Raw genomic sequence first — 238,948 nt, 5'->3', positions numbered from 1 at the left:
TGGCCGCCATCTCGAATTTCACTAACAATTGAAAAATAGTCATAACATTAACATTTTTCAACCGAAGTAGACAAATGAGGTATCAAAATGATCATAATATAACAAAAAATTCATATCGGCGGGACCACATAATCCAATATATGTAATGATTTCTACGCAGGAAATGAAAAAATCGGATTTTAAGCTCAAAATATTTTTTAGCAAATTTTTCATATTTGGCTTTACGCAGCTATAATTGTTTCCCAACAAGAAACTATTATTCGTAATCAGTTATTTGACCTCTTATCAATTAGTAAAAACAACAACAACAAAAATATGTCGAAATGCAAAAGAGAATTATTGTTATACCATCATTTGATATACAAAACATCACCGGGTGCGTATACAGGGTATATGATTGCTGTTTTTTCCAAACCGCTGACACTACAGTTTCCGGATGTCTTATAACTTCCTGAAGATAACATTGGCAATTGACGATCCATATCTTAACACATTTGAATTATAAGTTGGCTTAATATCTAAGTGGGACTTGACAATTTCCTAACAGAATTCATTTTCATGTTCGAAAGTTTGTAGACTAGTAGCGTATCAAAATGAATTTTTACTGTACAACGCCAACTAATAGGGTATCAAATTAAAACTGAAGAAAGCATTTCTTTCCGTTAATACCACGACACTTTCCGAAATTTGTTTCTTTTAGAAATAGCGCATCCACTGTTAACTTTATTTTTCTGTGTGTAACGTAAGGAAATGTCAGATGGTTACTGCATTATCACATATTTCTTTCAATAGTTCTTAATGATAAGCATTATCTTTGTGCGTGCTTTCTCGATGAGCTGATGAGACATTACATTACCGGTTTACCATCGTGGTTCTAACTTGTCAACCGTCCATGGCCAGAGGTAACATCAAGAACATCGGGTTCGCGGATGTGGGAGCTCATCCTGTTTTCAACCTAGTGATTCACATATCGTATATGATGTTCCAGACCTCTCCGGTAGGATGGAAAAGACACCAGAGCCACATTCTGCGAAGGGTTGAGTTGCATCTCCTTAATTCGTATGAAGGACAATTCCTCATTCTTGTGAACCCTCAGTGACCATAGATGACACAGGTGAATTATTTGAGGTCATAAATGAGGTCTACAGTGAAGTTCCTCTCTTTGCCAAGTCTGGAGAGCACTGTAGAAAACTTTTTCTGGAGAGTCTTCAATGGTGTATCCACGCATACACCAGATGCGACACAATCAGTACCTTCAAGGGACATGGGAAAGTCTGACCAATGAAAAACATTTAACATTTATGACCTCATTAAAGACCTCTAGGATGTCACCTGTGCCATCTATAGTCGCACGAGTGTCCACAAGGTTAATGAATGGTGCTTGAATCATTCCACCATTCGAAGAATCTGGATCTGGTGTAATTTCCTGAGAAGTCTGAAACAGCATATACGATGTGTTAGAATCTGAAGGAGATCCCACATCCCTGAACCTGTTGTTCCTGATGTAAACTCTGGCCATGGATGGGCCATGAAAGATGACAGGCTAGAACACCACTGGTAATGTAGTGTCACATCATCTCATCGACATCGAAGACGACGCCCTGGCTTTCGACGAATTGGATACTGATATCTCGATTACTTTGATTTGGACTGCATGTACCAGCTACCAGACATGCCGAGTCATGTCAGAGGATAGTGCAGTGAGGTGGGAAAGCACGCACAATGATAATGGTTATAATTGAGAACCAGTGAAAGAAACATTGTGGTAACTATCTGACATTTTGCTAATAATATGCATAGGAAATAAACGAAACTGTGACTTGTCCTACCCGAGGCTAGATATTCTGTCAACTTTACATTCATGTTTCCTACTTATAAATCGCCAATAGTCAAACTTATTTAAGGAACTTGTAATACACCAGGAAACTGTAGTGTCAGCGGTTTGGAGTTAGAAAAATAGCATATACCCAGTATGCTCACCCGGTGATGTTTTGTAAACTTAATGATGGTATAACAATAATTCTTTTTTTGTATCTCTATATATTTTATTGTTTTACTGAGTGATTAGAGGTAAAATAACTGTTTACGAATAATAGTTTGCTGTTCGTAAACATTTTTGCTGCGTCAAGCCAAATATGAAAAATTTGCTAAAAATTATCATTTTTGAGCTTAAAATCCGAATTTTTCATTTCCTACCTAGAAATCACTACATATATTGAATTATATGGTCCCGATATGAATTTGATGTTCTATTTTGATCATTTTGATACCTCATTTGTCTACTTCGGTTGAAAAATGTTAATGTTATGACTATTTTCCAATTGTTAGTGAAATTCGAGATGGCGGCCATCTTGATGACGTCATAACCGGAGCTTATACAATGTTATCATTGTTTTTTTGTTGGTGTCGTTTTTACTGATTGATAAGAGGTCAAATAACTGATTAGAAATAATAGTTTGCTGTTGGCAAACATTTTTGCTGCGTCAAGCCAAATATGAAAAATTTGCTAAAAAATTACCATTTTTGAGCTTAAAATCCGATTTTTTCATTTCCTGCGTAGAAATAACTACATATATTGGATTATATGGTCCTGATATGTATTTGTTGTTCTATTGTGGTCATTTTCATGCCTCATTTGTCTTCTTCGGTTGAAAAATATCAATGTTATGACTATTTTTCAATCTTTAGTGAAATTCGAGATGGCGGCCATCTTAATGACGTCAAAACCGGAAGTTCATCCCAGTTTATACAATGTTACCTCTCGATTTCGTTATCAGTGGGTCATAAGGCTTCATAAAAACATTGGTTCGTTAAGTTGTGGGGGGGGGGGGGGGGGTGCACGTAGACCCCCCCTAGATTCCGGCCTATAAGTCGCGTAGTCTATCACCGTCAAAATGTATCTGTTCCCTTTATCTTACATGAAACGGCCAGTACCCACTCTCAACATTCTTTTTCTGTGCCCTTGTCTCTACTGCCTGAATTGTGCCATCATCTCTTTGCAATTCATCATAAGGCTGATTTGGGTGTCTAGCACCGTTCCCGATTATAAAGTCATAGTATCTAATACCCATGCATCAGCTTTTCCGGCGTGTCAATATCCAATACTGCTACCGGCACCTGGATCCTAGATCCATCTGCTAACGAGCAAACCTGTCGCCGGTCAGATATCCTAGAGGAGTCTACAAGATCCTTCCTCACGACAACACCGCTACAGCCGCTATCTCTCAATACTGTGATGAAATGCTCACCAACATATCCACTTGCGGTTGGCATTTCCTTAACCCCAGCCATCCTTATGTTGCATGCCTCATTCAGTTTCAGAGGACAGCTAGCAGCTATGGACCTCTTCGTCTATGCATGGCTTTCATCTACCACCAACTCTTCTGTGTCTAGAAAACTCCTCGTCATCTCACTGACGGTTGCCTTGGTCCATCTCCATCCGAGTTAGACTCGCCTTAAAAAAGAGCAGCAACGCTGGACGACTTCTTGTTGACAAATAACAAATGTCCATGTTTCCCACAAGAATAACATTTTCGAATTCACTCCTGCTGTGGCACAGTCGCTTCTACACGCATGTTGTCGGTAACATGAAACATTGCTGTTCTGCTGTGGCTTCATATCTCAATGCTTGTTTGTTCACGACGTCATTAAATTATTCCTGCTTCCTCTAGCATCAGCAAATTTGTCAGCAAGTCTGGCCATCTCTTCCAGGGATGTATGAATCCTTTCCTTCAAGAACAGCGCTAATTCCTTTCCACAACAATAAATAAACCGATACCTGATTACTAGGTTCTTTAGTCGCTCATAGGTCTTTTCAGTCCTGGTCATCTCAACCCATTACTCGAAATGGTTGTCTAACCTCAGGGAAAACTGTGTAAAAGTCTCGCCATCTTCTGGTCTTGAAGAACGAAATGCCCTTCTAAACCGTCTTCTGTCGTCTCAAACCGCTTGATCAAATCTTTTTTTTTAGTTCCTGGCCTTAGCTTACTCTTCAGTCACAAACTGACGTAACTACTGGCCCTGTAAACCGATTTCTTTACCTAAAGGAATGAGATCCTCAACCGTTACTATAATTGACAACACATACAACAAAGAGCATACAACAAACATAATCAACACACAATTGATAGAAATTAATAGTAAGTTACTTACTCCTATCCATGCAAACGGATTATATCCCTTCCAGATAGAAAATGTGTTCCTTCCTTAGGCACTCACATGGGTATACTTAACTTACTCACAAGCTTATCAGACTGCTGTGGAGAAAAAGGGAAACCTCTCAACCTTTCTAGCATTACCTAATAGAATGCATATCATGAAATCAATTTCTGAGCAGACTAGCAAAAGTCATCCCACCGCTGCCACCAAATTTGTGACGGTGGTACGAACAGCGCAGCTTTACTCGGAAAAGAGAACACAATGATGAACTCTATACAATATATATACAGGTTTATTTACACCATTTATACACACAACTATATAATAGACTCAACGAAATGCCTACACATTCACTCTCTCTTTCTCTCTCTCATGCTCCAAACACCACATGATAAGTCTCTGATTCTCTTCCTTATCACAATAGCAACTCCTCCGGTCGATGATCTGTCAAACGCCAGCCATTAGTTACTACTAGAGATTACACCACCACAGACACCTCAGTGTCATTACAACCCCATCAACAGTCACTGGTATCTCGTAGTTGTCACTGCACCACTGAATATCATAAACGGCCACGGAAGTCAGAGTAATAGTTATATCTGATACTGTGCTGGCTGGTCTGTTACTTATCCCATTCGAAGGATAAGAAACTGGCAAATACCGAAACAGGACAGAATATGTTGAAATCTGCTTAAATTCACTAAGGATAGTAAATTAAAATTAAACTAAATTAATAATAATTAAATAATAACGTTCATCATAATACTCAAAACGCTCAATACTAAAATAAATATAAGCAAAATACATATTACACAATCGTGCGCGTCCGACGCGAACAATCTTTATCGAGGACACTACCTACGGGCCTCCATACATGTACCCAGAGTAAACGTATACGATTGTATATACGACTAAATGCTCTGATAACATATTCTACAAAACTATTACATACTAAATATATTGCTTAATACCACATATAACATATAAATGCATTTATCTACTATTTAAACCTATATTTAAAAGGTTACATATAAATGGAACTTCACGTAAACAACGCAGTCACGCACGAGTGGACAGCACCGCCTATGACTGCTTGACCGGTCCCAATCAATCCAAACGGATACAATACAAAATGCTATCGCGTAATGATAATACAAGGGCAAACACTTACCAAAGTCAGCTTTCTGTGCTCCAAATATTGGTCGGTCTATAAAATTAATACATCTTTGAACACAATCCAAACCGTGTATGTCTTGCCGCCAATTCCATGTGTGCCTCTACCCGTACCTCTCGGGTATCTTCTACCATACTTAACTGAAGGCGAGTTCCGCATTATAGGTCGCACTACACAAATTACTAACGCTCTATACTCCATCCATACATAATAACACGAAACAGGTATTACCGTGGTTATTTTTATTATGCGAGCATGACAAGAGGTATTGTTGGAGAAAGATCCCAAACAAAATTTCGCGCGAAACACAGGAAGACTTTCAAAATGCCAAACCTCACGACCGTAAAATGAATGTATTTGGTTACAGGTAAGTCCATTATAGTGCTGTCTTACTGAACCAAATGTCATCATCCAACACAATCCCGTCACAGTACACTAGCAATGAACCACAGTCTCCTGAATATATTCCTGTAATTATAGATAGACTTAGCGGTACATTTAGTCATTTTATGATTGATATCTGTTATTTCGATATCCTGTGTTCAACTAATATGTACTTAACCATTGTATTTTAGTAAGCTATCTATTCGAACGAGTGGTATCACTTTGGGCTGTTTTTTCGGCCACTTAGTGATAAGCAAAATATTTTGCATGAAGATACATTAGGGTCAGCTGCATATTATATGTTATTCAGAATATCCGATTTTTCTGCGCTCATGGTACAATGTAATTGCAGAGGTCAAAGGTCAAAGAGTGAAAATTCATATTTTCATTGTATAAGTCCTAATTAATTAAATATTAGAATAGAGATAACATTTTTTTTGCAGATTTTGCTTGTAAATATCAGTTTTGTGAAGTTCAGTTAAAAAAATGATGAAAAGTTCAAAAAGTAGGTAACAGTGACCTAGTAAAGCATTTATTCCATTTTAGTATTAAAAACTTTAATGTTAGTACTGCATAAGGATCTTGACATAACCTGCTTAAGATGATTACATTCTGGGGTCATATTGGCTAGGTTACGTGCATAAATTAGGTCATATTCAATGAATGGTACATGTAACATATATCCATTAAGTATATGCTGTTTTCCAACGTTTAAAAAATCATTTAGACTTGTTTTATGAGCTTAATTCCAAGCAACGCCTTCACTGAGGTAGGATGTTAGAGTTATGCCTGCTGTCCCAATGCATGATCGTGAAAGGCGACTAAATTTGTCCCGTATGCAGTGATCAAAAGTGATCAATAGAACTCTTCAATCACATGACATACAGCGTCACCAACATACATCAAGGGAGACAACTTTGGTATGTTTTATTGTTTCATTTGGAAGACACCATTAAATACCTCCCAGAATTAGGAACCCCCCTTTTTCCTTACAAAGAACGATGCCAATAAAAACTAGATTTGATCGCGATCAAAACACGGGATTTCCACTCAGGTATTGATTTAAGTAATAATAAGATCTTGAGAAGAGTTTTTTTTAAATCTGAATTTTAGTTTGACTCTATGGCCCCGCCTCTCAGGCACCTTTTGATCTTCTTGTAGTACTTGAAGCCTTTAACCAAACTACGGTTGTGTCATGGACGTAAGGTTGGGTTAGAAAACTCGCTGTACATGTCTTGATTCTTCACAACACAAAAACACATCTGTTTGGTTTCAAGTCAACGTTCATTCTCCTTTTTATGAAGCCCCCGTTTCCTACGTCCCTGGCATTCAACAACAATGTATATGTTAATATTATGACAACGTGAAAGCACATCTTTAATCAAAATTTTTGTCCTTATGCAGTCTCGTAAATACATTCTATACCTTTGGTTTCAGTAACTAGTAAGTAACTTAAATCATGGCCAAAAAGGCGCAATTCGAGATGATGTTGGCGACCGTTCGCAATCGTAACTTTGATGATCAAATTACCAATTTCATGAGCCAATATCTCTGCCATTTTGTATGATATGACCTTGAAACAAAAACTGTTATAAACATCGTTCCATAGTATATACCTACATGAATGTGCGAAAAATGGTCATTAAACACCAAATTGTAAAATCGTTGGGTTCCCGTGAAAATTATTCAAAGGCATGCACGTACAAAAAAATGTATGAAGCTTTATAGGCTTCCACACCCGTGATAACACAGCATTTATGTAGCATATTAGTTCTTGTCTTTATGATTTATGTACATGTATGTTTAGATGAGAGCTCATGTAAAAAGGTGTGAAATGCACGACAAAATTGTCGATTTAGCTACCTACTGGGTCTAGACAGTACCCATACTTATGGTTTAGTTGATGTTGTCACTTAAAGATTTTTAAATTGAAAAAGATTGTTTAAATTGTATTTTAGTAGAACAGATGAAAATAAAATCAATTGAATGGACCTCTACCTGTCGTGTCTCTGGACTTTCAAACTTTAAACTTTATTACTAGTCTCTTTACAAAATAAACTGTGTAGAGAAACATTTTAACAACATTCAACAAAATTAATGCACCATAGATGGAAGCAAATTATATATCTTTTGTGTGAAATTTACATGTGCATTGAACGGATCACTGCCTAAGATGGGATATTAAAATATACTTTATCTATAAATGAATTCTCAATATTTTGTGCGATTTATATGTAAATTTGATTAATTTTTGTTTATACACAATACATATACCTATATTCATATTTTTTCTGTAACAAGCAGTAGCTTTCTGCTCTTGTGATTTATATTTTATACTGAATATATCTTATGTTGTAATCAGGGCATTAATGCAGACACATAGGGAAGAGAAGGGAGGTCAGGGAATAGAGTTGGATGAGGGAGCCATATAAGGCCTAGGCTTTGTTTATTTATTGGAGTTTGGCAGGTCATTTCAATTGAGGTCAAGCAGTCAGAGATAAAGTCATTATTTTGTTCTGAACATCTAAGGGAGGGTGTTTATGCATGGGGATGTTATTCAGCCCTGGGCTGTGATGCTTTAGGGTCTGGATAAGGAAAGGCAGTGATGTCAGAAAGGGAGTGGGGTCCAGCACGTAGTGTGGGTGTGTGTACATAATTTAGGGTATTAGAGTTTAGGGGATCTAGCCTTTAACCAATCAGTGGAGGACACTTGCTTCAACAGTTCCCTTATTTAGTCTTGGGCTGGTAAGTCACACGACCAAGACAGTCAATTATGATTGGGCAAACCTTATGTGACAAGAATATAAGGTATACTAGGTAGCTGGGCTCTGGTCAATTTCACAATTCTTGGAACAGAGTCAGTTGGATGTTATTGTTCCAGATCCTCCTAAATTTTATGTTGTTTTATTAATTAAATACCTTTAATTGTATTTAATTGTAATATGCTTTTTGAAGATACTTATCAACATATGTTAATATGTTACTCAACAAATTACAAACAACTGGTTGCAGCAACAATTTTTACCCCAAATTCAGATCATTGATAGATCAATTAAAATATTTTTCTGAAATGAAAAGGTACTCAGAGGATTTAAACTTGATACCGGTTGAGGTTGTACCCCTGGTAAATAAGATTGTCCCTGAAATAAAAGTTATACCTATATATAAGATCTATCAATTAAACCAGAGAATTTAACTTGATACCGGCTGAGGTGCTATCCCTGGTAAATAAAGTTGTCCCTGGTAGAAAAAAATCTTAACCTGATACCGGTGGGGACGCCCCCGGTAAATAAGGTCCCCGGTAGGAAAATTGATTTCGTACCAGATGGGTCCGCTTCTGGTAAATAAGGTCACCCCTAAATGCATGGTAGAAGTCTACCTGCAATATTTCTAAAGTATAACCTGATACCAGATGGGTCATCCCTGTTAAATAAGGTTACATAACAGTTTAAAATTAAGGGTAGAAGTCTACCTATATAACAAGTATGTTTGTAGTCATACGAGTAACTCCCAAGGAGCCAGATGTTAGGTTATTTAGTCATAGTTTAGATTGTAGGGTTTTATTTGTACATTTCATAGTAGGATTTAATTGCTTTTGAATTAGATAGATGTATCAGTAATAAAACAATTGGAATATAATCTTGCCTCATTGTATTATGTGTAAAGTAAAATAGAGTCACCACTTTTGTATAAACAAGTTCTGTATATTTTATATGTAGTCATTAACTGGTAACACTGCGCGTCTAAGTGGCGGCCAAATCTAACAGTATTCAAACAACGATGTATATGTTAATATTTTGAAAACGTGAAAGCACATCTTTATTCAAAATTTTTGTCCTTATGCAGTCTTGTAAATGCATTCTATACCTTTAGTTTCATAGCCAAAAGGACGCAATATTAATTCGAGATGATCTTCGTGACCGGGCGCGATCGTATTTAACTTTAATGATCAAAATACCAATTTCATGAGCCAATATCTCTGCCATTTTGTATCATTTGAACATACTTGATAGGCCTGCATCTCAGCATGCCAAATGCCAAATATCAGGTCTCTAGGACTCTTGGTTTAAATATATTTCAGTCTATTAAATCCCCTTGACCTTGAATGAAGACCAAGGTCATTCATTTGAAGAAACCTTAGGCCTTCATCTCAGCATGCCACAGGTCAAATATCAGGTCTCTAGGCCTCTCGCTTATTAAGAAGAAGTCGTTTAAAGATATCAAGCTTTCTAACCCCTGTGACCTTGAATTAAGGTTAAGGTCAAAGAAAAAGCATAAGTACTGTAGACATTCGTCCATGCAATGGCTATTCAAAAATTTAAGCATGTATGTTAAGTATTAAAGGCGCTGAAACCTTGCACATTTTTGGTGGGAACCCGACAAAATCGCCATTTTCGAAGGGTTATATATCCGCCATTTTGTATCAGATGACTTTGAAACTTGTCATTATACATTGCTGAGAGCATGCCCTTTCATATCCAACTTTCAAATCTTTTCTGTGGCAATTTTCGTTTTTGACCTTTGTTTGACCCCGTAGCGAACTCTTGATTTTGACATATTCTCTGATAACATGTAATGCACAAAAAACGCGCTATGTCAGGATGTACCTTAATGACTTAACGGGGATAACGTACAGCGTACGGTAATGAAGTTATGAACGTTTAAAGTTTGTTCGAAAAAGTAGTTTGTTACGTCTGTGACCTTGACCTTGAACATTTTTTGTAAAACCTCGAACGTACATTTCAAGATCTCATATACGTACATAACATGTCCAAAGTTGAGCTTCGTACTGTGTTCCGTTCGTGAGATTTCCTGCTAACAAGATTTGTGGAAATAAGAAAAAGAAAAAAAATAAGAAGAAGAAGAAGAAGAAGTTGATAATAAGAAGAAGAAGAAAAAACAGAACAATAACAAAAGGGATTTCCATCCGTAAATGGAAATCCTTAATAACTAGATTTGATCGCGATCAAAACAAGGGATTTCCACCCAGGTAATGATATAAGTAATGTTATCGAACAGACGATTGCCTAAATACTTTTTCCCTTCGCTTCAAGTCGAATAAATGAACGAACGGACGATCTCACTTAATTAATCAGAAAGCGTTTTTTTTTTCGAAAGTAGTCTGGTCCTACCGAAAAATAGAAAATCAGTTAATGGTTAATGTGTGGGTCGGGCAATACATGTAGATGTAAAATTTGCAAAGAATTTTGAATAACTTAATTTAAACTGAATAGTAGCAAACGTTAACGCGGTCCTCTATGGGGATTTATTTGGTTCTGTGGTCTCAAAACGGCCGGTATTTTCCCAAAATGGCACCGGTTGTGTTTAAACATCCGATGTCACAGGTGACAGCTCTGCCACACACATAAAAGGTTTTAAACCTGTCAGTTATTGGGTTTGTGTATTGCCTTTTTTGTTTATTTGTTTGTTTGATTAACATGTACGTCCTATTAAAAGCTAGAGTCACGGAAGGACGGCCTCCCAAGTATGCGGTGTAGCAACACATGTACGTGTATTTACGCAAAAATGTGTATATTGTTCGTATGTACGTGTACATGTAGAACTTAAAACATCTTGAAAAATATTCAAGTTGACTGAGTATAGGGAACTACCAACTAAATGAAAAACAAGACCTTCGAAATGGTCCCTAGGGATACAAAATTGAGCCCAAGATAGAATTTTAACCCGGCCGCTGATTGGTTGGCTAATTATGAATTTCAAAAGTAAAAATGTTTTCTGAAAGGTTATTATTCTAAAATAACAATAATATGAATTTGGAAATTCAGATTGAGATTTAGGTTCAAAATATCAATTTTGATAATGAATGGGTAAAAATACTAGAATTTCAGGATTTTTTAACGCAAAATGCGCCTGATTTCAATATAGCTACCTTGGTTGGGTTTGAACTTTGATTATAGAACACAATAGTCAACTAAAATTTCTTTAATAATACATCACAAAACTCTAACAAACTTTAACACTGTGGTCTATGTAAAATTATTTAGTGGGTTATTCTCTTTACCAAACTACAGATGTGTCATGGACGTGAGGTTGGGAAACTCGCTCTACATGTCTTGATTCTGATTCTTCAAAACAAAAAAACACATATGGGTGTTTCAACTCGACGTTCATTCTCCTTTACTTATAAAGATCTTCAACTAATGGGGAATAACTCGTACCATTAGAGTATTAGAGGATTAGCTCCCTTTGACCACATAATGTAATCCCATCACATTCACAACTACATACACAACATACAATGCACAAAATAAAATCGCCGAAAGGACAATTGATGTCCTATACCTCCGCCATTTTGAATCATATGACATTGGAAGTGGTCAATATATGTGTCTGAGATCATGCTCTTTCACATCCGATTCAGAACCTTTCTCTTGAAAATTTCTTAAATTACGAAATGCCATATGCGGAGGGCTATATTTCCGCCATTTTCGAATTCATGATTTCGAAATCATAAACCTTTACAGACAATATGCCAAAGTCAAAATTTACAAAAAATCAACACTCTACATTAAACAATAAAGGCCCTGCAAACTCAGGAAAATAAGGAAATGGAACAAATTGCCATATTTGGAGAGCTATATTTCCGCCATTTTTCTATAACCCATTGAAATTCATAATGTTTGAAGACAATAGTTCATACAACATATTACGAAAAATTAACACTGTACATGTAGGTTTAAAGCCACTGAAACAATTGGCGCAAGGACAAATAAAAATAAAAATTTCAATTTTTGATGTCTTATATCTCCGCCATTTTGAATAATATAACCATGAAATTGGTCATTATATGTGTCTGAGAGCATTCTCTTTAACATCCAATTCAAAACATTTCTGGTTGAAATTTCATAAATTACGGTGAAATTTACATTAAAAATGAACGAAACGTCATATGCAGAGGGCTATATTTCCGCCATTTGCTAATTTATGACTTTGAAATTATAACCCTGTACAGGCAATATGCCAATGTCTCCATTTACAAAATATCAACACCCTACAATAAGTGATAAAGGCCCTTTGAGCTCACAAATTACGGAAAAAAATAAGGAAATGGGGCAAATTGCCATATTTGGAGACCTTTATTTCCGCCATTTTTCAATATAACCCCTTCATTTCATAAGTTTTGAAAACAAAAGTTCATATAACACAAGTACGAAAAATCAAGACTGTACATACAGGTTTAAAGGCGCTGAAACGGCTCGAACAAGAGCAAATAAAAACTAGAATTTCGATTTTTGATGTCCTATATCTCCGCCATTTTGAATCCTATACCTTGAAATTGGTCATTTTTTTGTGTCTTAGAGGATGCTCTTTCACATCCAATTCAAAACATTTCTCTTTGAATTTTCATAAATAACGGTTAAATTTACGTTAAAAATGAACGAAATGCCATATTAGGAGGGCTATTTTCCCGATATTTTCAAATTTATGACTTTGAAATTACAAGCCTGCATAGACAATATGCCAAAGTCTACATTTACAAAATATCAACACCCTATATTAAATGATAAAGGCCCTTCGTGCTCAAAAAATACGGGAAAAATAAGGAAATGAAACAAATTGCCATATTTGGAGAGCTATATTTCCGTCATTTTTATTATATATAACTCATCGAAATTCATGGGTTTTGAAAACAAAAGTTTGTACAACACAGGTACAAAAAAACCAAGACTGTACATACAGGTTTAAAGGCACTGACACGTCTCGCGCAGGGACAAATAAAAACTAAAATTTCGATTTTTGATGTCCTATATCTCCGCCATTTTGAATCATATGACCTTGAAATTAGTCATTTTATGTGCCTGAGAGCATGCTTTGTCATATCCGCTCTTCAAAACTATTCTGTGACAAATTTCGTTTTTGAACTTTGCTTGACCCCGTAGCGACTCTTGACCTTTACATAATCTCTGATAATATGGCATGAGAAAAGCATGCGAAATGTCAGGGTCTGTCTGCATAATTAAACGTGGATGATGTACAGCGTAAAGTTATGAAGTTATGAGCGTTTAAATTTCGTTCAAAAAAGTAGTTTTTTTACGTCTGTGACCTTGACCTTGAACCTTATCGTACAAAATCGAACGAACGTTTCAAGCACTCATGTACGTACATAACGTGTCCAAATTTGATCGTCGTACCTTGTTCCGTTCGTGAGAAAAAGTGTTAAGAAGGTTTTGTGAAAATAATAAGAATAATAATAATAATAATAAGAAAAAACAGAACCAAAAACAATAGGGATTTCCATCCTGAATGGAAATCCCTAATAATCCTAAACAATTGTTTCATGATCATTTCTGCAAAACCAATTGCCGATAAGCATCATTGTTTCGTTTTATAAAGGTTTAAATACACTTTTTGTGGTCATTTTTGTTAACATTGGATAAAACTTGAGCTCTTGATTTGTTTTTTATACATTGTCGCCAACGAATATCTCCTAAGTTAAATTAATCATATCAGTCAGTTGTGAAAACTTTGTTGTCTGTTAATCATGACAGTAAAAGGCGACTAAATTTGGGATCTTATTTCATCTTCTTCAATATGGAGTTTCCTCTTCCTAACGTATCCTTTGACAACGCCTTACATACTGGCCGTCAGTTGAGCGTTAGCACAAGTGAGGTAGGCTATGAGTTCTGTCCGCTGGTCGAGACACATTATAGTATCCTTAATGTTCAGCATAATGGGAGTGGAACGACTGATTTTCCTCTCGTAAGTATAAACTTAAGTTACAAGTGGAAACATGTCACCTTTATTCCATATGTGTACTCTACGCTCATCTAATATCGTTGAGGATGAAACTTACTTTTTTAAAGATGCTTCACCGCCAATAGAGCATGAAATACTCATCAATGAACAATGATTGATATTAAATCGTGTATATATATGTCTAATTATCACAAAAATGATATAAAATAATTTATTTTTTGCTTTTGGCGCATGCACAATCAATACTTTATTCCATATAGGACATAGTGCCACAGAATTTTTTGGGATGCAATTAATTATCTTTAATATTTTTGTCTTGAAGTAAAATTTTAATTAATAATAAAATAATAATTGTAACTAAAGAAAAATACGAATTCGTCTGCTCCTGTTTTTGATAGCGAAAAAATGCCTTTTGTCAGTGGTGGAGCATCTTAAACTGTAATTCTTACTCTGACATTAGAAGCGATCTTTATAATTATGTCCTTTTAATCATCATTTCTTGGAACTGGATGACAATCAAAGGTTACAGTATTTAATGATCAGTCCGCCCATACAAAATACGTTAGCTTCTAGTCTATATCATATGTATCGCAGGCACATGTGTTTTAACTTCATATAATTTATGTGCAGTTATACTTCTTTTACATGTATCATCGTGACATTGAATTTTTCACTTCAAAGTAGTGTCTCATTAGCCAGTTTAGCTGCATATTATTATCATAATGTTTTAGATTTGAAATAGTTTTTATCCTGATGTAAACTCCGTTGTATTTATACGATTTTGATATGTAACACTCAAATAAAATAAATTGTGTAATTGTAAATTGTCGTATGTGACCGGATGGAGTTTGTTGTTTGGCATCTTTGGTGGCATATTCCAGTGAGATAGCACTTTAAAAAGGACAAGAGTTTCACTATTTCACTGAGACACCACACCTATATACAGACATTAACACACCGCAACACATGCATATAGAAGTGGTCGTCATAGCTGTTCGTAGTGAATTTTCAGCGATGTAATATGTAATATGCCATTGTAAAAATCGCGTGACTGGACCAATATTACAGTATTACAAACTGTGCACACAGTATCTTGCTTTTCATGGACGGCCTATCTTGTATGCAGTGATCAACATAACTCTTCAGTCACACGATATATACAGCGTCACCATGGTACGACAGGAAAACATTCTTAATGTCTTAAAATTTAGGCAGAAAACCTTCTGCATGGATCACATCAAGGAACAGGATTTGTATAATAATGACATCCAGAGCACGTAAAGTATTTAAATTTGTTTATATTGAGCAACATTTTTTTTAATAATGAATGTATAATCAACAAATGACATGTTATTTCATAAATATCAAAGTCACAACCGATCAATTTCATAAATACCATATTGAGATCACGCGATTGAGGCCGATATAATACTAGTAATTCAAAACATCGTATACATTGTAGACAAGAGGTCCATGGGCCTTAACGGTCACCTGATATTTGATACAAATTAGTTATGCCATTTACTAGCCAGCTGATGTCATTTGTTTACGAAATATAAACTTAGATCTAATAGGTATACAAAGTTTCATTAAACTTGGTACATATTAACTCACATTATCATCTTCAAAAGGTTCAATCACAGGTGTTCGTTTCTAATATAAGTATAAGTATAATACTGGGTCAAGGTCTATAACTCGGCTGGCCATATAACACTACCCAATTTCAGAAAAAGTATGATTATTAACCAACCGTATAGGATATGATAATAGGAATACTCTCAATCGACAGCCAGATAATTTATCTTTAATTTGGTATATGATACAATATATATCATGCTGTATAAATGTCACTAGGTATCCAGAAACATCGAAAAACAGTCAGATTTCAACTGGTCGGACACTGTGGTGTCCTCCGATAAACACGCCAGGGCTCTAATGGGTAGCTCAAAAACCACTGCATGTCAACATTTCAGCTTCATAGGAATTAAAGTTTGGTAAAAAACAAACTTACCGCTATGCTAGTTTTTAACTATATACCATCCATATACTCAATACAGCCTTTTGAGATTTCCGATTGAAAAAATGTGTGTCTCTAGCCGTCATGTTGATATGTGTGTAGTACATTTGTTTTCTCGGCGTTGATTGGTCAATTAATTTTCGAGAGCCAATCAACGCCGACAAAACAAATCTACTGCACACATACTTACATGGCGGCTAGAGACATAAATTTTTCAATCGGAAATTTCAAAGGACTACGTTAGGCAAATGGATGATATTATCCATGGATTTACTAACCGGTAAGTTTGTTTTCTACCAAACTTTTATTCTTATGACGCTGAAGTGTTGACATGCAGTGGTTTTTGAGCTACCCATTAGAGCACTGGCGTGTTTATCGGAGGACACCACAGTGTCCGACCAGTTGAAATCTCTCTGTTTTCCGATGTTTCTGGATACCTAGTGACATTTATACGGCATGATATATATTGTATCATATACCAAATTAAAGATAAATTATCTGGCTGTCGAATGAGAGTATTCCTATTATCATATCCTATACGGTTGGTTAATAATCATACTTTTTCTGAAATTGGGTAGTGTTATATGACCGGCCGAGTTATAGACCTTGACCCAGTATTATACTTATACCTATATAAGAAACGAACACCTGTGGTTCAATAATTATCATTGCAAAGGGCAACAACTTTGTAATTAAGTTAGAGTAGGATCAAGCTGATTTCCGAACTCCTCCGAGATCTTTGCAATGTTAGTCTACATACAAAGTTTAAACTATTGCGTTCAAAAGGTCCAAACATAATTGTTAGTGCAAAGGACAATACCTCTGTAAATAACAGTCGAATTTGGTTAATATTCCAACTTATCCGAGATCTTTCCAATTTTAGTCTTAATACACAATTTTATTTCACAGTGTCCAAAATAATTATAAGTGAAAAGGGCAATAACTCCGTAAATTATCGTTTGATCAAGCTGATTTACGAACTCGTCCAAGATATTTCTAATGTATGTCTCCATAAAAAGCAATCTGATTAAAACACAGATCCTTATAACTACTCCGTTCAATAAAGGATCTGACAATATCCCATAAGGGGTCACGTCCAGATGACCTTTATACCACGTGTACTTCAGAGCAAATGCAGTTTCTACACCTTACAACATCAATTGAAAACGTCTTTTCGCCCTAGTATACATATGCAATTAGCTTTGTTGTGCACTTCGGGCGAGATGACTACATAAATGAAAATAATTTGGAGAGCTTTTTCAAACTTTTTCGTCCCCAGTCAAGATTCTGGCAGTGCCAATTTGATTGGCCATTTCAAAAGGTCATCTTGACGTGACCCCTAATGGGATGCTCTCAGATCCTCTTATCCAACGTGGTGATATTAAGATCTGTATTCGGATTGCATAAAGTTTCATTAAGCTCAATTTATATTTACACAAGGTATCACGTTCACAAGGTCCAATAATAATTATTAGTGCTAAAGGCAATAACTCCATAAATTACCGTCGAATCAAGCTGATTTTTAAACTCGTCCGAGATCTTTCCAAATGTTAGTTTATATATAAAATTTCATTAAGCTCGGTGCATATTTTCTTAAGTTATTACGTTCACAAAGAAACGTTATCAAGCGTCGCATGACGACGGACAAAACTAAAGACTATAGCAATAGGTCACCATGACCTATGGTCAGGTGACCTAAACATGTGATAAAATAGATAAACAAGTAAAGATTAATTAAAGATATTATGTTTTATTTAAGGTTCCAAATAGTTAGTTTTAAAACTCTGTATAATTCGTCACTTCTCTGAATACTGAAATTACAATTTTCAATTAACTAGTGGTAATTGCTCACTATAATGTAACATTACTAATTGTATCGCATTTAAAAGCAACATGATCCACTAATGTACACAAACAACCGGATAATTAGTCCAGATTACTATGTCCATATCTCAAAGAGTTTGATATTGGTCTCGAATCGACGGTCATTAGTTAAAGACAAATAAAATAATGTTCCCGACAAGTAGTATCGTTAACGGGCGATTGACGTGTACGTTTTACGTATACTTGGTAAAAACGAATGGTATAAATGTGAAGTATACGCAAGTCGAACTGTCATTCTGCAAGTAGTTTGTAAACATCAATAGAATAAACGACTTGATGCATGATGCAACAATCAAATACCTATGTCGAACCCAATGTTTTCTTTAACCTTTTTTTTCATGTAATCTATATAGCTAGTTTAATATCATGATGGAATTCTATAGGTATTTTTAAGTTAACGAGGTATCAAACTTCATCGGCACATAGATACAAACGGTACACAAACGTAAACATACATGTATATAAAAAGTCTAATGATATAGGTGCTTGATGGACTTATATAACAGTGTATAAATATGAGACATGTTTTCATTAAGTATTAACTTGTGTATACTTCTGTTTCGTTGCTACACTCAAGGTACATGCTATCGCGTTGTGGATACATTAATATGCATTCAGTAAGTTGATGCCCTACAGGTTATTAATATCATTGTGTAAGTGTAGGACATAAAATCACACGGACTGTGCATTTTTTTGTACCCAAGTAAGCTTTATAGACTATTTAAATATGTCCTCCAAACGCTCTTGACTTTAAATGAACAAAACACTTAACCGGTGGTGTAAAATATGATCACAAAGTTTGAGCAAGATTATATGATAAAATTGTCAAAGGGACGACTGGTAGACGAGTATTATCTGTTACACTTTGATCACTAAGGAAGTGAAAACAAAAAGTTTCCTTTAACACTTATATGGTATGAAGAGAATGATCACTAGGTAGGAGATCTACTGACAATGGACGGATGTATTAGTATAAAAATCATTCTAACTTAATAACATTCATATCACACAGGATCTTGACTATACCATGATGAGAATAGCCCATTTAAAAAACAGAATAAAACATGAAAATTAACATAATAGCATATATATGAGCTATTGGTAAACATTAGTTAAATAGGAATTTAATACATAATTGAATGTTTACCGATGCAAAACGTTCAAGTAAGAATAAAACATCTGCAGTCATTATATATATAACTAGCTGACTGATGAGGTATTCTTTTATTGATACGGTTACAATATCCCTAATGACAGAAATGCACCATACAATGTGTATATTGCTTTATGATACATCTAGAAAATAAAATATACAAACATATTATGAAAACTAATAAATAAAAATACCTTATATATGGAAAACAATAAAATAACTGTACCTTTAATTAAGAAAATGAACTTTTGTTAATCATATATGCATTCATCAAAGCAGAAAATAACAATAACTACGATTGGTATGTAAAGAAGAAAATATATCATGAAGAACATCACTCAGAGCATCCCTGAGAGTCAATAATTTGTATAAGAAAAAGTATGCATATGTATTATAATAGTAAATCAAACAGAACACACCTACATCATTAAGCTACAAAAAATCGCCCAACACTATGTGATTGAAACAAGCAAAATACTGGTATTATTTCATGGACATATCACAGGAGGTAACATAATTAATTTGCATCAATAGAAAAAACACATATCACTTTCTTTCAGTAGGAATGGCAAATCTACGCATAAAATTGAAAGATATTGAAGATATTGACATCTTTACCAGTCTACTCTCATTGTTTGCTTCAATACCAGCGTTAGGGTTTTACGATTATATAACACTATGAAGAAAAGCAGCAGAGAAAATCTCAGAAGACCATTACATTAGGGACAAACCAATAACGACCATGCAATCTGTATGAAAAGTACATGCAACCAGGTGAGGATGCGTTTTAGTTATGATTTAAAATATTTTTGTAGATTATCCCATGACTAATAAACTACAGAAGCATGACAGTATTTTTAACTATCGATTGCATCAAAAAGTTATTTCATCTGAGCCATGATACTTCTGTCATGAAGTCTAAGAAGTTTTGCGCGCCTTGGCGAGAAAAAATTAAAACTTCGAGACGAGTTTCATAAAATCTCATATAAAATGAACACAAATAAGACACTTTATCACATATCTACAAATATCTACATAACAAAGAATGTTACGTCAAAATGCATTTCATAAATCCGCTAGAGACCGCCATTTTGTCCCATATTACACGGTGGAAATCACTGGATACCAGGCGGATTATGTGAGAAATAGTGAATATCCGGTTATTATCGCGAGGATGATAGTTCCGCAAAAGTCGAAAACCGCTAAAAAATTATTTCTCGTCGACTATACGGTATTAGGTAGCTTTCACTTACTCATGGTACCGGCAATCTCTTTACTGGTATTCTTAACATTTCAATGTCAAAACAGAACTCCGAAGATTTCGAAAATAAGCGTTGGAGTTAAATTACTTTACCGATGCAGGAGCTGAAAAGCGATCCTTCTCACCAGACTCACGACTGTAACAATAGTGCTAACAATGATATGGAAATGACATTATTCAAAACAGTTAAGATCTACAATTGTAATCTACTACACAACACCATTCACCAACCTTTCTTACTTTGTAAGACGTAAATCGTGATAATCAAAGCTAACACGTGAAATACATGTAAAAACAATAATGAATCAGCTGAGCAGCGTCATGGGAGACGTTAAATAAAAATGCTGGATGTAGAGGTAAATACGTTACGCTGTTACAAAGGCACATAATTGTATGTAATGGGTAAATACTCATTAAAATCACAATATGTACAGGTAAATGAGTACTTAAATGTCAATAAAATATCACAATAGTAGCTTTCATATTTTCAAACTTATATTGCACTTTAACTCATTTAACCCCCTAAAATTCCATACTGGACCAATCTAGTCTTTGTTTTAGAAAAGCGTAAATGCGTCTTCAGGGGTGAATAGGTTAACACTATGTATGTTAAAGATACTTTAAGTACGAATTTTTAGCTCAAGAACTGAAAAAATGCAAATGTATCAACGATATTCTTAACTTTAGTAAAGTTTTCTATAGAATTCTTTCATTTTCCAAGTACGGATAGTTAATTCACAATCATAGCATCAAATGAGCAACGATTTCACTAATCTAGTTCTAATTCTGCCTATATGATGAATTGTCATTTTATATTCTTGGTATAAGATATATGCGTTTAACGCAAGATGGTTTTTATCTATGATTGTATCCGCGTCTTCATTGGATTAAAGAGAAAATCCTTACAGTAAACCTGGCCGACTGTACACCTAAGACACGACACATGTTTTGCTCTGAGGGGCGCTTTGTGTCCTTGAGTTTGCAGTTGTAGGTGGATGAAGGCGGGACGCTTGTCCTTTGTTTGAGGGAGCATTTTTCTTCGGCTGTTGTGGAACAGGTTTCTCTTCTTTTTCTTCGTTGACTAACGCTGGCTGATCAACATTTTCGTCGGTGTCTTTCGCTGGTTGATCAACCTCAGGTTTAGGTTCAATTTTCGCATAATTACTTTCCTTTGTTTCTTCGGTAACTTGTGGCGGTTGCTTAGTTTCAGCCTTTGTTTCAGGTTGTTGTAATTCAGGTTCTTTTGTTTCAGATTTCTGTTTTTCAAGCTGCTGTGTAGATACTTTAGAGTCGTTTTTCTTTGGTGGTTCTTGTTTTTTCACAGCTACTTCTAATTTAACGATCTTGGTTGTTGTTAATTTTTGCGGAGTGACCGCCTTGTCGGACTTCAATGGAGCTAAAACCTTTGTACCTATTATATCGCCTCCTAAAGTACTGGCACTGCGGGACATAGAGCGTCTTAACTTCTTCTCAATGTCCTGGACTTTCTCAGGTTTAGCTATAAATTAGAAACAATTCCATTACTAGCAAATAAGAAATTCGTATCAATAAAGACATATATAACATATACATTTCATGAAATAAGATTTTGTTTTAAAACTGCGCCAAGATCTTGCTCCAGAATTTGTGAATGCGTTACTATATAACGCATTTCAGCGGTTGTGACAATCATGCAACTTTCAGTTTGACCAGCATATAAATCCTTTTCCAACACCAAGAAAAATGCTTGATTAATCATTTATTTGATATCAATATTACCTGCTGCCTTTCTTTTACTTTTCTTATTCTCTTTGAATTCAAACGGAAGTTGCTGTTTAACTCTCAAACATTCCACCATGGCATCTAACCAGGGTTGGTTTGCAGCTTTGAGTTTGACTTCTCCAGACTCTTCACTCAGCACCATCACCTTCAGTTTGGTGGCATGTTCCCCACAAAGCCACACCATTTTACCACTGGGCAGACGACACCTGATGGATAGATTTTCAGACAATATGTTACAATCAGACAGACAGTACCTCACGGAGTCACAACACTTCACCACAGAGTAGACGTCACCTGATATACAGATTTTCAGACAATATTTTAGTTAGAGCGACAGACAGTTACTTATTTATAGAGTCACAACATTTTACCACAGGGCAGACAACAATTTATGTACAGATTTTCAATCTTTTAATATCTGAGTCAGTAATATAAGTACCTAATTTACATGCTAAAGATAATTGCATTGATTAGAAATTACGACATATTTGCCTACATCTAATCACGTCTTGGTCACAATATCGATTAGAAAAACAGCTGCCATGCAGATGAAATATGACGACTGATTTATTTGATATTTTTTATTGGACTACAGCTGGTGGCAAGTTGTTCCAGAAAATTATCAGTACAATCTCTTAATGTGTGCAATTTACCAGTGGGAAGACATTAGCTGGTATACCAACCAGTGCATTTGTCAAAAGAAAACCAGTATCAACATTGGTCGTCTTTGTATCTGGATATCTATTACTTTATCTGTCCAGAAATTTATACATTGATACTAGAGGTGTAGGTACATGAAATCAATTACAGACAGTAGAAAATGTATTTTAAAGAATTATTATAAAAATAAGAATGGTATGGCAAAATTTGATGTGCGAAATCAATATGAAGCATATTCATAAATTCACAATAATCGCCATATCAGTGTCTGCTATTGCAAGGAGACACAACATGAATATACTACAGCCTCCCAAATTGTACATAAATTCACACAAGCTTCATCAATAATTATACATTTAACAGGTTCGAAACTGTTGGACATAATTTACACAAGTAGAAGTAACATTTACCTCTTTAACTTTCCCTTTTCTTTGTTGGTATCCAGTTCAAATATTCGTTTCCTCAAATTGTGGTAGGACGTCTGGAAATCTGTATCGCTGTTCAACGCCAACTGGTAAATAAATCATATATATATGTATATATCAAAATATGTTAAACAAATTGTACACAACTTGTATATTAATGGTTTTCAAGACGGTAAGTGCTTTCACTACACTCAATCGTCACCAAGTGTTTTGAATAAGCTCTCAACCTTGCCTTTTTCAGAGTGAACATTTCACTTCCGGTGGGCCAACATTTCTCTGGTGTTCTCTCATTCTCTGTGTAATGAACTATCAACCAACACTAGGGTCAAAGGTCACACTGTATTTATTTGAGTCAAAGTCCTATGATTTCTGAGTGAATTCTTACCTACAATGAAGTCAGAAGTCATACTAACATCCTGTAATTGTTTGACAAACATTTTATCCTACATTAGAGGCAGCGTTCTAATTGTGTAATAAACTCTAAAGAGGTCAGATTTCTTACTTGCAATCTATCTGATTAATGAACTACATAGGGTTCAAAGTTCATTCTTACGTCCTTAACCTGATTAATGAATTTCACACAGAGTTCATACTTACATCCTCGATCTGATTGATGAACTCCTGTCCCTCTGTATCATTGTGGAGTCGGAGAACAAACTCCGAGTTATGTTCCATCACCAAGGTAACGCGAGCCAGGTAAGCGGCAAAGTCGTTTAAATCAATCGTCTCGTCTTTATATTTTGTCGGGTCTACTTGAAACACCTGTGTGAAAAGTTGCATAGATAATTGAAATGGCTAATGTGTAAATCGGAGTTATTTTCTTTTACTGAAATGGTATTCTTTCTACTAAAAACATACACTAGATTTAGTTCAAAATCAATTTTGCTTCTAAAATTTGATTGTGCCAAAAGAAGCTTGATTACAGTATTTAACAATGTCTAATTTTGAGACTGAACAGAGATGTAATCCTACAGCTGCAAGTGACTTATTATTTGACTTTTAAAGATCAATGCCGTCAGCAGAATCTTTGGAAGAATTTTTAGTTAATATCCGAACTTCATGTCAATCAAAGTGAAATAGTCTTACCCCTGCTTCTTGTGAAGGAGTCAGAAGAATTGGGTCTGCTACACTATGCCATCCCTGATCAAATATTATGAACAGATTTATAAGATGGAAACAGGAAACATACGTACAGATGTGAGAATTTCAATACTTTTACTTATCTTATTGAAGATACATCTGGAAAGATTCATTATAACCTTACAGGGATAAATGAGTGATGCAACATCAACTTCATTCGTCCAAAAGCTTATCTTACCATTATATTTCTTAATGAAAAAAAATGAACGGAACACTTGTTTTATCAATAGATGGTAGAGGAAAACATACTGTCAGAAACCATGAATATCAATTGTTGAATAGATATCACAATGTACCAATTAGGCATGGAGTAATTTCATTATAAAAAGTACATTTTGGTTCATTCTGTAAAGAGTTTTGTTAACAAAACACAAATTACCTGTTCACATTCACACAATGTATAGATGCTGTATGAGCGTAGCGTTTCTGTATCCTCCTTTGATCCTTCTGAGGCTTCTAGTATAACATATTATAAACATTTCCATGATTAACAAAGACAAAGCAACAACTAATTCGCCATAACCTACCTCCTTACATAGAACATATTACTTTATGCTATACCATACTCATTTCTACTAATGCCTCTTCAACACAAGCTTTGATTCATTGGAATAATGACGTTAAAATACTAAAGGTAAACGAATTAAAGGAGTAGCAGGATGAAAAGCCGATTTTATTTTTCATTGAAGTTTACATGAAATGCCTTTGACAAATAAACTGTTTAACAATTAAACGTTGAATAATCCGTACTATTGAAATGTTGAGAATGTTATGCCATAAAGTTTTGCACCATTTGAATGTTGAACATTTTGTACCATAATATTGTCTACCATTTGAATGTTGCACATTTTGTATCATAAATTTTTGCACCATTGGAATGTTGAACATTTTGTACCATAATATTGTCTACCATTTGAATGTTGCACATTTTGTATCATAAATTTTTGCACCATTGGAATGTTGAACATTTTGTACCATAATATTGTCTACCATTTGAATGTTGCACATTTTGTATCATAAATTTTTGCACCATTGGAATGTTGAACATTTTGTACCATAATATTGTCTACCATTTGAATGTTGCACATTTTGTATCATAAATTTTTGCACCATTGGAATGTTGAACATTTTGTACCATAATATTGTCTACCATTTGAATGTTGCACATTTTGTATCATAAATTTTTGCACCATTGGAATGTTGAACATTTTGTACCATAATTTTGTCTATCATAGGAATATTGCAATTTTTGTACCATTGGATTGCTGACTTGTTTGTGTCATTCACATATTGAAAATTTTGTACGATTGGGATGTGGAAATTTTTGTATCCACTGATATGTTGAAAAGTTTAACTTATATATCTTTACTTGATTTAGCCATGATGTCAACAGCAAAGAGTCTTGGGTAGGTGCCGATGTCTTGTTCACTGGCGTATCTAGAGATCTCTCGTAAAAACTTCCTCTGGGCTAACTCAAACATTTCCTGCAAGTTATACATATACATTATGTTTCTTATCTGTATCAGTGAAGGAAACCTGAGAGTCTCATCAGAATACTATAAATAAAACGTGTTTCTTAACTGTATCATTTAAGGAAGCTTTTTGCAAAGCCTTTGTCACAAAGCAGATCCATGTTAACTTGTCAATTAGCTATTGTCTACATAATCTGGATTTAGTGGTTACAATTTTTGCATTTTGACTAAAATGGGAAAATTAAATTTAAACAATTTGCAATTCTCCATCTGACTAAAATAGAATATAAGGTTTATTTCACGAAAATAAATTGTAGAGGCTAAACCTATGTCCCAAAAAATCGCTAAAGTTATTGGCAATACTGTATGATTTGAAACACAATAGGTATATGAAGTGCATGTTCCTTCATATGAACTTTTAAAATTTCAGAAAAGTTAAAGTGAATGATGAAATATCAAACCTGGAAAGAGAGCTGAGCTTTTGCTGCATTTGCTAATTCTAATTTTCTCTTTTTCTCCTCAGCATCCTTCTGACTCTCTGGTAACATGTGCTGCTTAACCAAAGACAACAGTTTTTTGTGCGAGACATCAGATTTCTCCTGGAAGTCGACGGTTGGGTAGGCATTGGCATGAAAACCAACCTGGAATGAAAATATAAGTACAATAATTTTTTGTCTTAGCAATTAATATCGTGATAATCTGCTTATCTAGCATGTCTGATTTATCAATAAATTGTCCTTTGCAATACATAGACCATATCTTTAGTTCCGAAGATAGTCTTCATAGATGTGTTTGGACTGTAAATTATTTTTGACAGTTCAAAAGCTGGATTTAAACGTAAGATACATTTTAATGAAATTAAATTACCTCTGATACTTTCCAGGCATTTCCAGTCCCAACAACTGCAACGATAACTGGAACTTTGAGTTGAACAGCAAACCGGATTTCTTTACAGCAGTTCTCGGAGAGTGCATATTCATCGGACACAAAAGCCACCATGATGCGAGACTCAGAGAGTCCTTTGAATAGCCTATAGAAGAGCTGGTCATTCTGTGAGAAAGAGAAATCACACTCTAACATTAATATGTATCAAAGCGTAGCTAGGTCTGGATAGGCCTGCATGCCTGTGGGTGCAGAAGCTGTCGGGAAATTGTTACAATGTAGTAACCATTTTACTTCTATGGTAACTTTTAACGTATATACCAATGGTAAATGGAGGTCACGATATTTTGGTGAAAACCATGCATTTTTATATACATATAATCGTACTATACTAGACTCCCCTGACAAGTGCACAACAAAAACTATTTTCTAAATCAACAATCTGTTCATATTCGACAAAAATAAAAGTCAACTATTTTGTGAGTAAACACCGGAAATCATGGATTAACACGCGTTTTAACGGGGCGGGAAGTGAACCAAAATTGAAAAATTCACTTTTGGCCAAGAACATATTGCAATTGCTATTTTAGTTGTTTTGCTATCATTTTAATATAGTTATATGTTTTTAGAATATTTCTAACTTTGCATGCGATGTTGTTTATTTTGGTATTCGTATTGTTTATCGGTTCAAAATCCACAATTGTTTGAGGGATTTTGGTAAAGAGGTCTAATATTGTCTTCAACAAAATTTAAACATAATCAAATTTAACAACTAAATGCACTTGGTAACCGGAAATATATAGACTATTCTAATAAATTTCCAGAATGGCCAATCTTGAAGTCTTTCAAATGTGCAATTTCAGTTATGTTAGGCATAGAGTTGGACATAACATATGTAATTATACGTAATTTATATTCAGCAGCGTAACGTGTATTCAAATTTTGTGTTTGTTCTGACTGTATAAAAATGTAAGTCAGACTATTTTGTGCATGCTTAAGCATGCAAGCATGCACGGGCGCTACGACACTGTGTATACAGGTAATTCAACATTAAACTAACACAAAACCGAAACAATTTTCATCTTTCATCTTCTAGGAACCTTGATGAGGAAAGAAATTACTATGTTAAAATCATGAATTTGTTGTAAATGTGTTCATTAAAAGTGTGTTTCATTTTAAGTATAAAAGTGTATTTTTGAAAGCTAACTAACAAATTTCCAGTCTAACCACAATCCTATTTGTCACGTCAAAGTTCAAAGTAAGTAATAATACAAATAGGCAGTAGCAATTTTATCTTCCATAGAATGTTTGCATATTATATAAGTGCGAAATCGATATATCACCAATTAAATTAAAATTAGAGTCAATTAAAATTACCATACGCTCCAATGAGTTGTAGAGAAGCAGAATTGCAAGCTTAATTTTTATTACATTGGGCATATCACGTATGAGGAATGGTGGGTTCCTGAAATGTCTAAATCAAAATCTGACGTTAAATTTTGTTTATCATTTCTTTATGATTTAACAACAATAACAAAACTCTATCTTTTTATAGAGCAAAACTTGTGAATGGGAAGCAAGACAAATAGACAGATGTACAGTGGGATACGTTGATTTATAACTTACCACATTGATTTGCTCCACATCTATCCAACAAGGTATACCATTGTTCTCCAGAAACTCCTTGATCTCGCGAGGATCACCAAATCCTAGAGCTCCATCTTTCTTCCTGGAAAATAACAATTGTTCATAGAAAGAGAAATAAATGATAACAGAATAACAGAGATTAAGGAAATTTAGTTTCTACAAATAATTTTACACATAAATTTTGGTTTTGTTTAGTTTTGTTTATTTTATTTACGTCATTTTAACATCATTAACATCACTGAAGCCTGCCCCCGAAGACACCAAGCAACATATATATTCCACCTAGTCACATTATACCGACAAGGACAAACAAGTTGCCCCACTCCCTCTATGCTGAGTGCTAAGCAGAATCAGTAACTACCACTTTAATTTATAGGCTATGGTGTGTCTCGCCCAAGGGATAGGACCAAAAGACTTCATCACTAGGGTGAACGCTCAACTGAAGGCCACAAATGGACGCGTCAAGACAAGACGTTAGAATAATATTATATCTTTAGTTGTCTTTTGTGATCATGCAATAGGGCAGCAGGTATAATTCCAACGGCAGTGGCATAACTTCAAATGAAATAATTTAAAATGAAACTCTCCAATTTGTTTCGTGCAGCATTAACTGTATATATTATACTTTTTTTACATTGATAAAGAGCGCTTTAGAAATAAAAAAAGGAAATAAGTGTGCAGTATATTACATAAAACAGGTAGGCCTCAGTGAAGTTTCCATAGTTTCAAATTATGATACAATATTTAATAACCGATTTCATATGCTTTATGAAATAAAAAAATCAATAAAACTATTTCAAAACAAACGAATTTGAATGAGAGTGAAAATTTTCGTATACTTACTTTGAGCCAAGCTCGACAGCTTGGTGTGAATTCACCCATGCGTAACTGATGAAACAGGCATGTGAGCTAGAGTCTTGTTTCCCTGTTATTAACTGTTCATTCTTCTGTAACGCCGTTAATAAATCTCCAAACTTAGTTTTGTACACAGACTTCTTTGAATTGATCATGTTCACAAATATCTGCAAAGTAAAAAGTTCCTCTTAAATAAAAAAAAATCGTCAACTTACTATACATTCAGGTACCTTTTTAATTACTGTTTTTGTTAATAATTGAAGTGCTTAATTGCCGACAGAGCATAACATATTTATCATTCAGACAGTAATTGATGTTTACTCCTGTCTAAATGACATCCAATTAACACAATGCTACATGTAAAATGATTAATAATCCACCATTGACAATTTTTTTTCTACCAAAAACATACATATTAGCCTTTTTCTTCAGTTACAACAGTTATTTACTTTACACCATTACCACAAACGTTTGAGCTTCTCATTTTACTTCAAGATACAAATATTAAAAATAATTAATTGAATCACTATGTCCTATATGGAATGAAGTACTGATTGCGCATGCACCAACAGTAAAATATAAGATCTTATATTTTAATTATTGTGTTAAATAGACATGGATGTATGTATAGACATGATTTAACACCAATTATTGTTCCAATGATGAGTATTGTTTATGCTCGGTCGGCAGTGGAGCATCTTTAATGACTGATTTCCCTTATGACTGAAGGAAGCACTGTACATGCATGTATGATTGTAAGTTTTAAATATAAGCAATGTGCTATTGTAAATTGGTAAATTTATAAAAACCTATCGGCCAGTAACATACTTCAGTAATTTTACTTACCACATCACTGATGAAGACCCCCAGAGTCGAACTTCCCTGCCAATCAAAGTTCTCCCCAACCGTCACACAGATTGTCATCTTCTTCATGGTGTTTACAGCGTACTTATACATGTCACAGCAGACGGGGTCCTTAGCGAAGTTATTGGAGACAAATACCAGGAATATAGACGCATGGACAAGTCTCCTGGCCATTTCCTCCCGAGATGTCAAGTCTTTTCCCTGGGGGAAGTAACTACAAAAGCAATGCAATGAGAATTCAATAAAGTTGGTACGAAACAGAAATTCAGAACTTAGGATGCTAAGTGTATAAAATTGCAAACGTAAATATGTTTGAAAAAGAAATACGAGGCAAACCTGACACAAGGCATGGCATTTGGAAATCATGATAGAAAAAAAAACATTTTTAATTATTGTGCATGCATTAGTTTTGAATCTACAGTACTGTACTAGATCTATATTAGGTTTGAATGGAGTTAATATGGGTAAAACTCAATCCCCATGAATAATGCCATTTCTCAAAATGAAAGGGAAATTGAAAACTGGGCATAATGTTTAACAATCCTAGGTTTGTATCTCATATTATAATGTAGCTAATCTATACATATGAAAGCTCCTAATTCAGGGCGAACAAATTCAAATCCTTTCTCCAGGTGGGTGAACATTTTAATGCAGCTACTGATTGACAAAAAGACTATACCTTTATGGCTAATTTCCTAATCTACACGAGAAGCAACAGAGAATGGGAAATTGACTGTAGATTTAATCAGCAATAGGTTACTTACCATGTGTAACCTTCTTTCTCAAGGTCAGCACAAACGTCAGCTGGATGTATGACCTTTGACCTGTCACTGGGAGCATCCTTGGCACAATAGGAAATAAAGATGTCTAAAAAATAACAATATAGATTTAAAATGTCATCCATCATTGATATCATCAACATTTGTCAACGCTTATGGTAACCCCTCATTCACCCTTGAAGACACAATTAGACTCTTTTAAATTAAAGACTAGACCAGTCCATTTTGAAATGTTGGAGGTGAAAGTTTTAAATGATGATAACTTACCCACTGTCATCTCATTCTGCATCTGTTTGAGGGCACTAACATCGTTATTAAGGTGAACCTCGTAGTCTTTACTGTCATCCGGGGCCAAAACACCTACAGGACAAAATGTTTCAGTATTTCGGAAGATGTTTTAAACTATTGACATTTGTTAAAGATGCATTTAATACTTATTTATTAACAAGTGTTCAAAGATTTATCAAAGAAATGGCAGAACAGTAGGTACATTGCGTGACCATCAATTCTAAATTATCATCAAGGATCACTGATTGCTGTTATTTTGAAAAGTGATCCACTAGAACACCATTGATACCCCTGGCACATATCGAGCTTGAGAACAAATGCGACTTAAAAAGATTAAGTGTATTAACATTTGATGACACATACAATTATGTTGCAGAGTATCCTGCATAGCAAACTGTGTTCTTTTCTTTTAAAGGAACCAAATTAACATTATCCTGCAGGGTTTTAGTCTGGACTCCTTCAGCTAAATTTTGACAGTCACCATTTTAGATAATACACGCTTGGAATATGATAGGTTGTCATGTTTTGTTCCATTTAATGATCCCATTCCCAGTTGGTACAATCGGAATGTATTAAGCTGACCTTGGAGACTAAGAACTGGAGTGGTGTGGAAGTATTTGTGACACTGTAGGAACGGTGCCTTCAGTTCCATGGCTCGGCGCACACCAGTTTCCTTGAACATGTGTGGGTCCTTGACATACTGCAAAATAAAACAGTTCAAACTTTCATGTACATGTGAATGTTGCAACACAATATGGAAATATTAAAATACATTTTCAAACAGTAACAGTACTGTAATAAGATTGTACCTATATCGACACAATTTCATAATAAAGAGATTCCTTTTTACAAAGGTGATACAGACAACATCATGAGTTACATCATGGGATTCAGAAGACCAATAACCGGTCACAACATATCCAGAGAAATTCTAGATTAAAAAATTGTTCACAATTACCTGTATATTTCAAAAGAATTTAAGTATTTCTAGTTTATCTATTACCATTCCTAAAGATGTGAATGATCAAGTCTTTATACACATGCATTAAAAAATTTGAATATAGAACATCATCCTAGGATGGCTAACCAAAACTTCTCAATAAAGGCTTATCAACACCAGCTGATGTCCTTACCTGACTCACACAGTCTGGACAAGGTATCTTACAGTCGTATGCCACACCATAGAAAGACTCCTTTATCAGACTCTCAAACACTTCATGTATAAAGAACAGTAGGTTATCTGGACGTGGACCCTGAACTTTGACATGGAGAAGGGAATCCCTGGCAACATTAATATAACATTAAATCATACTTTGTGACAAGCTGATGACTTTAAGCTTGTCTAACTTTATTCAATAAAACAATTTAAGCTTTAAAAATATATTTTATTTATTTTGTCATATACATCCAGTATTGCCATAACTGCATGCATTTTACCAAGTTGATATTTGATTCAACATTAGAAAGTACTCCTTTCTCAGAAACACATGGTCTGGAGTTTATAAAGAGTCTGAACACAAGCCTTTGTTTTACTTAGCTACATCAAGTATCCCTCATTTATGTCTTCTTTTATTTTTTATTTGGATCTCATTAAGTGTACTATCAGGTACCAAAGATTAGAGAGTTATTGCCATTGATGAGAACAATCAGTGATGGGATCTAATATTTACCCGATTTGCTGTATAAGGGCCAACTGGCCATTCTTCTTGATGAAGGAGCCTCTTTTCCAGAGCACCGACTCCTCCGAAATACCATGCAGCCTGACCTGTTATTGTGAATGCATATATCAAAATAGTATAAATCAAAGACAAATATTTTATTTAGGAAAAAAAGCAGTATTTTTTTATAATATCACTGTCAGTGGTATGCAGCAATCTTATATAGTCAAATTAGAGAGATACTTCACCATTAGCTTACAGCATTAGGGAAAAGATCATGTGGCCTTAATTTCAAACCCTAGCAAAAGCATGAGAATACAGTTATTTTTTAAACGAAATGGAATATAAACTTTACTTGCTCAATTTGATAAATTTTAGAATTTTTAGTTGTCATTTTTATTTCTCCCGCCATTCACTCATTACCAAAAGATGGAGTAGTAAAGGATTAAATATTTTTGTTCTGCAATCCTCTGTTTGGACATTCATGTATAACTCCATGGATTGTAATTTCATTGTCATGCCTCTAAGAGAAGGAAATATTCTGAGACTTGTTAACCTCTGCTTCATCATCCTTCACCTGAAGGTCAACGTATACTAGACAGTTACCTGTGCCCTGTTGAAGAGACCTCCAGGAAGGTAATCAAACTTGTAGATCATCTTTGTCTCAAACACTCCTTCGTCTTGTTTCACCTCAGGCCAGGTAAACTGTGAAAATAAAAGGCAGAACAATAGCACACTTATATCAGAACACAAGTAATTTTTGTGTTAAAGCAGCATGAATAAGTACCCAATCAACCAGTTCAAAGAAAACAAATAACCACCCTTTCTAAAAATGCTGAATGAAGTTAACTAATTCAACCAAATGACAAGTATGGAATTGATCTTCTTACTCTAAGGCTGAAAGCGTTCATGACAAAAAAAACTAATGGATACATGAGTGAATAGCATTATTGAAATTACATCTTTTGCAGAACATAAGGGAAACTGGACTACATTAGATGACGGGACAATTATAGGGTCATTGACCTTCTCACACAATACTATCTCGTCCTTTGATACCTACGTCTGGGCATTTCTCTGGAAGCAGACACGGAACAATGTTGCATTTTGCTCCTTCTAATGGAAACGTCAGGTCAAACTCCTCTGTAAGTCGGAGAAGCCATTCTGCCATCGATGTGTAGTTTTTCCAGATTTTCTTGATGTCTTCATGTTGAAGGCGGCCATCCTAGAACGAAATTTCATTTATCTCCTAGGGAAACCATCTTAACAACTTTGAAAATGAAATACATGTACGCCACGGATATGTTTTACAACCAAATTCCTTCAATATCTAGAGTAATTCAAGATGGAGGAAAATCAGAATACAAGGAGAAAAGCTCTGCATTTACCACAGGGACTTTGCACAAATTTAAACCAACAAATGGTCAATATATATATATCCAGGTATTATAGTACATTAATTACCGGGTATATATATTGACAGCTGGTTGGAAATATTCCAAGTCCCTGTGTCATTAACCTACAGTCAGTATACCTTGCAACTGCCCCCAATCAGGTTTCGAACTTGCAATCCAAAGGTGCAAAATGCTAGTGACATAATCTGCAACGATGGTCCATTCTAATGGGAATATGTTTAATCATGATTAAGAACAGATACATATAAAAAATTCTTCACAGCAATTTAGGATGAAAAATCACCGTGATTGTCCACATTGAGAGAGAATCCGACGCAATGGCATCGTGGTTTTTTAAGAATTTGAATGGTCCAATCTGTAGGATAAATAATGGTTACAGATAACTTACTTTGAAAATATAATTTTCTCTGTTTTTATTTTATACATTCTTTTAAACTACATTGTATATTTAAACTACAACACAATGGACATGGAATGGCTCCAATGAGTAACCCATTCACTCCTGAAGACTCATTTGAACTCTTAAAATTCAAATGCTGGATTAGTTCATTGTTAATTTTCGGGGGTGAATGAATTAATAGATATCACGTTTTGGTATACATCATTTTAAACATCCTGCTGGTCCTTGTCGTCTTGGTTACCTTGATAACAGATTGCTCCACACTGACAACACAAGCCATTACATCCACGATCCACTGGGGCTCGATTATCACATGGTCTTTGAGGTATTCATTAGAGAAATGTTGTATCATCCCAAGGTCATGTAGGAACTGGAGTGCTTGGCTTAGCTGTACAAAACACAGGTTACATATAATATACATTATATGTATATTATTTGTACAATGCATACTGCATAATTGTAACTTTTGTGGGGAGTCATTTTCGTTAATTATTTAAAGTGAACAGTCGGGCAAGGATGGCTAAAGTCGGTAAAAATGGTGTGAATGTATCCAGTATAATTTCTTATGAAATAGAAAAATAAAATCTCTCGTCAAAATCTGTCTGCGTACGAATAAATTAATTTAAGTATAGGAATACTAAACCGTCCTCCCGGCTGACTATGTCTGTGGTTACATTTCCACGCAGCCTCGCTTTCAATGCTTTCAACTTTTCTTTATTTCAATGGTCAGAACTGGGAAACGTAAGCAGAACTTGACCGTCGTATTAATATGTGAGAACTTTTGGAAGGCCAATGAACGAATTTAGACTGGTTTTCTTTGCCCGACTATTCACTTTAAGTAGCCTTTAAATTGAAAGCATCATTCTCATGACAGGCTATGATACACAAAACCATGATTTTGATAAATTTTGCAAGGTACCAAGTTTACTGAATTTGGATGTGTAGATTCCCCTTACGAATTTATAAGCAACTCTACTGTACCATTGCCCAATCAATCTGGTCAAAATCAGAGAGTACATTTTTAAGTCAATGAAAGTGCAAAATACAGCAAGATCTTAGTATTTCTTAAAAAAATGATTCTCAAAAGGAATTGTGTTTGATTGTAATTTGAAATTCAAATCAGAGTATTGCATTGGAACCTCGTTGCTGAACAATATGCAATTGGCCATCAAAAAGGACTTAACTGGTAATGTTAGAGTGTTAAGATAAATAGGCAAATATACTTAGGGGTTATCATACTTACTTCTGATGAGTCCACAATACCAAGATCTATTCCTTTGGCCTCTACCGTCTTGAAGTCCAACACTTTACTTTTGTCTTTTTGTCTATCAAAACAGACGATAACAGGATATGGGAGAACCATTGTGCAACAAAATATACCGTATTCAACCCAACTAGCGCCCCTGTCACTATCAGCGCCCCTCTCTTCTTTGTGAGGCTTCAATTTCACTTACATTTACAATGTACTTAAATGCAGGCTTTCTTGTACTTAAATGCAGGCTTTCTTGTAGTAATCTATTTTCTGAATTGATTAATGTCTTTCAGATTGTGCTACAATTTTGTGAAATGTTAGCCCAAAATTAATCCCATTAAGCACCCCTTCATATTTCAATTCTTATTTGGTTACCATTTAATTACTCATTTCATAACAGACTGCTCTAGTCTTTGATATAGATAAGCCTACATATGTCGTCAGGTATGAAAAAGTGAAATTAAACCTCACTAAGTAATTTCCTTTTCATGTTAAAGGAAGCTCATTCACCCCTGAAATTTTCTAATGAATTGGTCTAGTCTTTGATTTAGAAGAGCCTTCTTCAGGTATGAATGAGTAAAATTAAAACCTTACTTTGTGATTTCCTTCTCCAGTGAAAGCCAGGCCTGGGGGATCTTCTCTCCCATATACTCCTGTTGTAGAGTCACTTTAAATAGGGCGTTCTTCAGCTCCGGAATTCCCTTGAATTAGAAGCATTATAACTATTAAGAATCCATAATTTAATTAAATAAAAAAAATTATCCTGTTTCCTAAGACTCAAAAATGAATAATTTTCTTGTAACAATTCCATTATAAATTTTGGTGTGGACAAGCACTATTGATAAAAATTTTGCTAGCAATCAAGTACGGTAAAGTATTGAATGAATATCATGATGATCTACTATGAGTGCTGAAGTATGGAAATATCACTTTTCCAATTGGATGCATTATTTTTTTTCATCTTTTTGAATTTTTATTTTTATTTGCCATTTTCATCTTATAAAAGAAAACATTCTAAATTCTCCATTAAAATCCATAAGAATATATACACTCGAAATTGTTATGACTTCATTTCCTTCTTTACGTTCTTACTAACCTCATATCAACAAAATGTAACCTTTATCTTCAAATAATGACAGCTTTGCAACCAATTCAAAATATAGAACATTATATTGTTACCCATAAGAATTTCTTTGCAATCTGATGGCAAACCTTATAAAAAAATAATAAAATGTGAAAAATACACTGTATTCAATGGAGAAAGTGATGTTGTTTCCATACGTATGGCATAGTACCTGATATATATTATCAACTCACTTTTCCATCTTTTGAGCTGACAAAGTGAAATCCCTCTATTTGGTGATACTTTGCCTTCATCTCATCCATCGGAAGTTCCACTTTTGACATCTTTATGTTAAATAAAACAATACATGTCTGATTTGGTATATCTTAATGGAGAATTATTTGGTGAACAAAACATGACGAATGGCATCACCTTAGCAAACCCCTTTGAAAGTATGAAAAGACATTATTAAAATCTTTGGGAATAATTCTAGTGCATTGTTCTGCATGCAATATATGAAGATTGGAAATTTTCTGTTCAAAAAGAAAAGCCTTACAAAAATTATAAGAGCACTCGTTTGCATGCTCATTTATCTTGATAATAAGGTCAGATATATGAACAGCAGTTTATGAATTAATCAATAAACAAATTTTACTGAAAGCTTGCTATGTGATGGTATTAAGTATAAACCAGTAATTTCTAGTCAGCCATCATATACCAATCATTGACCATATACATGTATGACTTCATTTCACCTGGTAACTTACCTGGTCAGTATGGGTGCCCACCACAAATATAGGGGCCTTAGGAGCATGTACAGAGATGGAGTTGAGCCAGAAATTCAGACCTGCATGTTCATGTCCAAGTCTAATGTTCCAAAGTAACAGGTACACCGCTCGGTCCGACAGGAAAAACTGAAACAAAACACAAATGGCCAGCCATAAAATAGGTATTTATCACTCTCTGAGATGCCCCCTACATCAACACTAGACAGTCATTACCTGATCAGGGTTTATTATCCTCTGAGATGTCCCCTACATCAACACTAGACAGTCATTACCTAATGGATGTTTTACCCTTCTAGATGCCCCCTACATCAACACTAGACAGTCATTACCTGATCAGTGTTTATTACCCTCTGAGATGTCCCCTATATCAACACTAGACAGTCATTACCTGTTGGATGTTTTTACCCTTCTAGATGCCCCCTACATCAACACTAGACAACCATTACCTGATCAGTGTTTATTACCCTCTGAGATGTCCCCTATATCAACACTAGACAGTCATTACCTTATGGATGTTTTTATCCTTAGATGCCCCTACATCAACACTTACTGTCAGTTTTATTACCTTGAATCCCTACATCAGATGCCCCGATCAGGTTTATATCATCAACACACTAGACAGTCATTACCCCTGATCAGTGTTTATTACCCTCTGAGATGTCCCCTATATCAACACTAGACAATCATTACCTGTTGGATGTTTTTACCCTTCTAGATGTCCCCTATATCAACACTCAAACACTAGACAATCATTACCTGATCAGGATGTTTATTACCCTCTGAGATGTCCCCTATATCAACACTAGACAGTCATTACCTGTTGGATGTTTTTACCCTTCTAGATGCCCCCTACATCAACACTAGACAACCATTACCTGATCAGTGTTTATTACCCTCTGAGATGTCCCCTATATCAACACTAGACAGTCATTACCTGTTGGATGTTTTTACCCTTCTAGATGCCCCCTACATTAACACTAGACGGTCATTACTTGATCAGTGTTTATTACCCTCTGAGATGTCCCCTATATCAACACTAGACAATCATTACCTGATGGATGTTTTTACCCTTCTAGATGCCCCCTACATTAACACTAGACGGTCATTACTTGATCAGTGTTTATTACCCTCTGAGATGTCCCCTATATCAACACTAGACAGTCATTACCTGTTGGATGTTTTTACCCTTCTAGATGCCCCCTACATTAACACTAGACGGTCATTACTTGATCAGTGTTTATTACCCTCTGAGATGTCCCCTATATCAACACTAGACAATCATTACCTGATGGATGTTTTTACCCTTCTAGATGCCCCCTACGTCAACACTAGACAGTCATTACCTGATCAGTGTTTATTGCCCTCTGCGATGTCCCTATATCAACACTAGACAGTCATTACCTAATGGATGTTTTACCCTTCTAGATGTCCCCTACATCAACACTAGACAGTCACTACCTAATGTATGTTTTACCCTTCTAGATGCCCCCTACATCAACACTAGACAACCATTATCTGATTTGTGTCTATTACCTTCTGAGATGTCCCCTATATGAACACTTGACAGTTATTACCTAATGGATGTTTTTACCCTTCTAGATGCCCCCTATATCAACACTAGACAGTCATTACCGAATCAGTGTTTATTAACCTCTGAGATGCCCCCTACATTTACACTAGACGGTCATTACCTGATTAGTGTTTATTACCCTCTGAGATGTCCCCTATATCAACACTAGACAGTCATTACCTGATGGATGTTTTTACCCTTCTAGATGCCCCCTACATCAACACTAGACAGTCATTACCTGATCAGTGTTTATTACCTTCTGAGATGTCCCCTATATCAACACTAGACAGTCATTATCTGATCAGTGTTTATTACCCTCTGAGACGTCCCCTATATCAACACTTGACAGTCATTACCTGATGGATGTTTTACCCCTCTAGATGCCCCGTACATCAACATTAGGCAACCATTATCTTATGGGTGTTTATCACCCTCTTAGATGCCCCCTACATTAATACAAGGCAGCCATTACCTGATGAGTGTTGTAGTAGATGGTCTGGCCAGCAAAGTCCCATACGCTGTATGATATAGTGTCTTTGTCATGCTTTACATTCCATGTACAGATATCAATACCTGAAATTATATAAAAACTGTATTCACACATAGATACATGTAATTACTCTTTTACATGAATACAAATACAAGATTTCTTTCTTGTATTATAAATAAACCAGCTACTATTTCTTGCGATTTAAGGTATTATTTTGGGGGAATTAACTTCTGCTAACTAAAGTTATTATTTTGTGGGGATTAACTTCTGCTAAGTTAAAAAAAATTGATTGTGAAATTCGTGAAAATCAATTCAAATTGACATGTAGATATAGATACTGTCATTGTAGATATCTAACTACAGTCAAACCTGCCATAATGGCTACCTTATATAAAAGGTAAATTGCCTTACAGAGACAATTATAAATGTAAGATCTTCCTAATGAAAAACACAATTACATCTGAATAATACATACATAAATAATTGAATTTACTAAGTGGCCACCAGTATGTCTTTTAAAGATAAGTGATATTTATACACAAGTCAAATTGTGTTAAAATTGACCGTTTGGGATCCTGATCTTTATACAGAGCTATATAGAAACGTTTGCACCTTGTTTAAGGAGCCACCTGTCTTAAGCAGCCAGTTTATGGCTGTAGTATGTCAGACTTACAAAAGAAAGGTATGGGAACAGAAAGAAGTTTCATGACCAAGCATCCCTTAGCTTTGGTTTACATGAGCAATTCTTCATGCAAAATAAAATGCTCTTGTTCTGATGTCTTGACTTATAAAGTTAACTTTGTTTACACTGCAAATTGAATGGTTAAGAGGCAAAGACTCAATCATCTGGTTTGTCTACAGGTAAGAATGATAAATACTGTGTCCTCTGACAAATTAACTAACCATCAGTAATAGCATCTGCACCAGTGAGATTAGACGATCTGTTCCTGGACATCAAAGACTTCACTAAGCTACAAAAATAAACAAAGTTAAAAACCAGAATTAATTAGTCATGGGAATATAATTAAAACAAGACACAAAATTACAGAATTTCTACTGTGCTTACTAATTGTCCACCTCATTGGGAACAATATTATTTCTCTTGGTCACTTGTTAATCAAGGAGTGGTTTAGAGAAAAAAGTTGCTTCCAGAAAGAACTAGAACTGTTGCCAGAGTGGACAACTAATGCCCCCCACTGCACAAATTAAGTAATAACTCAAAAAAAGGGGGACATTGCAGAACTATATATAGTTTACTCAATTCAATCCCCTTTACGTCAGGGTTATGTGTACCAAATTTTATCAAAGTCTGGTATAATAATGGCTATGCAGTATAAAGTATACACATTACACCATGGTATGAGCTTAAGATCACTTGCCCTTACGAATAAATCACATCTTATTCAACAAGAATGAATAATATATACCTGGTTTTGCCAGCTCCTCCCAGGCCCACTAACATCAGCTTTGTACGTTTACAGTCTGTGGATCCAGTGAGCAGACGTTTAAGGTAAGCATAGGTCATTCTAAATCCATGATCCCTGATCTCCTTAGGGGGTGTCTTCAGCACCGGGCAGTCATCAAGGTTCAACTCTGTAGGGAGGATATAAACAAGGTTAACTCCTGTGAAAAGATACCATCCTAACACGTTAAAGGACAGCGTCCTATCTCTTACCTGTTAAAGGACAACGTGCTATCTCTTACCGTTAAAGGACAGCATCCTATCTCTTACCCTTTTAAAGATAGCATCCTATCTTATACCTATAAAGTATGTTTTACCTGTTAAAGGACACCAACCTTTCTCTTGCCTGTTAAAGGACAGCGTCCTATCTCGTACCTGTTAAAGGACAGCGTCCTATCTCTTACCTGTTAAAGGACAGCGTCCTATCTCTTACCTGTTAAAGGACAGCTTCCTATCTCTTACCTGTTAAAGGACAGCGTCCTATCTCTTACCTGTTAAAGGACACCAACCTATCTCGTACCTGTTAAAGGACAGCGTCCTATCTCGTACCTGTTAAAGGACAGCGTCCTATCTCTTACCTGTTAAAGGACAGCGTCCTATCTCGTACCTGTTAAAGGACAGCGTCCTATCTCTTACCTGTTAAAGGACAGCGTCCTATTTCAGCTGATATAGACAATAGATGTGGATTACTGTTGAGGTTGAGTTTCTGTAGTTTGCTCAACTTCTTGATTTCATCAGGAACAGTGACTAATCCTTGGTAACTGAGGTCAAGTTCAACTAGAGCAGACATGTTAAATATTTCCGCAGGGAATCCACCAAGGGGTAATGTTGTGTCATCTATAATATTAAGTAGATGAATATATAACAGACATTTGCAGAAATGTTCTATTCAAGGAATTTTCAACTACATTTGTTTAAAAAGACCAGAAAGTTTTGCCTATGGGTCATCAGACAACCTTGGAATCAGTTAAATTGGATATTTAAATTAGTAAATACAGTTGTTTAAGAGGGTGATTTTGGCACTCATCTTCGATTTGAGAAGTTCAAAATGTGTTTTTAAGATAGTGTCTGTGGATTTTGGACCGAACCGAAAATTTGATTTGGACCATGTAAGGATCATTTCTGGCAAATTTTAGCTTAATCACACTGGTTGAACTTGAGAAGTCAAACTTAAAAATTGAAAAGTTTACTGGCAGCGCTTGGTGGACTGTTCAAAGCATGCGGGGGGCGACGATGAAGAAAACACGATGACTATAGGACTTTTGGTCAGATGACCTAAAACAGGGAATTTATTATGATAATAGAAATGTGATATGATCCAGACTGTGCTTACCTGGAGCATCTGTTCCAGTGTAGCCGATCCTTGGGAAGATTGAGAAGAGACTGGCGTTAATCTTGGTGATCTCGTGAGTGTCAAGTGTTCCACTGCTATCTACATCAAACAGTTTGAACATATCCTCCTCCCCCATAGCCTGGTAAAAGAACATTTATTTACCTCTTTTGGTTTTTACTGTTAACCAAAATGTAAACAAAAATATTGACATATTTGGAACATGATTTTCAAGACAATAAGATTTTGATGTTATATTTGAGTAGTTGGTAAATGCACACTGCAAGCTGTGGGCAGGGACGCAGTGGCGGAGTGGTTCAGATGTACTAATATACTACCACAAGCCCTCCACCTCTGTGTTGTGAGTTTGAATCCCATGTAGGGTAGTTGCCAGGTACTGAACACTGGTTTGTAGTTTTTCTCAGGGTACTCTGTCTTTTCTCTTAACACAAGGATGGCTTGTCTTAATTGACACTGGCTGTTAATATGATGTTAATTTAAATAAACTGTAAGCTGTCTTCTCTAATCAAAAGTAGAATTTTAATTCAATCTTTCCTTATTTACTGTCAGAGTTAAATACCGCTATAAAGAACACAAGTTAGAGGTTTCCAAGCAGGGATCAATCTAAGTTTTGGGGGAAACTACCCTTTTTTTCAGAATAGGAGAAAAGTTTGGCGAAATATAGGGGAATTTGAATCTTCTTATTTTGGTCCAAAATTATATTCATTTTGACAAAAAAGTACTGTAAAACAACTAATTTTATTTTAAGATTTAGTAAAGCAAGATTTTAAGGTCTATAAGAAACAATTTGAGGTTATCATAAAATATGCAGTAGCTGTATGATAAATATGAAGAAATTTGCAAACAAAAGTCTAAAAAAAATAATAAAAAATTATGTTACAAAAACGGTCATTTTTTAGCTTTAAATGGGCAATTTTTAAATCTTTGGGGAATTGTAGGCCAGAGTGGACTTCATTCCTTGAGGGGAATTTTACCCAGAAACGGTAATAAATCAGAGCTAAATTGATCCCTGCCTAGCTATTCATTGTTGTAATCTTGTGAAGAAATATTCAGTATACTCTCTATTTTACTACACTACAAAGAACACACGACAGTTGTGTCTCATTAACTTGTTCTAACTATATGAAGAAATATTCAGTATTCTGCCTATTTCAAACAAAACTAATTTGCCTGCTATGAAGTTGACTACCTCTTTGTCTGCATTGATCCATCGTTTGATCCCTTCATTTTCCAGAAAGCTAACAAAGTTGTCCTTGGACAGAAGGAGGTTCGCCTTGTTGTCTATCCATTTTATCCCCGCCAGAGAAAGCTTTGTCAGGCTCTTCAGATTTTTCATTGTCTTGGGGAGGGACTTCAAACAGTTTCCATTAAGACTCAGTTCCTTTAACTTTGTTAAGTTTCCTACATAGTCTGGTAGCTCCATCAACAACAGGTTGTCTAGTCGTAGAACCTGGAGATTTCCCATGTGAGCCAGAGTTGTAGGCAGTTTCTCCATTCTGTTACTACTGATGTCAAGATGTGTGATATTTGTACAGCTGTACAAGCCAGCTGGCAGATCCAGCAGGTCATTGTTGGCCAGACACAGCTCATTCAGATTCTTGCATTTTGTGATTGTGTCTGGTAGTACCTCAATAAAGTTGTCTGGCAGAGAAAACGTGCATAGATTTGGAAGATCTTCTAACGCAGTTTTCTCGATTGTCTCTAGATGGTTGTTAGATTTTAAAATGTGACTGATGAAGGCGTTGTATCCTTGAAAGGCATTCGTCTGAAATTCTGAGATTTTGTTATCAGGCTCCAGGCAGGCCATATGTGCAGGACAGTAGATAAGTTTTTTTGATTTTAGGCCATATTTGGAAAGATCACGTTGCATCAGTTTAAGCAATTTCTGTTAAAGAAGAAAGAAAAAAACAATTTATGAACAAAAATTGTCAAAATCATTTAAGATTTATTATATAGAATATCTTTTAGCATCTTGAGGGTGAGACGGGAAAATGTCAATCTGAAGTGTAAGAATCTCAAGTTGTGAATCTTAACCCTCGTGCTGATAGAACATCCCCTTGTCTCACTCTCTGGGGGGTAAATGATTATTTTTATCTCAACATATTCGCTTTCTGATGTATTTGACTGCTGACATGAAATGCATTAGAAAGCTATATTTATTGACATGACAACACAGTATTGTTATGACATCATGATATTATCACAACATCATTCAAATGTTCTATGTGTGAATGCTGTTTTGCATCGGTAAGATAGAAATTTAATTTGACCATATTTTACAGAGATATCCCGTGGATGCTGAGGGAAAAGATTAATAGGATCTTCCCTACTTTGAGGGCAGGACTGAGAAATCTCTATCCGAGGAGGAGATTCACGACTGTCTAAACCGAGGCTTGCCAAGGGTTAAACTGTCGTGAATCACCTCTGACGGTAGAGATTTCCTTGTCCTCCTCTCTAGGTAGGGAATGATCTTTTTTCTGCTCCCTTGATTTACCTAAAAATGTTAAAATGCACAAATATGCGATTAAAAACCCCAAGAATAATAAATAAATCAACTTCGAGATTTCTATTCTATATTGTCAAAAACTTTTTAAACTTGTTGCAGTGTGAGAAACAAGAATTTAAATGATTTTAAAATATTCACTGCCATAAAAATACTAATATTGTATGAACAATGTTAAAATCAGTCTTTTTACCGGGTAAACATCAACAAAATATATGAAGGCAAGGTGGAATTCTGATGATCATTAGGTCAAAGTTCTACACACGCGTGAAGCACAGACTTGAGTTGGAATGTAATATTGATTGTCCATTTCGACTACACAGGTTAATTGTTATTTGCATTGATGTTTTATAACTTCCGGTTTATCATTTGAGTATGTTCTACGTGTACAGGCTGTCTTTCCCTGGGTAAGACAGAGAAATCTTTCCCTCACCGGAGTGCAGATATCTCTGTCCAATGAGGGAGAATAGGATCTTTTCCTACCTTTAGTGTAGGATTAATAGAATCTAACATGGGTCTGTGAAGTGGACAGGGATATCTCAACCCGAGTGAAAGATTTTGGCTGGTCAACCCGAGGCTTGCGGAGGGTTGATGGCCAAAATCTATCACTCGGTTTGAGATATCCCTGTCCACTTCACAGACCCATGTTTGATTCTTTTTCTCCAATACTTAGTAGAAAAAAATGATGAAATTCCAATTGGTCTCCAGCTTTTTCATCGCGCCATGATCGCAGGAACGTCGTTATGCGTCAAAATTGATGTGCGCCTCAAATACACGCATGTATTGATGACGTCACGTTATTTTCTAGCGTGTGTGAGATGTCTTACACCCCCCTGTGTAAGATAGAGTTATCTATTCCCTAGCAACCACAGGATATCCCTGTGAAGTATGGGAGAAGAAATCTCTAAGGAGGAGATTCACAATTGTTACTAACCAGAGGCTTGCCAAATTAATAAAATCAGTTAATCTTTAATCTGTCTAAATATTTTTGGAATACTCCAAGAAATATTGATAAAAAAAAACAACAAAAAATGAAATAAAAATGAAAAAGAAATATTGATACAGTGTAAGTTAATAACTGCTTCAAACCATAACATAAGTTGTGGATATTTTTTTCTCCCATACTTGACAGGTTATCCCGCTGTTGCTTGGAAAAAGATAACTCTGTCTTTTATCGGGATAAGGTAAAAACAACTCACACGCGCTAGACAATGACATCATCAACTCATGCGGTGACTATTGTTGGCAATGTCATCAATTTTGACGCATTGTGACATTCATATGATGGGGGTGCTTTGGAAATGTTTCTATATGACTGCATTTTCATAAAGTTTCGTTAAAGTATGGGAGAAAAAAAAATCTTACATGGGTCTGTGAGATGGACAGGGATATATATCTCAACCCTCCTGAAAGATTTTGTCCGTCAACCCTCGGCAAACCTCGGGTTGACAAGCCAAAATCTTTCACTCGGGTTGAGATATCTCTGTCCACCTGACAGACTCATGTAAGATTCTATTAGTCCAGGTTCTGAGAAAGAGATATCTTACCCTCAATGTAAGTGAGGATATCCCTGTCTAGGTTATGAAAAAAAAATATTCGCTTCCACCTATGAAGAATGTCCTTTCATTTTTTGTTTATGACTTCATTTATCCAAAAGATATTGAGAATAATCCTTAAATAAATTTCATAAAAAGATAGTTTAATGTTTAAAAGGCCATTCAAGGTATAAAGGGAAAAATTGGCCATTTTGTACATAAATTTCAATATCATATACCAATTTCTTGGTAGTAGCAAAAAAGAAAAGGTGTACATATGAAATCAAATCATATCAAACTCACAGTCATTTGGTTGCTGACTGACTGCTTTTTCCAAGATACTACACCAACTTCTTCTCCAAACTCAAGAGCCATCTTGATTGCTGCTATTCTCAGGATTCTTTGGACTCCATATGATAACTACAATCAAGAATAATAACATTGTTACCTCCCCTTTAAGAATGTCATATATAGATATTGATATCTTCCTATAATAGCTCAAAATTCGAAAAAGACTCAAACGATTGGGAGTTATATAAGAGACATACACTTGCATTATAAAAATTTCTGGTTGTGTACTGGTGTATATATACATTGGTTTTTTTTAATATGACGCATTTGTATGTCACTTATTATATATTGAAACATTTAATCAATAAAAACAAATCAACAAAAAGTCTTCCTGGTGTTTTCACATCTACAGCTTGTCTAACGAATGTCCAATTTCATACACATCTTAGGGTTGAAACAGAGGCTTCTCTCAACCTCAAGTGGCAGATTGTTTGAAAAGGAACCATCAAATAACTAAATATTGACAAGATCCATGTAGACAATAGGTCTGTTCTAATTCTGTATTTCTTTTATGAGGAAACTTGTAGTAAATTATGATTAAGTTTCCTTCAAGCACACTTACAAAGTTTTTGGGCAGGTCCTTGACATGAGCTGGTGCTATCTCTGGAAACAACTTATCATAAAGCGGCAAGTCCAGCTGAAATATAACAGGTAGCTAGTAATGTGTTTGCTTATAGTTTAACCACATATCATAATATCATGATGGCATGAGTATTTTCAAAGGCATTTCAATCGAAAAATTAAAAAAAAAACATAAACAGTAGGACTGTATTAATTACCATATAGTTTTTTAAAACTTGATCTGAGATAACATATTGTATGATATCAATGTTTGTGCTGGTTCCACTTACACATTTATAAGTAGATAAGATGAGGTGAGTGCCCCAGGCTAGAAACTCTGGTATTTCAGTTTCTGCATATTTTTCCCTCGGGATACCTTCACCATTCACTAAGTGTACAAGGTTAACTGGGGGCCACCTGTTTGGTTGAATCTCTTGTACTGAAACACATAACAATTGCATAGTAATTATTATCTCCCCTGACGTTCAATTACAATGATTACCTCCCCTGACATCTTCATGTCCATGTACAATTATGATTAATTCCCCTGACATCTTGACATCCAATTACAATGATTACCTCCCTCAATATATTTACTTCTAATAATTATGATTGAATCCTCTGACATTTTGATGTCCAATAACAATGATTACCTCCCCTGACCTCCAATAACAATGATTACCTCCCCTGACTTCCAATAACAATGGTAACCTCCCCTGACATCCAATAACAATGATTACCACCCCTGACCTTCAATAACAATGATTACCTCCCTCGATCTCCAATAACACTGATTACCTCCCCTGACCTCAATAACAATGATTACCTCCCCTGACCTCCAATAACAATGATTACCTCCCCTGACTGTCAATAACAATGATTAACTCCCCTGACATCTTGACATCCAATTACAATGATTACCTCCCTCAATATATTTACTTCTAATAATTATGATTGAATCCTCTGACATTTTGATGTCCAATAACAATGATTACCTCCCCTGACCTCCAATAACAATGATTACCTAGCCTGACTGTCAATAACAATGATTACCTCCCCTGACCTCCAATAACAATGATTGCCTCCCCTGACCTTAAATAACAATGATTACCTCCCCTTACACTTATTATTTACCCATAATACTTACAGCTCGTAGAGCAGGTTGGGTGGTACTGTTGTTTGTTCCTGTCTTGTACTAAACTCATGGTAGGATAGAGGATGTTGTTCACTGTTAAACTCTTGGGTAAGAACACTCCAGCAGTTCCTAAGTAATAAAAGAGTCTTTGAAAATAAATCAGCTAATGATTCTAAAAGGAGAGTTTTGAAATCCAAAAACTATGTGGGTAAATTATGATTTGTTGTTGATAAGGTTAGGGTTTTATGTGTTTAACATCCTATTAACAGCCCGGGTCATGAAAAATGTGCCAAGTTTGTTGGTGGAGGAAAGCCAGAGTACCTGGAGAAAAAACCACCAACCTGCGATCAGAACCTGACAACTGCCCCACATGGGATTCAAACTCATGACCCAGAGGTGGGGGGCTTGTTGTATATGTCTAGACATCTTAACCACTCAGTCCCTCCTTCCAGTGAATATATGAAATCACATCAAAACATGATTACCAGAAGGTGGGACTAATCGACGGTAAATCATATTTTACCAACGCCATTATGGGATCTCGAAAATCCCTGTATCAAAATATGCTGTATAAGCATGAGTCACAAAGTTCCTGTATCTTTTAAAAGAACACTGTTTCATCAAGGCATAATGGCACACTGCTCAGAGGGATAGGAGAGTACATAACAGTACAGAATGGAAAGGGATACTGTCAATAACTTTTATTCAGATGCGATTTACTTTTGCGAATTTCGTGATCAAAGAAAATTGGTAAAAGTTTTTCTTCGCAAATTAATATCTACATCATCTAAATTGATAGGAATTATCATTCAATTGTTAAATCCGCGAATATTAATCTTCGCAAACTTGTTTTGAAATGGAAATCACGAAATATCATAGTCGCGAAAAAAAGTTGGTTTACAGCAGATATAACAATTTTTTAAGTTAGGGACACAAAAAGTGCAATTTTAGTTTGTACATGATCCTCACATGTGGTATTAAAGCTTCAACACAACCTGTCCTATGTAACTAAAGTATCTCTTAAAGAGGAACAAGATTCTCTAATGCTAGATAAACAAGAGGCACAGATGGCCTGTGTTTCTTGGATAAAACATCACTACTGCACAAACTATGTAACAAACACGGTCTATTATAAAAAGGACATATGATCACAACAAGATAAATCTTTTAATTTCAGAATGATCTTAATTAAACAAAACTAATTGTAAATACATAGTTATAGGTCAGATTTGAAACCTGAAGCCAAATGAACTCCTGAGCAAGAGAAAAGAAAAACAATGAATTGAGGAAAGGACTTGTCAGTTTTCATTGGAATGTGATACCTCACCTGAAAATTGTTTTATCTTTTTTAGCATAAGCTCTTCCATTGAAGCATACGTCATTGTCATCTGTCTCTCTGTCTCTGAAAAGTCAAATATATGAAACATAGAAATAAACTCAAAACACCCATATATACTCCACAGTCTCCATAAATTACACTAAATATTAATTAAAATTTTAAAAATATATCATTTAAGTGTTACTTAAGGCAGTTAGATGTCTGTTGAAAAAGAAAAAAAATGGAGTTGGGAGGAGGGGGGTCAACATTTTATCATGGCTATGGAATTCTGAACCCCCCCCCCCCCTCCCCCCCAAAAAAGGAAAAAAAAAATGAAGGACTTCTGCATTTCATCATAATGGGGTACTCTTATTTTCTACTTCATCAACCAACATAAACATCAACAATGTAAAGGAACGTTTTTCAGTAATGATTTTTTATGGATATCTAGTGTAAAAAAAAATCAATCACTAATGCTGTAATTGAATTATCAAATTGAATATGTTTAGATATGTACACAATGTATTTACATGTTGGAAAAAATGCATAATGCTATTTATAACAATACAATAGACAGTAAAACCAGTATTATGCATAAAAATTAATTTTCTGAGACATAATTATTTATCAGACTTACTTGTAGGGAAGACGGGACAGCATTGAACAATGTCTTGACTTTTTTTCTCTACATCGATCATATCCATGTCCTACAAATGTAACAATGATTCAACAATTATTGAAGTATAACATTAAATACCAGCAATGTTCGTTTATCTTAAAACAGATTTCAGACAAAAATCTTCCCATACCATTAATTTTTTCTATAATACTACATACAAAATTAATGTAATTATTTTTTTACTATTTTTCATTTAATTTATTGATGTATTTAAACATAAATATGTTGGCCATCTTGAAGACCAATCACTCCCAAAAGGTAACATGCACAACTACAATGTAAGGCCAATTGGGAACCTTTGTATGAAATTTGAGAAAGATCCCTTCAGTACTTTCTGAGAAATAGCAGTAACAAACTTCAACTATCAAATTCAAGTTGGCGGCCTGTCAGCCATCTTGTTGATCGATCACTCCAAAAAGGCAATTTGGACAACTAGGGCCCAAAGGGAACCTACATATGAAATTTGAGAATAATCCCTTCAGTAATTTATGAGAAATCGCAACAACAATCTTCAACTACCAAAATCCAAGATGAAGAACTGTCGGCCATCTTGAAGAGTGATCGGTCCAAAAAGGCAATATGCACAACCAAGGCCCAAGGGGAACCTTCATTTGAAATTTGAGATAGTCCCTTAAAAACTTTCTGAGAAATAGCTGTAACAAACTTCAACCACCAAAATCCAAGATGGTGGCTGGTTGGCAAGCTTGAAGACTGACGTGTCTCAAAAGGCAATATGCACAACTAGGATCCTAGCGGAACCTGCACATGCAATTTGAGAATAATACCTTCAGTAAGTTCTGAGATATACTGGTAACAACTTAAACTATCAAAATAAAAAATGGCTGCCTGACGGCCATCTTGTTGACCAAGTGGTCATAAAATGTGATATGCTTAACTATGGCCTGAGGGAAACCTACAGATGAAGTGATATTTTGATCTGATGATGGTGGGCTAAAACTTACGTGATAAGTTTTGAAGCCTTATTGATACAAAGAAAATCCTTGAAGTATTGGTCTTCAATAGAAGAGATTAATAGTCATACATATAATTACATGCAGACATGTTTGCACAAAACAAAGATTTGCACAGGTAACTTTTTTTCCCAGTTGACAGCGCATACCTAAAATGTATGTTTATATATTTACAGTCAGTGGTGAATTGATAGTATAAACCCCGTTGTTTTCAACCAAAGGCTACTCAACTTTATTTCTCGATAAATTGAGTATGTCACGCGCAATTTGGAGCCGCGCGGATGAATTTATGATGGTCCAAATCAGAAACTTTTGGTGTTTTCAGTAACCGAACGTACGTTCGATGAACATGTATCAAAATAGGTTTGAACACATATACATGTACGTGTGTAAATACAAATGTAGAAAAGTTACATTGTTTATGTTACTACCGTACCTCTTTGAGCAATGCTTCCGTGCGTATGATAAATAAACAATGTTGTACAATGTACAGTTTTGCACATTCCGATGACGTCGCAATGTTTACATGTTGTGTGTCTGTGAGTCTGTGTTGTTCTCTACAACATGTAGCCTAGATCTACATTATATTCGTATTTTTAACATCTTTGGTTGTACGCGAATGGATAAGATATGTCAGAACACGTCAGTATTTGAGTTGGATAAGTGTAACCAAAACGACCTAGCACGACAATGCATTTTTGTTCACCTCGGCGGACAGACAAGTCCTGTACGTTATCTAGAATCTACTGTGAATCGGCAAGAGTAGGACTTACATACACAATGTACGTTTGGGTGTTTCGAAATATCAATGAAACGGAATCCTTCAATTGTAGCTTTACAATACTTGTAATAGATACCTCTAATATTTATTGAAGTGTTTAAAACAACAATATAAATATAGCTAACATTTTGAGAGCGGTACAGTAAACGTTTACAGTAGTGGGCCTACCTGTGTTTGTACATGTTCCTCGAAACGACGTCCGATACATTTGAAAATCTCTAAAATCCGGAAAGAATGACATGGAACTATGTAAACATCCGTGTATTCAAGAAATTTCAAACGTGAACTGATTAAGTAGAACTCAAGTGATCACAAAATTGAAGAAACTCTCTGTTTGTCACACCTCCTTGACACAGGCGGTTTGAATCGGACGCCGCGTCACAACTACGTTAAATATCCTGCCACGTTATGAATTGTGTAAGCGTGTGAAATCATACGAAGCAAAATATTAAAACCAAACTGCTTTGCACCATGGTGTTTTTAACAACAGATAAATAAAATGATTTATAGTTCCATACCGGGAAAACCTCAGATATATGCTTCATCAGACGGAACTCATTTTATTGGTATGTTCATTGATAAATTGGCGGGAATTTCCGCCACTTCAAGTGGCTGTTCGAAATGCCTGTCGGAACCAAACGATATAATTCAATTTTAGTCTTATAAATGCCATAAACACTATTAAGGGTAAATTTTGAGCTATGAAAATAATAGTTAAGACTGTAAATATAAGGATTAAAGTCTCTTTCTGGTGGTTCTATCGAAGGATAAAGTTGAGTAGGGTATCAATATTTGTTTCATGGACCGCTTCGAAGGATCCATTCCAAATATTGATACCCTACTCAACTTTATCCTTCGATAGAACCACCAGAAAGAGACTTTAATCCTTAAGTAACTTGATCGTGAGTACATGTTTACACACCTAATTAATTGCATGTACATGTATTGATCTTTCAATATACAAACAAACAAATTTGTATACTAAATTTTGGCACTTTCATGCTAAATGCTGAATAAGCCAAAATATGACCACATCCAAAATATCCCAATTTACGATAGTGGAGTCATCCATGTAAACGAAATATGTAACCTCACAGATTTGTTTACATATTAAAGTGTGTCGTATAAATGACGCCTTCAAAAGTTACAAAGATGATTCACAAAAATAAACTCCTGGGAATAAGTTCCAAGCAGTAATTCACAAACTTTTATACCTGCCTTTCAAAATTTAACAACTATACATGTACAGTACTGTATTGCATTTAAAGGAATCAGTGTGCCATGAAATTAAACCTCAGTAAATTTGTTCCGTTTACAAACATGTGAAATTTGGACCCTGTGAATTAAAGCCGTACAGTATCAAAGCATGATAAAATAATGAGATATATGAACTAAGTGTTCAATTGTTCATACCATCCAATGAGGGGCTGTGACCAGCATCTTCACGTTCTCCTCTGCCTTATTAATCTTGAATGTACATAACATTGGATTTGCATGTCCAGTGGAGAGGTAGTAGATCTGGTGACCATTCCTCTTCACATACAGATTTAATGACAGGGTAGCATTTATCTGAAAAACAAGTCATAAATACAATTAAGGACATGGCAGAATACAGCTAAAAAACAAGTCACAAAGAGACTTAAGGACAGAGCTGAATTCAGCTGAAAAACAATTAAGTCATAAACAGACTTAACAACAGGATAGAATTCAGCTGAAAACAAGTCATAAGCACACTTATAATGACAGGGAAAAATTCAGCTGAAAAACAATAAAAAGACTTCAGGATAGGGCTGAATTCAGCTGAAAAACAAGTCATAAACAGACTTAAGAACAGGGTAGAATTCAGCTGAAAAATGATCAGTATTTAACAACTTAACTTCTCTGCCACCAGCCCACCACTGCTCAACTTTACCAATAAAGTGATAAATTCAGATAACAGATGAAATATGTATCCAAACATAGTTTCTACATGAGTAAAATGACTGAGATTAATACACCACTGAAGAATATACACACCTTTTTCACTAACACAGAGATTTCCACTTGGTCGCCAATTTTACAAACTGACGGGTTGCATGTATGCTTTGTTCTGCTTGAAAAACTTGTGGAAGAAAAATCCAAAGGAAAATTAAATAATTAACACAATATTTGTTGTTAAAATAACGTTATCAAAACAGTCATGATAGTAAGGTATACAATTTACATGCACCTTGATGTACTCAATCAATCAATCTCAAATCACAGAGAAATTTCTAGGCAAGTCAATAAAATTAAAGTTGATGCATGGTAAAAATTTGAATAATTAGTGTGTTTGACTATATCAACAGACAAAAGTGATGTCTTGTTTAAACTTATAAAACACTTCCAATAAAACACAGTCTTTGAGTTGACATGCAGTGACTACATAGTTCAACCAAGGACGTATATGAGAAGGATAAGTCACACTGGGTTTTGGGGGAGTACAAGGCAGGAGCTTTTGTGTTTGTGCACTGACCGTGACGTTGGGCGACGGCTGATTTTCCTTTGATATCCGCCGGCGCAGCCTTTGATGTAGCTTGCGGGTGCGAGGGTTACCGTCTTACTTTCTGAAGCGGGCCGTCATTTCATGAGCTGTCGTATTTTTTTAACGAAAGTTTAAGACATAGCCTCTAAATCTGCCGTCCTTAAAATAAGTTATAAACGTTGTGAAATTTAATAAACTTTACATTGGTGTTTCGTTTGACTCGATAAGACAAGTATTTGTTGAGAAAAACGGTTTGTATTCCCGGTTCATAGGCGTCTCGCGTGGTGTTTAGTAATGTAAAGAGACAGACACGAATCCTTCTTACTTATAAATCCTTGGTTCAACTATAGTGAATTATCAGAATCAGGGGAGATAACTCAATATAAAGCACATGCAGGTAGAGAGTATAGGAGATTTCAGAAAAGATGGCGATGACGTCACACAAAGGTACATCCGGGCGCTCAAAGGTACAACTCTGTATATCTGTACACATTAACATGGTGGGAATACAGCCGCTTGGGATGTTTGTTTACATTTTATTACAATAAACAGTTTGGCAATCCGAGAACTGTGGCTTTATTTTGATTTCTAAAAGTGTAAAAAGAAATACGTAACAATGATATATATATAGATATAAACATATGGTATTCATATATTTTACTATGTTTATACTCCATTTTCGACCGCCGCGAGAAAAAAACCACGGTCTCCATTATGTATAAATATTAACAGAATAATGCCAAGATCAGCTTGAAATTAAAAAATAAATTCCAAGTTCTCCGAAATATCATACTGACATTTTAATACACGATTACTGTTTTCTAAGTCTAAATTTTAAAATATTTTAAAATGTGTGATTATGACTAAATAAAAATGTGCTTTTGTGGATTACCCCTAGCGCACGGCAGCCATTACGTAGAGTACTGCCAAGATCCTGAATTTTGTCCTTTTCCAGAGTCTTATAATTACCTATTCTGGATAACTTTTCCGTCAGAAAATTTGGAATGTAGTTTATGACATACAAATGAGTCAGTTTATGGTTACTTTTTATCATATTTTTAAACAGAACTTGGGAGTATTTTAGGATTCTCGAAGCCGTGCGCAATGTGTCCTGGTCGGCATTGACAGTACTACGATCTGTATTTATAAATTTAAATGTGGTCTATCTAACATGTATTTAAATTATTTAAAAGCAACCCATGGAATAAAAGCGAATGAAAATTAAAAAATAAAAATCTTCTAGAGCACGGAAACTGAATGATTTCACCATTTTATTGTTCTAGATATCGGCAGCTATACATGTACATATATGTACACATGTAGATCTGCATGCATGTGTAACAAAGTGGTTTATAGCATTCCTTTAAACCAAGATGTGCTGGTAAAGAACGAAATATATATCTTTTATAAGTACTCATTGAGTAATGTGTTGGTAATTATGTATTAATATTATTAATTTCGCCAAATTAAAAATGTGGCCTAGCTGAAGTGATCTACAAATGTAACAGCATAGCCATGCACGATCTTAGCTACCGTGGTTTGACCAGGTGGTACATATTTTGTTATATAAAGAGTGTTATGAATAGGTTTTTCATATAACAGAAACATGACACAATAAAATCAATTATATTCATAACTATTTCACAACATAGATTTCTGCGTGTGAACAAAAAAAAACGGGTACTTGTTACGGCCCGGCATCGCTTCGCAAGCTTAAGCTGGCTTCGACACTTTAAATTAAATATGTTTAGCAATAAACAATAGTATACATAAAAATATAGATGTCTGAAACCTCTGAAAAAAATAAGAAAACATTTTAAAATCAGAATTTGCAAGTATGAAAGTGTATACTTCTGTCAAAGTATCGATTGTGTTGCAAGGATTGCTTATCAGTTATTGTTATTATTTGTCGCCAAACTGTGTTTATACCTTTGAGGACCCGGATGTAAACTTTCTGTGACCTCACGCCATCTTTTCTGAAATCTCCTATTACATTATAAATGAATTATAACTAATACACAATTCCAAAGAAAATCACACACATAAGACATTACCTGCAATATTAGTTGCGGGTTGGCAAATTTTTTAAAGACGGGTTCCCGAGAATTGGCCTTCAAATGTCATTCTTTGGAAACATTTTTCTTTTGTATTTTTCTTGGGATGTATATATTAATTCATATCTTTCCATTAATGGCAAATTGGTTAAGACACTCGCAGTAGAAATAATTAACTACTGTTATTTAACCAAATAAGCACCCATCTTCTTTTTTTCGGCTTAATATTTCACTTACTTCGAATTAAATGCAGACTGAAAATGTGAAAACTTTGTTGGGTCGCATACTGTATTTTTCAACAACCATGGGAATGATGTTTGCACTTAAGTAGATAATCATAACAGTTATTGCTACATTGACAGCGATCTTTAAAACATTACATTTAGCGTATTAATTTATGTTTATTTTTAGATTGATAAGCATGAGCATGATAAGATTATTATCATATGATTACCTATAGCTTTTTCACTTAAATGTGTATTCAAATTATTGTCATAAATCAGCAGATAAGACTTTTTGTTTTTTCACTGCATACCTAAAAGGATAAAAATCTTTGGGAACCATTGGAAACTATCTAAACTACCCAGTGGTAGAAGAACTTCACTGATTATTTTATAATAATGTTGTGTGATTATGTGTTTTCTTCCTTACAACTGTGGCTTGTGTGAATCGCTCACTGTACTCAAAGTACCCTTCACGGGGGATTGAGTTATTTACCCCTACCAGAGTGGGGACAGACTTATCTCCTCTTACTAGGAGAACACTTACCCTGTAGTTCCAAATTTGCGGAAATCAACGTACCTGTAAGAAAATGCACAAAAAATGTAAATAGGAAATATTGTTAGCATAACATAAATCCCATCCCAAAGAAGCATAAAAAATTAGATTTTTCAGTGATCTCATTGCTTACATTCTGTAAATCAATTTCAAACTTATTGCAGATGGATTTGAAATGTGGTTTTAATATGACATTCCATGTTACAATTATATACATTGTACATTATCAGGGCAAAGGGCAATAACTCTAATAATTACTATCAAATCTTGATCACAGTTGTAAAAGACATGATATACATGTACAGAGAATGTCTGTAAGTTTGTTAATTATAACCTGAACATCATGGCTTTATATGAATGAGTTAATCAAACTTCAATATATAGTACATTTTTTATTAATTTTCGGAGGACCAAATGACCATTCAAGGTGAAAAGTCAGGCAAAGGAAGGCTACAGTTGTTAAAAATATTGTTAAGACATCTAGTATAAATTCTTATGAAATAGAAAAATTAAATATCCCTTCAAAATCAAAGAAATTATTTTATAATATAGTAATCCCAAAAGGTCCTCCCGGCTTGCTATGTACGTGCAGTTTCGTTTTCTAAGAGTTAAAAGAATTTACTTTTAAAATTTTGCTAAATTTACACAGGGCTATTCCATAATTTCAGTGGTCAAAACTTGACAAGAAAAGCTGATTTTGACTATCGTTTTGATATATAAGGACTTTTGGAAGGCCTGCAATGAGGGCATTTAGTCTGGTTTTCTTTGTCCGACTATTCACCTAAAGAAAGGTGACCATTTACTTTGTGTGGCCTTTAATGATGAGATTGAATGTATGCTTTTGAGTGCAGATACCATATGCAGTAACTCATTGTTATATCTCCATTATTTGTATAATGACAACAGACTCCATAGATTACTCATTGCCATTGTTTTGTATAATGACAACAGACTCCATAGATTACTCATTGCCATTGTTTTGTATAATGACAACAGACTCCATAGATTACTCATTAGATTACTCATTGCCATTGTTTTGTATAATGACAACAGACTCCATAGATTACTCATCGCCATTGTTTTGTATAATGACAACAGACTCCATAGATTACTCATCGCCATTGTTTTGTATAATGACAACAGACTCCATAGATTACACTATGTACATGTTTATTCGCCTGGGTACTGGTGGGAACTGCCTTGACTAAAACAATGCATCTAACTACAATACATGGTTATATTTCAGACGGGCTCTGTCTGGAATTAGATGCTGTCGGGTTACGGTTATGTCAGATTTAAACAAACTTACGATGAGAAGATCAAAGAAAAGTTGGCAGTCTCTGACAGAATCAGGAAGTTGACAACATGACAGTAACTCATCTCTACAGGAAACGGGAAATGGTAAGATATGCCGGCCTTGTCTTTCTCGAATTCCAGAATGCAGGTGGATTTCTTAATTACTGGTGAGTCAACAGTCGGCTTCGCCTTAAAGCAGGGCTTTACTAGGGAATGGGCAGTCTAGATAAGGAAAAACACATGAAGTATATCCTGACACTTAATGTTTTTTATAAGCAAGAAGGGTAACAAACAGTAATATGAAATTTAACAAGTTCAATGATTTGATAGGTGAAGTCGGGTAAATTTCATATACTGTAGTATGTACAGTATTACAAACCAAGAGGCCCATTGGGCTAATAACAGTCATTTGACAATTATCATAATACAACACAGTCAAAGTAGTCTTAAAAAATTTAATAAAATGAATCAAATAGGCCAAAAATGCTCTTTTTCTTATAATTCATTCAACTAACAATTACGGTATTAACATATTCAGAACTCTTCAGGAACTTTCAAGTTTAAGATACATTTGACCACTGCGACCTTAAAGAATTTTTTGCCTATGTGACTTCTATGACCTTGAATGAAGATCAAGTTTATCCATTTGAACAAACTTGATAATCCTTTATCCTAGCATACAACAGCCACACAAATGCTTCAACCTCTTGATCAGTATCCAAGCAAACAGTTAAGGGCAAACTAAACCAGACAAAACATGATGACCATAGGTCATCTGACCCTTAATTCGGATGACGGATGATGTAAAAATTGTGTACAGTGTATATGATAAGATCTGAGACACATTAACTTACCGTGAGGACTTTAATACAGTAAGGACACACTCCACAATAGGCACATAGATTCACCTTGTGATTACACCCGCAGTGCCTGTAATACAAGATTCAATAATGTCTGTAGCCACAAACTAAAGCACATGGAAAAAAATATTCTAGTGGTGTTTATACACAGGTCAAATTGTGTTGTGGTTGGGTTTTATTAGTTTAACGTCCTATTAACAGCCAGGGACATATTAGGACATGCCAGGTTTATTGGTGGAGGAAAGCTGGAGAAAAACCACAGACTAGCGGTCATTACCTGGCAACTGCCTCACTTGGGATTCTAACTCACAACCCAGAGGTGGAGAGCTTGTGGTAATATGTCATGACATCTTAACCACTCGGCCACCACGACCCCACTGATTTGTGTGGTACTGAAATGCCGTACCTGTTTGTTATTCCACCATTTCTGTTCTGTGTACAGTTGATTCCACTAGCATAGCAGTTGTTACAGAGATGACAGCGTAATGATGTGGACATTAATTTGTTTCGCTCGACCGTCAAAGGGGTTGCATCCTCCATTCTGTAGTCATTCTGGACAAGGGCTTTTATATCCAGGTGATTTGGTACCAGAGATTGTCGATTCAGAGATGCTACAAAATGTTTGAAATAAAACAACTGTGTATTTAAGAATATCAATCACAAAAGCTTCGTAATACTACAGGTTTATCAAGATGCTCCAACGCTGACAAATGGTATTTTTTCTCTATTTAAAGCAGGAGCAGACAAATTAATAGTTTTATTCAGTTACAAAAGTTACTTACTTTACACCATAATCACCATTGAAAAGTTTGAGCTTCTTATTTTACTTAAGATAAAGATATAAAAAATAATTAATATGGAATGAAAAGCAAAATAAAGTATTTTACATTTTCTATATGTATTTTTGAATTAATTAGACACACATATACATGTAAACATGTACACGATAAATCATAAGTTATTTTTCAAAGGATGAGTATCGTTTATGCTCTGTCAGTGGTGGAGCATCTTCAAATTCATCATAATTATCTACCTGTTTCACCTTCTCCAGGTATCTTCAGGTAGATCGTTATAATTAATTTATTAACCTACTCTAAAGCTGGAAGTTGTGACTTATATTTTTATAGCAATTTTCCCACATACAAAATAATTCTGTATACACTCGGACATTGGTATCCAGAGGAGGGGTAGAGGAACCTCACATCCAACTTGCTCATGATCAGAGTTGGGTCTTTTATGTAAATCCAACTAAGTATTTATATATTTTCAAAGTCACAGATTTATTGTATGGATGAGCGTGGTACTGATAAAAATAGAATTGATTTTGCAAAAATTATTGAATATTTGGAATACATTCAGAAACAGGGACAAAGATTTAAAAGATAAATCAAGACAATTACAGTACAAACAAATTGAACATTGAAGCTTAGTAGGCTAATGATAAGTGGTAATATTTTTCAGATAAAGGTAATAGCTAGATCAAATCTGAAATGTTGAGAAAGCAGATACTTTTGACTAGATTTGGACTTATTAATAACTCATAGAAACTGAAGTTCTACAGTCTGACTGAAGTTAATCTATCGTCTCACCTGAGTTGATAGCAGCAAATTCTTCCTTAGGAATTATTAGTTTATTCTTTGTCTTCTTGCACATAATTTGACTTTCCTTTTCAGATAAATGGTTGAACTGGAAGTCTGACATGTGGCAGCAGTTTTTTGAGGCACTGAGGGCTAGCTTTCGGTCTCTTGTAGGATTACAAACCTGACAGCACATGGTTTTCTGCATAAAAATAATACTTCATAAGAGTTGTCTCCCATGAACATAAATAATAAATTGTTCTAAATAATAAGAGATCATTAGAGTTATTTCCCTTAAAGAGACAATTCACTCAGGCTAATTCTTTTACATAACCAAGAAGCAAAATATTGCATGAATGTATTTGTTCTACATTTCTTATGAAACATATAACATGAAATATTGACAAATTCCACGTCATTGTTTAGTATTTTAATTGATACTGTTGTAATTACAAATCGTTGATCAATACGATTAAGCAGGTACAAAATATATTCTGTACCCATACCCGAGCCAAAGTCAGGCATGTTAAACAAATTAACTACATAACCACTGAGAAGGTGACAAAAATGATATTTAGGCAAGACAATTTAGCTAATAAGGTGAACACACTACAGTCAGACCTATTTGAGCAGTTCTAGACAAAAGTTGCATTACTCTATGAGCAAGGGACAGGATTCGGCATACAAGATGTTCGACCACAATGTGTAATAGCGGACAGCGAGTGAGTTTGAACATTTCCCATGCATTTCAGCACTATGGGCTTTTCTGGCATATCACAGTAAAACAATTGATCAAATATCCATTAGAACTGGTATTTTCGATATATGTAAAATTTTAATGTTCTCTTAGACTGAATTGTCCCTTTAAGCATAACTATGATCTGATAAAAAATAATACAGTACGTAGTTTGTTTCAGTTATCTCCCATGATCATAATTAATTTCATAATAATAACAGTTCATTAGAGTTATCATCCATGATCATAACTAAGCTCTAAATAATTAAAGTGTATTACAGTAATCTCCCATGATAATAACAAAGAATAGTTTACTCATACATGAAATAATGTCATATACAATAAAAAAATCTGCTATTATGATCTAAGTTGACGAGGTGTTAATATTCTGCAGTTTCAAGGGAAAAGTTACCTAGGCAAATTTTTAAAAAAAATGTCCGTTCTGAGGTACATGGCAAAAAAAAGAGGGGTCGGTATATCTAGGGATTTTTGTGTGTGTGTCTTTTTCTCTAAAATAAAGGTCAGGGGTAAAATATTAGGGTCAGCCGGGTAACCCTAGATAGACAAATTATTTTTTTGGCCCTATATTCTGATTTCAAGTCAAATTCATCAGAATTTTAATTGTTTACAGTGATACAGAACACATAGAAATCATACATGTGCATAAAGTTTCTTTGAAACCAGCATCCCTGTCAGTATGGTTGTGATGTTGTTGAAGCAGACATTCAAGGTATCATCCAAGGAGGTTGCTATCAAGGAGACCGACAAAGCACGAGCACTGATGACGATAGTAGGCAAACCTGTAAAACCAATTCTAAATTAGTGTTTCACAACAATACTTCAATTCTGCTTGTAACAAGCATTTTCATTGGCTTAACAATTACTTTATCAACCCATACAGGAAAAAAATGGTGTGCTGAAATTGATTTCAAAGAATTTTTTTTTTAAAAGAATCCCAAATTGAATATTAATAAGGAATTCTAAAGAGATTGTCATTAATGAATTGAATTACTCTCTTATCATGAAGTGTTTTTTGATAACAGTACACTAAGACTTTTGTGTTATATCTCTATAACATAAAAATCTTTTCATTTTAATCCTTAAATAATCAATTTGAAAAATAGTCAAACAGTCAAACCTGTCTGTAATTACCACCGAGGGACAGAAGAATAAATATGTTTTTTATAGCCAGGTGGTTGCTATACCTAGGTTAATTTGTGATGAAGTTGGGACTCTAGAAAGTGTTCTTATTAAGCAGATGGACCTTATACAGAGGTGGTGGGTTTGACTGTGTTGTTACTGTTATTGAGAAGATTGTACTTTTATTTACCTTGTTAATGAAAATTTGATACCTTTAAATAATTTGTTAGTGAGAAGGTAATACCTTTATTTATCTCGTTAGTGAGAAGGTAATACCTTTATTTAACTTGTTGGTGAGAAGGTAATACCTTTATTTAACTCATTAGTGAGAAGGTAATACCTTTATTTAACTTGTTAGTGAGAAGGTAATACCTTTATTTAACTCGTTAGTGAGAAGGTAATACCTTTATTTAACTCGTTAGTGAGAAGGTAATACCTTTATTTAACTTGTTAGTGAGAAGGTAATACCTTTATTTAACTCGTTAGTGAGAAGGTAATACCTTTATTTAACTTGTTAGTGAGAAGGTAATACCTTTATTTAACTTGTTAGTGAGAAGGTAATACCTTTATTTAACTTGTTAGTGAGAAGGTAATACCTTTATTTAACTTGTTAGTGAGAAGGTAATACCTTTATTTATCTTGTTAGTGAGAAGGTAATACCTTTATTTACTTTATGGAAGTTTATTACCTTTTTTATTAGTGAGATTATTTAACTTGTTAGTGAGAAGGTAATACCTTTATTATAACTGTTAGTGAGAAGGTAATACATTTATTTAACTTGTTGTGAGAAGGTAATACCTTTATTTATCTCTGTGTATGAGAAAGGTAATACCTTTATTTAACTTGTTAGTGAGAAGGTAATACCTTTATTTAACTCGTTGTTAGTGAGAAGGTAATACCTTTATTTAAGTTGTTAATCTTTATGTGAGAAGGTAATACCTTTATTTAACTGTTAGTGAGAAGGTAATACCTTTATTTATTAGTGAGAAGTAATACCTTTATTACTGTTAGTAGAAGGTAATACCTTTATTTAATTAGTGAAAGTAATAATAATAACTTTATTTACTGTTAGTGAGAAGGTAATACAAGGTTACCTTTATTTAACTCTGTTAGTGATCTAAGGTAATACCTTTATTTAACTTGTTAGTGAGAAGGTAATATTACTTTTTATATAAATAATACTTTGTATATACTTTATAAGTAATACCTTTATTTAACTCGTTAGTGAGAAGGTAATACCTTTATTTAACTTGCTAGTTAGTGAGAAAGGTAATACCTTTTTTTAACTCGTTAGTGAGAAGGTAATACCTTTATTTAACTTGTTAGTGAGAAGGTAATACCTTTATTTAACTTGTTAGTGAGAAGGTAATACCTTTATTTAACTTTAGTTATTTTAACTTGTTAGTGAGAAGGTAATACCTTTATTAACTTGTTAGTGAGAAGGTAATACCTTTATTTAACTTTAGTGAGAGGTAATACCTTTATTTAACTTGTTAGTGAGAAGGTAATACCTTTATTTAACTTGTTAGTGAGAAGGTAATACCTTTATTTAACTCGTTAGTGAGAAGGTAATACCTTTTTTAACTATTTAGTGAGAAGGTAATACCTTTATTTAACTGAGTGAGAAGGTATACTTTGATTTAACTTATTAGTGAGAAGGTTATATACTATTTATTTAACTGTTAGTGAGAGTATACTTTTTACTTTTGAGAAGGTAATACCTTTATTAACTGTTAGTGAGAAGGTAATACCTTTATTTAACTTGTTAGTGAGAAGGTAATACTTATTTAATTGTTAGTGAGAGGTAATACCTTTATTTACTTTTAGTGAGAATTAAAGGTAATACCTTTATTTAACTCGTTAGTGAGAAGGTAATACCTTTATTTAACTCGTTAGTGAGAAGGTAATACCTTTATTTAACTTGTTAGTGAGAAGGTAATACCTTTATTTAACTCGTTAGTGAGAAGGTAATACCTTTATTTAACTTGTTAGTGAGAAGGTAATACCTTTAAGAAGGTTTAACTTGTTAGTGAGAAGGTAATACCTTTATTTAACTCGTTAGTGAGAAGCTCCACCAGTACCAGTATTGGGCCCTGTTGAATGACGACACCATGCTTCCACATCAAAGTAATCTGTGATGTCTCCTGTAACTTCCTGAAAGCAAAACCTAAAATCAACACCTTACAAAAGATTAACCAATTCTGTAAATGAATATACCTGGGCATGATCTATAACTGTAATTTACTATAGCTTACATATTTTTATGCACATTAAAACCTGTCTATAACGACCACCTACAGGACAGAGGAAAATGGTCTTTATAGCCAGCTGGTCTTTGTACACAAGTTCAATTGAGTTGAAGTTGGTCATTTGGGACCCTAGAACAGGTGGTCTTTTTACACAGGTGGTCGTTATACAGAGGTCGTCGCTAAGGCAGGTTATATTGTATGCTTGTTTATTGATACATTAAAAATTCTTTAAAGTTTGTTGACTTATTCAATTTGATCATATTTAGTCTAAATGATTGGTTTGAATGTCTTATTGTCCTATTAATGGCCAAGGTTATTTAAGGATGTGCAATGTTAATGTGGTAAGGGAAAGTTCCCGGAGAAATGAATACCAACCAGCAGTCAATACCTGGCAACTGCCCCAGATGGGATTTGAATTGTGACCCAGAGATGAAGGGCTTGTCGTAATATGTCGGGACATTTTAACTACTCGGACACCATGGCCCCCTCATATTTAAGTATTGATTTCCTATAATATTTGAGTGTGCTGTGGCATACCTTAGGAAGCACAGAAAAAACATTGGAGGTAGGCTAGGGAAGGTGAAGTAAGCATCTCTCTGGTTTTCTCCGTCAGGTACACTTGGAGGCCAGATCTCGTCCTGTGTATCAATAAATATCACACTATAAACTGCAATACTAAAGTACTAACAAGTACAATTTCATCAACTGGTGGCATAACACATCAGGCTGTTTTCAATTAAAGAAGCTTTGCTATAATCTCATCCCTGAACTGATGATAAAGATATACATATTTGTATCTTGAATTATCGAATTGAACAGGTGAAGGCTATGACCTACAAGCTGAAATCGTCAGAACAAAACAACATATATTATAAATGTTACAATATATATATTTAGCACATTTTCTCTTGTCTAATTACTATAAATTTCCAATTTTACAGATATCTGTTTATGTGTATTGTAATACTCAGTCTGACTAAGTTGAAGATCAGACATGTCAGTAAGATATTGTCTTATACTTACTAGAGGAATGGCTGGGCTATCAGGAATGTCCTTTGCCAAGACATAGATGACTTGATCTGAGTACGAACTCTCTCTATATGGCCAGGGAAATCTGAACATCATACCCAAATCCAGTAGGATATCTACAAATGCATTCCTTTGTGCCTGAAAAAATCATGATATCACGGTTATATTCCGCAGTTCAATACCATAGTCTACCCAATAACCACCCGTGCCCCCATAACAAATAAGCACCCCTGTCCAAATAAGCACCCCTGTCCAAACAAACACCCCTGTCCAAATAAACACCCCTGTCCAAATAAACACCCCTGTCCCAATAACCAACAAACACCCCTATCCAATAAGCACCCTGTCCAAATAAGCACCTGTCCCAATAACCCAAAAAACACCCCTGTCCAAATAAAACACACCTGTCCAATAACCAATAAACATCCCTGTCCAAATAAACACCCTGTCTCAATAACCAATAAACATCCCTGTCCAAATAACACCCTGTCCAATAACCAACATCCCTGTCCCAATAACCAATAAACACCCTGTCCAAATAAACACACCTGTCCCAATAACCAATAAACATCCCTGTCCAAATAAACACACCTGTCCCAATAACCAATAAACATCCCTGTCCAAATAAACACACCTGTCTCAATAACCAATAAACATCCCTGTCCAAATAAACACACCTGTCTCAATAACCAATAAACATCCCTGTCCAAATAAACACACCTGTCCCAATAACCAATAAACATCCCTGTCCAAATAAACACCCCTGTCCCAATAACCAATAACATCCCTGTCCAAATAACACACACCTGTCCCAATAACCAATAAACATCCCTGTCCAAATAACCAATAACACCCCTGTCCCAATAACCAATAAAACATCCCTGTCCAAACAAACACACCCTGTCTCAATAACCAATAAACATCCCTGTCCAAATAAACACACCTGTCCCAATAACCAATAAACATCCCTGTCCAAATAAACACACCTGTCTCAATAACCAATAAACATCCCTGTCCAAATAAACACACCTGTCCCAATAACCAATAAACATCCCTGTCCAAATAAACACACCTGTCTCAATAACCAATAAACACACCTGTCCCAATAACCAATAAACATCCCTGTCCAAATAAACACACCTGTCCCAATAACCAATAAACATCCCTGTCCAAATAAACACCCCTGTCCCAATAACCAATAAACATCCCTGTCCAAATAAACACCCCTGTCTCAATAACCAATAAACACCCCCTGTCCCAATAACCAATAAGCACCCGTCCAATAAGCTCCCCTGTCCCAATAACCAACAAACACCCCTATCCAAATAAACACCCTGTCCAAACAAGCACCTGTCCAATAACCAATAAACATCCCTGTCCAAATAAACACCCCCTGTCTCAATAACCAATAAACATCCCTGTCCAAATAAACACACCTGTCCCAATAACCAATAAACATCCCTGTCCAAATAAACACACCTGTCTCAATATCCAATAAACATCCCTGTCCAAACAAAACACCCCTGTCCCAATAACCAATAAACATCCCTGTCCAAATAAACACACCTGTCTCAATAACCAATAAACATCCCTGTCCAAACAAACACCCCTGTCCAAATAAATACACCTGTCAATAAACCATAAACATCCCTGTCCAAATAAACACCCCTGTCCCAATAACCAATAAACATCCCTGTCCAAATAAACACACCTGTCTCAATAACCAATAAACATCCCTGTCCAAACAAACACCCCTGTCCAAATAAATACACCTGTCTCAATAACCAATAAACATCCCTGTCCAAAAACCCCGTCCAAAACCAATAAACATCCCTGTCCAAAAAACACCCTGTAATAACCAATAAACATCCCTGTCCAAACAAACACCCCTGTCCCTCATAACCAATAAACATCCCTGTCCAAATAAACACCCCCTGTCCAATAACCAATAAACATCCTGTCCAAATAAACAACCTGTCCAAATAAACACCCTGTCCAATAACCAAAAACACCCCTGTCCAAATAAATGTCCCAATAACCAATAAACACCCCTGTCCAAATAAACACCCCTGTCCCAATAACCAATAAACATCCCTGTCCAAATAAACACCTGTCTCAATAACCAATAAACATCCCTGTCCAATAAAACCCTGTCTCAATAACCAATAAACATCCCTGTCCAAATAAACACCCCTGTCTCAATAACCAATAAACATCCCTGTCCAAATAAACACCCCTGTCCAATAACCAATAAACATCCCTGTCCAAATAAACACCCCCTGTCCAATAACCAATAAACATCCCTGTCCAAATAAACACACCTGTCTCAATAACCAATAAACATCCCTGTCCAAATAAACACACCTGTCTCAATAACCAATAAACACCCCCTGTCCAAATAAACACACCAATAACACCTGTCCATATAAACACCCTGTCCCAATAACCACCCCTATCCAAACATCCCTGTCCAAATAAACACCTGTCCCAATAACCAATAAAACATCCCTGTCCAAATAAACACCCCTGTCTCAATAACCAATAAACATCCCTGTCCAAATAAACAACACCCCTGTCCAAATAACCAATAAACATCCCTGTCCAAATAAACACCCTGTCTCAATAACCAATAAACATCCCTGTCCAAATAAACACACCTGTCCCAATAACCAATAAACATCCCTGTCCAAATAAACACACCTGTCCCAATAACCAATAAACATCCCTGTCCAAATAAACACACCTGTCTCAATAACCAATAAACATCCCTGTCCAAATAAACACACCTGTCTCAATAACCAATAAACATCCCTGTCCAAATAAACACACCTGCCACAATAACAATAAACACCCCTGTCCCAATAAACACACTCTGTCCAAAAAGCCATAAAAGCATCCCTGTCCAAATAAACACACCCCAACCAATGTCCAAATAAACACTAATCCCTGTCCAAATAAACCCCAATAACACAATAAACATCCCTGTCCCAATAAATAAACCATCCCTGTCCAAACACAAAACCCTGTCACCCTGTCCCAATAACCAATAAACATCCCAGTCCAAATTAACACACAATAAAACCAATAAGACATCCCTGTCCATATAAACACACCCTGTCCTGCAAATAAACCAATAAAACACCCTGGTCCAAATGCCACAATAACCAATAAACATCCCTGTCCAAATAAACACCCCTGTCTCAATAACCAATAAACATCCACTGTCCAAATAACACACCTGTCCTGCCACAATAGGCACCTCTGTCCCAATAAACACATCGCTGTCCCAAAAAGCAAAACTCCTTGTCCAAATAAGCACTCCCCCGCCCAACCAAATAAGCACCTCTGTCCAATAAGCACCTCTGTTCCAATAATTTCACCTCTCCCCATTTATGAAGCCACAAATTTGCATTAATTCAAATACGGACTAAAATTATGAAATACTGTGAAGGTCTCTTTATTTGATTTCTATTGCAAATTGATAAATGACTTACTTTATGCAATAATATTGTGAACATGTGCACAATCACAAAAAATAGTTATTTACAGTTGAAAATCTTGTTAATAATTAAGTGAAGGCATCAAGTCCCATCATAAACTCTTGCAAATATTGATGGCGATTTTGAACAGTATCTAACCATCTAAGATCTCATTGATATAAAGCAATATACCAAATTTTGTTGAAATCAGACAATAAATACTCAGAAATTAATTCGAGCAGAAACCATGTTTTAAACAATTTTAAGTCCTTTAACTCTTGCAAATATCGACAGAATTTTCACCAGTATCTAACCCATATATGAATCTCATTGATATAAAGCAATATAACCGTATCCGACCCAATAAGCGCCCCTCCCCCTTTTTTGAGGCCACAAATTCAATTGCCGCCCAGGCATAAATAAGGACCAAAACTACATAAAACGGTAATGAATTTGCAAAAATTTAGAATTAATTGGCACCTTTACATTTATTATCAATTTTTTAAGCACTTTTTAAGCGCCCTGAGCGCTATTGGGTCGAATACTGTTACCAAAATTTTGGTTAAAATTGGATAATAAATACTTAAGTTATCAAGTGGAAACTATGGATTTTTTTCTCATGAATTTATTTTGTATTTTGTATTTAAGTTTGCAGCATAATAATACAATACACAGTACAATAAGTACATGTACATACAATGGACAATTCTTATTGGTACATTGGAATTTACATACTTGTAGCTATGACAGGAATAAGTAAAGATTAAAATTTAGTCTTATATCAACTATTTATGATAATGTATCAGGAAAATACAAGATAATCAATTACCGTAACATTGCTTATACATTGGGCTACTGATCAAATGTTTAAAAAACAAAAATTTTCAATTGAAACCTTGAAATGTATGTTATGCATCTATATATGTTACCACAGGAACAGCATTACAATATACAGAAACAGAAAAACAACAAAACACACGACATGGACCATTACTATTTTCAGTGTACTTATGCATGTACATGAATTATAATAAAAGTATTTGGAAAAGAAGCTTATTCTTTAGTGGAAACTATGGATTTATATCTGTTTTGACTATTTTAAAGTCCTGTAACTCTTGCAAAAATTAATGGATTTTGACCATTAAAGAACTCATTTGAGATCTCAATGATATAAAGCAATATACCAAATTTTAGTTGAAATTGGACAATAAATACTTAAGTTATCACTCTCAGAAACCGTTTCCTGGAACCAGACGCTGACAACGAAGCCACCAGTGCCGACGCCAACATAGTGATACCTAAGTGTCGCCCTTGCATTGCAGGCGACACAAAAACCACCAAATTGAGAACAAATGGTCTTTATTTATAATAAAGTGGTCTAAACTTTCACAGGGCAAATTGACATGAAATTGACCATTATTTGAGACCTTGAATATGTGGTCTTATTAAGCTACAGTGTTGACCACTAAGGACAGTATGACTGTAGATAACCACAGGCATGCTGTAAAAACCCTGGAACATTTTTTTTAAACTTTACAGACTTAAAAATAACATTACAGTTATTACAGGTACCCCTCCTTCCCTTTCTCACTTTTCTTTCTTTTTCTTTTGTTACCTCCCCATTTCTCAAATTAAAGATGCTCCACCGCTGACAGAACATAAATGATATTCATCATTTGAACAATAATTAGTGTTTAATTGTGTATACACAAGTCTAATTAACACAAAAAATAATATGAAATAATTAAGTTTGCCTTTGGGTCATGCGCAATCAGTACTTTATTCCATAAAGGATATAGTGCCACGTAATTTTTTTCGGGATGCAATTAATTATTTTTTTATATTTTCAACTTGAAGTAAAATTAGAAGCTCAAACTTTTCAATGGTGGTAATGGTGTAAAGTAAGTAACTTTTGTAACGTGAAGAAAAAAATACTAAATCTTCTGCTGCTGTTTTAAATAGTCAAAAATACTATTTTGTCAGCGGTGGAGTATCTTTAATGATAATAAAAAACAATTTACAGTTATTTCTATCATGTATGAGAGAGGAAAAATGCCAGAATGGAGTTAGGAGATAAGCAATTTACATGTATATGTGGCATTAATACTGTGCTGAAACATTGTTTGGAAAATAGAAAAAAAAATGAACATAAATAAAAACATTACAAGTACCTCTTTGGCATAACTGAAGCGAGAAGCCATGTAGAAGTCATCTTTTCTCCAGCTGGGAATATCCTGTCCAAGCCAAGGAATGTCTGTCACACGTGGAGCTTTAGTCATTACATGGGTGACTTTTGGAACTCGGGCAATGTCATGGACCAGATGCTTTTTTTCAAGATGAGGAAAGTACAAACAGTTCCCCTGTTAACAAAGAAAATTCACAGTATAATATGTAGGCTTTATATATGCATACATTGAATTAATCCTCCATAAATCCGGACACCTTCGTTTCCAGCCGAAGTCGTCAGGATTTACCAAAATTCCAGATTAATGAATTCTGTGTTCTTCATCGATATGTCACATTACGGTAAAACTGTCTATAACATCACCATCCGGAATGCGAGTTCTTCAGACTATTGGCCTCTGGATTATCAGGGTGCCTATTTAACATATTCAGTTAGATGCTGGTTTCAAAAACAATTGACCGATCGCCAGGTGTAATATAGCCACGCCTCGTGCTCACAAACGCACTGTGTTTCTATTCAATGTTGGAGCAAACATCGTAGCACAAACAATACAAAATACAAAGTCATGTGCGGTTTGATTGACAGCTGGCGATCCGTTTAATTATAACGGTTGAGTGCAAGAAAAATAAAAAGTTTGTAAATGAACTAATTAAAGATGTTCCTGAATAACAAATAGTCTTTTTGTCACTATCAAAAACAGAAGCTGACAATTTAGTAGTTTTCTTCAGTTACAAAAGTTACTTACTTTACAGCATTACCACCATTAAAAAGTTTGAGCCTCTAATTTTTTACTTCAAGTTAAAAATATATAAAAAATAATTAATTGCATCCCGAAAAAAATTCCGTGCACTTGATCCTATACTGGTCCTAATGAAGTATTGATTGCGCATGTATCCAAAGGCAAAATAAATTTTATATATTTATATTTTTGTGTTAATTAGACAAATCTATACACAATTAAACACCAATTATTGTTCAAATGATGAATATCTTTATGCTCTGTCCAGCGGTGGAGCATTAAATTTTAATAAATTGACATATTCACACATATACCGATTTATCATCACAGAATTATGTTCATGGTTATTTAAGGAATAGTGCCAGGTGGAGAATGCTATCGGATAACTTTCTAGCTCTAAGCCAATAAACAATGTTGGTTTTCTGATTGAGGTCATATAAGGATCACTTCCCTTGGTCTTCCCTTGGTTTCCCTTGAGTACTTTGCCTATGAACCTGACACATCCATAAAGCCCACACAATAGCGTCACTGTCACAAAAATTCAGTTGGAATTTGACTCCGATATTGTTGGAGTATTTGTAGGTGTGTAGTTGAAGATTAATGATATTATTAAAGAATAATTTAAGGAGTATATTAAAGAATATTTATATGTTTTTTTTTATTTAATAACTTTGGTACAGCAAGTTGTTGAAGTTCCCCCCCCCCGATACAAGGTAAAACATTGCCTTCTCATTGTTTATAAACAGTCGCCGCCATAGAAGTAATGATTATTGCCGAACAAGAAGAGACGGAAAGGTTCATTGACCCGTTTGTATAGGGAAGAGTTCGGGACAGACGTTACGTATGTTACGGTAGTCACATGACATTCCTCGGCATTGACGTTACAATGTCGGCTAACTTCGGCTTGTTTGACTAAGTAGACCCACCTAGCGATGTTGATATTATTTGATTTTTATCAAAATATTCCTAATCATAATCGCTCATCTTGACTTCGATTTAGTCCTATCTCTGCATGACTTTACAATCAAGAATTTTTTTCAACAAAATCATGAAAAAAATAAGAAAGATTTTTTTCAACATTTTTCAAAATCCTCTGTATGAAAATAAATAAGAAAGCTGTGTTGTGTATGTCTTTTGTAAAGTGTGGGACTCTTGAATCAATGTAAGCCGCACATCTATTTTCAAGAAAAAAAAGTCGCGGCTTATACTCCAGAAAATATGGTATAAATGCATGCAGTACTTTTATTACATCATTTTCATTTACAAAATATTTTATTGACAAAAGATGTTTTGTGTCAATAGGATTAACATCAGGTAGAGTGGACCCTCAAATAATAAATGCGTGTGAAATTTCCCAGCCTAAACCGTCCGGATTACAGGTTTTCCCCCGGACTACCGAATTCCGTGTACTTAATCAATTAAATTGTCACGTATGAGTTACTCCCCTAAACATTTACCTTAGTAAATCAATGATAGGCTTTTAAATGTAATATATGTTAATTATAAATAACACTTTGTTTGTTATGTTTAATAGGTGTCTTTTATATTATTAGGTTAATTATCTTAAATAAATGTAATATTTTTAAAATACAAAACCGAAAGCAATCGTTAATTGTGTTATTAAACTTTGTATGTAGCTACTACGTATCTATGTACCTATCCCTTTCTTGATCTGTCGTAACGCAAATTACGTTTCAAAATGCCTATAACCAAGGATCAATATCATCTACGTTCTTGGCATAAAAATTATGATAACAAATATTTGTGAACATTTTAAGAACTAATGTAATTGTTATTTTGTATATTGTGTGTTTGTATTGAACCATTTCCACAAGTCTTTGCTTTCTGACTCTTTAATATCGATAAAATTCGACAGACGTGTACGTGTGTAACAACCACGCTCCTGTTCATGTCTAACTTCATGCACAATGTCACATACGTGTAAATGGCATGTGCCGTAGCCTTTATATCTCTTTATATCGATAAATTCGAATAGATTCACATACATATAAGAATACTTATTAATTTTGTGAGTATTATCTCACTTTAATTGTATCCAAAACTCAGAGCGATATATTCTGCATGCGAAAACCAGTAAGGTATCTATAGCATACGTACCTGCACCCAAAGCACAAACTGCATGTTTAAAAGCGAGTGGCTAAAAATATATATCCTATCTTAATTACAACACTGAAGTTTGATCTCCTATAGAAAACCAATGAACCGTTACATGACTGCATGTACCCGTGTGAAAGGTGTTCAGCTAAACGCCTGTGGCTATGACCTGGCAGTCGTCGTTATGACAACACGCATAATGTCAACTGTAGCTGGCATTGGATTTTCTCAGCACATGACGACAACAAATTTTCCGGATTATTTCTTGAAGTTATTAACCAAAATTACATTCCGTTCCCATAATGTAGTTCCAGATTCGGAATCCCAAGTTCCAGATTCGGAATCCGAATTTTCAGACAAGTGAGTATAAATAACGTTACGGAAATCAGTTCCTGACATTTCTGTCCGGATTGTGAGTTTTTCGGACTATTGGCGTCCGGATTATCGCGGGTCCACTGTATAGCCTATCTTAGTCCTGATAATGGTGAAACAAACAAAGAATTATATAAAACATACATACATGGCGAGATTCATGAAAATAAGGGGATGTAACACCTTGATCAGGAAGGGTATAATTTTCTATCATATTTATTGTAACTCTATTTATTACATCATTTGCATATTGGGTGATTGGAGCAAACACAATGCATGCACACGGCTCAACACACCTAATTTGGTTCTATCTTAATCTGCTACAAAGTTGGTGTGTTGATAGGTATGTTTCTAATTTGGTCTAGTTTGATTATTTTAACATTATTAACAGCCAGTGACATTTCAGGATAAGCCAGGTAAGGGAGGTGGAGGATCAGCTGGAGTTCCTGGACAAAAACCACCAATCTGTGGTTAATAAATGGGAGTCCAGCTGGCGAACCAGAAGTTGACTGTACTCAGGACATCTTAACCACTCAGCCGCCTGCCCATCCCCTAAATAATATATTCAACTAAACATCATGAAATATCTTAGATTACACAGAACAACTCTCTAACCTGTTTCTCCAGTACTTCTAGTGCCTTGATCATGCATATGTCTTCTTTTTCTTTTTCGATTTTCGTAACTATCTCCTTTTTCAATGTCTTGCCATTAAACATCGATTCCAGAGGAGTAATGGAGGTTGGTATATCTCCCACCAATATAGCATCAAACACAGATATTGTTTCCTCATGAAAACTGGTGCGATGCCATGGGAACATGCTCCTTAGGGTTTCTGAAGCTGTCTGCAGAAATGATTCTTTGCTGGTTTTCTAACAACACATAAGAAGAAATGATTTATTTTTGTTTACATTTATGATTTCTTTACATATAAGACTACAGCTGCACTCTAACGTTGTATACATAAATGATTTACATGTGCTGATCTGATATCAAGACAGCAATTACTTTAATTTTATTTGAACTTTTACTTACCAAATCTGCCGTCAGTAGAGTAGGCCTCAACCCGCTATCTGGTTTTCCTACCTATTAAGTTAAATATGGAAAGGTTTATAATGGTTGAAACACTTACATCATGTGTATAGTGGGGTTGGACTGAGTCAATCATCTATAAGTAACCACTAGCTCAGCGGTAGAGCATTCGGTTAGTGTTTAAGAGTTCCTGGGTTTGAATCCCAGTCTGGTTACTACATTTTCTCTCTCCTGTTACACAATTGGTGCCCAACTAAAATACCCATGGCTACACATGATTAAAATCATCATTAAGTTTCTGTAACTCCAATTTCTCCATAAGATTATTTTCAGGTTGAGTTCCATAATCAGAGTCGACCCACCATCAAAAAGCATTTTAGAACAGCAAAGCTTGCCTCAAGGCAGCCTTTAAATACTTTAAAAAGCTTATATATGCGAGTACATTTTTCCCCATTGGGCCTCTTGAAATTTTTATGAAACATATGAATATCTAATCAAAAATATTACTTAACTTGACCAAAAACCAAATTCACACCATTCTACGAATTGTCTGCATCTCCATATAACATAACCATATTTTCTGGAGTATACGTCGCAACTAATTTCTCTGAAATCCGAAGTGTGACCTATACATCATTGCGACTTTACGTGGGCGATAACTAAAATCAGACGACGTTTTGAAGGGAAAAAATAACAGATAATGGTATAAAGCTATGATAAATTGTATATGCTACTTACCGTATTCAGGTTTCTGACATTGGCCAGCAGTGTTTGTACACACCCCCCCCAACCCATCCCCCCCCCCCCACACCCCCCCCCCCCCACCCCCCCCACCACACCCCCACACCCACCCCAACACCCCCCACACCCCACACCCCCCCCAAACCCAACACCCCCCACACCAACACCCCAAACACAACCCCCCCAACACCCCACACCCACACACAACCCCCACCCCACCACCCCCACCCCCCACCACCCCCCCCCCCACCCCCCCCCCCCCCCCACCCCAACACCCCCCCCCCCCCCCCCCCCCCCCCCCCCCCCACACCACACCCCCCACACCCCCCCCACCCACCACACACCCCCAACACAACCCCCCCCCCCCCCCCCCCACACCCCCCCCCCCCCCACACCCCCCCACCCCCCCCCCCCCCCCACCCCACCCACCCCCCCCCCCACACCACCCCACCCCCTTATTTTTTCCACATCTTTGTCTAGAGTTCCTAGCACAAAGACACACTCAGGATACTGTAACAAAATAAGGAAGCATTGTTTTTGGTATCATCAAATCAAATAGAAAAAAAATTCTTTCAAGTGGGAATTGAGATGTTTCAGAGACCTGTGTCATATAAAATTTAATGTTCACCCAAGTGAGTATTTCATGGGGATCAAAATTCTATAGGACATTGGCTTCAGTAAGTTACATCTGATGTTTAAGAATGTGGAATGTTTGTGGGTTCATAGATTATCTTTAACTCATTTGTCCTTGAAATTTTTTAATGGATTGATGAAGTTTTTGATTTAAAAGGGCTTAAATGTGTCTGCAGGGGAGAGTGAATTAAATTTCTAGCTTTGAAAAACTTTGAAAGTATTTCATGGGTATTTTTGTGATTGGCCTAAGAGATTTTAATTACTTCTGACCCAATCAGTTCAAACAGAAATTTAAACTGATTTTCATTGTTTTTATTTTCATATTGTTGAAATCAATATTTACGCTATGGAATTATAGTTTAATTTTCTTTGCTGTTTTCTACTTTGCCCTTATACATCAGATGACTGACAATACCTTACATGGGCTATGACAGCTATTTTCTTTGCTGTTTTCTACGTTGCCCTTATACATCAGATGACTACAATACCTACCTGGGCTATGATACTATTTTTTCTTTACTGTTTTTCTTTCTACTTTGTCCCTAATATGTTCAGAATGACTGACAATACCTTTACCTGGCTATGATCCTATTTTCCCTATTTTTCTACTTTGCCCTTATACAATCATATGACTGGATCTTAATGAGAATCTGACTTGGTAATACCTATGCTCTTTTACTGTTTCAACTTTGCCCATATACATCAGATGGACTGACAACAACTTCCAGTATTCAGGGCACCTATGAATATGTTCATTGATACAATCTGTACCTTTCTTCTATTTGCCTATTACACTCAATGATGACAATGACATTAGCTGGCTTTTATACTTCTAAAAAGAATCAACCACACGGAAGATTCCATAATAGGCGAAAGATCATACATGCTGATTGGCTAACGACACGGGTCATGCTGAGGTGACCCCGAACAAGAAGCTGTTAGATACACTCAAATCTTGTATTAGAGCTGTATCGTAGAGCAAGCAGGTCGTATAATACAAACACCTCGGGATGTTTGCCCATTACTGGTCTTCTATTAAAATTAGCTGATTGCTAACGACACGTATGCTGAAGGTGACCTCCGAACGTTAATCTTGTATTAAAGCGTATGGCTTATTGCTTACCTAAAAACGTGGGCTATTGCTTATGGCTATGATCGATCTGTGTTGCTCATTTTCTTTGCTGTTTTTTCGTCTGCCTTAGAGACTGGTAGTACAATGACACATGCATTACTTAACACCCAGTCTTCACTTCCCTGAAGGATAAACACAATATACAGCATTAAACATACAAAAAATAATATATAAACAAGAGATCCCAGAGGGATCTTGGCGCCCACCAAAGAATGATCTATATCTGACAAAGGAAAGATGGATCTTTTCTCTACTTTTTAAACTTTTTCAAACATAATACATACAAAATTTGAGACAGACACTTCAGTACCTTTTGAGAAATAGTGGTAACAAACTTCAACTATCAAAATCCAAGATGACTCCTTGGCGGCCATCTTGTTGATCAATCGGTCCCAAATCACAATATGCACAACTAGGGCCCTAGGGGAACCTACATGTGAAATTTGAAAAAGATCCATTCAATACTTTCTGAGAAATAGCGATAACAAACTTTGAATATAAAAATCCAAGATGGCTGCCTGGCAGCAATCATGTTGACCGATCGTTCCCAAATCACAATATGCACAACTAGGGCCCTAGGGGAACCTACATATGAATTTTGAGACAGATCCCTTCAGTACTTTATGAGAAATAGCGATAACAAACTTTGAATAACAAAATCCAAGATGGCTGCCTGGCGGCCATCTTGTTGACCTATCAGTCCCAAAATGCAATATGCACAACTAGGTCCCTAGGGGAACCTACATATGAAATTTGAGACAGATCCCTTCAGTACTATCTGAGAAATAGCCATAACAAACTTTAACTATCAAAATCCAAGATGGCGGCCTGGCGGCCATCTTGTTCACCGATTGGTCCAAAAATCCAATATGCACAACAAGGGCCCTAGGGGAACCTACATATTAAATTTGAGAAAGATCCCTTCAGCACTTTTTGAGAAATAGGGATATCAAACCTTAACTATCAAAATCCGGCGGCCATCTTGTTTTTCTGATCAGCCTCAAAATCTGTATGGCACAAAAAGGGACCAAGGGTAACCTCCATGTGAAGTTTGAACAAAATTCCTTTAGTAGTTCTCAAGAAATATTGATAACAAACTTCAACTGCCAAAATCAAAGATGGCTGCCTGGCGGCCATCTTGTTTTTTTCGATCAGCCTCAAAATCTGTATGGCACAACTAGGGACCAAGGGTACCCACCATGTGAAGTTTGAACAAAATCCCTTCATAGTTCTCAAGAAATATCAATAACAAACTTCAACTGCCAAAATCAAAGATGGCTGCCTGGTGGCCATCTTGTTTTTCCGATCAGCCTCAAAATCTGTATGGCACAACTAGGGACCAAGGGTAACCTTAAGCTTCATGTGAAGTTTGAACAAAATCCCTTTAGTAGTTTCTCAAGAAATATCGATAACAAACTTCAACTGCCAAAATCAAAGATGGCTGCCTGGCGGCCATCTTGTTTTTCCGATCAGCCTCAAAATCTGTAAGGCACAATTAGGGACCAAGGGTAACCTCCATGTGAAGTTTGAACAAAATCCCTTTGGTAGTTCTCAAGAAATATTGATAACAAACTTCAACTGCCAAAATCAAAGATGGCTGCCTGGCGGCCATCTTGTTTTTCCGATCAGCCTCAAAATCTGTATGGCACAACTAGGGGACCAAGGGTAACCTCCATGTAAAGTTTGAACATAATCCCTTCAGTAGTTCTCAAGAAATATTGATAACAAACTTCAACTGCCAAAATCAAAGATGGCTGCCTGGCGGCCATCTTGTTTTTCCGATCAGCCTCAATATCTGTATGGCACAACTAGGGACCAAGGGTAACCTCCATGTGAAGTTTGAACATAATCCCTTCAGTAGTTCTCAAGAAATATTGATAACAAACTTCAACTGCCAAAATCAAAGATGGCTGCCTTGCGGCCATCTTGTTTTTCCGATCAGCCTCAAAATCTGTATGGCACAAATATGGACCAAGGGGACCCTCCATGTGAAGTTTGAACAAAATCCCTGCAGCAGTTTTTAAGAAATAGTGATAACAAGCATTGTTTACGGACGGACGATGGACGAGGGACGGCGGACGACGGACCACGGACCACGGACGCAGGCGATTTGAATAGCCCACCATCATAAAAAACATTTAGAAAGACAAAAAATGGGTCATAGCTCAAGATTTATTTGGGTTGATTGCAGTAACCCCAAACATGCCAGTTTTCAAATTCATTTACACAGAAATTGCACATATATTTATTTTTACTCCAATCCTTAGGACCTCTATGGCCATTCTAGACTTCTTCAAAATTGTTACTTTTAACAATGATATTCAGTGTCTACAAGAGCCCACATTTTCATTGTAATTGGTCATTTTTTAAAATTTTGATAACTTTAGGGAACATGACAGTCATATTGATTTTTTGAAATTCAAACCCTTAATGAACATTTACATACTATCAATTAATACCAAGTGCAGTTTCAAAACAATTGTTTTACCTGGTAATATTGTTTTTGAGGTAATCTTTGAAAACAAATCATGGACGGACAGACAAGACAGATAGACACACAGACAGACATGCTGATTAGATGCAGAACCCTATATATGTACATGTAGTTTATTCAGCTCCTCTTAATGTCAGGGTTCTGTGTACCAAATTTTATCAAAATCTGTCAATTAGGTAATGATAAGTTCGGCAGACAAAGTTGTGTCTACAGATAGACAGACGGACAGACAGACAACCCGATTCATGTATACCAACCCCATAATAATCTTTATTCTATAAAAAAACCTACTGCTATTACTGTAAAAATAATGATTTTTACCATTCCTGCAACACATTCAAACAAGTTGTATTTCTGTGGAGTTTGGGAGTTGGGATCGACCCACGCTTTCTTTACTGAAAACAGGTCTCCGGGCTTTTTGGCCTCCGCAGTAAATATCCATTTGTCATCTTCTGTCCTGGCTTCCTCGTGTATTACCACAACCTTTGTATAGTTGTATTCTTGTAAGGCCAGCTCTTGTGTCTGTGTGGGAAACAAAAGGTATGCGAATTAATGTCAATAAAAATTTCCACAATGGAAGCAATCACAAAGGCACAGAATGAAACTTAAAGTTTATAATCAAAACTACTAATAGAAACCAAAATAAAATGTGAAATTGAAAGCTGACATTACAGTATAGCATATTTGAATCTAATTAGAAAATCCAATAAAAAGTCAAAGAAAATGGTTAAAATTGGAAGCTTTTCTTCAATGATACAAGTGGCTGATAGATGGGAATAACAAGGAACTTTAAGTGTTGAGCCAATATCATAACTGTTTCTCTGAAGTTCAATTTATGTGGCAAAGATTCGCACAGTGAAATATATTATTTAGTAAAAAAGCAAATGTACAGGTTACATTGGGATATTTCAGGCCAAAAAGAAAAAAAAAAAAACAATTGTTTAAGGGTTACCCGCGACCGACCCTAATTTTTTACCCGTGACCCTAATTTTTTTCCACTTTTATACGAAAAAAAATATGAAAAGTCGGGATTTCGATCTCAGGTTCCGGCCATTATTTTAGAGTGAAAGACACTGAAAAAAACCAAGAGACCCATGGGCCTTATCGGTCATCTCAATATTAGCACAATACAACATAGTCGTTAAAAAGATTTTAGCCTAATTGACCTCTGTGAACTTGATTGAAGATCAAGGTTATTCGTTTGAACAAACTTGGTAGCCCTTCATTCCAATATGTCACAGGCCATATATCAGGTCTCTTGGCCTTCTGGTTCTTAAAAAGAAGTCATTCAAAGATTTTAACCTATTTGACCTCTGTGACCAGTCAAGGTCATTAATTTCAACAAACTTGGTAGCCCTTCTTCCTTGCATGTAACGGGCTCAATATAAGGTCTCTAGGCCTCTTAGTTATTCACAAGAAATTGTTTAAAGTATTTAAGCCTATTTGACACCTATGACCTTTAATTAAGGTCAAGGTCATTCAATTGAACAAACTTTGTAGCCCTTCATCCAAGCATGCTAAAGGCCCAATATGAGTAGCATAGGCGTTCTGTTCTGGGTCTTGAGAAGAAGTAGTTTTAAGATTTTTTGCATTTTTGACCCCTGTGACCTTGAATGAAGGTCAAGGTCATTCATTTGAACAAACTTGGTAGCCCTTCATCCCAGCATGCTACATGCCAAATATCAGTATTCTGGGCCTTTTGTTTATAGAAAAAAAGTCTTTTGAATGAAAAGTTTACGCACAGCAGACGACGACGGACGGTGCATGATGATAATAGGTCATTCTAACTCTTCGTGTTAGATTACCTAAAAATCCTCCCGACCTACTGACCCTATTTTTTTTGCCAATGTAACCCTAAACAGACATATTTTAGGCTTTATCAGTATTGGATTGGTTAATTTATCAGATTAGATCAATGCCCTATTAACAGCTAGTGTCAATTATGTATGTTATGTGTTGCATGTATGAAGTGTGTTTATGTTGTGTCTTCTTGTTATAGAGGACCTCTTGGCCCTTTTTATTGTGCTATCTTGCTGAAGCATGCCGTCAGCTAGAGACACAGAACCAGAACACTAACAAATCCTGAAGAAGCTAGCATTAAAGATATACTCTGGATGTTCTGGTCATCACCCTAGCTTACAGAAATGAAATGTTTGCGGCAAGCCTGCCGAAAGCTTGCGGTAAACTTGCCGCAATCAAATCTATTTGCAAGAAAAGTTTGCAGCAGTTCACAGCTAGCTGCAACTTTCTTGCAGCTTTATTGCAGCAATTATGTCTTTCAGAGAAAAGTTGCAGCAAGTTTGCAAGAACATCCAACTTAACTGCAGTCATATTTCATTATACTTCTGATACGTACATTGTATGTCTACATAATGCTAATAATCATTATCTCACCTTTCCCAACTGGAGAGTCGTTCTGTGTTAGCATAGTCTCTGGTGGAGAAATCAGATTACAACCGCTGATGGATACCTCAGTCTGATTTACAGCTGTAACACAATTAATACAACCTAATTAGTATGGTAATTAGAAGTACAGAGGATTCCGCTTATTTGCATAGGTCATTTTCCAGGAGAAAATATGCAAATAACCGGAGTATTCGAATAGGCGGAGACGGGTTTTAACCCTCCGTGACCAATGAGCATATCGTCAGGTAAGCGTCATGTTTTTGTTTCAGTGTATTGAAAAGACATCGTTCAAAAACGAAACTGTTTCAATAGCATTTTAACAAAAATTAAAAATGTTTAGAACTAATAAAAGTGTTGTTATTTATCATAATTGTTAATTATATGTATAGTACCATTATATATGCTCATCTGCATGTAGTAAGCCGACGTTACAGTACCGGTGATCATGCTACACGTGGTCTTTGGTACGGCATTACGATGCTCTCTCTGTCGACGACGTTAACTGATTACAACCGAACTTAGCTGTATCATGAAAGTTGTAAGTGATATGGATGATGTTTGAAAAGATAGAATGCAGAAATTATCACATGTTCGCTGGTTGTCATCTTGGATTTACAAACTTTGTTTGTATAGGAAACGGCATCAGCAGCTGTTATGCGTGCGCATACACTACACACATGTGTCGCGATACTTCCGGTATTGTTCTAATAGAAACATCAAGACCCATTTATACATTTAATTTTCCATTTATTATAGCATTAAACATACCCTAGACAACATATCAAATCACACTGCATAAAATATAACAACATGATAAAATTAACACAATCCGACATGTTTTATAAAACGAGCGACAAGATATTTTTAACATTAAAACAATCATTGATAAAATATTACAGCACTAAAGACTTACAAGATTTACATTAAAAATTGTACACGTGTTCTTCAGATAAAAATTACAACATACAAAATACATAGACATACATTGTGATCTACAGATACTGCACTAAAAATTACAAGCACTAAGTTAATCTCACTAGACATCAATAATACACTTTTACATGTGGCCGTACACAGTTCCCTATCAAAAAACTTGATATGTATAAATAATATCTATGGGATCCAGTTGATAAACTCTGTGATCTTCTTCTGTTGTTTCGCGGATTCTCGTAGGCAGTCGGCACGGTCTTGTAAGTTGTAGAAGTCCGAGTAGTCGGTACAGTTGTTGTACTCAAGATCAAGTCTGATGATTTGGTAGGCATGCTGAACTTCAGACGGAGTAGGTCGGAGAGTCACCTCATCTTCATCTGCGTCGTCGTCGTCATCGCTGCCATAGGTAGGGGTTGGTCTAACTGTATCGCATAAGTCGGCAGTGGAAACTTCTCCGTGGCAGTCTGCTGTTGCGTCAATGTCAACGTATTCTTCGAACTAATCTCTGGTCATGTGTGTCACATGGCTGAATGATTGAAGTGGTGTTTGGGGGCAGAAAAGTGAGCTTGATATGGGTAAGTGGGTTGGTAAGTGAGGCGGGATGGGCGGCGCAGTTGTCTACCAACAGCAGCATCTTCCGTCCTTGTAGTCTCATGTCTCTATTGAAATCTCGTAGCCAGTCCTCAAAAATAGTAGACGTCATCCAGGCATTCTTGTTCGCAGTGTACGTAGCAGGTACGGTCTTCCCTCGTAGACAGCGTGGTCGTAGACTCTTACCAATAATTAAGAGTTTACGTTTGTCGGAACCGTTCATGTTGGTGGCGACTAGGGCGGTGATCCTGTCCTTGGCCTTCTTGCTACCGGATACACTCTCGGACTTCGCTGCTAAGGTTCCATCAGGTAAGGCTCGGTAGTAGATACCTGTCTCGTCTGCGTTGTAGATGTCGGTGGGTTGGTAGCTGTCTAGTAGTTGGGGCAGTACGTTGGTAGTCCAGTAGTCGGCGGCGAGCGAGTCGCCGTCTTTTTTCTCTCCATGGAGGCGTTTGAATGCTATGTTGAAACGAGTCTTCCATCTAGATAACCAGCCACTAGATGGATTAATGTTGGGGACATCAAGGTTGGTTGCTATGTCTCTGGCTTTCTCCTCGAGTAGGGGTCCGCTAATAGGCACGTCTCTGGCTCTGGCGTCTTTGAACCACCTGTATAGTGCTGTCTCCACGTCGGCGGACTTCCCCGATCGATGTCTCTTTCGGTCAGGATTGTTGCTTGCTTCGTAATTTGCGATGATTTTCTCCTTCTTTGCCGAAATACGTGAAATTTGGGATTGGGAACACCCCAATATCTTCGCAATTTCGGTCTGTGACGTTTTCTGTTCAGGAGTTTGACGACTTCATACTTGTCTGCGAGTGAAAGGTCGTTTCTCTTTCGTTTTTTGGACTAGGTAGTTGGCGTAGTAGACGTTAGCGTAGTAAGAGTAAGCATAGTAGGCGTTTGAGTAGTGGACTTTTGAGTAGTAAGAGTAAGCATAGTAGGCGTTTGAGTAGTGGACTTTTGAGTAGTGGGTTTGAGTAGTGGACTTTTGCATAGTTGGCGTTGGCGTAGGCGTAGTAGTGGACATCTTGGAGGTGGTAGAGTGAATGATTTGATCGACGAAATCTGGCCGTATTAATGATACAGATTTATAGCTTGGATCAATCAGGTAGCTGTGACACTTACCTCACTAACCTATTACGTGTCACTAAGCCAATTAGATAACAAAGGACCCAAACTGATTGTACACAGTTCACGGATCTATAATTAACCCATGATCATAATCCTTTAATTACACATGCCGAGTCTGTTCACAGTGAAAACCTATTCACACTTTGAGAACAATAGACAGGTAACGCCCTAGTCATTTAATGCTTGTTTTCTAATTAGACACTCGTCAGCTTGTAAATGTGTCATACAACTCTTATCTTAATATGAAAACGTAACATAATAAAAAAAAAACACAAAAAAAACGACACCGAAACACTTGCAAACGTCGTACATGTTTAGAGTGATATCAAATTCATATAAACTTCATATGCAAGCGTCAATGTGGAAAATTAATAGCGATTTTGACCCAAAACCATGTAAAAATTTTTATTCCTTGAAATATTTTTATTCAAATAAGCGGAGGTCGTCGTTGAAAAAGTCTATTCGAATACCCGGAGTTAAATAGCAAAGATAAAGAAGGAAAAAATCGGGACCGCAAAAAAAATTATGCAAATAACCGAAATATTCGAATAACCGTTATTTGATTAAGTGGAGTCCTCTGTATACTTAATGCGGGAAGGGTGGGGAGTCTCAAGATACCAAAATGATGTGGGTTAAATACGATTTACTGTTGATTAGTCCCACCTTCTTTGATATTAAGGTCTCTGAAATCCTGTCAAATTATGATGTCATGAACATCATAAGCCGGAACTACTCGACAACCAATAGTACTTTCCCCACGTCTTGGTGGTGTCTCGAAACCAATGTATTATATATTATCATTACTGACCTATCATTAAGTTAACAACAATTTTTTTTTCTTCAAAAAGTATAAGTCTAATCCTAAACAATCTTGGACTATTAGCTTAAGGCCAACATTATCACATCAACACACCTAATTGTTGCAGGATTCATTTCAGAATGTGAGATTCAAATGCTGCATTTCACTTTTCCTTCAATTTGTTTTACTTTCAGATGTTTTTAAATATTTCATTTTAGTTATGTAACAAATCAACAAGAGGCCCAAGGGCTTTAAGGGTCATCTGAATACTACAATAGCCTTATTGGAAATTAATAAGATATAGTGTCATGGTAGCCATCTTTGATTTGGGATCAACCAGAGATGTAACAACACTTTGTCAAGATCATATTAGGGTTATTCCAGGCAAGTGTTAGCCATTCATTTTCACAATATTGCTAGCCCTTCATCCCAGCATGCTAGGTAAGTTAGAAGAAGTTATTCAAAGATTTTAGTCTACTTGACCCCCTGTGACCTTGAAAGTAGGTCAAGGTCATTCATTTTCACAACTTTAGTAGCCATTTATCCCAGCATACCACAGGCCAAATATGATTACCCTTGACCTGTCAGTAAGTTAGAAGAAGTCGTTCAAAGATCTTAGTCTACTTGACCCCCTATGACCTTGAAAGGAGTTCAAGGTCATTCATTTTCACAACTTTGATAGCCCTTCATCCCAGCATACCACAGGCAAAATATGAGTACCCTGGACGTTTCTGTTAGGAAGAAGTAGTTGTTCAAAGATTTTAGTCAACTTGACCCCCTGTGACCTTGAAAGTAGATAAAGGTCATTCATTTCATAATTTTGGTCGCCCTTTATCCAAGCATACTACAGGCCAAATATGAGTACCCTGGACCATTCGGTTAGTTATAAAAAGTTGTTCAAAGATTTTAGCCTATTTGACCCCCTGTGACCTTGAAAGTAAGCCAAGGTCATTCAATGTCACAACTTTGGTTGCCCTTTTTCCCCAGCATACCACAGGCCAAATATGAATACCCTATAGCTTTCGGTAAGTTAGAAGAAGTCGTTCAAAGATTTTAGTCTACTTGACTCCCTGTGACCTTGAAAGAAGGTCAAGATCATTCATTTTCACAACTTTGGTCGCCCTTTATCCCAGCATGCTACAGGCCAAATATGAATACCCAATAGCTTTCGGTAAGTTAGAAGAAGTTGTTCAAAGATTTTAGTCTACTTGACCCCCTGTGACCTTGAAAGTAGGTCAAGGTCATTCATTTTCACAACTTTAGTAGCCATTTATCCCAGCATACCATAGGCCAAATATGAGTACCCTGGACTTTTCGGTTAGTTTGAAGAAGTTTTCAAAGACTTTATCCTATTTGACCCCCCCTGACCTTGAAAGAAGGTCAAGGTCATTCTTTTTTATAACTTTGGTAGCCCTTCATCCCAGCATGCTACAGGCAAAATATGAGTACCCTGGACGTTTCTGTTAGGAAGAAGTAGTTGTTCAAAGATTTTAGTCAACTTGACCCCCTGTGACCTTGAAAGTAGATAAAGGTCATTCATTTCACAATTTTGGTCGCCCTTTATCCAAGCATACTACAGGCCAAATATCAGTTCCCTGGACCATTCGGTTAGTTATAAAAAGTTGTTCAAAGATTTTAGCCTATTTGACCCCCCTGTGACCTTGAAAGTAGGTCAAGGTCATTCAATGTCACAACTTTGGTTGCCCTTTTTCCCAGCATACCACAGGCCATATATGAGTACCCTGGACCTTTCAGCTAGTTTGAAGAAGTCGTTCAAAGATTTTAGTCTACTTGACTCCCTGCGACCTTGAAAGAAGGTCAAGATCATTCATTTTCACAACTTTGGTCGCCCTTTATCCCAGCATGCTACAGGCCAAATATGAATACCCAATAGCTTTCGGTAAGTTAGAAGAAGTTGTTCAAAGATTTTAGTCTACTTGACCCCCTGTGACCTTGAAAGTAGGTCAAGGTCATTCATTTTCACAACTTTAGTAGCCAATTATCTTAGCATACCACAGGCTAAATATGAGTACCCTGGACCTTTTGGTTAGTTTAAAGAAGTCATGCAAAGATTTTAGCCTTTTTGACCCCTGTGACCTTAAAAGTAAGTAAAGGTCATTAATTTTCACAACTTTGGTCGCCCTTTATCCCAGAATACCACAGGCCAAATATGAGTAACCTGGACCGTTCTGTAATTTAGAAGAAGTCGTTCAAAGATTTTAGCCTATTTGACCCCTGTGCATTCATTTTCACAACTTTGGTAGCCCTCGATCTATCCCAGCATGCTACAGGCCAAATATGAGTACTTTAGGCCATACAGTAAATGAGAAGAAGTTGTGTGAATGAAAAGTTTTCGCACGGAAGACAGCGGACGACGACGGACGATGCATGATGACTAAAGGTCATCCTGACCCTTCAGGTCAGATGACCTAAAAATGCAGTACAGGCAATACCTATAATTACATGTAATTCTTGTTTTCAATGTATGTAAGATGTATGATTGTATAAAATGCTGACAAATATTATCAGAACCTACCTGGATCAAGACAAGAAAACTTTGGCATGGCTTTTATAGAAATAGAAGTTGGCTTCATTCTTAGAAAGGTATGTAATGACCGATCTGTGAGATTTGGACAGCCTTCCAGGCTAATCTAAAATTAAAGACAAAAATATAAATCACTTCATTTTTCTCCACTGTTCAACTTTCCTTTGAAATATGTTGAAAATCTTAATTAAAATGTTTTTTATTATATGACTGGTGTTTTTCCTGGGTTTTTTTTTATTGGCCGATATGTTTCTCAGAAGTATATTCATTAAATGGGATATCAACCCCTAAATTGGTGTCAAAATCTCTATTAGTCCTTTCAAGGTCAGAAAAATGGAAATAAAACTGGATAAATCAACAGGCAGACAATTGATTCTCATAAATACTAATGAGAAACCATATTTACAGCTAATATTATACCCAAATTATCAGACAGAATTAAAAACAAATTTTATTTTATATCATTTATAGTATGTTATTTTGTTATTCTGAGTTTTGCAAAGTATCAACAAGTTAATATTATAATAAATATAAATGCCTAGCCAAAGGAAAAATAATGTTCTGGGGAAATTTAAACAAATACAATTTGACTTAATGATTATGTAACATGTACTCTGAAATGTTGGTATTTACCTTTTTGATAGAGATATCTGGTATTTCTGTCAGCCATTGGATCCCCATGTCTGTGACATAAGGAGCACCTGTAAACAAAATACATTAATGTCAATCTGTTATTCGGGAGTAGGAAGGGAAATAAGCAAATATAGGAAGAAGGTATCTAGAGATTTAAGTTCAAGGACTAAAGACAAGGGTGAAAAGTCATAGTTCAAGGACTAAGGGTCAAAGGTAAGAATAGCAGTTTAAATACTGAATTCAGTTAAGAACTGATGGGCAGAGGTGAAGATCAAAAGTCAAGGACGGAGGGTCAAGGGTGAGGAGAAAGGTCGTGGATTGAATGTTAGAAGTGAGAGGCAAAGGTCAAAAAACTAAGAATCAGCGGTGAAGATCATAAGTCAAGGACTGAGGGACAGAGGTGAAGATCGAAATCAAAGTCAAGGACTGAGGGTCAGAGGTGAAGATCAAAGGTCAAGGACTGAAGCTCAAAGTGAGGAGCAAAGGTCAGAGACGGAGAGTCAGAGGTGAGGACTATAGTTCAATTACTGGAGGTCAAAGATGAAATAAAGTTCATGCATGAAGGGTCGGAGGTGAAGATTAAAGTCAAGGTCAAGTGTTCCAGGACTTGGGAATCAGAGGGAAAGGAACTGGGAACACACTACTTTGAAGGCAATTGCATGACTTAATGATAGAAATTTGAAGTCAGATAATATACAAATATTGCTTACCACTAAGTGTGAATTCCTCCAAAGATTGAAGACTGGCTGCCTGACATTTTAGTGCTAGAAAAACCATGTCAGTCAACTGTTCAATACCAGACAGGGTCAAAGTACTGAAGTACATTTTGGGTGACCACATTTCCTTCATTTTTGACTGAAACAAGATACATAACATATGATATATCAATGTTAGTTAGCTAAATCAGAGATATTCCTGAGGACAAGTGCTATATATAATAATTCATCGTGTATGCAGTAAGCACCTAGGTACAGTCAAACCTGCTTTAGTGACACCTGTGATGGATGTGAAACATGATTCAAAATGCGGCTTTTATAGTTAACGTAGACCGTTCCTTCTGTGACGTCATACGTTTGTTACGTCGCTATCCGAATCCTGGCAAACGTATTTTATTTCTCCGTACCCATCTATTACAACTCGGTCCTGAAATCGGCATCCGAGCGAATAGTTCGTTTAGAACCTTTTCGAGTGTTTACTTGAAGTGTATCAATCTAAAGGTATGCCAATCGGTAAAAACTAACAAGGGTAATTGAATAACATAAAACGGTTAAAAGTGCTACGGATTCGCCTATTTTTTAACATTTTCAGGCCAAAATTTAAGGGTTATTAGGAAGCAAATCGGTCATATTTTGAAAAATATTGCGGTGAGGTATACTTTTTATTGGCTTTTCGTATTGCAAAGAAGCCAATCTTCATGGAAATTCTAAAAAATCGATTTTTCTTGAGATCATTTGTTCAGAAAAAAAGAAAACATGACTATTTTGATGCAATTTTTCACTAAAATTGGGTCCGGACTTAATTTTAAAATAACGATATTTCGTTTTATTGTGGAAAACCCAGCTTATCTGATATATTTATGAATTCTATAACACCTTCTGAAGGTATGAACATGTTACAGGCATAGTATTTATATGTTAAGGGATGCTACAGGGTGGAAATATTATTTATTTAAAAATCCTTAAAATCCGGATTGTTAAGTCATTTGTACATATCTTTAAGCAACCCTGGAAGAAAAATTAACCCGGTGACATATGATTTTTATGCGGTTTTTGTGATCAGGGTATACCTAAAATCAAAATATTAAAAAATGAACGAAATCCATGAGAGGAAACCAGAAGGGACGGTCTACCTTAAGATATCAGTGATAGCCAAAAGGCAACTAAATTCTGGTTGGTAGAATAACATCAATATTTTACATATACATTTAATTTATACATTTTTGTACTTACTAAAGCATATCCCATATCAAAGTAGTCTTCATTATCACTGTTGTCAAACAATGTTTTGGTATCCAGGGTCACTTTGGTCTTTATTGGTGGTGCCACATTTTCAGGAACTAAAACGAGATTCCAGTGTATCGATCAGTGTCCTATATATAGCTACTTATGAATATATATTATGTACAATAATTCTGATGTTTTAAATTTCAACTTCATTTATTTTACACCAAATAGTGAAACAAGTCTATAGTATTTCAAAAATAGATCAAGGGAATACATTATAAACACTTTTGATGCTGAGAGGTACTCAAATATTGTCCAAATTTCATGACATCAGGATGATCTATTTTCATGTCATTATGGCTGGTAGTATATGTCAGAAGCCAAAATGTTTACTGCAATCAACAGTGATCAACTGCAATTTCCAATAGAACAAAAAACATACTTTTCTTCCAGTCAATAACATAAGCAAGAAGATTTCGGATACTTATCGTTAACTACTCTTGGATAATGAACATTATAATTATCATCCTATCAATCTTAGTCTCTTTCATCAGAAGGAATATCATGTAAATGTTGTATTATTACAATGCACATATCATGTAATGAAACAGTTATTGAACTGTTTTCATGTGGATACTGCAAGTTATTAACCCTTTAAGTGCAAAACATATATAAGATTATATTTTTTATCACTTTAACTCAGGTTGATAGTATCAACCTGAAATTAGTTCAATGAATTGTACATTGTTACCCATGTGTATCAGATTAAATAGAATGGACAAAATGTAATAGCAAGCAAGTTCAGGGTTTGGATCGAATCATGCCTCTGAGCACTATCCAAATATGTTCAACAGATTAAACTACACGTATGGTCATGAATAGTTGACCATGTAAAAGTCCACATTACACAGACATTCTTTGAAGAAAGGCCTGAGAGGACTTAGACATTAGCTTTGCAAATGTACATGATATAACTGTATAGTCTAACAGATGATTTCATTATTTTCATACTTGAAGCTCGTCTGCTGTATCCTCGTGCTACACGTAGCGCAGCTCTGTTATGATGAATTGGCTCTGTAAACAAAGAAAAACACAATTCAGATATTTTAGTTAATGGAGAAAGAACGTTGATTTTAGGTCTATTAGTTTAACTCTTACCAATGTAGACTATAATCAAAATGATTTTACTCTCTCTCTTATTGACTATAGCCAACACTAGATATATATATATTGACATTCTTTTTTCACAATAAATTTCCTATCATATTCAAATTTTCAAACATTGATACGTCATGAAAAGTATTTCAGTTCCAAATAAACTTTCTGAATGCTAAACAGATATTTATGTTGACGATACACATTGTATATTGCGTTATTAGTAAAAGCTGAGGAACGAGACAAATTAAACAAAAGATCATCATCATAACAATTGCTCTAGATTGCAATATCAAAACAAAATCTTGATGAGTAAATTGATATAAATATTAATTAATTGCATTCAAGATGCTCAACCGCTGACAAATGGTATTTTTTCACTATCAAAAACAGAAGCAGACGATTTGGTATTTTTCTTCAGTTACAAAAGTTACTTACTTTACACCATTTCCACCATTGGAAAGTTTGAGCTTCTAATTTTACTTAAAGTTTAAAATATAAAAAATAATAATTGCATCCCGAAAAAATTCCCTGACACTATATATATATCCTATATGGAATGAAGTACTGATTGCGCATGCACCAAAAATCAAAAGGAATTATTTCATATTATTTTTTGTGTTAATTAGACATACATATACACGATTAAACCCCAATTAGATGATGAGTATCATTTATGCTCTGTCGGCAGTGGAGCATCTTTAATCTTAACATGTTTAAATTAATGAATTAACAAACAACCACTGGACATTTTGTAAAAACTTCCGGGAGCAAGACTTATAACTACTTTCGAACCGGACAACTGCCCCACATGAGATTCAACTCATGACCCATGCTACAACATATATCAGGTTTCTAGGCCTATTAGTTATTTACAAGAAGCAAAGGGACCTGGCATGAATTTTTATGAAATAGTATATAAATATATATATATATTATAGTATCTATAATATATATATATATATACTGTTGGTTAGTAATCCCTGCCAAATCCCTGTGAAAAGAAGTTATCATAAAGATTTCAGCGTGTTAGAACCTTGTGACCATGAATGAAAGTTATTATTATTCAATTGAACAAGCTTAATTGTCCTTAATCCCAGCATGTTATATAGGCTCAATATCACATCACCAGGATTAGCTGTTAGTTCAAATGAGAACAATATAATTTTTTTGTCCTCAAATGGTCTATTTGACCCCTGTGTCCTTAAATGAAGGTCAAGGTCATCCATATGAACAAACTTTGTAGCCATATATAAGCCCAGCATGCAACATGCCTAATATGAGAACCATGAGCCTATCGGTAAATGAAAGGATTACGTACGACAACAGATGAAGTATGTTGATGACTCATTATATAAAATATAGATGATACATACACTCAACTGTTTACATTAGAATATCTATGTTTGGAAGTGAATATAAAGATGGTTTTGGAAGATCTATACTTGATTTCTGTCTGAATTTGATTTTTCTAATTATTAATAATCAGAAACTTGGTATGACATGTGAGATAATTCTTTTGAATACTCACCAATTGCTACGTCCCGGTTTGTATGCCTCAATGTAGCTATATTGGCCTCTTTCTCCTCCCCATCTTTCTCCAGTAAAACATTCTCTGCTTGGAGAACCATTGACTGGTTATCTGCGTCAACAGTGAGATCCATAGACTTATCTCGCTGCACCTGGTCAGCAGCAGGGATAGCCATTGACTGCACCCTTCTGTAGGCCATGGTGTTCGAACTATTCAGCATTTCTGAAGCCAAAAGTGTATGAATTAAAACACTTAAAGATGCTCCACCGCTGACAAATGGTATTTTTTCACTATCATAAACAGGAGCAGACGATTAAGTATTTTTCTTCAGTTACAAAAGTTACTTACTTTATACCATTACCACAGTTAAAAAGTTTGAGCTTCTAATTTTAATTCAAGTTAAAAATATGAAAAATAATTAATTGCATCCCAAAAAAATTCCGTAGCACTATATCCTATATGGAATGAACTACTGATTGCGCATGCACCAAAGGCGAAATAAAATATTTTATATTATTTTTTGTTTTAATTAGGCATATATATACACGGTTAAACACCAATTTTTGTTCAAATGAAGAATATCATTTATGCTCTGTTGGCGGTGGAGCATCTTTAAGTCTGAATAAGAAATCTAGTGATCAACATAATATTCAAAAATATAATTGATGAAAATCATATTAAATCTGTTTGATATTAAATCATGAGGAATTTACAACTTAGCTATATCATCTACAAAAGTCAAATGATTTGGTCTATCTACTCATGAAGCAAAAATTTGAGCAGCTATATATTATTTCAATTAAATTACATAATGATTATGTCCTTCACATAAAATTACATGATAATTATGTCATTCACATTAAATTACATGATAATTATGTCATTCACATTAAATTACATGATAATTATGTCATTCTCATTAAATTACATGATAATTATGTCATTCTCATTAAATTACATGATAATTATGTCATTCCCATTAAATTACATGATAATTATGTCATTCACATTAAATTACATATAATTATGTCATTCACATTAAATTACATGATAATTATGTCATTCCCATTAAATTACATGATAATTATGTCATTCCCATTAAATTACATGATAATTATGTCATTCCCATTAAATTACATGATAATTATGTCATTCACATTAAATTACATGATAATTATGTCATTCCCATTAAATTACATGATAATTATGTCATTCCCATTAAATTACATGATAATTATGTCATTCCCATTAAATTACATGATAATTATGTCATTCCAATTAAATTACATGATGATTATGTCATTCACATTAAATTACATGATAATTATGTCTTCCCATTAAATTACATGATAATTATGTCATTCCCATTAAATTACATGATAATTATGTCATTCCCATTAAATTACATATATTATGTCATTCCCATTAAATTACATGATAATTATGTCATTCCCATTAAATTACATGATAATTCCCATTAAATTACATAATGATTATGTCATTCCAATTAAATTACATGATAATTATGTCATTCACATTATTAAATTACATGATAATTATGTCATTCACATTAAATTACATGATAATTATGTCATTCCCATTAAATTACATGATAATTATGTCATTCCCATTAAATTACATGATAATTATGTCATTCCCATTAAATTACATGATAATTATGTCATTCCAATTAAATTACATGATAATTATGTCATTCCCATTAAATTACATGATAATTATGTCATTCCCATTAAATTACATGATAATTATGTCATTCCAATTAAATTCCATATATATCATTCCAATTAAAAATGCTCCATGACATTCCCATTAAATTACATGATAATTATGTCATTCCCAAATTAAATTACATGATAATTATGTCATTCCCATTAAAATTACATGATAATTATGTCATTCCGATTAAATTACATGATAATTATGTCATTCCATTAAATTACATGATAATTATGTCATTCACATTAAATTACATGATAATTATGTCATTCACATTAAATTACATGATAATTATGTCATTCCATTAAATTACATGATAATTATGTCATTCCCATTAAATTACATGATAATTATGTCATTCCCATTAAATTACATAATGATTATGTCATTCACATTAAAATACATGATAATTATGTCATTCCATAAATTACATAATGATTATGTCATTCCAATTAAATTACATGATAATTATGTCATTCCCATTAAATTACATGATAATTATGTCATTCCAATTAAATTACATGATAATTATGTCATTCCCATTAAATTACATGATAATTATGTCATTCACATTAAATTACATGATAATTATGTCATTCCCATTAAATTACATGATAATTATGTCATTCCCATTAAATTACATGATGATTATGTCATTCCCATTAAATTACATGATAATTATGTCATTCCCATTAAATTACATGATAATTATGTCATTCCAATTAAATTACATGATGATTATGTCATTCCCATTAAATTACATGATAATTATGTCATTCCCATTAAATTACATGATGATTATGTCATTCACATTAAATTACATGATAATTATGTCATTCACATTAAATTACATGATAATTATGTCATTCCCATTAAATTACATGATAATTATGTCATTCCCATTAAATTACATGATAATTATGTCATTCCAATTAAATTACATGATAATTATGTCATTCCCATTAAATTACATGATAATTATGTCATTCCCATTAAATTACATGATGATTATGTCATTCCATTAAATTACATGATAATTATGTCATTCACATTAAATTACATGATAATTATGTCATTCCAATTAAATTACATAATGATTATGTCATTCCATTAAATTACATGATAATTATGTCATTCCAATTAAATTACATGATAATTATGTCATTCCCATTAAATTACATGATAATTATGTCATTCCCATTAAATTACATGATAATTATGTCATTCACATTAAATTACATGATAATTATGTCATTCCAATTAAATTACATGATAATTATGTCATTCCCATTAAATTACATGATAATTATGTCATTCCATTAAATTACATGATAATTATGTCATTCCATTAAATTACATGATAATTATGTCATTCCCATTAAATTACATGATAATTATGTCATTCCCATTAAATTACATGATAATTATGTCATTCCAATTAAATTACATGATGATTATGTCATTCCCATTAAATTACATAATGATTATGTCCTTCCAATTAAATTACATGATGATTATGTCATTCACATTAAATTACATGATGATTATGTCATTCCCATTAAATTACATGATGATTATGTCATTCCCATTAAATTACATGATAATTATGTCATTCCCATTAAATTACATGATGATTATGTCCTTCACATTAAATTACATGATAATTATGTCATTCCATTAAATTACATGATAATTATGTCATTCCCATTAAATTACATGATAATTATGTCATTCCCATTAAATTACATGATAATTATGTCATTCCCATTAAATTACATGATAATTATGTCATTCCCATTAAATTACATGATAATTATGTCATTCCCATTAAATTACATGATGATTATGTCATTCCCATTAAATTACATGATGATTATGTCATTCCCATTAAATTACATGATAATTATGTCATTCCCATTAAATTACATGATGATTATGTCATTCCATTAAATTACATGATATTATGTCATTCCCATTAAATTACATGATAATTATGTCATTCCCATTAAATTACATGATAATTATGTCATTCCATTAAATTACATGATAATTATGTCATTCCATTAAATTACATGATAATTATGTCATTCCCATTAAATTACATGATGATTATGTCATTTCCATTAAATTACATGATGATTATGTCATTCCCATTAAATTACATGATGATTATGTCATTCCCATTAAATTACATGATAATTATGTCATTCCATTAAATTACATGATAATTATGTTATTCCAATTAAATTCAATATATCATTCACAATTAAAAATGCTCCACCGCTGACAGAGAATAAATGATATTTATCATTTGAACAACAATTGGTGTTTAATCGTGTAAATATATGTCTAATTAATACAAAAAAAATATAAAATAATTTATTTTCCTTTGGTGCATGCACATTCAGTACATCATTCTATATATGGATATAGTCCCACTGAATTTTCGGGATGCAATTAATTACTTTTGATATTTTTATCTTGAAGTAAAATTAGACGCTCAAACTTTTCATTGGTGGTAATGGTGAAAAGTAAGTAACTTTTGTAACTGAAGAAAAAATACTAAATTGTCAGCTCCTGTTTTTGATAGTGAAAAAATACCATTTGTCAGCGTGGAGCATTTTATATTACGTGATAATTATGTCATTCAAATTAAATTTCATGATAATTATGTAATTCAAATTAAATTACATGATAATTATGTCCTTCCAATTAAACTTCATGTACCTTAAATTATATATGTCACTCCAACCAAAGTAGATTGTCTATAATGTCACTCAAATTTACCGTAATTACATCAACTCTGTGTCACTCAAATTAAATCATATCATCTAATATGTCTCCCCAATAAAATCACATTAACTATAATTCATAAATCCAATTAAATCAAATAATCTATATATCACCCTAAAAGTTCTTAAAATATATTAACTGATAGTTAATTTTAAACATTTCAAAACATATCTGTTTGAAATAGATCAATACAATTAGGAATTAGGTTTCTATTGTAATATACATGTATAATAATCATGTTTCTATCTAGGCGAGTTTTTTTCATCCTTTTATATACCATGACAAAAACTTACAAAGAATAGAATCGCCAGCAAGATATTATGCTAAATTTTATTATTAATATATTAATGTACATCAATCTCTTGAAAAAAAATTATACAGCAAGAATTTTCATGCATAAAATTTCTGGCATACTACAGTCCCTATATACATGTATGTGAAATCAATACAGATAAATATCATCAATAGATTAATTATCACTTTAAAAAACATTACACAGCGTGTACGTATTTGGGATTTCCAAATAACTCTTATCTATTTAACAAGGTAGGTTTTATAGCCTCGCGTTAAGTACTATTGCGGTAAATCAGGACTAGTAATGTGTGCCTCAATGAATTTTAACAAATTCCATGTGTCACATAAATATTGATAATTGACATATACACATGCCCTACTGAACCTTTTTTTTCTAAGGTATGGTCAATTAGGTCAAAATCTCAAACAAAACTGCTGAACCTATACGTTTGTCCATTTTTTGATAAAAGGCTGCCACACCTTACTTCTCTATGGCGTGCCGAACGTTACAAATTTCAATAAGTAAAATAAAATGTGTATAGAAAAAAAATGTTTTGTAATATATTGTTATATGTGTTCAATATGTTTAATTTGTGTGTAAAAACAATAATTGTTTGTGTAATTTTTTTAATATTTATATGTAAAAAAAATAAAAAAAAAAAATTCAATAATTTCTTTGTGTGTGTGAAAAATATATTTGTGTGTAAAAATATATATTTATGTGTGATTTTCACACACAAACATAAAACAACATCACACACAAATATATATTTTTACACACAAACCATTTTTTCACACACAAATATAAACAAAAATACACACAATTATTTTTTCACACACACAAATTAAAAATAATGAACACATATAACAATATATTACAAACACATTTTTTCCAACCCAAATGTTTTTACTTATTGAATTTTGCAACGTTCGGCAAAATAACTTCTCATTCAGGAATTCATGTCAGTACATACATGTATGAAGTTTAATTATAACACATGCACCATATTCAGCCAATTAATCGCTCAGCCTCCAAAAGGACTATAAAAACAAATTAGTTTGTGACTTTCTTTCAAATCCAGGCCTCCAGAAAGGACTATAAAAACAAATTATGATTTGTGACTTTTTTTCAAATCTGTTATTATTTAGTGATGAAATTGTTGAATCTTAAAGATGTTCCATCGCTGACAATTGGTATTTTTTCACTATCAAAAACAGGAGCAGACGATTTAGTATTTTTCTTCAGTTACAAAAGTTACTTACTTTACACCATTACCACTATTGAAAAGTTCGAGCTTCTAACTTTACTTCAAGTTGAAAATACAAAAAAATAGTTAATTGCATCCCAAAAAAAATCTGTGGCACTATATCCTATATGGAATGAAGTACTGATTGCACATGCATCAAAGGCAAAATAAATTATCTTATATTATTTTTTGTGTTAATCAGACATGTATATACAAGATTAAACACCAATTATTGTTCTAATGATGAATGCCATTTATGCTCTGTCGGCGGTGGAGCATCTTTAAATATCGAGTACATGTATTATTCCTGAAATAAATGGTATGATTGTGTATCATCACAGCTGTAGTTGTTATGGTAATCATCTGAATCACATCCTCAATACTCCAGGGGTTACTATCACTGTGGTATGGATATAACGTCAGCAATAGTAACCCATGGAGTATCGAGAACATCTTGAACATTACATCTATTATATCAGTATATCATGAAGACTTTCACAATATTGTCACCAAGTGGTTTGCTGGGGTTTTGGGTATTTTCCCCAATTCTGTGATTCGGAGGTCCATCAGGATGTGGCTATTTAGTTTGGGGAATTAGCATGGTATCGCATAAGCCACACCCTTCTGAAACCTCCCTTTTGGTCTACGCACTTGGTGAACTGTTCATTTGATTTGTTGATGATTAACAAAACACAGTTGATTTCCTCTTCAGTATTTATTTTCCCTTCTTGTCATTCTAATACACATTACATATTGGGATGCTGGCCTGAACTATAAATTTGGTCTAAAATGTCCATTGGTCCTGTGCACAGGCCAGCACACCACTTGCTCTCGGGTCCACACTCTTTTTCTAACTAACTAACACACTCAATATCATTATCCCCTATGTTACAATTAATTACTAAAGATAGAAAGTTAGACTTTGATTGGCTATACAATTAATTGGTGGGCGGAGTTACCCTAAAAATCTTACATTACAGTGATATTCTAATATGCCCTTACAGTAAATGCCTATGGTCAACATTGTACAATAGAACCCAAATTAAATGGACATGTTTATTTTACTAATTACAATTAGACTGACTGAGCCAGCTTAGGGGCTGGTCACCTGTCGACTCCCTTAACATGCCAAGACTGGTCACTGGTCAACTCGAACTAATGAACACTATTCAAATCCAATTATGTAGTCTTAGCTCCAAAATCCTTAATACAAACCAACTATAATAATCTCCTATATTTTTTAAATACAATTTATACTGAAATATCTGAACAAATGTTTGAAATATAAAAATTACTATTTTTGTACCGTGACATATACTAAATACCAATACTATACATGGGGTACCATAAATAAGTATCTTGTCTTAGGTTAAAGATGGAAAAATATTCCAACAGGGAAAAAAATATGTCAACTTACAAGTTTGGTTGTTCTGTAGTTTGTAATTTCCATCATCTGAACTGAAAATGAAATTTAAACAGCTCTTCAAAATAATTTATAATAGATCCAGGTGCAAGTTGGATTTATATAGAATACATTTGTATTAAGATTATCAATTATATAATATATACATTATAAGTCATAATTTTATCAGTTCAATATCTTTTTATGCATTTTCATGCCTCTTTTGCTGTAAAATTTAACAATATTTTAATGATATATTTCCACTGATAATTAAACACCATCACCCCCTAAGGAACCTCTTTTTGAACACATTAACTTTCATCTGTAATTGATTCCTCAATACAAATCAGTAGAACGGGGTACAGTAAAGGGAGTTGATGCTTTTAACAATGTTATGTCCTACTTACTATAGGTTTTAGGCCTTTTTATTACTTAAAGGAAAAAATTCAAACATGTACATACACTTATATGTCCTAATTCTGTTGATTTTCATTTTTAATTATGATAATTCTGTAAAATAAGATGTATAATTCAATCAAACATATTTTAGTTTTTTTTTTAAATTCTAGTCCATAGGGAATAAAATGTAACAAAGTAATGTGAGGCTAGCAATACAGAGAAAACCCAAAGGTTTCTTTAAGCATATGAATAATTCTGCACTGGCCTTAATATGACACTTAAATATGAATAGTCGGGCAAAGAAAACCAGTCTAAATGCGTTCATTGGCCTTCCAAAAGTTCTCACATATTAATACAACGGTCAAGTTCTGTTTAGTTTCTCAGTTCTTACCATTAAAGTAAAGAAAAGTTGAAAGCATTGAAAGCGAGGCTGTATAGAAATGTAACCACGGACATAGTGAGCCGGGAGGACCATTTTAGAATTCCCATACTTTAAATCAATTTCTTCGTACGCAAACAGATTTTGACGAGAGATTTTATTTTTCCATTTCATAAGAAATTATATACTGGATACATTCACACCATTTTTACCGACTTTAGCCATCCTTGCCCGACTATTCACTTAAATATGGCTTCATAATATATGAAAATATATGTTATGTTAAACCTGTCCTTGCCTTTCAGAGTTACTCAATTAATGCTTTTGTTTTATTTTGTTTTATTAGTTAAACATCCTATCAATAACCTGGGTCATTTAAGGACACGATAAGTTTATTGGTGGAGGAAAGTTGGAGTACCAATGCAGAGAAAAACTTTCAACCATGCAGCTGTCAGTATACCTGACAACTGTGCCCCACATGGAATTTAACTCCCAATTCAGAAGTGAAGGGCTTCAACTGGGCTTAAATGTGTTAATATGTCAAGAAATCTTAACCACTTGGCCACTGTGGGCCCCCAAATTAATGAATTTGTGTAATCACTCATTGAAAAACTTTCAGCACATTTTTAGCATAAGCTACATGTTAAAAACTGATCTTGGATTTAGTATTTCTGCATCTATTGCTGATATATTTGCAAATATTTGATTGAAATGAGTCTTTAAAGGGACAATTCGCTCTAAGAGTATATTAAAACTTGCACATATTTCGGAAACAAACCAGTTCTAATGGAAATTAGATTAGTTGGTTTTACTGTGATATGTCGGAAAAGCCCACTGCAGTCAAATGTGTGAAATGTTCAATCGCCATTACACATAGCCTTGTATGCCGAACCCTGACCCTTGCCTGTGTAGTAAAGCATTTTTTGTCTAGAACTACTCAAATCGCTCTTACAGTTGTGTTAACATTATTAGATGCATGTTCTTGTCTAAAAATAATTTCATCAACTCCTCAGTGGTTATGTATTGCATTTGTTTAACGTGCGTGACTTTGACTCGGGTAAGGGAACAGCGTACATGTTGTACCTGCTTAATCGTATTGATCAACGATCTGCAATCTCAATGGTATTAATCAAAATACTTAACAATGTTGTGGAATTTGTCACTGTTTCTTGTCATATGTTTCATAAGGAATGTAGAACCATACATTAATGTCATATTTTGCTTCGTGGTTATATATCGAATTAGCCTTACTGAAATTGTCCCTTTAAAAATCAACCTTATACTGGCCTATAAGTATGGATTATAACTAGTCCAATTATGACCAACCAACGTCATTTAAGGTCTAATGTCAACAGTGATGTCTAAGGTTAGGATGGATGCATATACACTTATATCAACTACGTTATGTTCAAGTACATCCAAGAAATGATATATAAATTTGACATAAAGATTATTTGGGTTGGTTTTAGCAAAATTATCAAATATTTAAAAAAACAAATCCAGTGGTCCTATATTTCCCGCCATTTGCTTAAATATATGGTTTCATAGAAACTCAACAACAAATAGCTGGATTTGTACATTAGGCCTAATTGCAATGTCAGTCATAAGTTCCGTAATTCTTGACAATGTTCAAATTGAAAGCAATGGAATATACATGTACATATGGGATTTAAAGGAACCCGTGTGTATATATGTATACACAGTGTTAATGGAACACGGATTATAGATCTATGTCTCTGATATTGAATGACTGGACATTTTTATTCAGTCCATGTGTAGTTACAATATATCATACTTACATTTTCCTTCAAGATGCTTCCCCACATGAAGCCGGGTTTACAGTGACTTCACGTGCAGTACGTAGCTCGCCTCGTTACCATGGCAGTAGTAAATATAAACAAGATTTCGCTGTGTTCACCCAGTCACATCCAAACCATCAGACATCTGGCTGTGAACTGCTTGCACTTATAAACGTGACCATATATATAGTCTGCCAATGCTTTAAGCTCTTCATTGATTTTTAAAGGTATTGATTGAGGCGTTCACTCTTGCGAGAAGTACAGTACAATTAATGTATAGAACTACACATGAGTACATGTACGTGGATTGGATCTGTAAGCAAAATAAACATATATTACGTGTGATCTTATTCATGAATAATGAAGCACATAGGGAAAACCAGCGACAAACAAGTCTTTGGAAAAACCCGCCTTGTGGTGCAATGTTCTTCTTTAATTTTTCATAGAATATATGTGCATGTATATTAGACAATGGGCTAAAATAGACAAAGTATGCAAAATACTGTATACGAAAATTTCAGATTGCATGATCTTAATAAAATAATTTATTATTCAAAATCTATTCTGCAACAGTATTAATATGCCGGATTTTTTTTTTTTTTTTTAAGTTTTCTTTCGTTTTATAAGAACTAAAATGTAACCGTTGCTTAAAGATGCTCCACCGCCGACAATTGGTATTTTTTCATTATCAAAAATAGGAAAAGACGATTAAGTATTTTTCTTCAGTTACAAAAGTTTCTTACTTTACACCATTACCAACATTGAAGAGTATGAGCTTCTAATTTTACTTCAAGTTAAAAATATGAAAAATTATTAATTGCATCCCGCAAAAATTCCGTGGTACTATATCCTATATGGAATGAAGTACTGATTGCGCATGCACAAAGGCAAAATAAATTATTTCATATTATTTTTTGTGTTAATCAGACATATATATATACAATACACAAATTATTATTCAAATAATGAATGTCATTTATGCTATGTCGGCTGTGGCTCATCACTAACCTTTGTGTTTCAAGCACGTTTTTCCAAAATGCAATCAATGAAGCATTTTTAAACAGAACATGTAAAACTAATTTTGACTATTTTTGTGTGTTCTTGTCATTTTGTTTGTTTTACTGAAGTTTTCTTTTCTTTCCTATAAGTCCAACTTATACGTCCATCCCGTTACGGCATCACAATACTTTTACACATTATTCATACCATTGCTGCTCATCATGAATTGATCGAGTCTTATGGATTTCAGATTTTTTTTATCAAGTATGAATACTTGAACAAGAAAGCATACACAAACGGAGCCATATATCATCACCTAGGACAAGTGGTGTTCCGCAAGGAAGTGTCCTCGGTCCCATTATATTAAAAAAAGAAAGAAAAGAAAATTCAGTCACAAATGGAGCCATATGTCGTCAACTACAAAGTAGGAAGGTGGTTTTCCGCAAGGAAGTGTTATCGGTTTAAAATATTCTGTTTTTATAATCTATGTTAATGATATAAAGTGGAGATAATTGATAAAAACTTGTACTGTGAACCTATTCGCTGATTAGGCCTACACCCATCCTCGATACTCAAGGGGTTCCGATCACTTACGATCTCTACACCCCTGGACTATCTCATAGTGAAATTGAAGGCAGCTCAGTGGAAAACATTTGACCAATCACAGGCTAGCAAAAATTTCCTTTGAAGACTACAGAGAGAGCGACGCCTAACATCAAAGCCACACAGTCAACCACAGTGTACCGTTATACGGCTCCTTTGATGTTCATCAAAGGACTAAATTACCTGTTCTATTCTGTTGCCTCCAGTTTTACTATGAGATAGTCCAGGGGTGTAGGGATCGTAAGTGATCGGAACCCCTGGAATATCGAGGATGGCCTACACCAAATTATATCATACTTATAATATTAATGACGCATTGTCTTTATGCATACATGTATCATTGAATGTCTGTTTTATGAACATGTGGTATCTTGTATACTAAGTATAGATTTTCATGATAATTGATTATGATTTATAATCTTACAAAATCATCAAGATAATTTTTGTCTGCATCCAGTCCAATCCATTCAGAAAGAATCGTGACTTTGGGTACATTCATCAACTTGATCTAATATTGATGCTGGGCTTGTGAGATATTTTACTAAGAGTTCCAGGTTCGTACTAGACTACATTGATTAATTACATTACTGTGATATATGCATCTAAGCACACTTTTTAATGTTTGGTTATAAATAACTTCTACACTTTAATGTTGACAAGGTCATATATATCTGGATAGATCTAAACAACTAATTACGAAGCATGTTCTTCTAATGGAGTACATAAACAAGACACTCCGAGATCATCTTGGATTTTATGGCAGGTGCTTCCAAGTTCTTACCAAGGACTTTGTTCTTAATAAAGCCTGAAACACTTACTAGGCCTATTTCCCCAATATCTTTCAGCGTAAACTTATACTATAAGCTTATAGAAACATGCATTCTTTTGGGGTGCATTTTAATGTTATTGATTATTCAACTTTTATTTTATTTTGAGTCTATTTAAATTTAACCCGCCATGAAGAGTACTGACATGTTTTAGCAAGTTCATTCAACCTTTCGCGGTTCGTCAGTGGTCGGTATTTTTGACCAATCAGAGGCCAGATAAATCGTCGTTCCCGGTTGTAGTAAACATCATGGCGGTGCAAACAAAAATATGACAGCGGGAAATGTAATTTATTTTGATTGCTGCACTTAAAAAGTTTCGGGAAACATCAAAACGGTAAATAATGACTATTGTATATAAAGATTATCATTTGCATACTTGCTTTTTAAAATTTGGACACGATGATTTCTCTACTTTGATCGTTTTATATTTTAACTTTTTTCCAGTTTCAACACGTTCAAACCATTCAACTAACGTAATTCACCATAACCATAATTGTACCCCTTAATGGTTGTTATTACGTTTAGGCCTCCCATTTTAATTAATGTTCACAGGGTATTCACTACAATAAATACGTTCTTTATATGTGCCTTATGAATTTCAACGTATAATAAGTTATAACGTTGATATTGTAATAATCAGCTGATAGCTGCCATAATGATAACGTAACAAAATATGTCCATGTGACAAGGTGCACCTTTTAATAAGATCCTACACAGATTACCGATGTTCACGTAAAAATTTTGTTATGTATACAACAAATCCTTCGATTCGTTTTGGCAATGATCATGAAAATTAAAGTTTTGAACTTTTGAAATTCTAAAAAAAAAACACAAATAGTTAAGCTTGTACTTATAATAGGTGGTCCAGGGTACATTTTGATGTTTTCTTGTCTAGTTCAGTGATATAACCAAAATGTGCTGTCTTTACCTGTAGCAATACAAATTGAATAAAAAATGTTTTTCATTCTTTTAATAAGTGCACATGATATACATAACCGATATATATCATAAATTAGTGAAATTATAAATTGATGTTAAGATTATACTTTTCACTGATTGAGAAAAAAATACATGTTATCATGTATATAGTAAGCTTCAATTTGACACCCCCTATAGCTATAGAAGATTCAAATGAAGGAATGCCCCCTTGAGATTTCTGCATTGTGACAGTGATCATTCTACTATTTTCAGATACAGAAATTACATCATGGAGACTGAAAAGTGCCGGTCACAAGACACTCACCAAGGGGAAGTGTTGCCAACAACTCCCACTGTAAGTTAATTTATCAGGTTAGATTTTTTGGGGGGGGGGGGGGGGGTCAACAAAGCACTGGTAAATAAAATCAAATTCTCAATAATACTAGATTTTTACTGTAAAGGATACACAATGTTTGCATTGGAAGTTCTATAATTGGGAACCTTCTCACAAAACAATTGGAGTCTCCTTATATAAATGGAATGGAGTGGACTTTCTGAAAAAAAGTTGGGACCTTTTCAAATTCATTTTCTATGCTTAAAAATTAGGAGACGGCAAGGATGGATATCACGAACCCTGATACAAATAGCCTAGAACATGAAATGATTGATGAAGTGCATGTACATGTGATGTCACCAGATTCACGTTTATGCCATCTCTATTAGGCCATATCCTTAAGCACAGCAAATGAAAAGCTCTAGCCCCACTTTTTTCTGGAATTAATTAATTCAAGTTATAAGGTGCCTGGAGGGACCCCATCTTATCTGACAGGCAGCCAATTTTATTTGAGAGGCCTACTCCATTTATAGTACACCATGCTTATGCAAACCCTGTTTAACAGGTTTATTTTAGCAATAAAAAACAAGTGTTGTTAAAACATTTAGTTGATACATGTACATGTGTAAACTGAATTATTTTCCTTTTTTTCTTAATATCTGTTATGTAAATTATTACTCTAGGTTATGTTACCGAGGGTATACTATTTTTGAAATGAGCTTGCTCTCTTTGTTTCAGAAAGGGGATGACAATTACTTTGGTGGAGATGGACAAAACTGGAAAATGTTTACAACTCCTATGCAGGAGGAGAAATACAGGATAGAGAATAATCAGTTACGGTCTCAAATTAAACAACTTCAACTGGATGTACATTCTGAGCAGGGTTAGTATGTCTCGGATTTATGAACCTCATGCTCGGGCCCAGGTGCACAGCACACTTAGCTTACCTACCCCTGTGACCCTAGGAAATATCAAATGGCCCTGGGCCTTGATCATGATGACAACAGTCAGATCTCAATTCAGACATTTATATGTGCTCCATAATACATTATTTTATACATTTTTTGGCATTGCATATATAAGTTACACATAACTAACATGTAATTTATACTTCAAATTTAGCTTCAAATATACAGTTACCTCATACTTTGTTCTTGGACTTGAAGTAATGAAAATGTATATATATATATATTGAAAGTTGTTAAAAAATGTAAATATCAAAGACCAAAAACAATAAGCGTTTAATAAACGAAAGGCATCTTTTGAGGTAAGAAGTATTAAATGGTCCAGAGATCAAAGGAATGTTACAATTACATTAGGTAGGTATAAAGACCCCTGTACATGTTATTGTAGCGGGATTGGCTGGGGCCATCATCAGTGACTAGGAAGCTAAATTGGTAGAGCAACCGGCTAAGAGGTCACAAGTTGAAATCACTGTCTGCATAGCTGCTACATTTTCTCCTCTCCCGTTACGAATTGATGCCAAATTAAAAAATATCCACAGTGGTGCTATAAGGGTCTTGTGTGTCTTTGAGGGCAAAGACTTTGAAAAAGGAGGTAGGAATGTAGCGGGATTGGACTTTGTCGATCATCTGTAACCAGATAGCTCAATGAATAGAACATCTAGCTAGTGTTTAGAGGTCCTGGGTTCGAATCCTAGTCTTGACCACTACATTTTCTCCTCTCCTGTTACAATTATTTAACAAAATTTATTTTTTGTATTGCAGAGACAGTGGGACAGGTGAGACGTCGTCTAAATGCTGTTGAGAAGGAACGCTTACAGGCTGCCAGCAAAAATAATGCAGAGGTATCTATAAATTTATTGTTTTCATCATATACCATACATTTCATTTTGAAAATAGATAATAAGGCCTTCTTTTATTATGCCAAGATGGCATTCTTACATTGTATTACTTTAGACATGGTAAATGGCGTGAAGGGGGAATTGACACAAATTACAAGAATGACAATTTGTGGAAAATTTAACCGATGTATTTATCAGGAAATAAACATCTTAGTAAAATGTTTACCTGATGTGCTAATCACCAAATTAAATACCCATGCTTTCAGTACCTTAACTGAGTTTTATCAATTTTGTAGTTTTGTTTAATATATTTAATTGTGTATCTAGATTGCAGACTTGGAAAGCCAGCTGGCTAAGTATCGTGCTCAAGTGGAGAAAGGGGAAGCCACAAGACAGAACCTTGAATTTGAACTGACAAAGACGCGTCGTGAAGTCACGCAACAAAAACACTCCACGCTGGAAAAGGAAGCCAATAACAAGGATGCAAGGGATCAGTTTGAAAGTAAGGAGGATGGTCTTGGAATTAAGCTTGTTTTGCTATTTAGCCTTTCCCAAACAGAGTTATATAGACGTTATCAATGTAAGTACGTAGTGGATATCTTGATTGGAGGCCATGTCTGTCAAAGTCTGTTGGTTACCCTTGTCAGAGTGGTGAAAAAGACAATCAAATTGTTAGCTTATTTAATTATACTTTTGGTAGTACAGTCATGTCATAGTTTGTTTTCTTGGGTTATCTAGGTTTCTTCCAGCATCAAAACATTGTGATTGGATGACTGGCTGTTATAAGTGTTAATAAAATGCATTTAAATTCTAACAAATATTAGATTTTGAATTTCCTTTTCATACAAAGCAATCTACAATATTTTTTCTTGATAACATTAAGATTTCGTCCCACAATTTTGTGAAACTGTAAATTCAATTTTCAGAGAAGATAACCAACTTGGAGGAGACGCTGAAGAAGACAGAAGGTGAGAGGAACAAACTACAAGATGAAGTGGAGACATTAAAGAATAAACTTCAGCGACAGAAGGATGAGAATGTAAGCATAAAGATACAGCCAAATCTCTATCACGTACTGTAAATATACTTAATTTAACACAGTCAATTTTAATGCAAATGTGAAAAACTGTAAATATACTTAATTTAACACAGTCAAATCTCTATCACGTACTGTAAATATACTTAATTTAACAAAGTCAATTTTAATGCAAATGTGAAAAACTGTAAATTATGACTTACTAGCACTAACAGAGTAAATTATGACTAACTAGCACTAACAGAGTAAATTATGACTTGCTAACACTAACAGAGTAAATTATGACTTACTAGCACTAACAGAGTAAATTATGACTTACTAGCACTAACAGAGTAAATTATGACTTACTAGCATTAACAGAGTAAATTATGACTTACTAGCACTAACAGAGTAAATTATGACTTACTTGCACTAACAGAGTAAATTATGACTTGCTAACACTAACAGAGTAAATTATGACTTACTAGCACTAACAGAGTAAATTATGACTTACTAGCACTAACAGAGTAAATTATGACTTACTAACACTAACAGAGTAAATTATGACTTACTAACACTAACAGAGTTACTTATGACTTACTAGCACTAACAGAGTAAATTATGACTTACTAACACTAACAGAGTTACTTATGACTTACTAGCACTAACAGAGTAAATTATGACTTACTAGCACTAACAGATATAGATTATGACTTACTAGCACTAACAGAGTAAATTATGACTTACTAGCACTAACAGAGTAAATTATGACTTGCTAACACTAACAGAGTAAATTATGACTTACTAACACTAACAGAGTAAATTATGACTTACTAGCACTAACAGAGTAAATTATGACTTACTAGCACTAACAGAGAAAATTATGACTTACTAGCACTAACAGAGTAAATTATGACTTACTAGCACTAACAGATATAAATTAGTGCAATTTGGTGGTCCAATGCTGGAAATATCCATTTACAAAATTTAGTGCTGTCATGAATTGCGTTTCGAAGACAATGCGAAAAGCATTAAAATAAATGAACATCTAAAATAAGTATATTTACAGCAATTGTTCTTTAATGGGATAACTTATTAGAGCATTAGGCGAAATTTCTAATAATATATAACTATAGTTGGATCAAGCAAAATACATACTACATATATCATACAAAATATAGTGTATGGAGGACACTTTTCAACTTTATTATTTTATAATGTGTCTGCTTCTATGATAGTTTTAAACCAAATTCATTCCAAATGAAAAGTCAATTCATCTAGATATACTAAACGTTGTGCAGCAACTTAATATGTAAGATTTCTTAAAAGGCGATTACAGAACACTACTTTTAAATATTTTGATGAGTCTCAGTTCATAGAGATAAAGATCAGTTCTCAAACTTTTGGAAATCATAATTCTAGGACTGTCCAGTCCCATTAATCACTTGACATATTTTGTTACTTTTTGTTCACTGGCTTGATGTTTTCTTGATTCAGACCCATGAAATAGCCAAGAGTCACACGGAAGTGGAGATACTTAGAGCCGAGAGGGACAAATTGGACGCTATCGTGTTACAACAAGAAGGGTGTGTATATTAGTGCGAATAACCACAATAAGACAATAGGCATACCAAGAAAACATTAATATAAGGAATGCTCCTAATTTAGATGTTAAAATATAATGTAACGTTTTCTTGTTTTAATACAAGGGCAAATCAGTATTCCTTTGAAGTCTTCAATAGATTATTTACTTGAATGTGTAATTAGTATACAGGAAGTATTTGGTTAGATTTAGTTAAATGTCCTTTTGTCTAAAAAGTTTTGAATCAGCGTGTCAAAATCTTAGGTGTGGTTGATTCTCATGGAAGTATAAACAGCTACTAGTACATCCCAAGATGTTCCGATTCTAGGCCAGGAGACATGCTGAGGTGACCCTGAATGGGGCGTTGTTAGATCTTGTGTTTGAGCTTATCATAGAGCAAGCAGAATTACAAGTCTAATTTTTAATTAGATTGAATGATTTAAATATAGCTAGGTCTAGAGTTCTTCTTCAAAATGGATTTTAAATAATAATATTCTATTCATTTATTTTCAGTGGTTTGGCTGATATGCAAGACAAATGCCAAGATTTGGAAAGTAAGTATAATTATATAGTTATGATACATTTTCATTTATGCTATCAAATCATAAAGATTATCAATTTAAAACTTATTTTCATAATAGCATCTACTGTGTAATTCTATGTATTTCTTTTATTAAATAGATGAACAAAGAAATCAGCTGGAAAATTTGCGGAGAACTCTAACTGAAATGGAATATGCAAAAGAAAGAGAAGATCGTCTGAAAAAAGATTTAGAGGTATATCTAAGTGTCCACTGAAACTTAATTGATTTATGTATTGGATTTCTATTGTGTGTGAATTTCAATTTAAAATTCCAAATATTTAATTGAAAAACAAATATGTTAAATGTCAATAGGATTAGACATCAGGCATAGGCTGTCTTAGTCTTCTCCTGATGCAGGTGATACAAACAAAATATACATGAAACATAATTATATACAAGGTGGGAGGGGGGGGGGGGTAATGAAGGTTAGGGGGAGGTAACTCCTGTGTGAATTTGCATCAGTTAAGCCTGTATTCTATTGAAAGTGTTGTTCGCTTTGTTTTATGATATCTGCTATTTTAATATAACTGAACCTCAGATAATATCATGTTACAAATGAGGAGTTTGTGTGGTGATAATGTAATACTGACTTTATTTTCTTCAGACTGCGCTCCAGCGACTTCGGACAATAGAAGAGAGTATTGAAGCAGAGAGAGCTGCACATCTGGAATCCAAGTTTAACTCGGAGATTGTACAGGTAAATTAGTGAGAGAAAAATAATGCATGAGGTTAAAAGATAATGTTTTAATAAAATGTAACATTTTATATTTACTTTCATATTGCTGGGTATGGAGATGTATGTTTATCATACAAAAGAAATGTGAATAAGAAAAAAAAAAAAGTTTTGTCTCTGGGTTATTATTCAAAAGAGAAAGACATTTAGATAGTTTATTTAATGATATTTCAAACAATTTTTAGTGATTAGTTAATGATAGAACTTGTTTAAATTGTAGGGTTGAAAAAAGTGCAGAAAACAATATGAATAAAAATAAGAATGAAATGCATTTTATTAGGAATAAGAAAAATTCTGATAATTTACTGACAGTTACCTATTAAGCATACTTTTGATTGTTCGACAGTTGAGAGTTCGAGACTTGGATGGTGCTATAACATAAGCATATATGTAAAAAGTAAGATATATATACTTGTGATTGTTTGACAGTTGAGAGTTCGAGACTTGGAAGGTGCTATGGAGGTAGAGAAATCAGCTAACAATGAAGCTAATAAGGCTATAGACCGCCTCACTAAACAGATCAGGGAACTGGAACATAGCTACGAGGAGGAGCGCAAGAATGGCAAGGATCTGGCTAACAAACTGGACAAGTAAGTGTGGCTTTCCTAAGAATCACTAAGGTCCTTCATCAGAGATGTGGGAGCCATATGGTAACTATGTCTGTCTGTCCACAATTGGTTTCTCGAGGTTTTCTTCAAACCTGATAGGTCTAATATTTTTGAATTGCACACAGTAATGACTGATGGTATGAATGCAAATGTTTAGAACATATTTGGATTTTTATTCAGAATTTCAAGATGGCCACCATTGTCGCAAAATGAAAGGAACATAATTATGTATTTAAAAACATATGTTTCTTGGAAACATTAAGTATTATGGTCATAGTTTTGAAGGGGTCTGAAATCTCTCCTGCATTGGATCAATTCAGCTTGAGGGACTCATCAAAATCCTGCAAAAAGATAAATATTTTATTTGCTTACAATACAAATCTCAATATAAAGAGATAACAATTATGACTTTAGAACAACTTTAGAAAAGGAAATTTGCACATCATTTACCAAATGTTATGCTTATTATAGAGTGGAGCGTGAGTATAGCTCAGTAAAGAAGCAGCTGACGGCTCAAGTGGAAGGCAAGAAAACTGTGATAGGGGATCTCTCCAAGGAGCTAGAGCATCACCAGAAAAATTTCTCTGAGCTTAAAGACGAACTAACAAAGGCCAAGAAACGTCAGATTTACCTGGAGGAGACATATGGTGGAAACATGAGGGAACTAGAACTGCTACTTCATAACTTCTCAGTGGAACCCACAAAAGGCAGTAAGTGTTATTGAATTTATCGCTGTGTGGCTCTGATTCTGCTGTAATTGTTGAGAATAGTGCTGTAAAAACACTCTCAACAATAAATTCTATAATTTTCTCCTCTCCTTATTTGATCTTGTACGTCCCCCACCCCCGTCTTCTTTTTTAAGGTAAATTTTTTAATTGCCAAAAAATCATTACAGCAATATTTATAGGATATTACACTCTCATCTATAGATGCATTTACGCTATGTTGAGTATGCCAGAAGGCCAATGCAAAGCCAAAAGTTACAAAAAATATTTCTGTAATAACTAATAGTGTTTCAGATATCAGACAGAGTTTTTTTGTATTTTTGTTGCAGAAACAAAGAAAGAATCTTCTAAACAGCCCAACCCTTCTGTAGTCCTGGAATCCCTGAGACAAACCTTGTCCGAGTATAAAAAGAGACTGGACACGACATCTGGCGAGGTATGAAAGCTTGTACCATATGGTATATATGTTATATGCTATATGCTATATAGGTCACAAGTAGAGCTGATGTTTTGAAATTTGGAATCTTCATACAGTAAAGGAAGAAGGAATATCAATTTTCCTAAGCATCAAACAATCTTTTTGTTTTAATATACCTTTTTTGATGGACATATACAAATTGTGTGTCAAAATTGTTTCTTTAAAAAAAAAAAACTCTAATGTTCTTGAATGGATTGGGATACATGATGATATAAATGAATAAAAAAAATTCTTGAAAATTCATTTGAAAAGAAGATGTTGTATTTACAGCTGGGTCGTATGAAGAAGCTGACGGACAGTCTGAACAGGGAGGTTGACCAAATGAAGGAGATGATATGGGCCAAGGACAAGTCATTAGAAGTATGTAGTCAACTAGACATAATCAGCGGTACATGTATTTGTGTAACATAAACTGCTCATTTTTATACTTAGTCTAATAAGTGCCTTGAGTTTAATTTAGAAAATTAAATCGCTAGAAATGTATTGATGACATTTGTAGTATGGAGGTATACAGATATATCAGCAGTATTTTCTGACCAAGTAATTCTTCTATTCCAAATCATGTTATATCAACAAATGATGTAATTATACAAGAGGCCTGTCATTTATTTCTTCTGTCTTGATCCCCCTGTGCTCTTTCATCTCCATCATTTAGTAGATATAAACATTCATGTCCCAGTTTCAGGAACATTCCTTAACTTTAAGGAATTCTGTATTATCTTAAAATTCTCCATAGGAAAGCAATGGAGCAGTAAAAGGAGAGAAATCCTAAGGAAACTTCCTTAAAATCTGTGATGCTTTCCTATGGAGAATTTTAAGTGAAGAAATATCTTGATCTGATAGCATCCTTGGGAACTGTAAATAACAGATTCTCATCCAGTCTGAATCTTTTCATAACTTTTGGTTAATATGCAGATAGTTTGCAAAGCTTGTTTGATCCTGTTTGGCTCAGAAGTCATTCTTGGTGCCCAGATGGGTATAGAGCAAAACTATCTATATGTGATCACAAAATAACTTGTTGCAGGTAACAATGTCGATAAGATCATTTCCCTTGAGGATGTAGTACCTTAGCTACAACTCATCAGAACCTAACCCCAAACGAGACGTTGTCAGGTTCTATCAGTTTTGGTGGTGTAGGGTCTCTATTTTAATCGGATAGCGGATGTTATCTTTATTGTATTACCGGAATAAAGCCGTAAAGGTTTGTTTAGTGATGTCACTTTAATATGTTATTTCCCTATCACAGGATGCTCAGAAAAACTACACACGGACAGCTAAGGAGCTGAACCGTGTGAGATCCGAGTATGGAGCCCTAGAGAGTCACATGGCCAGACTGAAGATGGATTTACAGAGTAGTAGTTCTAACCAAACTAAGGATAGGAAACGTGTTCATGAACTGTCAGAGGAGGTAGGACCATTACTATTTCTTTTGGAGGGTTCTCAATATTGTATTGTTTTGTTGTTGGTGTTTGAGGTTATTTTCAATAACATGTTCACAGTTTGAAGTAATATTGTAACAGTAAGAGATTAAATTGATTAAGTACACTCACCGTTTTCATTGACTGCTCTTTAGAAAATGAAATCAAGGTTATTAGGTATTACATTAATCTGATACAAATACATGTACAATCATGAACATACCATAATTGTTTTCAGATTATGAAGCTGGTAAAACGTCACAAAGCTGAAGATGAGGTAAATTGATTATTTTAGAAATAATAAAATAGTAATGTTTGATTTAAAAAGCATTCAACTATAGTTTGAAGTATACTGTTAAAGATGCTCCACCGCCGACAAATGGTATTTTTTCACTATCAAAAACACAAGCAGACGATTTAGCATTTTTTTCAGTTACAGAAGTTACTTACTTTATACCATTACCAACATTGAAAAGTTTGAGCTTCTAATTTTACTTCAAGTTTTGAAAAATAATTAATTGCATCCCGAAAAAAATCCATGCACTATACCTATATGGAATGAAAATTGCGCATGCACCAAAGGCAAAATAAATTATTTTATATTATTTTTTGTGTTAATTAGACTATATTACACGATAAAACACCAATTATAGTTCAATTAATGAACATCATTTATGCTCTGTCGGCGGTGGAGCATCTTTTTTTATCAATTTTTCTCATGTTTTTAATTTGTTGCACTAACATAAAGAAAATTTGAGATTTTGTCCAAGGCTAATATTGCAACATTTTTTTCTTTTTTTTTTTTCTGACAAATGAAGATTAAATGTATGTTTGTCATATTATAATGTTGCCTAACCTACATGTAATGCATTCTTTACTTCTGGAGTTATTTCCCCTTCCATGATATGATTGCATAATAGATACTAGTTAAATTAAAATTACACTGCTGTTCTTTTCAGGAAAAATTAGCATTTTTGCATGGTATGCATCATCGTCTATTAGCTGGACGAATCTCAACAAAGGAGCCAAATTTTACACAATTTTCCTGGGCAGACTTGACCAGTCTGGTGTACGAGCAAGTGTCCAGTATGGTCACTGTTGTTCAGAGGTCTGAGGAAAAGGTAAGTGATTAATACAGAAGCCAATCTGTAATTAATATAGTAATACTGTTGTACTAACTGGATAATGGCTACCTATGAAGAGGTGAAGGGCGATTTTTATTTTAGGAATAAGGTTTAGGGATGGAGGAAAGCCAGAGTAACTGGAGAAAAACCACCAACCGTAACTGCCCCATATAGGATTTAATATCTCAACCGAGGGTTTGTGGCCTGGTGATATGTCCGGACAAGGAAAAATTGTATAGAAAGGAAAAATGGATGACATACAGAGCAAAAACGATTCAATTCATGACATATAATTATCATACTGTGTGGTTGACATAAATCTTTGTTATGAAGCTCAAGGTTGACAGTTTTTAATATGTATTTCAGACGAAACATTTAGAGGAAGCATTGAAATCTAAAGAGGAGTTGGTAGAAGACATGCAGCGTTCTCATGAAGACCAGCTTACCAAACTGACATCTCTGACGAAGGAACGCGAACAGTCCTGGCATAAACAGAAGGAGGAGATTGAAGCACACTACGCACAGCTGTTAACAGAGTTACAGTCTCGCTCAAAGGTAAGGACACTTATATAAATAAAATTACAGTCTCGCTCAAGGTAAGGACACTCAAATAAATAAAATTATGGTCTCGTTCAAAGGTAAGGAAAGGTCTTAACTACAGTCCTGTTTAAAGGTAAGGAAAGGCCATAAGTACAGTCTCCCTCAAAGTTAAGGAAAGGTCTTAGGGCTGTTCCAGAAAAACATATATGGTAGGGGGGGAAGGCACTTTGAAATTGGGAGACCCACAGATAGAAGCGATTGTCAATTTTGTTGACCCCTCCACATATCTCTTTTTTTGTGAACGAGACTATGGCATAGAAGCGATTTAATTTTTTGTTTTGTTCCAAAACCTATTTTTATTTACATATTTTAATTTCTAGCATCACCGAATAGTCCTTGGACAAAATTGCACTGTTTATGGTGCAGTGAACTATTGTTTGATGTGCTGCATCTATAACTAAATTTGTACAAAGGTACAATCTTCCTAGAACTAGTGGAAAATCTGTTAAAGATACCGAAGTGTTGCACAAGGGTAATGCAAGAGTATGCGTAGACATCTGGACATTCACACTTAGCTTGTGAAATGCCACTTTTTCCTCGACTTAATACCAGTGAATCTAAATAAAGATCTATTGATGACAAATGTATTTTACCAAAACTGTTTCTCTGTACCATTGCCAAGTTTGATTGAATATAATATGTTTTAAATAAATAGTTATTTTTGTAGTCAGGATGACTGACAGAAACATTATAAAACACAAATTTTGCATTTTATTTCAAGAGGTTACAAATGCTTCAGATCGACCCACCCACAGAAGTGATTTTATTAAAACGTCACCCTGGCACAGAATTGATTTTGTTTTGAACCCACCATGGCACATACTATTTTTTAAAGTGCCTTCCCTGGGTGCCATATATGTTTTGCTGGAACAGCCCTTAACTACAGTACTATGTCTTAACTGAACTACAGTTATACTCAAAGATAAGGAAATGTCTTAATTGAACTAGTCTTTTTCAAAGGTAAAATGTCTGAACTGAACTACAATGCTATAACTAGTCTAGTTTAATTAAGTAAAATGTCTTACAGGTAACTGAATTACAGTCTTGCAAGAAGGTAAAAATGTACAACTTATCAATAACTACAGTGTTGTTCAAGGGTAAATAGGGAAGGTCTTATTTCATCATATCTTGCTGAATTGCTTGACTAACATTTTTAAGAAACCTTTTGCAGCTGTAAGTCAACTAAATAGACAACTATATTTAATAAATTATGTTTGTGGTTTTTGTAGAAGAGTCAGGCGATGGCTGACCAGGCTTGGGACAAGATACGTATGACCGGTACAGTTAAACAGGGACTAGAGACCGAGTGTTCTGATCTCCGGGCTCAAGTTGTTGAGGCTCAGACACAGAACGCAGCACTTCTAGCTGCATGTGGTCTTCTTGCAGGAGCATTGTTCCCAATGTGTTCTCGGGCGACGCGACTTGCTGCCCAGCGCCATCTGCTTGAAGAACAGTTATGTACTTTGGACATGTGTCGTGAACGTGTTGAACTGCTTGTTGACACGTTAGCGTCAGAAATGCAGGACGAAAAAGACACAAAGTCAAAAACTCCAATTCATAGGAAAAGACATCCATTGTTAGTGTTTAGAACGGCAGCCATAGCGGTCTTAGCTGCCAACAGGTTACGATTTCTGGGACGTTCTTGTACGAAAATGTTTGTGACATATGATACATCTGTGTTCTATCATACTGGGATAGCAGTGTGCGCTGGTGGAAGTCGGCCTTCTATCACTTCCTTTAGAGGTAAGATTTATAATCCATTAACTTTGTTTTAATTTCATAATCTTAAGATTGTTATGTGGAAAGTAAAGAGAACATTTGATTCAGTTTTTACAGCTAAACTTTATAAAATAAAAGTTGTTCATAACATTCATAACAAACAAAAGCTATTTTCTGGAAATTTTCATTTTAAAGATTTATATGCAATATTTTCCTTGAAGTTGTTTAACTGTGACAAAAATGTGGCTTTTATATGGATGAATTAACTAGATACTTATGGTCAATTACTCATCTAAGTAATAAATTATGAAATGGCATATGACGTGAAATCTTGCAATTGAATTGTAGATGGTGTGAATGATGACCTAGAGGTAGATGACCACCAGTCCCGCCAGGACATTGTCCGGTGGATGTCCAGTCCTGATCTTCTCCACTCTGTCGTTTCATCCATGTCAGAATTGATCGAGGTCATAGGTCATGTCAAGAACAAAGATGGAGGTGAGGTCACATGGTATATTCCTTGAGCATCCTCACAAACAGCTGCTTATCAAGGTTTTTGTGCCTTGCTTGGACAATTTAAAGGATTGTGTGGCTGATTTCTAGTACTGTTTATTTAATGCTAAACATGTTTCTACCACCAAACCATAACATATCTAGATGAAGCTTTGATCTCATGATAAACAGATTATTTTGAAATTTTTACCTGCGAATATGATACTGGCTATCTGGTAATTTGATACATGGGGTACTTAAATAACACCTTAACTATTGTATTTACAGCCACTGAATCAAGGGCCCTGGTAAATGCAGCTAGAAACACATTTACAAAATTGGTGGATAAACTGGGACGCCATTTTGAAAGTGTCACTGGAGGCCCCAACACAGCATACCGAGAACGTAATTCTCTGATGCGAATGGTTGGACGAGGTCTGACTAGAATGTGTGTTGGAAAGCCACTGGATCAGAGACAGCACATAGCACCATTACAGGTAAGGGAGATAACTCTGTAATGTGTAAGGGGAGTAACTCTTACCGACACACAGAACAAAGCATCATTACAGGTAAGGGAGATAACTCTTAACATACAGCACAGCACCCTTACAGGTAAGGGGGATAACAGTGCATGATGTAGAGGATAACTCTTCATACAGCAGCATTATCAAGCACTTCAGACCTGAAATGGTTATATTTTGTTTGAATGTACATATAGGCAGTATTATAAAGTTTTGTGTTCTGTATCAGATATTAATTTTATAATTACAGGACATGATGGGAGCATTACAGAATCACATTTTAAATTTCACACAACGCCTTCACGCTGTGGAGATAGAGCGTCGAGGGTTACTTATAGAAGTGGAGAGACTGAAGGAGGAAATCACCGAGGCAAACCGTGATGAAGTTCTCAAAAACCAGATGTCTGAGGTAGGTGATTAAGACAAATAGACACAAGGTTTACACTAGGAATGTTCTTATCAATGTGGCTAAAATTTTAACACAAAAACTTGAAGCATGAAAGCTTCACCAGAATAAAAAATGCTACCAATAAAGATCTGGGCAATTTATGTGTTTGGAACAACTCAGAAAAGAAAATTGCATGGTGATATGATGTGATGGTTAATATTGTATTCACAGTGAATATAACCATCACATCACCAGTTGTATTCTTGTCACTCTGAATAATCTAGCATGTAAGCATTTTGTGTTATTGATTAAGATAGCCATGAATAGATCCAACAAGAAACCATCCTTAAAATGACTTCACCAAAAAATAAATCTTGGAACTATTGAACAAAAAGACATCTTCCAAACATACAAGATGTACATGGCAGGTATATACATTAAATGAAAACCTTGTCGATGGGATGTCCATAATAATCCTATATGACATTCCATGGATGCTTTCCTCTGAACGGCATCATTTGTCTACTGAAACTACAGCATCAGTAATTATTAATATGATAAGGAAAATGCCATACATTTCCAGGATCCACAGTTTGTTGCGATGGATAAGTTTGAGAGTGTGTGTCTAGAGCTGAACAATGCCCTGCGGCGAGAACAACAGGCACAACAGTTGTTACTGGAACAGGGGAGACAACTGGAAGAGTTGACACTACGTCTGGATCTATATACTACAGAGGGAATGGAAAAGGAACAGATTCTTACTAGTGCTGTACAGGTAGGTGTGAAGTTATAATGTAGTAATCTTCCCCTGCAACAAAGTTAAGAGGGGGGGGGGTGTACTGGAATCTATCTGTTTATATGTTCGTCCTTCCCTCTGTCTGTTGACACAACTTTGTCCAAAGAACCCCTAAACTATTTGCCTTATTTTGAAAAATTTAGTTGGCCACTCTGGCGACAGTTAAAGTTATACACATAATACAGACGTCTTATAGAAACCCTGATGGAAAATGAAACTTACTTATAACCATAAATTTGTACATGATGAATGTGTTTTACAAATATTGAAAAATGCCATATTCTCATTTTACACCAAGTCCTCCAATTACAAATGCACACCCGGGTCTCTATATTATCTTACAAGAGAACTTCTATGCTCAGCCCAATGATTTATATGTTAAACATTATTGTATTGTAATAATTAATCAAGTGGCGGTATTTGAATTAATTTTACTGAGTATAAAGATTCAAAAGGCAAACCTGTAACATGATATTGTAGAGTCACTCTGTTAATGGAGTTCATTTTGGTTTTAGGGTCTGGCGGAACACAAGTCGGAGATAAAGAAGAAGGAACAGACTCTGCGACAGCTGAACAGACAAGTGATAACATTGGAAGGAGAGAAGAAATCACTGAGTACAAACGTAACCGATGCTGAACGTGCTCTCAGGACTGTGGCAAGGTGGTTATCAAACATGTTAAAAATCTGCTAAAAGTTTACACTTTGTCAGAGTGTGAAATTTAGAATCTTAAAATCATTGAAAATACATTGATCATAATCTTTTGAAATTCAGTTTATTTAAACTGTTCTGAGTTGTGCTGAAAAATAGAGATTGATTATTACAATTGAAAGATATGAAAAGATAGAAAACGTTTTATCTTAATAAGTACTTTCAGTCTACTGTTAAAAGTAAACTTTATTAAACTAACACAACTAGTCAGGAGTAGTTTAATTAATATCATGCAAGCCATTAATAATGAAGTCTATCTTAAATTATCTGTTTCAGAGACAAAGAAATTCTGACAATGTACATTCGCTCTGTAGAGTCTGCCCTAGATAAGGTGAGTTGCTAAACCACAGGTTTATTTTTTCAATTCTAAAATGTTACATCATGTAGAAGTATTTGATAAGCAAAAGATTTCACTTATTTTGTTTGCTTTATAGGTGCTGTTTTGTTTCTGTTAGACATTCAATTTGATACTTCTTTAAAAAGCACCAGAAACATACTTTTGTAATGCATGATGTTATTTGAACACATGTGCCATTATACTGTATAGCACATTACTATTGCAGTCCAAATTTTTGTGATATGGCTCTTAGGGTATATGTGGTGTAACCATTTCTTAAATTTTGCGGATCATATTTTCACGATCATAGCAATGGTAAGCGAAATTGCGAAAATATCATAACTGGCTATACGCGATATTGGAGCATATTAAAGCAAAACGTGATACAAGGTTCCTTTGTCATTTGTATTATAAAATGGATGGATTATAATATTGATGTCAAATTATGTTATTGTTATATGAAATGTATAATATCTCAGAATTTTAACACAAATGACGAATACAATTATATGTCGTGCCCTATCCGGGCCTCAAATTCGCAATCTACAGAACATAAATAATGTAGAATATAATTATTTAGTTGGCCTATTGCAGAAGACACTAAGAAACAATATAATTATTTAGTTGGCCTATTGCAGAAGACACTAAGAAACAATATAATTATTTAGTTGGCCTATCGTAGATACCAAAGTAACTCATGCTTCTGTTCCAGGCCAAACAAGAGTTATCACTTTCTAAAGGATTCCAGGGACGAGATGTGTCTCTCTCCAAGATGTTACTTAGTGCTGATTTTATACCTACAGATGTAGGCAAGGCGGGCCCAGAGCTCATCGCTTGTCAGGTAAGTTAGGTAACACATAATACAGGTATGTAGGGAGGGCCCAGAGCTGATCGCTTGTCAGGTAAGTTAGGTAACACATAATACAGGTATGTAGGGAGGGCCCAGAGCTGATCGCTTGTCAGGTAAGTTAGGTAACACATAATACAAAATACAGGTGTGTAGGGTGGGCCTAGAGCTGATCGCTTGTCAGGTAAGGGCCTAGAGTGATCGCTTGTCAGGTAAACACATAATACAAAATACAGGTGTGTAGGGTGGGCCAAGAGCTGATCGCTTGTCAGGTAAGTTAGGTAACACATAATACAAAATACAGGTGTGTAGGGTGGGCCCAGAGCTGATTGCTAGTCAGGTAAGTAAGGTAACACATAATACAAAATACAGGTATGTAGGGAGGGCCCAGAGCTGATTGCTAATCAGGTAAGTTAGGTAACACATAATACAAAATACAGGTATGTAGGGAGGGCCCAGAGCTGATTGCTAGTCAGGTAAGTTAGGTAACACATAATACAAAATACAGGTGTGTAGGGTGGGCCCAGAGCTGATCGCTTGTCAGGTAAGTTAGGTAACACACCATAATCAAACTTTATACAGTGGAACTTCCCAAAACCGAACCTTCTCAAAACCGATCACCTCTAGAAACCGAACATGGATGTCATGTACGGAATGAATTCCTCTTTATTAATAGTATATAAAACTTCCCAAAACCGATCCCTCCCAATTCCGAATACCGGACCGATTTTGAGATCGGAATAGTCAAATGTAACTAAAATACACTTCTGAAAACCGGCCTTACCTGAGCGACACCGATAGATTGCATTGAGGTCTGATCAACCGACCGTGAAATACACACGTACTTGTACCATAGTTGTTGCATGCCATGTCCTGGGGCATGTACAGAGATGTGAAGGCTATAGGTACACGGTAAATATACCATAGATGGTAGTGTAATTATTTAATCATGTCTATTTAGACATTTAACAAAGGTCTAGGCCTACCACGTGCACGCGGTTTGTTTACTGTAGGAAAACAAGCAGAGCTAGTAATAAAGTGAAAGTTTCGTATTCAAATCACACAGATTTTTTATTTACATATGTAGTTGTCGGATAACGTAAATTATCTGTATGAAGAAGCCGAAGCCATGTATAGTTTTAGAAAATGACTATGTCATATAATGACCGGCATCGACTGATCATCGTGTAATTAGACCATATAATTTGATTCTTGACGTAACCGGAAGCGATCGTAGTGTAGGTTAGTGCAGACGAGAACATCCCCAGTTAGGTAACACATTATACAAATTACAGGTATGTAGGATGGGCCCAGAGCTGATCGCTTGTCAGGTAAGTTAGGTAACACATAATACAAAATACAGGTATGCAGGTTGGGCCCAGAGCTGATTGCTTGTCAGGTAAATTAGGTAACACATAATAAAAAATACAGGTTTGTAGGGTGGGCCCAGAGCTGATCACTTGTCAGGTAAATAAGGTAACACATAATACAAAATACAGGTGTGTAGGGTGGGCTCAGATCTGATCGCTTGTCAGGTAAATTAGGTAACACATAATACAAAATACAGGTATGTAGGGTGGGCCCAGAGCTGATCGCTTGTCAGGTAAGTTAGGTAACACATAATTCAAAATACAGGTGTGTAAGGTGGGCCCAGAGCTGATAGCTTGTCAGGTAAGTTACGCAACACATAATACAAAATACAGGTGTGTAGGGTGGGCCCAGAGCTGATCGCTTGTCAGGTAAGTTAGGTAACACATAGTACAATATACAGGTGTGTAGGGTGGGCCCAGAGCTGATTGCTAGTCAATTTACATATAACATGAAATACAGGTGTTTAGGGTGGGCTCAGATATATATATACATTATATACATGTATATATATTTGAGGTGTTTGTCTTTCAACCATTATTATATACTTTTTTGCTTCTGGTTCAAATATTAAGGTCATATGTAGGTAGTTCTCTTGTTTTTCATCTGTTCCCAAAACCTATACTCTACCTTGAGCTGAGCTCAGTAAGAAATTTGAACTACTGTCATTACAGAACCTAGTGGGAGCTTTTGTTGATGCCCAGCAGCAGGCGTATGCCAAGATAAAGGCTCTCGAGGAGGATGTAGACTCACACAAACGTCATGTGACCACGCTTAAACAGGAACTTAGTGATGCCGTTCGACGAGAGTATGAGGATGAGGTATGCACTATCTGTCATTACATTTACACTACATGAAATGTTAATCATTATTACCATAGACGCCAATGAAAAAGAAAGTAAATCTTATTTCATGATATCAATACATATAGTCATTGTACCATAGACTCTTGATAATCTGAACACTTTTGTCCAAACTTTCCGGATTGTGAATATTCCGCCAGATCCCTTTTACTTAGTCAATGATAAAATTTGTTCTCCTACATTTCTGTTAGGATTGTGAGTTTTCTCAACTATGGTTGTACAGATTATTGAAGTCTATTACTCACTAAACAATATAATTATGAAACATCTTATACAACAAGAAGAAAATGTTTGTTGAGGTTTTCTAATGCTTGCCGGTGATGACAAGTTTACAGATAAACATGCTACAACGAATTCATGTTTATTACACAGCAATTTTCAATCCCATTCAAGGTTCCTATACAATACCTGCAATATGTATATAACAAGCTATGCTTATAACAAAGTGATTTCCTTGGTCCCCAGGGGTTCTTTATAATTGTGTATTACTATATAAGCTCTTTTGTTTGCCGTAATTTATATGTCTTACACATGTATTTTGTTAATGTCAGGGTGAGGTTCCAACCCGAGACGACGGGAAGGTTGGACAAAATGTCAGTGTGGTGGACACAACACAGGGTGATTTTATGCCATTAAAGTATGTACATGATTCAGGTTGAATACTGGTACTGGATACTGATAAGAGTATCGTTACTCGTTCAATACTGATAAGAGTATCGTTACTCGTTAAAAAAAAATACCAATACATATCCATTTTAAAAAGTATCAATACTGTTATCGGTTATGGTATTTTTAAAGGTTATGACAAAATATTCTCAGGAAATTCATGAAAGAGACTAAAAGAAGGCAAAAGAGATTGTGTTTAAGAATGTTCAAATGTGGTCGCTACCAGATGTAAGCATGTATGTCACTATAGTGATTGTTAACAGGTTAACTGACGTTTTACTATAGTGATTGTTAACAGGTTAACTGACGTTTTACTATAGTGATTGTTAACAGGTTAACTAACGTTTTACTGTAGTGATTGTTAACAGGTTAACTAACGTTTTACTATAGTGATTGTTAACAGGTTAACTGACATTTTATTATAGTGATTGTTAACAGATTAACTGACGTTTTACTATAGTGATTGTTAACAGGTTAACTGACGTTTTACTATAATGATTGTTAACAGGTTAACTGACGTTTTACTATAGTGATTGTTAACAGGTTAACTGACATTTTATTATAGTGATTGTTAACAGATTAACTGACGTTTTACTATAGTGATTGTTAACAGATTAACTGACGTTTTACTATAGTGATTGTTCACAGGTTAACTGACGTTTTACTGTAGTGATTGTTAACAGGTTAACTAACTTTTTACTGTAGTGATTGTTAACAGGTTAACTGACGTTTTACTATAGTGATTGTTAACAGGTTAACTGACGTTTTACTATAGTGATTGTTAACAGGTTAACTGACGTTTTACTGTAGTGATTGTTAACAGGTTAACTGACATTTTACTATAGTGATTGTTAACAGGTTAACTAACGTTTTACTGTAGTGATTGTTAACAGGTTAACTGACGTTTTACTATAGTGATTGTTAACAGGTTAACTGACGTTTTACTATAGTGATTGTTAACAGGTTAACTGACATTTTATTATAGTGATTGTTAACAGGTTAACTAACGTTTTACTGTAGTGATTGTTAACAGGTTAACTAACGTTTTACTGTAGTGATTGTTAACAGGTTAACTGACATTTTACTATAGTGATTGTTAACAGGTTAACTGACGTTTTACTATAGTGATTGTTAACAGGTTAACTGACGTTTTACTATAGTGATTGTTAACAGGTTAACTGACGTTTTACTATAGTGATTGTTAACAGGTTAACTGACGTTTTACTGTAGTGATTGTTAACAGGTTAACTAACGTTTTACTGTAGTGATTGTTAACAGGTTAACTGACGTTTTACTATAGTGATTGTTAACAGGTTAACTAACGTTTTACTGTAGTGATTGTTAACAGGTTAACTGACATTTTACTATAGTGATTGTTAACAGGTTAACTGACGTTTTAACTATAGTGATTGTTAACAGGTTAACTGACATTTTACAACTGTGTCATGTGTGATGCTTAAAACATTGGTTTTACATCCTATATTACCCCTGAAGGTTTTATTATGGACTGAACATAAACTTGATTTCTGATTATTTAACAAAGTTAAGGGGTGGTATACTGGAATCAGGTTGTCCGTCCATCTGTCTGTTCATCTGTCCGTCTCTAAACCACCCGACACAAACTCCTCCTAATCTACTGGACAGATTTTTATAAAATTTGGTACACAGAACCCTGACATAAAGCGGAGTTGAGTAAACTATATAGGGTTCTGTAATGTACCCTATTAATGGAGTTAGTAATAAATTTGTGCAGCGGGGGGTATTAGTCATCCACTCTGGCAACAGTTCTAGTTTTGATATGGATATGAATGTTATATCAAAGCGTAAATAAAAACATGTTTATGTTTTGCAGGGAGGATTCTGAAATCTCTTTCTCATTTGCAAAACCATCTACCCCTAAATCAACACCGAAAGCTAAATCAAGGGTGATCTCCGAAACCCCTACTAAGGGTGATCGGTATGTATAGATAAAGGTGAAGGTCATCACTATGATGTAATAAGCTCGCTATGATAATGTAATAATCAATTATAATGATGATGATATAATCTCAAACTGAAATAACTTACTGTATCAGATTTTTCTTCTGCTGTTGATTTACCTAACTGCTTCTTTGGTTAAGATCTTTCGATCTTGGAATTAAATGCTCTTAAATGATTAAAGCACTAAAAATTAAAATTATGATGCATTATTAAGTCCCTTGATCGTTTTTCCAGATCTTCCAAATATCAAACGCCATCTCGTACATCAAGGACACACAACATACGTCCCAAAGCCTTCGAACCTCACGGACGGTGACACCAGTATACTGTTGACTTGTAAATGTCTGGTTGTCCTCGGTAACACAGGGATGTATTGTATCTAGATGCTGAATTAGTCATACACATCACGTATACCATTATACTGGAGGAGCACCGTGGATATATGTATTTTAATATTAATTATACAGTTATAAACGTAAAGTCAGACATAAACATATATATTATATACACAATCAATACTATCAATTACTGGTATATTACTCAGTGCAAAATCAAATATAGCATATTTTTTTATCTAGAACAAAACCCATTATTAAAGTTTAGAAAGTAGCGTGTATATCAAAACCTCTGATTATTAGATTTTTAATATTTCAAATTATTTAGATATTTAAAACATTTTTAGAAAATATCTGTAGTAGAAAAAAATATATATATAGACAATATTTAAAACAGCGAATTTCTCAGAAAAAAGTTGTTTCTTTAAAATTTTTATTTATCATTTTCAAAATTGGTTTATTAATGGGATACACTGGGAGCTGCAGAGGAGGAAATTTTAATTAAGAATTTAGATGGTTATACAGTGGGCTTCCTGAATGGGAAAATATTGTCACAAAGAGGATAAACATTTTACATAGAATATACTGTATTATGTATTATATATTAAGTAGCATAAAGATAATAACATTTTTATTTGATTGATATTGGATGAATGTTTGTGACATACTTAATCGGTCTATGTGAAAACAATGAGGGTTTTTGTCGAGTTTATAAAAAGAATTGTCTACATTTACATGTATAGTCATTTAAGAACTGATTCAGATCAGGAAATGTGTAATGCACCAAAATAATCCATAAAGAAAATACATTTGTTTACCGTATTATTTATCAAAATATATCCGTAAAAGTTTTCACATTAAAAAAATATGTCTGTTTGATTTAAACTTTATATAACAGTGCGTGTGTCATTTTGACGAGAGCTTCACACACATTTAACTCCACCAATCTGACTGTGATTTTAAACTACATAATACTGATTAAACCATTTCATACTATTATTTATATCTCCTGTGAGTTGTAGGTGTCTATCCCTGTAATCGGGTAAAATCCACTTTCGTGACATTCCATTCTGCTTCTTGGTTGTATATGCAGTGAAAGTGATAATTTAATATTTTGGCTGAAAAGTATAATCCTTTCACCAAAATTTCGTTATAAAATTCAGAGTTAGTATGAAGAATCATTGCTGGGTTACAGCTGCAAAGTTTATTCTAAAACAAAAACAATTTTATTGTGCAATTTTAAATGACATACTTTTTGCATTAACATTTTATTAAAGAAAATGAATTTTAGATTTGAGATATGAATAATCCTTCATGTTCAGTATATTGATACAGAATCTTTTTACCAAGTGTTAAGTTATATGAATTTTGTTTATTTTGTGGGAGTTCTCTCTCAAGGTTATGGTATATTGCATTTCTCTTGCCCATACAAAAAGTAGCTCATTGTGATACAGAAACTTTCACCTTTACTTGTCTATTAAGGCATGATCATGATAGATACCATGAGATCCTAGTAAGAATTTCCCATGACAAGAATATTTTTGAATTTTGTCTAAACACAACTAACACTTTTGTATCCAAACATTAATGTAACAGTTATCCATCTGATTGAAATACATATTCTTATAACCACTTTGTTCAATAGAAGATCTGACAACATCCCATAAGGGGTCGTGTTCAGATGACCTTTATACCACGTATACTTGAGATCAAATGCATTTTCTACACATTGCTACATCAATTGACAACAACGCCAATTCGTCCCAGTATACGTAAATGTATACAATTTGCTTTGTTGTGCTATTTGGGCGAGATGACTTCGTACATGAAAATAATACTAACAGCTTTTTCAAACAATTTCATCCCCTTAATGTCACATTCAAGATTCTGGCAGCAGCAATTTAATATGCCATTTCCAAAGGTCACCTAAACATGACCCCTATTGGGATGTTGTCAGATCCTCTTATTTAACGCAATGATATTAAGGATCTGTATTTTAATCAGATTGAGCAGTTATCCCCTTCTTTCAACAAGCAACATCAAGTTTAAGAATCAATGATCTACTATCAGGAGTATCATTTAGCCCTGTTCTATACAGGAAACATTCCAGGTTCATACACATATACCACAGTTATGGCCAAACTTCATATTCCCTGCCCAAATGTTTATATTCTCTTCCCTTATTTTTCTAACACGAACATTTGAGCTATACAATTTTATGCACAAACCCTAATATAACAGATGTTTCCTTTTCATATACAGGTAGCATAAATATTTTCCTGTATAATCCTCGATCACCTATACCTCAAGCTTCTGCTTCAATGCTTTTTTGTGTATAAAGAAATATGCTGAACATCATGCCCTACTTTAAAGGACGGAATGTGCTATATTGTTTTGTATTAATTTATTTTGCATCTGTTTTTATTTATTTTTTTCATGCTACAAGGTATACGTTTTGCAGCTATCCATGTTGTATCCGTCCAAACACAATTTCTTATGCTCATACTAACTTAAATGTATATGTAGAATGTCTTTTAAATCAAGTTGATACAAAATGATTGAAATCAAAAAAATGATACTAAACTTTTAAGTTTACTGGTAAACCGAGGTCAAGGACTGTTGTTAAGTGATTAAGGTCAAGTTCACCGAAAGAGGTGAATCAGACACGTTGAGGTCAGTATGTTTGGTCAGGATGGGTTTACCATTAGAAATAAACTTATTTCTTTGTTTGTACAGTAAATGTTTAATGAGGTGATAAATACATTTTCTGATTATTAGCAAATTTCAGTTTGAACATGATTATGTTGTGGTATTAATTTTGTTATTGTTCTTATTTATTTTGGTACAATTAAGCCATAGTTTGTTGATTTTGTATCAAGCCATGCCAGTTAAAAATGTTTTCATTGTTACATTAATGGCTGCACTACATCATTACACTCTAAACTCATACGATGGTACTAGAATGCACACAATAACGACACAAAAATACTGTTTGTCTACGTTCTCTATGCATAGCTGTGATGTTTGTATTGTTTCATCATATAACATGTGCATAAATCATGTCCTGTGTAAGTCTTACTTAAAAGTTGTTAACCTAAGTTTTCTCCTACATATATGCTGCTCTCTTTCAAAGTCAAAATTAAAAAAGAAATATTCTAAGCTGTTTCCTTCAATATCTTTCTTATTATTAAAATTTTAAATGAAGAAAAATGTTATTGTTCTAAGCTTTTTCCTTTGCCATCTTCTTCCAATGATAGATCTTTTAAAAAAAAAACATGGGGAGGTCAGTAAAGTTGCAAATGCAACATGTTTAAGCCTGAGGAGAACAACTTTCAATTTATAATTTTGTAGACAGAAAAGTTAAAATAAAGGACAGTCTGTTTTTGGGGTAAAATTCCAGGAAGCAAAGTATAACATTATACTTGTAATATTATATACAAAATTATTACAGCTGTTGGGGGTCTTGTATTGTGTGGATATTTATTTCCAGCAAACAATCCTGAGCATTGTTACTATTGAGAGAATGATTTTAGGTGATGGGTAAATTGACTGGTATATAAGATGAACTCTTATTAAATACATTTCAAACAACAATTTTATTTTAATTATGTCTTGTGATATTAGTATTTTTATATGATAATTAAGATTTAATAACTTTGATGGTTTTAAAAAAAGATAAATGATTGTTTATAATTATTATTTTGAAGTAATAATGTGTACAGATTTGTAACATGTGGATGTTAATTTTAAGAAGCAGATCTGTAAATTTTAGTGAGAACAACGTTTGAGATATTTTTGGGGGTTGTTGAAGTTTGAATACAGTACAACTTACATACTGGTATGTACCACATGATACCTAAAGTGTCTGTAATCACTGCAGTATGATCTTTTTTTGTACCTATAAACTGTAAAGTTATTGTGCGAGAACTGAAATATGATTTCCTGACATTTATTGGTAATTATTAGTAAGCCTGATTAATGTTCATGGTATTCACTAGCATATGTTTACAATACATATGATTAGAATGTCTGGAGTCTGTTGACATTCTCGTAGATATTGTAAATATTTCTCTCACATAATATCTATGTTGACTATAAGTGCCTATGAATCTGTGATGTTAGACATTACAACAACGATTGTATAACAGCATTGTGTCAGTTAATACTGTCTAGAAATGGGTGTTAATGAATGTTTCATGTGTAGGTGCAAAGGGTGGATTGAGGTCAGAAGCATGGGTGGTTAAAGTGGAATAGCAATGGAATAGATTTCAATTTCATTGGATGGAATATTTGCCAATCGTATCTAGATAGACTGAGAAATGTAGTAGTATTAAAATAATTATATTGTCAAAACTATAACCTATGTAATCTGTTATTAAATATATTTTAAACTCGTATGAATGTGTTTGTATTTTTTATTAACACAGACACACACACGAAGGGAATTCTGCATGCCTCAAATCTATCAAGAGTTACTCCCCTTTATGTATATATGGTCCTGGCCACTTTTAAGTCAACATAATTGACATATATCCGAAACGGCTTTTAATTTTTGAAATGGTTATGTAAAACGAGATCGATAGTTTTGTAAAGTGGCATAAGTTATTAAACTAACGTTAAAACTATTCTCATCATCATCCTCTTAAAAATTTTTTTTTTTCATTTTTGCTCCGGAAAGGTAGTGGGCCTTTATGGCTTATGACTGTTGAGAACTAGTGATTTCTGTATGGCTATATATCACTTCTTGGATGTACTTGAACATAACTTAGCTGATATAAGTGTATATGCATCGGTCCTTACTCAGACATTACTGTGGACTCGTAGAATTTTGGGAAAATGTGCAAAAATTGTATACTTTTTTGTCCACATATTCAGTACATGTTTCTGTCACCAAATAACCATGCGATTATGTTTACTAATGTTTATAGCATCTAGGATGAGCGCTGATTCGGCTCTACATAGAATTACACATGAATCCATTCTACCATATATGTCAGTTAGCTGAAAAAAAGAAGCAAGTTTGATGGGGAAAGTCTTCAACCTGTGTAATAGAGGTGGGCAGCACACCAGGTGTTATGCAGGTGGTTTGAGATTTTGGGTCAGAGATGGTCAACTATAGCTTGGAAGAACAGCATATCTTCCCGTCGTGATGAAGAGTATAAAAACCTGTATAAGAGGGCAGTTGCTCTTTCCACTTGATAATAATGAAAAATCTAGGTAGAAACCAAATAGTTCTCTTGTAGATGGAGCAGAAACAGATCTATCACTAAAACTAATTCTTCAAAGGCAGCACAGCGAGTATATGGACCTGAGGCCATGGATGGTGACGTTGATTTAACACCAAAGGAGCTTCAAAGATGCAACGAAAACCACTTGTCAGAAAATATTGATATCACTGATGGTAAATCACATGAATTGAAACCAAGACCAGACAGCAATGGGAAAATGAAAGAAAGATACTCTTGACATCGTCACAAGTCGTCAATAGAAATCCAGCCATCAAAACATATTTATAGGTTCGACAGATACTCTACTACAAATTCAAGGGAAATTCTGTTTATATATCAACTCAGGCTCGCAATCATTAACTTCAAAATCAAACCATTTATTTTATTTCCAATGTCAGGGATTTCTAAACATCTGCAAGATGCCGTGGTAGGCTTTCAGTGTCCGAACACAACATCCATATCAGCTACATGTTGAATGAATAGCTGAAGACAAGATTCTGTGAGACAACTGGATGTTGCCTAAGTTGAAGGCTTTTGATACAATGGCGTTGCTGCCTGAGTTGGCCTCTCCACCACCACGACACAATGAAAATCCAGGGATACGTGAATCTGCTAAATGGGTAGATGAAGTAGTTACTACATTTGTGTAAGTGGTCTTGGGATATCAAACCATATTTAATAATTGGATGTTGAAGAATTCATTGTGTGTTATGTACATGTATTATGAGTTTTACATATAAGAAGACAGGTTATGGCTTTTAGGTGAAAAAATAGTTTTACAATTCGCACTAATATTTTTATTTCATCACTGCAGTATATGCCATAAACATAGGCATACACATCAAGTCCCTTTTTTCTTTATCAGAACAATGACGACTATAGATTATAACTTGCAAATATCGGACGTCCCCATTGATACCAATGTACATATTCAGTGTTATAATGTCATCTGAACATACATGTACTGGGAATAATGCTTTTACGAAAATAAATTAATTCAAGAGTTTAAGTGTAATTCCACAAATCTGCATGTATTGCCCTTACTACAGCAGTTAATTTTTTTTTCTCAAAACTACTCTTCGTTTCAATTTAGTGTTCATAAAGGCATATAATAGACGTATTTCAGATGATGGAAAGGCCTTCCTATATTTTGTATTTGTGTGCTATAATCTTCAGCCGTCTTTGTCTTGACAAGGTAAAATAAAGACTCGATGTATAAGCCTATGTAAAGTCGAATCCGGACAAACCAGCGCTCCTACTGAATGCTATAAACACTAGTAAACATAATGTTTGGTGACAGAAACATGTACTGAAGAGAAATATGTACTAGACCCTGTGGACTTGCAACAAAAAAGTATATGCTTTGTATATTTTGCCAAAATTTACAAACAACACAACAATCTACAAGTCAACAGTGATATCTATAAGGTTAAGACGATGTATATTCACTTTCATCAAGTACAGTATGCTCATGTACACCTAAGAGAGATATAAGCATACAAAAATCACTAGTTTAAATAGGTCTTCAAACTTAATTGCCCGTAGTTTATATTGAAAGTTTTTTGTCGACTGTAGCAGCCTTATAGATTTCATTTTTAACGGATCACATTCTGGTGGGCTTTGAAATTTGAAATTGCTGATGCCGCCAGAATTTTTTTAATGAATTTCGGGGGAGGATATAGTTTGCAGAATTATTTCGTGTACGTGGTCATCTCGCCCTAAGAGCACAACAGTAGTAGAATTGGTGTTTTTGGCGTAAGTCAATTCATCCCAGCTATAGCGAGTGCTTCGCATCGTACACTGTTCTTAAACCCACTTTGCATCATGTTCATTTCCACAGTTCCAATATTAATAATAGTAACAAAGTTCCAAGGTGGAACTTAACAATCATAACAATTGTAATAGTTGCTGCCATAGCTTGATAAGTTTGGTTGTCTTATCAAAACCTACGTGGTCTTTTATGTTTCGCATAGGGAAAATATACGAAATCTACTCAGTCCCAACCTTACCCACTGTAGCTATATACACACCCTCTGAATCAGCTGTCTTAGTGTTTGCTTTAAGGCCATTGTGTACACTATTTAACAAAATAATATCTATTTAGAACCGATGTATGTACTCTCGAAGCCATCCGACCCTGTAATTAAAGTGGTATTTAGCCCATGCTTACAATTTTTTATTCGGGAACTGTCCAGCTCTCTCTGTCTTGCATATATAACTACTTATTTGTTTCAACAGTAGTCAAGACACTTAGTAGAATGCTACAATAACTTGTTATGCCCTAGAACGAATATACGTACCCGGCCTACTATACCTTTCGGCCGGGCACGAATTGGTCTCTATGTGTCGTAGTGGAGCACTGCCTCCGAAAATCACTCGGGCACAGTTTTCCATTCTTTTTTGTAGGTTTTCCAATTATTTTATGCGAATACATGCATTTACATATTTATTTTTGTCCAAAACAAACATAACTATCATTCTTAATATCTACTGTACCGCTCACAAGATGTCAAAGTCACAATTTGTGGACTTGTCGTGTAAATTCCCTTCAGAAAGACCTTCATATGTATAATGTAAAAAAATAATGCCTCGATGAGAATTTGATATTTCACGTGGTTCAGTTTTATTGCCTAGTAGGTCAGCGATATCAAACAAGTACAATAAAATGCAAACAGACGTTTTATAATCGTTTGCATAATCATTACTTTGCTCCATTAGCAGTAATAGGCACCAATTGTAGCTCTAAAGACGACACCATTTTCTGTCTAAAAGTCTTTTGAGCTACAATATTGCAGCTACCCTAGGTCCGACTGCCGAGAAAGATTCCTATGTCACGATATTCCGATATGACTCCTGTATTGATTTTGGATTAATATAATTCGTCTTCATTGAAGAAACTTAACCGAGTTTATTTGTCCTATTATAACGTTTATATCGACATCGTAGTCGAGTCGAGAAAACATGCAGCAGCACTCTGCTCACATACAGACAACTAGTAGTAATTTGTAACCAATTTTATCTATGGAGAATGAGTTCAAAAGCTGAACAGATCATAGTAAATTTACTACAGTGTCGTGACAAAAGTCTTTGACATTTTTATGACGCGTCGTCGGTCAATACCCGGAAGTAATTAGTTTCTTTCCTTGAGATTCAAAAATTGGTACTAGAATCGTAGAACGAATAATCATACCCTGCCTCCACTCCGGTTCCCGGCAGGGTATGAATTCCACCCCGTTGCCGCTACTGTTGCAAGCCCCGATGTGATCCACATCGAGCACTTTGAGACTGATAAAAATATATTTTTCGGGTATTATCCTTATGTAACTGTATTGTTCTGACAACTATGATCAATATTCAATTCACAAACCTTTCGATTATAATCTTTCATCAACTATTAGTGGTAAAATCCAAGGCAAACACAACACATGTATAATTATGTTCAAATACGCCGCCATGTTTGATTTACCGGAAACCGTGACGAAATGAAACACTCAACAGGTAAAATATGTTTAAAAGTTTTAAAAAGCCAACAAACTAAGAATAAATATGGTGAAACTGAACAAATGTAAGTATTATTAAGAATTAAGCAAAAAAGAATTTTTAAAGTTCATGTTAAAAACTTTGTAACATTATATTTCTTTTGTAGTGAAAATTTGTAGGTCATTCCATATATGGTACTAGGTGCCATATTTGGAGCGCGAGACTTTCTAACGAGAAGCATCATGGCGGCCAAGTGAGCCGTGTCGGAGATGTGAGCCATTCAAAAGTGCTTCAAAACATAATTTAGACATGGAGGTGGGTAAATAAATAATCATTTTATGTTAAAAATGTTTGATATTGTTGAATTTAATTAAAAAAATTACATGACACACATGAAATGCAACATTTTCACCGCTGGATGTTTTGCAACACTACGGGCAATGGGACGGAATCGTAGCTCTGACGACGACCATCTGTCAAAAATCTTCCGTCCGTCGTTCAGAGCTACGTCATCGCAGCTACTAGAATCGGAACTCTTTTGTGTTGTACAAGATGTAGTGCGGGGGTTATCTCCCTTATCTGTCAAATTCGCGTGGGGTTATTTTTAGTTTTGTAGCAAAGAAAGAGAAAGTGTTGAAAATGAGCGGCGAAGCGAGCAGCCCAGATTAATAAGTGAACAGGAAGATCCACAACTTCGCCGAGTAAAACATAATCGTCGGCTAACATTGACGGATTTATCTACACAATTTAATTCATTTACTCCTGTTTAAGTTTCTGTACAGAGAAGATTACATTTTGAGGGTTATTCCAGGCGGTCTGTAAGACGTTGACGATATCAGCAGTTAACAGAAAAAAACGAGTTGAGTGGTGCCGTGGACATAGAAATTGGACAATTTCTGAAAATGGGAACACTGTAATATTCTCTGAAGAGACACAAGTAATTTTAGGTACTGATCAAAGAGTGTATATGTGGAAAAAACGAGAAATGGCGTCCTGAGTGTTTAGGGATCAGGACTGTACGTTATGGTAGTTCCCGAGTGTCCGTGTCGTTTTGGGTGTGTGTTTGTGCCTCCGGAGTAGGTGTGCTGAGACCAATAGAAGGACATTTAAATACAGATCAGTACATGAATAAGATCAAAAATTATGGCCTGCTGTCTTAAACATTTTCCTGATAAGCCTTGGATATTACAAGAGAATAACTGTCCTGCACACATGTCGTGAAGGGCCCAGCAGAAATTAATATCAATAGTTTAACCTGGCCTTCTGTTTACTGCTCGTCCCTGTGAGGTAGGATCTATCCCCTGGACAAGACACACCAAAGTATTAAAGTGGTAGTTTCTGCTCCTGATTAGCGCTAAGAATAAAGGGAGTAAGACGACTGGGTGGGGTGTGTTGCTTGGTATCTTTGGCAGTAAGCTTCGATGACCCTGCAGGAGGGCGTTATAATAGTACCTGCTGCCAATATTGCATGAAGGCGACTAAATATAGGATCTATAATTTCTCATTTCATATACCCGATATAGCAGATTTTTGGTCTATTTCAAACAAGTAATGCTTGTTATCAAGGTACGTAATGTGCGTGTACGTTTAAGTTATAAATTATCTGTGTTACTGTTTATATGACGTCAATCTCTTGAATATGATTAAAATTTATATATATGTCTATGTATATTATACTATGTAACTATAACGCTTATGGAAAATAAAAATTGGTTGATCCTGTTTTCCAAACAAAGATGCGTTCTTAACCACATTGACTGTCATCACTGGTACCGTGTTGCACTTTTCTGATATGATCTATACATTGACTGTCATCACTGGTACCGTGTTGCACTTTTCTGATATGATCTATACATTGATGAACTTAAGGAATCATTGGCTCTTGTATTGATTTTGTATAAATATAATTCGTCTTCATTGAAGAAACTTAACTGAGTTTATTCTTTCTATAGCGTTCACCGCCTTACTTTTGGTCAACAGTTGAGTCGTGAAAATATACAGTAGCACTCTGCCCGCGCACAGACAACTAGTAGTGAATTTGAAACAATTTAACCTATGACAAATAAGTTGTAAAGGTAAACAGATCATTGTAAATTTACTATATTGACAAAATATAAATAGTAACGGATCCCGTTTCTCTAAAATAAACGACAGTATTATGAATGTCCATTGGTGTTTTACAAGTTGTAAAGTAATGAGGTACACACTTGTATGAACATTTATTCATAAAAAAACAGATCAGCTCTGCGCTGCGCAAGACAGGCAAACAGAATATTAATCTGACTTTATATCATCTCTACGGTGTCTAAATAAGGTAAACGTAGCTGCGAAAATTTCCAGCTGGTAAAATCAAAATATATGTTGAATATGCACTCAGTAAAGTCTAATAATTCTATTGAAGGAACGGGAACGGAGCAGGTTTTGACGTAATGTGACATGGTCGAAATCAGCCACCATAATGTTCGGTTAGACAAACCACACAATCGACTAGCTTACAGTTACACAACACGGATACACCTTGCAGATCGCATACATGGGAGGCATGGCACTTGTGATATAGGCCATGGGCTAGGAGGGTCCCACATGCACCCCCCTCCAAACCTCCGAACCAATATTTTTCTGAACCCTTATGACCCCACAAATCAAAATGTTAACATTGCATAAGTTGGGATGAACTTCCGGATATGTCGTCATCAAGATGGCCGCCATCTCTAATTTCACTAAAAATTGAAAAATAGTCATAACATTGACATTTTTCAACCAGAGTAGACAAATGAGGTATCAAAAAGACCACAATAGAACTAGAAATACATATTAGGACCAAAACATCCAATATATGTAGTGACTTCTACGCAGGAAATGAAAAAAATCTGTTTGTAAGCTCAAAAATGGTGATTTTTCAGCAAATGTTTCATATTTGGCTTGATATTTTTGCTGCTGCTGCCTCTATTGCATGATCGTGAAAGGCGACTAAAATTAAGTGAGGCCTTCCTTACACGACCTTAGCTGTTAATCCAACAAAAGAAACAACAAAGGATATGCTTTTGGAAAACGCCATGTGGGTCCGCTGAGTTGTATAGGTTACTGCATATATTCCCATTTGGCTCTCCATTCAACGGTGAAATGTCCTTGACATTGCGTCATCAATTGCCTCTATTCTCTGATGGTGCCAATCTGATTAAAATACAGATCCCTATTATCACTACGTTGGATAAGAGGATCTGAGAACATCCCATTAGAGGTCACGTCAAGATGACCTTTTGAAATGGCCAATCAAATTGGCACTGCCAGAATCTTGACTGGGGACGAAAGCTGTCCAAATTATTTTCGTGTATGTGGCCATCTCGCCCGAAGTGCACAACAGAGCTAATTGTATATGTATACTGGGGACGAAAAGACATTTTCAATTGATGTTGTAAGGTGTAGAAACTGCATTTGCTAGGAAGAACACGTGGTAAAAAGGTCATCTGGACGTGACCCCTTTTGGGATATTGTCAGATCCTCTATTGAACGGAGTGGTTATAAGGATCTGTGTTTTAATCATATTATGATGGTGCAGGTTAAGCTGTTTTTATGTGTACAGCAAAAACAAGGAATACGTTGAATTTCGTTACGTTTAGATTTGGTAACAATTGTTCATGTTTGGGTAGATCGTCTTGAAAAATACTCTAAAGTTACATGTACAATCGGTTTTTTTTTTGGATGAATTAACTTCGTATTGATTAGCAGCCAAGGTCATTAAGGACGGTATCCCATGCGATATGCGGTGCGTGTTATGGGAGACTTTCGTGTTACATCTTGCAAGCTCAAGTGAAGGCCAAAATTGAGCGATGGCAAGGGAGACATAAGGAAGAAAAACAGTTTGGAAGGAGAAAAAAAAGTTTATACTTTATCATAAGGGCAGCAAGTACAATTCTAACGCCCCAACCTGCAGGGGCCTTGAAGCATAATGCCAAAGACACCAAGCAACACCCCCGCTCTGTCGCATTATTCTGACAAGTACCGAACCAGTCGTCCTACTTCCCTTTTTTCCGAGCGCTAAGCAGGAGCAGAAACTACCACTTTTATCAGACAGTTCTAACTGCATGGCCAAATAATGTACTGGAACTTCATTTTGTAGTATGATTGGTTGATTAAATTTACGCCCTAACAGTCAGGGTTATATATGGACGGCCTCCAATGTATGTGGTGCATATTGTGTATGAAGTGTATGGTGCGTGTTTTAGGAGACTGCGGTATTCCACAGCTGGATATGTTTTCACGTAATTCAAAAGGTGAATGGTGGTCAACAGCAGGTTGTTTTTATGTGTGTCACCTTATGATTGATTTGGTTTGAAACATGCTACCGAAGATACCAAGCAACACATTCCATCCGGTCAGATTATACCGACAACGGGCGAACCAGTCGTCCCTCTCCCGTAATGCTGAGCGCTAAACAGGAGCAGAAACTAACTTTTATAGACATTGAGAACAGAATCCAGAGCCTACCTTAGGGGCTATCACTGGTACGATCGACAAAAATCATCACAGCAATGCCATCTAACATGATATCTGTAACAAATGAATACTGTCTCTGTGAAACTTCTTCTCCCGCAGAACAATGTCCAGGTGGCAATGAATAACCAACACATACAGACTGTCCAAAACGCACCGTGCGATGCCTTTTAATCCATCACAATGTTTTAGATTAACATTAATTTATTTAACCACCGATATCAAAAATTATATTATCCGATATACAATCTTGGTAACCATACTTACACAAGTTACATCATTAGCTAAAATTTAAAACCCAACTGCCCTCGCCTGGTGCGCTGCCTTGACTGCCTTACCTGACCTATCCAGGTAGCATGCACGTGCACTACACCGCCACCTAGAGGACAACCCGTAGGAAAAGGTTATTTCACACTAATTCATTTCACTTAAACGTGTGAAACATTATATTTATATTCCCCGTAATATGTTAATAGTCTTTTTATAATACTTTAGAATACTAACTTTAATATACCAGCAAAAAATCAAAAGGATAATGAACATAAAATCAAATGAAGGTAACGGACAAAAAAGAGGTTTTCTTTAAAAAAAAAAAACCCACAAAAAAACAGGGTTAAAAGGAGCACATTGTGGGACACGTACATGGAATGTAGAAATGTGCTTGTAAAATGGGTACATGAACACATGTAGGTGAAGGCGGCGGTTATACGTGATTGGTCGAATGGTAATTGTATGCATGCTGTTGCACTTGGGCACGGGTGTTTATAGGTAGGGTGGTCGGCCTCCATATGTTGAGCAATATAATCACAGTAGCAATTACACATGTTTTATTTGAATATAAATTATATATTAATAGTATTTTAATCAGAACACACGCGCCACTTATATATATGATGGCGCCAAATAATTTATCTAGCAGCCACCACTTTTTTTCTGGCGGCCGCCAAAGAAACTGTTTTCGTTATCCGGAAATATGTTTTCCTTTACCAGCTTAATACGCTTCCGTAGAATTGTAAAAATGATTGATATGTACGTTTTCAGCTGAATTCTAAATGCTAAATTAAAGTGCAAAAACAAAGGTTGCAATCTTGTAGCTCAGAAAACTTGACAGATATAGTTGTTTTTAGGAAAGCTTGTTAGGCCAGGTACGTATAATCGTTCGAAGATTGCAATTTAACAGTTGTAAGGTTATCAGAACCTGTATAATATATCTTTTCAAACTTGTCAGTTATCCACTCTGTCCATACAAAAACAGTCATTGTCCTTTTCATTATAATAAAAAATAAACGCATATCTTTCTATATATAAATATATGTCTACAGAGGTTGTTTTTTGTTTTTTTTGTTTTTTTGAAAAAAGAAGTTCTAAAGAGGAGCACCCTGCGGAACACATGCATTGACATGTTAAAAATCATTTCTTTTAATTCTGATAATTAAAATTACTGATGCTGCCAGAAGTTTCTAAAGTGAATATCAGGGGACGAAATAGTTTGAAGAATTAATTTATTATGCATAGTCATCTCGCCCACAGAGCAGTAGTAGGATTGGCGTTTTTGGCGAATTCTTCGCATCGTACACGTGTTCTTCTGCGAGCTCAGACATTAATTTCTTAATACCCACTTTTCATCATGTTCATTTCTATCAGGCGGGACGTAATAGAAATGAACACTCATAACATCGATGACAATTTAATTAATAATACTTGTGTAACGTGTTTTAAGTTCGTACCAGGTCTTTTCCTGGGTTTGGGTGTTTGCTATTGCAAGTATATACAAAGGAACTGCTGGTCTACCTTGACCAACACATAACAATTTCCTATGACATGTAAACTAAGAAAGAAACATGCACTGTGTACCTCATAGTTACTCATTGAACAATGGACAAAATACAGATAGAATGAAACATGTACCAAGTGATCATATAAAAATAGCCTACTATACACTGTGTCAGTAACCTGTACCTATGCACCATGTACTGGTTTGTACTCTGTCTCTATGCATCCTGTATATATATGCACTCTGTGTCTGTGAACCTTGTACACCTATGCATCCTGTACTTTGTGCCGTGCACCCTGTACAACTATGAACCCTGTTCTGGTATGTGCCATGTGCCTGTGCACCCTGTACCATATGTACCCTGTGCCTGTGCACCATGTACTGTATGTACCCTGTGCCTATCACCCTGTACACTTAAACTCTGTACTCTTGGCACCTGGTATGCCTTGGGGGTATTACTGGATTTACCTTGTTTGTTGCGTCACTGCTATTTATAGTACTGTCGACAGGAATGATGCTGGACCTGAATTCTCATTTATAGTCAGCATCAACCAATGAGAATGCACCATTGCATTCTATCCAAGGCAAGCTGATACTGTTCATCAAACCAGTGGTTACATTTGTATATAAGTAGGTTATGGTCTTCAAATAAACCTATTGAACTATATACACTAAATAACTTAAGTGTGGGCGACGTATTTCTGTCACAGTAACAAAGTTCCAAGGTGGAACTTAACAATCATAACAATTTTAAAGTTGCTGCTATAGCTTGATAAGTCTAGTTTTCATTTCAAAACCCACGTGAAATGGCAGAATCTTTTTAGGTCACCTGAGACAAGGTCTCAAAATGACCTATTCTAATCGCCTTTTGTCCGTATGGCGACGACGTATAAACTATATCTTACATTGAACAAGTTTTATAACTAATTGAGATGATGCATTTAATAAATGACTGCACCCTGGAATAACACGGATTAAGTATTAAGATATATATGGATAAACTATATCTTACATTAAACGAGTTATCTACTAATTATCTTTGGGTTTGCGCGAGTGCCCTAGAAAACTGACGTGATCAGTCAGGTGATTCCTGACCTTACGCTTAAGTCAAACCGATTTACAGCCATGGACATTGAAGGACGAAATATTATATATCCGGTTTGTTGCATATGTGAAGTGCCAGGTGAAAGACGAGGTACGCATTTATCCAACAGTCTATAGTGTAGAGAATGTCAAAGATGTGTCTTTCTGCTGACTTCCAAGGCAGTTACGAAGGACTTGCCTCGAGATTCCTGAAGTGTAGCTCTGGAAAAAACCGATATTTATTTTTAATCCCGAGATTGTTGCAAAAAACGACTCGTTAATTAATTCCTTCATCGATTTCTCGGTACCATTTAATGTAAGATAGCGGTTAACACACGGAAGTTCTGTACCTTTTGTACTGTTGTGAATATGTCTCAAGACAGAGGAATATTCCAGACTGTCCAGAACATACTTGGTGTGTTCCACATACAATAAAGGTGTAAAATTTATGCATGACAAATATCGCTTATTGTGAGATTAATTAGCCGTGGTCAGTGTCCTTTTGGCAGTTACGATGGATGAGAAATTAATCCTGTTACGTAATAAATCTCGAAGGTCACAAATGATATACACAATCAGACCTAAAGTATCTCAAATTCTTCCAAAATATGCATGTACAGTTCAAAGCCTTTAAAATTCATCACGAAAGTGATAACTTCCTTTTGGTCCAGGAAAGACGCATATCGCGTCTTATTGAAATTATCCACTGTTTGGTCGGAATTCAAAGACTTGTTGTTCTATGTAAATGTGTGAATTGTTATCTTGTCCTGAAACAGTTTTTGTTCCCAGAACATTTTGAGCGCTGTAATTACTACACCGTTTTTCGAGGCTTGTGATTAAATTTTGTCTCTGATTTGGTTCTTTGTCTTTCTGTGAAATTCTGCACTTTCTATTCGAAATCTGTCGCTGTGTCTGTTCTTTTTGTTTCGCAGTTATTTAATGATCGTATCAACTTTACTCTTCATGATTTTATGTTATCTTTTCTAATTGCTTTATTAGAGTCATACTGTTGTTTATATTCAAATAACTGGCACGCGCACACTCCTCTTCTTAAGTTTCGTTGGATATTAGTTCTTTTACACACTTTTCAGCTCACCTGGCCCGAAGGGACGGTGAGCTTATGTCATGGCGCGTCGTTCGTCGTCTGTCCGTCAACATTTCCTTTAAATTGCTACTTGTCATAGAGTTCTACATGGATTGTAACAAAAGGACTAAATGTGGTATCCCCCGAAATCTGCCCCACTATACTGACATTCTTGAATTTGTAAATTTTATATTTCTTATATTTGAAATTGAAATAAAGATACATTAGTGGTTTGAAAATAACAATGGTTTGAATAATATTGCTCTAAATATAAAATATAGGGTGGTTTTTGAGACGCATAACCGGTATTTTCGAGAAAATAGCCGAATTTCGTGTGTGTAACATGGAAATTAAATATGAGCGCAGTTTTGCTCCACAAAGATATTTAAGATTTAAGTTCATATTCAAAAATCAAATATACAGATGAAATTTCATTTTGGAGCACGACTGCGCTCATATCTAAAAATTAAAAAAACTAATCGAAAAAAGTCGATCTTCACTCAAAAAGTAAGATGAGGGATGACTAAGTTCTAGTTGTCGACGTGGCCAGTTTATCCGGAATTTTGCTGTTCCTGTTTGCCCATCTATCTATCAATCTATCTATCTATCTATCTAAGTATTTCAATTTTTTTATTTAATATATGAGAGAAACAAAGTATTATGATAATAATAATAACAAAGTATACTAAAGTACTGTAGTACAGTATGTTAAAAAAAAAATCCGGACTTCGCGACCTCGATATTTCCGTAAACTACTTGCGACCTCGGAAAACGTAAACAAAGCGCAGCAGCTCGTCTCGGCTTTTAACCAGTTGTCTATGGTAAAGAAGAGGATTTTAACCGGCTGTCTACCCAGAATATTTCATAATTGGTAGGTTTCTATTCATAAGCTATGTTTACCCGCCCAAAATATAGAATGCAACATTTCAATATCGACGTCAGGTGAGTTTGACAGCTACCCCAGATCGAGTCTCCGAGATTGGGCAGACGACAGTGTTACCTGGCTTGGTAAAACACTATATTTTAGCACTGTCACAACAAAATGTAACATAATACATCAACAATACTACAAATACTTCACATCTCCTGTTACATCGCCATCACATTAGTTATTAATTTAAATGCGATGATTTGATTTGGAATATTTTCGTCGCAAATCGTCTTGGCGGGTGTTACGTTAGGCTACGTACAGTAGCCCGAAATACTCTGGTCCTGACACTTCTCCAACAATGTTAGAGGTGAAGCAACACGAGACAATTTTGATCATTATGCCGTGTCGATATTGCCCATCAGAAGGTTCTCAATATCGACGTCTTTTTAAGAGTCCAATGTTATTGGATTAGCCCTGACACCAGACATCTAGGCTACCTGTACATGTCATAATGAGACACACGGATACAAGAGGTCACAACAAAAAAAAACTCTACAAAAAAACCTTTGAGTAGAGAATTAACTGGAAACGTTTTTTATGGTGGCATATTCCTGCCACCACTTAATATTTAGCGAGATATTTATCTCGCCAAAATTATTACGATTCGATAAGTTGAATTAAGTTAACTTATTGTGATAATTAAATTAAGTTGACTTATCGCAATAATTATGTCGACTTCTCATGATAATTAAGACAACTTTTCTTGATGTTGTTAGTAAGCAAGGCGACATATTTCAATAAGCAAGGCGACATATTTCAATAAATGTTTTGGTATATAACTGGTTCAGATTTAGTTAGCAAGATAACTAACATAATAAGTCAACTTACAATAGTTTTGGCAAGATAATTATAATGGTAAGTCGCCTTAATTATCATGACAAGTCGATATGATTATCACGATAGTCGACATGATTATCACGATAAGTCACTTAATCATCACAGCAAGTCAACTTAATTATCATGATAAGTCGAGTTATCATGATAATTTTGGTGATATACAATGTATAATTATCTTGCTAAAGATTAAGTGGTGGCAAGAATATGCCATCATAGTTTGTAGACATGTTTTGATCAATTTTATAATTAGACCTGGTATAATGATAACAGGTTACAGAATACAGAAAAACATATTGTTTTTGTTAAAAAAAACCCTTACTTATTTAAATCCAAACCTCACATGTACATATGCATCTCTAGTTTATATATGAACATATCTCTATGTACATAATTACATAATCAATAATGTATTCTACATGTATAAACACAGACACACCTACAGTTGTTAGGCACCATTTGTCTATTTTAAATGCAGATATTTTTAATTCAGTTACAGATACATAACATAATGCATCTCTGTTAATTCAATAATAGAGATTTCTGTATTTAAATAAAGTGTAGAAGAACAGGGAAAACACACAATTCCTGTTGTCGGTGTCTTGACCAGGAATCGAACTACTAAAGGTCTCTGGTGTGAAAATCTACGGCTCAATTCTGACTTGAGCCAAAATAGCATGTTCTGTTAGTTAAATGACATAGACCGTATTAACATGTACAAACCATCACTGACCGGCTCCTTTTACAAAAGATTGATTACCATGTAATATGACTTTTTACTCCTGTTATAAATCCATCTAAAAACAGGGATATCCCAACTTGATTGTAACATTTTTTTGAAGATCGGAATGATTTAAACTTTGAAAAAAATATCTCTTGGGTTGATAAACATGTACATCCCTAGGAGGGATTGATTATTTTTCTTCCATAGTTTTTTCCCTTACATTTACATGTAAGTAAAAACAGTCAAAAGAGCATTTTATCATATCATCATTGATAGTGTAAAGCCAATTTGTTATATTAATTATGCATACACTTTATTTTGAATATTAATTATGCATACACTTTATTTTGAATATTACTTATGCATACACTTTATTTTGAATAATTGGGTGTGGTACTAATTACAAATTTTTTCTTGCTTTTACCAGTTTAAAACCAATTAAGATACATTGAATATGGCATTTTGATATCTTGGCCATTAGTTGAGTCTGGCCACAACAATGAGTGTGGTATACATTATATATATTTTTTTAAATTTTGATGTCATTCACTGTAATAATGGACATACAAGTCTTTAGTCTATGAAAAAATAACCTCAAACTTCAAACAAATAGAAATGATCATGGGTGTTACATGGCTATAGGGCCATTTTATGTAAGGATATGCCAGGTTTGTTGGTGGAGGAAAGCTACCGACCAGTGGCAAGTAAAGCGTATCCTCTGTCATTAGTTTTTTTCCGTATTTTATGATATAACTTTAAAAACTGCACGAATAAACTATAATTCATTTTCTTTCTTTTTTTCAATAGAAATTCTAATCACGGCCAGCATGGGATAGCTTGAGACATTGACGATAACAAGATTATTGCAGTGAAGTTGCATACATGTAAGTTGAAAACCTAAAGTACATGTAAATATATTTTACTTGGGGTAAAGGTTGCTACTATATCATTGAGTATTCTCCCTTCTCATTCTCAGCCCCAATTTGTTGTCAATTATTAAGCTAATTGACAGTAATTGCTGTATTAATTCTCTCTGTACAAGTTTAAAGCAACAAAAGATAGATTTTATGACTTAGGGTGACATATGCTTATCACACATTCAATAGTGTGCAGTTTTAATTTCACAAATACTTTAAAGTGTTGCCAATGATTGATAACCATATTGATGAAATTTTAATCTGGTTACTACATTGCATGTATTAAATACTGACCTATTTATTCACTTAACACATTGCACCAGAATAAAATAATATAAAGTTTTTAAATATTCTTTTCAGACTGCAAAAATGCCAAAACACTTCTGTTGTGTCCAGTGTTTAAAGAGGTGTAGATCTGATCCCTCATCCCGTCGTCCGGTGCCCCCTTACCTCAAGGAAAAAACTGAAAAGAAGCTTCATCGACCATTGACTGAAGGAGATGTCTTGTGCTCAGCTTGTAGAAGGAGAATGGCTCGATCAGATCCACTGGTGTTGCAAGGAAATAACAGTCAACATATGTCAAATTCTGAAGAGACAGATGATCCAGAGTTCTGCCATAATTTAGAGAAAACATCTAAGGCCCTAAAATCTCCAAAGTCTGTAGAACTGAAAATCTGTTCAACTCCAAGGAACCATAAAAACTGTGTACTATGTAAAAAACCATCAGGACACCGAAATCACCTTACTGTTGTGCCATCTTCTGCTATTACACAGGCTTTTGTTCATGTTGGTATTTTCATTAACAGTGATAGCAGATGTTGTAAGTTCCATCTTGTAAATGGATACTTTACTCAGGAAAGTGTATTGTTACTTAATTCTACAAAATCCTCTGAGACTCTTTCAAGAACTGAGATTGGATATATGTTGGACAATGTGAGAACATTAATGAAAACTATGTCTCATCTAAATTTTGATGTGCCTACTGCACTGCAAGATTCTGACTATCAGAATCTCACAGGTCTCTCAAGAGATCAGTTCCATGAGCTGACTTCTTACATACACTCATTACGAAATAACAACAACAGGTCAATCAAAACATGTGTTGCTGTTTTCCTCACTAAACTCAGAACTGGACTCCCAAACTCTTTATTATCTTCAATATTTGGTCTTTCTGAGACTCAGGTTCAGCGCATAATTCCATCTGTAAAAGAGGAGTTAATGGATACGTTTGTTCCAAAGCATCTAGGATTTCAACACATATCCCATCAGGAATTTTGTGATAAACACACAACACCTGTTGCAAGGACCCTTTTCACAAAGGCTGAAGATGAAGCAGTTCTTTTGTTAGATGGCACATATATATTTATACAGAAGAGTGGTGACTATTACTTTCAACGACGCTCCTACAGTCTTCATAAAAACCGCCCTTTAGTGAAACCAATGATGGTTGTTGGATCCGATGGCTATATACTTAGCGTACTTGGACCATATATGGCAGACTACAGTAATAATGATGCAAGCATCATCAAGCACATGATGAACAACAATTCAGAAGACATGAAAGGTAAATAAAACAATTAACTTTAAGCAATACATGTAAATGTTATGGTCCTATAACATATATACATTAACAATATAATTATAGTGTTGACAGCAATGAATTGACATCATATGGAGATTGATGATAGGATGCAGAGTAAATGTATATAATTATATACAAATATACTATAGTTCAGTATTCATATTGTCATCAGCCTGTAAATTGCAATAAATATTTGTTTGGATTAATATAAGTATGTAATTTAATTTACTGACCATATATTGACCATGTACATGCCAATTATTGAACTTATAAATATACCGGTACATAGAACCTATGATCTAACTTCACATATATACCGGTGAATAACAGAAAGAGCTTGTAATGTTCAGATATAGGTCATTCAAATCATGATTTGATTATTTTTTCGGAGTTGTCATATTGCATACTTCACCTGATAAAAAATAGCATAATGGTTCCCAAAGTTACATACGATCAAGTTTAAACTGTTGAAAGAGATGCTAGATCACATTGACATTTTAAGTCAGTGGCATTCTTAGTTGCATCTTATTTTTGACAAATATGTAGTGTAAAATAATTATGAAATTGTATAAACATGGATAAATAGCAAAGAATGTTATATAGTGTATACATAATAATAAATAAACTCATTTTATTTTTGATCTTTATTGCAGATTGGTTAAAGGAGGATGATGTCATGGTGGTTGACAGAGGCTTTAGGGATGCCATGGAATTTCTTCAGGAGAGCGGGCTAAGGGTGGAAATGCCTTCCTACCTTCAGAAAGGTGCAAAGCAACATACCACAGAAGAGGCAAACCTGTCGCGGTTGGTAACGAAGGTTAGGTGGGTGGTGGAGAGTGCTAATGGTAGGATAAAGCAGTGGAGACTCCTGGATAAAGTTGTCCCAAACACTCTTGTGCCCCAGATTGGAGACTTCATAAGAATCATTTGTGCTATGTGTAACAAGTTCCGTCCACCTTTAGCAAGTATGGAACCAGAGTCTGAAGAGTTGGCAATACAGATGTTAGAAAGAGTCACCCTGCCTAATGCAGTTAAGGAACTTGTGGAGGAACATAATCTTCTAAAGAGGAGAACGCCATACCAAAAAGTAAATTCTGCTGACGAGATTCTATCAGATTTTCCTCGCATTAGCATGGAAGATCTTAGAAGCATCACCATGGGTGTGTACCAAATAAAACAATGTATATCCTATTCAAAGGAACATGTGGATGATGAGGGCATATATGACTTGATGATATGTAAGGATATCCCAAATCTGCTTCAGGTCAAGATACAGTCGCGTCATTCCAAGAACTCTCAACACACTCTATGGATCAAGTACTCTTTAGAGGACACATCTACACATTGTTCAGTATCTGGATGGTATTGCACTTGCAAAGTTGGAGCGAGGGTTGTTGGCTGCTGTGCACATGTTGCAAGTGTGTTATGGTATATTGGGTATCAAAGGCATCAGGAGGGAGTTTTAGCACAGGATAAACAGTCCAAACTAGTTCAGGCTGTGGATGATGCAGGGGAGAACATTGAAGAATGAATTCTGGTACTAATTCAGATACATAATATTCATATTCATACTTTTGCTGTTATATTGTAATGTACATGTATAATAATTATATAGTCTATCAGTATCATTCTGTTTTAGTTAAATCCGTATTTTTGATTGGTTAAGAATGATACACTTTATTTGTCTTGTTCATGAAAACTTATGTATATGTTGCTTTATTTCAACGCTAGTTAAAGGAAAATGGCTCTGGATTGGCGCTGGATATACATGTATGATAATTCTCCTTCCTATCCAGCATTCCATGTTAAAAATATAAACATTATTAAGCAAAGATGAGACAACATCTTTACAAAGTTTACATTCTAAGTTCAATTGAAAATGTTTTACATGTATAATATCAAATACATGTATGTTGTTGTAAATTGAATTTGAAATGTGCACAAGTAATTTTAAGTAGCTATGCAAAGTAATTCACTATTTGGTTATGCTTACAGTAATATGAAAATTAGTGAATATATTTACAAAAATAGCAATGAACGAATACATTTAATACATGTGTGCTTCATTATTTGTATCTAAAATGTTCATAGCGTTGGTAGCTATGGTCAAAGTTGTTCTATTTTTATCCCCCGCGAAACGCGTTTGCGGGGGATATTGATTTGGGCTCTGTCCGTGCGTCCGTGTGTCCGTGCGTCCGTGCGTCCGTGCGTCCGAGTATCGTTTCCGGGCTATAACTCCTAAACCGTTCAACTTGGCTACACGAAACTTTCTGTACATGTTAGGCTAGTGCTCTAGTTGTGCCTTTTTCTAATGGGAACCTTCCATTTTCAATACTTTTTCTGTTACCATGGAAATTTATTAAAAAATACAACTGGGCGCGGGGGATAATGCCAAGCTTTGCGGCTCCTTGTTAATACAACGCGTGTAGCGTTTGTATTATTGCTATCCGGTTTACTGTAGATTTGTAGGACTTGCCCTGCAATGACATCTAGTGGTGACCTCTTGAACTATTTCATTCATAAACTCCACTCATAAATTCCCTATTCATTGAATAATAATCCTTTGGACCAATCATCAATAGTCATGGGAAGACTGCCTTCTGATTGGTAGAATACACAGAGTGTTATATAATACACAGCACTATCTAGGTCAACTCCCTGACTTTTGTGCCTGCTGGTGACTCCTCTGTCCAACTTACATAATCTCTGTTAATGATAATTCAAATTGGACTTACTATCTAAGGCTTATAGACCTGAGAGTTATAAAGTAAACTTATCAGATGTTCTTTCTGTGTACCTTAAATAATGTTTTTAAATGATTGTTAAAAACAGATCTTAGGTAAAGGCAAGATAACTTATAAGGCTGCCCTCATGTGTGTATGGTGTTACCAAAATAAGTGTATGTGCAACATAAGAAACAAGAGTATAGGATAAAAACTCATTTTTAATGAAGATTTTTGTTTTCTTTTGTAATTTTAAAATCTTTTATTTCATGTAGGAACTTTAATTAAGAAAAATGTCATACAAAACATATGTATTTTCTGTGATCAGTTGAATGTTCTTAAAATAATTGATATCAAAGTCTTTCTAATATGGTTTTCTATTTTTCTGTTTCTGTTGTGTTGTATTTGCAGTACTTTGAGTACTTTGATTTATTTTTATCTTTCAATATACAAAAGTACTGTTCATGATAGAAATAACAACTGTAAACGCAAAGCTTTCTGTAATTTTCAATTCAAAATCTTCATTTTACCATCAAATGGGATCTTTGGACTTTGAGTGGAATATAGTTATACAACTGTTGCTATGGCATGTTGCTAAGTAAAACACAAATATAGTAAAAACATGAAAATCAGAAAACATATTTACAAAATGGCTATGAAAGAACATGTAGTAGTCATATAATGCATGTCTGTTGCATTCTTTGTATTTGAAATGGAAACAAAACTGTACATAAGTCTGGTTGCTATATGCAAAAGTGTTATTTTTTTAGAATAGTGATAATTATTTATTGTATTCCATATGTATGTTGATTATTTAACTAATAAGTAGCATTGCAAGTTGTTTGATTCATCCTGTTACTTTTTACTGAATGGCATGACAATGGGAAGGGATTAATTAAGGGATAAGTAGGGGTAGATGACGTAACGTGATTTACAGAACAGGATGCGAACCTCTGGCACACCGTGAAAAGTTGTAAGTTCGTAAGTCACTGGCGCGGCTGAAAATGCTCGTAAACTTGGCCTGCTGTACATCAGAGTCTGTCATCGTTCATTCAATGGCCTAATATGCATTTAAATGAATTTGATAAATGGCATTTTTCTTTTGTAAATAGTGAGTGGGTGGTATTCTAATCATATTCACATTTATATTAATTATTGTTTTATCTAATGTCTAATTGTTTTAAAAAATGTTGTTGCTACAATGTATCATCTCTGGACTTTGACTGATATAAAATTCCAGGAATGTGAAGACTGCCTTGTTGTTTTTATTTCACATTTCTCTAAAATAACAAGATTGGAATCATTCTGACATTCTATATATTATAGAATAAACAAAAAAAACTTCCATTGATTTATTCATGTCTAAAAACTTGTTTGTGTGTGTTTTGAGAGGTTTGTTTGGTGTTGCTATGGAGAGAAATCAGTTGCTATGGCATTACTATGGGCTGTAATACATGTAGCACCATGTATGTAAGAAATGGGACATGCATTGATGATTCCCTATATTATATACAATAAAATATGCACAATTTCTTATTAAGTTTCCCTCTTAATATACCAATTGGAAAATCTTAAGTGATCAACCTGGCTATAATAACATGAAAATGGTATACAGGTTGCCAAGCCTGTTGCTAAGCAACGGTATGAAAGAACGCTTTGAAACTGTGTTGTTTTATAAACCTCATATATTGGTTAACATATGGTATAAAAAAAAAAGGGAATCTGTGTTGGGGCCAAAATCAGCCCTTAATTATCCAAAGACAGACAGACATTCTTTATTTCCTCCTTCAAGGAGATTGTGTCATTTTACATAATAATGGTAACATAACAACATTAGAGTGTGAAACTAGAACATACAATATAATTTTAAAAAATTATGTAAAATGTTGTATCTATCGCATTCACAACACCATCCAGAAGTTTGTCACGACTCAAATATAGAGATGGACATTCTAGTATAAAATGTAATATAATATCACTACTTGTTTTACTATCAAAGTTTACATTGTAAAATATCATTCTCACATGATAGGGAGTACTTAAATAAATCTACAATATCCCACACATGGTGTCGAGAGATGTACTTTGTACTTAGTTGTAAAATAGGATTTATACCAGGATTACTGTGAATAGCGGAGTACCTCGCAAGCTCTTCACGATTATTAAGATTTTCTTTCCATTTAGTGGCGTTAGAATCCCTTGCCCTATTAGCATGAACGTTAAAAGGGCGACTAAATTTAGGGATATTAACTCTTGATATTCATCCTACTGACTTTTATCCTTCCTAATGCCTCCCTTGGACGGCCTCACTTTTTGCCTTGCGTTGGAGCGCGTTCGCCCCTGTGAAGGAAGGCTCTGGGTCGCTGTCCCCTGCCGGAGGACACACAATAGTCTATAAAAGTGGGGGTAGTTTACTGCTCCTGCTTAGCGCTCAGCAAAAGGGGAGAAGTGGACGACTGGTTCGCCCTTTGTCAGTATAATGTGACCGGAGTGGGGGTGTGTTGCTTGGTTGTCATTCGGCAGTGCATGCTTCAGTGAAATAGGAAACTCATTAAACGGTCTAAAGATATTTCTCTTTATACAAAGAAGAACACAACATTATCCTTACCGCCAGTCTCTCGAAACACGCACCTCTCACAACATACGACGCAACACACCTGCATTACATGGGGGAGGCGGGTCCTTACATGACCATAGCTGTTAATAGGACGTTAATAAATCAAACAAACAAACAAACAAACTTATGTAATAAAAATCATACAAAAATCTGTTAATGAAACGCTTCCAACACATTGCTGGTGGTAACCATTAAACACTGTATTGTATATATCGGGTATAAATCCTGTTTGAGTACAAGTATTACATACATCATCATACAAAAACTAACATAGTCGAGTAATAAAAAGTGTTTTCCATATAAATTTAGCTTTACCCAAGCACAATTTATTCCAAAATAATAACTTCCGTCTTTCTACTTCGCCCCATATATCAAACGATCCTAAACATTGTTACAGCTGATGAGGACGTTTTTGGGAGACCAATACAACGTCTACAAGCATACACCTTTGTGTTCGTTCTAATTCAAATTCCGGAGTTCACAACCATACAACATACAACATACTGGAGTAAACAAACTTTTAAAAATATTAAAACCTGAAATGGGGTTTAGCCCATTTGGATGAATACCAATTATTAGAAGTGAATTTAAAATAGTTTTGTCATTTATTTCGCGTATTTACTGTAGTTGAATTCTTTACGGAAATCGTCTTGGAGGTCACTATATTCGATGTCGGTGAATGGTAAAACAGACATTACCATTTAGGTTTCTCGGAATTTCCTGAGACGTTTGGAATATCGCCACTGTTTAGATGTTGATAGGTATTTTCTTAGTTGCTGTAAGAATCACGGACTCGGTGTGTGGATTTTTTTCGGGACAGGAATAAGATGGATGAGCAGTATCGTACGCTGTAAAGAAGACACTAATAACACGAATATACAGCGGTCTCCCATAACACACACCCGCACTGCAAACACGCAACACACCCCGTACATAGGAAACCGTCCTTACATAACTCTTGCTGTTAATAGGACGTTAATTAATCAAACGTGGCCCTGCAGGAGGGTGTCTTCAGCGGCACGCTACAGAGATGTAACACTATTAAAAGGGCAACAGTTCAACTATACAAGAAGACACAACACGAACAGTCTCCCAAAGCATGCACTTCACACAAGCTACACACTGTATACATGAGAGGCCGTCCTTACATGACCATGGCTGTTTAGAATAATCAATCAAACTTTTATAATCATAAAATGCGATTAAATTCAGGGTATAATATTTTATTTTTTCTTTATTCCTAACTTTTAATCACTTTCTTCTTGACACCACCTCACCTTTAGCTTTCGTTGAATTTCGGGCTCTTTTTCCGACCGATACACCACTGTCTTTATCTGCCCAGCAGGAAGGGCGTAAGAATTATACCTGCTGCCCCTATTGCATGATCGTAAAAGGCGACTAAATTCAGGATCTTATCTTTTTCTTCTTCCTAACTGACTTTATATTTCCTAACGCCTCCCTTGGCAACACATCACATTTGGCCTTGATTGAGCATACGCCCCTTGTGAGGAAGGCTCTGGGTTCTGTCCAAAGTCTATAAAAGTGGTAGTTTCTGCTCCTGCTTAGCGCTCAGCATACAGGGAGTTGGACGACTGGTTCGCCCGTTGACAGTATGTGACCGGGTGGGATGTGTTGCTTGGTGTCTTTAGCGACATGCTTCAGTGATATAGCACTATTAAAAGCGCAAAAGTTCCACTATACAAGAATATGCAACACGAAGATACCGCTGTCTCCCAAAACACGCAACTCGCACTTCACACATGCTACACACTGCATACATGGGCGGCCGTCCTTACATGACCCCTGGCTGTTTATAGGACGTTAAAATAATCAAATTAACAATTGTTTGTGATCTGTACTGCCTCTACCTCATCATTGTCATATCAGCTGGTGTCAGCCTCTGAGTCATCCGGTCGCACAACAATGCTTTTTACCAGAGCTGGGTGTCTTGCCGTGATAAGGTCGGAGATTGCCACACGCAACATTTTAAAACACCCCAACAGAAAATATTATATTGGATTTCTTGTTTCCAGTGTATGCATAGCGATCTTGTAAAGAAAATGTCGCCTCCAGGTCCCCCCATGGATTTTGATTAGCTATTAAAAAGTGAAAAATATAAAATTGGAAGTTCTGTTTAGCTCCTGTTTGGACGACTGGTTCGCCCGTTATCAGTATAATTTGACCGGTGGGATGTGTTGCTTGGTGTCTTCGGCGGCATGCTTCATCGTTATAGCACTACATAAAGGACAGGAATATCGCTATACAACAGGACACAACACAAACCTACCCTAGTCTCCCAAAACACGCACCTCACACTTAACGCATGCACGGAAGGCCGTCCTTACATAGTCCTGGATGTTAATAGGACGTAAATTTAATCAAACGAACGATCAAACAAACCATTTAAAAGTGGATATTTATGTCCTCTTCCTATCCTCCTTTATCATCCTTTTCTCTGCCCTGCAGGTAGGCGTTAGAATTATACATACTGCCGCCCATATTTCATAATCGTAAAATACAACTTAATTTATGATCATACCTTTTCTCATCTTAACTTTACTTTATTCTTCTTAAAGTCTACCTTGACACCACCTCACTTTTGGCCTTCCGTTGAGCGCTTGTCCTTTTGAGGTAGACTCAGGGTTCTGTTCCCTGGCCGAGATACACAGTAGTCTATTAAAGTGCTAGTCTTCCAAAACACGCACACTGCACTACCTCACGCTACACACCGCATACTTGGGAGGCCGTCCTCACATGGCCCTAACTGTCAATAGGATGTTAATCTATCAAAAAAAAAACACCCACTTACACTGCTAGTTTCTGCTTCTGCTTCGCACTCATTATACCGGGAGTATACCGTGACCGAGTTGGTTGTGTTGCATGGTTTTTTTCTTGCAGGTTGTTAGGGCATTAGAATTTACCTGCTTCCCCTATTGCATGGTTGTAAAAAAACTAAATTTGGGATCTCATCTTTTCTCTTCTTCTTAACTGACTATGTTTCCTAATGACTTCTTGGCACCGCCTAACTATTGGCCTTGAGTTGAGCGTTAGTCCCTATGAGGAAGGCTCTGGGTTCTGTGCCCTGGTCAAGACATTAGTTCTTTCATCATTAGTTCTTTGGCTCGTCAGCTGGATTTATGATACTTATATCTTTTTAGAACTAAGTTAAGATTTTGACCTAATTGGTCAAATTATTAATTGAACAGATGATATTACTTTAGTAATCTACACTGAAATCGTATTCATTTACACTTTCACAAACACTTGCAAACTCAAACTCGCACAAACAAATCATATTTTTCAAATAGTAATAAACACAAAATTGTTTTATTTTAAAATATTAATATGATTATATGTAATTAGTTCAAAGACAGCTGTATAAGCCAATACCGAAATAGAAAATGAAAATGAAACAATCGCGTGGAAAGTGTGTTTATTGTTCTTTTTAGAACTAAGTTAAGATTTTGACCTAATTGGTCAAATTATTAATTGAACAGATGATATTACAGAAGTATATCTGTATATAAAGTTGGTATGATGAGTCTCTTTTGATCAGACCGCTGAGTACAATTAGGATAGTAATTACAAAGGGCGAGCAAAGCATAATGTTTGTAATATAACCATTACACAATTGAATTGACTAAATGTTACCAAAATTTGATTTTCTCCTATTACTCAATAAAATACAATTTAGTAATCGTTTGTCTACAGTTGATCGTTAGGAAGTATTGTTGCAAAATATTTACGCCAAATAATGCTAATATACTAACATCGATATCCGTAACATTTGGCCCGAATATTCCAATCCCTCCTGTGTGGGGACATTTGTTTGTAAGGAGACTGACCCTAGGGCCCCAACACCTCCTGTGTTTTTATGGAATATTTATAAAAATAGGCTGAGATATAATTCCTTATGGGGTTGTGGGCGATTTATTTTCTTGAATGGGCGTGTGTGGGGGACATTTGTTAGTAAGTCCTGTAGGGGACATTTGTTGGTAAGGAGGCAGACCTTAGGGCCCCATTCCTTCCTGTGTGGGGACATTTGTTTTTAGGTAGGCTGACCCCAGGGCCCCAACACCTCCTGTGTGGAGACATTTGCTTGTAAGGAAGCTGACCCCAGGGCCCCAAAACCTCCTATGTGGGGACATTTGTTTGTAAGGAGGCTGACCCCAGGGTCCCAACACCCGCTTCGGGCCAAAAACCAGGAACGGAATGAACCTACATCATTTGTACATTATGCATGCGTGTATGATATAATTATTCCACAGGCTTTTGATTCTATAAATATATGGATACCTTTATACATTAATATTTGTACAGTATGTGTAATACTGGGTCAAAAGTATGCCGATGTATGGTAAGCATATATATAATGACGGGGATTGAATGAAACTTGACAGATACGACACTCAGATATGTTTCACAGATCCAGAGTTAACCACAATATTCACTTCAACTTATTCATAACAGTAAATTAAATATGAATTCACATGCCCGACAGTTATAAGCTACATGTACATCATGCAATTAACCTTAAAATTTCAAAAAAAAAAATACCAAATATCACATCACAAAACATAGAATACAATTGAAACTATATACAGCTACTTACCGATCGACTGAAAAGACGTCTTCTGTTCAAACAACTTTAGAACTATGGACTTGAAAGGGGAATTCTGATCGTGAACCAATATTTACTCTTCGTTTCTCTCATGTGATTAGCACGTAAGCAATCATGATCAACTCACAGCTTCACGCGGTCTAAATATGAGTTTATTCACTTGTACAAAAACCCTGAAATAAAAAGTACACCTGATAATATATTGGGACACATAAATGTTACGACTATTATATATTGATACTTTAAAGTAATAAGGTATATACAGGTATATTTTCAGGTGTTCTTTTTATTTCAGGGTTTATTGTCTCCATTCTTGTGTTAATAAATATTGTCAACTGTTTACAATTGTTCGTATTTTATTGTACAAGTGAATAAACCTATTTTAACACAACTACAAACAGCTTTTATTCTCGTTATAACGACATTTAATTGTCGTTATTGCGAGAAAGTATATCTACTGATATAATCTTTGTAATTTAAGTCATATTAACATCCATGGTCGTATAATGACATGCCAGGTCTAGGAATTGGAAAAACCGGAGTACCCGAAGCCGCGGTGGCCGAGTGGTTAAGATGTCCCGACATATTACCACAAGCCCTCCACCTCTGGGATGCGGGTTCGAATCCCATGTGGGGCAGTTGCCAGGTACTGACCGCTGGTTGGTGGTTTTTCTCCGGGTACTCCGGCTTTCCTCCAACAACAAACCTGGCACGTCCTTACATGACCCTGGCTGTTAATAGGACGTAAAAATAAATAAATAAACCAAAAAGTACCCGAAGCAAATGATGTACGCAACGATCAGTACCAGGCAACTGATCCACGTGGGATTCGATATAGAAAACCAGAGTTGGAGGGACTTTTGATAATCCTCCGTTTGCTGGCCCACTTCCTGTTCTCAGGTTTCGGTCTCCGATCTCAATGAAAATTGGTCTATAGGGTTTTAATTGATGCCGAACAACATGCAAACATTTTCATAAAGATTTCAGCATTCCAAGATGGCCGCTGGCCCACTTCCTGTTTTAAGGTTTCAGTCTCCGATCTGAATGAAAATTGGTCTATAGGGGTTTTAATTGATGCCGAACAACATGCAAACATTTTCGTAAAGATTTCAGCATTCCAAGATGGCCGCTGGCCCACTTCCTGTTTTAAGGTTTCAGTCTCCGATCTGAAGGGATTCGATATAGAAAACCAGAGTTGGAGGGACTTTTGATAATCCTCCGTTTGCATGCCCACAAAATAACCAACAATCTACACGTACAGTGTGCATGTATGAAATTACGAAAGTTCTAAGTGCCAGTTTTATGAGACGTGTAAAAAGGGAGCAAAAAACCCACCTATCTTTAGAAGGTCGAAGCCTGGCATATGCATCCTCGATACTCCAAGGGTTCCGATCACTTAAGATCTCTACATGTAAGTGATCGGAACCCCTGGAATATCAAGGATACCGATATGAGGTTCAAACCCGAAACTTGGACCTAGAAGTGATGAGGTACCTATATGTAATATGTCTTACATGTAATATTCAACTATAATTTGTGAACGTGATATCAAAACGTTTTTAAGTAGATGATGTACGGACACACGACATGTAAACATTTTTAGGTCATCTGACCGTCGTGCGCAAACTTTTTCCTTTAAAACGCTACTTCTCCTTAACCGCTAAGCGGATTTCATCGATATTTGGTGTGAAACATCAATGGGGAAGGACAATCATATTTTATATAAATGAGCCTGGTCTGACACCTAGGGGCTGAGGGGTGGGGCCCCAAAAGGGCAAATTTTCTTAATTTTAGCTTTAAAATCCTACTCCTCCTTCATCCTTGGATGAATTTTATCCATGGATTGATTTCATCCATATTTGGTGTGAAACATCATTTGGGACGGACAATCATATTTTATATAAATGAGTGTGGTCCTACCCATAGGTGCTGAGGGGTGGGGCCCCAAATGGGCAAATTTTCTTAATTTTAGCTTTAAAATCCTACTCCTCCTTCATCCTTGGATGAATTTTATCCATGGATTGATTTCATCCATATTTGGTGTGAAACATCATTTGGGACGGACAATCATATTTTATATAAATGAGTCTGGTCCGACCCCTAGGGGCTGAGGGGTGGGGCCCCCAAAGGGCAATTTTTCTTTATTTTAGCTGGCCCACTTCCTGTTTTCAGGTTTCGGTCTCCGATCTCAATGAAAATTGGTCTATAGGGGTTTTAATTGATGCCGAACAACATGCAAACATTTTCATAAAGATTTCAGCATTCCAAGATGGCCGCTGGCCCACTTCCTGTTTTAAGGTTTCAGTCTCCGATCTGAAGGGATTCGATATAGAAAACCAGAGTTGGAGGGACTTTTGATAATCCGCCGTTTGCATGCCCACAAAATAACCAACAATCTACAAGTAGTGTGCATGTATGAAATTACGAAAGTTCTAAGTGCCAGTTTTATGAGACGTGTAAAAAGGAGAAAAAAACCCACCTATCTTTAGAAGGTCGAAGCCTGGCATATGCATCCTCGATACTCCAAGGGTTCCGATCACTTAAGATCTCTACATGTAAGTGATCGGAACCCCTTGAATATCAAGGATACCGATATGAGGTTCAAACCCGAAACTTGGACCTAGAAGTGATGAGGTACCTATATGTAATATGTCTTACATGTAATATTCAACTATAATTTGTGAACGTGATATCAAAACGTTTTTAAGTAGATGATGTACGGACACACGACATGTAAACATTTTTAGGTCATCTGACCGTCGTGCGCAAACTTTTTCCTTTAAAACGCTACTTCTCCTTAACCGCTAAGCGGATTTCATCGATATTTGGTGTGAAACATCAATGGGGAAGGACAATCATATTTTATATAAATGAGCCTGGTCTGACACCTAGGGGCTGAGGGGTGGGGCCCCAAAAGGGCAAATTTTCTTAATTTTAGCTTTAAAATCCTACTCCTCCTTCATCCTTGGATGAATTTTATCCATGGATTGATTTCATCCATATTTGGTGTGAAACATCATTTGGGACGGACAATCATATTTTATATAAATGAGTGTGGTCCTACCCATAGGTGCTGAGGGGTGGGGCCCCAAATGGGCAAATTTTCTTAATTTTAGCTTTAAAATCCTACATACTGTACTCCTCCTTCATCCTTGGATGAATTTTATCCATGGATTGATTTCATCCATATTTGGTGTGAAACATCATTTGGGACGGACAATCATATTTTATATAAATGAGTCTGGTCCGACCCCTAGGGGCTGAGGGGTGGGGCCCCCAAAGGGCAATTTTTCTTTATTTTAGCTGGCCCACTTCCTGTTTTCAGGTTTCGGTCTCCGATCTCAATGAAAATTGGTCTATAGGGGTTTTAATTGATGCCGAACAACATGCAAACATTTGAACAACATGCAAACATTTTCATAAAGATTTGCCGAACAACATGCAAACATTTTTCATAAAGATGCATTCCAAGATGGCCGCTGGCCCACTTCCTGTTTATAAGGTTTCAGTCTCCGATCTGAATGAAAATTGGTCTAAAGGGGTTTTAATTGATGCCGAACAACATGCAAACATTTTCGTAAAGATTTTGGTTCTCCAAGATGGCCCCTGGTCCACTTCCTGTTTTCAGTCTCCGATCTCAATGAAAATTGGTCTATATGGGTTTTAATTATTTAGAAGGGGGAAATTTAGGTAAGGACAATCACATTCTATAAAGGACCGAGGTGAGACCCATGGAAATAGTAAGATGGAGGTCCAAAATGGGAGCTTTGCTGAAATTAGGCTTTAAAATCTGACTCCTCCTTATATTAATCCTTGAATGGGTTACAACCATATATGGATGAAGGGCTACCAAGTTTGTTCAACAGATGGCATTTACCTATTTCAGAAACTTACATATTCAACTAAGGAGTTCCTTGTATTTTTTATATTAATCGTTAACCAATACTTTTATATTGTGACTTAGTTTTTTTGTGCCATGAGTCAGATGTAACCGTTAAGGCTCATGGGCCTCTTGTTAATAGAAGTTTCGTAAATATAGGATCTTACATGAGTGTTCATTTCATATTAGATTTTATGAAACGAGTGTAAGAAGTTTTTATTTTTGCGAGCCTTAACTTCTATTAACAAAAAAGTTTACATGTCGTGTGTACATGTACAGTATCTACATATCATCATATGAAATGAACACAAATTTAAGATACTTTTTATCACATAACTGCAAATACCTACATAACAAAGAATTTCACGTCAGAATGTATTACGAAATCCAGCAGAGGCCGCCATTTTTTCCCGCCATCATCGTGATTCTGACGTAACGTAGTTTTTAGCTCACCTGCCCATAGGCTTATGCTATGGTGCAGCGTCCGTCGTCCGGCCGGCCGGCCCTCCATCCGGCGTCAACTTTTCCATTTAAACAACTTCTCCAAAACTTGGAGACCTAACGCCTGAAATTTGACTTATAGTATGCTGGAATGAAGGGGTACCTAGTTTGTTCAAATGAATGACCTTGACCTTCATTTAAGGTCACAGAGGTCAAATAGGCTGAACTATCTTGTTAAGACTTCTGCTTCATAACCAAGAGGCTTAGGAACCTGATATTAGGCCTGTGACATACTAGGATAGAGGGCTACCAAGTTTGTTCATATGAATGACCTTGACTTTCATTCAAGGTCGCAGGGGTCAAAAAGGCTAAAATCTTTAAACAACTTCTTAATAACCAAGAGGCCTAGAGACCTGATATTGGGCATGTGACATGCTGGAATAAACGACTACCAAGTTTGTTCAAATAAATGACCTTGTCCTTCAATTAAGGTCACAGGGGTCAAATAGGCTGAACTATCTTGTTAAGACTTCTGCTTCATAACCAAGAGGCTTAGGAACCTGATGTACTGTCTGTGACATACTGGAATAGAGGGCTACCACGTTTGTTCAAATGAATAACCTTGACTTTCATTCAAGGTCACTGGGGTCAAAAAGGCTAAAATCTTTAAACGACTTCTTAATAACCAAACAGCCTAGGGACCTGTTATTGGGCCTGTGGAATGATGGGATTAAGGGCTTCCAAGTGTGTTCAAATGAATAACCTTGACCTTCATTCAAGGTCACAGGGGTCAAAAAGCTAAAATCTTTAAACGACTTCTTAATAACCAAACAGCCTAGGGACCTGTTATTGGGCCTGTGGAATGATGGGATTAAGGGCTTCCAAGTGTGTTCAAATGAATGACCTTGACTTTCATTCAAGGTCTCAGGGGTCAAATAGGCTAAAATATTTAGATGACCTCTTCAATAACCAAGAGGCCTATGGACCTAATATTAGGCCTATGACTACTGGGATAGAGGACTACCAAGTTTGTTCAAATAAATGACCTTGACCGTGATTCAAGGTCACAGGGGTCAAATAGGCTGAACTATCTTGTTAAGACTTCTGCTTCATAACCTAGAGGCTTAGGAACCGGATGTTATGTCTGTGACATACTGTAATAGAGGGCTACCAAAATTGTTCAAATGAATAATCTTGACTTTCATTCAAGGTCACAGGGGTCAAAAAGGCTAAAAATTTTAAACGACTTCTTCTTAATAACCAAACAGCCAAGGGACCTGATATTGGGCCTGTGGCATGATGGGATTGAGGGCTTCCAAGTGTGTTCAAATTATTGACCTTGACCTTCATTCAAGGTCACAGGGGTCAAAAAGGCTAAAATCTTTAAACGACTTCTTAATAACCAAACAGCCAAGGGACCTGATATTGGGCCTGTGGCATGATGGGATTGAGGGCTTCCAAGTGTGTTCAAATGATTGACCTTGACCTTCATTCAAAGTCACAGGGGTCAAAAAGGCTAAAATCTTTGAACAACTTATTAATAACCAAGAGGCCTAGGGACCTGCTATTGGGCATGTGGACATGCTGGGATCAACGGCTACCCCGGTTTGATCAAAATGAATGGACCTTGACTTTCATTCAATGAGGGAGTCAAATGGCTAAAACATGATGACAATAACCTTGAGGCTTCCTATTCAAGGTACCAAGTTTGATTCAAATAAATGGACCTTGGGTCCAAACAGGTGAACTATCTTGTTAAGACTTCTGCTTCATAACCAAGAGGCTTAGGAACCTGATATTAGGCCTGTGACATACTGGGACAGAGGGCTATCAAGTTTGTTTAAATGAATGACCTTGACTTTCATTCAAGGCCACAGGGGTCAAAAAGGCAAAAATCTTTAAACGACTTCTTAATAACCAAACAGCCTAGGGACCTGATATTGGGCCTGTGGCATGATTGGATTAAGGGCTTACAAGTTTGTTCAAATGAATGACCTTGACATTCGTTCAAGGTCACAGGGTCAAATAGGCTAAAATATTTTAAACGACTTCTCCTTAATAACCAAGAGGGCTAGAGACCATATATTGGGCATGTGGCAAGCTGGAATAAACGACTACGGGCGTTAGAATTGTACCTGCTGCCCCTATTGCATGATCGTAAAAGGCGACTAAATTTAGGATCTTATCTTTTCTCTTCTTCCTAATGGACTTTATCTTTCCTAATGCCTCCCTTGGCACCGCCTCACTTTTGGCCTTGAGTTGAGCGTTCGCCCTTGTGAGGAAGGCTCTGGGTTCTGTCCCCTGGCCGAGACACATCAAAGTCTTTAAAAGTGGTAGTTTCTACTCCTGCGTAGCGCTCAGCATACAGGGAGTGGGACGACTGGTTCGCCCCGTTGTCAGTGTAATGTGACCGGATGGGGTGTGTTGCTTTTTGTCTTCGGCGGACTGCTTCAGTGATAAAGCACTATAAAAAAGGGCAACATGAATATACCGCAGTCTCCCAAAACACGCACCTTGCACAACATATGCGCAACACACCGCATACATGGGAGGCCATCCTTACATGACCAAAATGTTAATAGGACGTTAATTACTCAAACAAATACTTTTTTTGCTGACAAGGCCTCAGCTTTAACATTTCAATAAGAATTGTGTTTTTGATCTGATATGATATGTTGCTGACTATTTTTTTATATTATGTTATAGTATTTTAGCGTAGCGGTCACGTTTTCAAACCTTTGGTAAATTTTCTGTAAGGTTTATGTAATATTTTATCACTTCAGATTTCAGATTTCTATTGTTGCGTTTACAGGGTTTTATCCATCCCGATTTTTGTGAATGGGAACTAATGCTTATACATGTATATATGTTTGTCCTTTTTTTGTGTGCATTTTTAGGTCATCTGACCGGAAGGGTCAGGATGACCTATAGTCGTCATGTTTCGTCCGGTCGTCTTCCGCCGTGCATTAACATTTTGAACTTCATAAGTGATTTAGTTCTACCAGTGCGATTTAGCTGAAACTTGCATGAAATGATCCTGACATGGTTCCGACAAAGTGGTGTTATTTTTCAGGTCGATCCGAAATACAAGATGGCCGCCACAGTCGCCATTTTGAAAACACATTTTGAACTTCTTTTCAAGTTCTAACGGTGCGATTTGGCTGAAACGATCCTGACATGGTCCTGACAAAGTAATTATTTTTGCGGGTCGATCTCAAGTCAAGATGGCCGCCACAGCCCCCATCTTGAAAACACTTTTTGAATTTCTTCTAAAGTTCTACCGGTGCAATTTGGCTGAAACTTGCATGAAATGATCCTGACTTGTCCCGCCAAAGTCAATCTGATTAAAAACACAGATCCTTAGGGTTCAATAGAGGATCTGACAATATCCCATAAGGGGTCACGTCCAGATGACCTTTATACCACGTGTACTTTTGAGCAAATGCAGTTTCTACACCTTACAACATCAATTGAAAACGTCTTTTCGCCCCCGTATACATATACAATAAATTTTGTTGTGTATTTGGGGCGAGATGGCTACACGAAAATAATTTGGACAGCTTTTTCAAACTGTTTTCGTTCCCAGTCAAGATTCTGGCAGTGCCAATTTGATTGGCCATTTCAAAAGGTCATCTTGACGTGACACCTAATGGGATGTTCTCAGATCCTCTTATCCAACGTAGTGATAATAAGGATCTGTATTTTAATCAGATTGCGCCAAAATGTTGTACCATCTCTGATTTATCCCAAATCGAAGATGGCTACCATGACATTATATCTAATTAATTTCCTATACGAATGCCAAGGTAGTCAGATGACCGTTAAGGCCCTTGGGCCTCTTGTAAGAGATAAAACTGCTTGCAGAAAAAAACCAACGCTTGAAACCTACAGGGGATGTTTATAAGGAACATTTGAACACTGTGCAACTACTTTTAAACAAACACAGTAAGTTTCAGGAGTTGGTTTTGAGCAAAAGCATTTTATCTTCAAAAATGTAGTTTTTAGGTCACATGAAACGAAGTCTCAAGTAACCTATTATAATCGCCTTTTTGTCCGTCGTCGTCTATCGTGTGTTCGTAAAGAATTTACATTTTCGACTTCTCAAAAACCGCTGAAGCCATTTCATTGAAATTTTGCACAAACCTTCTAATGCATAAGGCAAATCAAATTTGTGAATTATATAACCCCCGGCCCCCAGGGGGCTGTGGGAAGGGCCAAATAGTGGTAAAAATGGCTTAAATATCAAAAATCTTCTTCTGAAATTATGGAACTGGTAGAATCAATTTTGTGATAAATGGATAGGTCTTCAGATCCTTTCCAAAAATTGTGACCCTGGGGTCTCATGTTTCCTCCTGGGAAGGGGTCAAGTTTACTATAGTTTATATATAGGAAAACACATTTATGAACGTTATTTGCTTATTTTTCATAGGAAATGAGTCAAGCTGGGTTAGAATTATTAGCCTGAAATAAAATTTAAAACACCATATCCATATAGTCCCCTGTTCTGAACCCCAGAGGACCAGAGGGGGGCAATATGGGTCAAAATGTCAATATATTATAGCTGAACATCGTTTTTTTTACAATGGCTGATAAATAAACAATTGCCCGACCAGATAACCTTGTTGAGCATATACTTTTTATGATAGGTGCTACAATCTTATCTCAATAATGATACATGCACGTAACTTGTGCATATAAACGTCAAACTAAAATACTCTCCCTCTTAACTATGTAACATAAATACAATTTTATGAATTACCCAAAGGAACAGTATAACATCGGGGCTAATCGTACAACCGCCTATACTGCTATTAACGCTCGTGGAAAACGCTTCTTTTCGATAGAAAACTGTCGTCTGGGGGAGTGAACGTGATACATAATTGCTCGGTATTCAACTCACGGCAAATAATCCAAAAATCACCAGTTGCCCACAGAACATAGAATGTTATCGCCAATTGCGGCAGAAGCAAAATTGAGGTTTATATTGTTCTAGTATACAATTGTCTGAATTTCGCGAGCACAGTATATACGGGTGGCATCGTCATATCATCGGTCATAGTGGATCATCGTGTTATTATGGAAACAGTATTATATATAAATAAACAGTAAATCAGGGATGATCTTTCTTTATTGAATTTAATTGTTAAAATTAATTTTTAAATAACTCATGTGTTATGTATATGTACACTAAAACTTACAAGGCAAGTGGATACATATTAGTTCCTCAATCATTTCTTCATTTCAGTGAATAGTATGTGCTTCCCCCTATTACATATATTAGAAAAAACTGATGGTTTCAGATTGTTATCTTTTTTCTTCTCTAACTTATTTTCTCCCTCGTAACGTCTCTCTTGACACCGGCCTGACACAAGGTAGGATTTGGGTTCTGAGTATATAGTAGCCGCTCAGCATAAATGGAGTGAGACGACTGATTCGCCCGTTGTCAGTGTTATGTGACCAAGGTCCGATAAAGCTCAGCATATATAATAAGTTTTTTTTTTATATTAGGTGAAAAACCCTTATAATATATAGGCGGGTTTAGCGGGTGTGAGGGAGGGGGGGGCCGGGAATGCTCCCCGGAGAAAAAATATTATTTGTTTTAGAATGGCAAGAGATGAGTTTTATGATGCATTTTGATGAATTTGCGAGCGCCAAAGCGTTGCGAAGTTTTGTGCTTTTCGGGGGGTCGGGGTTCTCTCTGGGAGGAAAACCTATACACGAAACTTTAGAATCTCATTGAGATCGCAGTTTTTTACGGAGAAATTTTGACTAGTTTGGCACGTGGGCAAAATTCGCTTGGATTTTTGGTGTTTTACTTGGTTTGACGCGGGTCCTGGGTTATGGGTATAACAATATTAAGACTTTATAGTTTTTCGATGCATTTTGATGATTTTTAAAGCGTTTTGAACATGGTAAATCTTTTTCGATATATAGTATACCTGAATTTAGTAATGAAAATATTGTGTATTACGTCATACAATTATGTCAACTGCTTAGATCTGAAATTGCCGGCTATACACTATCGGCACATTTGACTTTTAAATCCAAAATTGATTATGAATTCATTTGTCTTGGTAATTCATTTAAACTCAAACTTAATCTTTTACGAGCCAATTTTTTGAAATAGTACAAATCACTTTATGGGCATTTTTGTCTTATTTTTTTGTATTGATTTTTCCATTATAAAAGGTTAGAACTGTATGTGCTTGAGAACTTTAAAAAACCGCGAATCCGCATATTTTTAACTACGAAGTTGCGAATATTGCTGCTGGAGGGGAAGAGGAGACTTGTTTTGCCTCCCCACCCCTTCATACGCCCTTGACACGCGACAATGTCTTGGGTTTTTTAAAATTAAATGTGATTTTATAATCTTAACATAATATTAATACATATTATTTATTTTATGACATTCTTAACTTGTGAAATGCTATAAGGTTTCATAACCATGTTATAATCAACTGGTAATGAGCAAATAGTTCATTATACTATATATAATTATCATGTGTTTTGAATTTTAATATGTACTTTTGTATATAGAATAAAATTCAATTCACTGAATTGTATCCTCGCACCTATTCTGTTTTTATATCTAACTGTAAACTCAACGACTGTTAAACTGTTCAAACAGACAAATTACTTTACCTTGTGATATCCATATAATTTCTATTTCTAAATGCATATATAAATCTACTATCATGAGGACGGTACTCAGATGAAACGGTTTCGTATCAAAACGGGACGTATTATTCAATTTGACAGAACTGTCAGGTTTGTACTAACAACCAGATTCGTTTACTATTACTGAGGATATACTGGGATTATGCATTACTTGTATGAAATTTTGGGAATTATTAAAAATTTTAAAGCGATTACTTTGAACAATTTCCATAAGCAAAAGGTTAAATAGCATGCGAAACCATTTAAACTGAATATATCGTGTGTGTATATTATGTGTTGTTATGGTATGGGCCTTTTGATTGATAACGGAACATTCTTTTTTAAGAATTGGGATATCTTACTGCTTGCATATTTTTTCATGCGTTCAATTTGTGTATGTTATCTATATACTCCAGGTCCGCAGCGTTTCCGCTTTGCGTAATTTAAAAATTTAGTTTAAAGCAGTTTCAATTCAACAAGAAAAGGTACACTCAATCATGTCAAATCTGTGATGTTTTTATAAACATGAATTCCTGTTTTTTTTCTGTCTCTAGTTAAGTATACTTAATCGTTTGAATATACGGACAATAAATAATACCATTTAACCCCTATTTTGACTTACCCTGTTTCTATTGTCGCGCGAAATACAGGACAAAGTATAATACAATAAAAACATCCAATTTTGCTTTCTACGCATTAGTGGAGCACTCTTTTCGTTCCTGTGGGCATCTATGTATTTTTGAGATTCTTGGCACGTGAGTTGAATACAGAGGCTAATTTTTTATCTATGGAAAGCCACCCCTAGACGCCATTTTTCTATGTAAAAGAAGATTAAGTCCAGGTAGTTCGATTTTAGCCGTTTGAGTGTTAACTTTAGTGTCAATTTCCGACTAATACGTACTTTGCTGACTTTAGATACACCTACCGCCTTAGTTTAAAGTTTTAAACATATGTTATATTCGCTTAATGAAAGCATAGGATATGTTTAGGAAGCAATTGCGTTTGGCAGGCCGAAGTCCTGCTAATGCATATTATATTCGGCCACATTCGGTAATTAAACTTTAAATCCACGCATCTGAGAGAAGCAAGGCAAGAGGAGGATACCAAGCCTCACTGATCATCAAATTACCTTAAACACGCACACTACGTAATCTGACCTGTCTGAAGAGTTAATTCGTTCCCTGTCACTGGTAGCCCCTATTCTGTTAATTTTCGTTCTCTAACTGTTTATTTCAATTTCAAATTCACATGTGGACAGGAGGATATGGTAAATCCTTTAAATCACCAACAGACATTACGTGGAGGGTCACACGAAAGGGTTTAAGCGGGACCAAATTTTTACACGGGCAGGCCTCGGTTGACATGATTCAGCCCGTCAGCCTGCAGATCTTGGTGGTTCACCCCACGTGATGCAGAGTGTCCATGTAGGGTAGGAGAGTTTCGCTTTGTTTGGGAACTGGATCTACTGTCTCGACTGTGAACTTTGATTTTTGATCGTGAAATAACCTTCAACACCTGGGGGTTAAAGTCTGTAGCCGAAAGCCCACTCTCTGTGAGTTACAGCATGAGAAGTTGGAGGAAAGGTGTACTCAAGCAAGATGGAGGTACTTAGTACAAGACAAATACACTTATCTGAAAGGTTGACCCTTGTCAGGTAGCTTCTCGGGGGCCATTACCAAAAACATGGTAAAAAGCATCCTGCATAGAACACGTCACCGATTGATGTTTACTTTCAAGCGGCGATTGCAGAAGGGGGATCTCATTCCATTCAATGTTTGACGAAGTTCGACGCAACCAATCTGTACCAATTGTTGACACCAAAACTGGGGATCATTTCTGAAATTCGCATTCACCATGGGGGCGTAGGAAATGTGGTCCAATTTAGGGGGCGGAAGAAGAACGGATGTGTGTGAAACTCTACCATTCAAAAAAATAATCAGCTAATCATTAGAAATGTAGATAGATTTTTCGGACAATCTATAAACGGGGCGTGTTTTTACAGTAGTAACTGACAAAAAACAATTTCCTCACCTATGTCTTGACCACGGCAAAAAACAAAAAAATTGTTATGCGGGGGCGTCACAGAAATGGGCGTTGTGCTGCGTTAGGAGAGAGTTACATCTTTTGACATCAAGTTATCCGGGCCCGGGAAGTAAAACGATGGGGGAAATAAAAAAATCTGCGAAATTTTTCACATGTTCCCGCGCCATTTCTTGACCTTTGTGGGTGTGGAGGGATCTTATCTGTTGTGGTCCACAAATGATGTTTTTAAGGTATTCATGTTCAAAATCCGACAGTCAATGGGGGGGGGAATACGTTCCTTTGGGCCCATTTATCCATTCCAAAAACCAGAAACTCACTGGACCGGGCCATTCATGTTTGAGGCTTTTGCTGAAAAAAAATCTACCTATACTCATTAGGTTTTTCTTACCCGGCGGGAAAGGCAAATCGCAGTGGGGACCCAAACCACATGCCCTCCGAAGAAGAAGGAAAAATTTTTCCACATGTGGAGGAAAGGAAACCTATTTTTGAAGATCGGGGGGACCACGCGGAGGGGGAAATGGGACACTCCTCGAGGACCTTGCTAGGTTTCTTGGACGGAAGGGGACGCTGATATTGGATGTTTTGTTGCCAACAATAAAAATAAAAAACCCACTAAAACCGGGGGAACCCAGTGGTTCATTTTTTCTTCACTACGGTCAGTCGAAAGTGGGATTTTTATGTTAACTGATCAAGGGAGTTGGGCGAGGGACCGCTTCTCCAGGGAAATTCCCTGTGGCGGGAAACCTTGCCCATACGGAACCCACAAAAGCGGCTTGGGGGTTTTGGACGCGGGGACTGATTTCTCCCCGTTTCATAAACCATGGGGGGGGAACGGTCCTTTATGCCGATGGAGGAGAAAAAAGACCAGGGTGGGATGTAATTGGGAAAAACCTACATTTACAGCCAAGCAAAAGCGTTCGGAGAGTTTTCCAAAGTTTGGGGCCCGGAAAAAGGGTTCCGGTTTTTTCTTGGTCGACATGGTTTTTGCGTGGCATGGTTTCCTCTTCCGCAATGTTGATTGTTTTTTCTGGCGGGGGGCCCATCATTGGCATTAATTGGGGCAGGCGGGTCATTACCTTCAAAGTGAAAAGGGCAAAAAATACAGGAACTTTTTTTCGGTTGTTTTTTATTATTTTCGGTTTTAGCGTAAAAAACCATTCGAATAATATGGTTTTTTTTTATTTCCTTTCAGGCTTGCATGGTTTTCCCTGTTATTGGTCGTGGGGGGGAACGTTCATTCACGACATATGACCAGGGGAGAGAAATGTAGGGGAGGGAACTTTTTTTATTAAAAAATTTTGTGTTTTTGATTATTTAGTTTTTTAATTTGTTAGGGGAATTGTAATTAACCTTATTTTAAGGTCGCGCCGTCCTCAGGGGGGGGCGTATTTTACGAATCACGGCATTCCCCCGTTGTGTTCCAGGGTAACTATAGTTCCTTGGCTTGTCCTTGGTGGTCTGTTTATCGTCAATAGTGGGGTTCATGTTGTGTTTCTAGACGTTTTGGAATTGGTTCAAGGGTGGTTTGTGGTCTTTGTCTTTTATGTGGGTTTTTCGGGACCAGTTGCTGGAAATGTTTTTTCTTATGACGGGAGAGTGGGGACGGGCGCGTTAAAATAAGACTAATGTTTGGGGACGCATCAAACAGTTCGAAGGTTATAGTTGTTTATAAAATTAAAGCGTTTCACCATTAAAACATTCAACAGATTTTATAATGTAATTTTGTATATTAGCGATATATAAAGGCTTAAGTATAAATATTTTTATATATTAGAGGGGGTAAGGGGAACCCGGGATTGAATATTTTTTTAAATATTTATTTATTATTGTTTTATGGATCCCACCGGACAGTAAAATCGGTATGGTGCCATGTGAAAAAAATGGGTGTTTTTGAAATATTTTTTATTCATCGGGTAAAACCTGTTTGGTGGAAAATAGGTGTTGTTAAAAATGGAGGTATAATGTGTTGTTTGGGTCTATATCGATGTTAATGTTAACGGTGGAGGGCCTCAAAAAAAAAAAACACCGCCCATATACTCGGCATTGTATTGTAAAAAAGGAAATCTTTGCCTTTTTACCTTTGCCGGGAGCCCAAACCCACAGCCAGAAATTTATCGGGAATTTATATTATCTGATATTTCCAATCTGAAACTTGTTATTTTAATTTGCGGTTTTTTATTTGGATAACATATAAATGGATTTATTATTAAATTTACGTCTTGGCCATTTTTGTATCTGTTATACTGGATAAAAATTAAAACGGGTCTTAACAAATTCTGGTGTTTTAGTCTGTAACTTTGCTTTTTTCTCACCCTGATAATTTTTTTTTATCCCTTGGATATTTAATTGACTTGACTTGTTAAGTTTTTGGGCCCCCCTTAAAAATGGGGGGACTTCTGTTTGTCGTATTGGGGCCGGTATATAACTCTCAAACAACCAAAAATAACAAAAATATCTGTATACGGGAGGAAATATGAATCCATGGATTAAAAGGTGGTAAAAGGAGGTTTTTTACGTTCACTTTTTTGGACGATTGGTTTTCTATGTTATTGTGGAGATAAAAAAAAATAAAAACGTGTGTATTGTTAGTATTTGTTAGTTTGTTGTTAAAATATTCTGTTTTAGTTTTGGTATTTGTTAACATGGGTTTTTTTTTTCGCAAAGTTCTCAATTTTAAAATCCCTGGTTCTCGAGGAAAACCCAAGTTTAATAAAAGGGGTTGTTGGTTATGTCCAATAACACTACCCACCTCGTTCACATTTATAAAGGTGGGGTTCGGATTTTTTAATCCCTCATATGCCAAACTTTACTCCCTTTATTAAAAAGGGGGGGTCTTTTATCCAAAATTTACGTCATACAGTTACCGGTGGAGGATAAAAGACTTTATTGTTATTTATGTGCTGTTTTGGGCCCATTGGACCCCCCCACTCACTTCCTTGGGGGGGGGAAACAAATTATAAGGCTTTATGGAAAAACTACATTAAAAAAAAAATAAAAAAATTTTTTAAATTTAATTTACCCTTGTTTTAATTAAGTTGTAAATCGCCTAAATTTGTCTTTTACTAAGGATTTTAGTAATATGATTATTGTTGAAAAGGTTGGGCATTAAAAAGTTTAAGTTATAATATTGTGGAATAGATCTAAAGGTTTTATTTTTTTCCTTGGCATTGATATATATTTAGGCACATAACAATAAAAACTTGATTCGGAGAATTAAGGAAACTTGTTGACTTTACGTTTTTATAGAATAATTTTTATTTCTATTATTGATTTTAACGAATTGATGGACTTTCTAAGACATTTTATAACCTAAAGTCTTGTTCATTTTAATATCGATTATATAATCAATTAAAAGGTAATTAATCCTTGATGGATCTTTTGTGCCGCTCGTTCCTTTGGGCTTAATTATCATTCAGCTAGGTGGAAAAGGGCAAAATTCTTAAAATTTTTTTTCCATAAAATCTATAATTTAACCCTAGGTTTTAAATAAAACTGGGGGGAATGGAATTAATTAAAAAATTTGACAGCTTTCTTTATTTTAAATTTTTATAATAAAAATGGCATTTCTAAGATATTATACGGTGTTTCATGTTTTTTTATTTTAGGTTAGGGGGAATTTTCAATTTTGAAACGTCTATACTGCCCGGTCCTCAAACTTGTTTTTACATGTGCAAATATATGGTTTTATTTGAAATTTTGTGTTTTATTGCAGGTTTGTATTTAAAAAAAAAAAAACGAATTTTCACGTTAAATTATCTGTTTTCATATTTTTAAACTTTCGCTTGTAAAAATTAACCATTTAATGGATTTTTTATTATGCAAATTGGTTTAAAGTAGAAATACCTTGGCTACAATGTTTTAACACTTATTACAATAATTTTTTTGGGCATTATTTATATGTAATGGGCATTATTAAAAAAAAAGATTTTCATATTAAAATAGTTGGCAAGTTATCGAAAAATATTTTTTTACGAAGGCAAAAATGAAAAATGATGATGGGTTTAAATATTTTTTTCATTTTTTTTCACATTTGATCGCATTTCTTTTTGAGCTAGCGGATTGTATAAAAATTGAAGTTGTTATTAAGTTTTGGCCTGCAGGGATATATAGCTAGAAAGGATCTGGTGACCTTTGGAAGTCTGACATTTATTATATCTAATAAAAATACTTTATTTGAAAACAAAAAAGGGGGAAAAATACCCGGTCTATGGAAAATAGCCGCCCGCCCTAGTGCTACCCTTCAACCTTTTCTATTTTTTTTGAGATTTACCGCCGTCCAGAAGTTTTCTTTGGTCTTAGTTTGTGTAAATCCAGCGAAGGCTTGGAAAACTTCCGTATCAAAATTACACTGTTAATACAACTACAATAATAGGAAAGCCGTTATGAGGAATTCTCTACGCTACCAACTGCGGATGGACGGCGGAGTCGTGTGTCTTCTTATTTACAAGGTTTCATAGTCACTTAGACTTGGCGTTATAGCCATAGGATAAACCGCCCTCTGTAGTACATGTGTTGTGACTTATTCAGGTAAATTACAGCGTGTAGCCGGTTGATTTACTTTCTGGAATGGCGATAACAGTTTGTATTTAGTGGACTGGTCGTGGAGTTGACAGGTATGATCGTACAACAGAGACATCGTGTTAATTAAATTTCATCCAAAATGTCGGAAAATAACTACACATTGCATTCTGGAATGCTGGAGCGAATTACAAAAGAACACACCCACCAAGGAAAAGAAAAGCGAGAAGTAAGTTGTTTACATGTCATGTTAGTTACTGGTACTGGTTAAGATTAATCTTGGGTTGTATTTTTTTCTACATAGTGTGTGTCCTGGTAAACTTTTGTGCTGCATAGACTTTAGAATATGCACCCCGTACATATCTTGTTATGCTTACATATACGCTGTTCTATTAAAAACAAGAAAACTGGTTTTAAGTATAGATGTATTCATACACATATCTACCCAAAAGAGTATGAATTTCTTATCGGATCACGTATATCTCATAAGTGTCACGTATAGTTTACTGTAGTTTATACATCAATCTTATACCAATCGATATATATCCAGTCTCTTGTATACCTGTATCCAGACTAGTAGATTTCTGATAGTGTGGGGGATTGATATCAAGTTGTTCTTGTCTCACTTTACAGTTCAATCATTGAATGAATTTCTTAACAATACTATATAGACAGCACCAGCGAACAGATAGTCTTTTGTATCGCCAACGAAAAGTTTTCCACCTGGGTTATTTGTTTACATGACACGCTCAATGCTGTTATGATGATTTAAAAGCCCGTCTTAGACTAAGCATACAGTATCAACGGAATTTGAAAGGTAGCAATTGTTAATATTTCAACATTTTGATTTATGACTGATGCGAAGTTCTTAAATCTTTCTTAATAATGAGAAAAGAATGTTAAACTTTACTTTGTCATGACTCTGTAAAACCGTACTGCTACTTGCAATAACATATTTTTTTTTACTTCGGAGTGTGTTTGTTTGTTGTCGTCTGCCTTCAATATTGTAGAGAACAATATCTCAAATCTTCATATTTACAACTTAGATAAGAGCATGCTATATCAGCAAGTACGTTTATCTCTTATGCAATAAACAGTATCAGACAATTTGCTGAACATGTATGTTTCTAACACAGTCATTCGTCTATATCGATCCCTATATACAAGCATCTAAATCAAAACATAGCAAGCTATGCTATTGGAATTTTGTTAACGCTAATCGAAAGTCTGGATCATTATCAATATAACCCGTTGTTAATTGAAAGTAAACTCAAAAAGGTTTGTTATCCGAAAAAAACTGATAAAACCACAACTATTGCCCATATTTGTTATGAAATAATCAAGAGCTATTTTGAATTCAATTAAAAATTTAAATAGGCCCAGGTTGACTCAACGCTAAAATTTAGAAATTAAATACTATAATAAATATGACCCACTTGTCACGTTCACTGTTTTTTCGACAGCCGGTGTTTGTAACCCTGTCCTTATTTTGCACAATTTATCTACCAGAATTCTTATATAACATAGTGCTTTGTATAGAGCAACAGATACTATTATGAAAAGTAATGATGTGAGGATAAAGCATAGGTTTGATATTTCTCGCCATTGCCCAGTCTTATGAACAGATATTTTAAGCTGCTCGACCATTGACGAATGATATTTTATCACTTTATCACTATCAAAACCATGATCAGACGAATCAATATTTTTCTTCACAAAAATTACTTACTTGAGCTTCTTTTTGTACTTAGAAATAAAAATATTAACAATAATTTGACTCACGAAACACGCACCTCGCACGCATACACGCAACACATCGCATACATGGGAGGCCGTCCCTACATGACAATGGCTGTTAATAGTACGTTAATTAATCAAACAAACATATAATTAGTTGCGTCCCGAAAAATATCCATGGCACTATAACCTATAGGAAATGAAATACGGATTGCGTATGCACCAAGAGCAAAACGAATGATTTTATATGTACTTTTGTGTTAATTAGAAATATATACACGATTAAATATTATTTGTTATTCAAATGATGAGTATCGTTTATGCTCTTTCGGCAGTGGAGCATCTTAAATAAAGTCACAAAGAGAATAGATACATGAAACTTTAGAAAATACTTTTGTATCATTTTTTAATAGAGCTAAGATGCAATTAGTATGGCATGGCATATCTGTTTGCATTGAAATTTGTGTGCTTTTTATATCATGGTACATAATAATTGAATTGTTAGTATAAATTATAGACGGGAAAAATGTCTACTTATACATGAATTTGCCGTGGGCTTGTTCGTTATGAACGTGTGTTAACGTACGAAGTCTGATTCATTCCTTCAGATTATTTAATTCAGTGTATCCCATCTTTCCACCAATAAAATGACAGAATACGGAGACATTTAATTTTTTAATGTTGTATACAACTGACGAATGGTTAATAAACAAAATATCACTATTTCCACAATAACATACAGATTGAGTAACTGTTCAAAATACTATAAAAATTGAATGTCCTCGCACTAGATAAACTTGTGTGTCCATATAAACTCTGGTGAGTGGCGCAGGCGTGTTCATCTATCTTATATAAATTACTTTCATGCCTCATTTTTATCACTTTCATGGTTGTAAACAAGCATGCGACATAGCTTCTAACATATGTTCAGTAAAAATCATTTGTCAATAGCACCTAAAAGTGTGACAATATGATATAGGCGAGTATCAGTACAAAAAGTACAAATGGCCTGTTACGTACTGATGATCAGGGGGGGGGTTCAGTACACATGAGGTCAGATTACAGTACACTTTCTAATGACGCCCAATCTTCCTTTGTTGTGTCAGTACATAGATCTATTATCTCAGAATAAAAATTAGCAATTACATATAAAACCGAGGGAAACTTTTTACACTTTGCAAATATTCGGAAATACAGTTTGATAATCATATTCATAATACAACTTGATAATAATTTCCAATATGTTGATTATAACATAAGGATGTATTTTATATACAATACATAATATACAAATACTAGTAAATCACTAGTGTCCACTTGATACGCACGGCTATAATCCTATACACATCCTCTATACTACCTGTTTAATACGTCGCTATGTCACCCTGGTACAGTTGTTACCTGAGCTGATAAAAGAGGAAACAATCGGAAACTGTATTAGACTGGTGATATTGTGTCCTGGGTCACCTCTGATCAGGATAACAATGATTTTCAATGACCTTTGACATCGCTGTAAGATAAACATGTATGAGAGATTATCTTGTAACGGGGTAATGATTGTCCATATTGATTTATAGTATAACATCTTAACATGACGCGGTAGACATATAACTTAACAAATAGTTCCTGTTTTGCGGTGGATCTCATAATTAAACTCAGAAATCTTTATTATGAATTACAATGCTTATATTTAAATATCTTCCTGCAACGTTATTAAGAAATTTATGTAAGCGTGATATAAAAAATAGGGTTTTGTTCGCGATGTCAGGAATACGATGTCCCGTTGCTAAATAACATGAATTTTGCATCTCCAATTTCCTCCTTAAAGCTATTACTGTCAAACTTAAACCCCATATTGTATCTATAGACGATCTCCGAGACATAAACTTTTTGCCGAAAAAATTAAGGGATATTTTATATTTTCATATGTAAAAAAGCAAAGCTGTGTATTTGGTTCAACTTCTGATAAACTACCAGGGGTCATTAAATCTAGTATGCGGTACGTAACTACATGTACAACTTAAATGTTCTTTCTAATCTTCGATATGAAAGAAAGAGAGATTTGTGGGAAATGGTGTGATGTCTGTCGAAAAAGAGAAAATTGATATGTTGTTTGGGGAATTGTCTTGGAAGGAAGAGAATGAAAACACAAAAGGTACTAAGAATGTTTTTATAACATTCTGTTTTAAATTTAATAACTAAATATGTTTCTAGATGATTATATGTCAACTCAACCCCAACATATAAAACATAGCTGTTTACACAGACTAAGTGTTACACATTAAAAAAGTTTAGGATAAATACCGATTTCCGTCACTGCAGGTTTCAATGGAGACAAACTTCTAAAACTGATGTTGATAATATTTGTGGTATTTTTTCGATATAAAGATACCTGCATTTAGAAATGATAATTGTGTATGTCGTCATACAATTATGCAACCCTGCTAGATCTGAACATGCCGGCTTCACACTATCGGCACATTGATTTTCAACTCAAAATGATTATGAATTAATTGTCTTGGCTAATACATATAAACAAATTAATCTTTTAAGAGACATTTTTTTGAAATAGTACAATCCCTTTATGGACATTTTTGTCTTATTAATAAGTATTGATTTTTCATTATTAAAGGTTTGAACAGTAAGTGCTTGAACTTTAAAAAAAAACGCATCGCGCATTTTAAACGAAGTGCGAAAAATGTGCAGACGGGGAGAGAGACATGTTTTCCTCCCCACCCCCTTCCTACGCCCCTGCCACGTGACATGACTAGGGTTTTATAAACTAAATGTTATTTTATAATATAAAATAATATAATAATAATATTTATTTTAGACATTTTCACATGTGTAATCCAATAAGGTATCAAACAATTTTTAAATCACTTGAGATGAGCAAATATTCATTATACTATATATAATTATCATGTGTTTTGAATTGAAATGTCTTGTATAAAGAATAATTCAATTCACGTATTGTAATCCGCCCTATTCTGATTATTTATCTAACTGTAAACTCTTCAACGCTTAAACTGTAAACAGCAAAATAAATATACCTTGTGAACCATAATCATTTCTAAGCATGAATTATCTAATATAATGAGACGTACAAGATGAACCGGTTTCGTTCAAACGGGACGTCTTATTCAATTTGACAGAACGTCAGGTTCGTACTAAAAACAGAAACGTTTCTCTAACTGGGATATGCTGCTTGTATGAAATTTTTGGGACTATCAAAATTAAGCGATCTTGATCCGTTTCCATAAGCAAAGGTTAACTAGATGCGAACAATTAAACTGAAAATATCGTGTGTATACATATATGTGTTGTCATGGAATGGCTTTTGATTGAAGAAATCATATTTTAAGAACTGATATCTACTGCTTGCATATTTTTTCAAGCGTTCCATATGTGTATGTAGCTATACCAGTCCGCAGCGTTTCCGCATGCGTAATTTAAAAATTTAGTTAAAGCAGTATCATTCAACAAGAAAAGGTCACCAAATCATTGAAATCTGTGATGATTTTATAACATGAATCCAGTTTTATTTCTGTCTCTCGTTAAGAATATAACGTTTGAATATACGACAAAAATAATACCTTTCAACCATAATATGACATACCTGTCTATATTGTGCGCGAAATACAGGACAAAGTATAATACAATAAAACATCAATTTTGCTTCTACGCATTAGTGGAGCACTCTATTGTTCCGTGGGCAACTTGTATTTTTGGATTCTTGGCCGTGAGTTGAATACAGAGCAATTTTTTATCATGTACGCACCCTAGACGACATTTTTCTATGTAAAAGAAGCATAGCCCGGTTTGTACGATTAGCCCCGTTGAGTTAATCTATAGTGTCCATTTCCGACTAATAGTACTTTGCTGACTTTAGCTACACCTACCGCCTTAGTTTAAAAGTTTAAAAATATGTAGATACGCTTACATGAAATCACAGGGATCTGTTTAGGAAGCAATGCGATTGCAGCCGAAGTCCTGCTCATGCATATTATATCGGCCACATCGGAAAACTAAATCCCACGCATTGAGGCAAGCCAAGCACTGAAGGATACCAAGCCCACTGACATCAATTACCATAAACACGCCCACTACGTAAACTTCCTGTCTGAAGAGTAATCGTTCCTGTCACTGGTAGCCCTATTCTGTTAATTTTCGTTCTCAAACTGTTATTTCAATCAAATTCACATGTGGACAGGAGGAATGGAAATCCTTTAAACACCAACAGACATGCGTGGAGGGTCACACGACAGGTTTAAGCGGGACAAATTTTACACGGCAGGCCTCGTTGACAGATTCAGCCCGTCAGCCTGCAGATCTTGTGGTTCACCCACAGAGATGCCAGTGACCATGTAGGGTAGGAGAGTTTCCGCTTTGTTGGACACTGGATCTACTGTCTCGACTGTGAACTTTGATTTTTATCGTGAATACCTTCAACACCTGGGGTTAAAGTCTGTAGCCGAAAGCCCTCATCTGTGAGTTACAGCATGAGAAGTTGGAGGAAGGTGTACTCAGCAAGATGGAGGTCTGTACAGACAACTTATCTGAAGGTTGACCCTGTCAGGTAGCTTCTCGGCCATACCAACATGGTAAAGCATCGCATAGACGTCACCGATGATGTTCCTTTCAAGCGGCGATGCAGAAGGATCATTCCATCCATGTTTGACGAAGTTCGCAACCATCTGTACCAATTGTTGACCGCTGGGATCATTCGGAAATCGCATTCACCATGGGCGTAGAATGTGGTCCTAGGGCGGAAGAAGAACGGATGTGTGTGAACTACCATCAACGTAATCAGCTAATCATTAGAAATGTAGATAGATTTTCGGACAATCTACGTGGGCGTGTCTTTACAGTAGTAACTGTCAACAATTTCCTCACCTATGTCTTGACCACGGCCAAATTGTATGCGACGTCACAGAAATGGGTTGCTGCGTTAGGAGAGTACAATTTTGACATCAAGTACCGGCCCGGAGTAAACAATGGAAAAAAGTGCCGAATCCATGTCGCGCCATTCTGACCTTATGAGTGGAGACTGTGTGGTCACAAATGATGTCTTTAAGGTCATCACTAAATAGATAGATGTCAATCCGCGTGTGAAACGTCTTGCCATCTCATCAACAACACTGGACGCCATCTGTGAAGGTGCTGAATCTACCTATACCCATAGGTTTCTTACCCGGAAAGCCATCGCAGTGACCAACACCTGCCCCGAGAAGAAGGAAATCACATGTGGAGAAGAAACCTATTTTTGAAGAGGACACGGAGAATGACTCTGAGACTTGCAGTTCCTTGGACGAGATGCTGATATTGGATGTTTGCGCCCACAAAACCACAACCGGACCCAGTGTCATTCATCACAACGTCAGTGAAGAGGATACTGTTGCTGATCAAGGGAGGTTGGGCGAGGACGCTCTCCAGGAATTCCCTGAGGAGGAACTTGCCATTACGGACCACAGCGGTGACGAGACTGATTCTTCCGTTCCATTACCAAGACGGTCCAGTAGGATGAGGAGAAAGACCAGGTGGATGAATGGAACCTCCATTTTCAGCCAGCAAGCGTCGGAGTTGCCAGATTGGCCAGCAAGGGTCCGTTTCCTGGTCGACATGTTACGTGCAGATCCTCTTCGCAAAGTTGATGTTTCTGCGGCCCTCATTGGCATCATTGCAGGGTCATCAAAGTGAAGCCAAATCCGACTTTTCGGTTGTTTTATATTTTCGTTTAGCGTAAACATTCGCATTATATGTTTTTTTATTCCTTTCCAGCTGCAGTTTTCCTTTTATGTCGTGGACGTCATTCACGAAAGCAGGGGGAGAATGTAGGAGGGACTTTTTTATATAACTTTGTGTTGATTATTGTTTTTATTTGTAGGACTTGTATTAACTTATTTTAAGTCGCCGCGTCCGAGCGTATTTACGATCCGCATCCGTGTGTCAGGTACTTTGTCCTTTGGTGTCCTTGGTGTCTGTTACGTCATAGTGGTCATGTGTGGTTCTAGCGTTTTGATTGGTCATTGTCTTTATGTGGTTTTACGGACAGTTGACAGAAGTTCTTATGCGAGAGTGGACGGCGTAATAGACTAATGTGACGCCAACAGCTTGAATGTAAGTAGTTATAAATAACATGTCACATAACATCACCTATTTATATTTATTTGTATATAGCGATATAGCTACGTATAATATACATATCAGGAGAAAGACCCGATGAATATTTTTAATTTATATATTGTATATGGATCACCGACAGATCGGTATGATCCATGTGAAAATGGTGTATTTTGAATATTTATTCATCGTCAACTGTGTGGAATAGTGTTGTAAATGAGTATATTGTGTTGTTTGTATATCGATGTTATGTACGTGAGCCTCAACCTGCCCATATACTCGCCTTGTATGTAAAAGGAATCTTGCATACCTTGCGCCACACACAGATACGATATATTATCTGCTATTTCATGAACTGTATAATTTGCGTTAATTGTACAAATGATAATATAATTTACTTTAGCATTTTGTATCTGTATACGAAATTAACGTTTACAATCTGTGTTTTAGTCCTTACTTGCTTTTTCTTACCCTGAACTTTTATCCTGATATTAATGCATGACTTGTAGTTTGGCCCTAAATGACCTTTGTTGTCGATGGGCCGTAAAACTCAAACAAACAAACAAACAAATCTGTATACGAGATGTGAATCAGATTAAGTGTAAGAGTTACGTCCCTTTTTGATATGTCATGTATGTGAGATAACGTGTGTATGTATTTGTTAGTGTGTAATCTGTTTTATTTGTATTTGTTACAGGGTTTTCGCAATGTTCTCAATAAATCCTCGTTCCGAGAAACCCAGCTTAAGGGTTGTGTTTTGTCCATAACCTACACCTCGTTCACATAAAAGTGGGTCGATTTATCCCTCATATGCACTATCTCCTTTATAAAAGGTCTATATCAATTACGTATACGTTTACCGGTGAGAAATTTATTGTTATTTATGCTGTTTGCATGACACTCACTCTTGACAATTATAGCTTAGAACTGCATAAAATATTAATTATACCATGATAATTAAGTGTTAAATCCTAAATTGTCTTCTACGGATTTTAGAAATAATTATGTTGAAAGTAGCATAAATGTTAATTAATATTGTGAATAGATTAAGTTTATCCTGCATGAATATATTTAGACATACAACTTGATTCGAGATTAAGAAAATGTTGCTTACGTTAGATATTTATTTCAATATGATTTAACGATGATGACTTCTAGACATTTATACCTAAGAATTTCATTCAATATCGATTATATCTCAATTAAACGGTATATCCTGGCAGATCTTTTGTGCTCATTCTTGGGCTTATTATCATTCAGCTAGGTGAAAGGCAACTATTATATCATCTATATTTACCCTAGGTTAATAACTGGACTGGGAAATAAATTTGCAGCTTTCTTATATAATTTATAAAAGCATCATATATATACGGTGTTCATGTAATTTAGTCGGGAATTTTCCATTTGACGTCAACTGCCGTCTCAACTTTTTTACATGTGCAATATATGGTTTTCTTGATTTGTTTTTATTGCAGTTTTATGTAAAACGAATTTCACGTTAATTAATTGTTTTATAATTACTTCGCTGTAATACATAATGTATTCTTATGCAAATGGTAATAAGAACTTGGCACCAATGTACATTATACATAATGCATTATTTATGTATGTGCATGTATAAAGATTACAATTAAATCGTTGGCAGTTATCGAAATATTTTACCGAGCAAATGAAATGATGATGTTAATATCATTTTCACATGATCGCATTTCTGAAGCGATGTATAATGAAGTGTTATTAAAGTGCCCTGCAGGATATATAGCTGATAGATCTGGACCAGGAAGTCTGACATTATATACTTATAAATACTTTATTGAAAAAATGACCCGGTCTATGTGAATAGCGCCCGCCAAGTTTACCTTCACATTCTATTTTGAGATACGCGTTCAGAAGTTGCTTGTCTAGTTTTTGTAATCAGCGAGGCTTGAACTTCGTATCAAAATCACACCTGTACACCTACATACATAGAAAGCCGTCTATGGACGGATTTCTCCATACGTAAACAATTGACGATGGAACGGCGGAGTCCGTGTGTTTTTATATAACAGGCTTTACATAGTCCCTTAGACTTGGCGTTTAGCCATAGGAAAACCCCCTGATCAGTACATGTGTTGTGACTTATTCAGGTAAATTACAGGTAGCCCAGGTTGATTTACTTCCTGGATGGGATACCAGTTCTGTATTTAGTGGACTGGTCGTGGAGTTGACAGGTATGATCGTACAACAGAGACATCGTGTTAATTAAATTTCATCCAAAATGTCGGAAAATAACTACACATTGCATTCTGGAATGCTGGAGCGAATTACAAAAGACACCAAAGGAAAAGAAAAGCGAGAAGTAAGTTGTTTACATGTCATATTAGTTACTGGTACTGTTAAGATTAATCTTGGGTTGTATTTTTTCTACATAGTGTGTGTCTGGTAAACTTTTGTGCTGCATAGACTTTAGAATATGCACCCCGTACATATCTTGTTATGCTTACATATACGCTGTTCTATTAAAAACAAGAAAACTGGTTTAAGTATAGATGTATTCATACACATAATCTACCCAATAAGAGTATGAATTTCTTATCGGATCACGTATATCTCATAAGTGTCACGTATAGTTTACTGTAGTTTATACATCAATCTTATACCAATCGATATATATCCAGTCTCTTGTATACCTGTATCCAGACTAGTAAATTTCTGATAGTGTGGGGATTGATATCAAGTTGTTCTTGTCTCACTTTACAGTTCAATCATTGAATGAATTTCTTAAAATACTATATAGACAGCACCAGCGAACAGATAGTCTTTTGTATCGCCAACCGAAAAGTTTACCACCTGGGTTATTTGTTTACATGACACGCTCAATGCGTTATGATGATTTAAAAGCCCGTCTTAGACTAAGCATACAGTATCAACGGAATTTGAAAGGTAGCAATTGTTAATATTTCAACATTTTGATTTATGACTGATGCGAAGTTCTTCAATATTTCTTAATGATGAGAAAAGAATGTTAAACTTTACTTTGTCATGACTTTGTAAAAACGTACTGCTACTTGCAATAACATATTTTTTTTTACTTCGGAGTGTATTTGTTTGTTGTCGTCTGCCTTCAATATTGTAGAGAACAATATCTCAAATCTTCATATTTACAACTTAGATAAGAGCATGCTATATCAGCAAGTACGTTTATCTCTTATGCAATAAACAGTATCAGACAATTTGCTGAACATGTATGTTTCTAACACAGTCATTCGTCTATATCGATCCCTATATACAAGCATCTAAATCAAAACATAGCAAGCTATGCTATTGGAATTTTGTTAACGCTAATCGAAAGTCTGGATCATTATCAATATATCCCTGTTGTTAATTGAAGTAAACTCAAAAAGGTTTGTTATCCGAAAAAAACTGATAAACCACAACTATTGCCCATATTTGTTATGAAATAATCAAGAGCTATTTGAATTCAATTAAAAATTTAAATAGGCCCAGGTTGACTCAAACGCTAAAATTTAGATTAAATACTATATAATATGACCCACTTGTCACGTTCACTGTTTTTTCGACAGCCGGTGTTTGTAACCCTGTCCTTATTTTGCACAATTTATCTACCAGAATTCTTATATAACATAGTGCTTTGTATAGAGCAACAGATACTATTATGAAAAGTAAAGATGTGAGGACAAAGCATAGGTTTGATATTTCTCGCCATTGCGTCGAAAGCCATCTTATGAACAGATATTTTAAGCTGCTCGACCATTGACGAATGATATTTTATCACTTTATCACTATCAAAACCATGATCAGACGAATCAATATTTTTCTTCACAAAAATTACTTACTTGAGCTTCTTTTTGTACTTAGAAATAAAAATATTAACAATAATTTGACTCACGAAACACGCACCTCGCACGCATACACGCAACACATCGCATACATGGGAGGCCGTCCCTACATGACAATGGCTGTTAATAGTACGTTAATTAATCAAACAAACATATAATTAGTTGCGTCCCGAAAAATATCCATGGCACTATAACCTATAGGGAATGAAATACGGATTGCGTATGCACCAAGAGCAAAACGAATGATTTTATATGTACTTTTGTGTTAATTAGAAATATATACACGATTAAATATTATTTGTTATTCAAATGATGAGTATCGTTTATGCTCTTTCGGCAGTGGAGCATCTTAAATAAAGTCACAAAGAGAATAGATACATGAAACTTTAGAAAATACTTTTGTATCATTTTTTAATAGAGCTAAGATGCAATTAGTATGGCATGGCATATCTGTTGCATTGAATTTGTGTGCTTTTTATATCATGGTACATAATAATTGAATTGTTAGTATAAATTATAGACGGGAAAAATGTCTACTTATACCATGAATTTGCCGTGGGCTTGTTCGTTATGAACGTGTGTTAACGTACGAAGTCTGATTCATTCCTTCAGATTATTTAATTCAGTGTATCCCATCTTTCCACCAATAAAATGACAGAATACGGAGACATTTAATTTTTAATGTTGTATACAACTGACGAATGGTTAATAAACAAAATATCACTATTTCCACAATAACATACAGATTGAGTAACTGTTCAAATACTTAAAAATTGAATGTCCTCGCACTAGATAAACTTGCGTGTCCATATAAACTCTGGTGAGTGGCGCAGGCGTGTTCATCTATCTTATATAAATTACTTTCATGCCTCATTTATCACTTTCATGGTTGTAAACAAGCATGCGACATAGCTTCTAACATATGTTCAGTAAAAATCATTTGTCAATAGCACCTAAAAGTGTGACAATATGATATAGGCGAGTATCAGTACAAAAAGTACAAATGGCCTGTTACGTACTGATGATCAGGGGCGGGGTTCAGTACACATGAGGTCAGATTACAGTACACTTTCTAATGACGCCATCTTCCTTTGTTGTGTCAGTACATAGATCTATTATCTCAGAATAAAAATAGCAATTACATATAACCGAGGAAACTTTTTACACCTTTGCAAATATTCGGAAATACAGTTTGATAATCATATTCATAATACAAATTGATAATAATTTCCAATATGTTGATATAACATAAGGATGTATTTATATACAATACATAATATACAAATACTAGTAAATCACTAGTGTCCACTTGATACGCACGGCTATAATCCTATACACATCCTCTATACTACCTGTTTAATACGTCGCTATGTCACCTGGTACAGTTGTTACCTGAGCTGATAAAAGAGGAAACAATCGGAAACTGTATTAGACTGGTGATATTGTGTCCTGGGTCACCTCTGATCAGGATAACAATGATTTTCAATGACCTTTGACATCGCTGTAAGATAACATGTATGAGAGATTATCTTGTAACGGGGTAATGATTGTCCATATTGATTTATAGTATAACATCTTAACATGACGCGGTAGACATATAATTAACAAATAGTTCCTGTTTTGCGGTGGATCTCATAATTAAACTCAGAAATCTTTATTATGAATTACAATCTTATATTTAAATATCTTCCTGCAACGTTATTAAGAAATTATGTAAGCGTGATATAAAAAATAGGGTTTTGTTCGCGATGTCAGAACTACGATGTCCCGTTGTTAAATAACATGAATTTTGCATCTAAATTTCCTCCTTAAAGCTATTACTGTCAAACTTACATATTGTGTCTATAGACGATCTCCGAGACATAAACTTTTTGCCGAAAAAATTAAGGGATATTTTATATTTCATATGTAAAAAAGCAAAGCTGTGTATTTGGTTCAACTTCTGATAAACTACCAGGGTCATTAAATCTAGTATGCGGTACGTAACTTCATGTACAACTTAAATGTTCTTTGTAATCTTCGATATGGAAGAAAGAGATTTGTGGGAAATGGTGTTGTCTGTCGAAAAAGAGAAAATTGTATGTTGTTTGGGGAATTGTCTTGGAAAGGAAGAGAATGAAAACACAAAGGGACTAAGAATGTTTTATAACATTCTGTTTTATTTTAATAACTAAATATGTTTCAAGTGATTATATGTCAACTACCCAGATAATAAACATACTTGTTTACACAGGACTAAGTGTTGACACATTATAAAAGGTTTATGATAAATACCGATATCCGTCACTGCACAGTTTCAATGGAGACAACTTCTAAGGAACTGATGTTATAAAATTGGTGTATGTAGCATACGTAACACGTGTAAATATTTCACTGTAATAGTTAAATGCTGACATCACAATTTTAAGTGATTTTTAATCGATATGTTATGCGGTAAATACTCCATCTTGAAATCATTACAGAATGAAGTACATGTGAACTAACGTTAACAGACTCCTAACGTCGACACGGAGCGTCATTTACCAGTTACAGAGCTGCATCTTTTTAGCGATTTTTTTTGTTTTAAATTCGACATTAAAGATGCTGCACTGCTGATAAATGACATTTTCTCTATCTCAAACAGGAGCAGACGTATCAGTATTTTTCTTAATTACAAAAACTACTTATACTATTACCACCATTGGAAAGTTTGAGTTTCTTATTTTACTTCAATATTAAAAAATAAAAAATAAATAAAAAATTAATTGCGCCCGAAAAAAAAGTACTGATTGCGAATGCACCGAACGCAAAATGTGAATTATTTTATATATGTATTCTATTAGACATATATATACACACGATTTAACATCAATCATCGTTAAAGAGATGGCTAATATTATGCTATGTCGGCGGTGGAGCATTTTTTTAAAATAAGTATTAATAACATAATAAATATACAATAATCAACTATATCAAAAAAGATTTCACAAAATTCATGCAATTCAAGACAAACGTTTATAACCACTTTTGCCCTGCAGGTAGGGCTTCAGAATTGTACCTGCTGCCCCTATTGCATGATCGTAAAAGGCGACTAAATTAAGGATCTTATCTTTTCTCTTCTTCCTACTTGACTTTGTTTCCAAATGCCTCCCTAGGCACCGCCACACTTTTGGCCTTAAGTTGAGCGTTCGCCCCATTGAGGAAGGCTCTGGGTTCTGTCACCTGACCGAGACACACCAAAGTCAATAAAAGTGGTAGTTTCTGCTTCTGCTTAGCATATAGGGAGTGGGACGACTGGTTCGCTCGTTGTCAGTATAATGTGACCGGGTGGGGTATGTTGCTTGGTGTCTTTGGCGGCATGCTTCAGTGATATAGCACTTAGGAAAGGGCAACAGTTCCACTATACAAGAAGACACAACATGAATATACCGCAGTCTCCCAAAACAAGCACCTCGCACAACATACACGCAACACACCGCATACATGGGAGGCTGTCCTTACATGACCATAGCTGTTAAAAGGACGTTAATTACTCAAACAAACAAACAAATTATAACCTCTTGGGAGTTTTTTCGATTACCTTACATCAACAAAGGCAAAATTACAAAGGTGTCTGTTATCAATGACGAGTCCAAGAAGACACGTTCTACAACATTTTTAGGTCATCTGACCCAAATGGTCAGAATGACCTATAGTCGTCATGTTTCGTCCGTCGTCGTCCGCCGTGCGTTATTTTTTCACATTTTGAACTTCTTCTCAAGTTCTACCGGTGCGATTTAGCTGACACTTACATGAAATGATCCTGACATGGTCCCGACAAAGTGTTGTTATTTTTCGGGTCGATCCGAAATTCAAGATGGCCGCCACAGCCGTCATCTTGAAAACAAATTTAGAAATTCTTCTCAAGTTCTACCAGTGCGATTTGGCTGAAACTGGCATGAAATGATCCTGACATGGTCCCGACAAAGTGTTATTTTTCGAGTCGATCCAAAATCCAAGATGGCCGCCACAGCCGCCATCTTGAAAACACATTTTGAAATTCTTCTTAAGTTCAACTTTTGCGATTTGGCTGAAACTTGCTAAAATGATCCTGAATGGTCCCGACAAAGTGTTGTCATTTTTCAGGCCAATCTTAAATCCAAGATGGCCGCCACAGTAGCCATCTTGAAAACACATTTAAAACTTCTTCTCAAGTTCTACCGATGCGATTTGGCTGAAACTTGCATGAAATGATCCTGACATGGTCCCGACAAAGTGTTGTTATTTTTCGAGTCGATCCGAAATCCAAGATGGCCGCCACAGCCGCCATCTTGAAAACACATTTTGAAATTCTTCTTAAGTTCAACTTTTGCGATTTGGCTGAAACTTGCTAAAATGATCCTGAATGGTCCCGACAAAGTGTTGTCATTTTTCAGGCCAATCTTAAATCCAAGATGGCCGCCACAGTAGCCATCTTGAAAACACATTTAAAACTTCTTCTCAAGTTCTACCGATGCGATTTGGCTGAAACTTGCATGAAATGATCCTGGCATGGTCCCGACAAAGTGTTGTTATTTTTCGGGTCAATCCGAAATCCAAGATGGCCGCCACAGCCGTCATCTTGAAAATACATTTTGAACTTCTTTTCAAGTTCATTTTTTGCGATTTGGCTGAAACTTGCATGAAATGATCCTGAATGGTCCCGACAAAGTGTTGTTATTTTTCAGATCGATCCGAAATCCAAGATGGCCGCCACAGCTGCCATCTTGAAAACACATTTTGAACTTCTTCTCAAGTTCTACCGGTGCGATTTGGCTGAAACTTGCATGAAATGATCCTGATATAATCCAAACAAAGTGTTTTTATTTTTCGGGTCGATCTGAAATCCAAGATGACCGCCACAGCTGTCATTTTGAAAATACATTTTGAACTTCTTCTCAAGTTCAACTTTTGCGATTTGGCTGAAACTTGCATGAAATGATCCTGAATGGTCCCGACAAAGTGTTGTTTATTTTTCGGGTCGATCCGAAATCCAAGATGGCCGCCACAGAAGCCATCTTGAAAACACATTTAAAACGTCTTCTAGTTCTACCGATGCGATTTGGCTGAAACTTGCATGAAATGATCCTGACATGGTCCCGACAAAGTGTTGTTATTTTTCGGGTCAATCCGAAATCCAAGATGGCTCTCATGACACTATATCTAATTAATTTCCTTTATATTAAGGCCCTTGGACCTCTTGTTTGAAATAAAATTTGTTGAAAGAAATTGAAAATGATCCTGATGTGGTCCTGACAAAGTGACACCATTTATATTTTTTGTTTGTTTGTTTGATTTATTAACGTCCTATTAACAGCTATGGTCATGTAAGAACGGCCTCCCATGTATGCGGTGTGTTGCGTGTATGTTGTGCGAGGTGAGTGTACTGGGAGACTGCGGTATGTTCGTGTTGTGTCTTCTAGTATAGTGGAACTGTTGCCCTTTTTATAGTGCTATATCACTGAAGCATGCCGCCGAAGACACCAAGCAACACACCCCACCCGGTCACATTATACTGACAACGGGAGAACCAGTCGTCCCACTCCCTGTGTGCTGAACGCTAAGCAGGAGCAGAAACTACCACTTTTATAGACTTTGGTGTGTCTCGGCCAGGGGACAGAACCCAGAGCCTTCCTCACAGGGGCGAACGCTAAACTCAAGGCCAAAAGTGAGGCGGTGCCAAGGGAGGCATTAGGAAAGATAAAGTCAATTAGGAAGAAGAGAAAAGATAAGATCCTAAATTTAGTCGCCTTTTACGATCATGCAATGTGGGCAGCAGGTACAATTCTAACGCCCTACCTGCAGTGCCAGACACCATATATAATTAATTTTACTATTGCCAAGGTAGTCAGATGACCATTATGGCCCCTTTGGGCATCTTGTATTAATATTTGCTTGTTTAAATATCGTTTGTCTATAGTGTACATATGGCCTATAGCGCAATGGTACAAGGCTCGACTAAAATCACTACTGAATTCCGTTTTAGAGAAAGTACTACGCCCTACTCTACACCATGGGATTTCCTATAATCCCCATCTATAGTGGGCTGTAACGGATTAGTGGCGATCTGTCCTAGTGGATTACAACAGGTCGTCCTGGCTGTTCAGTAGTAATGGGTGATCATACTAAACGTTTAAGTTTGGTAAAGAAATGCTTAACTATAACATCGCATTAGAGTTCAGCTTTAACTATGCATGCAAATTTACTGTCATACATTAGATTGTGTTAAAACAAAAGGTAAATTACATTTGATAGTGCAGTAACAGGCAAATTATAAATTTCACTGGCGTGCAGATGCATTATGAATCAACATATAAAGTACATTAACATGTTGCCGTGCAGACATGTACCCGATACCAAGTTAAATATTTCATTTATTTACGTAATACCGTATATACCTAGCTAACATCGTGACAAGAAGTCAGAACAAAGGATTATGAATAAACCACACACGGGGACGTTTGCATGATATATGCTATGAATTGTAAAGTTTGCCAGTGACCTTTGTCGATGTGTCACAGAAATGTAACCCTAATAAGGTATTATTTTGGTTCGTTTATTTTTACGTATCGGTGACTTTAAGAAAAACCCGTCACATAAGCTTATCAATACATTTCCCGTTGACCTGGTTATCGAAAGCAGGAAGTTTAATGCTAACCACGAGGGATTTTTTTTCTTAATGCCGTGGATGACTGGGGAACTTTTATGATGATAAGATTGTCACACGGCTTTAGTGTGACCCAGGTACTTATCGTGTATATGATCAACACTGACGAAATAATTCGTGGTAAAACACCACTTGGTAAATACCACATTCGAATACGTGATCTGATATAGGTATAGAGTGCTTTATAGGGTCAAGAGTTCATGGACTTTACCAATAAATGATGTTTTGCCCAATGGGACTGAGCGTTTCCGCGAATTCATTATTGTCATTGAACAGTTAAACTGAACACTGTCTGTAGGCATCGGACCTGAACTACATGAGAGATTTAAATGTAAATCAATTACACCATCAATTGCTTATAACCTAATGTAAATAGATGTATTAAATTCATATAGCAGACAACACATCTGAAAGGTAGTTTAATGCCTCTAAATAACCAAATTAAAATGTCTTATCTTTCATGATATTAAGATCTTTGTTGACGAAATTTTTCTTTATTCGCGTAGTATTTTGTTTTCAAGACTTTATAATGGTGACACAAACTACACAATACGCAACACATTGCCTATTGAAGAGGCTGTCCTTAAATAGTATAATCTGTCAGCAAGGCGTGTAGCATAATAAAACAACTAACTAACCAAAAACTACTAAATAATTCCATATAAACGGTTTCCTTTTATGATACGACCAGCATATAACTGTTTAATTTAAATGATTTCAATTATAGAATCGGCGGAATAGGTTGCATCACAGAAATAGTAGAAACTAAAAAACAGTTTCCCCCTAATAGCTACAGCTTCACGTACATTCAATAACTTAAGAAACTTAAATTATATAAATGTGTCCTAACTTACTAAAAATTGTCGTGTTCTCTTCATTTTTTTATTACAAAAATCAAGTTGTGATTACCTAAGCTGTGGAAATCATTCAAAGGACTAACTGATGTTTTATCAGCATTTGCATCAACACATTATGTACTTAAGCATGCATTGTGATAGTTCATTTTTTATTTTTTTTTTATTTTCCAAACAATGTTTTAACAAAGACTACATTTGCCACATATACATGCACATTACTTCCATTTCATTCCATTCTGGCATTTTCCTCCCATACACTAGAAATTACGTTTTTATTATTATTTATGAAAAGGGGGCAGGGGGTAAGAAAAAAACAGATGGGGAGTTGGAAAGGAGGTAAAGAGGGATAAAGGTATGAAGAGGGATAATATATAAACTAGTAAATAAACAATAAACATAAGAGATAGAAAAGGGGAAAAAAGGACAGAAAATGGATATCACTTTACAGATCTATACAAATGTATACAAAGTGTAAGCATGACACACGGAAAAAACATGTATAAATAACTATTTTATTTCAATTTAAAATATGGGCAAACTATCAGGGGTTTGCAAGTTCCACTAGTTTTAACCATTTTTGCCAATCTTTATTGAATCTATTAATTTCTTTTTCTCCTGTACCAAAAGCTATATACTTTCGAACATAGTAATACTCTTTAATAGAGTTTAAAAAAGCTGTCACATTTAATGAACCATGTAAGCATCTTGTTTTGTGAATATAATGTTTGATATAAAGAACAATTTCATTATCAATCCTATGATATATACAATTTTGATCTAGTTTCCCAAAAAGCATAGTTTCTTTATTAATAGTAAAATGAATAAAAAGAATATCCAAAAGGTTTTCAAAATTGGCTAAAAAGTTCTGAACTTCAGAGCATTCCCAAAAAAGATGTGTGATTGTCTCCCTTTCTAATGCACATACAGTGAGGATTATTTGAAAGACCAATTTTACAAAGATATGTATTAGTTGTTAGAATATGATGGGAAATTCTGAACTGAAGCCATTGAAGTTTAGTATTATTAGTAGACATGAAGGGTATATTGTATATTTGTTTCCACATTTCTTGCGCATAGTCAAAAGAGGTTCTCCATTTATGGTGGTCAGTTATAGCCGTATCATTTTTAACATGAACTCTGTAAAAATCTTGGACTCCACGGTTATTTTTCAATATTAATTCAAGGCTAAAAGGAATAATTTGGTAAAATAATTTTTCATTTGGTACATGTACATTTTTCAGATACTTTTTAATGCTAGATAGTCCATAATACTGAAGATAATTACTTATCGCACCATAAATATTACAGAATTCATCATATCTAAAGAAAGAATATGGAGAAACATTTTTTAACAGTCTTGTATGGTTATGCTTCCCTTAATAAACCAAGATATGTAAAAAACAGTTTTATTTTTGTTGTACCAAATTGGAATTTTGAATACAGAGTATTCTTCTACTTTTAACTGATTCCCCTTTGATCTTAATTTGTACCATACTGTAAAACCATCTTTCCAGAAAGCATTTCTACAATTTGTCAAAATCTTACTAAGGTATTCACTTCCACAATTCGCCAAATGATGAAAATTAACTTTAGAGTTTAGAATCATACGCCATTTACCATTAGATCTAAATATTCTCCTTATCCACCCAATTCTTAATGCATCTATAAAAGCTGTGAGATTGATCATTTTTAAGCCTCCATCCATATAATTTTGTATAATTACATCTCTCTTAACTTTATCTGAACCACTATTCCATAGATAATTAAAAAGAATACTGTTGAGCTGTATTACAAAACCTTCATCCGAATTTGGAAGCGAGATAAAAAGATGATTTAATTCCGATATCAAAAGAGATTTTATAATTCAAATTCTACCAAATGGTGAAATTTCCCTTCTGTTCCAAGTCTGCAATAGATATTTGAGTTTAATTAGTTTTTTATCATAGTTCAATTTTGGTATTTTGTGAAGATCAACATGAAATGCAATACCTAGAAGTGTAAATTTAGTAACACCCCATTGCAAGTTCAAGCCTGGCATTAGTGTATCACTGCTATACTTTTTACTACCAATCCAAATTACCTGATTACAGGGCCCGGAAGAGATGATAATATGTGTCAACGATCGAGGAAGTCCTTCGTGTGTGAGGTACATTACATTGTACATCTAGTATTACTACGTAATATACGTGTACATACAGCCAATTTTCCACTTCTTCCAACAACATGCAAATATAACAGGTAGTTCTCTTATACGTACCTATTATAGTTCAAAGCACGATGTGGAGCATCGAAAATAATATTGAGCTCAGTTAGTAACACGATTATAATAGGTAATACATTTAGGTTAAATGAGTAATTCAGTAAAACGTTTTGCCTGTACTTTTATCGCCATATATTGCAATTCGCTTGTGACTTATATGGCGTGATAAGATTGCATCATACAAACTGCCCCGGCTATGCTATGTTAACAAGATTGTTAAGATATTTGCATGAGGAGGATTATGAACAACATATCTATTGTTATTTCACCGAGACAATTGAACCAGGAAGTTGACTCATGTAACGAAATCATGTAACAATGAGTCGGTTGCATTTCTTCTGCACTTTAACATCCATTATTTTTGTATTCCAATTGAAATATTTATGTTTCTGGTCCTCCATGGTGTGTTCATTATTCCAAGTTTCTTAAATTTACTTTATTTCAATTTTTATTTATTTTTGGTTAGCCCGTTGTAAGTATAATGTGACCTGGAGGGGTGTGTTGCTTGGTGTCTTCGCCGGCATGCTTCGGTGATGTAGCACTATAAAAAGGGCAGGAGTTCCACTACACAAGAGGACAAAATACGAATATACCACAGCCACCCAAAACATGCACCATACGCTACATAGACGCTGCACACAGCATGTATGGGAGGCTGTTCTTTCATGACCCTGGCTGTTAATAGGACGTAAATTAATCAAACAAACTTTAGGAGTTCAATTTATTTTATTTAAAAATTTCGTATATTTAAGTCCACAATACACCAGTAAAAATCAATATTGATTGTTCAACCTCAATTTCAAATTGCATTCAACTATACTTTTTAAGAATTCCGCTGTACAAGAAGACAACACGAATGTACCGCATTCTATCATAACACACGCCACACACGCAACACACAGCATACATGACTATGTCTGTTATAAGGCCGTTAATATGATCAACCAAACCAAACCAAAATTGACCGAATGGAGCGTGCTTGTTCGGTGTCTTGAGAGTTTAAGTGGTAAAGCACTAAAAGGACCAGTAGTTCTACTATTACAAGAAGTCGCAACACGAATATACCACAGCCTTTCCTACAATGACCCTGAATGTTAATGGGACGTAAAATTTAATAGACCCAACCGGAGTATCTAATTCTAGTCAGTTATTCAGACGGATGGTATATCTCTGTTAATACTGCAGTGAAAAGGTCTAAGCAGCAAAATGTAGTAACAGGGGCGATGAATCATCGCTAACTAGCAAATTCAACTTTTCCAGAGCGGAACGGTCTAATGTGATACACTGTATGATTCCAACCGACTTAATGTGCATAACATGTTTATGTTCTGATTTTTCAAACAGCATATTAGAAAGTGTTATTGACTGACAGCACTATTCATTTGGTTTCGCGTGATATGTCTTAGTTATGTTCTAAGCAATATCTAAGTAGTACTATAGACAAAGCAGTAAATCCTACTTATATTACAACATGACACACTCACATTCACTTCACGTTTTCACGTCAATAAGGACGTTAATTAACCAGTCAATTCAGCATAGTGTATGATTTCTACTTATATGACTCTGACTGTTAATAGGACGTCAGTTTAATCAGTCAATCAAACAAACAAACAATCTACTTGTCTATTCGGATTGAATACTATTATAAACAAAATAAATGTTTGTAGTAAGCAAGCTTTGAATACTGGGCAATTTAGCACAATTTAATTATTCCTACCGTTGTTAATCTGAGTTGGCCTATTCCCTGTATCATGTGCCCCGATAGAGGACTTTAATAATCTGTAGTCCAAACTTCCTATTTTCTCGTCACAAGTCACTTAATGTAGATGCGAAATCTAATATAAAACTCATTTTAACTCTTGAACATTAAGTCGTTATTTTCCACTTAAACTATTTTTTTTTTTGTAAAATGAAAGGCGAATTCAAATACTTGTTTTCGAGCTGTTGTGCGTGACATGATTTCGCATTGGATAATACAATAATTCGGTGTCGAGCGACAGGGGGTTGACAGGGACTCAATATTACCTATACAGAACCATGTCACCATTTATTTTGTAAAGCATTCGCAGAATTTCGTTGTGATAATTTCCTCATTCAGTTTTCAATATTTGATGATGCATACAGCGACTTATCAAGGTAAAGCAACGCAAATAAAAGGACAGTTAATATGTTAACGTAAGAAAAACCAAAGAGACCGGTACATAGGTTGTATAATAAAGATTTCACTATTTCCATACATGTAGCTTCATATACAAAATACAATACAGAATAGGACATGGTATAGTTTTTGTCTGCTTATTGGAATAGAAATGAATAATTCATCCTACTCAGCATTGCATTAGAAATGATTACATCTACCAACATTATTTTCTCCATCTGTTAAAGTATTTGTACCTAGTACTTATTAAGTCTACACTATAGCTTTTGGTTTTAATCTGATAAATCAGGACAGCGAGAACTGCTAACGGTATGGGCGGTTCCCAAGTTGTGCAATTTAAATGTTATGAAATTAGGTTGACGACGGCAATTCCTTGCACACCATAATACGTCTTTCAAATTATTAGGACATACAAATGATTAGGAAACATTTTTTGAAATATTTGGATTCTAATGTCAATGTTGCATATATATTACATAGGAGGGGGTTTCCCCGTTGTATAATGTGACTTGATGAGGTGTGTTGCTTGGTGTCTTCGGCGGCATGCTTCAGTGATATAGCACTATAAAAAGAGCAACAGTTCCACTATACAAGAAGACACAACACGAACATACCGCAGTCTCCCAAAAAACGCACCTCGCACTTCACACACGCTTCACACCGCATACATGAGAGGCCGTCCTTACACGACTCTTGCTGTTAATAGGACGTAAAACAATCAAAGAAACTAAACAAAAATTCCTCGAAACACGATATTATTTGAGGAATTCAAATTTAAGGAAGTGTTTTTAATATCATATTCTGGAATTATCTAGTCCCTATACGAATATTTGCTATAAAACGGATGTGAAAAATGTTGAGCAATATATTTTATTGGTTCATTTAACATTATATATACTAAATCTGATTGAAATACAGATCACAAAGTGATAATGAGAATCTGTATTTTAATCAGATTGGCTTTAGCTACGCTATTTCGCAATATTTTTCAAATTTTCTGCCAAATTCTGTCTCCTTTAACTATTGGACAATTGGGACAGAAAGTAAATCCTAACACTATCTGCAGATTAAATAGTTTAGAATTGGCAGCAAGTCAATGTAGGCGTGGGTCCTTGTTATCACATCTTGACACAAAGCAAATATTCCGTAGTTATATACGGCCAACCGATAGCCTACTAACCAATGTCCCGAGATGTAAAACAGTATATGGCATATTTAGAAATCGTGTTAAAGAGACACATACCAAACGAAACACGTTGCATATATAAAAGTGTCTTAAAAAATCCAGATTTTAGCACATAAAACATAACCCCATCGAATAGCATTTACAGATATTAAGAATGAGAACACAATTGAACAAGCTTGTAATATGCACTTTATCTGAAACTTACTTAAAATAATGAGTGAACGTGGTTCTATGTTCTGTAATGTTAATGGTATGAAATGAATGAAGTTTGTGACTTTAGTGAGAGCTATGTAGGGATATTACACATTTAACATTCGGCGCCACTCTTGGCTGCCTTTGAAAAAAGGGTATGGTGCCTTTAATTTTATGTGGGATGGGCTACTCCTCGGGTCTAAAATTATCAATATACTCTATTAAGGAATAATCGCCTGTTTAATCCCCCCTCTGTAGAACTGAATTATACTCCAACAGCTTTATTCCCTCAATGCTAAGAGAATTTAATCAAACAGATATAGAACTCATATTTAATAATTCATTAGAACAATTTAAAAAAGTATCAAAATTGATAATGATATTTCTAAAACAGAAATTTCTAATATTTTTAAATATCATGGTGACCGTAAATATAACGTTATTCTGTGACAGCTACGAAACCATGCAAGTAATTTAAACTCTGATCTTTATCATGATCATTTAAGAGAATCTCCAGCCTGTTCCTGTTATTATACCAATGAAAATTCATATCACTTTTTCTTTGACTGTAGGCACTTCTATGAACAGAGAGCAGTTCTTATACAGGGAATAAATAACTTAGGTTTACCAGATAATCATAATCATTTAAACATTCAAACACTATTAGATGGATGTAAATTTTGCAATAATGATATTAACAAAGATATTTTACAATGCGTGATTGAATATATATGCCATACTAAAAGATTTGATTTTTGATAAACATATTTTATATACATGTATCATAGCCCTCTGCATATATAAGCAAATAATAACAAGTAACAAGTACCTATATCTAATTACTTGATAGTCAAAATACTATCTAGCAGTGCAATTAAACATCTAAACTATTGTATATGTTAATAGTTATTTCTAATTTACTCTAAACTATCCTGGCTGGATGGATACTGAATATTGTTTATCGAATATTGAGAATCTTTGATACTATAATAATTATCTAATTGAATATTCAAACTATGTACATATTAGAACCATAAATGTTGGTTAACTCCAATTGTATAAAAAAATGCATTCAATCTCGTACCATTTTTTTCTATTAAACTGAAGACAAAATGATCATACATATTCCAAAGGGATGGGTCATTGTGCATACGCACAGGGACTTTTTGGCCTAATATCTCATGGTGTGTATGTATGTTAGTCTGTCAATAAATGAGCATGATTCTTATCCCTATCCAAAAACGATAATCACTAGGAATATGAAATCCAAATAACTAAACTTGTTCTGAAACATTTTCTATTAAAAATAAAATTCGAGTTACCCCCCTTTAATTAGTAATTATTAATATTATTATCACTATACTGTAACGAATTCAATTTATTTGTATATATAAATATATGTATTAATGAATTGCAGAATGAATTCATGTTTATACTTTCAAATAAGATCTGGAGATGACTTAAATAGGCGTTGCCTGTTGTCCGATCCTATTGATGTACATAATATCAATAAAATATGGTTGAAATTGAAAATCAATATACTCTATACTAGCTATCTATAATTACTAACATACCCTGTTGTCTAGTGTGATTGATATAGCACTATAACAAGACAAGGATTCCACTAGTTTTGAAGACACAACACGAACATACCGCAGTCTCCCAAAACATCCATCGCGCACTTCATACACACAACACACCACATATATGGGAGGTCGTCTATACATGACCCTGGCTGTTTGTTTATTTGTTCGATTCCATTAACGTCCGATTAACACCTAGTGTCATGTTAGGACATACTCCCATGTATGATGTGTATTGCGTGTATGAAGTGCGAAGTGCGTGTTTTGGGAGACTGTGGTATATTCGTGTTGTCACTGCTTGTATAGTGGAACTATTTCCTTTTTATAGTGCTATATTACTGAGGCATGCCGCCGAAGACACCAAGCAACATACTCCACCCGGTCACATTATACTAACAGCGGGCGAGTCAGTCGTCCCACTCCCTGTTTACTGAGCGCTAAGCAGGAGAAGAAACTACCACTATTATAGACTTTGGTGTGTCTCAGCCAGGGGACAGAACCAAGAGCTTTCTTCAGAAGGGCGAATGCTCAACTCAAGGTCAAAAGTGAGGCGGTTCCAATGGAGGCATAAGGAAAGATAAAGTCAGTTTGGAAGAAGAGAAAAGATAAGATCCTAAATTTAGTCGCCTTTTACGATCATTCAATAGGGGCAGCAGGTACAATTCTAACCCCTCTACCTGCAGGTCAGGACCCTGGCTGTTTATAGGGGGTAATTTAATCAAACAAAAAATTGTTAATCATTTTGTATTTTCGAAAGCCATTTATGTTTAATGACATTGTTGCCAAAAAAACGTAACATCCGGGGCAATTAGGTCTTCTTTTTTATTGTTTCATGTCGTCGTGCAACTTCATATAATTATGATATATTTCAATCTGATAAAAATACAGATCCTTATAACCACTCCGTTCAATTGAAGTGATAATAAGGATCTGTATTTTAATCAGATTGGATAGATTTAATTTGGATTTGAATAATAATTTCGTTTGGTTTATCGTTTTGATGCCACATGTTTTTGTTTATATATTAGCTATGTTGAGTTTGAATTCTGCGTTCGGGTCTATAATGTAATCATCCTTTTGCAGGAATTATGGGCTGTACTGAAGAGAAATAACTACATGTTCTTTTTCACGGATCGAACAGAGCACACTATTGAAACAGTAAGTAAATGTATTCAATATAGTTTGTGCTTTTAAACATTTCTATTACCATTTCTGCATTAGTAGAAAGATTATTGTAGGAAATAACCTTTTCGATTTTGGGAAGTACACCGGCCTTATTTGTGTTCCAAATGTACTACGTTTTGACCTTATTTTTGTTCAAAAGCTGTGGCTAATTCGTGATTCTACATGCATACAGATTAAAGTAATAATTTTCCATACGATTGTCTTTTTTATTATCGATGTCCCTTCACACGTATACGGAGAGGACATCTATAGTTGACCTTAGATATTAATGATAGTAACATAAAACCAAAATCCTTTGTCAGAAACATTTACTCATTGATTAATTAATTTATCATCAATTAACTGAAGAAAGTTGCAATTAACCAAAAGTAACCAAAAGTAACTTACCACCATTATTACCATTGAGTTTGAGCTTCTTATTCTACTTTAAGTTAAACATATCAAAAGTAATTAATTACATCCCGAAAAAATTCTGTGGCACTATATCCTTCATAAATGAAGTACTGATTGCGCATGCACCAAAGGCAAAATAAATCATTCTACATTATTTTTTGTGGAGCATCTTTAACACTTCGTATGCGGAACATAATTTCCAATTTGTGTTTATCAAAAACAAAATATTTATTTTCTGTAAATGAGTGTTTAACAGCAGTAATATACATTTACAGCCATAATATTTAGGTAAATGAATTAAACATATAACAACAATATGAAATTTATATAAATAAAATACAGTGTATGCCTACTACACTGTATCTGTTTAAACAACAATAGGAGTAATTTTAAAATGACATCGTGTATAGAAGTGGCATTCTATCGTCTTTTACCCGTAGGATTTGAGAAGATTTGATGTTATTTTTATAAACCAATAGTCATTCTATACTTGTTATCAAGTTGAAGTTAGAAGTTTATTTCACATATAACAAATGCTTAAGATGGCAATATAATACATTTAACAGTTTAACAAGGATGTGATGAGTCTATTTTCAAACCAGGAAGTTTTGAAGAAGATTAAAATATTTTCTTATATCGTGAACAGAAATCAATAGTATCAAAAACTTAAAACTGAAAATACGAAATTATTGATAAGACAACCCTACTGGGAGCACATCCAACATAAATGCGCCTATTTCGTTTAGAGTTACGCTCGTGTAATTTTATTGACTGGATTAAGGATCTACGTTTTTATCTGGAATGTGAAGGTATGTTAGATATATACGTGTCATTATGTCATTGAGCTATTGAAATATGACTTAATATACGCTAAATAGAACTTTTGTGTTATGGGTTATGTAAGATGTTTGATTACTGAATGACAGTGTTAGGGGAGCTGAACCTTAGTATTTGGTTTGTGCGACATGTAAGACAATCATTTAAGATTGGGGAGTGATATGATTCAAAACAATAGCCTTTATATAGATTTTAAGAAAGACAATTATCTACCCTGGCTGTAATTAGGACAATGCAACCAACCAACCGTATGCAGAACTTTGAATAACCTTTGTTTTGAAAATGTACATACGTTGAAATAGAAAGAATCAAATAAATTGATAAATAAGTTTGAAATTCATTGTTATACTGTAAACATACTTAATTGTCGTAATTAACACAAATAACTATATTGACAGGTAAACGTTCTGAAAAATTCTCACAGTCACCCCATACTGATTATGTGAATAATAATATTCATAATATACAATTAGCAAAATCTTATTTTAGTGTTATTTGATTGAAGTTATCTTATTGTTCGTAATGGGGAAAGAGAGCAAAGGGCAAGCATGTAAACGCGATTCATTAATGAGAAAAAATATGTAAAACGAATCAAACAACCAATTATATTGGTTGGACACTAACTAAATTATATAATATATCAAATGATATTAAATAATATTTAAAATTTTGATAAGCTAAACCCAATTACAACATGCATGTTTATGAATGTGGTCAAATGCTAACTTGTAATTATGAAGTCGTTGTGTATAAACATGCAAAATACAATTATAAAAACATTTCTTGTCAAGGTGATATATGTTAATTGCTGTTATCTGACATTTCATTTTGCGTATTACCCAGTCAACGTTTTATATTTTATCAAAATATGAAATGTCATAAGACAGTTGGTTGAAATCATTGATATTTTGGTATTATTACATTTGATTCTTTTACAGCATATCGGGAAGCTACCTATTAATGTTCACACCGTGTTTACAAGAAGAGAGAAGGAAGAGAAGAAATATGGCGGCTACATCTTCACAATATTTGCAAGAGATAAAAGTATTAACATTGAGTCGAATGTCAAGTTTAAGGTAAAGCATTTACGTTTTAAATGTAATTTGGAATGATATTATTTTCCGATTCTTCATAGGATACACAAATTTATCGTCTTCACTATCATTTTATTATATAATTTATATGAATCAAACAAAAAATAAATGTTCATGTATTTCGATTCGTTCTTACGTTTAAAATGTGTTTAGGTTTGTGTGTTTCGTGGTTTCTTCTATTTGTTCACACAAAGTCTGTATTTGATTGTAAAGGAACACGGACCTAAACCCTGTTCATTAGACCATATAAGATAGAAGACCATCTAGCAAGAAACCTAACTTGGCGTTAAAAATACAGAATAAACAAAAGAGAAAACTTCTGTTAAAATAAGATTTTTATTTTTTTTACAAAAGAGTGTTTACGTAATTGCCCGAGCTTCAGAGCCGTAGATACAATTGTTTGAAGGCTAAATATTTATCCTGATGTATGCTTTTGTGTCAGCTAGACCTAAACCAGCAAATGTGAATCATTTCTGATGGCATTTCTGTCATAATTCAATTTTATCTGGAATGTAAATAAAATTTCTTAGAAATTACGAATCTGGAAAATAACAGAACTGATGTTTAATTTATGAATCTTTCTAACACCGTATTTGTAATTACGAAAAAAATAAATGTATTATGTATAAACCTAGTATAAAATAATACAGTATATTCCATCTGAATTATGTACACTTGTCTTATGAGAATTAAGCCTAATTGACGCACAAATTAACTTCCATGTAGGTCGAAGACAATTGACTAATGAGACTAATTATATATAAAACATTTTGAATGCGCACGCCTCGATGAGATAGTTTCCAGCCTTATAAACAAATCGGTCTGAAAGTAAATGTTATAGCTAATGCTATGTTGATCGGCGTCTTAGAATAAATGTTTCCGTGGTGTAGCATTGAGTATGTACGAAAGGCTTCAAAAAACACACTCATCCAAGTCGCATGAAAGGCCCGTACTAGTGGATTGACAAGTCCCCGAAGAACGGAATAAGTAGTTGTATGCCATTGTAAGGTTATTTGATCACAACAAAGGCATTATATGTTTCAGACAAATAAGAAATCCATTATGGAGCAGTGGCGAGGCTACATTTCAATTCTAGCGAAGGTAAAGCGACTGACTTTTTCTCAGTCTTACGTAAATAAGGATGATAAAATAATATTTATCGTTTGATTCAATACTGATGTTTTTCATTTAAAATGTTGATAACCTTCGAATTTTTGCATGTACAAAATCCCGTTATATTATTTATAACTAAGAAACTAATATGAAAACCATTGGTTGTAACTTGCAATGTGGTGTGTTACAAAAGAGGTAGTCTTGATCTGAAACTGTTATTTCTATTACTAAAGAGGTATCTTAATCTGAAACTGTTAATTCTTAACAGGATATGATACCGCACGACCTTGACCTCCCGACAGATACTATTCAGGAAATGGATTTTGTACTTGCGGAATTAAGGCGGTCCACTAGAGAACCAGGAGTTCAGAGGAGCGAGCGATCTCGTTTTAGTATTGACAGCGGAATCACTCATGATTCAGTCAGCAGTGTAACTGTAACTACGCAACGCACTTCCGCTTCCGGAGGATCAGGCGGAAGCGGAGGGAGCTCAGCTCCAAGTATTGATGGGCGTAGTGGGAAGGTAAAGACACGCAAATATCTTGCATTACGATTCCATAGTGGAACTAAATATGATGATAAATCTTTATGACTATTTTTATTTTTTATTTGTAATCCTTGTCGAATGAAAAAAAAATTACAAACAAAAAAATACCATTCCTATTTTATTATCGTTCCAGAGACACAAATTCTCAAATAATCCTGAAGGGGATGATGTGTATCCCAGCTGGTTTATTTCTGACTGTTCTCGCGACAAAGCGATGAATATATTCACAAAAGTAGGTACCCGATATGGGAATACGTTGATGAGGGAGAGTGCCCAGGCGGCGTCCCATGGAACCTACGTCATCAGTTATTGTTCCAGTGCTAAGGACAGGTAAGCGTTTATCAGTATTGCTGTCTCTTAGAATCCAAGTTACACAAATTGTACACACAATAATATGAGGAAGTGAATGAATTTGACTTCGCATCTGACCATTACTCCTTTTGGTCGCGGGTTGAGGGGGTGTTGTCAAGTGCCTTTCGTGGCATGGATAATTGCAAAGGACACAGCACCACCACCACCACCATCCCAAAACCAAGACTCACTTACCTCAAGCAGCACATTGCACAGCACACGGAGAGAATACCTCCTAAATGATCTTAGTTATTAAAGTATTCCGTCTTTGCATATTACAGAGTTAGTTCCCTTGCGGGTAGGTAGCGATTGTTACGTCATGGTTTTGTGAGCGCAATTCACGTCATTTTCTCCGAAACGCAAGACGTTACGCTCCCAAACACATGACTTTAAAGTCAATACCTACCCGCAAGTGCAGATAACTCTGTAATATGCAAATTCGGAATATAGCATTAACAAAATCAGCCATGTGATTGGTATAGGCATTTGTTTTCATTATATCTTGAGCAAACAAATAATTGTTGGATATATCTCCAACAAGGTAATTATTCATATTTCTTGAATATCTTGCTTATTTCATTTCTCTGTTACTATAATTGATAAATAATACGAATGCTTTAAATTGTAATAAATTGAATAGACATATGACTTTATTGTTAATTAGATTCCTCTGTTTTGTTCAGAATTCCCGTATGTGATCACTTTAAAGTACTAAGAACGCGTGCGGGATTTAGAATCGACGTCGAGGAAAAGGTAAAAGCGAAAAAGTTAAACGCATGATTGTGTTGAATTGATCTTCATGAATGCATTTCAACGATTGCATGGAAAGTTATGTAAAAAATAGTTTATATAAGTATGAATAATGTTGTATTCACGCTATGCTGCAATAATCATTCGTTTATTTGTAAATCTGTTAGAGTAGATGCACGTGCATCTTTACATATTACATTACTAATTATAATGTATATATATATGTTTGCTCTAACAGTTCTTTTTTTATGATATTAAATATTCTTCTGCTTCCAGCACCCTGACATGACGAATCTAACAGACGTTATGATGTTTTTCATCAAACTGAATGGTGCTGATCGTACGCAATCCCTGACCACTAACGATCTCACTCTACTGGGACTGGTAGATTCAGGATACGCCACGTATCTGCCCGACAAAGGTAAACGTCTCCAACAAACGTTTACTTACTCGTATTTCTCTTTATCCAGCTTTATCTTAGATTTTTTTGTTTTGTTATAGCATACAAAAGTAAAGCAATATCAAAAAGTTTGTTCGAGCTGAAGCCATTTGAATGACAGCTTTTGTTGTGTATTCACCCGGGCATAAAGAACCGCTAGAATGTCATGGACAGTTAATAATCCACAGACTGTAGATTAAGACGAATATTTTCTGATTGATACATGCATATCAACATATTAAAAACCAATGACTTATTTTTGTTGTTGTGTTTCATAAGTTGACCAACCACCACGGCATAGCGCGGCTATACCACGAAACATCCAATTTAGGGAGGATCGAGATAGGCAGAATTCGGAACCACCACCAGGTTTGTGTTTCCTTATTATTTTGTATATATCTGTTTCAATTGCATATATATATTGGATAAGTCGTAAATTTTGCAGTTTTTATAATAAAACTAAACTTGAATGTAGAATATGCAAATAATATATTTGGCAATTTTTTAATACTAACACTAATCTTGTATGTTAAATTATTCATATTATTTATTTTCAATAGCATATTTATTTTGATGTTTAAACAGGTATAAAACTTATTCAATTTAAAAATTAGTATCATTCATTTAAGCTACGTTTGCTATTTTTGATTCAGCATAACGATTTTTACAAATGTAATGCAAAATTGCATCTGTCAAATAATATTATATCTAAAATGTTTAGGCAAAGTAAAACGACGCGGTGAGTATTTGATGACGTACATCTTATATAACTAATACCCGGATACAACAAATTATGTCAAGAGGTCGTGGTAACATATTTAAAATATTTCGCTTAAATATTTAAAGGCCATCAATGTAAACCATTGATCTGACCTCGTTTTGATATTATTCTACAAACGCTTATCACTAGATTAAAACCATATCACAATTCTTAATATGGTCAAACTGACCACTTGTGATAAAGATAAACTATAGATTGATAAAATTAATGGCTTAAAGTGGTGATTTACAAACAATCCGATATGTCGTTATAAAGTGGACAACTTTGGGTGACCCAGGAATGTGCCGAAGAAAAGCATTCGATTTGTTTTATAACATACAAAATTTAAATCGTGAAGTTTATATGAGATTACTCATCTTGTTTTGAATTCTAACTTTAATTATACAACCGGTTATTCCTTGTTAATACCCCATACTCATTACTTACACATAACACCACTTCTAGTGCACATTCTTTTCTGATCATCAAATTACTACTATTTACGGTACAGAAACATTTACTGTGGCCTGAAGTAATTTGGAGTAATTGTTTCAATTCGCATAGGAGTATCACGATAAGTGTATTCCTAAATATATATAAAAATATTGATTATAATAACCGACTAATACCGTTGGTAAGTTATGCTATTCTTAAATCAAATTCATCATGTATAATAACCACTGGGATAATTAAGACCATTCATCTATGCTTCACAGCTATAAGCTTGTATTTTGCATATTAAGTATACTCTCTGGATAGGTTTCAGTGTAAGTCCAAGTCACGTTTTAATAACCTTGACCGTTTTGGAAATGTGTGCTTCTTATGGTTTTTGAGAGTCAATTTTGTACTCTTTCTTTACTTTACAAAGACGGCAGTGCGACGGCAGTTTTAGCTTATCGAGTAATTTTTTTTGTGCTAAAAAATGTGGATGGTTCAGTTTGACAAAAAAACAACATATACTTAATTATGAAATCATAACCAAATTACATTAGTTAGTAGTTATTGATTGTTAAACACAAAATTGCGATGGTGCAAAAAAACAAGCACACTGACCCACGTATTTATGACTGTTGGAAAGTTATTGAAAAAAGTAAGTCACCAGAAACAAGTTTAATCTGTCATAAATGATAAAACATAGGATCAAAATGGATGGCATTCTGCGCAAATCGAAATGGAGTGTTTGTGTGTAATTTATATTTTGTTCGAAGAAACATGCATTTGCGGTCCTACTGGTCAACTTTTTGACAATATTGCTTTAGCTTGTCATGTGTGTGATGAAAAAAATTATGAAAATAGATAAGAGACTACACCATATTTTATTCACACTAACGCAAATTTAAGCAGACTGAATCAAATCTGAGGCCCATTATCTCCTTTACTGGATTATGAAGTATAATACGTATCGGCTAATAATGTAAATTGATGGTAGCACATATTCAAGTTATCCAACAAACCAATAGTACGTACTATTGTACGTTTTGCACGCTTTAATTTATAGCTATTTATAGTATCGCACCCCAAAAGCATAGCGACAATCTTTGATAGTTTGGAACAAATTCCTATAACATTATCTTCGGGGAAGTCGCTCTCCTAATAAATAAAACAAACTAACAAAAATTAATAAATACGTATTAAAAAATATAACATATTTGGTAAATTTCATTTGATACTTGAACAGACAAATCGTTCATATAAGAAATAGATGTTCTATCAATAGGACTTATTCTTTAAAAGCTAACTTTCGATGTTATATAACTTTTTTTTGCTATAAATAATATATATATCTGATATCATATCAAACTGATTATATGTAACGTAACGTGACAGTGAACTACGGTTAACGCTAGGCAACTATTCAGTTTGCGGTCATATTTCACAATTAGTTTCATTTCCTGCTTTTATTATTACAATGGAATGAAAGTAAAATACTTTATCGACATCAATATTCGATTTTTTTTGTATTTTCTCGTGATTTCATGTGGTTATCAGCTTATTAATATGGACCATTGAGTATTGTTGCGTTGCTGTCCAACACTTGGTTAGAAATAAAATATTAACATTTCAATGTCATCCATATTGTTTGTATTCCTTTCGAATGAAGATATATGACACCAAGATTGTTTATATATGAAAAACAGGCACAACCACGTCAGTTGTCTATTATTTTTTTTATTATCAGTTAATAAGGTCCTTGTGATTTCGACTGAGTAGCTACTTGTTTCAATTAAAGATTACGACTATGAAGCCCCGGTTTCTAATCCTCGGCCAAAAACCGTAACGGGAGCCACATTGCAAAATGAGATGAAAAAGTATAATATGGATCAAGGACAAACGAGAGGTTTGTTTTATTTAATAGCAATATGAATATGTATTTTGTGTAGTTTATACGCATAGAACTTGTGTAAATGTATGCATACACGTAAAAGTATATCCTTATATTTTAATATATACACAAGCAACGAGGTTATGGGGTAGTCATGTTTTAGGATGTCCAAATGTTAAGCTGTCTGTCCGTCTGTAGAGACAACAATCGATCCACTTCTTAACTCCATACTCCGTTCGTCTGTTTGTCTGTCTGAAGACACAACTTAGTTTAAGAGGAGTTTGCCGAACAATCTGACAAATTTTGATAAAATTTGGTACACAGACTCCTGATATAGGGTTCCCAATGTCCCATATTACTAATTAAAAGACCTAATTAGCCCGCGCGGGGGATATTATTCTGCCACTCTGGCGACAGTTCTACTTTTGTTTTTTTAGAGGAGGGGGTTGTGAAAATGGGTATAAGATTGCCTCCTAGAGAACAACTATAGTTTCAGATTTTAAAAGTAACGTACATTGTAAGCTGCATTACATTTTAGTATTTTCCTATTTTGCACATCGGCACTTATACCCATTTTACACATCAATATCGTTTTATTATCGCGTAAAGAAAAAATGAACATAATATAGAATATTAACAACCGATTAAAGTGCACATGGTATTAGTACCTTAAGGATTTTTTTCATGTTATATTTGTGTTGCATCGATTCTAATGAAACTAAAACTAACAACAATCACGAACAAATGCAACAGTAGAATGTATGAAATTGATATGTTCATTTGTCTTATATTGACAAAGCTATTGTTCCAGAATCTTTAAGTGAACTTTCCACTTGCTACCAAGGGATTGTTTTTGTTAATAAGTATTAATCATTTTATTGAAACATAAGGGGTCAACATTCAGCAGTCCCACACCAAATTACAACACAATTGTGAGTTGAACTAAGAACCGTCAATACCGCATGTTTACATGATCTTGATATGAAAAAGCGATGCTAAGGAGGCCATCATTCATACGAGTCAAGAAACGTAATCGGTTAGAAAAGAAAATCGTTATGGGGATGATACGCAATACATACACACGGGGAAAACGATTAAAATATCAGACAAATAATTTCATGCTTTTCGTCAGAAACAAACGTTCGCTTCATCGTATTACTTTACTAAGTTATTTTCATGCTAGGGGGATTTATAAATATTTTGATTAACAGTTTGCTTTGATTAATATGTTGCTAACTATTAACGATAGCTAGATTAGTTTATATATTTATGCAATCACGTAATTTGCACCATAGAGCCAGTCCATAGCAACAGACACTTTCACCCAGACATGAAAGGTAGCAATACGGTCGCTCCAATGCGAAGGGGTGGCCGTTCTGAGTTGCCCAAGCATACAAGAGTAAGCATGCCAGACCCGACACAGCTTAAACAATCACCCCAGTCTGCAGGTAGGTGTTTTGCACAAACGAATGATGTTTTGATAAGTGGAAAGTCAATATATATTACTTTAAATAGTTGCTTGCAATACCATACAATGTTCGATTACGTACACTGTGTAGTTTTTTTTTTAGCTCAATCTGGTCTGAAGGTCCAAGGGTGAGCTTATGCCATACCGTCTGCGGTCCGTGCGTCTCGACGTCGTTCCGTCGTCCGTCGTCCGTCGTCGGCGTCCGTCCGTCGTCGTCCGTCAACAATACGACTTTTCTCCATAACCGCTGGTGGGATTTCAACAAAAATTTGACGATTGTAGCAACCTTAATGGGGCTACTGAACTGTTGTACAAATGAGTGGGAGTGCTAGGACCCCCCAAGGGGCTGAGGGGGCGGGGCCAAAAGGGGTTTGGGCTATTTCCATATAAACGACTTTCTTCTCTGAATACAAGATCATGGATGATCGCATCCATACTGCAAATGGTAGCCTCCTTATCGGGTGGAGTTTCAAAATTGTACAAAATGTATGGGGCTGACCCCAGCTCGGGGGCCTAGCGGGGAGGTGGCCAAAAGGGTCAATATATGGCATATATTCCCAATCTTTAACGCCATCTCTCTGAAAACAAGCATGGGATCGTGCATCCCATATGTGCAATGGTAGCAATCCCTTATATAGGGTTGAGGATTCAAAAATTGTAAAATTGATGGGGGCTGCGTGCCCGGTGGGCCTGAGGAGGAGATAGAGTCAAATGGGGTCAATTTTGGCTATTTCCATATAACGACTTCTTCTCTGAAACTAAGCATGAGATAGCACTCATAATGCAATGGTAGTATCGTTATAGGGTGGGGATTAAAAATTGTACAAATGATGTGGCTGACCCCCCGGGGGCCTGAGGGGCGGGTCAAAAAAGGGGTCAATTTGGCTATTTCCATATAAAACAACTTCTTCTCTGAAACCAAGCATGGGATAAGCACCCATAATGCAATGGTTAGTATCTTTATAGGTTGGGGATTCAAACTTGTACAAATGATGGGGCTGACCCCCGGGGGCCTGAGGGGCGGGGTCAAATGGGGTCAATTTGGCTATTTCCATATAAACGACTTCTTCTCTGAAACTAAGCATGAGATAGCACTCATAAATGCAATGGTAGTATCTTTATAGGTTGGGGATTCAAAATTGTACAAATGATGGGGCTGCTGTAGTTTTTTTTTTCATTTTCAAGTTTGCTTGGCATGATATATGATTATTATTTTATGTAGATTCTATTTTCATAATTCAATGTTATTGTGTTGTAAGAAACATAAATGCATTTTTCTCTTCAAATATCAAATTAATATGTATTAAGGAATATATCTAAGACTAGAAGTTTCAAATTATCAAGAATCATTTAAGTGATAACTGCAGTAACACGTAGGTAAAATCTGTTACCAGTGGAGCAGCTTTCCAGTCTTATGTCTTCATGAGGTCTTTCATTGAGAATTGATAGATATTTAATATTTACTTGAAAGTGAAGTGGTTGGACAACGATATACATAAATGTATATATTCAAATATTCTTCGCATCATTATATTTTTTATTATTCAGACCAGGTTAAAAAAGATAATTACACTTATTATTAGACACTTATCACAATAACATTTTGTAATATAAAAAATAGAAAATGTCTGAATGGTAATATCTTATATTGACTTGCATACATCTGTGTATTCTTGTTACAGCACCATGGCATAGAGATTTCCATGTTAACACCACTTCTCCGCCTAAACAAAGGGAGGAAACTCCGCCACCACCTTGTGAGGCAACTTCTCCGCTAGGATATGAAAATGACAAGCCGGACTTTGACAAAAGTATATATACATTTTATTTCATTGATATTTTTTCTTCATCCATCGCATAATATTAATCAAATAGAATAGAGCTAATCATTAGCAATATGCCATTTTATATTGAACATACGTTCAGAAACATACAGCCATGTACTTCTATCTTTGTACAACATGGTATACATTAAGAAGGTTATGCAATGTTATAAAATAATATATAATAATGTATCCTTTTGATATTGTTCTTCTGAAAGATGCGAGTGAACGATATCGACTGTTACATCAGTTAAATTGTAGTTACGTAACAAAATGGTTCATTCTTAATGCAGAGGTTTGTTTAATCACGTCCCCGTTGTACATATTACGTTTACAGTTAGGTTAAGCACCTGATCAGTCCCTTATCAATTACAGACAGTTCAAGAAACAAAATGGACGGTAATCGTGAAACACCGCCACCGAATTACAAGGCACCAGCCCCACCTCCAAACGTACATTCTGGTGTGTTTACATGACTACATGCTTTACTAAAACTGTCATAATGCCTTGGTACTTTTACTGTCTCCCTCCTGATTTATAATCATCCTTATTCATTGGCGGTTGTTCTGTACTCTGAAATCACTATAGATTTTTTGTGTGTGTGGTTAGATTTGCTAGAGATATATAATTACAAAAATGTATGTTATTTATTTTATTTATTTATTTGAGGAAATAAAAAAACATTTATCTGACTGGGTATGCTGAATCAGGGTACCTTACTTTATCTTCGGAAACAAATCAACGAAGTCAAACACTTCAATATTGACTAATTAAATTTTGTTTAGGGAAAACTATTGATAAAATTTAAATAAAAATTGTTTAATATTTTGGTACTATTCAAATGTACTTGATTTATAGAAGAAGTGTTAAACAAAATATCATATACATTCATAATAAATCATATACTGATATAATGCACTTTATTCCCGGATACGACTTCAACACAATACTTAAACAACACGGCACGATATTGCCATTTTTCGTACTTTTTAGACATGGTCTAGTCATACGTAGAAAAACAACTCACTCTTTGATAATTTGCAATTGAATTTCAAAATTTAATATGAATTTATGATACAAAACTATTTATATACATTTAACGATAAATGTGTATATTGTTTGTATCATGTGTTATATTAATATTGGACGGATTTAAAACAAGGATCAAGTACATCGTCACTGAAAGTTCCAGAAATACCACCGAATTCCCGCGGTATCTTATAAGTCATTAATTTGTATATATAAAGCCGGAAATCTGTATTTATTTTAATCTTACATACTCGTTATTAAAATCTAACATGCAGTTTTCAAAGACGAATAATGCTAAAATATTGTCTGCATGCTTACATATCATTTTATCTTTCACGCCGTGATATTAGCCGAAATCCTGTATACTGCACAATATTCTCTTTTTATCGATTTTAATTATAAAACAGATATGCTGCATATTGTATATCATTTGCACTAACGTCGTGAAAAATTGATAAATACCAAAAAAATCATTGCTTCATATGCCGCATTTATTTAATGGTATCAGATATCAGCAAAAAGGTTATTTGCTTGCATAATATACATGCGTACATGGACAAACATTATCTTCCTTTTAGCCCATCGGTGCATTAAGCAAAATAATGTTTTGGAATAACAAGATAGAACTAAAGGGGTGGGGGTAAATAACTTCAAGATAGAAATAAGGGGAATGGAATAATAATTGCAAAATAGAAATAAGAGGGGAGGGGATAATATCTGCGTGATAGAAATAAGGGGGAGGGATAATATCTGCAAGGTAGAAATAAGGGAGGGAGGTTAATATCTGCAAGATAGAAATAAGGGGGAGGGGTTAATATCTGCAAGATAGAAATAAGGGGTAGGGAATAATATCTGTAAGATAGAAATAAGGGGAATTTAATAGCTGCGAGGTAGAAATAAAGACGGAGGGGTTCATAACTGAAAGATAGAAATAAGGGGAAGGGAATAATATCTGTAAGATAGAAATAAGGGGGAGTAAATAGCTGCTAGGTAGAAATAAAGAGGGAGGGGTTAATAACTGCAAGATAGAAATAAGAGGGAGAGGTTAATGACTGCAAGATAGAAATAAGAGAGTGTGGTTAGATGTAATTCATTAATCGCAACTTTGTTATCAAGGAATCAAGGATTGTAATAAGATGTAGCCTGAGACATACATGTACATGGAGGAAATCGTCCTCTGTATAAATAAAATGTACGGGAAAGCAACATCCGTCTACTTTCTAATGTTATCAGACGTAGGGCAATTTATGATAGTTATAATTCAAATATGTTTCAATGATATGATGCTGTTAAATGTTATTACTAAACTGGTGCATATATACTTATGATGCTATTAAACTCTGAAATATTTGTATTACAGTCTTATACTGTTGCATTGTCCTTTAAGTCATACTCCATTGAATTTACAGTAAGTTCGGGACAAACCATGGATGCTCTAAGTCATGACATACCACCGCCTGATCACATGGCGCCTCCTCCTCCCGCGCACATGTCGCCTCCTCCTCCCCACATTTCTGACCATGGTGTGTGTAACCATAGCAGTATTATATAAATCATCATCCAAATAAGTCTTCTTAAATTCCTAGCGATGCATAAATAGTAAATCAGTTGAGTTTCGAAATATGTCATTCATTTTATCTTATATTATACATTGTAGTCGAATGGTTCATTCAAATGTAATACGCAACATATTCTGTTCTCTATAATGACTCTATTTAAATTTCCATAACAGTACTTGTTAATAACTTGCACTTAAATTTGAAATTATTTCTTAAGGTTGTTAATCTAGTTTTTTTCTGCTTACATCATCATTTTTTTCATGTCATCCCTCATATGTACTATGTCATATCATATTTGCAGGCGCAAAGAGAATGGCGAAAGCTCCCCCTTCATTTAAAGCCCCACAAAGTCCTCCAAAAATCAACGGTATCAATCTTTGCATTTCTAGTACAACTAACCCCCTCATGTATACACAAGAAGATATCAACTCTATTTAATACCCTCGATATGCATGGTCCTTAAACAAACTCAAATCGAAAAAGAGATAATTCACAATTATAGTAATATACAAGATATAATGTTACCTTCCAGTTGAATCCTTAACTGCTTTATTACATTTAATAACTCACATGGAAATTATATAATACAGAACATATCATTGCCTAATCAAGTTCATGTTATAATTGCTCCGTTCGACAGTCTAACAAATGAAACATATTCATCCTGATTGATCTTTTTAGCAATTGTGCTAAAATAATGGTTTATACTATCCAACCAACAACTCACCTTTTCCTTCTTTGCTTTTAGTTTTCATATAATGTCCTTGTCGGCACGGGTTTAATGGATTGCTATTGATTGGACAAAATACATGTACCACCATTCTAATGCACCTATGTATATCTAAATAACCAATGGCTTACATATAGCAAGGCATATGACATATATATTACGTCTTATATATCAGACATAACTTATTTACTTTTCTGAATAGTGTTATGTGTACTACCTAAATATCGACGAATACTGAATGATTGTAGCATATTCAACCTTTTGCAATCAAGTGAAATTACAAAGTAGTTGATAATTAAAGTAATATAATTTGTGACAAAGAAATATGAAGTCGGATACAGCAGATAGCCTGAATATGCTTAAGATGATTTTTTTGCAGCCCGCTAATTACTAAAATAAGTATCCTTCAATTTCCGGTTTTTTCCCTTTTTTATCTAAATATACTTCAGATTATTATTACAGGATTGGCGCTGGGATGAAGATTACTGGTTACTATTTATTCATTGTGCCTATTAGATCTAATATATTAAGTGAAAGTTGTATAGATAAAAATAAAGTATGGAAGAGACCACATGTTTGTATTATTACGTGCTATCATTTCTTTCAGATATTTACACCTCTTATGAAATAGATTGATTTAAAATCAATTATTTTACATAATCCTTGACATGAAAGACAAATATCCCAACGTAACAGTTCTACATACATTTTCATGATCAAATTAAATTGTGAAACGCAACTCCGAGACTCTACAAACACTGAGCGGAAAACAAATATATAAACCAAATTATTATCAAAAAATATGAAATTCGTATACAAAGTAACATTAAAGTATTAAATTGTATTTTATTTATATAGAAATACTTACATTCAGCGGTGTAGCTAGGACTGGATAGGCCTGCATGCCTGGGGGTGCAGGGGGCTTGTCGCCCCCTGCTCAGGGTCCAGGGGCGAAGCTCCGGTAGGGGGTATGGGGGGGGGGGGGGGGAAGCCCCCAGAAGCTGACGGGAAATTGTTATAATGTAGTAACTATTTTACTTCTTTGGTAACTTTTAACATACAAATGTATATACCAATGGTTGAATGGAGGTCACGATATTTCGGTGATAACCATGCAAAACTATACACAAAATTAGAACAGTGGTGATTTTTATATACATGTACTCCCCTGACAAGTGTTCGAACAAAAAAAAAACAACAAAAAAACGGATTTTGGTTGTAAAAATAAAATAATAGTAAGGAATGGGAGAATTTTGTGTTTTTTTAACTGATGTCAAACTTGTGGCGAATATTCTAAGCAAAATTAAAATTAAGATTACGTGTTGGTTTGTTTACGACAGCGAGTCAAAGACCACTGTCAAAATGGCGTAAGTAGGGACCAGTTCTCGACCACCTCAATTAAAAAAATTAAACATTGTATTTATTACCTATTTTTCTACCTATTATGTTCTATTTCTAACAATTACAACAACAAAATTTTTTTCTAAATTAACAATCTGTTCATATTCGTAAAAAATAAGAAGAAAGTAAAGTAAAAAAGTAAGAAAGAAGTAAGAAATCATGGATTAACACGCGTTTTAACGGGGCGGGAAGTGAGCCAAAATTGAAAAATTAACTTTTTCGTTACTAAGGCCAAGAACATGTTGCAATTGCTATTTTAGTTGTTTTGCTATCATTTTAATATAACTATATGTTTTTAGAATATTGCTATCTTTTCATGCGATGTTGTTTATTTTGGTATTCGTAAGTGTTTCCCGATTCAAAATCCCCATTTGCTTGAGGGGTTTCGGTGTAGAAGTCTAATGTTGTCTTTGACAGGATTCAAACATAATCAAATTTAACAATCTGGTAACCGGAAATATATAGACTATTCTAATAAATTTACAGAATGGCCAATGTTCAAATCTTTCAAATGTGCACAAAGTTATGTTAGGCATACAGTTGGACATATCATATGTATTTATACGTAATTTATATTCTGTAGCGTTACGTGTATTCAAATGTTGTGTTTTTTCTGACTACAAAAATGGAAGTCAGATTTTTTTTTGGGCGCTACGCCACTGACATTGGGTCGTAATTGGAAAATATACTTTGAGGAAAGTATATACTCACAATATCAATAGGTATCCTAAGGTTATACAATACGTTAACCCGTAAAAATGAACAGGTTTCCTGGAGAAACAGAAATTGATTATAATTACAAATGTATGATATTGGTGTTAACAGAGACAGCGATACCACCTGCTCCTCCAGTACCTGGAATTCCTGCTCCTCCCCCTCCTCCACCGATAATAGGTATATTCGTAGATCTCTAGATGTTCACTAACGTTATGTGTGTCTTACTAACAAACACTAACACATAACATTCAGTTATCTGAAATTGCAATATGATTAAAGTATCAAGGATAGACAAATACTTGAATAGACTATTTCAAAGATGTAAATATAGTTAAATACAGTAACGATCATGCAATGTAATATTTATTCTGTATTTCTTGTTCGAATTGCACAATATTGAAAGTTTGGGCTTAAACCGAATGCCTACATGTAAACAAAACAATTAGTTAATTAGATTCACGTCTCATTCTATGATCGTTTGTTATGAAAGAAACGGACAATTATTAACTTAACGTGAGTATCTGTAATTAATATGATAAATTGCGAATATTAAAAGATATCAAAAAATGTGTAACACCCCGACTGTCAAAGGCTAGTTATTTTTAATGAAAATGATTAAATTAAAATTCTATATGAACATTTGTTGTACCATTTGTTGATCGTTTTGCCAGACATTGAGATCGACGACTTTTGAAATGCTCAGCAATTTTTCTCTCGAACATGACTAGAATCTAAATCCGAAATGATTTTGAACTTAAATGAATACGTTTATATCATTAAAGATGCTCCATCGCTGACAAATGGTATTTTTTTTCACTATCAAAAACAGCAGCAGACGATTTAGTATTTTTCTTCAGTTACAAAAGTTACTTACTTAACACCATTACCACCATTGAAAAGTTTAAGCTTCTGATTTTACTTCAAGTTAAAAATATGAAAAATAATTAAAAATTATTATTTTTCGTGTTAATTACACATAAATATACACTACTAAACACCAACTATTGTTCAAATGAGGAATATCATTTATGCTCTGTTGGCGGATGAGCATCTTTAACTGAGACAAAACATAGGGCATTTATTCACGTATGTGTTTACTAACCACATTAATATTTTGGAAGTGTTTCATTTAAGAAAATGTACTACATATCTGTTCGCTTTTGCGATACATTCAATAATCGATGATAGATTATTGATGACTTTTTCCTTTGCGTTTTATTGTGATTTTTTTGTTTGTTTTGGCTTATAGTGACTAACATACATTTTGTATCTTCTGATGCTGTGTTAGAAAAGATTGGAACTTGTATGTGTGTTTAATGCAAGGTCAATACTAAAACTGTGAAACTATTCTTACTATTCTAACTTAACTGTCGTAACATTTAGTTTCCTGCAGCGTGAAAGACTTTCTAGATATGACACATTGTTGATTTCAACGTTGTAGCCGTAATAACATAGTCATGTGTACGTATTTGTAAGCGGAAGTTTAATTTTAACGTTTTTCGCACTGTCTTTGAAGCGCTAATTCATGTATAATAAATAATAATTTACATTTTTTCACATTTACGCTAATATTTGACTGCGCTGAAATAAGTACATTTACAGTATTAGTGTTGTTATACGATTGAATTGTTCCGTATCCAGGATCCTCTAGGGACAAACTCAGTCAGTCTCCCATCAAGAAACATACTGGTAGTTTGGTCACTGGAAGAAAAAAACGTTTGTTGAGCGGCGATTTTGATGACGTAGAACACAGGTTTCCAAATGCACGTCGACCAACCGCTCCTAACATCTGGGGAATGCCGGGTAGTCGAAATGCAAATGTTAATTGTAAATATCACACGGTTTCGTATTGCAAATATATAAAGTATAAGCTGCATCATGTATCGGTAAACTTAAGGTTGAACGCAATTTATATGTGCTTGGCTTTTCCGCCGTTTAAAACTTATCACATATCGTTAAATGAACCAATCAATTATCTCTTGTATTTTGCCTCCGATTTTATTTTTTATATAACGAGCTATGGTATAACATTGTAAAGCAGTCATCAATTTATTTGACCAGATATTTTTTTATGATGATGTTTTCCCCGTACAATAACTTTACTTGACTATTATTACATATGTTTAACTTTTTAGTATGTTTCGGTATTCTATAGATTTATTTTCATAATATGTTCTTCTCAATTTTATCGTTCTACAACAGAAATTAAATGGGTTTTACATATGATACTAGTTTGGTAGCAACTTACATAATCTTGTAGCTTGATTATTATTATTTGATATTAAAATAGTCTGCATTATTGCCAATTCCTAAACTATCTATTAATGCTATTACAAATGCATTGTATGCTATGGTTGTGGACAGGTGTGTACTGTTCGGCATCGCTGCGCACTTGAGGACATATATTCATACTTTATTTTGCATGGCGGTACGATGACATTATTTTCTTTATTTAAAAATATATATATATTCATATAATTTACTCTTTGTAGCTTGCATGCTGATTATTTGTTTCATAATATATTACCTTTTATGACTTGAGCACTATGAACATATATATATACATCCTTGACTTTTCGTGTGCGAAATAGAAATTCGCACATGGAAGCTACATCTAGTTCAATTATACTTGTGAAGGGTTAGAAGATGTTATATCTGAAAAATTCTTATCATCTTGCATGTTGTTTTAAAATTATGATTCACTTGTTCCCAATTTCTTTTGATAATCATATTATATAATTCATACAAAATAAAACAATTTTTAACATAGAATTTTCATACATTTATTTACAACCTGTTGTTTTGTCCGTTTGTTTGTTGTTTTAGTTTTGTTTCCTAATTATTGCCTACTTAGCATTAATGTAATATATGTCATATTCATTGCTATCAGAACATTCATTAACTTTGATTTAATGTAACATTTATTGCTTTGAAAATTGTGTTTTAAAGATACCATACTACAATTCATATGGCCGAGGGTAAAACACCAATAAAATAATTATCAATGATCAAATGCTATTGTATTCTTACTTACAGATCAAGATGCCAGAATGAAACAAATGCGCTCACAGTCTGTCCCTAATCTGGCAAATCAGCTGAAAGGTGTAAAGCTAAGCCCGCCGCAAAAACCAATTAACCTGGATGAAAAAGGTAAGAATTTTCGTTGCTTCTTTTATAATACAAATTCGCATGGAAATAACAATGGAGCTAAATATCATCGCAAATAACATAATAAACAGAAATGGGTATGACTGTGCATGTATTTGCATGATTTGTCTTCAAAGGACATCTTGTTTGTGCTGTATCAATTAACATAACGTATGTACGTATATTTTTTGGAAGACTGTTTCATAATCAAACATATTTAAAATTAAATAACACCAAATAAAAGGTACAGTTATTCTTCGACTAAAATTTCTGATTTAAAAACATAGAAGTTGCCTATTTAGGAATATTCACCTTTTATATTATAGTTCATTTCCAAACACTTTGCTCTTTAATTTGAATTTATTAACATATTAATGGAATTTTGTTTTGCTCATATGTTTGAACCTGGAATAGAATGCTTATATAAGTTTTTTTGGGGCATTTATTTTCTTCAAATATTATTTACCAACTGCTATTAGAAAGCACATAGCTGCATTGAAACATGATCTCAATCAAATTGATCATTTATCCACTTTACATCTGATAGTGTTATATAAAATCAGAATTGAATGACATTATCACAGGCTAAAATTATTGGCTTTGTCATGCATGTCCCAACTCTTTAATCCCTTTTTTTGCCTATAAATTAAATGCTTAACATAACTATATGACTTAATATTTTCTTCTAGTATGGTTTGAGTTTTCAGTTTAATTATTCAATAATTAGCGAGTAATTCGGAACTACATTACCAGGATATATTGATACATATCTTATTAAATCTTCGGTATTCCCCGTGACCAGTGACCACTTCCTTTATACAACGGAATCCACCAAGGACAGTATTGCCAAAGCAGAGTGTTAGTTTCGACAGCGGAAATGATAGGTCTGGAACGAGGTTTAATATCGGAAGTAAGTCGCCGGAAGTGAGTTCTAATGAACCAGAGGTCGATGGTTCTCATCCCGGAGGTGTCGGCACGATAACCAGGAAGTTTGGTCAAATGATAACTACAAAAAAAGATAATGGTAAGCTTGCAGGACAAGTCTTAACATAGATCCCCAAGAAAAATAGTAATATCGCTTATTCTTACCAAATACAATATTCGGAATAGTTTTATTTCTCAACAAAATGCATTTATTGTTTGAGCATATTAATCCTTCAGTATCCAATGTACTAAAAACTTATCAGGCATTAACAGATCTTTAGACAGAGACAAACGTGTTTGGTTGTGTTTGCACAGAATTATTACATTTATCAATTAGACGAAACACGTTTAATTTTGTTCGCACAATATATTTGTCGCTAGTAACTTATATAATGTAGATAGGATTGGTCAGGATACATGCTCAATATACAACCAAATATAGTATATTTCTATCAAAGCAGGCTACCAGAAACGCTTCAAAAACGATATCATGCAGTTTAAATGTTTATCATCCAATATTTACATTTATTATTCAAAACACACATATAAAATAATTGCATAAAATACTTGAAGTACTTTTCGCGTTTGATTGTCAAAAAAACGAGAAATAAAACAAAAACTAGAATGCAGAATGTCTGATGTACGCTATGCAGCTGTGTCTATGTATACCTGTGTATGTCTTTTATTACTAATACCATAATTTCTCAATTGTATTGTGTCTGTACCGTAGAGTATATGTATACTTTTTCCATCCACAAATACAATGTGCATATATATCAACTACTTACTGCAACGTTTTCTGTAGCTAACCCTCCGCGGTATGTACCAACCAAACCCCCACCTATACTACCATCACCACACTCTGGTCCACAAGTGTACGCAAACTCCGATATCCAGGAGGAAGTTTATATGAATGATCAAACCGATGACTTGTACGTGAATGACACTGTGGATGGCGTGAAAACCCCACCAGTTTGTCCCACGCATGCACAATATGTCAATACAACGAAAGGTGAGAATGGAGTTTTGCTTCTGAACTCATGATTTGTATGTGAAAAACGTGTGCATGTGTTCTTATTTCTATTAACTACGTCTACCTCATCTATGTTTTCTGCGGTTAGAATACATATGCATGTGTTGATTTCTGTGGTGTCCACTTCAGTAATTATTAGAATAATTTAGTAGTTTTAAGTCATATTGATCCAATAAGAAGCCTTTTTGGTGACAGTGTGTTGTTAAAAAGTTGAGATAATACATACTTATCTCCCTTGAACTACATATCTTTTCCACATTTTGCAATATTAAGGAATCGGTTCTGTGATAAGTACATCTAGTAATCAAACGGATTTGATGTAAACTCTAAAATCTAAATAGTTGTAGAATGACTTGGTCTATTATACAAACGCAAGATTGACTCTAGGGAGTACCAGTGTTCTAGCAGACGGGATCTAATAATAGAGAAAAGACAATACAAATGCATGTGTTGTGGACAAAACTTATTTTAATTGATATATATATCATTAGTAATTTACGAAATGTAACTTTGATATAAAATTGATTTTATTTCATTTGTAGTAATAATAATTTGTATTCAAAACAATATAGAGTCGGGTATTTGTCTTACAGATTAATTCGTCACGGTTAGTTAGTGTGAGTTGCTGTGGAGATATATAGCAATGACAGCTTGTTTTGTATCTTATTAAAAAAATCACGCGCTACAATGGAATTTAATACACGTATTTTGATAGACTGTTTCATACAGCTAATAATGAATCAATCCGTATTCAAGACATACATGTGTAGCTGCCGAAAAACTAATACTTCTTATTATGATTAAATTTCTTTTGTTGTCGGTAATAACAGGCAGATTGGTAGATATTGGACGAAATTATACAATGTGTTTACTGCTTCATGATCGCAGTTGATCATTGTCTTGAAATGCCAATAACGTAATGAATAGAGTAATATACTACGATAAAATGTATATACAGCTGTAGTAATTCAACTCGTGATGAAGTCTTGGTTTTCAATATTTTTACATCCACTGCTCTTACGGTTGTAACACGAACCTTGAACCATAACGCAAGTTAAATGCTAGGGTACACTGCTTCATTTCAGACAAACACGAAACGTGATTTAAAACCATATTGTACAATTCATTCATTCATCGTGAGAACACTAGTACCTTTTATTTCCAACTCAATAACACTCAATTAATAATACCATCAACACGAATTATGCATGCTTAACATCAATAACGATAGAAGAACTATATTATGTAAGACGCATGCATGTGCCTTTCATATCTAATAAACTAACATATATAACGACTGTTAATACGAACATAACGTTGTTGATGATAAGAGCACCGATATAATTATAATACTGCATGCTTAATATCAATATTATGTTTTGGTATTTGTTTTTCCTGGTGGTGACATATTATTAGACCGTTCTATAATCAGCGTAACCAACTAAAAATACTTTTGTTGATGTTTTGTAACATTCATATGTCATACAGATCTTGAACATATGTATATAAAAATAAAAAAAGGGAAAAATACTGCCTAGTACGCCTATTTTTTATATGATAAATAGAGGAACTTACATGCGTTGCTAGGTGATATAAAGTTTATTAAACTAGTAAAACGAGTTGATATCCTACATTGTATGTGCCCAAAGGCAGGCTTGTTGCAGATCAACTTATTGAACCCGTTAGATAAATTTCATATCACATAGTCACGAGTGTAAGATTCTATTTATCTGAAACTTTTATTAATAGAAATAGAAATAAAACTTAAATTTTGTCTTTATATACAACAGTAGAAATCCTGTTTGGACGTGACGTTGTGGGCTACTGAGACAATCATGCGACGTCATATATAGATTATGACGTCAAAACATCATGTGGCATCATAAAAGAGTTATTACACATGTGTCTTATTTATGACATGAATGGACGTTATGTGATAAAACTGAAAAATTTTGAACAAATGCATGCGAACTATGCAATCAATTTAATTGTATACCAGCTCTAAACGACATAGAAACGTCTGAAAGTGATTTACATTCATTTAAGAAGATGTAAAGAGCTACTTTCCTAAATGATCCTGGCTGTTAATAGGAAGTTAATATTAAGGTGAAATTTCAGTGGTCGAAATTATTTTTTGTACGTAGTCATCTCGCTAAAAATCATGACATAGCTAAATATATCCGTATACTGGGACGAAATGACGTTTACGACTGTTGTAGCAATGTGTAGAAAATGCATTTACTCTGAAGAACATGTGGTTTCATCCGAACATGACCCGTTATAGGATGTTGTCAGATCCTCTATTGAACGGAGTGGTTGTAGGATCTGTATTTTAATAATATTGATTCTTACATTAATTTTTTTTTAAATTTCAATTTTAATGTCACGTACATGACATTTGAACTCTTGGAAATAATTCTTCAAGACTTCAATATCCTTTTTAAATGCATCAGTGGTCATTTATGTTTGAAATTGAAAAGACAAACCAAACATTCCAATCAATTATAGACAAATCCATTAACAGTAATTAAAATACTGCGACAGGACAAGTAATGTATGTGTTCATTCGTTTTCAGCGGTTGCGGAGCCTGTTAGTTCATCTTCCAGTGGAGTTGAAACCTCAGGTAATAACAGTTTCATTTAATTTTGTTTCATATCATTTAAAATAACAAGGCACTACTATTACTTTTGATGTAAGCTTCAGATCATCTAATTTTCCGATAATTCGTGATAACGACCTAAAAATGATAATCATAATAGAAAAAACACGTTACACCGCCAACAAAAATTCAAAACATAATATCAAAATAGGCACATCTCAATCGTAAATGTCTTCATACTTGTATAACTTTATTTCTGCAAACATTGTATTGAAAACGTAGCCCGTCTTGGTAAACGCCATATACATAACACGGATGCTTGTTCATTATCAAACCAGGATGTGAAAATTGGGAAATCGAAATGATATGAGAGAGTAGTTTCTAGTTGTGATAAATTTCAATATAAGTGGTTAGTGCAGTTTTCTGTAAATGTACTATTGTGAATGAAAATAACTCTAGACTATGATTAATGTGATGTTAATTCCCTTTGATGATATGCTGAGTTAAATTCAAAGCTTAGAGTATGAGGCGAACTGGAAAGAGCCGTAGTTTGATTGTGTTATCCTTTACCATTAAGGTAGTATGTGTATATTTTTTGAATGCATCGAAATATTCGTGCATTACTAATCAACAACTCAATTTCTCAATTAATGTTATTGTTGCGTCCAATATCACTCGACTGAAATAAATGAAGAATGGTTTTTTTGTGATTTTGATAACTATAGAATATTTTTTACATTTTGCAGGGAAGCCATCTGTGCAAGCTTTAAAGAAAAAACTAAATTTAGAGGCGATAATTGGTGGCTCTGCTGGGAAACAAAAACCAGAAGTACAAAAAGTTATCTCCCCTCCAGCTAAGGGGAAAAGAGACATCCCACTCCCAGCTATACCAACAGAAGCACACGCAGAGCACATAGATGAAATATATGATTTTCTAGAGGAAGGTTAGGTGGTTGGGACTAACGTTATCACATGTGATGTCTTATTTGATGCTAACTTTGCCTCTAAGTAGCGTTATAATGTCATAATGAATTATTAGAGGTATCGGTATAAAAAACACTTTGAATAGATTGTTGAAATAAGAATGTAAAGCTGTGATATTTACTAGACGATTTATTCAGCTCAGATGTGTAATGAAAACTAAAGTATCAGTATTGGAAGTAGCAATGCATACCTTTCCAGTTCAACAATTATAGTATTGGCTACTATTATATCGTTTAACTTTGGAAAGTTATATATTACTAACGATCACGATAAGATATTCCGTTAGTTGTACTCGCAAGCAAATACATGTGGTCTACTACAAGTAAGTAATAGGTTATGCTGTATGGAACATTTCCATCCAAGATTATGCTGTATATGTAACCGAGCAGCTTATATATGACGTATGGTAAATGTAAACCATTAAATATCAAAGCTATTAGATATAATGTTAAGGACAAGCTTATCTATTCAAGACTTCCAAGATTTTTTCAACAATGATTTACTCGTATTCACATCGTAAATGACATACATACATGTATAGGGAATACTTTGGTACGCCAAATTTTGATTGCGTGATGTCAGGAATACGTTAATATAAATTATTGAATAATTTATTTTGGAATTTTTTGTTACCTTACCCTGCTTAAAAGTTTGTATATAATTCAGAATAGGAAAATGATTGCCGTGGATCGAAACGAGGCTGTGCCATTATTGCTGCATATTCATGATACTGCTACAGAGAAAAAATATTGCACTGAAAATATTTTCATAGTCAACAGTATTGTATACGCAGTCTATTTAATTTTCCCAATCACAGAATAACATATAAAACATCCAAAATGATTTTTTTTTGTATTTTGTTATTGTTGGCGAAACTCATATCGTTTTCTCTGAAAAAAATACGTTATAATGGCAAATAACAAATAGGTTACAATAAATACATACACCTAAGGGAAGATAACTATGCTGTGATATGGAATTAAAGAGTGAATCAGTGAGTCAAAGTATTAGTCATAAACACCATGCCACATTTTACAGCCGAATGTTAAGTCCATTGGCGTCTGGTTATATTTGTTACAAATTGAAACTCGTTGCTCGAAATGATATTTACTATATAAAGGTTTTAATATTGAAAATAACCTTTTTTGTTAAAATAATATCAACTATATAGCTAAATTTCATTATACATGACACATACATTTGTATATTGTTGCATTCTGGAAAGTCATTATTAAAAAAAACAAAAGGTCTTAAAGTCAGAGGTCATTGTTTTCTTATAAAGTTTCTTAATAGTGGAGCGTAATTTTTTTTAGCTATAGTAAGATTGTGCACATGTTAACTTTGGACCTATAAACATTAACACTAGGTATTGCTCAAGTATCTAAATATGAGATTGCTTATAGTGGTTCAGTAATGGTTTTAACCGTAACACGGTATACTTCTTCAATATGTTTTTTTTTCCTTCAAGAGCCACATGTGTTTTATCAATAATTGCAACACAAGCATAGATAAAGGTAAATTAGTGTCCAGTATTGAAGTATGTCACGCCATACACCTGGTCCTATAGTAATAGGTCTAGAAAAAACCTTCACCTTAATGATACACTATATTGTCAAAAACTTGACACTAAGGTAAGCTAACATCATTGTTAACCGTAAAAATAGGGTTAGAATGATCATTGCTCAGTATTACATGTAAACATGGTAACGGATCAAGGGTTCACACTGTATGTCTTTATGTGTCAAAGTACGTATTGAAATATTTATTTAATGTGTATAACAATCTGATTAAAATACAGATCCTTATTATCACTACGTTTGATATGAGGATCTGACAATATCCCATTAGGGGTCACGTCAGGATGACCTTTGCAAATGGCCAATCAAATTGGCACTGCCAGAATCTTGACTGGGGACGAACTAGTTTGAAAAAAAACTGTCCGAATTATTTTCGTGTACGTAGTCATCTCGCCCAAAGTGCACAACAATGTTCAATGTGTATGCTTACTGGGACAAAATGGCGTTAACAATTGACGTAAAAATGTGTAGAACATGTATTTTATCTGGAGAACACGTGGTAAAAGGTCAATCGAACGTGACCCCATATGAGATATTGTCAGATACTATATTAAACGGAGTGGTTATAAGGATCTGTATTTTAATCAGATTGTGCGTATAAGAAATTTGAAAACTTAAACCGAAGACTGTTTATTGATGTGATTCACGATTTCATCAACGATACTGTTTTCAAAACACTTATTTACCGAATTCGAGGTAATCTCTTCATAATATTTCATATCGACATTAAATGGAGCTTTTAAGTAAAATCATTTGGGAAGATGTTAGATGTTTTATTGAAGTCTATATTTATATACATAGTGCTGTATTAGTCGAGAAAATTGAATCTGTATGTATATATTTGTATCTATCTCTAAATTGTGACCATCAGTATTGCTATACCATGTTAATTGTATATAAATCATAAATCACGTGGCATTCATTTTACTTCGAAGACATCAGTTCTAGATTATCATGTTAGTCAGTCTATATGTGTTTTGTTAACAAATGAAAGATACTATTGTTTATATTGTCAAATACCATGAAGCCGGTTATTTCGCGGGTCAAAATAGTAACCATTTGGACAAAAAATAAGGATATTAAATTCTAAAAAACGAAAAATATCGCGATTTAGCTTTGAAATTATATATCACTCAACCAATTCTTTATTTTTCACGAATCAAAAGTTCGCGATTACATTGATGACGAGCAAAATCGCGAAAATAACCGGCTATATAGTGTAAAATGAAACTGAAAGGAACATATCTTGATAGCTGAATAATCATTTTTATGCTGTATTTGTCAATTTTGCAGTATAAGTATTTGTGTAGTTTTGCCTGATATCTCCCTGTGGTTTAATATATAAACTAGAACATTTTCATAACCGACGTCAGTTTGTTTGTGATGTTATGGTTGTATTTGATATTCACAGTGATATTAATTTTATGTCAAATAGAGTGAATTAAAATAACTAGTTTTATCCATTATACGAAACGGTTTTTTTCTCTTAATTTGATAAATTCAATTTTATTTCATACTGTGTCTTATATTTGTTTTCATATATTTACATGAAGAAAATAAACATATTCAGGTGTTATTGTTTATACTGAAAGTCTAGCAAATACATAAGTGATTTGCTTTCCTAAAAAGTAATTTGAAATTGTATATGCTAGTGTCTTCATCAGTTAGTATTATTTGTCTCAACCATTTAAAATATATATGAAGTGCTGTAGATTACCATATAATTTGTTATATTATCTATATCTATGTTACGTTTTAATGACGTTATACTTTAATAAAATTGCTTATATAAAGCAAACGTGTTATTTTATGTATTACGTACAGTATAACCTCTCAAAACCGGCCATTGTCTAATCCGGATCCCTGTGTATTCCGACGTATATACTCTCTTCGCTATCAAACCGCCTGTTATACCTGTTATTTATGTTATCACGTCTGATAAAAGTGACGTCACAATCAACCATGACGTCATCAACATTATTACACCGGTAGCTATCAAATAAAAGACAATAGTTTACTTGTCTCGACTAATCAAATTCTGCGTTATTCGCCAGGAATGAGATAAACGTGATTATTAGAATTATCTGTCATGTTAGTTTTCGAGAACTTAAAATACCTAGAATGAAAATGGAAACAATAATATATCAGATAACATGTACATATTATTACTTTTAGAAATCATGAAAATTTATATTTGCAAATATCCCTGCAAATACTCGATATTTTACTTTTTATATGCGGGAAATATGCTGCAGTCAAGATCTTAATGACTTAAATTTTAAGACAAAGCCATAAGTTGTAAGGTATGAAAGGCTGAGGACAGGGGGAAACTTATATTAATAATAGAAGCCGAGTAAACGGAATGTCTCCACAATTCTCTAAATAATGTAAATATATCCAAGAGGATTAAGCTCAAGCCCTCATATGAATATAGTTGTGGCGTGTAATTTGGGTTACCTCTCTTATCCCAGTTTTTCTCGTGATCAATTTAACATTGAATTATTTTCTGATAGTGGAAAGATGCATTATCGATAAAGCTTTAAATGATATGTTGTAAAGAACCCAAATAATATCAAAAGTAAACTCGGATGTGATTAAGGGTGAACCCCACTTGCTTCTTATCCTATTTTGCATAACGAATACTATCATATATCTATGATTGTATTCATAAAAAACAGTTAATATATGTACGAGAAAGCTTAAACTGTTATAATATGAACATAGGTGTGGGATGATATTTGAATTACCTCTAGTATCCTAGGTTTACTCCGGATCGGTTGCATGCACATCAGTTCAGTATTGAAAAAGTCAATCAAAGGTATTTATAAAAGTCAAATAAATAAAAGTTCGGAAAATTACGGTACTTAGATCCGAAAATACCAGTTGTCTTTGACATTT

The 238,948-nt window shown here is 34.9% G+C and overlaps 5 protein-coding genes and 1 long non-coding RNA gene across 32 annotated transcripts; 4 read left to right on the top strand and 2 right to left on the bottom strand.

Annotated features, from left to right (window-relative positions):
- Positions 1 to 14,939: 14,939 nt before the first annotated feature.
- On the top strand, positions 14,940 to 29,552 carry LOC138333668 (uncharacterized). Of its 3 annotated transcripts, none has more exons than XR_011210019.1 (4): positions 14,940 to 15,607; positions 26,731 to 26,865; positions 27,091 to 28,747; positions 29,113 to 29,552. It is a non-coding gene; the product is annotated as an uncharacterized lncRNA (long non-coding RNA). The 3 variants fall into 3 exon arrangements; XR_011210018.1 differs by lacking the exon at positions 14,940 to 15,607 and adding an exon at positions 16,402 to 16,731; XR_011210017.1 differs by lacking the exon at positions 14,940 to 15,607 and adding an exon at positions 20,197 to 20,262.
- On the bottom strand, positions 18,186 to 77,716 carry LOC138333667 (uncharacterized). Its single transcript, XM_069282196.1, has 51 exons — positions 77,685 to 77,716; positions 76,950 to 77,000; positions 76,532 to 76,786; positions 72,677 to 72,865; positions 67,021 to 67,164; positions 66,535 to 66,635; positions 65,793 to 65,902; positions 63,266 to 63,408; positions 61,885 to 62,074; positions 60,702 to 60,906; positions 60,290 to 60,365; positions 59,449 to 59,657; positions 58,131 to 58,163; positions 54,822 to 54,906; positions 54,219 to 54,374; positions 51,012 to 51,081; positions 50,384 to 50,458; positions 49,069 to 49,185; positions 48,212 to 48,360; positions 47,923 to 47,997; positions 47,313 to 47,429; positions 44,161 to 44,856; positions 42,954 to 43,092; positions 42,257 to 42,457; positions 41,586 to 41,751; positions 41,062 to 41,129; positions 40,141 to 40,241; positions 38,078 to 38,224; positions 37,565 to 37,654; positions 36,842 to 36,948; positions 36,239 to 36,320; positions 35,237 to 35,383; positions 34,244 to 34,405; positions 33,787 to 33,885; positions 33,193 to 33,287; positions 32,656 to 32,803; positions 32,105 to 32,222; positions 31,502 to 31,594; positions 31,220 to 31,322; positions 30,438 to 30,669; positions 29,580 to 29,758; positions 28,716 to 28,818; positions 27,075 to 27,257; positions 26,669 to 26,848; positions 26,105 to 26,219; positions 25,115 to 25,191; positions 24,682 to 24,735; positions 24,193 to 24,357; positions 23,581 to 23,681; positions 22,508 to 22,716; positions 18,186 to 22,247 (listed from the first exon to the last, which is right to left on the bottom strand). The coding sequence occupies exons 3-51, from the start codon at positions 76,733 to 76,735 to the stop codon at positions 21,679 to 21,681; spliced, it is 7,377 nt and encodes a 2,458-aa protein (XP_069138297.1). The 5' UTR covers positions 76,736 to 76,786; positions 76,950 to 77,000; positions 77,685 to 77,716; the 3' UTR covers positions 18,186 to 21,678.
- Positions 77,717 to 84,311: 6,595 nt separating this feature from the next.
- On the bottom strand, positions 84,312 to 106,194 carry LOC138332656 (uncharacterized). The gene is made up of 9 exons (XM_069280652.1): positions 105,661 to 106,194; positions 103,099 to 103,139; positions 95,611 to 95,832; positions 93,936 to 93,998; positions 92,931 to 93,037; positions 91,692 to 91,836; positions 90,982 to 91,049; positions 90,340 to 90,454; positions 84,312 to 84,433 (listed from the first exon to the last, which is right to left on the bottom strand). Exons 3-9 carry the CDS (start codon positions 95,828 to 95,830, stop codon positions 84,312 to 84,314), a joined length of 840 nt encoding a protein of 279 aa, XP_069136753.1. The 5' UTR covers positions 95,831 to 95,832; positions 103,099 to 103,139; positions 105,661 to 106,194.
- A 2,110-nt stretch (positions 106,195 to 108,304) lies between these two features.
- On the top strand, positions 108,305 to 131,913 carry LOC138333663 (coiled-coil domain-containing protein 171-like). Its single transcript, XM_069282190.1, has 30 exons — positions 108,305 to 108,423; positions 109,281 to 109,362; positions 110,080 to 110,224; positions 111,069 to 111,148; positions 111,473 to 111,647; positions 112,072 to 112,184; positions 113,658 to 113,746; positions 114,256 to 114,296; positions 114,424 to 114,518; positions 114,930 to 115,022; positions 115,488 to 115,648; positions 116,138 to 116,376; positions 116,721 to 116,827; positions 117,140 to 117,229; positions 118,116 to 118,277; positions 118,526 to 118,564; positions 119,247 to 119,408; positions 119,778 to 119,966; positions 121,241 to 121,754; positions 122,079 to 122,228; positions 122,511 to 122,719; positions 122,994 to 123,152; positions 123,715 to 123,906; positions 124,443 to 124,588; positions 124,914 to 124,968; positions 125,687 to 125,815; positions 127,864 to 128,010; positions 128,604 to 128,689; positions 130,571 to 130,675; positions 130,933 to 131,913. The coding sequence occupies exons 2-30, from the start codon at positions 109,297 to 109,299 to the stop codon at positions 131,012 to 131,014; spliced, it is 4,020 nt and encodes a 1,339-aa protein (XP_069138291.1). The 5' UTR covers positions 108,305 to 108,423; positions 109,281 to 109,296; the 3' UTR covers positions 131,015 to 131,913.
- Positions 131,914 to 148,339: 16,426 nt separating this feature from the next.
- Positions 148,340 to 157,563, top strand: LOC138333662 (uncharacterized). The gene is made up of 4 exons (XM_069282189.1): positions 148,340 to 149,047; positions 151,473 to 151,549; positions 151,943 to 153,146; positions 153,818 to 157,563. The coding sequence occupies exons 3-4, from the start codon at positions 151,952 to 151,954 to the stop codon at positions 154,693 to 154,695; spliced, it is 2,073 nt and encodes a 690-aa protein (XP_069138290.1). The 5' UTR covers positions 148,340 to 149,047; positions 151,473 to 151,549; positions 151,943 to 151,951; the 3' UTR covers positions 154,696 to 157,563.
- A 32,891-nt stretch (positions 157,564 to 190,454) lies between these two features.
- LOC138333659 (uncharacterized) lies at positions 190,455 to 235,413 on the top strand. 25 transcript variants are annotated; one of them, XR_011210016.1, is made up of 24 exons: positions 190,458 to 190,862; positions 208,350 to 208,424; positions 210,620 to 210,757; positions 211,820 to 211,876; positions 212,157 to 212,411; positions 212,569 to 212,765; positions 213,470 to 213,539; positions 213,813 to 213,957; positions 214,255 to 214,344; positions 214,697 to 214,714; positions 216,966 to 217,073; positions 218,354 to 218,506; positions 220,209 to 220,337; positions 220,725 to 220,811; positions 222,788 to 222,901; positions 223,239 to 223,304; positions 225,894 to 225,962; positions 227,427 to 227,612; positions 228,822 to 228,935; positions 229,735 to 229,956; positions 230,662 to 230,868; positions 231,483 to 231,496; positions 233,466 to 233,513; positions 234,236 to 234,326. XR_011210016.1 is itself a non-coding variant. In XM_069282164.1 (23 exons), the coding sequence occupies exons 1-23, from the start codon at positions 190,782 to 190,784 to the stop codon at positions 234,436 to 234,438; spliced, it is 2,832 nt and encodes a 943-aa protein (XP_069138265.1). In that variant the 5' UTR covers positions 190,460 to 190,781; the 3' UTR covers positions 234,439 to 235,413. The 25 variants fall into 25 exon arrangements, 23 of the variants coding, with proteins under 23 accessions (XP_069138269.1, XP_069138275.1, XP_069138279.1 ...); XR_011210015.1 differs by having other exon boundaries at positions 231,483 to 231,506; positions 234,236 to 234,319; XM_069282164.1 differs by lacking the exon at positions 231,483 to 231,496 and having other exon boundaries at positions 190,460 to 190,862; positions 234,236 to 235,413.
- Positions 235,414 to 238,948: the final 3,535 nt, after the last annotated feature.

The sequence above is a fragment of the Argopecten irradians genome, chromosome 10, assembly GCF_041381155.1.
Source record: "Argopecten irradians isolate NY chromosome 10, Ai_NY, whole genome shotgun sequence".
NCBI classification, from domain to species: domain Eukaryota; kingdom Metazoa; phylum Mollusca; class Bivalvia; order Pectinida; family Pectinidae; genus Argopecten; species Argopecten irradians.
This window is presented reverse-complemented; position numbering and strand designations above follow the sequence as displayed.

Excerpts from the sequence above, each read along its gene's own strand:
- LOC138333663 (XM_069282190.1), top strand. The coding sequence starts at position 109,297 with ATGGAGACTGAAAAGTGCCGGTCACAAGACACTCACCAAGGGGAAGTG. Across the intron at positions 117,230-118,115 it reads CCAAGGACAAGTCATTAGAA|GATGCTCAGAAAAACTACAC; the intron begins GTATGTAGTCAA and ends TCCCTATCACAG. Across the intron at positions 122,229-122,510 it reads TGTCAAGAACAAAGATGGAG|CCACTGAATCAAGGGCCCTG; the intron begins GTGAGGTCACAT and ends TTGTATTTACAG.
- LOC138332656 (XM_069280652.1), bottom strand. The coding sequence starts at position 95,830 with ATGCTGAATAGTTCGAACACCATGGCCTACAGAAGGGTGCAGTCAATG. Across the intron at positions 90,455-90,981 it reads CAGATATCTCTATCAAAAAG|ATTAGCCTGGAAGGCTGTCC; the intron begins GTAAATACCAAC and ends CTTTAATTTTAG. Across the intron at positions 84,434-90,339 it reads GTTTTCTTGTCTTGATCCAG|CTGTAAATCAGACTGAGGTA; the intron begins GTAGGTTCTGAT and ends ATTGTGTTACAG.
- LOC138333662 (XM_069282189.1), top strand. The coding sequence starts at position 151,952 with ATGCCAAAACACTTCTGTTGTGTCCAGTGTTTAAAGAGGTGTAGATCT. Across the intron at positions 153,147-153,817 it reads CAATTCAGAAGACATGAAAG|ATTGGTTAAAGGAGGATGAT; the intron begins GTAAATAAAACA and ends TCTTTATTGCAG.
- LOC138333659 (XM_069282164.1), top strand. The coding sequence starts at position 190,782 with ATGTCGGAAAATAACTACACATTGCATTCTGGAATGCTGGAGCGAATT. Across the intron at positions 217,074-218,353 it reads GGATCAAGGACAAACGAGAG|AGCCAGTCCATAGCAACAGA; the intron begins GTTTGTTTTATT and ends TTTGCACCATAG. Across the intron at positions 227,613-228,821 it reads TCGAAATGCAAATGTTAATT|ATCAAGATGCCAGAATGAAA; the intron begins GTAAATATCACA and ends TCTTACTTACAG.
- LOC138333667 (XM_069282196.1), bottom strand. The coding sequence starts at position 76,735 with ATGTTCCCATGGCATCGCACCAGTTTTCATGAGGAAACAATATCTGTG. Across the intron at positions 66,636-67,020 it reads ATAGCCCAGCCATTCCTCTA|GACGAGATCTGGCCTCCAAG; the intron begins GTAAGTATAAGA and ends ATTGATACACAG. Across the intron at positions 40,242-41,061 it reads TGCAGATGCTATTACTGATG|GTATTGATATCTGTACATGG; the intron begins GTTAGTTAATTT and ends ATATAATTTCAG.